General features: G+C 47.1%; 3 protein-coding genes across 7 annotated transcripts; 2 read left to right on the top strand and 1 right to left on the bottom strand.

The window, feature by feature from the left end:
* Positions 1–1,245: 1,245 nt before the first annotated feature.
* MLLT11 (MLLT11 transcription factor 7 cofactor) lies at positions 1,246–5,557 on the top strand. Of its 2 annotated transcripts, none has more exons than XM_035099007.2 (2): positions 1,246–1,520; positions 4,357–5,557. In XM_035099007.2, the coding sequence occupies exon 2, from the start codon at positions 4,363–4,365 to the stop codon at positions 4,645–4,647; it is 285 nt and encodes a 94-aa protein (XP_034954898.2). In that variant the 5' UTR covers positions 1,246–1,520; positions 4,357–4,362; the 3' UTR covers positions 4,648–5,557. The 2 variants fall into 2 exon arrangements, with proteins under 2 accessions (XP_034954898.2, XP_034954897.2); XM_035099006.2 differs by lacking the exon at positions 1,246–1,520 and adding an exon at positions 2,607–2,705.
* Positions 5,558–12,281: 6,724 nt separating this feature from the next.
* GABPB2 (GA binding protein transcription factor subunit beta 2) lies at positions 12,282–27,929 on the top strand. Of its 3 annotated transcripts, XM_035098634.2 has the most exons (9): positions 12,282–12,545; positions 14,967–15,106; positions 16,601–16,768; positions 19,119–19,313; positions 20,757–20,907; positions 21,033–21,146; positions 22,222–22,404; positions 23,479–23,633; positions 24,396–27,929. In XM_035098634.2, exons 2-9 carry the CDS (start codon positions 14,999–15,001, stop codon positions 24,681–24,683), a joined length of 1,362 nt encoding a protein of 453 aa, XP_034954525.2. In that variant the 5' UTR covers positions 12,282–12,545; positions 14,967–14,998; the 3' UTR covers positions 24,684–27,929. The 3 variants fall into 3 exon arrangements, with proteins under 3 accessions (XP_034954525.2, XP_060125287.1, XP_034954528.2); XM_035098637.2 differs by lacking the exon at positions 12,282–12,545 and having other exon boundaries at positions 14,590–15,083; XM_060269304.1 differs by lacking the exons at positions 12,282–12,545; positions 21,033–21,146 and having other exon boundaries at positions 14,587–15,106.
* A 23,860-nt stretch (positions 27,930–51,789) lies between these two features.
* Positions 51,790–159,570, bottom strand: SEMA6C (semaphorin 6C). 2 transcript variants are annotated; one of them, XM_060269548.1, is made up of 19 exons: positions 159,269–159,570; positions 98,697–98,875; positions 98,277–98,391; positions 97,987–98,044; positions 97,492–97,548; positions 97,001–97,102; positions 96,089–96,179; positions 94,663–94,785; positions 94,120–94,208; positions 93,078–93,295; positions 91,661–91,792; positions 90,017–90,172; positions 89,297–89,470; positions 85,221–85,358; positions 81,859–81,936; positions 80,151–80,212; positions 79,320–79,370; positions 75,156–75,311; positions 51,790–60,209 (listed from the first exon to the last, which is right to left on the bottom strand). In XM_060269548.1, the coding sequence occupies exons 2-19, from the start codon at positions 98,794–98,796 to the stop codon at positions 58,963–58,965; spliced, it is 3,147 nt and encodes a 1,048-aa protein (XP_060125531.1). In that variant the 5' UTR covers positions 98,797–98,875; positions 159,269–159,570; the 3' UTR covers positions 51,790–58,962. The 2 variants fall into 2 exon arrangements, with proteins under 2 accessions (XP_060125531.1, XP_060125532.1); XM_060269549.1 differs by lacking the exon at positions 75,156–75,311.
* Positions 159,571–288,358: the final 128,788 nt, after the last annotated feature.

Raw genomic sequence — 288,358 nt, 5'->3', positions numbered from 1 at the left:
TATACACTGCCTTGAACATGGAGGTTCTATCATGATCAAGAACGTTGCTTTATAGCAACTGAAACCTTGATCCACATAACTCAGTACTGTCAGCCCTGGCTGGCAGTATCTCTCCAGAGTCTCAGGCAGGGAGTCGTTCTCAGCCCTACCTTGGGATTGAGTCAAGGACCTTCTGCATGAAAAGCAGATTTTTCAGCGCTCAGCTACCGCCATTTCTCCTCCTCGTCCTCCAATCCTGCCTGACCCGCCCCTTCAAAACACCTGAGGCAGCGTTCAACCTCAAATCCTGCAGCGGGGAGTTCCGCAAGTAAAACCCTGCCTCGCATGGGGAAATGCTTCAACCTACTTCCCATCCAGGTGACCCCAAGTTCTACTGTAACAGAAAAGTATGTGGGTTTTTTTAAAAAAATCATCTCTGAGATTTCTTAGCCTCGACCTTCCCCATAAGGTCCCAGAGCAGATCACGACCACGAAAAAACTAAGCATGAAAATCAGTTCAAACAATTTGCCACCTGGGGCTAGTTGAACTGCGAAACTGCCTTACTCGACCTCTTTGACGGACAGAACCGACTCTGCTGCGGGTGCCACACAATATCTGTCCCACATTTGTAAGAACTCGATTTTTCAGTCTGGCAGCACCTGCGGAACTCCCTGCCTATTGACACACCAGGAAGGCGCCTTTGCGGTGCTCTTTTTGGCACCTGCTAAAAACAAACCTACCAGATATTTAGAATGTTAATATTTTTTGGTCTATTGTTAGCTTTCCAAAGTCTTAAATTGCTGCTGTTAATTTTTATTACTGGTTATTTTATTGTTTCATCTTTCTTTAAAAACTGCTTTGAGGTTGTGCTTGTTTGTTTTTAACGATCAAGCAGTGTGTAATTTTTATTCAATGGTTTGCAATCAGAAGAATAGGTTGTGTGTGTGTGTATTCTGGCCTTTGATACTATATAGATAGATAGATAGATGATACATAGATAGATAGATACTGTAGATAGGTAGTATCAAAGGCCAGAATAAAAACGTGTGTCACCAGTGTTTATCTTTCTCCGTTTCTCCACATTGTGCATCGTAATTGCTTAAAATGCAGCAATTATCTAATTGTTGCCGTTCTTAAAAACACACCCACCCCGCTCCCGGCAAGCTCACAGAGATTGCACCCACCATGCATATATATGGAAGGAAAATCTCCATGGCTTCAGTCTCCTCCTTCCCCGACTGAAAATAGAAAATTCTTCTTAGAGCTGATTCACTGGGGCCGCTGCAGCTCTTGAGAGGAAGGCTTAGGAGGGGCTGCATTGCAGCAAAAAAAGAGGAGAGGCTTGTGCGCAACAGACACAGACCCACATAGAGACACACACACACCCAGCCAGACAAAAGCAGGAGGGGAGACGGATCACACCATCTGCCCATCTCTCTGGACCACTAGAGATCTCCCTCTCTCTCCTCCAGCACAAAAGCCATCTTCCTTCTGTTGCCTCCCAAGCAACTGAGCCCCTGTGGGTCCTTCTCCGAGGAAGGTAAGGAAGAGCCAGAAAAGAAATATATATTGAAATATATATTTGAAATATATATTATTTGGAGGGAAATTGGGGGTGGGGGATGTATTTTAATTCTGGTCGGTTTCTTCCATCTTCCACTTGTCCTTTAAAAAACCAAATCAAATCGTGCATTGTTATTAATCTGTTCAGAGTTAGCATCTTCCTGCATAAAATACATTTTGTCTTTTTTTTTTAAAAAAAAAGGCTCATCCAGACCTGTTAAGCCTGTCTGGAAGGGTATGTTGGGATTGGAGGGCAGGGGATAAATGTCTTTAAAACTGATTATAGATATACATATAGATATAGATAGGTGTTTAGATTAGACTGATTGAAATAAATGAGCCTAAGAACGCCACCTTGATTAATTGCCATGGGGCTCCTCAGAGTAGGACTAACATCGACTTCAACCCATATCACCACCAGCCATCTGTTCAGTGTTAAAACATTTAAAAAATGCTAATTTGTTCCTCTTTATTGAAACGTAACCCTTCTTTGACCACTCCCTTGTTGTATGGAGAGATATAGATATGTTTAGTAACCCGAAGAGGCGACGGCGGTCCACAAATGAAATGGCCTTTGAAATTTTATTTAAAGAATCAGGGTTTCTTTAAAAAAAAAACAAGGCTGCGATCCTAACCAAGTCCACTCAGAAGTAAGTCCCATTTAACTCAAAGGGGCTTACCCCCAGGTAAGTAGGGTTAGGATCACATCCCATTTGATGGCGCTCTCTCTCTCTCTCTCCACCTCCTTTCCACTTATTCAATTAAGCAGGTGGTGATTTGGGGTGTGTTCTGGGGCTTGGCGAGCCTCTTCAGTTTGGATTCTGCCAGTCATTTGGTTTCTTTCAATTAAAAAATATTATCCGGAAATAATGTTAGAAGGATGTGCCTGCATACATACATAAATATCCGTGCACCCACCCATCATGCAGAGGGGGCTGTTTCCAAAACGCAGATGTCTGCCACATGCCTCGGATGCCACTCAAAGGTCTTTCAGCGGAGCCAGCGCACTCACACAAATTCCCCACCCCACCCCGCTTGTGTGTCCGCTTTTAAAATTAAAAGTGATGTAATTTTTCTCAGGAGCCCAGAAAGGCATAGAAGGCAGAGATAGATATAGCACACCAGGAACCAGGAGATGGCTCCCGTAAAGGAAAACAGGGAGGTGCGTTGCATGCCTACAATTCTATTTTTCAAAAATGCACCCTCGGGTGAAGCATAACCCCAGGACTTCAATCCCCCCCCCCCGGTTTTTAAGAGTAAGTTTCTAGAACCTGAGATATAAAGCAAAATAGACAGGTGCTGTTCTTATTTGGGGGGGGAGAGGAGAGAAACTAGCCTGCTCTCCCCTCTTTCAGTTTTATTCTGAACCCCCCCACTACCCATAAAAAAGATATTTCACTGCACCATGGGAGTGCAGTCTTGCTAGCCAAGGACAGCGTGTCTGAGAAAAGGGAGCAGAGAAAATGGGCAGAGAACGTGCAAAGAGGGGCAGGTTGTGGGGCGGGGAAGCCTCTCCTTGGATGATGGATGGATGGGGAGATGTGCTATGTGCCCAAAGAAAGGAGATCTCCAGACTGAGAGGTGGGGCAGTGAGGAGGGAAGGGGGGCATGGGAGATGTGTGGTTGCGGGGGGGGGGAGAGGGAAGGTACCGCAATTAAGACCCACCCAAGGGTGTTGCTGTTGGGTGTGGAGAGAGGAACTCCTGGCCGGAGGAAGGATGGGCCCAGACTCTCCAAGGCAGGGACAGCCAACAAACAGCCCTCCGGTTCTTGCCAGAGGACGAATCGCCACTGGCTGGAGATGCCGCAAGGGCTCTGCCACTAAAAATCCAAGACTCTAGTCCTCATGGTCCAGAATGAAGAGCTGATTTAAATTGGAAGCTGCCCTCTGCAGAGGCGCTGCCCCACCTAGCTCAGGATTGTCCATGCTGGCCGGCAATGGCTGTCCGAGAATTCAGGCAGGGGGCGTCCCCAACCCTCCTTGGCTTCTCCAGGGCTGCAAGCAGGGGGGGGGGTCTTCCTCCATCCTGCCTGCAGATGCCCCTGGGGACTGGAATCGGTTGCTTTCTGCATGGAAGCAGGCCCTCTGCCAACTGAGTTATGGCTCCCTTGAGATCACGGCAGTCCCACTTACAGACGTCTGTAAGTAACCATGTTTCTTGAATCCTGCCAAGACAGAAGTACCTTTGAAGGTGACTCAGAAACTACAACTAATCCAGAATGCAGCTGCCAGATTTGGTGACTGGGAGCAGCCACTGGAGCCATATAACACCGGTCCTGAGAGACCTACGTTGGCTCCCAGTACGTTTCCGAGCACAGATCAAAGTGTTGGCGCTGACCTTTAAAGCCCTAAACAGTCTCAGCTCTGTGTACCTGAAGGAGCATCTCCACCCCCATTGTTCAGCCTGCCTGGACCCTGAGGTCCAGCTCTGAGGGCCTTCTGGCGGATTCCTCATGGTGAGAAGTGAGGTTACAGGGAACCAGGCAGAGGGACTTCTCGGTAGTGGCCCCCCCTACGTGTGGAACGCCACCCATCAGATGTCAAGGAGATGAGTAACTACACAACTTTTGGAAGACACCTGAAGGCAGCCCCGTTTAGGGAAGTTTTTTAATGTTTGATGTTTTATTATGTGTTTATATGAGTTGGAAGCTGCCCAGAGTGGCTGGGGCAACCCAGTCAGATGGGCGCCAAATAAATAAATAAATAAATAAATAAATAAATAAATAAATAAATAAATAATGTCATGCCTAGCACTCAGCCCTCCTGAGCGTTCCCCTAACAGAAGACTCCCTTCTTCCTCCTTTCTTCTCAGCAAGAAATGAGGGACACAGTCAACTCCCAGTACGACTCCTTCCTTTACTGGAGGATGCCCATCCCAGAACTGGACCTGAGCGAGCTGGAACACCTGGGCTTAGCTGACATGGTCGCCTATAAGTCCAAGGGAGGCTATGGCAGCTTCACAGCAGAGCGGAAGAAGCAGAACTGCAACATCTCCGACGGGGAAGACGACGGCGAGGACACCAGCCTCCTCCAGTTCAACAGTTTCAATTTCTGGAGGGCCCCTATACCCTGCGTCGGCTCTTTAGATTTTGACCTGATCTGAGGCTGGTGCAGCTGGGCTCCTGTCCTTCAGTGTGACGAGTGAGGCGGCTAAACCTTTTGTCTACACCCCACTTCCGACCAATTCCCTGTAGTGTTTTACTCTTCAAATTGTACGGCGAGGCTGAATTGCAAAAGGCTCGCGAGAGCGCTTCTGTCGGTGTCGTCTGCCTGTGTTTCTCTCCTTCTCACGTTCTGTCTCTTACGTGTTTTTGCTGGGCGGGGAAGGGGACTGTGGTTTGCAAAACTGGGACTGAATGTATTTCTTGGGTGGAGGGTGAGTTGCCTCGAGAGAGCCCGAGGGGCACCCATGTTCCTGTTAGCGGCTATGGCAGCCGGAAGTGTGTGGGGAATTAAGCGAGGCATTTCCCCACCCTCTTGATCATAAAACGACTCCTTACAGCTGGGTGGCTTTTGAGGGGATTGCAGCTAGGATCTGGAGCAGGAGTCGGCAACTAAGCAGCCTGTGAGCAAATTCCGGCCCGCGGGTCTTTGGCCCGTTTAGCAGCAAGTTCCGTTTCCTTCTTCCTCTTGCCAGCAGCCACTTCCAGAAAGAGTGAAATTACATATCTTGCTTCTGAATAACTCGAGAGGCATAATTTGTGTGTGTGTGTGTGTGGGGTGGTCTTTTACTCAGTATCGGTCTGTTTCCTTCCATTTTTCCTGCCCTGGTTTCTGATTGCATCATCAGGGGAAAGAGGAGACGGAAGCCTCGCCTGCAGAAGAAATGGAGGACGCAGAGGAGGCAATGAGGTCTGGGTGGGCAGGGGGGTCTGCGCTGCCACTTCCGGGTTCAGTTGAGGGGGGAGGGGGCGCCAAAGAAGCGCCACTTCTTGGGGAGGGGAGGGAGATGTGTAGGCGAAGATGAAAGCTCAGCTCTTGGACGTGTTTGAGATTAAATTGCAAAAGAAAAAGAGGGTTTGTAGTGCTGATTTCATCATAACCACAAAAGATTTGTGCACCTGGAGATTTATCATGCACCGAGCAGAGGAGGTTGGCTGCCCCCCCGCCTTGCCGCCCCCACAAGTATATTATAAAATTACAGCTTTGTCTTTTAAGCAGCTGCTGGGAAAACAGGATTGCAGTTCAAAGTCAGGAATCAGGATGAATCTATTTTATCAGCTGGAATGTGGGATAAGACAGGGAGTGGATTTTGGCCAACTGCAGCCACAACCCACAGCAGGAGTTAGCAACTAGCGGCCCGCAAGGAAAATCCGGCCCAGTGGGCAATGTGGTGCCAAGGCAAGAGGGAGTGAATTGGGTAAAGGCTGGCACGGCCTGAAAGGAAACAGACAGCAGCCAATATTATAAACCCTGTTGCACCAACTATCTCTCTTATCCAGAGACCAGAACAAAGATCCAGGAGGTTATTCAATAACATTAGGTGTGGAGACTCAGGCCTTATCATGTGACCTGCAGCGGCCCATTGGCCTCAGAGTGCCTCAGGCAATACATCACTGGGAGCGCTCACTTTCCCCGAGCCGGAAACCTTAACTTCTAAAGTTACTCTGCTCCTGTTCTGGCACAGCTTAAACAGTGGCATCAGGTGCCCATTGGGTCTGATGGGGTGGGAGGCCAGGAGGCCAGCAGTAGGGGGCGCCAGATCCAATGGCAGGAATAGCCAATTCATTCCAGTTTTGTTTCCATCCTGCTCCTCCGCCCTGTTGAGCAATGTTGAGAATATGGAGAAGGAGGGTCACAGAGCAGGACGATCCCCTGAATTGGTTGTAAGTAAGTGGGGAGGGTGGTTGGGAGGCTGGCTGAAGGTAAAGACTGCGGGTGGATGTACACACAGGGGAAAAAATGCTATAGATATGCAGTGCTTCTTTTCTGGGGGGTATGCATACCTCTAAACCTTTTGTGAATCTTTGTACTTTTGTCCATCTACTGTATTTATTTTTCCCGATTTGAACTACAAAATGGTGATTGTCTTGAGTCAAAATGAGAGTACCCCTACACATTTTTAAAGAAAAAAAGCACTGTAGATGTCAGAAATTATAACTAAAGGGGGGGGAACTCTATGTAAAATCGCGTAGAAAAGTTTTCTGCTTTACAGCGCCATCTGGTGTCACAGTATTATAACACATATAAAACGCTTTTTCTTTACTAATGTAGCTGAGTTGGGTGCTAGAGGCAGTTTTAAGGCAGCATGACTGATGTGGCTGCACTGGACGCCGTGCTGCAGGGAGCGCTGCAAAAATGCTGTAGAACGGTGGTGGGTGCTGAATTTTAGCATTGCACAGGCTGAAATGTGAGAGCCCAACTTCTGCCACTGTTGGTGGAGCAGTGTCCCCTTTTCCCAAATGCACCGATGAAGCACAATGCAGAACCTTGCATGTCCACACCCCTGATCGACGTCCGTCCAGCCTCTTTGTAAATACCTTTGGTGCAGGCCAGCCAGCCACTTCCCATTTGCCCTATCAAACCAGCCTCCATTACGTGGTGAGGGATATTATCCCATGGGCAGAGTTGGTGCCCATCTTCGCTCCCAATCTGGTCGCTTTCTGCAGAATAACTTGGGCCAGCCTTGTCAGGTTGGGGAAGTCGACTCTGGAGTGTGCGAAAAAGAGGAAAGGAGGGATTCGGAGAAAAGGGGGTGTCAGAAAATGATTGAAAGGGTGTGTGTGTAAAAAGAGAGAGGAGAGAGTGCGGCAGAAAGGGAAAGAGAGAAGATAAACAGAGAAAGAAAAAAGGAAAAGGGAGTGGCACAGAGAGAAAAGGCCGCTCTTGGCTCTTCTGTTTCCCGCTGCCAACATGCAGCCCCACACGGGTCTTAGTCCCCAAGGGAGAATGGGAGTCCTGGCCTACACAAATCCTTAAGTTGACCACAACCCAGACTAAAAAAACCACACAGCTTCTGTTAACCCAGCCTGTGCCAAGCCAAACGAAAAGGCGGCCTGCCCGTATGTCTCACGGAGATCCGAGAGAAGAATGGGACTTTGAATACCCGAACAGTGCAGCGGGGCCCGATGCAACACGACCTCCCAGCGCTGGACAAAAGCCTCATTCAAAAGACCGCAAGATGCCTGTTTGCACCATGCAGACTTTGCTCAAAGCCAGGCTGAAGGCCTCATCGGTGGTGGTGGCCGCTGGCGAGGAAAACACATGACCTAAGGCCTCAAATGTAATAAATTGTGGGGTGTGAAGGCAGGAGACAAGGGGAGGCTCTGTCTCCTTAGAAAGGGAAGCCTTTCTTTTGGGGGGTGGCAGTTCTGACGCCTTTGGGGGGTTCATCAGACAACGCCCCTGCTGCTGTGCATCGCCAAGGCCTCCGTATACCGGGTGGAAAAGTTTCCTGAAATGGACAAGAAGTGGAATAAATATAGTCCTTCCTAATCTCACAGTGTGCTGCTGCATGGATAGTTTAACCACATTTCATGAAGTTTAATCCTAAAGGAAGAATCACAGTTCAGTAGGCAGATTGGCTGCCTTGGGTGCAGAAGGTGCCAGGTTCGGTCCCCAGTCGCATCTCCTGGTAGGACTGTTGTGTATTGAGTCAAAGGATTTTATATCTGTATTATTATTGTCTGTATTTGCATTAGGATAAAGTAACTGCCTTTTGGTTCCAGAGGGTACAGCTACTATTGGTTCATTTAAGCTGCTGTATTTGGATCCTCTGTCTTATTGGTTTCCTCCAAAAGGCAGCACTGTGATTGCTTGATATTGTTCCCTCCAAAATGTATCCCTTCCTAGCTAGTCCCCTGTCCCTATAAATGTAGCTTTCCTCTCCTCAGTCTTCAGTCTTGTTCACTTTAATAAAGAGCTGTTACTAGAGAACTGTCTCCAGCACGTTTTGTCAAGAGAGCTGAAATCACAAACCCCACGTCACAACAACTGGCGACGAGGATGGGATCCGGAATGCTGAGGAGCGGTTAAACACAACCCTGCCTCAGAGTCCGGATTGCAGCTGAGAACAAGACTCACTGGCCAGCTGAGAAGACGACCCTGCCCGCTAGGACAATGGAGAGTCCAAGGGTATTGGAGCCCTTCCAGCCATCAGAGCCCCACACCTGGGAAGACTACGTCGAACGCTTCGAGTTCTTTGCAGTGGCTCAAGGGATCACCGATGCCAGCAAAAGAAGGGCCACATTCCTGAGCTACTGTGGGCCCGAGACCTTCAAGCTGGCCAAGGCATTACTTGCTCCAGCGAAGCTGAGTGAGACATCTCTCAAAGATATTCTTGCCTGCCTAACAAGCCACTTGGCGCCTACTGAGACCAAGATGGCCCGGCGGATGGAGTTCCATAAGAGGCAGCAGCATGCTGGGGAGTCTGTATCCACATTTCTGGCTGAACTCCGGAAGCTCGCTCAGCACTGCGGCTTCCAAAATCTGGAAGAGACTCTCCTGGATCGGTTTATTGGTGGTCTGAGCAGCAAGAAAGCCAGAAGACGCATCGTGGCTAAAGAAGAGGTTACCCTTGCTTCAGCCTTGAAAGAGGCCACCGCCACGGAGAATTATGAAAGAGAGGAGCTTGATGCCAGTCGCAAGGCCACTAAGCCACAGATAGAAGTTGCGCATGCCATGGACGAGCTAGAGGCTACTCCGAGCCAGAGCCCAGTCCGTGGGGTCGAGTCGGTGCGTCAGGCCTGCACAGTGCACAGAGATCGCCGAGGCAGTTGCCCAGGTTGTGGCGGAAACCATGAAAGGAAGAGTTGTCGTTTCAGGGATGCTATCTGCCGGACGTGCGGAAAGACGGGTCACATCGCCAGGGTCTGTAGATCGGCGGCGTCGGGAGCGACAGGAGCACCTAGACTGGAGCATCGCAGACCGCCCACAGCAACTCGTTTTCTAAAGGACTGCCACTACGTAACGGAGATCAACGGGAGGGCCGTGCAGTTTCCAGCGCAAGGCAAGGCACACGTCAAGGTGAAGATTGAGGGTCAGCAGTGCGACATGGAGGTGGACTCCGGATCCGCATTCACCATCGTGTCGGACCAGACCGCGAAGACATTCTTCCCCAGGGGTAAGTTGCCCCCTCTGGAGCCCTTTCCGGCAACCTTGCAGTCGTACTCAGCAGGCCGCATCCATGTTATGGGAATGTGTGCCGTGAGAGTACAGTTCCGGGACAAACAGGCTGTACTCAAACTGGTGATTGCGAAGGGCAGTCGCCCCAGTCTCCTGGGCACTGACTGGTTCCCTGCCCTGGGACTGAGTATCTCAGGGCTTAATTCAATCCAAACCTGCCCTGAGATGAGTGAGGTATTATGCAAGGAATTTGCTGGTCTCTTTAATGGAAAACTGGGTTGTTATAAAGGGCCCCCAGTTGACTTCGAGTTGGACCCCGGGGTGGCTCCAATCCGACTCAAACCAAGGCGAGTGCCATTTGCACTGCAACCCAAGATCGAGGCAGAGCTGGATAAATTGGTCAAGCAGGGAGTTCTCTCACCCGTGGACTCTGCTAAGTGGGAGACTCCAATCGTCACGCCCCTTAAAGCAAATGGGGAAGTCAGGATATGTGCAGATTACAAATGTACTATCAATAAGGCACTCAGGGGAAACTCATACCCCATTCCAGTCGTATCACATCTGTTGGCTAAACTGGCTGGGGGCAAGGTGTTCGCCAAAATTGACCTGGCACAAGCTTACCAACAGCTGCCAGTAACCCCACAATCAGCGGAAGCACAGACTATTGTCACACATAAAGGGGCGTTCAGAGTTAACAGATTACAGTTCGGAGTTTGTGTGGCCCCAGGGATTTTTCAAGGGCTCATGGAACGCCTGTTAAGAGGTCTGCCGGGGGTCTTGCCATTTTTTGATGATGTTTTGATTGCTGGAAAAGACCCACAGGAACTGGTTGCGCGTGTCCGTGCAGTGTTGCTCAAGTTCAAGGAGGTGGGGTTGCAACTGAAAAAAGAAAAATGCAGTTTTGGGGTGCCAACTGTGGATTTCTTGGGGTTTAAAATTGATGCATCAGGCATCCACCCCACAGATGCTAAGATTAAGGCCATCATCGAGGCACCACGACCACAGAACAAGACGGAGTTGCAGTCATTCCTGGGACTTATTAACTTTTATCATTCGTTCTTACCCCAGAAAGCTTCGGTAGCTGAACCATTACATAGACTATTGCAGAAAAAGAATGTGTGGCGATGGGGGCGGGAGCAGCAGAAGGCTTTTGACTCCTTGCGAGGAATGCTGAGTAGCAGGAGCGTCCTTGCTCATTATGATGAGTCAAAGCCGCTGGTCCTGGCATGTGATGCCTCTCAATACGGTCTGGGGGCTGTGCTGAGTCATAGGGAACCGGATGGGTCGGAAAAGCCCATCTCTTTCTATTCCCGTACGTTGTCGCCCACAGAGCGCAACTATGCTCAAATTGATAAAGAGGCACTGGCTATTGTGTCCGGAATCAAAAGGTTCTATGATTATTTGTACGGTCGCCATTTCTCCATTGAAACGGACCACAAACCACTGTTAGGGTTGTTCAACCCAAACAAACAAACGCCACAAATTCTCTCCCCCAGAATGTTGCGTTGGTCAATATTCCTGAATGGGTTCAGGACTGGGGGCAATGTCCCATCAAAACCTGGAGAGCTGCTGCCAGTCAGTGTAGACAGTGCTGAGCTGGATGGACCAATGGTCTGGGTGGGTATGAGGCTACAAGCCATACATTTAAAGCACCTCCCTATTCATGAATTATGGGAATTGTAGTTTACCATTGTCAGAGCTACGGTTCCCTGCACCTTTAACAATTGCAGGTGGAATGAACTTCACGCCTGTGGCAGCAATTGCAAATGTGCTGAGCTGGATGCTGCATGATTTTATTTTATTTTTAAATTTCTTCTTTTATTTCCTATATCTATTTAGACAATTTTATTTACTTAGACAATTTATTTCCCGCTAATTGCTATTGTCTCTAACTGGTGCACAAGGAACACAGAGTAAAGAAAAATATATATAAAAATCGGTCAAGCCTCTAAAATCCATAGGATTTAAATTTTTAATTTAAAAAATGCAATGTAAGAAATAAAGGGAGTGGTTAAAATACAATTAGAAGCCAATGTAAACTTTTAATGCGGCATCTTCCCTCGGGCCACCAGTGTGGAGTTCGCGAAGCACGGCCTGGGACCCCAGAACAACAAAATAAAAATAAATTTAAAATGACTTTTTGAAAAATATCAACTAATTTAGATTCACACTAAGGCAAACCCGGGCTAAAGAATGAAGCAGTAAGTCACGAATAACGTCTCCCCTCTGAAGCAGAAAAATAAGCTGAAGACGTTTGGGTTGACGTTTTTGAGCAGATTTTAGCTTTAAAAAGCAATGGGAAAAGGCACCAATATTGAGCTTGCAACTTATCGCCATAGAGAAGCCCATGGCTAGAGCGGCTCCATCGCTCAGCGCCCATAGACTCTGAGCCTCCAGAGCGGTCTTCAGTCTTACCATAGAAATGAGAGGGATAGAAAGGAAACCCTGAGGAGCTAACATGGCCGCTCCCCATAGTGGTGGCAAGTGATAGAGCGTCCGAGAAAGTCCTCGGGGCAACCATGGCCGCTTACCATTGTACCATGGAGATGGCGACGGATAAAGCGGCAACCCGCTCTAAGAGAGAGTGGAAGAACGCATGTCGGAGGAAGAGGTTGGCTTTTCCCGTACGTACCGGATATATCCATTGTGCGACGCTCTCAGGCTTCCTCCCTCACCTGGGTGGCTTCGTTTTTAAACCCAACCGAGGCTCACTTCCGGTTCCGCCATTTTGCCTCCCTTTCGGCGCCGAGGGGGGAGGAGATGGGAGGGGCTTGAAAAACAAAACCAATTTTTAAAAATATATATTTTCCATGATGATAATAACAGCCTATATTTTTTTAAAAGGCTAAGGGCTTTTTCTTTTTTTAAAAAAAGGAAAGATGCCGGTAGGAAGTTAGGAGAGGAGAAGAGCCGAACCCCAGACGCCTCGTGAGGGGGGTGAGTTCAAGGGGGAAAGAGGGGGGAGGGGGCGTTGTTGGGGGGGGGGAGCCGGTTTATGGGGGGGGCAGTTGGCGTGAGGTGATGAGGCGGCGGAGGCCAGAGGGAGAGAGACAGAGAGACGACCTCGCAGGGCTGTTGTGAAGGCGAGATGGCGGGGAGAAAGAAAGAAAGAAAGAAAGAAAGAGGGGAAAGCGCCACGTCCGCCGCCTCGAGCTCCTCGGAGGAAAGGGCGGCCTTAGAAATAACGCTGGATTTAATGCAGGAATCAACAAACCCACAAATGCTTTGAGCCTTCTTCTTTTTAAATGAAGCGGTATATAAACAAACAGATAAATACTGGGAGCAATGGCAGTAAATTAATAGAAACTTGAAACAACCGCACCAAGCAAAGCAGATCCTGCCCCACAGAAAAGATGCCACAAATGTTTGTTGTTATTTTTTAAAAAACACTTCAAACTAAGGCAAGCTTTTCCCCTAACACGTTTGCTAGTTTTCAAGGTTGCAGAAGACTCTTTGGGGCAGGAAGATCTGTAAATGGCGTGATGGGTGTGGTTTTCTCCCCCCCCCCAAAAAAATGGGTATCTAGGTTTAGGGATTTAATTTGGCTTCATTCCCACGAGACACCTCGAAGCCCTTTGCCATATAATGACGGATGTGTGCACATATATATATATATGTATGTATGTATATGTATATATGTAATATCTAAAATGTAATACACACACACACACACACACGTGTATATATATATGGGGAGGGGACAGAAACAAGATGCTAAAAAAGGACAGGAGAGGGCCGTGGGCTCTTGCCAATACACTTGAGTGGAAATACAACAAACAAGCACGCTTCTCTCCCCCCTGTAACCCCACTTTCGGGTCCTGCCTCCCCCCTTTTTACCTTTTCTCATTGTTTCTTGGGGTGGGGAGACATGCCTGCCTCTGTGGGAGGATGCCATGTGCATTTCAATGAAATATTAGTGTTCGCTCCCCCCCTGCAGTTTTAATATTTGTACATACACCTGCGTATGTGTACGATGTAAATATCAAGTGGAAACATCCTTTATGTGTTTTATTTTAAATATGCATATACATGTGTCCCTGTTCACATTCATTATTTCTGTTCCATTCGCTTGATTGCAATTAAACCTCTGAATGGTTTGTGAAGGTATCTCTTTCATGTAAAACTTGTAGGGAGTTTGTTTGCCCTGTTTCAGCAAGATCAAGGAAGCGCCTCCTGGCAGCTGGCTAGGCCAGTGGGAAGGGATGATGGGAGATAGAATCATAGAGTTGGAAGAGACCACAAGGGCCATCCAGTCCAACCCCCTGCCAAGCAGGAAGGCAACACCATCAAAGCATTCCCGACAGATGGCTGTCAAGGCTCCACTTAAAGACCTCCAAAGAAAGAGACTCCACCACACTCCTTGGCAGCAGATTCCACTGTCAAACACCTCTTACTGTCAGGAAGATCTTCCTAATGTTTAGGTGGAATCGTCTTTTTTGTAGCTTGAATCCATTGCTCTGTGTCCGCTTCTCTGGAGCAGCAGAAAACAACCTTTCCCCCTCTTCTGTATGACATCCTTTTATATATTTGAACATGGCTATCATATCACCCCTTAACCTTCTCTTCTCCAGGCTAAACATACCCAGCTCCCTAAGCCGTTCCTTATAAGGCATCGTTTCCAGGCCTTTGACCATTTTGGTTGCCCTCTGGACACGTTCCAGCTTGTCAGTATCCTTCTTGAACTGTGGTGCCCAGAACTGGACACAGTATTCCAGGTGATGCCTGACCAGAGCAGAATACAGTGGTACTATTACTTCCCTTGATCTAGACGCTATACTCCTATTGATGCAGCCCAGAATTGCATTGGCTTTTTTAGCTGCTGCATCACACTGTTGACTCATGTCAAGTTTGTGGTCTACCAAGACTCCTAGATCCTTTGCACATGTACTGCTCTCAAGCCAGATGTCTCCCATCCTGTATTTGTGCCTTTCATTTTTTTTTATGCCCAAGTGTAGTACTTTACATTTCTCCTTGTTAAAATTCATCTTGTTTGCTTTGGCCCAGTTGTCTAATCTGTTAAGGTAATTTTGAAGTGTGATCCTGTCCTCTGGGGTATTACTCAGCCCTCCCAATTTGGTGTCATCTGCAAACTTGCTCAGATGGAGTCCAAGGGCATTGGGAAGCATGCAGGTTTCTCACTCCTTGCTGTAAAGAATTGGCCTTGCTGTATTGTGAACCAATGCTTAAGGTCTTATCTGTTGCACTGTCTTCCTGGCAGGTGGTTATAGGAGGGGCTGGAGCATTTAATGATTGCCATGCCCTTTAAAATGCTAAATTATAGCCTCGGGGAGTTTGATGTCCTCTCCTTGAATCCTACCGTATCCTCTGCTCTCTCTCGCACCCCATGTCAAACTCCAGATTTTTGAAACCATCTGTTCCCATGTATCAAGATGTCCCTGGTGGACCTGGGGAAGAGGCTGCTGGAAGCGGCTCGCAAAGGCCAAGATGACGAAGTCAGGACCTTGATGGCAAACGGTGCGCCTTTCACTACGGACTGGGTGTGTATGGAGGGCAACAATATTGCAGGGGACAGGAGAGGAGAATTGGGGGAAGGGGAAGGGTTCTTTTGCTGGGATCACAGCAACAAATTCATGGCTACTAGTCAGGATGGCTCTGCTCCGCCTGGACAGCTGGAGTTAGCAATGTTTCTAAATACCAGCTGCTGAAATCTATGGGAGAGGAGTGGGATGTCCTCCTCAAATCCTACTTGCTTGTTTCTTATGAACTATAGAGCTATGGCCTGTTTTTTAATTTATTGAATTTATATCCTGCCCTTTGTGCCGAAGTAGCCCCGGGAGCAACCAGATACAGTGGTACCTTGGTTCTCAAACTTAATCTGTTCTGGAAGTCCGTTCAACTCCTGGAACCGTTCGAAAACCAAGGTGTGGCTTCCGATTGGCTGCAGGAGCTTCCTGCACTCAATCGGAAGCTGCGCTGGATATTCGGCTTCTGAAAAACATTCGCAAACCGGAACACTTACTTCCGGGGTTGCGGCGTTCGGGAGACGAATTGTTAATCAACTAAACCGTTCGAGAACCAAGGTACCACTGTATACAATTTGACAACAAAGCAAAACATTCCAAAGCAGTTCTAAAAACAATTACATTTAAAAGCCTCTAAAAGCAGGTACAGTTAGGAACATTCTAAAGGCAATTACAATGTAAAACATTTGTGCATCTAATGATCTTGAGCAGGCTTCCTCAAACTCGGCCCTCCAGATGTTTTTGGCCTACAACTCCCATGATCCCTAGCTAGCAGGACCAGTGGGTCAGGGATGATAGGAATTGTAGTCTCAAAACATCTGGAGGGCTGAGTTTGAGGAACCTGATCCTTCAGCCACCAAATTCTTGGGTAAACAGGAGAGTTTTCAGAATGCTCCTGGAAGTTAATGATGATGGAGACAGGTGCACTTTGCTAGGGAGAGCATTCCACAACCAGGGAGCCATTACTAAAAAGGCCCTGTGATGGGTCAGTGCCAACTAGGCAGCCCCCAGTGGCGGCAGCATCAACAAGGCCTCACCTGCTGATTGTAGGGTCTGGCGCACTGTACTGGCTTTATATGTTCATACTAACGCATCTGCTGAACAGTATATTATGACTATTATATACAGCTCTGTCTGCACCAGTTTCAGAGGAACCCACATTTGCCGCCTCTCAGGCGGTGTTGGACTCCCAACTCCCATCAGCGTACCTTCCCATTGGCTGTGCTGATGGGGCATGACGGGGGCTAGCTGGAAGCCATCGACTTAGGTTCCCTACGCACTTGTTATAGAAGACTGCATGGTCAGCTGAAGCCATTTGTCCCCCACTCCCCTGTCCACAAGGCACAGAGTCCCTGCATGCCTCTGAGTCATGGAGATTGCATGCCGCCTTGAATACAAGGGCCGCGTCTGCAGAGCTGTAGATGAGCCCGTTCATCGTGGAGCGTAGTCAGGGATGGTGGACTATGCGGTAAGAAGGTGGTAACGTTTTCCTGTTCACTGGTCCGGCAGTTGGGAACATCCCCTCTTCACCTGGCAGCTCAGCATGGCCACTATTCCACGGCGGAAGTCCTGCTCCGAGCGGGAGTGAGCAGAGACGCACGGACCAAGGTGGACAGGACCCCGCTGCACATGGCGGCCGCTGACGGGCACTCGCACATCGTGGAGCTCCTCATCAGGGTAAGCGAGGTTCTGTAGTGAGCGAGGCGTAATGGGGGTGGCTTTAAAAAGGGGGTTGGACAAACAGCTTCTAGTCACAATGGTTGTATTCTGCCTCCCCTGCAGGAGGTGGAATGCCTCTTTTATATACAGGTGAAACTCGGAAAATTAGAATATCGTTGAAAAGTGCATTTATTTCAGTAATGCAATTTAGTATTTTTTCTTTTAATTTTTACAAATGCTTTTGGAAATTCCACAGTAATAAAACAAATAGTTACAATAATACAAAAACAAAAATAAACATTGCTATTACATTTCATTAATTACATTCCATTTATAATTGACCCGCCTAACGACAAATAATTACAACAAATAAAGGCTTGACATATCTTGCTTTGCATGTCATGCATCTATCTCATATATTGGTTTCACCTTTTAAGTTGCATTGCTGAAATAAATGCACTTTTTGACGATATTCTAATTTTCCGACTTTCACCTGTATATATAATTTTTAAAATAAATTTTCTGTTTTACAATTTAAAATATTCATTTTTACATCCTTAAGATATCAACGACTTCCTGTCTTCTCTTTCCATGGTTCATTTTATATATCATAAATCCCTGCATATTTTACAAAAACTATATCATTCAGTATTCCATTATTGCATCCATCAAAACTTATTTACACTGTTGAATTTATCTTAATGCTGCCAACGTTTTCAAGTGTACACAGTTTCCCCCCATATATTCAATAAATGTTTTCCAATCTTCTTTAAACGTATGTTCTTCTTGTTCTCTTACTCTATATGTTAAGTCTGCAAGTTGTGCATATTCTGTCAACTTAAGTTGCCATTCTTCTTTGGTTAGGACCTTGCTCGTTTTCCATTTTTGGGCTAATGAAACATGGGCCGCAGTAGTAACATACATACAGTAAATAACCTTTTTTGACAACTGGGAATTTCAGTCTGAATTATCCCCAACAGAAAGGACTCTAGGTTTTTCGGGGAAATACTTTTGAACATTTTTTTCAATTCATTATGGGTCATTTCCCAATACCCTTTTACAAGTCCACCACATAAGAAGGAACGTTCCCTCCACCTCTTTGCATCTCCAGCACTTAGCTGATTCAGTCTTATACATCTTAGCAAGCCTACTCTGAGTTACATGCCACCTGTGAATCATTTTAAGGTAGTTCTCCTTCAAAGAATAACATGCCTCTGAATACCAGCTGCAGTGAACCACAAGTGGGGAGTGTTCCTGCTGTGCTCAGGCCCTGCTTGCGGGCTTCCCATTGGGATTGGTCTCTGTGAGAACAGGATGCTGGACTAAACGGGATCCCTTTGGCCCAAGATCCAGCAGCCAGGCTCTTCTTGCATTTGTTTTGAGGTGGCGTTCACCAAATGTGGATCTTGTTGGGTTGACAGCCAGTCATCATTTTTTAGAGCAAAAATCTTCAAAACGTTCAACTTTATTTATTTATTTATTGCACTTATATCCCAAGTTGCTCAAAGTTTCCTCTCCCTGTGAGGCAGGCTAGACTGAGAGGCAGCGACTGGCCCAAGGTCGCACCCAGCGAGCCATGGCTGAGTGGGGGATTTGAACCCCGGTCCCCAAGCTCCTGGTCCGACACTCTAACCTCTTTACCATACTGGCTCTTGAATGGCATGGCTCTGTAGCATCTGCTCTGTATGCAGAAGATTCCAGGTTCAATCAGCTTGGTCTGGGAAGGGCTTCAGATTTCAGTCCCAACAAGGAGTTCAGTGCATATCCTGAGCCTGTGCTCATCCCTCTTGGAGACCTGAGCAATGGTTAAGGGTTTCCGTCACTCTGCAAATTCAACCACCAGGCGTCAGGTTGGGAATAACAGCAGAATCTGAAGCCCACCATCTGTTTTCATCCCTAGAAGCAGTAATAAGAAATTAACCTCCATTCCCTCTCATCTGCTGAACCTTCACTGATTCGTTTACCCACATCTTGCTTTTGTCATAGTGTCTTGTTCAGGCATAGGCAACCTTTTGCCCTCCAGATGTTTTGAACTACAATTCCCACCATCCCTGACCACTGGTCCTGTTAGCTAGGGATCATGGGAGTTGTAGGCGAAAACATCTGGAGGGCCAAAGGTTGTCTATGCCTGGTCTTGTTTGTACATTGGGACAGACTAGCATGGTTGTATTCCTGTTGTCTCAACAGAGAAGTTGTGGGTAGAGTAGCATTTGCACTAGCATAGAGAGCTGAAAAGCACTTCCTTGGAGCATCCTTGACGGTGGGGGTGGCTTGATTTCTTTGCACGGCCGGGGAGCAGCGTTCCCCATGCTCCTCTTGAAATGGGCTTTGACCCATAGCTGCTGTTTCTCTTCCTTCTGCTCGTCAGAACGGTGCCGACGTGAACGCCAAGGACATGCTGAAGATGACGGCGTTGCACTGGGCAACGGAGCATAACCACCGCGACGTTGTTGAGCTGCTCGTCAGGTACGGGGCCAACGTGCACGCCTTCAGCAAGTTTGACAAGTCTGCCTTTGACATCGCGCTGGACAAGAACAACCCAGAGACCTTGTTGATACTGCAGGTGGGAGAGAAACACTGCCTTTTTGTTCCCAACGAAACACCAGCCCTGATAAATCATATCTTAACAAGGACCTAAAAGGGAATTAAATATCCCAAACGCCCTCCAAAACAGCAGTGCTAATATTATTATTATTATTGTATTATTATTTTAACTTGCTGCCTGAACCTCCATTGGCAAAGGAGCTGAGTGAGTTCCTTCCTGGAGGGTGTCCCACAATCCAGGCACCCTCGCCACAAAAGGAGCACATCAGACAATGGGGGAAAGGGGTGAATAGGGGAGCAGGAAGAGGCCTTAGGGCAGGCCTAGGCGAACTTGGCCCTCCAGATGTTTTGGGACTAAAGTTTCCATCATCCCTGACCACTGGTCCTGTTAGCTAGGGATGATGGGAGTTGTAGTCCCAAAACACCTGGCGGGCCGAGTTTGCCTAGGCCTGCCTTAGGAGATCCTGGCCCAACACTGTTATCTGGGTCTAGGATAATGCTATGCTTGTGGTTAGCAATACTGGCATTGGTATCTTTTTTAGAACCGAAGGACCGTCACCTAAAAATGACACTGCCTCTTTTAGATTTCTGATGTTTTTCTCCCACCTCACAGCTGAAGCCGACAAGCCTTGAAAGTTTGATTTCTTTTGACCCAAGGCAGTGGTTTTATCCATGTATTTGGCAATTTTTTTTATCAGTTTGCATAAAACGGTATAAAACATTAAAAATACTGATAGAACCAAAGGTTCAAAACTAATGGATGTCCAATTCATCAAAATAGAAATAAAACCAGAAGTTTTATAAGTAGATATATGTAATAATACTGTGTGTCTGAGTGTGTGTATGTAAATGAAAAACGTTTTAAGCAGATATTGCAAAGAGTACAGTCGTACTTTGGTTGCTGAATGCCTTGGTACTCGTACATTTTGGCCCCGAACTATCGAAAACCAGAAGTGAGTGTTCCGGTTTTCAAATGATTTTCGGAAGCCGAACATCTGGCACAGCTTCTGTGGCTTCCGATTGAGTGCAGGAGGCTCCTGCAGCCAATTGGAAGCCACATCTTGGTTTTTGAACGGTTCTGGGAGTCGTATGGTGAAGGCATTTGTATCAATGAGCAGTGCTGCAACGCTGAAAGATTGATTCCTTGCAAGTGTGAAACGGATGTAATGTGGCTCTTGTGAAAGTGGTTGAATAGGCACATATGGAGCAAGGTGACTCCCCCTTTGAGTTTGGCCGGGTAACAAATCGGCACCCAGTGCGGATCTCTGAGCCTGAAGTGTAACATGCTGAGAGGGTCTTGCTCCTGTCGGGTTGTGCCGCAAGAAGGACAGTTTTTGGACCAAGGATTCTCCAGCAATGGCCTTGGAAAGAGGCGGCTGGATATGGCAACTGGAAGGCTGTTTTGGGGCAAGCGTTTGAGAAGGAACATCTGCCTGAGTCATGGCATCGTTCTCTTCCTCAGGAGGCAATGCAAAACCAGGTCAACACCAACCCCGAGAGAGTGAACCCGGTCCCAGGCTCCGTCACCGTGGGCCAGCCGTTTATTTTGGCCTCAGGGGACATGATGAGTCTCGCCAGCATCGTCTCCTCAGCAGGCACCAAAACAACCTCAGGTAGGACTCTGGAAACGGCCACACCCACTTCCTCCCCTCTTGCTGTGTCAACACAGAATAGTGAAGCCGTCATTCTGGGACGTCTCTGTAACATCCTTTGTTCCCTTTTCCACCCTCCTGGGCAGGCGATTCCCACATTTCCACAGTGCAGTTTCCAAACTCAACAACCTCAGTCCTCGCCACGCTGGCAGCCATCGCAGAAGCCTCTGGCCCACTTTCCAACTCAAACAGAGCCCCCGGTAGGTCGAAAGGAATCTGGGTATTAGTCGCCAGGGATGGGTGGACGGGTGGGAAGACTTTGGGCAATGTCCCTATGCAGGCTGTCTCAACTCTGATGGGAAGAAGCAGGTCATCTCTGCTCCCTCCAGCAGCCCTCCTGTCTGTCCAGATCATAAGCAGAGACGAGGGGATTGGCTTAAAGCCTAGCTCACTGGATTTTCCCCTAGTAACCTCGTGGGCATTGTAAAAACAAACTAGTTAGTTAGTTACAGTAGCGTGCTCAAGGCTAGTAATAAAAATAAAAATAAACAGAAAAACAATACAGAAAAGTTACAGAATCCTATAAACAAGATCAATAAACAAAGAAACAATTACATCATAAAGTAAATGAACACAATTACAACATGAGTTAATATTTCCAATTTTACAAAATGCAGGCCTCAAGGCTAGCTGGGCTGCCAGGTACCCACTGCTTAACCCCTGAGAGGCCACTTCTGACTCCAACCCCCAGCAGCCAGCAAGGCCAGAGGTTGTAAACGCAGCAACATCTGGATAGCAACAAACTGCCCATCCCTGTTCAGATCCTCACAAGCCTTTAAAAAAATAAAAAATAAATAAATGTTACTCTGCTAAAGTTACTTCCCCTCCAATCACCCCACAGTGCATTTAAAAGCAGGGAGAAGGAAACTGCCCCCCCCCCAGGACAAACAGTCAGGGGTGAGCATCCAGTAGGCCTCAGGTCCCGTGAGTCCTGAGTTAGACCAACCAAGGTCTGTGTGTTCAGAAAACGGACATGCCCCTACATGAAAAAGGGAGCAGGAAACCCTTTTGTTTTCTGTGCTGCCATGAGGTCTAGAAACCTCGTTTCGAAATTTGAGTTTCTCGAGCTCATTTGAACAAACGTGAAAACCGCAGCAGTGTGTGGATTGCTAGACCTCATTTGTTCATTTTGACACCAGTTCTTAAGCACTGTGTTTGTCCAGGTGGCCCCCAAAGCTGTGATTTAAGCTCTTTCCTCCCTGGTTACATTTAGAAAAAAGAAACAGAAGCAGCTGAGCTCTTCTTGCCTTTGACTTCTTTCTCTTTTTTTTGCAGCGTCTGAGGAAACAGTGGACTCCAGCTCTGCCAATTCCCCCCTCCAGCACGTGGTCAGTGGCGGGGGCCGGCGGATTATCACGATCATGACTGACGGCGTCCATCTGGGCAACCTCCAGGCGGCCCTTCCCAGTGGGGCCCTCGGCCAGCCCTTCATTGTGACGATGCAGAATGGGCAGCAAGGTAAAGGGGGAGAACGACACCGGGGAGGAGGTACGAGCTGCTCCCTCCTGTTTGGGCTCAGCCAGCATCAAACAGAAGAGCAGGGCGTGGGGGGGGGACACCTCTGGCCCTTCCAGTGTGTCTGGACTACACCTGGGAGGTGATATGAGAGCCACCTTCAGATACCTGGAAAAGACAAGCAAGATTGTTCTTCTGCTGCTCTGGAGGGGAGGATCCCAAACAGCAAATTCAAATGACAAAAAAGGTGATTCCAACCAAACATTAGGAAGAACTTTGTGACGGCAATGGACTCTCCTTTCTTGGAGGTTTTTAAGCAGAAGTTGGGTGGCTGTCAGTCAGGACTTCCTTAGCTGTGATTGCTGCATTGCAAGATTTTGGACTGATCACCATCCCTGACCGTTGGAGGGCATCCCCGTCTGGAAGGCACCAGGTTGGCAAAGGCCATCATATATCTTTTTGGTCTGGCAAGCCAGACCTCATCTCTCCCCCACCTTCCCCTTCCACAGTCCCAACTGCGTTGGGCCATCCATCTGAAGGAACTTTGCTGAAGATCATGGGTATAAAATAGGGTTGCCGTTTGGAAAACCCCAAAGTTGATGATCCTTTTAAAGACAAACCCCAAAGTAGTTGAGGGTTTTGTTTTTTTTAATACAAAAATGCCAAAAACACCCTGCGATTTTTCGATTGAGTTGTCTAAGATCCGGGACAAAGCCAGATGTCAATTACGCTTTTGCCAGTAACGTCCGGCAAAATCCAGGTGTATGACAGCCCTGTATGAAACAATAGAAACAATAATATAATAATAATCGTTATTATCTTTATTAGCATGCCACACTTCACTCTAAGGTACCAAGGGGAGTTACAACAATTTAAACACAGTATTAAAGAAATTGAACTGAACTATGAACTGAAGATGAACCGACCAAGCTCTGTTCTGTAAAGGGATGAACGTGAATTGCAATAAGTTGAAGCGGGAATGGCTCTCTTTCTAAAAACTGAACTTTCCAACCCCTGAGCAGCACTGCATGCTTTCCTCCCCTCACCAGAATATCCTGTGTCTTCCCCCCTTTGCAGTCCTCACAGTGCCTGCTGGTCAGGTCGCAGAAGAAACCATCATCGAGGAGCAAAGTGACAGCGATCACCACATAGCAGAGGAGGAGGAGGAGGAAGAGCCCCCTGCCAAGAAGATCAAGGTGGAGGAAGTTGCAGATGACCTGGAAGAAAGCAAGGTAAACACCCAATGCCTTTTGGGCGCCCATGTCCTAGAATTGCGAGAGATTTTACTTACTTTTACAGTCGTACCGTGGATCCCAAACGCCCTGGAACTCGGACATTTTGGCTCCCGAACGATTGAAACCTGGAAGTGAATGTTCCTGTTTGCGAATGTTCTTTTGGAAGCACGAACGTCCGACGGGGCTTCTGCAGCTTCCGATTGGCTGCAGGAGCTTCCTGCAGCCAACCGGAAGCTGTGATTTTTTTTTTTAATGTTTTGGAAGTTGAATGGACTTCCAGAATGGATTCCATTCGACTCCCAAGGTATGGCTGTTTTTATTTTGTTGCAATCATATCCCAGCATTTTTCCTCTTGAGAAACTCAACGTGGCATACCTTTAATTCCCACAATAACCCTGTGAGGTAGGTTAGGCTGAGAGGCAGCGACCAGCCAAAGGAGCTTCATGGGCGAGTGGTGGGATTTGAACCCTGGCCTCGCCCAGGTCCTACTGACTAGACGTAGTTCTCCCTTTTTGCCAGAAAGATTTTACTTGTGCGGAATATTCCATCCCTTTGCAGAGGGAAGATGGACAGGGCCTCTGCGCTTTTTTCCTTCCAGCTCATGAGGTCTAGAACCTTGCTTTCCCCCCAGCAGTAAAACTGGGATTTTTAGCTCGGCCCTGCTCCAACATCCATCTCCCTCTTTGGAGGAAGCCCTCTCTGCAGCTGCCCTCAGCCGCCCCTCCTGACAAAGCCATGGGTCTGCTTCGCCCCCTGTAGGACAGCCGCGAGAGGGAGATTTTGCAGCAGCAGCTGCAGGAAGCCAACCGCCGTGCTCAGGAGTACCGCAGCCGGCTGATGAAGAAGGAGCTGGAGGCCGAGGGGTACCGGCAGAAGCTGGAAGCCATGGACAGGCAGCAGGCCAACGGGACAGAAGAGGTGGTGGAGGACGATGGCGAAGGCCAGGTGGTCAGCTCTGCCGCCGTGTCAGAGGAGGAAGCCGTCAGCTCCACGGTGGACCTGGAACTCCCGACCGACGTCGCAGTGGAGACGGTCAGCACCTCGTAACCCGTCAGGTCTCCCTTTCGCTTACTTTCTTAAAATAGGAAAATCAACAGGATTAAAACTTGCCTGGGAAAGGGTAGAGCAGAGAGAAGGAAGCCACACCCCTCCCTCCAAAAAAAACTCTGGACAAAAGTCCTTTTGTGGGAGACAGTTCCCAGGGGGGACGGGACAGACAACCCCTGCCTCTCCTGTCGGTTGTCCTCGTTCCCCCCCCCCTTTCAGAACAGGGCTTTAAGCACACACAGCCATAAAATAAATGCCTTTTTTATAATCTCCCTAGCCGTTCAGAGAGAGATATTTTTGTTACTGTCGCCCAGAAGCCCTTTTTATAAGCCGCCAGCAAGTGACCTAAAGCACCAAACCAAACCTGACCCTTTTTACAAGGGTGAGGCAGCCTTACTGTCATGGTGCCAGCCCTCTCTAGCATGGAGTGGGAATGCTGATGTGTGCAGCCCAGTTTCTTGGGGGGCCGGAGGCAGAAAACAGGAGCAGATCCACAGGACGTCCCGCCCCCCTGCCAAAGGGCCCCAGTTGCTGAAGGACCCTGCGTGCAAATTGACAGGAGGCAGCCACTGTTCTGTTTCCTGAGGCCTTGACAACCGTGGGTGTGACGAAGGCAGGCTCGCCTTTTAGAAACACGGGCAGCGGCTTTTGTCAAAAGTATTGCCCTGGGTGCCAAGTCTCTGATTTGCCCTCTCTGTACCTCCTGGGGGACGAGGGGGAGGGATATTAGCCTTGGGAGAGGTGCCCTTGAATTCCAGTCGTGCCTCTCACTTATCTGGCTGGAGGGGCCTGTGTGTGTGTGTGTGAGAGAGAGAGAGAGAGACTGTACAAACTAGCCTTATTAGATTACAAAATGTAGAAATCCACGCCCGTTGCTCCACCCACTATCTTCTCTGGCCCTGCACACCTCTGCCAGGCGGCCCCCAGAAGATGAGGATGCGGCCCCTGGGCTGCAGAAGCTTCCCTGGCCCCCGGCATAAGCCTGCCTGCCTGTGCCTTGTGAGATTTGCGGATATACCTCTGGCTCAGGGATGGGGGGATGTCTGCAGCCCTTCTGGATGCTCCTAGGCCACAAGCTGCACCCTCCTGTCCTTGTCCCCCATCCTATTCTGACCGGGGTTGGTGGGACTTGGAGTCAACCTGTGGAAGGCTGCAGATGCCGTTTCTCCCCTTGCTGCCCCTCCAGGCTTGCTCTTTGGTCTATGCAGGCCTTTGAGATATTCAGCTTTCAGAAGGACCCCAAAGACTCCCGCCCTTGTTTGTCTCCCTTCCCCCTTGTGCCCCCAGCCATTAGTTCCACCCAGAATATAACATGTACCGTATTTTTCCGTCTAGAAGACGTCCCCATGTATAAGACGCCCCCTATTTTGGGGGACTCAAATTTAAGAAATGGGGAGAGATGGCCCCGTGTATGAGACGCCCCCAATTTTTTGACATTATTTGTAAAGGAAAAAAACTAGTCTTATACACGGGAAAATACGATAACTCTTAACAACTAGGCCAATATTTTAAAGGAAAGGAAAGAGCCACCCCATTGACCCTCCTCTCGCAAACCTAGCAGGTGTGGGGCTTCCGGGTCTGTTCCCTTTGGACTGCAAAGCCACTGTGCGGCTAAAGCAGGCTTAATTTCAAAAGGTGCATTTATTTATATTTGCCATAGCTCTCTATATTTTTAAAATATATATATATGTCTGTATGTATATAACTGGTCGCAGTCCAGTTTCCAGGGTTTTTTTCATGCCTGTGAGGACTAGAACCACGTTTTTTTAAAAAGAAAACAACCCCAAAAACTGTATTCAGGTTGACATCCATCTATCTGCTCTGCTGTCTGTTGCACTTGATGCCTTAGGGACCGGATGGAAAAGCTCCCATTGCTATCCCTGACAGTTGGCCACACAGGATTCTGGGAGTTGAAGCCCAGCATTGTAGGGGGGGACCTAGCTTGCCCCCCCTGCTATTATAAAATAAAAGTGGGAACTGTAGGGGAACCAGTTAGCCTCTGATAACAGCCCTTGATGTCGCTCGCATCTCCCTGGTTTTGGGGTGTGTGTGTGTGTGTCCAAGGGTGGGTTGAAAGGGAACCAGCAACTGCACACCTGTAGGAACATAAGAAGAACTCTGCAGGATCAGGCCGGTGGGAGCCCACCTGGCCCAGCACCCTGCTCTCACAGTGGCCAAATGCCCCAAGGAACCTAAGGACCTAGGTAGACTGTCTCTGGGTCTGGAGGTTCCATAAGAACGTACAGAGAGCCCAGCTGTGCAGGATCAGGCCAAAGGCGACCCATCCCGTCCAGCACCCTGTTCTCACTGTGGCCAGGTGCCCCAACGTGAAGCCTGCAAGCGGGACGTGAGCATGGCATCAACAACAAACTCCCTGCTTGTGATCCTTGCGGGGCTTTCGTTACTTCAAAAGGACAATGGGCGAGGCTGATTGTCAGCTTCAGCAGCTGAAGTGCCTCATTACCCAGAACAGAGGTTGCCAACGGGGACGGGTTTTTGCTGGGCTGCAGCTCTCAGCATCCCTGACGGTTGGCTGTGCTGACGGGGGATGATGGGAGTCCCAACACCCTCTGCAGGAGCACCTGAGCAGCTGCTCAGACTTTAGAATTTGAAGAAGCGAGGGGTCCATGGCAGAGCATCAGAGCAGCTGCCTTGCGTGCAGAAGGTCCCAGGCTCCAGCCCCTGAGGCACCCCCAGCAAGGGCTGGAAAGACCTACCTGAAAGCCCAGAGAGCTGCTGCCGGTCAGTGCAGACAGTGCTGACGTTTGCGGCCCAATGATCTGCATAAGTCAGCTTTCCACATTCCTAAGATTTTCAGGGATAGCTTATGAAAGCAAATGTCGGGGATATCAGCAACTGAGAATCGATGATTTTGGTGGGGCAGGTTAAACACACTTTTTTGCAGGGTTGTTGTTAAACCTGTTTAGGTTACATTTCTAAGAGTTCTCCACTGAGCTAGAGATGTCCGGATGTGCTGTTGAATCCCTGGGGCAAGCTGTGGGCTTCTCCATTCCTCCCAAGAGAGGGAGGAAAATCAGGTGTGCAAAGGATCACAGACACACAACCCCCCCCCCCCCAAGAAATGGAGACTCCCTCTCACAACACCTGCCACTAGGGCGAGATTTATACCCTGCATTTAAAATACTGCAATATCACTTTAAGCAGCCATAGCTTCCTCTGACAAATCCTGGGAGCTGTGGTTCGTTGTGGGTGCTGAGGGTTGTTAGGAGACACCCCCCCCCCAAACTATAGGAGCGATTGTTCCCAGAGTGGTTTAGCAGTCAGTCCCTCTTCCCAGGGAACTCTGGGAATTGTAGCTCTGTGAGAGGAAATAGAGGTCTTCTAGCGATTCTCAGCACCCTTAACAAAACTACAGCTCCCAGAATTCTTTGAGGGAAGCCATGACTGTATCGTTGTGGTATAGTGCTTTGAAATGCACGGTGTTTGCATGGCCCCGGTCAGGACAAATGAACTGTAAGCAAACAGGTTTCATGAAGAACCTTCCGATCCAGGAGCGAGGGAGGCAGTGAGCACCGAACTCATGCTCCTGCGTTTTAAGGAAAAGGAACCCTATTTATTTAATGTGCAATTTGAAGAAAGGAAATAAAAAGCCTTGCTGCAGCCTTTCACTTTTAAAGCAGCGATCTTGAAACGATCTTCTAAGTGCTAAAGAACGTAGCACCTTGGCATTTGCCCGGCGCCTTGGTGGTCCCTGGAGAGAAAGGGGAGCAGGCAGCGCGATGACCCTTGTCTCTCGTCAAAACGGCAGCCTCAATGGCAGGGCCCTGCCGGCCTTTTACGGCCACGGAAACCTCCTAACTTGGCCCAGCACAGACTCCAGGAGGCAGCTGTTACAAGTGCCCTACATATTTGTAGATGAATTTTTCTTTTTTATTATAAAAAATAGCTTTATGTACAGGCTGGCTTGTTTAGGGGGGGGGAAATATATTTTATATTTTAGGGTCTTTTGCCCGAAAATGTTACGTTTACAATGTGTACAATTTCCTCTCTTTTTTGTACTATGGTTAATAAAAATGCCAAGGTCACCCGTTTTCTTTCCAAGCTGGGAAATTAAAACAAGCAGGATTCCTTCGTGGAGTAGCGAGACAACCATTGTTACGGGTTCTGTGGGTCTGGGAGTCTGCTGAGTTGAGCCTGACCTATTGCAAGGGGGTCCTGCTTCTGGAAGGGTTCCTTGACACCCTGGGCCATGTGTCCACATTTACTACCATATCTCAGTCTCAAGGGATGGGGGAGCCCATAGTCCTTCAGATATGGCTGGCCTAACCATTTGCACTGCTGGCTGCTGGGAGTTGGAGTCCGGCGACGACATCTGGAGAGCTTCAGGTTCCCCACTGCTGGCTGATAATCCCATGAGGCTGGGAGGGAAATGGAAGAAGCGGGTTGCTGGGGAAGAATAGGATTGTAGAGGTGGAAGGGACTACAGGGCATCATCTAGTCCAGCCCCCTGCACTGCAGGAACCACCGCTAGAGAATCCCTGAAAAGTGGCCATACAAGTCAAACCAGCAGATTGACTTGCTAGAAGGCAACTTGCCAAATTCCCAATTCAGAGAGGAATCAAATCGCCCTGAGGGCGTCATCAGAATCTTAGGAGAACCAGGCCGAAGGGAAGCTTGGTTACGCTGAAAACAGCTGTTTACCCCCCCCCCCCTTTGGCTTGCCATCCCCAGGTGGGAAAATGAGTGTTGTTTTCATCCACCGATCTGAGCCAGTGAAAGGTGGCCCAGTGCGGACGCCGGCCCCAAATGCCCCCGTCTTCCTTGCAAAGAGCCTGGATCTTGTTAAGATTCCAGGGGCGTCCCAGGCCTCGCTCTCTGCCAAGCGCTGACTAATAACTAACATTTCGCCGCTGGTAAGGAGGCGCCAGCCGAGCCCCGCTTTGATTTATAGCGGCTTAGCAGGCTTTTGACGGAGAAAGTAATTAGCTTTCCCCAGGAAAATGAAAAGGGGGGGGGAAGCATTGGGGAGCAACTGAAAGGCAGCCGTGTGCCAAGCGAGGGATTCTGGGCCTCTGGCTCCCCTAAAGGCATGGAGTGGGGGACCCAGGTGGGTGTTCTGGGGGCTTTGAAGATAATTTGCCCCTGTTGAGGCTTGTTGGCCTCAAATGTCCTTGCTGGTGGTTGCCAATCTGCTACGGGGCCGAGTTCAAGGTGTTGTCCTAAGCAGCCCATAAGAAGTTGGGGCCAGTTTACCTGCAAGCTCACCTTACCCCTCATGCGCCCACTCGACCACTCCAATCTGTGAAACCGGAACCGTTCTAGGTCTCACACGTGATTCTTGATCCACACCTGTAAGACGTCGACCTTTTTTAGTGTGGCACTTTGGAATTCCCTGCATATTGAACATCAGCCAGACACCTTCACTGTGCTCTTCCATGCCTCCTACAAACGCTTCCATCTAGGCAAGCTCGCCAAGACATTTTAGACGTTGATCCGAGTTTCAATCCGTTTTATCATTGATCTGAATTGTTTTTCCAATGTTTTTAAGAGCTGTTCTTAACTATTTTAAACTGATGATTTCATTGTTCTTTTCGGAAAGTGCTTTTGAGTTTTTCTTTTTTTAATTAGCCACAAATATACATTTTATGAAATCAATGATGCTGGCATCCATCCATTCTTCCCGGGGCGAAGTCTAACCCCTGTGTTAGCAGCACCCAGTTGATCTCCCCAGGGTGGTCAGTGTGTATGGTGGTCCAGGGCTGCCCAGACAAGAAGACCCCCCTCCTTGGTCTTGAGACCACCTGCAGCCATCCTGTGCCCTCCGATAACCCCCTCCACCCTCATTTCTTGCCATGCCTGGGTCTGCCCCCCACATCTCAAGCTACCTTTCCCTTATTCCCATCCCAGGGCACCCACCTGGGAGGCTGATGCCTCTCCCTCGCCCCAAACCTTTTCCCTACACACACCTCTCTCACAACACGCCCCCACCCAAACAATACAGAAACCATGGTCACATAAGCACAGGAGTCCTTTGTTAGGAGTGGGGGAAACCTCCAGTTTTGCAGCTCTTGGGGCTTATCAATCTGGCCCATGACACAGCTTTTATTCCCAGTCCCCTTCCTCAAAGTGCTTTGGCTGGGCCGGAATGTGTCATTGAGCCAGGGTAATGCCCCTTCCTTGCCAGGATGGAGGAAAGAGAGCCAGAAAACTCCAGCTTTCACACAACCATATTATGGTGGAACAAGCACAAAGCTCCTGTCTGTAGAGCAGCCTGCTCTTGCCTTTGAGCTCACTTGTGGTTGGAATGTGGACCCCGGAAAGTTTCATATGAAGGAATGTGGCCCCCGGGTTGAATAAAACTGCCCTGTGATATTTCCCCCCCCCCCAATCAGATGGGCACCGTTTATATAAGTACGGTGGGTTACTGTTCCCAACCCTAACTTTGCGGAAAGCCATCTACAGTCATACCTCGGGTTATGAACGCTGTGGGTTGCGCGTTTTTGGGTTGTGGACCACGCCGAACCCAGATGTACTGGAACGGGTTACTTCTGGGTTTCAAACACAAAATGACGTCATGCGCAGAAGCGCCAAATTGCATCACACACGTGCACAGACGCAGCACTTCAGGCTACGAGCGCTGCGGGTTGCAAACATGCCTCCCGCACGGATCACGTTCGCAACCGGAGGTATGACTGTAATTAGACTTTGATTTTGACCTGCTTTTAGGAGGTATTTTTTGTTTGATTTTACAGTGGACGCCCGGGTTGCAAACGTGATCCTTGTGGGAGGCACATTCGCAACCCGCAGCCCCACGTCTGCGCATGCGTGGGTTGCAATTTGGCGCTTCTGCACATGTGCAAAGCGTGATTTAGTTCTTCTGCACATGCGTGAACGCCGAAACCTGGAAATAACCCATTCCGGTACTTCCAGGTTTGGTGCAGTGCGCAACCCGAAAACACGCAGCCTGAAGCGTCTGTAACCCGAGTATGACTGTATACTAATGCTATATATTTGATGTTAGCCACCCTGAGCCCGACTTCAGTCATGGAGGGCGGGATATTAATAATAATAATAATAATAATTATAAAAGCCTGCTGGATCAGGCCAATCAATGGCCCATCCAATCCAGCATCCCCTTTCCACAGTGCCTGGGGGAAACCAGAAAGCAGGATTTGAGCACGAGAGCAACTCCTGGTATTCAGAAACATCGCCTTCTCCTCTATGAATTTTTCTCACCCTCTTCCAAAGCCGTCTCAGTTGGTGGCCATCACTGACTCCTGTGGCAGGGAGTTCCACAGTTTAACTGTGCAAACACCTCTTCCCTAGGCCAGTCTCCCCCAGCCTACGGCACCCTCCCCACCCAAAGGTGCTAATTTATCCCCGCAGTGGAGAATTTATGGGTAGCCAGGACTGCTTTGAATTTCAGGGGAAGAGACCCAAAAGCGCTTGGTTGCAGGTCTGCAGCATCACATTTAATTGAATATATATATAATGCCCGGAACCAGCTCCACCTGGTGTTACCTTGCGCTTCCACTCAGTGGCGATTTGGAGAGTGTAAGCTCTGTGGGGCAGAGACCATTCTCCCTCAACACTATGCTATTCTGTAAATCAATTGCTGCTGCTGCTGCCACATCAATTTTTTAAAAAAGGGCAAGACACCAAAGCTCTTCAGATCTGTTCATTTCTACTCCCGGAGTACATTTCTGACACAAGCCACCCCCGGTTCGGGTCTTACTTAACAATAATTTCTACGCATGGCAGCTATTATTTGCCACCCTCCTCCAAAGTTCAAATATGTGCTGATCGGATCATTCCCTCATTCAAGTCCCATGTAATGATCCATCAAAGACATTTCAGGGCTAGAGGATCTCTAGAAGACTCATTCTTCTGGCTGCGGTGCTGCCCTCTAGTAGAAGTTCTGCTCTGGTGCAATTTGGTTGACTATGGGGAAATTCCTCTCTCAGCAGACTCCCCCTTTTCCTGCGGCGTCACTGACAGAGGTAAGTAGGGGCATTATTTTAAGAACATTGGACTGTAGCTTAGCACAGCCATCATAGCCAGTAGCCACTGGTAGCCTTTACTTCCATGATTTGGTCTTGTCTTTTAAATCCATCCAAGGTGCTGGCAGGGAGTTCCGTAGTTCAACCCTGCGCTGCGTGTTCTTTTATCTGTCCTGAACCTTCGTACATCAATGCGTTGTACGTAAGGCTGCCTCTGAAGACGCTTCGGAAACTTCAACTGGTGCAGCATTCGGCAGCCAGGTTGCTCACTGGGGCCAGACGGTTTGAGCATATTACACCGATCCTGGTCTGTCTACAGTAGCTGCCAATTAGTTCCCATGCCCAGTTCAAAGTGCTGGGGTTGACCAATAAAGCAGGGGTCAGCAAACTTTTCAGCAGGGAGCCGGTCCACTGTCCCTCAGACCTTGTGGGGGGGTTGGACTATATTTTAGGGGGGGGGAAATGAACCAATTCCTATGCCCCACAACCCAGAGATGCATTTTAAATAAAAGCACACATTCTACTCATGTAAAAACACACTGATTCCCGGACCGTCCGTTGGCCAGATTTAGAAGGTGATTGGGCCGGATCTGGCCCCCGGGCCTTAGTTTGCATACCCATGCCATAAAGCCTTAAATGGCTCAGGGCCGCTATTCCTCAAGGACCGCCTCTCCCCATATGAACCAACCCAGACCCTGTGATCATCATCGGAGCCCTTCTTTGTGTGCCGCCTCCAAGAGAGGTCTGGAGGGTGGCAACATGAGAACAGGGCCTTTTTTGCAGTGGCTCCCCATCTGTGGAATGCTCTCCCCAGGGAGGTTCGGGTGGCTTCTTCCTTATATATCTTTAGGCGCCAGCCAAAAACGTTCCTCTTTAACCTGGCCCTTGGCTGAGCGACATCCAATGCCCTTTTTAATGTGTTGTAGAAGGGGGTGGCTGGGATTATTGGTGTGTTTTTGTTCTAATTTTTATTATGCATTTTGCATTTTTTATATTGTGATTTTATGTTGTGAACCGCCCTGAGATCTACAGTTGGAAGGCGGTATACGGATTTAATAAAGAATGAAAATAGTAGCTGCACGTCAAGTTCAGGAGCTCCTGTTTGCAGAGTCAAACCAAAAAGCTCACCTAGACCGGCATCGTGTTCCCACGATGGCCAACCAGATACCTCTTCTGGGAAGCCGTCAGCAGGATCCGAGCACAGGAGCGCTCTCCTCGCTTGCGAGTCCCGGGAACTGGTGTTCAGAGATTGGCAGCACAGAGCTGTGACTACTGGTAGCCGCTAAGTCATGGAAGGATAAGGCTAATTCCTTATCTGAGTTGGTGACTGTCTCTCTTGGGAACGAATAATCCCTGCGCTGTTTGAAAAAGTCATTGCTTTCACCTGCTTCCAATGTTCCAATGTTCAGCTCCGCTCTCACTGCCTCAGGACCAAGCGGGCGAGCTGAGAAGACTTTGTGGTCCCCAGGGAAAGATCTCCAGAGCACTGTGGCACCCCTGGGTGCCAAGTCGGTGACCTCTGCTCTCACAGGAGGCGCTGCTTGATTCCTGACCTTGGAGAGACCTCTCCTGCTCTGGATGAACGTGCCCGGTTCTCTTTAAAAGCCATCAACAGCCCAGGAGTCATTGCGGCCTTCATGAGGCAATGAGTTCCGCCGGTTAACGCTGCGTTTCATCCCCTCTCTACCTTGGACCAAAAGCACAGTTTGCCAAAACGCTAGAGGTGGTGTGAGCTGATCCAAGCCCCACAAATCCCAGGCGCCTCTGGGCCACATTTCTGCTTTCCTCGCTGAAGCTCCCAGACAGTCTTCAAGGGGAAGCCCCATACACACCTCATTACAGCAATCCAAAACTGCACAACTCAGTGTGGCCAGGTTATCTCAAATCCAGTAACTGCTGATGTTGGGAAAAAGGCACTGCACTAGGGTTTGTGGTGTGGTTTTGGTTTGAGTTCTACTCTTTTGGTTTAAAGATTAGCGTTTTGTTTTGTTTGTTTGTTTTTTAAAAAAGTTTTAAGCTTCTCTTGTTATTGCCCAGAGGACATCGTTAATTGGCTGGATTACAAACAATGCACATAAATATAAGCCACAGCGGATCGGACCGTGAAGGCAAGAACATTCCCTTGCTGTTATTCACCCAGCAGCTGGCATTTAGAGGTAGACCATCCCTGTCCATGGAGGTTCGACGCAGCCCACCCCCTCACTTCGCCCAGAAGCCAGCATTTGGAGGTAAACCATCCCTGTTTGTGGAGGTTTGACATGACCTACCATGACTCCCGGGAGAAAAGGGGGCAGATCGCAACTTTGGAAGCCCCGCTGTGTATGTCTCACCCGGTGCATGTCTCACATCCATCAGGCCAGCCGGTAATCGAACGTATCTTTCTCCATGTAATCGGTCCATGTGGACGAGGGCATGCTGCGGTACGGATCCAGCAGGATCCGGAAGCAGCGGACAATCAGGAGCCCCAGGAAGACGAAGAGAAAGAAGACGAAGACGAAGGCCGCTTTCTGCTCCAAGGTCAAGGTGGGGTCTGGACGGACAGCGCTGGCCAGGGCGGGCAAGGTGCCGGCGAGACCATCGGCCATCGTTTCAAAGCCTGAGAGCCAAGAGCTCATTGACCAAGGACATCTGCAAGAGGAAAAAAGCCGGTTACCAGCCACTCGGGACAGGCAAATTTGCAAAAATGTTTGTTTTTCTGCTTTTCTCAATCCTAAATTCCGCTCTCCTCATTTCCATATCAGTCTGTTGATTATTATTATTTAATTCCCTAGCATTTGGGTGTGAATTTCATCTAACACAAACATTTTTGCCAAGCAATTTCAAGTGTTCCAGTGCAAAACAGGCCAAAATCTTATACTTGGTACCGCTTGCCCTGGAACATCGCTACAGTGGGGAAAATTATGTACAATTTGAGATTTCGACAAGGACCGGAACCTGCAGGCACTTTTTATACTATTTGACATTCCTTCGGGACATATGCAACACAGCCATCATTTGCAAAACAACCCTCATCACAAACCTGGCAAATATGATAATCAGATATTTTTTACCCGATATACCTGGTAATCAGATATTTTTTATTTGGACTTTGTTATTTCAACCAGTGTCCAACTGTACTTTATTCTACGTGCCTGTTATATAACTCGTCTTTTTCATCTTTTAATTTTCTCACAAAGGACTCGAATCGGTGGCTTCAAGTTACAGTGGAACCTCGGCTGTCGAACGCTTCAGAAGTCCAAATGTTTTGGCTTTCAAATTCCGCCAACAACCCGGAAGTGAATGCTTCTGTTTTCCGAACGCGCCTCGGAAGTCCAATGGCTTCCAAGGCGCTTTTCTCCGTTTTTTCCGATGGATTTTGCCGACCGGCAATTGCGCCTTGGTTGTCGAATGTTTTGGAAGTCGAACGGTCTTCTGGAATGGATTATGTTCGACAACCGAGGTTCCACTGTACAAGAAAAAAGATTGCGACTAAAAATTCAGATGAATTTTCTGGCATTAAGAGCTGTTTTACAGTGGATCCAGCTTCCAAGGAAGGTAGTGACTGTCCTTCCTTGGAGGTTTTATAAGCAGATGTTGGGTGGGAATCTCTAGGAGATTCTTTAGTTGTGGTTCCTGCATTGCAAGGGGTTGGACTACTAGATAAACCTTGGGATCCCTTCCAACGACGATTCTGTGGTTCTACGACTACCTTCTTTGTAGCTTAGACCGGGCTTCCTCAACCTCGGCCCTCCAGATGTTTTTGGCCTACAACTCCCATGATCCCTAGCTAGCAGGACCAGTGGTCAGGGATGATGGGGATTGTAGTCTCAAAACATCTGGAGGTCCAAGGTTGAGGAAGCCTGGCTTAAACCATGATCCTAACTCTGCAATCCTGGGAGTGAGCTCCCTTCACTTGTATAGGGCTTACTTCTGGGGAGGCGTGGTTAGAGTGGGGAGCTTACAGTTGGGAGGAGTTTGTGGGGTTTAGACTAGATGACACTTGGGGTTCCCAAGGAGCGTCTCCACCTCCATCATTCAGCTAAGACACTGAGGTCCAGCTCCGAGGGCCTTCTGGCAGTTCCCTCCCTGCAAGAAGTGAGCTTACGGGGAACCAGGCAGAGTGCCTTCTTGGTGGTGGCGCCCACCCTGTGGAACACCCTCCTGTCAGATGTCAAGGAAATAAACAACTCTCTGACTTTTAGAAGACATCTGAAGGCAGCCCCGTTTAGGGAAGTTTTTAATCTTTGATGTTCTATTGTGCTTTTAATTCTGTGAGGAGCCGCCCAGAGTGGCTGGGGAAACCCAGCCTGAAGGGCGGGGTGTAAATAATAAATTATCATTATCATTATTATTATTCCAATTCTATGATTCCATATGCAGATAGGTCTGAGAGGAGGGTAGTGATTGGAGCAACGGCTTCCCTCTGGTGAAAAAGCAACTAAATTTCTTGTCGGTCGGACCAAACTGCGATTGACGCTGGACTGGAGGAGAGGAATGATGATCAATTTGCACGTTAATGGGAACACTCTGCGCAATTTTCTCAGCCAAGCGAGTGGTTCAAAGCAACTGTGCTGAAGCCCAAGCAGGACCCAAGTGGCTGTGTGTTCCCGCCATGCACTCCCACCTCCAAGACTGGCAGCTTCGAAAAAGCAATTTATAACCCCTTCTCTCTCTTTTTTTTAAAAAAAAGTTTTTAAAAACCTCGAACTGTCTCTTTGCAATTTCCAGAGCTTGTTCATTTGTTTCCGGAAACGAACTTGCTTTCTGAGGCCTTTATTCTGTTTTGTACCCTTATCACTGAAGGGAAATATAAATATATATGTACCCCCGTAGGACAAACACTCATTTATAAGGCTGATAAAAATCGACAAATCGCTTTGGAAGGCAGCCTGGAACATTGCTCTTGTTTTCTCCGGGTGGGGACTGACTGCGCACCATTCTGAAATGACTGATGAGGGGAAGGTGGCCGTGTCGAGCCTCCACGCCCAGGGGCAGTCTACCCCTGAAGACCAGCTGCCAGGAGGCCACGGTGAGGGACATTCAAGACCTCTTTGTGGCATGCCGGATGCAGCCAATTGGCAGCAGTGGTGGAAGAGGGAAGACGCTTCCTGGGACGTCCAGCAGGATTTTGCTGGCGCCAAAAGATTCGGCCGTGATGAAGAAGAGCTGTTGGCAAAGGTGTTAGAAGAACCCCAGAATTGTATAGAAAACGGGGATCTCGTTTCTCTTCCTCCCTATCTCTGCCCAAGGCTGCGATAGCTATGTGGATCCTCCAGATTCAGGAGCACTCTACCTCTGACTGCCAGCTAGTGTGGGGGCCAAACACGGGCAATGGTTCGCCTTGATGGTCTGCCTGGGGACTTCCTGGAGAATAGATGAGAATTAGATGAGGGATGTAGAGTTGGGGAACCAGCGGCTCTCCAAAACATCGCTAGACTCTTAGCTGCACTGCTAATGGTTGCGGAAGATTCGATCTCGTGCCTCTGCTTTGCACCCAGGAGATTCTGGATGCAATCCCCAGTAGCATCTCCAGGTAGGCTTCAGAAAAGCTCTTTCCCCCAAACCCCAGAGAGTTGCTGCCAGTCCGTGTAAACAGTTCTGATGACCAAAGTCTGGCTCAGTACACTGCAGCTTCCTGTGTTGCCTCTGGAAAGGAAATGACGGATAAACCCGGGCCAGCTTTTTAAGAGACCTGCGGCTGCATTTGTGGTTGTCGCAATATCGCCTCCTGCTGGTGGCCAAAGGAACCACGGTGCAACGCCTCTCAGTGTAGCTCAGTGCTGTTCAATGGCGACAGGACCAAATGCCTTCGTATTTAAGTAGGGAGAAAGCGAGTCGCAGTTACACACCTCCCATTTGAACTGGAGGCAAGGGTTTTTGAGGGCTCAGCCGACACAGTATCAGCGGTGGGGTTTAAAGGAAGGAAGAGTCGCGTAAGGTCTCAGGGGTGTTTCTGTGTGGCTCCTGGCTTAAGGAGCATTGAAATTGAAGTCATTTAAGAGAGTATTTGTAAGAAAGACCAGATCTTCTGGATCAGGCGCTACGGTTGCCATCTTCCAAGCAAAGGTAAAATAAATCTACCCCTTTTAATCTTGTTAAAAGGGAGATATTAAAAGCACAACTTCAGGCAATACCAATGAGACGGAAACATGGAAGGTGCCTAAAGAAGCCAGGCTGGCTATCTAAAGAACTTTTGACTGAGTTAAGATTTAAAAGGGATATGTACAAAAAATGGAAAAGGGGGGGAAATCTCCAGAGAGGAATTCAAACATATAGCCAGCACGTGTAGAGACAAAGTCAGAAAAGCTAAAGCACAGAATGAACTCAGGCTCGCTAGAGAGGTTAAAAGCAACAAAAAGGGCTTTTATGGGTATGTCCGTAGCAAAAGGAAAAACAAGGAAACAGTGGGGTCACTCAGAGGAGAAGATGGTGAAATGCAAACAGGGGACAGAGAAAGGGCAGAACTCCTCAATGCCTTCTTTGCCTCAGTCTTCTCCAAGAAAGAAAACAACGCCCGACCTGAAGAATATGGAGCAGATGATTCAGCAGGTGAAATACAGCCCAGAATAAGTAAGGAGGTAGTACAAGAATACTTGGCTAGTTTAGATGTATTCAAGTCTCCAGGGCCAGATGAACTACATCCAAGAGTATTAAAAGAACTGGCAGAGGTGATTTCAGAACCACTGGCAATAATCTTTGAAAATTCCTGGAGAACAGGCGAAGTTCCAGCAGACTGGAGGAGGGCAAATGTTGTCCCTATTTTCAAAAAGGGGAAAAGAGAGGACCCAAACAATTACCGCCCAGTCAGCCTGACATCAATACCAGGAAAGATTCTAGAGCAGATCATTAAGCAAACAGTCTGTGAGCACCTAGAAAGAAACTCTGTGATCACTAAAAGTCAGCATGGGTTCCTGAAAAATAAGTCATGTCAGACTAATCTGATCTCATTTTTTGACAGAATTACAAGCCTGGTAGATGAAGGGAACGCTGTGGATGTAGCCTATCTTGATTTCAGCAAGGCCTTTGACAAGGCGCCCCATGATATTCTTGTAAAGAAGCTGGTAAAATGTGGGCTAGACAATGCTACCATTCAGTGGATTTGTAACTGGCTTACTGACCGAACCCAAAGGGTGCTCATCAATGGCTCCTCCTCATCCTGGAGAGTAGTGACTAGTGGGGTGCCACAGGGTTCTGTCTTGGGCCCAGTCTTGTTCAACATCTTTATCAATGACTTGGATGATGGGCTTGAGGGCATCCTGAGAAAGTTTGCAGATGACACCAAATTGGGAGGGGTGGCTAACACCCCAGAGGACAGGATCACACTTCAGAATGACCTTAACAGATTAGACAACTGGGCCAAAGCAAACAAGATGAATTTTAACAAGGAGAAATGTAAAGTACTACACTTGGGCAAAAAAAATGAAAGGCACAAATACAGGATGGGAGACACCTGGCTTGAGAGCAGTACATGTGAAAAGGATCTAGGAGTCTTGGTAGACCACAAACTTGACATGAGTCAGCAGTGTGATGCAGCAGCTAAAAAAGCCAATGCAATTCTGGGCTGCATCAATAGGAGTATAGCATCTAGATCAAGGGAAGTAATAGTACCACTGTATTCTGCTCTGGTCAGACCTCACCTGGAGTACTGTGTCCAGTTCTGGGCACCACAGTTCAAGAAGGATACTGATAAGCTGGAACGTGTCCAGAAGAGGGCAACCAAAATGGTCAAAGGCCTGGAAACGATGCCTTATGAGGAACGGCTTGGGGAGCTGGGTATGTTTAGCCTGGAGAAGAGAAGGTTAAGGGGTGATATGATAACCATGTTCAAATATATAAAAGGATGGCATATAGAGGAGGGAGAAAGGTTGTTTTCTGCTGCTCCAGAGAAGCGGACACGGAGCAATGGATTCAAACTACAAGAAAGAAAATTCCACCTAAACATTAGGAAGAACTTCCTGACAGTAAGAGCTGTTCGGCAGTGGAATTTGCTGCCAAGGAGTGTGGTGGAGTCTCCTTCTTTGGAGGTCTTTAAGCAGAGGCTTGACAGCCATCTGTCAGGAATGCTTTGATGGTGTTTCCTGCTTGGCAGGGGGTTGGACTGGATGGCCCTTGTGGTCTCTTCCAACTCTATGATTCTATGATTCTATGATTCTATAAAATCTTCCCACCCACTCACCCTTCCATTCCTGCCTTCTTCGTCGCGTAAACTGATTTTTGTGTGTGTCAATATATATATTGATAGGGACCCAGGTGGCGCTGTGGGTTAAACCACTGAGCCTAGGGCTTGCTGATCAGAAGGTCAGCGGTTCGAATCCCTGTGACGGGGTGAGCTCCCGTTGCTTGGTCCCAGCTCCTGCCAACCTAGCAGTTCGAAAGCACGTCAAAATGCAAGTAGATAAATAGGAACCGCTACAGCGGGAAGGTAAACGGTGTTTCCGTGTGCTGCTCTGGTTCGCCAGAAGTGGCTTTGTCATGCTGGCCACATGACCTGGAAGCTATACGCTGGCTCCCTCGGCCAATAATGCGAGATGAGCGCCCAACCCCAGAGTCGGTCACGACTGGACCTAATGGTCAGGGGCCCCTTTACCTTTACCTTTATATATATTGATGCACCTACATTGCTTCACATCAGCCAGAAAGGCAAAACACATACTGTACATACATAGCCAGTTCCACTTATCAGCAGGTCTGGAGGAACAAACCTAGAATTTATTTTTAAGTTCTGAAATCATTTGGACGAGAACCGCCTTGCCCCCCTATTTCACAGCATCGCCGATCTTTGGCAAGGCGAGTCCTTTTAAGAATCAAATCTGATCTGGGCGAGGGTTCAACTTCAGTGAATATGAGTCAGAAGGGTGGGGTGGGGATATATCACCCCTCCCCTGCAAATAAGGGGTATTTGGCCCTTCTCTCCAAAGCAGGGGGATTGTCTTGTTCTAAGGTAATTTTGTATGATTTGGGAGTGTCAAATCCAATGCATTGCATATCAGTTTTTCCTGTTTGTGGAAAATGAAATCGGGAGGGAATGTGTCTCCCTCCCACCCACAAGGCAGGAAAAAAATAAACACTTAGAAATACATTTTCAGCACGAACAGGGTTTGAAATTATTTATTTTTAAAAAAAAGAGAGAGGAAAAGCAAGACTATATTAGCAGTGAACTATAAGCCTGTAAATTAAGTGCCATTTTAGATTCTCATTGTTTCTCCGGTGGAGATGAGAAGTGTCTGTATGCAGGCAGCAAAAGCGTGGTCCCCCCCCCTCTCTCACACACTCTTGCACTTACATCCTGCACTCTCTGCAGACCTAGTCTGTGCATATCCACCTGTGCCTACCAGTACAAATTCAGTTACCATGCAAAGGGGAGAAAAAAAGAGACCCTCACCTGTGTGTCTCAGGGCAGCCAGCCTTCCGGAGTCCTCAGTGGGCGGATGCCTCTGCCCCCGTACCCATTTGCCTGGCTACGAAGATCTGCTTCTTAAACCCGATTTCTGGTTGGATCTGAAAACCAACCGATGGATTGTCCAGCGGGTTCCTCCCTCCTCCTCCTACCTTTTTGATGACTGGAAACATACGGAGGCAGAGCTTGGATGCTGAGGGTGGCTGGGTGAGGGAAGAGCTCTTCCCCTTGAGGGGCGAGGGGGTGCACCGCTCAGCCCCAAGCCCCACGCAGGATTGGGCCGGGCAGGGGAATTCCGGAAGGCGACAGAATCGCTTTCCTACAGCCTTTCCTTGCCCACACACGCGTGCACAGAGAGATGCTTCAAAGCTGTTGCTGGTGGCAACCCGTTGCTATGGCGATTCCGGAGCAAACTCATTTGCTGTTGGACCAGGTAGGGTCGAGGAAGCTGATGGTGGGGGCTCCCTCTCCTTCCATTTCCTGTCTGGCTGTTTTTTTTGCAGTTGTTGAAATGATAAAATGATGGGGGACAGTAACTATCGTTCTGTGTTGCTGAGGTGGAATGATGGGCCATCCCCCCACAAAGGGACAAGGGTTATGGACACCCCTCTCTTAGAATGAACCAAATCGGCTCATTCAAAGATCAGTCTTCCTCGCCTCTTGCCAATGTGATGGACTTGAAACCTGAAGATCTGAGTTCAAATCCTCCTCCAGACACCCCCTCTTTCATCCTAGCCTATTTGTTTCTTTCTCAGATTTGCAGACTGTCCCTCGGCTAAAACCAACCTCGCAGGGTGGTTGTAAGAGTAATAAAAATGGGGCGAGCTCCCAAAATTCCACCCCAATGTGAGCTCCATGGGGGCAGAACAGGCTGCAACAGAGATGGATAGGAGGGCTGTAGAGAAAGGGAAGGAAGGAAGAGTGTTTGGAGAGATAGTAAGAAAGTCAGTTAGATAAGTAAGTCAGAAGCACATCATATGGGGAAGTCCGGTAAGTTAGATAAGCAAGTCAGAATTAAGACAGGAGAGTAATAAGTTAGATGTTGGATAAGTCTGTGCGATTGGTTCCGTAAGTGTTGTGCAAAATGGGAAATGACAGCAAGAAATCCATGATAATGGATAACCTAGCATTTCTCTATTTTTGCACCAAATAGGATCATACAATTAAGCAGAGACTCATAGAATTGTAGTGCCTTCCATAGTTCTAGTTAAAGGTAGGTAGCCGTGTTGGTCTGACATAGTCGAAACAAAATAAAAAAGTGCATGCACACTTCTTCAGATACACATGCATGCACACGAAAGCTCATACCAAAGACAAACTTAGTTGGTCTCTTAAGGTGCTACTGGAAGGAATTTTTTTATTTTGTTTCATAGAATTGTAGAGTTGGGAGTGACCCTTAGGAGCATTCTAGTCCAACCACCTGCAATGCAGGAATATGCCGATAAAAGCCAAAAAGGATGGATGAATGAATGGCTTAGACAGATGGGAAGAATCTACCAAGAGAGAAGCAAGACAATATGTATCTGAAAAGTGTAAGAAGGCAGAGATGTTGAGTCAAAAGGGATGAAGCTGGGAGATGGAGAGGAAGGACATTCAATGAAACTGAACGTTGGAAGGTTCAGGACACTTAAAAGAAAGTCCTCCTTCAGACAGCGCAGAGTTAAACTACGGAACTCCCTCCCACAGGAGGCAGTGATATGCACCAATTCAGATGGCTTTAAAAGAGGAGTGGAGGAGGAGGCGGCTATCCATGGCTACTGGCCACGATGGCTGTGCTCTGCCTCCACAGCTGGAGTCAGCAATGCTTATGAACATCAGTTGCAGGGAATCGCAGGAGGGGAGAGTTGCTCTTGTGCTTGCAGGCTCCCTATTTGGCATCTGGTTGGCCACTGTGAGAACAGGATGCTGGACTAGATGGGCCATTGGCCTGATCCTGCAGAGGCTCTGTTATGAAGGTAGCAAGTCAAAGGTTGGTGGGGCAGTTCCCTATTTGCCCAAACGGAGGAGGCACCACTTTATGAAATCCCACATTCCATCCCAGAGGCACAGGAACCCTTGGCAAGGGGGGGGGGAAGGGGGGAGCAACCCTGCCAGAACAGTTTCCCCAACATCGTCTTCGTGAAAGAAGCTTTGCATGTAAGAAGGTTCCTTTTTTTCGATCTCCGTTATCCCCTAAGAGAAGGATTGAAGAAGACCAGACAAGAAAGGAACCCTCTTCTGCATTGGAAACTCAGGAGGAGCCGCTGCCAGCCAGAGTAGACAGTATGGAGCCAATCTGCATTGTTTTATGGCAGGTTCCTCTTCTGAGCCAACTAAAACGTCCCCAGGCAGACCACAAGGGGGCGCATTTTCTCTTTGAAGAAGCAACATCTATAAAGCAAAGCTTTAAAGCAAAACTGAACGGTGGGAGGCTAGGAAGGGGAAACAGAGGCCAGCCCAGCATTTTGTTTGTTTGTTTCTCCACACCACAAACCTGCTCTTCAACGCAAGAAAGTGGGCAGCTGAAAAACCAAACTGACAGACACAGAGCCTGTGCCTTCGAACCACAATAGAGATCCTTGCACAATAGAGAGTTGGGTTGGATCTGATGTTAGAGAGGAAGCATGGAAATGAATGGACTTGACTAACTTAGGCCCCCTGCCCTACCTGGAGATGAACCTGGGACCTTCTGCATGCAAAGCAGGTGTCCTAGCGCCACTGAGCTTTGGCCCTTCTTAACTGGAAAATGCAAGGGAAGCAGATTTCAGTTAGGAGAAATTATCCCACGCTGCCCAACAATGGAACAGGCTGTCTCCCCGCAAATGAGTTATTTATGCAGGGGCTGGGCGGCTGTCATTCAGGGATCTGGCCTTGCAAGGCTCTGCAGTTTGATCAGTAGAGGCAGGTCCACTCCATTCGGATGAAGGGGGCACTGCCCCACCAAACTCGGCCTGCCTTCAGCCAGCCCCATCCGGCCTGCCCCCTTACTTAGAACCAGTTTTTTTGGGGGTGTGTGTGTTGTGTCACTTTCCTATTCCTCCTCACTCTCAGCGTTGCCCCTTGGTGAACTCAGCAGAGGAGGAAGAGGGGGACAAAACTGGAATGAGTTGGCCTGCCATTGGCTCTGGCGCCCCCTACTGTTCGACTCCCTGTCTTCTGTCCCATCAATCTCAATGTTCACCGGCCACCACTGGGCTGGACGACTTGACTGATTGACTGCATCTATAACTCACCTTTTTCTCCTCCAAGGAGGTCAAGGTGCTGTAGGTGGCTCTCTCGCCTCCTCTTTTAGTCCCCACAACAACCCTTTGAGGTAGGATAGGCTGGGAGAGGCCGTGACTGGCGAAAGGTCATACCCAGTGAGCTTCATGCCCAAGTGGGGATTCGAACCCTCGTCTCTCCCAGGGTTCCTAGTCCAGAGGTTCTCAAAGGGTGTGGCAGGAGAGGAAGGCAAGTGTGGCAGGAAGATTCAAGGACACGCGATATTCTATTTTGGGAATGATTCGTGTTCTTATTTAGCTGCATTGTTTGTACTTTCTCAATGTCCCGTGATCACATTATGAAGCAGCTGTGTTCTGTGTCATAAATCAAGCACAGCTAGTTGTTGTTTCTTTTCATTTTCTAGTGTTGTTTCTTATTAAAAAAAAAAATTGGTGCGGCGTGAGCAAATTTTTATTCTGAAAGTGTGGCCCAGAGAAAAAAGTTTGAGAACCACTGTCCTCGTCCAATGCTCTAACCAGTACACCACACTGCCTCCAAAGCCCCTTTCCAGTTCCACGATTTTGCATTCTGCGTTCTGCTTGTGGACTCCTTGGAAGCATCAGCTTTGCTGTCACTGGTCAGATCCAGAAAGGCTCTGTTTGTACCCTGACTCTCTCTGCAACTCGCCGCCGTAGATGTAATCGGAAAGTCAAGATTCAGAGGACATCTCCTCTGAAGATCAGGCGCTGGGAACAGACAACATTGCAGGCGACTTGCTGTTTCTAATATCATCTGGCTGACTGCTGTTGGAAACAACATACTGGGTTAGGCAGGACATCAATCTCAGCTTGCCAGCAGAGGGCGCCACAGAACCGCTTCTGCAATGGACTTCCTCCTCCTTTTGATTGATAACTTTCCACACCTTGACTTCATTGAGCCAATTCCCGGCGCATTGTTCCCCACAGGCGAGCGATTGTTTGGCCGCGGCTGGTTCCTTCCTCTGCCTGCCCGAGATGAATGGAAGCAACAGCGGCCGCTGCATCTCGGACGTTTCCTGCTCAGCAGCTGCGGCAGGAGAATGGAGGAACGGACAAAGCGGGCACCGTATCCAATGCCAGCCCTGCAGGTGCGAGGCAGAGAACCTCGTGTGAGTTTGCAGGCACACACTATTTGCACGCATCATAGTGTACACGCCCTGACTCTGATTTGTCTCCTGCATTTGTTGTTTACATCACAGTCCCCAGTTTGGCAACAGATGAACAGCTGGGAGGGTCTTTGTGTTAAAGCCTTGCTAAAATGAAGGGGGCGGTTCCCGCATTTTGGCTTGCCCTCAAGAGGTAGACTGCCTTTGAACCTGGAGGTTCTGTCGTTTCGTTCTGTCGATTCAACAGCCCACCCGTGTACCCTCTCTTCCTCCCCAAATCCCTTTGAAGAGCCAAGCAGGTGAGCAGCCCTGATGGCATCCTGTGGCCGTGAGTTCCACAAGATAACTGTGCACAAAGCGGACTTAGAATCAAGGACACAAGCGGGACAGGAGCATTATGGGACTTTATTTCAGGGGTTCGGGAGCTAAGGGCTGGGGGCTGGACCTGGCAAATTTGACACCGATTGCCCCACCCACTTTTGCCCCGGGCTCCGCCCTCCTCTGCCAAGTGGCCCCTGGAAGACTGTTCAGAAAGGGGTGCGGCCCTCAATTATAAAAAGACCTCTCTTCTCCTGCTTTAATTCCTTAGCAAGAAGGAACAATTAACAAGCTTTTCTGCAGAGACCAGCTCAGCATTAACCTATTTGGACGCCTGGCCTCTAGTCATCATGATTATTTCATCAACATCCTTCCCAGGGGCGGCTTTCCGCACGCTCGGCCCTCACCTGCCGTTATTTGGGGATAAATTCGGAGAGGCAGGCTCCGGATTAAACAGCAAGCACTTAAATTGCGCACTCTGTGTATCTGTTTTTTCCCTTTCTATTTTTATTAAAAATGCCCTGAAATATTGACGAAGGATGGAGCGCTTCAGCTGTTTATGAACTCCAGGAAGCTGCAGGGGGCACCCGGAGTCGTCGGCTGCTGTTCTCCATTGTGACAGGCCCATAACATCGTACAGCTTTTTACAGCTGGAAGTGGGGATGTGCTACTAAAAACACTCGGGGGGGGGGGGCTTTACGGGCAAAGCTACTCCCCTGCCCCTCCAGCCCAGCTCTCACACACAACCAAAGACCCCCCCATTCCCTGCCTTTTTCAGACTGCAATTTTCATTTGCTCTGCAATTGTCCACCTTCCGATTTTAAACCGGGGAGGGGGGGAAGAATCCTGTCAAAAACCCGGGAGAGCTGCTACCAGTCAGTGTAGGCACAGACCCTCCAAGTGTCCCTATTTTCCAAGGATGCCCCAGATTTACAGAAACTGTCCCAGTTTCTGATTTGATCTCAGAATGTCCCTTAGGATGCCCCTATTTTCTTTGGAGAACTGTTGGAGGGTATAGGGAAGTTTTTTGATGTTTAATGTTTAATTAAGTTTTTATATATGTTGAAAGCCACCCAAAGTGGCTGGGGCAACAGAGTCAGATGGGTGGGGTATAAATAGTAACATTGACGTATAATAATAATAATAATAATAATATTGACGTCTCTATTTTCATTGGAGAAATGTTGGAGGGTCTGTAGGCAATACTGTAGTGGATGGGCCAGACTCAGAATAAGTATGATAAAAATGAAGTTTCTTCCAATCAGCTTGGGAATCAGGCTGCTTGGGCCTGTAATTTTTTAGCGAATCTGCACGGACAGGGAGGGCTGGTTTTTGTAGCTCCCTAGGCCCCCATGTTCTCAGACACCAGTCTTGAATTTATGAGAACCTACGCAGGAGTCATGTTTATACAGCCTGCGAGAGAGGGGCTCACGGCTCCCTTCTCATTCGAGTTCCATCTGATCTCACAGCAAGGAGATACTGTACCAAGTTTCCTTCCTTTTCAAGGTATCAAGCCACCAGTCTTCAGAGAAAAGCTGCCTTTTAAACAAGGACACAGATTGGGTATCAGAAATCGAAGCAGCCTGCAGCCCACCCAGGCTGGCAAGCTCTCCGCAGTGGCCAAACAAGGTGCCCCAGTGGGGAAACGTTTAAATTCCCAAAGTGAGGGGTGCTAAAAAGTTGTAATACGACTGGGGAACTCAGAAGACATTTTGGTTAAATTAATTTTAGTTTTGCTCGGTAGGTAAAATTGCAGAGAAAGCCTTAGAAATGATAGCCAGTTCCTGGCTGGCATCCGTCTGTCTCGAGAGACAATGGAGTTCGCCTCCGAGGGTGAAGTGGCACCGACATGACCTCGCTGGGGCGCAAAAAGAAAGAAAGAAAAGAAAAAGTACTTGCAGTTATTTATTTATTTAGCATTTCCTGGCATTTTCAGAAGGTAAAATTAAAATTCTTTGGTTTTTCCAAAAGCAGTTTGTGTGTTGCTTCATCAAATGCAGACTTGCCCAGCTAAATGTTGTCCAATCACATAAATAATAGATTTGAATTCCTCTCTCTCTCTCACCCAAATATTAAGACACCTCACTGAAGAAATTTGCAAAAATTAAGTTAGAAGGAGACACTTTAACGCAGCAGTAGGCAACTAAGTCCCATGGGCCACAAGCAGCCCACAGGGGTCGTTTAACCGGCCCCCGAGCCGAGCCGCCCGCTCAGTGAGTCCCCGTGCACTGCGCTAAACCGGCGCGGGGCGGGGACTCACTTTTGCGGCGCCGGAAATCATGTCTGCACATGCTCAGACGCCAGGAATTGCGGCCGCATGCGCTCACACGTGCGTGTGATCTGGCCCATGGAGGGATCTCTGCTGGAGTGAAGCAGCCCAGCCGAGGTAAACCTTGGCAATCCTTGCCTTAATGCCACAGGACAACTTCACACGTCGGCCTGTTGATGCTCTTCCAATGACCATCAAGGAGCAAAGGAACTTCAAAAGGAAGGTGGCAGCAGCAGGAAACAGCTGAACTGCGAATGATCTCGAGGTTCAATGCTATCATTTGTGGAGTGAATCAGGAGAAAAATTATTTTTAAAAAAATATCACAGTAGATCCATCACTAGACTCACCAATGCCTGGGTGTCTGTGTTATCGAGAACAAAGACTGGGTTCTCTTAATTGCCTGTTCTTCTCTGCAGTTTTCTTCTTTCCAACTTCATGGTTTACAGTTCCATCTGCCTGGCGATGGATGTGAACCTTGAGGCTGCAAAGACCCCCGAAATCAACCACATGCTGTTCAAGAGGGGCCTTCCTCCAGTCTGTTCTGACTCTCCTGCCTATTTCATTTCCGATGACGCAAAGTATCGCGAGAAACAAATCCTCTGTTCCTTCATGTCCTCCACACCTTGGCCAGTACTCAACAGGGCTGCAGGAACATGAAAGCATGGACTCCTTGAGCATGGGCAGAGTGCATTTCTTTCAGCATCCACGATCTAGAACGAGGTCGGTGGAGGAGAATAGCATCGAGCCCAGGAGATCACTTTCTAGGCAGACTTGAGCCCGTTTGGAATCGACAGGAAGTACCGTAGCTGAGATTCTTGCATTGCAGGGGGTTGGACTAGATGACCCCTGGGGTCCCTTCCAGCGCTACAATTACGAAGCTGTTTCATTTTAAGTAGTTAGCAAGTGGGCGAGAAACCCCACTGCAGGGAACCATTTCTGACAATTTTTTTTCTTTCTTACCCTCTCTACCATTCCGGCAAATCTTCCTCAGGGGTTTTTTCCCCCCCTACTCCCCGCCCGTCTTTTAATCAGTTATTTGAAGTGGAGTTAAACAAAGACTCCGAGACAGCCTCATATGAAGTGAGCACTTAAACTTCCCTTAAGGCGCTCTCTGAAACATTTAGGAGGGAGCAGAGCATCTACGGTTATTTATGAGCTGGAGACGGGGGGGGGAGGCAGGGAGGCCTGCTCCGTTAGGCTTAATGGGCGTCTCTTGGGGATGTTTACATCCCCCGCGGCCCAGGCTGGGCCGAACAAGGCACCCAAGGAGCTTCTGAGGGTGCCTGTAAATTCAGGGCGGCAATAACAGATGACTCTGGGGCAGCGCAGAACCAGACCCCAGCCCAGACCGTTAACCTAAAAAAACCCGGACGGTCAGGAATCGCTGAATTCAAAGATGGCGCTAACTCCCTATTAGCAAACGCAGGGCCTCCACAGGATCGGCTGAGTGTCACGCCTAAGGAGCAGAGCAGCTCGTTCCTGGCGGTCTTCTTTCGGGAAAATCCGTTGCTGAGACTGAAAGTTCCCGCCCCCTCGCCAGAGATTTCCCCAAGCAATCGGAGACTGCGCCTCCGTGCAGCCAATCTCTCCTCCGCCCTTTTCCTGCTTCTCCTGGTTCTGGGAGACAGTGCGGGACGGGTCAGTTGCCGAGACTGAAAGCGCCTGTCTCCCCACAGCCATCTACGTTCCCTCCTCTCCAAGTCTTTGTCCAAGCAATCTTGAGACAACAACTGCCACTGCTCCACCTGTTTCAGCCCTCTTCTGGTTCTGGGAGACAGTGCAGGAGGGAAGGTTATCTGCCTCTTGGCCTCCCTCCTCTCCTGCTTCAGCTTCTGCCTCCGATTCTGGACTTCTCTCTGCCACAGACTCTCCCCGCACGCTAAACGTCTCAGGACCGCAGTACCTCAAGGACCGCCTCTTACCATATGAACCTACCCGGTCCCTGAGTTCATCTTCTGAGACCCTTCTTCGTGTGCCGCCTCCTCAAGAGGCGGTGGCAACACGAGAACGGCAACACGAGAACGGGGCCTTCTCTGCAGTGGCTCCCCATCTGTGGAATACTCTCCCCAGAGAAGTTCACCTGGCGCCTTCATTATACAGCTCTTAGCCTTCTTCCCTTGGGAGGTTCCCCAGCTGGTTCCTCCCACCATTCCCGAGTCCGACCAGTCCATGGGACATGGCTAGTAGCCCCGGATAGCCCTCTCCTTGATGGGTCCTCCTTGGCTCAGAGGCAGAGGCTCTGCAGGGTTTTGGGTGGGGGACACCCCAGCCCCGCCTGGAGATACCTTCAGGGACAGGACCTGAGATGTTCTTTGTAGAAACCAGGTGTGCGACCAATGAGGTATAGCCACTCCCTTAAAGCTCAGATTCTAGTCCTCTTGGTTCTGGAGAAAAGAGCTGATTTAGATAAGAGCAGAATGCAGAACCTTTTGCGGTATACCAAGTCAGGCTACGGGTCTATCTCGCTCAGTATTGCCTACACTGACTGTCAGCAGCTCTCTGACTCTCGCCCCACCTTAGCTGGAGATGCCGGAATCAAATCTAGGGGCTTCTGCAAACAAAACAATGCAGTGGCCCCACCGCTAAAAACAAAGCAAGAATCCAGTCCTCATTGTTCAGGGTGAATGGCTACTATTCCCGATGGCTAAGTACCACCTCCAGTATCAGAGGAAGAGCATGGTGGCTAGTATTCATCGACAGCCCTCTCTTCCACCTTGAATTCATAGAATTGTGGAGTTGGAAGGGACCCCGGAGGTCATCTAGTCGAACCCCTGCAAGGCAGGAATCTCAATCAAAGCATCCATGAGAGATGGCCATCCAACCTCTGTGCTTAAAAACCTCCAAGGAAGGAGAGTCCGATTCGTCCGATCTTCTTTCAGAGCCATCCAAGTAGGTGGTCCTTGCTGCTTCCTGTGGGAGGGAGTTCCACAGGCTAACTATCACAAAGTCCTTTCTTCTATCTGCCCTGAATCTTCCAACATTCAGCTTCGCCCGATGTCCCGAGTTCTAGTTTTAACACATCGGGGCATCTGCGGGGCCAGAGTGAGCTGCGAGAATGCCAGATTCGAGAGGTCTTTGGCAGGCACCCCCAAACTGCGGTCCTCCAGATGTTTTGGCCTACAACTCCCATGATCCCTAGCTAACAGGACCAGTGGTCAGGGATGATGGGAATTGTAGTCCAAAAACATCTGGAGGGCCGAAGTTTGGGGATGCCTGGTCTTTGGCCTCATCCGGCACACAAGGCCATTTCGATAAATTTTATTAAAGTGTGGAAGAAAAGCGTGCAAAGGTTTCCCCTCCTCGGGGTTTGTGTTTTCATTGAGATCCGTTTCTTTTATCTCCGATAACAATGACATTGGGCATTTAATATTAACAGGCACGGCCGTTATCCGCCCGAGTTTGCAGAGCGGCTGAATCCCCCCATTCCTTCCGGAGAGAATGAGGCCATCAGAGTAAATAATCAAAGAAAACTATGAGAGGAGGAGGAGAAAATGCAGCCGCCAATGGCAGTGGGCATCCATCGCTTTCTGCCCTGCCTTAGGAAATTAATTGAAAAATCTACTTGCTGCGGAACGGTGGGAGATTGAATTGTTGAGAAGGTGGGCGGCGGCAGGGGGGGGGGAAGAGAGAAGGAACGCTTCGCAGCCCCCGCTGCAAGGTAATCACCGAGCAGAGAAAATCTCTGCTGGGTAATTTTCTGCTAAATCCTCCTAACAGCCGAGGAGAATTACACATCCTGTCTCCTTTATTACGTGTACACACACACAGTCGCTTGCCTAGGCCATATATATATATATATGGTTTTTAAAGGTGTGTTGTTGCTCCTTAAAAGTTATTTCCAAAGGAAAATCTCTGGAGGATCATCCCAGCTAAGTGCCGTGTATCATCTTGTAATGGGATTGGCAGATCACCCAGAACTATCGCCGGAAGGGAAAAAGCAATTTTGCAAACATCGGTGTACGTAAACATCGGCGTCAGGATGGCATTAAGAAAAAGAGAGATGGGAGGGAGGGGGCAGTCTGGATTAAAGCCCCCTTTCAGGTTTATTTTTTTGGGGGAGGGGGGCACTGAGACCCCAACAGTTTAATTTTAACATTGCATTTATATCCCCCCTTTTCCCCCTCCCTAAGGTGGTCCGCGTGGTTCTCCCTCTCATTTAACCCCCCCAACCTTGCGAGGTAGATCAGGCTAAGAGAGGCAGGGACTGGCTCAAGGTCACACCCTATGAACTCGGGTGGCTGGGTGTCAGGATTCGAACCCGGGTCCCTCCCAGGTCCTAGTCCGGCACTATCCAAACGCTACACCACACTAGCCCTCATTTAAAGTAGTTGCACTGCCAGCCTGGAGGGGACGGGATTGTGCTGCGTGACCTGCCATTGCCTACCCCAATGTGAAAAACCTCAAACCAGGAATATCCTCTCTCCCTTTCTCAAACCTCTCTGCCTTCCTCCTGCTCACTCAGTAGCCAGAGAGGCAAGCTGGTGGAGTAAACGAGGGGATCAGCCTAGACAACTGCATTGGTATTTACATGGGACTGCCCTTGGCGGTGCCAAAGGAAGCCACACTGGGAGACCCCGGTTCGAATCTTGCACACAGTCATGAAGCTCACCGGATGTGATCTGGATCTACAGGCCTCTCAGCCTAACGTACCTCATAGGGTTGTTGTAGACATGTAGGGATTAACTGAGGAGGGGCAGAACCACATACACCCATTGGAGGGGGGGATAGAAATACAATAAATAAATACAGGAAATATATTTTTTAAATAAAAAAACCCACTAAGGGCCTTTGTGATTTATTATGGCATCATCTTTTGTGAAGCATGACCAAGGGTGATGAACTGTAATAAATCTGTTAGGGTAAAATTATAAACAAATTATATTGCGTTCTAATAAATCTGTCTTATTTTCGGATGGGGTCGTTTTCCAAGCCTGCTGCGTTCTCAACCTTCTCCACCTGCAAAAATAACACGCCGCCCCTTAACTAATTCAAACAATGAATTCATCAATGGCTGGGAGATCAGGTGTTTCCTTGGTGAGTTGGGGGTCTTTCCTTACCCACCAGCCACCTGGGGTGGTGCAGGGAGAGAGGGAGAGGGAGGAGGAGAGAGAGCGAGAGAGAGGAGCCATGTGTCTGGGAAACAGGAAGGAACAGCAGCTGCCGTCCCCCCCCCCCCAAAAAAACCCATGGAGTCTCCGGCTCATAGCCATCAATTCTTCTTGCAGTCAATGCAAGTCAAGAGGGAGGAAAGGAGAGAGAAAATCTCGCCCAGACGTCTAGCAGGCGGCCCGATCAAACGGCGGCTTGGTGGAGGTCGTAGCAATTCACCAGATGTTCAGGGAGAGTTGAAACTTGCAAGGAGAGTGTATATTCCCCAGCAGCATCCGGCCTGAATTTTGCAAAAGGACCATGGTTCCAAAACTGACCCCTTACATCACCCCTACTAATTGCATTATTACTAGGCCAACCTAGCTGGGAGTGGCTTCAGAAATGAGACAAAAAGGAACGTGAGGAGAGGCCCCTCCCCATCTAGTCCAGCATACCCTCCAACATTTAGGGGCACCTCATCGACCCCATTGCTTGCCCCCTCCCTGTCACCCCTCTTAACTTCATCTGTGGCCTCTTCTTCCACAGCTTTGGGAGAAGCTCTGGGCCTTGGGCCTTGCACGGCCCACTGCTGCCAGCGCTTCCAGAAGTGCCGTTGGGGATGGAGGAAAGAGCACAACATAGGGGTCTTCCGTATTTTTGGTCCTGCGCTCTGGTGCGAGCTGACCGACTTGCGCCACTGCGTGGAACCCCAAAACGCCTGTCTTCTTGCAGCTCTGGTGTGGCCAGAGCACAGGAGCCAAAACAGGCCGTCCTGGATTGCGATCAGGAGCTTTTTGTCAATCTGGGGGTGTCCTGCGTAAAACGGGACGTTTGCAGGCTATGCTGTTGTCCCAGTGGCCAAGTAGCCCCAAAGACCTAGGAATCTAGATAGACTGCCTCTGGTCCTGCAGGTTCCATTAAAAAAGAGACTTGCGGGATCAAGCCGGTGGCCCGATTTGTCTGATCCTCTTTTAAAAACCCTCCAAGGTGGTGGCCATCGCTGCCTCCTGTGGGAGCGAGTGCCAAAGTTTAACTAGGCGCTGGAGGAAGAAGAGATCCTTCCTCTTGTCTGTCCTGAGCCTTCCAACCTTCAGGTTCGTTGGAAGTGATGGCCTTAAAATGGCTTTAAAAGAGGATCGGACAAATTCACGGAGGGTAATACAGCTACCGATGGCTACTGGTCACGATGGATGGGGGCAGGGATGCTTCTGAATCCAAGTTGCTGGGAACCACAGGAGGGGAGAGTTTCCCATGTGGTGGGAATGCCGACCTATTAAACAATTCTGGAATGAAACAGATGAAGAAATCAAAAAGATGTTTTGGGTATAATTACAAATGATATTCCAGGCAATGAAAGGAAAGTATTCCTCTACGTGACAACAGCCACCAGGATGCTCATAGCAAAAAACTGGAAAGGGGGGGGGAATCCCATCAATAAAAGAATGGCAAATTAAACTTTGTGAATATATAAATATATATATTATATACACATATATAATGTATAAATATATACAAATGAACTTTGTGAATATATAAATTTGGCAAGATTTACTAGGGCTTGCCGATCGGAAGGTCGGCGGTTCAAATCCCCACGACAGGGTGAGCTCCCGTTGCTTGGTCCCAGCTCCTGCCAACCTAGCATTTTGAAAGCACGTCAAAGTGTAAGTAGATAAATAGGGACCACTCCAGCGGGAAGGTAAATGGTGTTTCCATGTGCTGCTCTGGTTCGCCAGAAGCGGCTTAGTCATGCTGGCCACATTACCTGGAAAACCTGTCTGCGGACAAACGCCGGCTCCCTCAGCCAGTAAAGTGAGATGAGTGCCGCAACCCCAGAGTTGTCCGTGACTGGACCTAACGGTCAGGGGTACCTTTATCTTTACCTTTACAGCATTCTTAAGGGGGCAATCAGACCAAAAATTAGCAAAAGAATGGGATTGTGTCCAAGAATACATGAAAAAACATTGCTCTAGACTGGAGTAAGTATATCAGTATGTAATGAATGAAGCTTTGTAGGGTTGAAGAAATTGGGGAAAAAACAGTGCAAAAGGTATAAAGATTTACAATAGACACAACAATTCAGAAAGATTAAAAAATTTGAGAAGAAGGAAGTCAATGTGTACGTAAAGTTTAAGATAGTATGGTTTTCTATGTAGTTTTTTGTTCTTTTTGTTTCATCTTTTTTGGATTTTATGTTCGTAATTTTTGTTGTAATTTTGCATTGAAAATAAAATAAAAATTATATATATATAAAAAAGGAGGGAAGAGTTGCTCTTGTGTTCGAATCCTGTTTGTAGGTTTCCCACCGGCATCTGGTTGGCCGCTGTGAGAAAAGGATGCTGGACTGGATGGGCCCCCTTTGGCCTTATGGAATCAAACATGAAGAGTTGAGAGGCCACCCGGAGGGGCATGTATATTAAGGGTGCAGTTTTATGTACCAGAGACTGGGAGCATCTGTTTCTCTCCCCCCCACACACTTCTGGTGGTGCTAGGCTCCCTTCTCCTTTGCTCATCCCCTGTGGTCAGCATGACCAATGGTTAGGGCTGATGACGGGAGCCGGGACTCTTTCAGTAGCTGGAGGTCCCCCCCCCCCCACCAAACAAGATACAAGCCAAACTGGCAACTCTGGAGAAAACTCACAAAACGGGGTCTTCCACAGACGTCCCCGTTTCCAAATCCCCAAGGAAATGGAAAGAACGAAAAGAAACGGTTCTTCAAGACACAAAGAGATTATACATATATTTCAAGCATCGACTTGGGACAGATAATTCTGGATACCAAATGTACAGATCCTCAGCTCTGTCGTACAGGGCCTCTGGATTGGTGTTCCTACACAGTAGGATTAATTTATTGTTTCTGTTCTTTTCATATATGAAGTTAAACAAGGAAATATACACATCTATGTATACTTATGTACAACACTTTTTAAAAGACCTTCCGAGAGGAGTGTGCCAGAAAAAAACCACCATGTGTGCGTTTTCCCCCTCCTTTTTTTTTAAATAAAAAAATTGGAACGGAGGTTTTCGACCTCGTCTGACACCCGCTTGGTTTGTATTCGTGGCAGGATCAACTGTCCCTTTCAAGGCTGCGGAAGCAGACGATGGCTGCTGAATCCCTTCCAAGGGAGAGATTCCTCTCTGCTCCGCTTCTTGACTTGCTATCAAACCCATGAATGATGCAGGCAACAGTTTTAGGGACTGATGTAAACATCTGCAGAGATTCAAACTGGGGTCATTATTTTTAAAAAGAGTACCCCCCCCCCCGCTTTTTAAAATATCTTATAATTTTTTAAATATGGTTGTGTCTAATCAATAAGGGAAATGGGGCTTTAGCCAGGCTTTCCCTGATCACCTCTGGCGAGTCAGAAATGTTCCCAGGTGACCAAGCTGAACTTTTGTAAACTGGGGAGCTAGCCAGTCCTTCCTGTGTTTTGCCTGCCGGTCATCAGCCCGTGCATGTTTTTATACGTGGGGCAAATTCCTTGGAAACGAGTCGGCCGGAGGTTTTGAGGACTAGCCACTTGTGTGAACTGGCTTGCAAAGCCGGCTCAATTCGCGGAGCTAAAAACAAAAGGAATAAAAAAAGGAGTGGTTAAGGGCCAAGGAATAAATGGACAATCTCAACTCCAGTGTCGGGAAGGTGGTGGTGAAAAGTCGGTGAAGGAAAGATACGAGGTTTAAGGGGGTCTCAAATGCTACATTCTCCTCTCCAGAAGGAGGTAGGATCCGCACGGTCCAGAATATTCTTGCCGGAGAAGTAAATCGAAGTGGCATCCAGAGGACCGGGAGCAACTGTTCAAGTGTGAGCCACAAGCTTGTCCCTGTCCTGGCTCCACCTTCGTTCCAAAAGCCAAGCCCAAAAACTTGGAATAGTTCTGGAAACCTATCTCTCCAGGGAGATTGTCCCCACCTTTCAGAGTCTGCTACTTCACATTCCCACGATGGCCGCACCAAAGAAATAAAATAAACGGACACCATGTTCTGGTCTCGAAGAAAAGAAAAGTGCTACAATATTGGTTTGGGGGACAAGCTTTTCCCTCAGTGGGGGGCACCCAACATGCTACAGTCTAGACCCAAGGAAGGGTGCCCAAGCCCCCATGTACCCAGCCCCAAAGCTAGCAAGGCCTGGGCCATTGTGGCTTTCCAGCCTGCTCTGAGAATATGGTGAACCTCAAACGAAGATGGGAAGCCAATTCAAGGTGAAAATAGCTAAGCCTAAATTGGCCAAAGATGTGAGCCTACCGTGATTTTTGCCCAGAGGGTGCAGAAACTCGACATTCTAGAAAGCTCAGAGTTTGCGTTCTGCTTTAGCAAGCTTCTAGTCCTCAAGTCCTCAAACAGGGGGATCTGGACAGAGAAGTTGCCTAGATGTCTGCTACAACAACCAATTGCTACTTTCCTTCTCCCTTAATGAACCCCATCTCGGCCATCTGCTTCCTGCCCCCTAAACGAGCCTGCCCGAATTTTGGGAAGCAGAATTGCATGAAGGCGAGGCAAAAAAGAACTGTGGTAACCTCTTTTGGTGCATAAATGGCAGGTGCCCGGGATTCAGGCACGGCCTTTGCCCCTCAAAGCCACCTGTTTGAATGCCTTCAAAGACAGAGCAAGACAGGGAAAAGGAGCGGAATCTGCTTACTTTGGCAACATGGCTCAGTGGTCACGGGGAGGACCGGATAGGTCAAAGGAGCTGCCCGCAGCAGGAGGCAGCCAATGGGGAGAGAGGAAAACCCAGTGCTTCCCCTCCCACCATTTCCTGTATGCAAACGCCTCCCCCCTCCCCGGCGAAAGGCACGCTGGGAGTTGTAGTCCAGTTGTAGGCGGGTTGGGAGAAGCGGGTCTCTCTACTAGCCTTCCATCTTGAAACGGCTACGGCGGGGGTCCCCATGTTAGACCTCGCTTGGCCCCAGGCACAGCTCCGGGCAACCGAAAAACAAACCCTGGAGGCTCAGTAACTGAACTGCCTGGAGGACTGGGCCGGGGGCGACGATGGCATGAAGAGCCCCTGGGCGCCCCCTCCTGGCTTGACCAGGGAGATCGAGCGCTTGATGCCCCCGTGGCCAGCCAGCGGGACCTGGTCGCCGTAGCTGTGCTGCCGGGAGAGGAAGATGGCAGGATGGGCTCCCTCGTGGGGCACCGAGGTCCCCGTGGAGTGCATGCGGGTCAGGAGAGACGAGGGCGGCCTGCCCGCCTGGCCCAGGCTGTGGTGCCGTGACAGCACGCCCCCGCCAACGTTCACCAGCTTGGGGGCCACGCAGAGCGAGTGTCTGTGTGCCGCGTGCGGCCGGGCGCCCGCTTTCTCGGCGGCCCCGGGCGGGTCCGGCGGCACGTCTAGCCTCCGCGGCAGGCTGTCCCTGGGCAGTGTGGAGGAGCTGTAGTACGGGGCGCTCTCCACGTCGGGGATCTGGGGCTGCACACGGTTGGCGAAGGACACGGCCGCGGGGGCAAAGCGGGGCCCCCCCAGGCCCTTTGCCGAGGAGCCCTCGGCCTCGTGGAGGTGTTTGAGGAGCTCCTCGAGGGCCGCCACCTCCACCCCTTTGGGCAGGTAGCACTGGGAGTGCCGCACCAGGACCCGTTCCGGGTTCGGGATCTTCTTCTCGTCCAGGTAGCCCGCCAGGGGGGCCTCGTAGCCGCGGAGGTGCCCAGGCCCCGCCATGGCGCTGGCGAAGGGGAAAGGGTGGGTGTTGGAGACCGGGGTGTGGAACAAGGGCACTTTCCCCTGCGACTCCTTGGCGTTGTTGAAATTCTGGTTCTTCTCCCACTGGTTGCGAATGGCTTTCATGTTCTTGACGGGCAACTCGGGGGTGGATTCCGGGGTAGGCAAGCCGGACAACTCCGGGTGGTGGTCCTTGACGCCCGCCTTGGCCGCAACGGAGGTGCCCGGCGGCTCCTTCTCGCTGGGGAGCAGTGTGGTGTACAGCTTGGTGGTGGGGCCTTCTGCCAAGGCTTCTTTGGCCTGCGCCTCCAGCAGCCCGTTCATCTTGGCCAGGCTCCGCAGGGACAGCGGGCGCTGGAGGCCGCCCTCGGGGTCCTTGCCGGCCCTCTTGGCCTTCTGGAAGCTGTGGTTGCAGTAGCAGGAAACCAGCAGGCCCGAGAGGAAGGCCCCCAAGACAAAGGCCACGAAGATGCAGCCGATCAGGAAGGTGAAGTGGACCGTCGGGGCGTCCTCGCGACCCCCCGCCTCCTGACGCACGCCTGGAGCCAGAGAAACGGAGAGTTAGGGGGCTGGACGCCAACATGGCTGCCTCACCTTACCTGGCAGGTATGAGCGCGTCTCTGGCCCTCCAGGTTGGAGGTTGGGACAGCCACCTGACCTGCCAGGGATTGTTCAGATGTGATCCCTGCATGGCAGGGGGTTGGGCTAGATGACCCTCCGAGCCCCTTCCAGCTGCCCAGTTTTATGATTCGATAAAACTACAACTCCCATCAACCTCAGCATGCATAAGGCATACCTGTCAAGTTCCGGCCTGAGAAATAAGGGACTGGACTGGACGTAGCAGACCGGAAGTAGCGCTGCGGCCATTTTGGAACTGGGCGGAGCATGCTCAGAAGTGACTTTTGATGCTGCTCTGCCCTGTTCCAAAATGGCCGCCACACCAGAAGTCGCATTTTGGAACTGGGTAAAGCAGCATCAAAAGTCGCTTCTGAGCATGCTCCACCCAGTTCCAAAATGGCCGCCGCGCCAGAATAAACCGGGAAAAAACAAAAAAATCCAATTTTTTCGGCTGGGGACAGCTGGAAAAATGGGGGTTTCCCGGGGAATATGGGAGACTTGGCAGCTATGGCATAAGGAAAGATGATGGGAGTTGTAGTTCAACAACATCTGGTGAGGGGGGAGCAAAGGTGCCTCATTCGTATTACCTATACTGGGTTGTGGCCAGTGCAAGTAGAATTGCAGAAGGAACCACGAGGGTCAGCCCCCTTTGTCCATGGGACTCGAAACCACAGCCCTGAGATTAGGAATCTCGCGCTCTATCCTATAGTCATTAACTTCTATGGGTCTACGCTGAGTAGGGCTTGCGTGGCGTACAGCTCAGGTCCTTCCGAATACTAGGGAAGAACTGGGAAGCGTTTCAAGGAAGGGGCAGAAATAGTGGACTTGTTCCAAAGTCTTCTCGACTTTCCAGCACTTGCAGCCAATTTTTTAAAAATAGAGTTACTACCGAAATTTCACCTCAAGCAGACTTGAAAAGAAGAAAAGAAACAAACCCTCAACGTGGAAGAATCTCATATGTGAAATTTGGAGACCAGCCCAATGAGAGGAAGGTTTTGCTGTAAAGATTAGCAGAGCATCACAGCTAGGAAGAGAGCCGTTGGCGTATGACTAGCCAAATATCTCAATCTGTCTTGGATTTTCTCTCTTTCTCTCTATACACCAAAACCCACAGGGGTCACATCCACACCATACATTGAAGGCACATGACCTCCCCCAAAGAATTCTGGGAACTGTAGTTTACCCCCCCCTCAATAGCACTACAATTCCCAGCACCCTGAACAAACTATGTTTCCCAGGATTCTTTGGGCGAAGCCAGGTGTGCTAAATGTGCTTCAAATGCACGGTGTGGGCGCGACTGCTATTCCTCCTCCACGGAGAGACAGAACGGCAATGAGGTGGGATGAAGAAGGTTGAGATGGCCGATGGAAAATGGAAATGGCATTTGGTGGTTCAGCCACCGGGTGGATTTTGCAGGTGTGGGGAGACGGCGCCCCTCTTTACCCAGCTGCCACAAAGCTTCAAGGCTTCTCCTCCTCCTCCTCCCTGTGTGTCCACGGAAAGAGCCGGTACGATTCACAATGCGACCCTCTGCAGCTCTACTCGGAAGTCAGTCCTGCCGAGCTCCATGGGGCTGACCCCTGGGAAGTGGGGGGGCTGAACCAGGTTAGAGGGATTTCAGTCTATTTCCAGTTTGTGCCAATGCCGCATTGCCCACTCCACCCTAATATATTGCCCAATCCCCCCCCAGTAACCAGCCTGGTCGATAGCCAGAGAAGTTGGGTGTTATAGTTCGGCAACCCTTGGAGGGCGCCAGGCTCCCAATTGCTGTGGGGATCGAGAGCACCTGCCTTTCGTGCAGAAGGTCCTGGGTTCAGGCCCCGAGATCTCCCGGTGGGTCTGCCTGCTTGAAAGCCTGGAGAGCTGCTGCCAGTCAGTGTAGACACTATTGAGTTAGGCGAACCAGTAGCTCTGAATCAGGGCTCCCAGGCTCTGTGTATGCTAGGAAGCGCTCAAAGGTTCGCAGAATCCTTGGCCCTGGAAGCACAGCCACAAAACCTTACGCAGATTAAAAATGCCGTATGCGTTTTTAAACGTTATTATTTTAAGATACCCTTTAAACGAGCCCTTTTAATGAGCTCAAACGGTACAATTAAAAGAAAATGGGTCATTTAAAATGGCTTTAAAAGGCGCTAATGTAAAATTTCCATTTATACCGCACTTTTAATGGACCAGAATAATATATATATTGCTATTTAATAATAATAATAAAAATCTTTATGCTATGGAAGATTGTGTCTCACTTACCCAGGGCACGGGAAAAGTCTAGAGTTTTATAACAGAATATTAATCTCAATTATTTTTAATCTTGCTGCTTTCTTTATTTTTGCAGAAAAAGATCTTTAGTGCTGTGTCTCTATTGCAATTTTACCAGGACGGAAAAGGCAGAACATTATATGTATTTTAGTAATGAAGTTCATTTATTTTACTGGATTCCTGCTCTCCCCCCGTGCGCTCGGTTAATTATCTTTGATGCTTTCACTTTCGGCTTTTAAAAGTCTGAATGCCCCCATTTAATTAATTTCAGTATGTGAACCCGATTCTGCCTTCCCCTGTGTAAATAACAATCATTGAAGGAAAACACTTCCGAAAGGCAGAAAATACGCTATCATTTAATATGGGAGGAGGGGACCCTCAGGGCATTGCTCACAAGCGGCCCTCCATACCTCTCTTCTCTGGCCCTCAGAACTCCTCCATCCTCCTTGAGTGCTTTTGCCTGCCTGGAAGGAGACCTTGAAATACAATCACTCCTCTCTCTGTGCAAATATTGTGTCTTTTTTGTGGGCGGAGCCTACTATGCAACAGTCAATGGACTCTTTGGCCCTGCCCACTTTGGCTGTGACTCCGCCCACCATGTTCGGGGCGTGTCTGTGATGGAGAAAAGAGCACAAAAGCTCAGGAGAGCAAGAGATGGGCATTCTGCACATGCTCTGAGGCTTTCCATTATCCGACCTATTTTCCTAGAATTTCCTTTTAACTGTTCTGCTACTTTAATAGGTTTTATAGCAGATGCTATAAAAATGCTATATTTCCATGTTTCGATGCAACGGTTTGACCGTGTGTTTGAAATGCGTGCGCTTATCTTGTTTTGGCAAGTGATTTTCCGCTTGCAAACAGCTTGGGAGTCACCTTGACAATTAAACGGTAATATAATATATGATGATTAATGATGATGATGATACTACTACTAATAAATTACATTTATATACCATTGAATTATGAGGGTGACTTCCAAGCAAATTATTATTAATAATAATATTTAGATTGATATCTGGCACTGTCAGCAGGTTGAGAACAATGTCCCCAACTAAGTTTTACTCAGAGTAGAACCTATTGAAACCAATGCACGAAAGGGAGCAACGTCAATTCACGTCAAGGGCTCTACTCTTAAGGAGGACTAGCAATGGCCCCAATACTCTGGTCCAGTGGGAGCCTAGAACATTAATGGAGTGTTAGGAGAAAATTAGGTTTTTCTAAATAAAAAAATGTTATTTTTTTTAGCGGGATAAGTTAGGGGTGTGTGTGCATGTGTGGAAAGAATCCACATGCTTTAAATTAATCCAGAACCAGAGGCGAAGGCTCGGCCAAATGGCTCTGGGATGAGATTGCGCCTCCCAGACCTGGATGATCAGGAAAAGCCATCAAGACGCTGACCGTTTCGTTGTTAAAAATGTGGAAAAAGAATAAGGCTGGGTTTTTTGGGGGGGAGAGAAGAAGGCGAATAGGGGGGGGGGAAGGAATAAAAGAAAAAACAGATGGCAGGAGGGGGGAAGGGACAAAGGAAGGCCTAAAAAGCAAAAATCCGTAAAAAATAAAGGAATATACTAGGGGAAGATGAGAAGGGAAATGATAGCTGCTGCCTTTTCCTCCTTGAGAGGGTCAATTCCACCCTGAATTGCACCTGACAGTTTCTCTCTTTCCCACTTTAGGAAGAGAGGAGGAACAGGCACCTTCAAACTGGCTCAAACTGTGCAGGCACCCAGGTTTCACAGAGTTCTGTGTCACATGGGACGAAGAGCTCAGTGTTACCCAGAAGACTGGATTCAGCGACAGAGCTCCGCATGGCTTTGACCTCACCGCTTTTAGAGGGGTGGGATTCAGCTTCCTAAGGGGCTGTTGCTTCTGACAAGACACCTGTGCAGCCTCAGCTGTGACCCTCACCGCCAAGGTGGACCTGAACCGAACACATATTTCTTCCCTGTTTAGCCTCCCTGCCCCTTCTCCTCCCCTCCCCTCTCTAACATCTCATGTGTGGGTCAGTTTCACCCGCGCAGGCCTGGCCATGACCTGCAGAAATTGGGGGTCCATTTCAGAATGGAGGCTCCTAGGGGCCAGAGACCTACTTGCCTCGACAAACAACCTTCCCTTACCTGCGGATATTTATGCTGCTAAAGGGTACGGATCTTCAAAGAGGGAAGGTATTCGGGACACACAGAGAGGAAGAGGAGGAGGAGAAACCATGAAGCTTCAGGGCTCAATAATAGTCAAAAGTGGTCAGCTTGGGGGGGGGGGAATGGGGTCCCCTCTTCTTCCCTCCCCTCCCATCCTGTGATCCTTTTTCAGAAGTCTTGATGGTAGCCAGGAAGACCCCAGCACACACAAAAAGAACTAGCCCGCCATTCACTTGAACCAGACTTATTGGCTGCCGGGCGGTGGCTGGCTCCAAAATCTGGCTTTCTCTGCTCCTTGTGTGAGCAGAAGAGTTGGGAGATTTTTTTGTGATCACCCAAAGGCCATGAAAACCTCTGGACCAAGGCAGTTCCAGACACAAAGCCACATCCGGTGGGAGCCAAATGCGCCCCCCCCCGGCAAAACACATTTTTTTGTACGATGCACAACCTGGGATGGGGAGAATTGGGTGAAGTATTTTGCGGAACGGGCCAGCCTCTCCTCTCGAGGGCGCGATGAACCATGCGGTTAGTAACTGGGAAAATCTGAGAAGCGCAATCTCTTAGCCTCGCTTCCCCCCCCCCCGGTTACCCGGAACAAACGTGCACAAGTGTGTTAACACGAGGGTCGTGAGACACGTGCGGAAAAGGGCACCCATTCCGCGGGGAAGTTGCCAGGCTGTTAGAGGAGGGAGCAAGGAGCAGAGAGAAAACACCGAGCCACGTCAGACCCGCTGCCACACATAACCAGACCACGTGCCTCAGTGGTTCACGTTCACTAGCCGGCAGCGTCGCACGATGGGGATGGAAAGTCCGTATTATCCAAACAGATTCTGCTTCTTTCGCTCATTTCAACAAATCTCTTGCCGGCACTTTCTGGGCCTCCATCTCGGGATGGCTGAATTTGAACCTGGTGCCTTCGGCCCCCAGAGTAGTGCTTGGCTCCTATTGCCCCTGCCCTGCCCCCCAGTCAGCATTGCCAATTGCCAACAATCCCCTTTATGGCACCAGTCGGATAAACACTACTCAGATAGATGCCTCTAGGAAGCATAAAGTCACACCTGTTAATTGCAAGGGTGCTACGCTCCCATAATACAGCCCTTCATCCTCTAAACTCTCTTTAAAAACCTCTCCCTCCTTCAATGCTAGAACCTAGAGGGTTATCTGAAGAGTCTTTTCAGACTCAGGAGTGGCTTGGTGATGGAATGCCTAGTAAGATGGAATAAACCTGCGGAACTCCAGGCCACAAGATCCGGCAGGGACCGGGGGCTTAGAGGGTTGGAAAAAGGATGAAGACAGATCGTAAGAACCTAAGAAAAACCGTGCTGGATCAGGCCAGTGGCCCATCTGGTCCAGCATCCTGTTCTCACAGGGGCCCAAAAGATGCCCGAAAGCAGGACAGGAGGGCGACTCTCCCCATTTACGACCCCCAGCAACTGGTATTCAGTGGAGGCTGATGGGCCTTCCATGAGCTCATGTAATCTCCTTTTAAAGCCATTTAAGTTGGTGGCCTCTTGCAGCGGTGAGTTCCACAGTCTTATATCCATGCGCTGCACATGAATAACTCCTTCTTGAGTCTCCCAAACCTCAGCCTCCTTGGATGACCCTGTGATGGGTGACGATGGGGAGAAAAGCGCCCCTTTGGCCACTTCCTCAGTAACACAAATCATTCGAAATGCTCCTTACAGCGTCCCCCGTTCCCTGGATTTATATTTTGAGATCTCTTCCCCCTCCTCTAAGTTCATTTGCAGCTTAATAGCCCCAAAGTACGTCAGCCGGCGCAGCAGAGATGATCTCGCCTTCGGATTTTTCCCGTGGACAGACAGGCTCTCCCACTGGCTCTGCCCGGCAATTTCTATCTGCTGTGTTCTTCAGGGGTCAGCGGACAAAAGGATGGGTGTCTCCCCCCCCGCATTATCCGTGCCTCAATTCCCGCCCCCCTCCCAGTCCACAGAACAAAGTACGAGGTGCGCAAGTGGGGGGTGGAATTTTGTTAGCTTTCGGGAGTTGCAAAAATCCCATCATTCTGTCGGAGAGACACGCGTAAGAAAGAAAGGCAAACTATTTCCCACGGAGAAAACAATGAAGCACAGAAAAAAGGCCCTCCATGGAAACTCAATTTCTTTCTTTGCTTTTTTTTTTTGTAAAAAGGAAAAACACTGGGTGAGCGGAGGAGAGGAGGACAGAAATAAACAAGACGGCTTTAAAACCCAATGAATGTCAAGGGCTATAGCTAGCTAGCACTCCAGCTTTTTAAAGAGAGGGCATTAAAAAAAACCAACAAGAAAAGGTGGCAGTGCTTTCAATGAGTAGATTAACCAACTATTTGTCGAGTTGATTAACCTGTCAGGACCCATTTGTAAGCATGTGGGCCGGAGAGTTTGAAGGACAAAGCTGTCGCTTTTTTCAGAGGCCGCTTTGGCTTTGTTAACAGCGGAAGAGGAATGGGCAATATTTCCAGCCAGGCAGGCCTTTTTCTGCTAACAGCCTCCGTTGACCTAATCGTGGGCTGCACAAAAAAACAGGACATGGAAACTGTTGTTTCACCTGCTAGTCTGCTCCTGGACCTGGAGGCTCCATTTAAGTTCTCAAGCCTCCGATTGGCCCACCTGCCCTTTCCTAGCTGTTATATCCCTTCAGAAAACCTGAGCAGTGCCCCTTCTCTAACTCGCTTCAAACCCCCTCCTTGAAACCTTGTCTTTTCTGCAACCCTTTTGGCAGAATCCCCTGGTCTCTACATCCTGCTTTAAAACCAATAGAGTGGTACCTTGGTTCTCAAACTTAATCTGTTCTGGAAGTCTGTTCCAAAACCAAAGCGTTCCAAAACCAAGGCTCACTTTCCCACAGAAAGTAATGCAAAATGGATTCATCCGTTCCAGACTTTTAAAAACGACCCCTAAAACAGTAATTTAACATGAATTTTACTATCTAACGAGACCATCGATCCATAAAATGAAAGCAATAAACAATGTGCTGTGGTCCCACAATCAATCAATCAATCAATCAATCAGTAACTGAACTGGGTTCCAAACAATCGCAAAAAAAGAGCTGCAAAAAGAAAAATGCAAAATAAATAGCAAAAATAGACAGACCTCAAAGGAAGCCCCGTCAGACATTCCACTTCCAAAAGAACGTTCGAAAACCTGAACACTCACTTCCGGTTTCCAATCGTTCAGGAGCCAAAATGTACGAGATCCGGGGCGTTTGAGAACCAAGGTGCAAGTGTACTCTGTAAGCCCTTTGGGGCAGGGGGCTATAGGGTCCCCCATTGTAACACCACCATCTGCACAGACCATGCTACGTAAGCAAGTAAAGATAAATATTTTTCTAGCTTTAGGTATGTATATTTCCTGGTCTATCATCCTGTCCCCTAAAGCTGGAGGGGGGGGGGTTAAGCCCCACTGAAACCTTGCGACAGGAACATAACATTGCTAACTATTAACTATTATTTATTGACTATTTCCACCCATTGCATCAACAATCAGGACTAGCCGCTTTGGACGCACCATTCTGCAAACAAAATCCAGTTGTTGGGCTTGCGGGGAGGGGTGGGGTTTGAAGAAGAATATTTAACCATCTCCCTCCTGGAAAAGTCTGATTTCTCTCTCCCCTCCACTACAGTTCACCACTTCTTGTATAAAAATGGAAATTTTTACTCATCGGTTTTCCTGGGACTCACCCTCTACAAAAACCCCTCAAACATTTGGAGGGTTTTAGCAAGCAAGGCCCAGAATCTATTCAGATGCTGCAAGGTTCACAAGCATTTTTATAGGCAAGGTGGGTGGAATCTGTGACCCTCCAGATGTGGCTGGAATCTCAACACCAGTCTTGACCATTGGTCAGGCTGGCTGCTGTGAGCTGGACTCCAGCAACAACATCTGCTCATTCATAAAACCCTGCGTGATTTTATTTTGTTGACTATTATAGCTCTGCACGAATAAAAAAAAAATCCAAACCACTCCCCCCTTTTAAGGACCTAACTATAGAGTCTGGTTTCTGGATCAGGCCAATGGTCAATCGAGTTCAGTATCCTGTTCTCACATTGGCCAATCAGACGCCACTTTCGGGAAACTCAACATTTTGTTTGTCTTTTGGGGGCAAAGGGAAGAATGTCATTGCAAAATTCGGAGAGGTGTGAATTTCAAAGGGCGGCTGCCGTTCGGTTACTGTATTCTTTTGGGGAGTGCAAATTACTTTTAAACACAGGCTGAACTGAATTCCTTCCCCATCACTAAGCAATGCCTTGTTTTATAATGGGAACAACCTTGGAATGCTAAAATTATTACGGAGGTGCTTTTGAACACAGCCCTCCCTTTCGGAAAGAAGATTGACAAGCCACTGGTTCCTTCGATAAATTCTCTCTCCGAGACCCCTTTTCTTTCTCCTTAACCCCCTTCATGGAAAACAGGAAGTCTCAAGTCTGGCTTATTTTTCCTGCCTTTTCAAAACTTCACAATAAAAGTCACCCCAGCTGCAAGCCCAGATAGCAGCAGCCAACGGTCTTATTTCACTGCCTCCAAACTTGCAAAGCTGTAACTTAAACCAGAGAGGCTTTTGCCCGGCTAAGCTCTACTTGTTGAAATTAAAGGACCTCCGGTTGTCATGCCTGCTAATTGCAATGGGGCTACCCTGAGTAGGGCCCTTGCGGGATGCAACCCTCCTAAATTCTCTTTGAAAAATCTCTCCCTTAGAGGATAGTAGAACTTGGGGATCATCTTGGAGAAACTGCTTTGCAGCATATTTAGGAGTGACAAAAAAAGGGAAAGGCTTCATTGTAGAATGCGCAGTAAGATGGAACAAACCAGTGGAACTCCTGGGTACGAGATCTGGCAGCGGCCAGGGGCTTAAAGGGCTGGAAAGAGGAGGAAGAGAGTTCATCACCTAAGAAGAGCTTGCTGGATCAGGCCAGTCACCCATCTAGTAGTTCAGCATCTTCCTCCTCCATGATTTATCTCATCCTCTTTCAAAGCCCTCTGAATTGGTGGCTGTCACTGCCTCTTGTGGGAGGGGGTTCCACAGGCTAACTATGTGCTGGATCTATGGAAATGGAAACTAGAGAGATGGCGGGATACGTTTAGCAGTAGTGGAGGGTTGCGTGCCAGGGCTCAAGTGGGGCTCTGCAAACTCCCACCCCTTTCAATGCCAACCCAATTCTTTTTTCCCCTTCAGATGGGTCTTAAAACACTTTGGAACAAACTGTGCAAAAACTGCCCGAACTGTACAGGCCGCAGAAAACCACTTTCCTCAGCATGGGATTTCATTGTCCGGGAGCTTTTTTTTTAAAAAAAAAAAAGTGGCGTGCGGTCAAATAATTAAAATAATGCCGAACAAGAAGAGCATCTGAAAATGGTATACACAAACACCATCCCATTCACCCCTCCCAACGAGATCAGCTGAAGCGGCGGCTTCGGCAAACGCAGGCCGAGTGGAAGGTTTAACGCTGAACAGCTGATCTCCAGAAAAAGAAGAAGAAGGGAGAGCGTCCCTTTTAAAAATAAAACAAAAGACACGTTTGCCCCTTGGCAAGAATACCGCCAGCTAATTAACGGCGGGCCTCTGCCAAGACTGCCTTCCTCCTCCCCACCCCCAGTCAGGGCTGTGCGGTTTGATGTTTCGTTCCTTGAAAGCTGTTCTGTGGGTAGCTGTGCTTTTCTTTGCTCTGAATAGGAGGAAGCCCTCCTTTTGTTCAGAGGTTTCCCCCTCTAACTGCATCCCCGTTTCCTCGAGTGCCGTGGGGGCCTGTGTGTTTGGATCTGCACGCCAGGTAAATACATTGAGCAGCACCGTGAGCTAAGGGTGGGGGAGCCTCAGGGCCAGGGGGGCTGTCTGGCCCTTGGAACTACAGCCAGGCCATTCGCTTTCTCTCTCAACCACACCCTATTTGCACCCCAAATATCATTTGCCTTTCTGGGACACGTCTCTGGACTCCGAGCGACGCCTCTGTCCTGCCTGGGTGGAAGACAGAGGGCGGGCAGGAGCTAGACTGCAAAACACTACTAAACCTTAAAGGTAAAGGGACCCCTGACTGTTAGGTCCAGTCGCGAACGACTCTGGGGTTGCGACGCTCATCTTGCTTTGCTGGTCGAGGGAGCCGGCGTACAGCTTCCAGGTCATGTGGCCAGCATGACTAAGCCGCTTCTGGCGAACCAGAGCAGCGCACGGAAACGCCGTTTACCTTCCCGCTTGGAGCGGTACCTATTTATCTACTTGCACTTTTACATGCTTTTGAACTGCTAGGTTGGCAGGAGCTGGGACTGAGCGACGGGAGCTCTCTCTGTCGTGGGGATTCGAACTGCCAACCTTCTGATCAGCGAGCCCTAGGCTCTGTGGATCAGACCACAGCGCCACCCGTGTCCTAAACCTTAGGTTATACATAAATACAATCCTAGTAACAACACGCACAACGTAACAGGCTGTTTTTGACTATGTAACTTCTATTTCAAACACGATTCAACCTATAATATCTCACAAAGTGTGATTCCATAGCCCAACACATCATGCTAACAGAACATGGTCAGGAGGCCATCCATTGGACTTTTAATTTCTCTTGACATGTTCTGTTTGCATGATGTGTTGGTCTATGGAAGTACACTTTGCGAGATATTATAGGTTGAATTGTGTTTGAAATAGAAGTTACATAGTCAAAAACAGCTTGTTACATTGTGCATGTTGTAACCAGGAGCTAGCCTGCGGCAGGAAGGTAACCTCTTCATTAACTGGATCACTCCCTTTTGCCTCTGGCTCCAGCCCCCATCAGAATGCGGCCCACTGGAGGTGGCAAAGAAGGGAAAGTGGCTCTCGGAGCACTGTTGGCTGTCAAAACGCTTTGGCAAGCCATAATTTGCTTTTACTTCCGAGGGTCTGGAAACCATGCCAGATGAGGAATGGTTGAAGGAGCTGGGTTTGTTTAGCCTGGAAAAGTGGAGACTGAGAGGAGACACGGCAGCCATCTTCAAATATCTCAAGGGCCGTTACATGGAAGAGGGAGCCATCTTGTTTTCTCCTGCTCCAAAGGATAGGGCTTGCAAGAAAGGAGGAGAGGGCCTTCTTGGTGGTGGCACCCGCCCTGTGGAATGCCCTCCCATCAGATGTCAAGGAGATAAACAACTATCTGACGTTTAGAAGACATCTGAAGGCAGCCCTGTTTAGGGAAGCTTTTAATGACTGATGTTTTAATGTACTTTTAATCTTTCTTTGGAAGCCGCCCAGAGTGGCTGGGGAAACCCAGCCAGATGGGCGGGGTATAAATAGTATATTTATTATTATTATTAAACATCAGAAAAAAATTTTTCTGACAGTAGGAGCAGTTCAACAGGAGAATGGTCTCCCTTGGGAGGTGGTGGACTCCCCTTCCTTGGAGGTTTTTAAGCAGAGGTTGGATGGCCATCTGTCATGGATGTTTTAGTTGAGATTCCTCCATTACAGGGGGTTGGACTAGATGAGTCTTGGGGTCCCTTCCAACTGTACAATTCTATGATTCAGTGGATATGACACTTCATCGTATGTGGATTGTTTTACGAATGCCACAAAACCCCTGGACCTGTTCAGGATGGCTCTCAACCCTCCAAACTGAGGATTTTCCTGCAGCTACCCTATTTTCACAAGACCCAGACATGTGGGCAGGTGTGAGGATGAGAGAAGCTAAAACTGGCTGACCCAGTTTTGCCTTCCCAAAATAAGGATCTAGTCCTCATGGTGTTGGGGAGAGGTTAATGGCTGCCATTTATGGGAAAGGGGCAAAGCTGGAACAAGCCAGTGGAATCTCTCTCATTATATATACATATAAAGGAAGATGAGATATCTCCCAAATTCCTTACAGGCTGCCTCCCCCACCCCCCACCCCACCCCTACCTTTGGCCATGATCTGTTTCCACATTCTGCTTTATTTAGGATGACCGGAACGTATACTGACTCAGGCACTTAGGCCTGTCTAGTTCAATATAGCCCACACTGACTGGCAGGAGCTCTCTAGGTTTTCAGGCGGTGACATTCTCAGCCCATCCAGAGAGGATGGCGATTGAACCCGGGGAACTTTCCCCTGTTCTGCCGCTGAACTAGGTCCCTTTCCTCCTTGCAGAGATACAGCAAGGCCGTATTTCTGCTAGAGGCAAAGTCTGCAGATTCACACCAAACAGATCAATCCATTTTATTTAATCCTTTTTTTAAAAAGCCCTTTAAAGTGGTGGTCGTGACCGCTTCATGTGGGAGAGAGTTCCATCGTTTAACTACGCACCATGTGAATAAATCCTTTCTTTTATCTGTCCTGAGTCTTCCAAAGTTCAGCTTCATTGAAGGTCCACGAGTTCCAGTGCTTGAAGGGAGCAGGAGAAAAACTTCCCTCTTGCCATGCAAAACTTTATAATTTTATAAAATGCAGATTATCACGTGAGCTTCCTTCAGGCGGTTGGCAGCATGTCTACCTTAAATACTGATAACTGCAACCCTTATCCTAGTCTCTGCTAGACCAGCCCTGTGTGATTCTTCTCTGGAGACCTCTGAGTGGTTCAAAAATGAAGAGGCGCACAGACCCATAGGAATAGTACCGGTATCAACATCTCCCACTGCCCTGCCGTGTGGGAAGGGAACCTCTGAGGATGTACGGAGAGGGACCTGGACTCAGAAGAGGCTGCGGAAACCATTCCAAAATCAGTTTCTGCCTCAGGTCTGGCAGGAGAGAATGCTCACAAAACACTTTCCCAGGAGACCTGCTTCTCCCTAAATTGAAATACAAAATCCAGCTTTTTTTTTGGTGGCTGTTCTCTCCCCTCGTACACCTTTATCTTCCCTGCCAGCTTAATTATTTCATTTCTCCGCAGCTGTCTGGGGGCATTTTGTTTGCAATTTGAGGGCTATTTTGTCCCCCCTGCCAAACACCCATCTCCTCACATTTTGCTTCGGAGTGGGGGGCGGAAATATACCGTGTGTGTGTGTGCCTTGCTGTGTGCAGAAGAGTGCGTTTTTGCAATACGCATTACGCCTAATTCTCCCAAAATGGATCAGCTCTTAAGAGCTATTTCCGCTGGGGGCCATTTCTCTGTTCTTTCTCTCTTGCTTCATCAGGGTTATCTCTCCCCCGCCCCCCCCCCCCGGACACACAGAAAGCTTGCGGTTCCCTTCCTCTCCATCCCATCAAGTCCTCCTCAAACTCTGCCTGCCAATGAGGTGATGGTGCCGACACACAACAACCCTGTGGTTGGTGGGGCACACCAACCTCCCCAATTTAATGTATTTTTAATCTTTTGTTGGAAGCTGCCCAGAGTGGCTGGGGAAACCCAGCCAGATGGGAGGGGTATAAATAATAATAATAATAATAATAATAATAATAATAATAATAATAATAATAATTTACAGATGGGAAGACTCATTCAAAGCCTCCCCATGCCAGCTGAATCTCACAACTGAGCTGAGCCTAGAGACTTGAGAAGGAATTCGTTCCAGCTTGCACCTGCTGAAAATATGATTTGTACTTCCCAGGATTTTACAAACCTGTGCAAAGAAAGGCGTGCAAGCTGGGGGAAAGTGTGCATAATTAAAAGCACATATATTCAATGAAAATAATATAGGAGAAAAATGCTCAGGAAATGTGTACATATTATTAGGGCTACATTGAAGCTATACATCTAAAGCACTACAATATCACGTTAAACGGGCACCGCTTCCCCCCAAGAGTTCTGGGAGAGGTCCTTTGTTAAAGGTGCCGAGAGTTGTCAGGAGACCCCTTGGTCCCCTCACCGAGCAATCCCGCAAGGTTGGTGATCTACCACGAAGCGACAGCCTTTAACGTAAACGCAAATCAAGGTTCTAGTCCTCATGGTTCTGAACTGGTTTAGGTAGGAGCAGAGGACGCTGCCTGAGACCAAGCCAGACCATGGGGACCCCCCACCTCAATATTGGGGGTTTATCCCAGCCCTACCTAGGGATGATGCCAGATATCAAACTTGGGACCTTCTGGGTGCGAGGCATGGGCTGCCGCACTAAACTGTGGCCCTTCCTCATCTGAACGCTTAAAACACACGCCCCAACCCACAACTGAAATTTACAGAGGCCTCTCTCTCTCTCTCTCTCTCTCTCTCTCTCTCTCTCTCTCTCTCTCTCTCTCTCTCTGACACTCACAACTGCAAATAGAGAGACAAAGGTTTCACTTCCAGCGGGCGCAATCACACCTCCCACCCAGGATCCTAAAAAGACTCGCCAGCTTCGTCCTCTGCTCAGAGAGGGGCACCTGTAACCATGCACAGCTCACGCACCCCCTGCTCCCTGATGTGCAAGACACGGCGACGCAACCATTTCGCATGCCTCCGCATTCCAGCGCGTCCCCAGGCCCTCCCCGCGCGAGTTAGTGGTTCTTGCACAGCTCACTGTTATCACGGGGGTGCCATACTGCGGGGACGGGTGGGGTGGGGGGACACGGCACGTGTGTCTGTGTGTGTGTGCATGCGGGCGGAGGGGTGGGGGTCCAGGTGAGCGGCCCCTTCTTACCCTGCTTGCTCACAGCCACGTGGAGGGTGGAGTGTGGCCCCCCTGCGCCTGGGGCCAGGCGGGCGTCGGGAGCCAAGCTAGCGGGAGGAGACCCCGTGGGCACTTCTGGGAAGGGAGAGGAGAGAGCGGTGGCGGCTGCGGAGGTCTGCGTCTTCCCTGTGTTACCGGTGATAAAGACAGTGTCAGAATTAATGCGTGAAGGGGTTAAAACCATGGAGTAAGCTGGAAAAAGGTAATCAAGCCTTTCCCCCCCCTATCCAGTCCACCTGTGGACTCAGTGTACGAGGAGGTCTGAGTTGGTTGCTCCAGCTCAGCCACATGGCTCTCACTAGCCTCTCTTGTGTTCCTATACCAATAGTTTAGGAATTTTTATCCATCTTGTAACTAAGCTACATTTTACTGCCTGTGCAACTTTTCTGACTGCTGTATGGAAATGCACACGAACCTGGCCTTTGGAGAGCTTGTAAGTAAACAATTTTTATACTATAAAAAAAACACGGCAGCAACGACGACGAGTGGAGGAAGGAATAAAATAATGACATTGGGGGTGGGGCAGCGGCCAGTTAGGGGGTAATGGGAGGAGCCCCCCCACAAGAGCCACAGCGAAGGCTGCAGACCCAGGAACGGTCTCCGCAAACACCTTGCAATCACATCTTATGCAGGGGATCAGTTCTGAGGTTTCCACAAAACCACATATATTCAAGCCACCCCTTTGGTTTGTGCCACCGTGCAAGGATTTCTAGGCTTCTGCAGTTGGCACGCTGAGTGGGCCTTGCAAGGCTGAGAGCTCAAAAGCTGTTCTTTTTACGCAGAGTAATTCATAGGGATCAGGTGTGGAAAGAGCTTTTATCCCTCACCTGCCAAGGCGTATGGGGAAACCGTCCTGAAAGGGTTGGTTGGTACTCAAGAGTAAACCCACTGAAATGAATGGACCCAAGTTAGTTGTATTCATTCATTTCATGGCGTCTGCTCCGGCCACGACTAATGTTGGGTGCAATGCTAGTGCCGCTGAGAGGAGCCCCATTGAAAATAAATCAACATGACTAAGTTAGTTCCATTCATTCCAGTGGGTCTACTCTGTGTAGGGCACACACCCTTCGTTTAAGGCGCTGTGATACGGCTTTAAATGGTCAGGGCCTCGCCCAGAGAATTCTGAGGGCTGCAGTTGGTTGAGGGGGCTGAGAGTTGTTCAGAGACGCTACAAATCCCAGAAGGATTTAATGATTGCTCCAGGAAGAGGGATCACTCTGGGAATTGTAGCACCGGGAGGGGAAATGGTCGGCAGCCTCCTAAGAACTCTACAGCTGCCAGAATTCTACAGGGGAATTCTATAGGGGAAGCCATGGTGGCTGAATGTGCTTTAGAGTTTGTGCAACTGTTTTGCAATCCGCAGAGCCTCCGTCTGCTTGCGTGTCAGTTGCCCCCCCCCCAACGCCAAGCCAGCCAAGTTGCCTAATGAATCCCAGACGCATGCCCCCCCCCACGTCCCCCGCCTGCCCCACTCTTGGCCCCCGCAGTCCTCGCAGGAAGTGGCGAGTGGAAGCGGCCAAGATTTGCAGCGAGACAGGGATAAGAAGAGGGGAGGGGGAGGAAGGGGGGAGGCCTGTTGCTCCAGAAGACCAACCCCCTCCCAAAAATAATCACCTTCGGCTGACCCCGAAGCCCTACTCAGAGCAGACCTAACCTAAGTCAGCCATGTCTTTTGCATTTCAACGGGTCTACTCTGAGTAGGACTGAGATCGGAGACGAGCCCGGAGAAGGACCGGTCTCAGGTCAGGAGAAAGGGGAGGCTTGAGAGAGGCCAGGCTTAAACCTGGGTAGGAAATATGTGCGCACCCGCAAATTTTGAACCCCCCCCCCCGCAAGCGATGCTCACAGAACACAGCAGCCTCCTGTTCCTTCTGGGCTCCTTCCTCCCGCTCCTTCCTCCCCCCCACCCATTAAATCAAGAGATTTCTCCCCTGCTGGGTAATTAATGGAGTCGCTTCGGTTTTAATTTCCTTCCAGGCACCGGATTGGCTCTGCAGCTCTCTTGCTTGGGGGAGCTGGACTCAGGGGGTGAGGTGGGGAGGGCAGGGAAGCAGGGCCTCCTGCGGGGGGCTGATTGCCTGCGCAGAGAGCTTCATCGCCAGAGCTGCTCGCCCCATCTAAGCTCAGGAGTGTGCGCTTGTTGTCGGCATGCCAGGACGCCTGGGTTCTGCACAGCCTGGGCGCCTGGGTCTTGCATTCCCCAGGTGTCTGGGTTCCTCACACCCCGGATACCTGGGTCCTGAGTTTTGTGTGCCCTAGTCTTTTTTAACTAGAAAGTGTGCTGGTGTGTGTGAGAGAAGGTCTTTTCTACCCTACAAGCTCAAATATGAGACAAGAGGGGGAAATGCACTTTTTAAAAGGGTTCTGAGGAGATGGGGGGCATTGAGTGACATCACCCACCCATCCGATTTCAAGTCATGTAAGTGATGAGGAAAGGATTGAAAGGAGATATTTAGAGGCTTTAAATCAGGCATAGGCAACCTTGGCTCTCCAGATGTTTTGGAACTACAACTCCCATGATCCCTAGCTAACAGGGCCAGTGGTCAGGGACCATGGGGGTTGTAGTTCCAAAACATCTGGAGAGCCAAGGTTGCCTATGCTTGCTTTAAATGGTCCATATCCGTTCTATCCTTGTTCCATCCTTGACTTTGGCATCTTCTACTCCTCTGGAAAAAGCCTTCGCTTAGAGTAGAGGGAGCCTGAGAAGCTCAAGATGCTATTGGTCTCCCCCTCGGCAGAAATTGCTCCCTCATCAAATAAACAGAAGCCACATTTCAACCATGCATTTCATTTTCAACGGTAATGGCTCCCCGCCCAAAGAATTATGGGAACTGTAGTTTGTTTAGGGTGCTGAGAGTTGGAAGAAGGACTCCCCCCCCCCGTTATTCCCCTCCCAGAACTACGATTCTCAGAGTGGTTTAATGGCCAATCCCTCTTCACGGGGAACCCTGGGAACCATAGCTCTGCGAGGGCAAACAGGGGACTCAGCACCCTTATCAAACAACCCATTCCCAGAATCCTTTGGGAGAAGCCATGACTGTTCAAAGTTGCGTTACAGAGCTTTAAATGGCACAGCATGAACGTGCCCAGAGTTGGTTCGATTTCAACCCTTCGGGCTCAACATAAAAACCGCAGCTGCGTTTGTGCTCTGTTGAGGGAAGGTCAAATTCTGCCCCGGGAGAATCACACACACACACAAGGAAAGGTTTCTGGGTTCACACGGAGACCATCCCTCTCAAAAGCCATAAAGGGGAGAGTGGGTTTTATACACAGCCTCTGGAAAGAGTACAAAGAGAGCGGCAGGGGGTTGGTTAACCGTAACAAGACCTTCCGCCCACCCCTGCAGTAAATGATGGGAGTGGGATGTTGGGGGGATGGATGAGGAAATGGCGCTTGATGTGACAGGAAGTGAGCAGTGATTTGTTCCTTCGAGGTGGTGTTAGTTTTGAAAACCAGTTTGTGGGAATTCCCACATTCCCCAGGCAACAGAAGTGGAGGGTTAGGGGTTCCGCTCCTCCTCCTCCTCCTGCTGCTTTTGAGGAGAGTTTGCCCCTGTTTTAAGAGAATAAACCTTCAATGGACTTGGCTGGCAGCCATCTTGGGCCTAAGCAACAGGTGGCTGGGAACCATGGCCACCGGGAAAGGCCTTGAACGGAGGTCGCTTTGTCCCAAGGGGTCTTTTGAGACCCTTGCGTGGGAGAAAATAGGAACATCCTGGCATCAGTTCACATACCAGTAGCCTTTTGGCTAAAACCCACTGGAAGCTGACTGGATCCTCTCAAGATGACGCCTCCAATTGGACACCATGGCACCAACACGGAGGATCCCAAGATACAATGGCTTGGCCCTGCTTAGGCAGACCCGTTGAAATTGACAGACATGGCTAACGCAAGCCTATTAATTTCAACGCCTCCACTAGGAACAGAGCTGAGCTGGCTCTAACCCCAATAGTCCCATCCAACATGGCGGCCTTCCCCCATTTGAACCTCAATGGCCGAAACGCCACCGCTAGAGTGTGGGGCGGCGGGTGATTGATTTTTTGGGGGGCAGAATAAGCGGCGGAAGGAGACAGGAGGGGTAGGAAGGACGATGAGCTTGGGGAAGGAGGGAGGGAGGGGAGACGGACGTACTGACCATATGCAGAGTTGCTGGTGCCATCGCGGCTCCCGGGGGCTGTTACGACATCTAAAAAGCGAAGGGGAAGACAAGAGATGGGTACGGAAAAAAGGCAGAGGAACAGGGTGCAGCTAGGCAGCTAAGCATGGGGCAATCTGGAAAGGAAGAAGCAATTTGCTCATGGGTGGAGCGGGAAACATCAGGCCTGGCCCTCCAGGTCTCTCCATCTGGCCCTGGGAAGCCTCCTCAGACTTCCCATGGCCCCTACTTTGCACCCCGAGGGTCTTCTCTGCCTGGAGTGTGCCCTTGAACCCAAGATTGTGCCTCTAGCGAAGAAACGTCTGCTGTGCAACCACTTTCTGCCTCCGGCCCCGTCCACCCCAAAATGCGGCCCTCGGGACAGTTGCTTGGAAAAGGGTGTGGCCCTCGGGGTGCAGCCCAGGAAGTAGCTGGTGAAAAGGGCCGGAAGAGGCATTTCCCTGGAGCGTCAAAAACAAGCTGACTCTGTGGTCAACGTCTCAGAGTTTCTTGAGAGACGTCTGAAGTGCAGCCCACTCAAGCCAAAAAGGGAGAAAAACCTCTTTAAGGGATGAGCACCCAAGAGCTGTTATTTCCTACGCAAAACAGCTTTTCAGACGCCCGCCAATGGAGTCGGTGTTTCTGTGCATGAGCAACAGGAAAAGGACACACGCCCAGCCATTTTTGTTTGGCTCAGTGAGTTTTATAGCCGGATCGGGACTCGGAGCAAGCTCCGGTTCTCTTCCGACGAGACTCGTGCGAAAACAGCAACGTGGCTTCCTGGCTGGTCCGGCTGTGGAAAAGACCCCCTTGCCCCCAGAGGACTCTCACCTTGGCAATTCCCCGTGTACTTGATGGAGCCTTCGACGTCTTGCTCGAACCCGCCTCTGTGGCTGGAGAGAGAAAGAGACAAGGGTGGAAGAGAGAAATCTCATTAAAACGGAGTCTGCCGGCTTGATTAAATCCTCCGCTAATTAATCAATTGGCTGGCACTCAGGAAAAAAAAAACGAGGTGGGAAATTAAAGAAAGCAGAACCCGACAAGTTACAAGCCCCCAAAGAGCCAGACAATTCACCCTCCTGTTCCCTTCCTTCACCAGTCAGAGATGTTTGAAGAGACAAGCTGGCGTGGGATGGCTTGTGCCGCAATGGCTGTGGGTCAAGGAGAATATTTAGAAAATGGAGTATACATGGAGCATTGAGGGGGGGTTGGGGGTTTGTGGAGAGGGAGGAGGGATGGAATTCGGGGTGAGGGGCAAAAAGAAGCTCTTCGCAAAATCAGCTAAGTCCTTCAGTGACCCCCAAAGCCCCTTTGGTTCATTGTTTCTAAGCAACAGAAAGCAAAGTTTCTAGTCCTCATGGTGATGCAGAAAGGATGCTGGGGCAGAGTCAGTTGAGGATGCTCAAACTGACCAATCAGGGGGTGTCTTGGGGTTTCTAGGAAGCACCATAAGAGCCAAGGGGGGGGGGTAGAAGTGAGGAGGAACTTGGCTTTATCTGTTAAATAAATATTTACATAGCCTGCTTCCCCAGTGTGCATTCAAAATGGTTCGCAACAGAGGGAACAGCAAACTTGCATGAAGATCAGCTTCCGCGATAGGAAATCATTAAATGCAGGAGGTAAAAAAGCAAAAGTATATATTTAAAAAAACCTCAAGAAAATGCATCTGTCAGCTGGAAGAGCAGCTCTTCAGGAGGAATTTGGTCCAATTGAGAGAAATAAGATGTTTTTACAGCCCTTATTTATATAACAGAATGTGTAAGGCCACTGAATCGTAAAAACTTCTAAGCGGATTGCACAAAATATGAAATATACATTAAGATGATCATAAAATATTCATTAAGAGACAAGTTCACCCAAAAGCAAATTATAAATGTAATCAGTAGTTGAAATATACATTGTAAAACAAAATTACGTATTAAAATGTGTGGTCCTGTCATATCTAAATAGGTTATGCTAAACCAGAAGTTTTTAGTAGGCGCTGAAAACAATGCAGTGAAGGTAGTTGCCTGGCCTCAATGGGCAGGGAGTTCCAAAGTTTAGGCGATACCACACTGAAGAAGAAGAAGAAGAAGAAGAAGAAGAAGAAGAAGAAGAAGAAGAAGAAGAAGAAGAAGAAGAAGAAGAAGAAGAAGAAGAAGAGATCTCTTGAATTAGGTGTGGGGTTCCCCTCCCTATGTGGCTGAACTACAACTTCCATCATCACCCCTGACTGCTGGCCACGCTTGCTAAGGCTGATGGGATACATAGTTCAAAATATCTGGAGGGCGGAAGGTTGCAGGCAGTGTAAGAAAGAGGAAAGAGGGTGTCGGAAGCCAAAGAAAGAATGAGAAAATGGGGTGTTAGAAAAGGAAGTCATGGAAGGAGAGGGGGTATCGGGAAAAGTAAGAAAAGGGAGGTGTTAGAAAAGGACGAGGAGAGAGAGGAACGGGTGACAGAAAAAGAGAGAGAAAACTTCTGGAGGGCCAAAGGTCCTTGCCCACCTGCTTCATAAGAACAGGGATGGCCTCCGAAATTCCTCCCCCCCAGCCCGCCTCACCTGATCTCGCTGCTGAACGCAACGCAGGCCCCCGTGCTCAGCCAAACACAGTACGGATCGCGGGACCCCAGGCAGCTCCTGCAAACGGAGAAGGAAATAAACGTGTTCGCTCGGGAAGCGGGAAGGTCGAAGCCCTCTGCCGACCCTCCCCTTAAGGCTGTGCAGTCAGGACCGATCCCCCCTGAACCACCCCCCACCCCCATGGGATTGCTTTTCACTGCACTGGTGATAATACCGTGTTTCCCCCTTTTTAAGACACCGTCTTATAACTTTTTTCCCTCAAAAAAACACAGGGTGGCTTATTTTCGGTGGGTGTCTTAAGTAAGATGCAAAGTGGTAAACAAAATAAGGAAAATATTAGGTGTGTGCAAGCAGTTTTGCATTTATTTCTATTATTAAAAGAAATTTATTTCATTAGCCCTTCATTAGAATTGCAGTTGGTTCATTCATCATTTGTTTTATGATGAATGCTCTTCTGTTACCCATATTCACTTTGATTGCTTGTCTTGTCTTTTCTTACTTTCTATGCCTGTGCCAGCCAAACTGATCCTGAATTTTCCCAGGCATCATTCTGAGATTTTCAGAGGAGGTGTGTGTGTGGGGTGTGTGGAATGCTAACCATCACACCAAAGAAATGGCAGCACCAACTGAAACACGCCACCCCATTCTGCAAAATGTTCTGGGATGATGCAGGATCTGGAGCAATCTGGGGGGAATAAAATGGCAGCTGCCAAAAGGCAGTCTCCAAACTCTGATTCTGCTGCTGAGTCTAGTCTTTTTACAACACAAGGAGGCGGCTTGCCAGGTCATCACCCAGCAGCGCGCGCAGAGCGCCCCAATGCTCTATGAGCCGGCAGGAGGAGGAGGAGGAGGATTGCCGGGTGGTCACCCAGCAGCGCGCACGGAGCACCCCAAATCCTATGGGAGCCGACAGGAGGAGGAGGAGGAGGTTTGCCGGGTGGTCACCCAGCAGCGTGCACGGAGTGCCCCGAGCCTCTGGGAGCCGGAGGAGGAGGCTTGCCGGGTCGTCGCCCAGTAGCACGCTCGGGGTGCTCCGCCAGCCCAGACTTTGCCCTCTTCTCACTTGCTGAGGGAAGCGCAGAGCAGCTACTGGCTCGGTGGCAGCGCTTCCTGTTCAGTAGCATCCCTCAGTCCTCCGCCTCCTTCCCCACCCCGGTTGTCTCCTTTCCTCCCTCCCGCCTTTTCTCTCACACACAGAGAGGGAGAGCACCGTTCCGTGCACACGGCCGCTCAGCCATTCTTTCGCGAGCGTGTCTCAAATGCCACTCTCCTCCTCCCCCCACCCATCCTTTCTTGTGTGCGTGTGCGTGCCTCCTCTGTGCTTCTAATGCTTGGGTGTCAGGTCAACAGCCCGGTGAGCGCGAGCGCCGAAAGAGGGCCGAGCGCGCAGTGCTTGCGCCTCCTCCTGCTTCTCTCCGGGTGCCAAGCCGCGGCAGAAAGAGGAGGAGGCTTGTCGGGTTGGTGCGGAACAGCGCCGCACGGAGCGCCCCGAGCCTCCGGGACCCAGCAGTGCTCTGTAGCACTTTGAATCCTCCTCCTGCTGCTGCTGTGGCTTGGGGCGCTCCGTGCTGCACTGCTGGGCGCTTTGTCGGTCCCGCTGCTGGGGCGCTCGCGGTCTCGTTCTAAGCGGCGCTGCAGCAGCAGCAGTAGCCAGTTCCGGGCACCAACTCAGCAGCCCTCCTCCTCCTCCTCCTGCCACGGCCGGCATGCTGGGTTCTGCTGGCTCGGGGTATGGCTTATTTTCGGGGTATGGTTTATAATCCGCAAAAGCATAAAATCCTGCTACGGCTTATAAAATGACTACGTCTTAAAATAGGGGAAACACGGTATATGGAGCTCCCATGTTCAAAAGCAGTCTACCGTTGAGCACCAGTTGCCAACAACAGGAGAGGGTGTTATAACCAGCTTGTCAGAAACCCCAATGCCCTTGTTCCAAAGGACAAAACAAACCCCCAATATATATATATTTAATGCACTCATATACAACTTTTTTGGGGGGGGGGAGTGCCACAAGAGACGTTGCTGAGAGCCGGCGTAGTATACTGGTTAGTGTCAGATTTTGATTCAATTTCCCGCTTGGCCCTGAGGCTCACTGGTTGTGACCTTGGGCCGGTGACTGCCTCTCTCAGTCTATCCTACCTCACAGGGTTGTTGTAAGGATTAAACAAGGAGCAGGGAGAAGCACAGACACCACCTTTAGTTCTGTGTGTGTGTGTGTGTGTGTGTGTGTGTGTGTGTGTGTGTGTGTGCAGGGGAAGTGGGATATGAATGCAACACACACACACACACACACACGCCAGCTTCCGTTTTGCTCTAGCCACTAGTCACCGCTTCCCTGCCCTGATTTCTGTGGAGCTGACAGGAAGACGACCCAGGATGCCTCTCTCTCTCCCTCCCTCTCTGCCCCTAGAGATCTTTGGGTCCCTGCCACGCTGGGATTTGGAAAGGGGGACATGGCCTTTAGGAGAGAGAGAGAGCAGCTGGCTCAGTTGCCCATTAAAGGAAGTGGGCAGCTCCGGCCAGAATATCACGCCGTATGGCATTTCCTGGAAGCGGCAAGGTCCGGCACCCCACACCTGTTCGGGGCAGGAGGGGCTGTGTGGGATGGGTCACGCAAGGTGAATCAGGGGGCCATAGGACACGGCAGCCCCTTGTAAGGACCTTACACACACACACACACACACACCAAAAAAAAAAAAAAACCACACACACGAGCCTCTGTTGCCCTGTCGCAGCATGTTGAATGTTTCAGCTATCAAATTCCAAAAAGGAGGGGTGCTAAAAAAAATAGTAGCATGCCTTAGGAATTCAAAAGACATTTTGGTTGAATTTATATAATTTAGTTTCGCTTGTTAAGATTGCACAGAAATCATTAAAGATGATTGCCAATGAAAACCACAGTCAACTCCCCTGCAAAGAGGCCTGCAAACACCCTCTAAACCTTTAGAAACCCTTGTAAAACCCAAACTGCACCAGAGGAGGAGGATGGACTAATCGGCCTCCCCCTTTGGCTGGTTCTTCCGAGGTTCTTAGGAAGCCTTGGAGAGCCAGGTAGCATTCAGACAAACAGGCTGATTTGGTATAAGAGACCTCCCTAGGCTCCTGGTTCAAATGAGCCCATCACTTGGAATCATGAAGACAGGAATCTTGGCTTTATTTTTAAGGAGATCACCTGCTTTACTGGGGGTGGGGAAAGGCCCAGGTTCAATCTGCAGGTATGGGGCAGGGAGAAAGCGTCTTCCATCGTAAAATCCAGAGAGTTGCGGCCAGTCAGTGTAGACGGGCAGAGTTAGGAAAGAAGGAAGAGGCAGAAAGCAGCAAAATTAGGTCACCCCACTAACCTGCGGCAGGCACTGTAGGCGGCGCAGCGACTGAGAGGGACTCGCACCACGCACCCAGAGAAGGCCACGTAAACGGCGTGGCTGGCTTTGTCAAGTTTGAGCCCCAGGACACGCCGGTCTTCCTTCCTGACACTACACCTGGGATGGGGGCAGAGAGGGGAAGACAACACTAAAGAAACCCAACATTATTGAAATCAAATCAAGCATTGCAGGGGGTTGAGCTGGATAATCTCTGGGTTCCCTTCCAACTGCACAGTTCTGTGATTCTCAGTCCATCTCTCCACCAGCTTTTGGGGCAGAAAACTGCCATTTCCCCTACGCACCAAATCGGTCTCCTCTACCCATTTCTGCCACGTCGTAACATTTACATTTCACTAACAGCCAGTGCCAGATTTACGTATAAGCTAAACGAGCTATAGCAGGCATTCCCAAACTTCGGCCCTCCAGATGTTTTGGACTACAATTCCCATCTTCCCTGACCACTGCTCCTGTTAGCTAGGGATCATGGGAGTTGTAGGCCAAAACATCTTGAAGGCCACAGTTTGGGGATGCCTGAGCTATAGCTTAGGGCCTCACTCTCTTGGCCCTCCCCCCCCCAAAAAAAAAAATTAAAGGAAGAAAAATACTGGATGTACATTTCCAAAATGTAAGGTAAGTTCAGCAATTACTTTGATAATTATTTTGTTATGTGCAAATGGCTTTAGATACCTATTAGGTCCATAAATTACCATATAGCATATGTTCAACACAAAAAACAGCGCCCATTTGTGGTTGACAAAGGACAGCTGGGCATATAAAGGGCCCCGTTACCTTCAGGAGCTTAGGGCCTCATCAATCCTAAATCCGGCCCTGCCAACAGCACCCTTAAAGGCAGGGCTTGCCAATTCTGCCACATATGCACCCGCAGCATTTCCGCTGGTAGCAAAACTGAGGATCTCTACCCCGTTAAACAAGGCTAAACGGTTCCCAGGATTCCTTGGTTGGGGGGAAAGCCATGGCTTTAAATCTATGGTGCCGACCTGCTTGGCAGTGGCTACTCACAGAATTCCATGGGGCGAGACAGACATGATAGGTTAAGGCAGGGGTCCCCAGACTATGGCCCCCGGGCCGGATGCGGCCCAATTGGCCTCCCAATCCGGCCTGCGACGCCCCCCGCCGCCTGCTGCCGCCGCCCGTTCTTACGGCGTGCTGCGCGGCGGCGCACTTCCAGATCTGAAAAAAATCGCCGAAAATCGTTTCTGCGCATGCGTATGGGCCTCTCCCGACCCAGAAGAGGTCATTTCCGGTGCACTTCCGGGTCGGGGGAGGCCCATACGCATGCGCACAAACAATTTTCGGCGATTTTTCTGGCCTGGAAGCGTGCCACCGTGCCAGTAAATGGGTGTGCGCATGCGCACTGGCGCGCACTCCCCCACCCTCCGGCCCACTGCGTGCGCACTCCCTCGCCCTTACCGGCCCGAAGGCGGGTAAGTCTGGGGACCCCTGGGTTAAGGCAACCTTATTTGGGCCATGCCCCACCTAAGCATCTCTAAAATCCTGATGCCCCCCACTGGGCATTATTATTCAAAAAGCGATCTCTTACTCACGTGGAGGAAGCCTAAAAGTACCTTAACTTAATAACTAATTCTCGAATTGCCCCCCTTAAAAATCAAATTGCAAAAATCAAATTGCATGTGCCCCACATTGGGAACCATGGGGTTAGGGCAGGCACCCCCAAACTCGGCCCACCAGATGTTTTGGGACTACAATTCCCATCATCCCTGAACTCTGGTCCTGTTAGTTAGGGATGATGGGAGTTGTAGTCCCAAAACATCTGGAGGGCCGAGTTTGGGGGAGTTTGGGTTAGGGTCTGTAGAGTTCGCCACCTAAGAGGAAATGGCCATATTTTACGAGGCATTCTAGCTGCGGTTGCAGAAAATTCAGTCGCTGGGAATGTTGGGGTTGGGTGAGTGGGGTCGGCAAATGGGTGGGCAGGGGGCACCCCGGGGAGATAAGGAAAATGGCAACGGGAAGTTGCGTAAAGGGGGATAGGAAACGGCTCGCCTCTCAAAACTCCTTGAAGCTCAAAGAAATTAAAAATGCTAAGACAGAACCCTCTCCCCCTCCAAACTCCGATAAGATAAGGATGTTATTGCCAATTAAACTTGCTGTTCTATTTTTGCCTCGGTGGCTCCTGCCGATAATATTTAGAAGGCTAAAAACAGCAGAATTAAAGGGAGTTTGCATAGTGTGTGTGTGTATGTGTGTGTGTGTGGAATCGTTGGGGGTAAACCCCCCCCCCCCGCAAAAGAACCCCTCCATGCCCCTTTGCTGAGACGGGAAGCCGAAAGAGACCTTCTACGCCTCCTCAGGTGGAGAGTGGGGCAGTAAATTTTCCCACACCTGCAAATGTGCTTAGTGAAGGCTGGGGAGAAGGTTTCAAATTCAAAATAAAGCACGTTCCTGCTGTGAGAAGAAGGAGCCTATTTGAAAAGATAGTGTGGGTGGAGAAGGGCAGAGTTAAGCTTGCAGGAGGCGGGGAGGTTCTGGCAGGCTTGGGCTTTCTTCTTCTTCTTTTTTAAGAGAAAGACTTGAAAGCCATGCAATGAAAGCTACCATTTGCTGGGACGTGTGCAGGTTATTATTTCCCCCTCCCCAGATGTCTTGGTCGAACAGGTCCGGCTGGCTTCTGAGAAGCACGACAAAAACCTGCTGGACCTGATGTAGTAGGATAAGAACACTTGGAGGTGGACGGATGCTGTCCCCTTTCAGTCGCTCTCACATTTCTCATGGTTTCCTAGTTTTTAAGTTCAGTTTGCCACAATTTTTTCTTCCGAAAGTCCTCACAAAAACATCAGTGATTTAGTTAGTGCATGGTGCAACAGACACTTTTTTTTTGCAATCAGTTCCGCCCCCCCCCATGTAATGTGTGGTTTTTCTTTGTTATTTCCACTGACCAATGCATTTTAATGCATCCTCTTCCCCAAGCTGAGCAGTTTTGTACACTTCTCCCCACCCAAAAGATGGCGAAACTATTGCAAAATTCGGAGAAGCGTGGATTTCAAAGGATAGCTGTGCCACAGTTCACATATTGCTGTGAATTAGGCAAATGCACATTAATATACCAAGCAAATAGAAATGTGCATTCAATCCACATTATGTTTCGCACTGAAATGTGCATTCAATTCCACATTACATTTTGCATTCAAATGTGCATTCAATTCCACATTAAGTTTTGCACTGAAATGTGCATTCAGTTCCACATTACGTCTTGCATTCAAATGTGCATTCAATTCCACATTAAGTTTTGCATTTCTCTATTGAAATGGGCATTAAAATTCACATTAAGATCGGCACTTCACACTGAGATTTGCATTAGATTTTGCGTTAAGATTTGCATTTTGCCTTCAAATATGCATCAAATTTTGCATTAGAATGCAGACCAAACCAAATTCTCCCCCATCCCAACTGTCAACACTCTGGAAGGAAGCAATGGCTGAGCTCCAATCCTGCAAGCAGAAGGCCTCGGGTTCAGTCCCATATACAGTGGTACCTCAAGTCAGGGCCAGCCCTAAGGCAAGGCTGGGTGGTGCAAGGTGCCAGGGCGCCGGGCCACGCCTGCCACGCTGAAGCAGTGCCGTGCCCCGAGCCTCCTCCTGCTGTGGCCACTGAGGCATGGGAGCCAGGGAAGAGGCAGAGGCTGGATGCTGCAGCCGAAGCCTTCACCTCTTCCCCTCCAGCTGCTGCCTGCCTCCTCCAGCCCTGCAAAACTTCCTGCAGCAGTGGAAAAGGTCAGCAACTCTGGGGAATGGCGTGGGGGGGGCGCGCGCCGGAGGGATCTTTGAACCACAGCGCTGGATAGGCTTAAGACGGCCCTGCCTCGAGTCGAGAACTTTGCCCCAGGATGAGAACGGAAGTCGTGTGCCAGCGGCGCCGCGGCAGCAAGAGGCCCCATTAGCGAAAGCACGCCTCTAGTTAAGAACAGTTTCAGGTTAAGAACGGACCTCCAGAACGAATTAAGTTCGTAACTAGAGGTATCTCCGAATTAAAGGATCCAAATAAAAGACTGTGCATGGAAACAGAGGGTCAGGACTCACAGCGACGGGTTGTAGACAGACATCTCCTCCAGCAGCAAAGTCTCGACCGTGGAATTCTCGGTGGTGGTGGAGAGGACCTTCAGGACTGTGCCATCTTCTGAGCCCAGGAAGAGGACTGTGTGATTTTGAAAGGGGCCAGCCATTGTGTCCACGGCCAGACGGGTCAGCTTGTACCTGGGAGGGGAATGGCAGGGAGGAGAGGAAAAATGGAAGGAGCCGGGAGAAAAGGCCACACTTTGTAGATTTTGCAAGGTTTTGCAAGGCTTGTTTTAAAGAACTTGCAAAAGGGACAAGGCTTTCAAAAGCTAGCAGTTCAGGTTGTACGATGCTTCGTTTAAAAGGAGGTTTCGCATGAGACTTTACCCCCTAGCTAGCAGCTCAGGTTCTGCAAGGCTTATTTTAAAGGAGCTTGTTCACAAGGGGAGATTTTTCCCTAGCTAGCAGCTCAGGTTCTGCAAGGCTTATTTTCAGGTGAACCTCTTCCCTTCAGCTAACAGCTCAGGTTCTGCGTGGGTTCTCTTCCAAGAAAAGGAAAGCTCAGGTCTTGCAAAGCTTCCCTTGAAATGGCTACTATCGTCGAGAGGAAAGCCAACCTCAGTGGAAACAGAGCTAACTCAAGAGAAAGGAATTCAAAAGTATCCCAGGAGCAGAGGGGGAAATTCAGCAGACCTGCACATGAGCTCCCAAACTTGGCTCTATCCACGACTGGCAAAAAGTTACCTGCTGGTGGTCTTCGTAAACCAGGGCTGCTCCGTGACCGAGGGCACAGCTTCATCAAGGAGAGGGAAGGACTTGATGAACCCAAGCATCTCGTCCGGGAAGCTGTTGGAGGTTTTGAAGCTCGACGCTTTTCCGATACCAGCACAGCAGCCCGGTCTGGAAGGCATTGGGGGATTAGGAGCCAGGACAGGGTGGGCGTGGTAGGAAAAAACCAAATCAACAGAAGAACCACACACATACCCAACCTCCAAGCCCCACTCCTGCTTCTGCACACGGCAGATTTCTACACACTCTGCCTACATGTTTGGAAACTGAGGACTAGAAACTTGCTTTTTTAAAAAATAAATAAATTGCAATGTGTGTGCAGGCCTGTGTGCACGTTTATGTGTGTGAGAGTGTCAACAATTATTTGAAATTTTGAGAGACAGGTTGATGGTGCATTTTCAGCTCTGGGCATGGCTGATTTCTTTAAACTCTCTGCCTTCCAAACATTTATTTACTGTACTTGAACCATGCAGCTTAAAAAAAAACTAACAAAAAAACCCTGATCTTTGGGGGAGTATATATATATATATATAGAGAGAGAGAGAGAGAGAGGGAGGGAGAGAGTCTCCTAGTAATGAAGCTCTGTAAACCAGAAAGTGAACAGCACACAGCACTGCTTACAATTATTTAAAAGAGTGGGAGAGGAGGTTAGCGACGGCTGAGGATGCAGTTTCAAAAACAGCTGCCATCTGCTCCTCAAATTCAATTTGAATCCTTTTTTTAAAAAAAATGGCCACGTGTATCAGCTACCTCTGCATTGCATGACAATCTGCACTACTTTGCCCCCTTAAAATTAAGGTCTGCTGCGTCCAGGTGACCAAAACGCTGCACGCTCTGCCTGAATGATGTGAAGAATTGCTACTGCTTCTTCTGCAACTCTGAACAGCTGAGGACGTCAGGAGAGCTTGCTGGATCAGGCCCCTTTGAGGCCAGTATCCTGTTCTCACAGTCGCCAAGCAGATGCCTTTGTAAGGGGGGGGGGATCTGCAATCAGGATTCGAACACAAGAGCGCTCTCCCCTCCTGCGGTTTCCAGCCACTGGTATTATTTAGAAGCAATTGCTACCTCTGACTGTGGAGTCAGACCATAGCCAGGGAGGCTAGTAGCTGTCGGTAGCCCTCTCCTCCTCCCTGAATTTGTCCAATCCTCTTTTCAAGCCGTGTCCAAGTTGGCTGCCCTCACTGCCTGCCTCCTGCAGGAGCGAGTCCCACAACTCGCTCGTGCAGTTGATTTCTACAAGGGCACCCCCAGCCCCTAGAAAACCTTATTTGCACCCTGCTTTACGCTTCTCAAATTTCAGCAGGCATTCAAGCCTCTTTCCCCCCCAAACGACACGGCCAGGAGCTAGATGTTAGGGGCTAGAAACCTGATCTGTTATTTTTAAAGATGAAAGCAGGGCTTCTTGGAAAGAAGGAAAGGCAGAAAGAAGAAGTGAAAAGGGGGAGAGGCCACCCTCCTTTGGCTCTTACCCTGCTCACAGCTGGCATGTGGCCTGACAGAGATTACCCCCTGTGGAAATGCCACCCCGACAAGGAAAAAAAAGCTTCTCTGCCCCTGACCTGTCAGTTCCAGGGGTGTGCGGGCAGGGGACTTTCCTACCTGGGCTTCGGTACTTTCTCCTCTGGGATGGGGGTCCACGCCGCGTCCACGTTCCTCTGCTCCTTGAACTTGCCGTTGAAGACCCTCTCTACTTCATCCATGTAGAAGGCACAGACAGCTGAGCCCGTGATGCTAGATGCAGGGGAGAGCAAGAACAGGGCCACCAATGAGGACTAGCAACTTACGACAATCTTTTTGCCATTTATATTTTATTAAATTTCAAAAATTTCACATATGCACATAATAATGTTTTCTTTTGTTTTGTCGACTTCCCACCCCCGTTTTCCATGGTATTTTTTTTCTTTCTCCCCCTTGCTTCACCCTGTCTTCTCTCTATCATAAGCACAATACAATAATCTCTAACTCCTTCTGTAGCTCATAGTTCGAATCCTGCTTGTGAATTCATCATGCTGTAATATTTCTTTAAATATTCAAAAAAAGCTTTCCATTCTTCCCCAAAACAATCTTGATTAGGTTTTCTTATTTTGGCTGTCAACTTTGCCAATTCTGCATTGCTCATTACTTTAATGATCCATTCTTTTTTGGTGGGAATTTCTGCTTCTTTCCATAAAGAAAGGATCCTAGCTGCTGTCGTTGCATGCATAAACCATGCGCCGTCTTTAGGAGAAAGAGCTATAGCTCGGTAGCAGAGCAGCCATGCAGACAGTCACAAATTCAATCTCCAGGAGAGACTTGGGAATATCCCCTGGGGAGCTGCTGCCAGTCAGTGTGGACAATATTGAGCTAGATCAGGCATCCCCAAACTTCGGCCCTCCAGATGTTTTGGACTACAGTTCCCATCTTCCCTGACCACTGGTCCTGTTAGCTAGGGATCATGGGAGTTGTAGGCCAAAACATCTGGAGGGCCGCAGTTTGGGGATGCCTGAGCTAGATGAACCAAAGGTGCATCTCCGTCTAAGCCAGCTTCTTATATCTCTCCGAAGCAAAGCAGCCTAATCTTGTCGTGTGTTACAGCCGGCAGGATGCAAACCTGCAGCTCAGGTCTTGCAAGGCCTTTCCAGAAAGACGGGATTCGTACAAGCTAGCGGCTCAGCAAAACTTCCTGACCACCTGTCACATTTGTATCCTTCCTTTCCACCAAACGGTGGCTAATAGCAAAGAAGCCTTGTAAAAACAATGATCAGATGAGGTTCTGAGAGGCTTATTTTAAGGCTCCTGGAAAAGGCGCAAGACTCATTCAGGTTCTGCAAGGCCCATTTTAACCGCCTGAGCTCAGCGCAAGCTTACAGCTCAGGCCCTTTAATTCCCTTTAATTGCCAAAAGGGAGAAGATCCCTTCGAGTCAAGCGCTCAGGCTGGGCAAAGCCCATTTTAAGGACCCAGACAAGTTTCACCAAAGCGAGCAGCTCAGATTCTCCAAAGTTTGGGGGGAGGTGAGGCTCTGCAGCAGCGGTTACCTGTTGGACTGGGTGGCAAAGACCGCGAAGATGGCCGCCCGCCCGTTCACCTGGGTCACGTCTGTGACAGCCTGAAGGACGTCGAAGTAGAAAAAGGAATCCCCAGGGACGGAGCAGTTGAGGCGAGCTTTGAGGAAGGAGGTCCAGTATTTCTCCAGCACTCGGGGGGAGCCACCCATGTCGTTCTTGCACACTCTGCCCACCCGGGAGAAGATAACCTGGAACCGGAGGTGGAGGGGAGAGAGATCAGGGCGGGTTGTTTCCCCAGGGGGACAAAATGCATCTCTGCTGGAATAGCTAAACAATGCTACCTTTGGATATTTAATAATGTTATCCATGGCTACTGCTCCTCATTAGGCTTCCTTAGTTCCTTGTGCTATCATATCACAATTAAATAGCGCCATCATAAATTTGCTTTGTTTTTATATTGTCATGATCCACCTTGTAATAAAGACCCCCTCCCCCTTAAATTTAATGGTTTATACATTTAATAAGCTAGCACGCCAATGCTCCCAGTTACAGGAACAGGCTATTTCTCAGAACCAAATCTCTTAAAAATGAAGCTAAGGTTCCAGACCTCATGGTCAGGATAAGAAGAATCCACAGAATTATAGAGTTGGAAGGGACACAAAGGGTCATCTAGTCCAACCCCCTGCCATGCAGGGGATTTTTATAAATTGATTTACATACTTTTATTGATTTATTGCTTTTATATCCCACCCTTTTCCCTTCAAGGAGTTCAAGGTGATGTACATAGCTCTCTGCCTCCCCATTTCATCCCCACAACCTCCCTGCAAGATCGCCCTGCCCCAAGGTCAGCCAGGGAGTGTCATGTCTGAGTGGGGATATGAACCCGGGTCTCTCTCCCAGGTTTGACACTCTGACCACCAAAATAGTCTTACAGCAAATTCCCCCAGAGAGAAGAAGCCATGGCAGTTAAAAGCCAGCCGAGGGCGGGGCCCACGCATGTGGCCCTGTCGAACGAGCACCACTCAAAACCCCAGAAATCTCATGCGCGCTTGCCGCCATCTTGGATGCTCACCCGTCCCAGCGTGGTGTATTCCATGGAGATCTCCCGGAAGAAGAAATAGACGTAATTCCCGTACTCGAGAGCATGCAGGAAATGTGGTTCTGGAAGGGTAGAAGTTGCTTTTTAAAACGTGGGCGCTTGGCGATTTCTCAGCAACGCCAGGCCATCCCGCCCAACCCTATTTCGTTGAGCAAGGGAAGGGAGCAGAAACTGAGTAGTTACCCCCATTCTTCCCTCAGGAGACGGGAGACTTCATTCATTTCCCCCTCCACTACACCATGTCCCCGCATATGCGCTTGGGGCGCATGTTCCCCTCGCAGAGGCATTTCCGCCAGAGAACCGCACTGCAAAATTCAAATTTTTGCCTTCCCATTTGCAGATTGCTTCGGAAAGCGTAAACTCGGTCGGTTCCCTTTCCGTTTGCGAACCGAATCGAGCTGTTCTCGCTCCCCCTTTCACGGTCTCCGGAACATGGGCGAAAAAAGAGGGCTCTCTAATTGCATCTGTTGGTCACACTCCACCGTCAACAGTTCCCGCTGCCCCCCCCACTCTTACCTCGCAGCCACTTGGAGTCATATTTGACAGTCCTCAACACTGGACTCCTCTCGCCCAGACTTCGGTAGATGACAGTGTCGCTGGCTTGGAAGTCTGCCACGGTGGCAGAATAGAGATTCCCTTCTGTGAAGGAGAGGAAAGGGGGGGGAGACACCCCAGAAATTCCCATGAGGTTGCATTCAATCGTGCCAAAACCATTTGCCACCTTGTGCTGCATGAACGCCATGTCGATGTAATGTTCTTTTTCGGGGTGGGGAGGAGCCTTTTATTCTAGTGAGGACTAGAATCTTGCTTTTAGGGAATCTTTTTGGCCTGCTGGGCCAGGTATTTTATCTCCGCCACCCACCACCACAGACCAACTTTGACAGGTAAGTGGGACCACCGCCCCATCTGTCATCTGCCTTCGGAACGATGCCAGGTGATTGACACCTGTCAAAGCACAAAAGCGGTCGCTAAAAATGGAAAAATTTCCCCCTCTGCAGAAAAACCTACATTGGCTCCCAGTATGTTTCTGAGAACAATTCGTAGTATTGGTGCTGACCTTGAAAGCCCTAAATGGCCTCGGCCCAGTATACATGAAGGAGCGTCTCCACCCCAATTATTCTGCCCAGACACTGAGGTCCAGCACCAAGGGCCTTCTGGCGGTTCCCTCACTGCGAGAAGTGAGGTTACAGGGAACCAGGCAGAGGGCCTTCTCGGTAGTGGCGCCTGCCCTGTGGAATGGCCTCCCATCAGATGTCAAAGAGAAAAACATCTACCAGACTTTTAGAAGACATCTGAAGGCAGCCCTGTTTAGGGAAGCATTTAATGTTTAACAGACCATTGTAATTTAATACTTCCCTTGGAAGCCGCCCAGAGTGGCTGGGTATAAATAATAAATTATTATTATTATTATTATTATTATTATTATTATTATTATTATTATTATTATTAAGCTTGTATTCACATGGAGCATCTTTCGCCTTCTATAGAAATTTGCAGAGATCTTTGCACAATGCTTCCCCAAGCCCCCTCACCAGCCGGATATGGAAGTCCGGTGGGTCAAATTTAGCCGGGGGGCTGGAGGTTCCCCACCTGATTTAGGGGAACAATCATAACTCACTCAGCATCTTCCAGGTAAGGCTAGGATCCCAAGGATGAACTCTTAAATATCCCATGCCACCTTTTTCTCCAAGGAGCTCAGAGTGGCGTACGTGGTTATTCCTCTGTTCTTTTCACCCTCACAACAACCTTGCGATGTAGGTCACCACATTAAGCTTCATGAGATTTGAACCCTGGTCTCTCCTGCATCCTTGTCATACACTCTCACCACGTCACCACACTGGCTCTAAACTGGAGGCGCATTGTTGGAGTCGAGCAATGGTCCAGGTACACACACACAAAAACACACACCCTGAAACACACCATACAATTTTCAAAGACGGACCTGCGAAAAGCGCCACGTTGTTCTGCTTTGCGTCAAAGGGACACCGCGCCTGTCCGTTCAGCTCCTCGCCTTCCTGCTCCAAGTTGCTGATCTGGGTGCCGCGGAAATTGGGGTGAGTTTAGTCAAAGGCCAACGCCATGAGCCCCAAACCCAAGAAAGATCCCCCCCACGCTCGGTTCCACGGTGCCACAAGGTCCCAGAATGCCTCGCGTCGCTGCCAAGTCCCCGCTCGATTTGCAACAGGAAGGTGTCTCCCTTTGCGGGTGGGGAATCTTCCTCGGCTCAAGAGCCGCAATGACTGCTGAGGGCCGCATGCCAGGGGTAGGTGGGGCCAGAAGCAAAGGGGGCGGAGCAACACATGCAAATTTCGCACGTGCAAATTTGGCTGTCATTTCAAATGCGTTTGCAAATTTCACCAGCGCAAAATTCAGAAAGGCAAAGCTCACTTTTGTACGGCAGGTAGGGTTTCAATATTGTCTTAAACCTATTAGTCGTTGCCGCTTTTAGTAATCTTATGCGTCAGTTGCCTTGAGGTGGTTTGTTAAGAAGGCAATTAATAAGCCAATGAAGGCAAAATAAAATAAAATAATTAAAATGAAAAACAAAACAAAAATAATTGGATTTAATTTAATTTAAAAACAAAACAATAAAATAAAGAGAGGCTACCGTACTTTTGTCACACTCTCACATCCCCTTCTCCATCCAGAAAAGCAAGAGGCATTATCAGATATTATCCAGCTGGTCAAAAAACACTCTGGGAGGGTGTGACTCAAGGCCAGTGGAGGGGCGTGGCTTGGGGACAGGGGGCGTGACGAGGGAGAGTTCTGTGGAGCAGAGACAGGTGGCTGCATTTGGCCCATGGGGTTACAGTTCCCGACCGATCCATCAACTGGTCCCAAACAAGCTTCCTACCTTGTAGGTCCGGCACATGGGGTTGAAAGCGTTTGTCCCACACGCCAAGAGGGTTTCTTCGTTCTTTTGAACCAATACTTTGATGTAGTTGTAACATTCATTCTGGAATCGGGGCAGAGTGAAAAAGGTCAAGGACTTACCCCAGAGTTGGGGGAACACTTAGAATAATTTTTATTTTTACATTGTGATTTTATGTTGTAACTGCCCTGAGACCTGTGGGTATATTTAATAAATAAGTAAATAAAATAATAGAATAATAGAACCATAGAGTGGGAAGGGGCCACAAGGGTCATCTAGTACTCCAACCCTCTTCAATGCAGATTTCTTTCGCTCCATGTGGGGCTCGAACCCACGGCTGGAGATCAAGAGTCTCATGCTCTACCAACTGAGCTACCCCACCTCACACAGGCAAATGCCACTGCCAGTCCCGAGGATAATCAGGATGCAGAAACCAATACAGATCCTAGAACCGAGATCCTCGCAGTTCTTACCCGGAGCTTTCCTCTCATCGCACAATTTTCCATGTCTTGTGTCTTCCATGTGAGGTGCTGAGGGGGTAAGGTGGAGGAAAGAGAAACCAGAACAGGGCAATGGTTAGAGGGTGGTGAAATAGTGTTCTAGGTCAGTGTTTCCCAACCAGTGTGCCTCCAGATGTTTTGGGACTACAACTCCCATCATCCCTAGCTAGCAAGACCAGTGGTCAGGAATGATGGGAGTTGTAGTCCCAAAACATCTGGAGGCACACTGGTTGGGAAACACTGTTCTAGGTGATTCATGATCTAGAATAAGCAAGGGACTGGTTTTAAACATTGCAGACATTTAGCAGAATTCTTTTTAGGTAGTATGCTCTTCTCAGTGAAAGAGCAGTACTAGGCAACACACAAAAGATCCCACTGTGAAGGTGTTCTAGGTTCCTCATAGCAACGATGGCAGGTTTTAGGTAGCACAACCAGGCCTTAAGCCATTGGGTTAAAAAAAAACCTCACCCTCTTTGGAGAGAAGTCATCCTTGGTCCGTCGGAGATCGAAGGCATAGACGTGGTCTCTGATGGCCGGCAGGGTGGTGGGGAGAGAGAAAAGAGAAATAGATAAATAACGCGGTAGGTCCTCCACCTTGGAATCTCTGTATCCTGACTTTATTACGCCTTCTGCTGGTCCATGGCTGGTTCTCAGCATCGAAGGGCCAGATCCCAGCTCAGACCAGAACCCGGGACCCCAAATGTAGGAAACGCAAACAAAATGGCCGCCAGCACCACCTTCCCTGCCCCGTCACTTACCGCGCAGCAATGAAAAGGGTTTGGTTGAGTCTCAGCATACTCTGGAAATCCAGGCCTAGCTGGGCAGTGTCATTGTCCCCTGTGAGGCCACGGAAAACAGGATACTGGGATGTTCCTGGTGGGTGGGGAGGAGGAGACAATGCCTTATTAGAAAAAAATGCGTCCTTCTACAGAAAAAGCATCTTCGGGGCCAGTTCTTCCCCCTGCCCTCCATTCTTTCCAGTCAAGGGAGATGGGGAAAGCAACACCTGTTGAATACCTGTCCGCTTGAGGAAAGAGTGCTTCCTTGCTTAGGAGACGCACCTTCAAACAGAGCCGATTGTTTCCAGTCAAGGGAGGATGGGGGAAGCAACACCTGTTGAATACCTGCCTGCCCTGGTTTCATTGTGCAAACAGCTTGAAACCGGGCTGCACACTCACCTGCCCTGCCGACAGTGCTGAGCGGAGTCAAATCCTTGGGGAAGGAAGTCGCAGACGCCAGGAAGAATAAAAGGGCAGGCTGGAGGAAGGGAAGGATCATTCTCAGAACTTTCCCGGGAGGAGAGGAGAAGCGAGGGAGGCGGGTCCTAGGAGCGAAACATGCTTCCCTTCAGCAGGCCCTGGAAGACAGCAGGAAAGAGCAGGGTTGGGGTCTGAATGCTTCACACCCACACATCCAGCGCAGGTTCTCTCCCCCTTTTTCAGGGATAGTTCCAAAATCTGTTTTCATTTAAAAAAAATATTTTTCCCCTTCCCATTTATTTTGGAGGAAAGAGTTATCTATACTTAAAAATAGAAACCATTCCAACCTCCCACCCCAAATTTCACGAATGGTTCCCACACCAAATTCAACAGAGATTCTCCCTCCTTCTTTTGTAGCTTTAAAATCTGTTTTTCTTTTTTAAAAAAGCTATTCTTTCCCTATTTTGGAGGAATGACTCCTATTTGCATTTTAAAAAACAGCTGCAGGGGGGGGGGGTCTTCAGCCCAAATGGGCCCCGGACCAAATTCTTTTTTCTAAAGTTTTGGTGCATTTTTTAAAACTAAAAAAAAGTTGCTAACAACTCTTAGCAGAGACCCTTAGAAAACTACAGTTCCCAGGATTATTGGAATAGGCCACAACTGGGATGATATTGCTTTGAACATAACAGAACCTTACATAAGTGTGTATATCAGGCAAAAATTCAGGCAGACGTGCATATTAGGAGAGATTTGTTGATATATTTTCTTGAGGATTTTTTTTAAAAAAAACTTTCCCAAAGTGATGTATGATTGCTAATAGGAGGAAGAACAGCCCAAATATCAGAAATTAGATGGGAACGATTGCATAAAATAACCTCAGACATTGATACAGTGGTACCTTGGTTCTCAAACTTAATCTGTTCCAGAAGTCCGTTCCAAAACTAAAGCGTTCCAAAACCAAGGCGCGCTTTCCCATAGAAAGTAATGCAAAATGGATTAATCCGTTCCAGACTTTTAAAAACAACCCCTAAAACAGCAACTTAACATGAATTTTACTAATGAGACCGTTGATCCATAAAATGAAAGCAATAAACAATGTACTGCAGTCACACAATCAATCAATCAATCAATCAGTAGCTGAACTGGGTTCCACACATCCATAAAAACAAACAAACAAAATGAGCCGCAAAACCCCCAAAACAGGCAGACCTCAGTGCAACACTCAAAACGGAAGTGTAACACTCAAAACAGAGCATGTTTGGCTTCCGAAAAAAGCTCGCAAACCGGAACACTTACTTCCGGGTTTGCAGTGTTTGGGTTCCAAGTTGTTTGAGTACCAAGGTACCACTGTATATCGGCCCCATTCCTCTCCAATTGCAGTCAAGCTGTGGGAAGGGCTAGGTAAATGAACTCTGTGCATGCTCAGATGCAACTGACACACTTCAGGTGCTAGCTGGAGCAGAGCTGAAAAACTGAAACAGCTTTTGGGGGGCAGGGAGGGTGAACCCACAGATTCCGGGGGGGGGGCAACTGCGGCAGCAATCGAGCCCCCTAAAACTTTCATGCTGACCCTGAAAAGAAAGGTGTTTTGCTAAGAGAGCCTCAACGCTCACAGAACCAAACGCTATAAATATCTAAGGCGTCCCCCCCCCCCCCCGATTCATTTAGTGAATTAACAGTGTGTACAATTTGTCTATTTCTAAATGCACGGCCACAAATCAGCGAAGGACAGCTGGTGTCCCGGATCGGGTTGCAATGGAAATCCCCTTCCACAGATCGGATGGAAACATGTTTCCCCCACCCCACCCCCCAAAAAAACTTTTGGGGAAACGGGGACATCATCCCAGAGCCCTGGAGGTCAGATTGTGTGGGGCAGGCTGGAATCCGGCAAGGATCAATTAAGGCTCGGGGGGGTCTCACTCTTTTAAGTTCCTTCCATTATTTTTTTAAAATGCATTATATGTATATAAATAGTCATTTCCTTAAACAAACAAGGCAATTACGAATCAGCACCACCAACACATAAGCAACAGGTATAAATTAGTATTCCCTATTGGTGTTTATTTATTTCATAAAATGCAAACACCGCTTGGTTGTAAAAAAATTAACAGACCTCAAAGCGGTTTACAAAGAGAATTAAACAATGAAACTATCCGTAGAAGCAACTTTTTAAAACATTCAAATCAGCAATGAACTGAAAAGAGATTCATGGAATCATTTGATTTGGAAGGGACCCCGAAAAGTAATCTAATCCAGCCCCTTGTAATGAAGGAATCTCAATAATAATAATAATAATAATAATAATAATAATAATAATAATAAATTATTTGTACCCCACCCATCTGGCTGGGTTTCCCCAGCCACTCTGAGCGGCTTCCAGCAGAAATATTAAAATACAATAATTTATTAAACATTAAAAGCTTCCCTAAACAGGGCTGCCTTCAGATGTCCTCTAAAAGTCTGGTAGTTGTTTTTCTCTTTGACATCTGCTGGGAGGGCGTTCCACAGGGCGGGTGCCACCACCGTGAAGGCCCTCTGCCTGGTTCCCTGTAACTTGGCTTCTCGCAGAGAGGGAAGCGCCAGAAGGCCCTCGGCACTGGACCTCAGTGTCCGGGCAGAACGATGGAGGTGGAGACGCTCCTTCAGGTATACTGGACTGTATACTAAAACACATATCGACACACGTCATTAAAACACATCATTCTCCATGTCTAGGCAGGGGCTTTTCTGAACAAAAACATTTTAAGCAGGTGCCGAAAAGAGCACAGCAAAGGCGTCTGGCTGACGTCAACAGGCAAGGAGTTCCAAAGTCTAGGTGCCGCCACATTAAAATATCAATTTCTTACAAACGTGTGTGGAACAGGTATTATTTGGCCCCCTTAACAGTGCCTGTTCCACCGACTGAAGCCGTCAAGTGCATACTAGCTTGGTAAGGAAATTTCACAGGTAAACTGGTCCCAGGTTGTTGAGGGCGTTATAAACTAATAGCAACGCTTTGAATTTGGCCTGGTAGCAAACTGGCAACCGGCACAGATCTGTGAGTCCAGGTGTCACAAGAGCCGTCCCGGTTTCTGATTTGATCCTGGAATGTCCCCATTTTCCTTGGGACATTCCTATTTTCAGCAGATAAATATTAGAGGGTATGGAGTTATGTGACCCACGAACCAAGGAGATAAGGAACTGTACAACCTTTAGAAGACATCTGAAGGCAGCCCTATATAGGGGAGTTTTTTAATGTTTAATGTTTCATTATGTTTTTATATATGTTGGAGGGTATTTAGTAGTAGTAGTGGTAGTAGTAGTAATGATGATGATGATAATAATAATAATAATAATAATAATAATAATATGTTGGAGGATTATTGGAGGATTATTATTACTAAATACCCTCCAACATATATAAAACATAATAAAACATTAAACATTAAAAACAACAACTTGGGTTTAATGTCAAAAAAAATTCTTGGGTTCCATGATCACTGCAGATGGTGACAGCAGTAACGAAATTAAAAGACGCCTGCTTCTTGGGAGAAAAGCAATGACAAACCTAGACAGCATCTTAAAAAGCAGAGACATCACCTTGCCGACAAAGGTCCATATAGTTAAAGCTATGGTTTTCCCAGTACTGTAGTGATGTATGGAAGTGAGAGTTGGACCATAAAGAAGGCTGATCGCCAAAGAATGGATGCTTTTGAATTATGGTGCTGGAGGAGACTCTTGAGCAGGCATCCCCAAACTGCGGCCCTCCAGATGTTTTGGCCTACAACTCCCATGATCCCTAGCTAACAGGACCAGTGGTCGGGGAAGATGGGAATTGTAGCCCAAAACACCTGGAGGGCCGAAGTTTGGGGATGCCTGCTCTTGAGAGTCCCATGGACTGCAAGAAGATCTAACCTCTCCATTCTGAAGGAAATCAGCCCTGAGTGCTCACTGGAAGGACAGATCCTGAAGCTGAGGCTCCAAGACTTTGGCCACCTCATGAGAAGAGAAGAATCCTTGGAAAAGACCCTGATGTTGGGAAAGATGGAGGGCACAAGGAGAAGGGGATGACAGAGAATGAGATGGTTGGAAAGTGTTCTCGAAGCTACTAGCATGAGTTTGACCAAAATGCGGGAGGCAGTGTGCTCTGGTCCATGGGGTCACGAAGAGTCAGACACGACTAAACGACTAAACAACAACTACAACAACAACTACAACACAACCATCAGTTTTTCAGAGTATAATTCCTCTCCCAAGTTATCGCTCATCTTTTTTGTAAAGACTACAATCCACAGGCCATCGGCAGAGAAAACAAACATCTTATTCTCCGCTGCTCTCAGTACTAAATAATTAGCAACTGTGGCATGGATGGAGCTCTTATTACATACTGTACAGGCCTTGCTCTAAATAATTAGCATTTATAGTATTTATGAAGCTCCCATTACTTGCAGCTCCTAGCTCTATAATAACAAATCAGCACATTTATCGTATTTATGGAGCGCTGTTTCTGTACAGCTCCTAGCACGGAGTAATAACAGGCACTTCTAGCATTTAAACTCTTATTGCTTTCCTCTCCAAGTGCTTAATAATTAGTTAGCTTTTATGAAGCAATGATTATTATAGCAATTACAGGCTGCTCGATAGCCTGCGCCTCTCCCAGAGGTTTGCAGACCATAAGATAATTATTTTTTTTAAAAAAAAGATCGAAGTGGAAATCAACAAATCAAAGTAACGGAATTGTGTAAAATCCGCAATAAAACCAGCAGCGATGACTATAAAAATCAAATCACATCTCCCAGGTGGGGATTTCACTTTCTGGACAAACCTATAATGAAACGAAGGAAAGGCATCAGCTAAATATTCAGTTCACTGGGTTCGATACCAGCTGAGCAAGCCGCTCAAAATTATCTAGGATTTATTACAGCAGAGGCGGCAATTCACAGGATCAGACACTACATAGAACTCCTGGTGCCACTAAAAATGGGTTTTCCACTAAAAATGTCAAAAATTAGGGGGCGTCTTATACACGGATAGTGTATTTAGGATTTTCTTAAATCTGAGTCCCCAAAAATCCAGGGGAAAATACGGTAGTTCAGAATTTTAACAAGAGTTGTCTCCTACGGCTTCTCTCTCTCTCTCTCTCTCTCTGATTCTTTCTACTTTCCAGCACCGCTTAACCAGCACCCCCTCCCTCCCCACATGCCCCTGTCTCTCTGGATCCCCAAAGTCACAGAAGGATCGGCCACCAGCAGTTTGGTGACGTGAGAGGAGCCTCTTCTGGGAACTGTCTGTCTCCTTCCTCGACGTCTACCTGGCGCAGTTTTGCATCCTTGGGGAGCACAGCAGTCTCTCTGTGTGTCTGCATGCGCCAGAGGCCCAGATGTTCCTCCAATTACTGCGGGGAGAGAGTTGCACAGAGAGAAAACGGGATGCGTGCCTTAACGGCAGGATGGGACAACAAGATTCAATCCTGCTTCTCTGCAATACGGGGAGGTATTGTCGAAACGGCGCCTAGAATAGCCCTTTAAAAAAATATAAAAGGGGGGGGTCATAATAAGAGTAAAAAGTTGAAACTGTAATAAATACTGACTAATAATAATAAAAAAATAAATTATATATTGCTCTTTATCAAAAGATCTCAAGGCGGTGTACAACATTAGAAACATATTGCGAAGCATCAATGATAAAAACATAATAAAAACATAGTGAAAAGCATGCTGACAGGCAGCCTAGTTGCAGTGAAAACTACCTCTTGGAAATGGAGCCTCCTAACTCAAAAGCAGTCTATCTCCATTTTGAATCCTAACCAAGCCTGAGCATTGTGGCTACTGCCACATCGTATGGAAGCCAATCCTAAAATGTTAGACACGGTGTGAAGTGGAAAACAGAGGGCGAGAACGTGGTTAAGTCAACTTGAGTTTACACCCATTAGATAATGTCTTGCGGGGGGTTGGACTAGATGACCCCTGGGTCCCTTCCAGTAATTCTATGACTAGAGGCGGGCGCCCTTCAGGCATGTTTGATCCACAGTCCAGTTTCAAGTGGGTGACAATTAGACAGAGAGAGAAAAGGAGTTAGCTCCGCCCACTTCCCAATCTGGCCACACCCACTTCAGACACTTTCTCCTTCTGCTGTTTGTATGTGACCCCCCCACAGATTTCACTATAATCATTCTACTGAGTGCTGGCCTCTAAGTCAACACTGTACCCCCACAAATCAGAGAAATAACCAGAAGCCATTTTATATGACTTTACTCCAGTTCCCAATACAGTGGTACTTCTGGATATTTACCTGATCCGTTCCGGCGTGCCGTTCGCACCCTGAAAAGTACGCATCCAGAGCGGTGCTTTTGAGCGTGCGCGAAGCACCAATAGAACGCTTCTGCGCACGTGCAAAGCGTACAGAATGCTCCTGCGCATGCGCGCACAGCGAACCCCAGAAGTAAACACTTCCGGGTCCGCCATGTTCTTAAGTTGAAAATACGCAACCCGCAGCTACGCAACCCAAGGTATGTCTGTACAGTGAAGGCTTGATATCAACCGGCAGGGAGTTCCAAAGAGCAGGAACTGCCATAGCTCAGTAGTAGAGCATCTGTGTTCCATGGAACAGGCCCCAGATTCAACCCCCAGCGTCACCAGGAAGGGCAGGGGGCGTCCTCTGTCTGAACCCCGATAGCTGCTGCCAGTCAGTGCAGGGAACACTGAGCCAATGGACCAACAGTTCGACTCGGCAGAAGTCCTGTTTCTAACATTAGGAAGGCCCTCCTGGTGGTCTGTGCTGCTCAGCAGACCGCCTAGAGGAGGCGTCAGCAAACTTTTTCAGCAGGAGGCCGGTCCACTGTCCCTCAGACCTGGGGGACGACGACTATTTTTGGGGGGGGGGTTGAATGAATTCCTATGCCCCACAAATAACCCAGAGATGCATTTTAAGTAAAAGGACACATTCTACTCATGTAAAAACATGCTGATTCCCAAACCGTCCGCAGGCCGGTTTTAGAAGGCGATTGGGCTGGATCCGGCCTCCAGGCCTTAAGTTGCCCACCCATGGCCTAGAGCCCTAGACGCTTGTAAGCAAAAGGCTGGTGGCTGCCTGATTGGTGGATTTCCTACACCGGTGAGGGGTTGGACTAGATGCCCTTGGGGGAGCCCTTGGGGAATTTGCATACCTCGGAAGGTTGACATGGAATAAGATCCACAAATGGAACGAGAGGAGAAGGAACCCGAAGTGGATTTCCAATGCCCTGGCAATGGGGCAGCCCGCCCAGATCGAGGGGCAAAGCGCCAACCTTTATAAATAGCCCGTGGGTGGTGCACGTTTTAGCCATGCATGGCAATGAAAACAGCCGTGTGATATTTATGGAGACAGAATCCCCTAGCCAGGGAGAGGGAGAAGAGATGGAGAGCGTGTGTGGGGAGGAAAATTCACAGGGTCGCCTTTGGAACGAAGAGGTGAACCAACAGGAGTTTCGCACAAAACGGAGAAACACTTGGCTTTTAATTTTTTAAAAAATGTCAAGTTCATAGTCCTCATGGCAGGAGAAAACAAGTTGCTTTTATGAACAATAGCAATAATTGATTATTATTTATTATTTATACCCCACCTAGAGATTGGAAGGCCTGGAAAAAAAACTGGAGAAATTTGGGGGGAGGACTAGTCCCCCCCCCCGTTTTCCCCCCGAAGCTGTTTTTCCCAGAAAAATGGGGGGGGGGGAATAGTTTGATATAGTTTGAATATTCCATACACCTTTCCCCTCCAATTTTTCCTGGAAAAAATGACTTTGGAGCTCTGTACCAACTGACACCAGGCAGGTCCTCTCACTGTACTCTTTCCGGAAACAGCTCAAAACATTTTTGTTAGGGCCAGCCCATCTGAACACGTAGAAGCTGCACGTGATTTAACCACTTTTAACCACTGTCGACTTTAATCATCTTTTGAATACTCTTAAATACCTTGCTTTTAACCGTGTTTTATCAATCATTTTAATGTTCTGTTGTATATTTCTGTAAACTGTTTAGAAGCTCTCTTACCATCATGCGGTTTATAATACTGTATATAATAACAAATTCAATTTAAAACACACACACTCCTTTTCCTTTCAAACAGAATTTGAACCTTTGTGCAACATACTATTCAGTAACTGGATGTTGGTTCCTTCTGGGCCTGGCATGCAAAAAAATTGCCTTACGCTTTGCCTCGGCTGTCCTCAAGTAGAGATGGGAAGGCCTGGGGAAAAGCCGGATTTTTTCCCCCCAGAAGTCCATGAGAAAAATGACGAAGAGGAAGAAGAAATGGAAAATGATAGCAGTACTGGCGGCTCTCAACAGAATATTAAGAACACAATAAAATATCAGACATTAAAAACTTCCTTGAACAGGGCTGCCTTCGGATGTCTTCTTAAAGTCTTATTTCCTTGACGGGAGGTGTGAACAAAATTGGTGTGATCTGAAACTGTTTTCGGACATGCATTTTGCACAAAATCGAGAAACCCTTAGCCGTTTTATTCTAGTCCTTTTATTCTAGTTCCTAGTCCTCATGTCGGAAGGGGGAAAAGGCTGGCTTTTACAGAGAAATAGTTTGGAGGCGAATTTGTTCCCCCCCACTTTTTAGAAGTGCATTTCTTTTTCAGATGGCTTTTACGGATGCATTTTGACGTGTGTGTTTTGGAGGAAGCGACTCTTTCTCTCCCTCCCATATTCCCTCGCTCCAGGATGCCAGGAACTTGGGCAAACAGCCCCCCCCTCCCTCTCCACCCCCCCCCCCCCGTATACACTAGCAATCAACCATCTGAAATGAGTTTGCCAATGAACAGAACAGGCAGCCAACCTTATTTTGGCTTCCAGCTCCCCCCTCCCTCCCTCCCCCCTTGCAAACTACACGCATCCTTTTCTCAGGGAGCCTGAAAATTAATTTCCACCAAGATCTCCTTCCTTGAAGTCTCCTTAATCCTTCGATGAGGCGCTGGCTGGCTCGCTGGGGTTGTCTATGGGTTGTTGCAGAAGGGTTTTTTTTTTTTAGGGGGGGGGAATTACACACACAATATATATATATATTTTCTCCCAAGACGCGGACAAGGTGAGAAGACTGTGATGTCGGATTATGTTTACACTTGTTAAACTAAACTTTCCAGCTGGTGTATAATTAGAATCCAAGAAGCGAGACACCAGAGATAGAGTTGGTTTAATAATAATTCTATATTATGTATTTATATCGTATAGGGGAGGAGGATTCTAGAAGAGCACAAATACAGAAGGGTGCACTTCTGGTCGGCAGGCCAAATCCGGCCCCCCAGGTAGCAGAATGCGGCCCCCGGGACCCTCGCAAGGCCACACTTCCTTTTCACTTCCAAATACAGTGGTACCTTTTGTTCCGAAACTTAATCCGTTCAGGAAGTCCGTTCCAAAACCAAAGCGTTCCAAAACCAAGGCGCGCTTTCCCGTAGAAAGTAATGCAAAACGGATTGATCCGTTCCAGGCTTTTAAAAACAATCCCTAAAACAGCAATTTAACATGAATTTTACTATCGAACGAGACCGTTGATCCGTAAAATGAAAGCAATAAACAATGTATTGCGGTCCCACAATCAATCCATCAGTAGCTGAACTGGGTCACACACAGTCACAAAAACAAAATAAAAGAGCAGCAAAAACAAACAGAAAAACGCAAAATAAAACAGACGGACCTCAGCGTAACACTCAAAACGGAAGTGTGGCACTCAAATCGGAAGCGTAACACTCAAAACGGAGCACGTTTGGCTTCCAAAAAAAGTTCTCAAACTGGAACACTTACTCCCGGGTTTGCAATGTTTGGGCTCCAAGTTGTTTGAGTACCAAGGTGTTTGAGAACCAAGGTACCGCTGTATCAGAACCGTTAAGCTGACGCAAGCAGGCATCACCAGCAAACCTTCTTCTCTTTCTCTCTCTCTTCTAATTCTTCAATTAGCACAGGGGTGAAACACTTGCACTGTGGCTCTAACTATCAGCTTGTGGGCGGCATTCGCACCCCTCTTTTCAAGGTGACTAAGCGTTGGCATTTCATGCCACACCAGATCAATTATATTATTATACAGAACAGGTGCGACGGACGCCTCCACCGCGGTGGCCAGATTTGGCATGCAGGCATTTTCTCTCTCTTCTGGCTCATCAAGACCTCACTAATTTGGGCTGGCGGAAGCAGCAAAACGAATGGGATTCAGGATGCGGCCTGGCCTTGGCTGACGCCAGAATCCTGAAGTGAATCGGGTTGGGGGATTTGAATTGCCTGAGCCAGGTGGAGACAAACTTGAGTCTCCCTGGAGCAGCAGAGAAGTCACTGGAGAAGCAGACCCCAGCAGGACCGAATCCTGCACCCACCAGCTGCAGAGTGGAGGATTAAATCCTGCGGGTTGAAGGAAGCTGCTTTGCAAGCACCTTCCGGGGAGACGGTACCTCCTTCTCTCCCCACCCAGCGCCCACTCCCGACTGTATATTAAATTTGGGTTTAAATCCCTAATTAAACGTTAGCCCCCAACCCCTAACTGATTTGGGCCCCCGATCTGGGTCAGACGTTCCCCTGGAATTGGGCCAATCTAAGGTCCCCAATGGGATAGAAATTATAGCCCTGATCAAGATGATGATGATCAATTTGTAATAAAGAATAATAATTTATTACAGTCAAACCTCGGTTTGCGACCGCCTCCGTTTGCGACCGCTTCGGTTTCCGACCACTGCAGACCCGGAAGTATTTACATCCGGGTTCCGCGGCGCTCGGATGCGCAGAAGTGATCTGAACAGCGAGTGCATGCGCAGAAGTGTTCTATTGGCACTTCGTGCACACGCAAAGCATGCCTTCAGCGAGCAACTGATTTGGGGAGCAACCAGCTCCGTGGAACGGATTGCGGTCGCAAACCAAGGTACCACTGTATTTGTAAACTTGTGTTTCCTAGGAAGAGGGGGTGGCTGTTTAACCACTGGGAATTGCATGCCCTCCAACATTTCACTGATGAAAATTGGGGTGTCCAATTCAATGATGATGATGATAACCCACCCACCTGACTGGGTTGCCCCAACTCCTCTGGCCGGCTTCCAACATACACAAAAACATAATAAGACATTAAAAAGCTACCCTATACATGGCTGCCTTGAGATGTCCTCTAAAGGTTGTATAGTTATTGATACGAACTGCCCCCTTCCTGATCATCAGATCAATAATTTGATTATGACCTTCCCCCTTCCTCGGCAGAGAAAAGGAAGACACTATATGTGCAGCACACACACAACATGTGAGAACGAGCAATAATCACATGCATTCCTCACTGCCTCCACCTGCGGCCCCTGGGTGGGCGAGTGCGGCCCTCGCTAGCCCCCCACGATACACAGCAATCACTTCCTGTGGGAGGAATTTATTATTTCGCCCCCTCCCTCTCGCTACCTCCGCCAAGCCTTCCATTAATTAAAACTTGTCCCTCGCTGCGAAAAAGAAGAGAGAAAAGGAGGGGAGGGGGAGATGGAGAGGTAATCGCAATGGAACAGATGGAAAGCAAGATGGTTCTGGAAGAGACGCCCGTCTAGCTTTCCACGGGGCGACAAAACACACCCCAGCAACGACGCCTGAGTGGGGTGTGAGGTTTGAAGGACAAAATGTGAAAATTCACAAGCTTGTGGGGTCGGGGATCTGGCTGGTCCGGGGGTGGGGGTGGGGCGGGACGTGCGCTGCAAGTAAATAGCACCGGAGCGCCCCCCTCCGCCGCCCCACATGAGGGTCTCCTCATCGCCCCTGGCAACTGCCTCTGCCTCTTCCTTCTGACCCAGATTGGTGTAGTGCAATTTATTTTGCTAGTGTGGTATAATGGTTAGAGTGTCGGACCAGGACCTGGGAGACCAGAGTTCGAATCCCCACCCGGCCATGAAGTGGGCCAGTCTCCGCCTCTCCCAGCCTAAACCTACCTCACGGGGTTGCTGGTGAGGATCTGTGTGTCCAAGGAGGACCCGAGTTCTAATCCCGCCTCAGCCACGGAGCTCACTGGGAGTGATCCTGGGCCGTCGCTGCCTCTCAGCCTAAACCTACCTCACAGGGTCGTTGTGGGGATTCAGCGAGGGGGGGGGGAGAAGCAATATTATGCATCATCTCGAGCTCCTGGGAGAAATAGATGGGATTACAACGTGGGGAAAACAATCCCCGCGTTTCCCATCGGGGAAGAGAAACTGTTTGCATTGCCATGTGTTCTGGAGACTTCTGCGGCTGAATTTTATTTTTTGGGAGGGGAAACAAGAACCAGAAAGGGAGGGGAGAGAGAAGAAAACACACACAACAACAACAACAACAAACAGTGCAAAAAGGATAGACCTGTGTTATTGAGTGAGAAACTGCTAACACGACAGTGCCTGGAAAAACCATCTGTCGGCATCAAATGCTTCGGTTCTATAAATACAACCACGATCCAGGCGATTGGCTCTGCGTTTTATCCCAGGATCTCAGTCTACAATAGGACGGTGCAGGATCCAAGCCTCCAACACAATCACAAATGTGCGAGGAAGGGAGAGAGTTTGGAGAGTTCTAGTGCAGAACCCAAAACCCTCAATCCCACAAGAGTTACAAGTTCCTAGAAACACACACACAACACACACACACACACACACACAACACCTCGGTCCAAGCAAGCCAGAGGTATCATCCTGGCTCAAGGAAACATTCCCGACTGGGCAGAACCACTCAACGGGGGCGTGGCTTGGGCAAAGTCCCAGGGGCCAGATGGGAGACATTTTGCGGGCCGCATTGGGCCAATCTCCATAAACGGACAGAGTCATTTGGAAGGAAAAGGAGCGGAACCGGGGCAATTGGGCTCGTAAATGGCAAAAGCTGCTTTACGAAGCAAGGAGCTCTCCATGCCCTCCTCTCTGGCCCCCCGCTATAAGATTTTGCAGTTGTCTCGTGGCCCCTCCTCTGTCCCTCCCCTCAATTTAAATAATCTGTGCCCCCCCCAGCTGTATTGTTACAAAGGATGCTCTTGAGCCAGCACACGCATCGTTAGCAGAGTTAATTACCGCCGTGCAGCCAGCAGCGTCTCAGCCATGCAAAGGCGGTCGCTTTTAATTACAGAGCAGGCCCACGGCCCCGGCAAGGAGCGGCACAGGGGCTGCAGGGAAGAGGAGATGAAATTGGAAGGCCGGGCGCTGGAACGGGCCACTTGGACGCTTCCCGCACAAATTGGTCGCGGGCTGGCAGAGCCTAAAGCAGCAAACAGCCCCATTCGGAAGCAAAATAGTTCTCAAAGTTGGGAAGATGTTGCAGTTTTATATATATTGCACAAGACCTGCCGGCCAGCAAGAGGAATGCAGCCGTTGCAAACAAGCTGTGATTGTGGGTTCGCGAAGTTTCCCACGCGATGGCATTTCCAAAGATTGCAATTGTGGGCTCTTGGTAATTTTCACGCAATGGCAATTCCTCCCCAGACAGAGGGGTGTAGCCAGGGTCTTAAAAATACATGGGTGCAATATTTGCTGGGTTAAATTATAAGAACAGGTGTTCCTGGGGACTTGAACGGGGTGGGTGATTTCTCCCTAGGGTGGCCCGTCATCCTTTATAACACAGAACCATATTTCAGTGTAAAATGCTATAGGGAATTTTTCAATAATGTTTAATGTTTCATTATGTTTTAATATACGTTGGAAGCCGCCCAGAGTGGCTGGGGCAGCCCAATCAGATGGGTGGGGCCTAAATAGTAAAACAACAACAACAACAACAACAACAAGTGTTTTTTTCTATAAAAAATTTGTTTAGGGGTACTGTGCTCTCATTTTGACTCAAGATAATCACCATTTTATAGTTCAAATCGGGGGAAATAAATACAGTAAACGGACAAAATTACAAAGATTCACAAAATGTTTAGGTGTATGTGCATCCCCTCAGAAAAAAACACTGATATTATTATTATTATTATTATTATTATTATTATTATTATTATTACGGTATTAATAGACTAGGACATCCCTGTTTTACCCGTTTCCCTGTTTTTATCAGAGAAATGATGGAGGGTATGTCAATACAGGATACAATTTGTCCTGCTCCCCCCCTCCCACCCCCACCCCAAGTTAGGGGTCTTATCCGAATGCATATGTGTGAAAGGATATGTGAAAGGTCATGTATTGCAGTTCTGAGTAGCCAAGCACAGACAGATTTAATTGTAATTTGCCAGAGCAAAGGTGGCTGCCCTGTTTTCACCTACCCCTGACCTGGTCCTCAATGCAAACACCTCGGAGGAGGAGCCACAGGTTGAGAGCAGGCAGCCCCCCTCCCCGAATGTCATGCTGAGGATCCCCTAGCCTAGAGGGATCATCTGGGTTGATGAAACCTGATGAAGTACCTCAAGAGGAGGAGGAAGGGGGAAAACCTGAAGGAGCGTCTCCACCCCCACCGTTCTGCCCGGACACTGAGGTCCAGTGCAGGGGGCCTTCTGGCAGTTCCCTTGTTGCAAGAAGCCAAGTTACAGGGAACCAAGCAGAGGGCCTTCTCGATAGTGGCACCCGCCCTGTGGAACGCCCTCCCAGCAGATGTCAAAGAGAAAAACAACTACGGTACCAGACTTTTAGAGGACATCTGAAGGCAGCCCTTTTTAGGGAAGCTTTTAATGTTTAATTTTTGTTGTTGTTGTTGTTGTTTAGTCGTTTAGTCGTGTCCGACTCTTTGTGACCCCATGGACCATAGCACGCCAGGCACTCCTGTCTTGCACTGCCTCCCGCAGTTTGGTCAAACTCATGTTCGTAGCTTCGAGAACACTGTCCAACCATCTTGTCCTCTGTCGTCCCCTTCTCCTAGTGCCCTCAATCTTTCCCAACATCAGGGTCCCTTCCAAGGATTCCTCTCCTCTCATGAGGTGGCCAAAGCACTGGAGCCTCAGCTTCACAATCTGTCCCTCCAGGGAGCACTCAGGGCTGACCTCCTTAAGAATGGATAGGTTTGATCTTCTTGCAGTCCATGGGACTCTCAAGAGTCTCCTCCAGCACCATAATTCAAAAGCATCAATTCTTCGGCGATCAGCCTTCTTTATGGTCCAGCTCTCACTTCCATACATCACTACTGGGAAAACCATAGCTTTAACTATACGGACCTTTGTCGGCAAGGTGATGTCTCTGCTTTTTAAGATGCTGTCTAGGTTTGTCATTGCTTTTCTCCCAAGAAGCAGGCGTCTCTTAATTTCGTGACTGCTGTCACCATCTGCAATGATCAAGGAGCCCAAGAAGGTAAAATCTCTCACTGCCTCCATTTCTTCCCCTTCTATTTGCCAGGAGGTGATGGGACCAGTGGCCATGATCTTGGTTTTTTTGATGTTGAGCTTCAGACCATATTTTGCGCTCTCCTCTTTCACCCTCATTAAAAGGTTCTTTAATTCCTCCTCGCTTTCTGCCATCAAGGTTGTGTCATCTGCATATCTGAGGTTGTTGATATTTCTTCCGGCAATCTTAATTCCGGCTTGGGATTCATCTAGTCCAGCCTTTCGCATGATGAATTCTGCATATAAGTTAAATAAGCAGGGAGACAATATACAACCTTGTCGTACTCCTTTCCCAATTTTGAACCACTCAGTTGTTCCATATGCAGTTCTAACTGTAGCTTCTTGTCCCACATAGAGATTTCTCAGGAGACAGATGAGGTGATCAGGCACTCCCATTTCTTTAAGAACTTGCCATAGTTTGCTGTGGTCGACACAGTCAAAGGCTTTTGCATAGTCAATGAAGCAGAAGTAGACGTTTTTCTGGAACTCTCTAGCTTTCTCCATAATCCAGCGCATGTTTGCTATTTGGTCTCTGGTTCCTCTGCCCTTTCGAAATCCAGCTTGCACTTCTGGGAGTTCTCGGTCCACATACTGCCTAAGCCTGCCTTGTAGAATTTTAAGCATAACCTTGCTAGCGTGTGAAATGAGCGCAATTGTGCGGTAGTTGGAGCATTCTTTGGCACTGCCCTTCTTTGGAATTGGGATGTAGACTGATCTTCTCCAATCCTCTGGCCATTGCTGAGTTTTCCAAACTTGCTGGCATATTGGGTGTAGCACCTTAACAGCATCTTTTTTTTAAAAAAAAATTTTTTATTGAAGTTTATTCCAAAAACAAACATACCAAATTTTTATGACAAATATTACAATATATCCAAAAAAAACCTTAACTCAAATGATAATTAATCTTCAAACACAAAGATAACAAAATCATTTATACTATTATTGTGATGTTGACTTCCCATCGCCTCCCATAGTGCTTCTCATCTTTTTTTGCAAAGTACATACTTTCCTCTTCATCTTCTTATAATTTCTTTTGTACCACAATGAATCCAATCATACCCATAACTCTTATAATCTCTAATACAAAGCCGGTCATTCTATGGCTGCCATGGATAATACATTATAATTATTTTTCTCTTGTATATATCTCTCAAACATATCCCATTTTTTTGCAAACGACTGTTTGGTGATTCCCCTTAGATTGTCTGTTAATTGGGCTAAGTTTACCATATCTGACAATTTATTTTGCCACTCATTAATGGTTGGGACAATGTCCCCTTTCCACCTGCCCGCAATTAGCAGCCGAGCGGCTGCTGAGGCATATAAAAAAATCTCCTTATACTTAATCGGTATATCCTTGTTCAGAATTCCCAACAAAAAAGCTTCTGGCTTTTTTTGAAAGTTTAGCCTAAAAATTTTTTTCAATTCTTCATATACTGCATTCCAAAATTCTTTAATCATCTGACATCTCCACCACATATGCATAAAATCCCCTCTTACTTCCCCACACCTCCAGCATCGATCCGATATACTCTTATACATTTTGGAGAGCTTGGCAGGTGTCAGATACCAGCGGTAAAACATTTTAAACATATTTTCTTTAATGGAGTACGACACTGTAAATTTCATATTTAGCACCTTAACAGCATCATCTTTTAAAATTTTAAATAGTTCAGCTGGAATATCATCACTTCCACTGGCCTTGTTATTAGCAGTGCTTTCTAAGGCCCATTTGACTTCACTCTCCAAGATGTCTGGCTCAAGGTCAGCAACCACACTACCTGGGGTGTACGAAACCTCCATATCTTTCTGGTATAATTCCTCTGTGTTTAATAGATTATTGTAATTTAATACTTCTGTTGGAAGCCGCCCAGAGTGGCTGGGGAAACCCAGCCAGGTGGGCGGGGTATAAATAATAAATAAATTATTATTATTATCATTATTAATAATAATATAAATTAAAAAATCCCCAGTGACCTGCTTAAGATGCTTTACTATGTTTTTATATATGCTGTAAGCTGCCCAGTGTGTGTGTGTGTGGGGGGGGGGATAATATGATTATAATGTGAGAAAAGGGTGCCAGACTAGGTGGCCCCCTTTGGCCTGGCCCAACAGGGTTCTTTCCTAGCTTCTTGCAGAACCTCCAGCTGCAGAGGCGGTCTATCTAGATTCCTAGGCTCTTTGGGGCCGCTGCGAGGAACAGGAGCCTGGACTTCAGGGCTCTCCATACATTCTTGAGGACTAGAAACCCGCCGCGGCCTTGCAGAAGCTGTCCGACCACAGCTGCTATCATCGTGCTGATGAAGCTGATGTGCGATGGAGACCCACACTGCCCAGATGCCCACAAGCACCCCACTTTTGGAGGAAGACGGGGCTCCATTGCCTCCATGTTTTTGCAAGGATGCAAACACAGGACGCCGTCACTTTTAACAAGGCAGTCACCAGGAAACGGGTTTCTTTTCCAGTCCTGGGGTGGGAAAAGTGGAGGGAATCTTATCCCACCTGCACCGAAAACACTTGGGAGGGGGGGGAGCGTTAAGAAGATAATTTTTTATTTTTTTGGGGGGGGGTGCCTATCAGAATCCAGAGTCCCCTCCTCGGAAATACGAGCACTTTCCTGAAAATTGGGCATTTGTTGGAGATGGGCTGGAGTCGCAGATAAAGAGTGACGCAGAGGCACAAACAGACGCTTCTCTAACCTCGCACCCAGCACAATCCCGGTATCAAAAACTCATTACTATGGTCTTACAGCCTTCCGTGCTTATTACAGACCGTCATGTAGCGAGAGCCACAACTGCTATTTTCTTCCGCCCCCCTCCCTCCAAGCTTTAACTGAAGGAGAGGAGGCAGCGCAAATGCTCCTCTCTCATCCCCCCACCCCCACCGCCATGCCCAGGTCTTTTTTTTCCTTCACAGCTCCCAAGCAAAAGCAGAATACCGCTACGGCAAGATGGGCTCCCCTCCTCTGAAAGAGAGGCTCCGCAGGGTCCCGGTGTGTGTGTATGTCGGTGTGTGTCTTTTCATTAGACCTGAGGAGGCTTCTAGTCCTCATGAAGAGGGAACGTCTCAAACAAGTTCCTGCATTGCAGGCAGGCATCAGGCATAGGCAAACTTGGCCCTCCAGATGGTTTGAGACTACAATTCCCACCGTCCCTGACCACTGGTCCTGCTAGCTATGGATGATGGGAGTTGAAGTCCCAAAACATCTAGAGGGCCAAGTTTGCCTATGCCTGGACTAGATGACCCGCGGGGTCCCTTCCGACTCTACAATTCTACAGTTCTAAGTTCTCATTTGACCTGAGGAGGCTTCTAGTCCTCATGAACAGGGAATGTAGCTTAGCAAAATACAGGGGTACAGCCAGTTGCTAGCCCTTACTTCTCTTGGTGTTAATAAACACGAGCAATTTAGGTTCGTTATTTTACTCAAACTGAGTAAAAGATCACAACCTGTGAACTTTGCAGAATGGGCAGGCGCTCTTTCTGCTTTAAGGACTCCCAAACTCAGTAGTCTTGTTTCCACAGCTCACTGCTTCTTTAAAACACAGAAGCGAACAAGTCGCTAGCCCTCAGTGACTTTGCAGAAGATGCCAGCATTCAGATGATGCCAAAGATTCTCTGGTGATCCGTTCTCACAGCTTCTGCTAACTACTTATACCCCCTTACATTAGGCCTGGGTGCTGCTGAGAGATTTTATATTTTACTAGGTGGCCCGGCCACGTGTTGCTGTGGCTCATCCCTGTGTTTCCCCCCATCCTGTCCCGATCCATGACGTATTCCACCCCTCCCACCCCGGTTCATCCCTGTGATTCCCCCCACCCTGTCCCGTCCCGACCCATGACCTATTCCGTCCCCTCCTCCCCCCAACAGGCGAGTCCCCACCTTCATCCGGCCTAGTCTGTAAAGGCGAGCTGAGGTGCTGTGGAGAGGGCGAAGGTTTTCTAATTGCAGTACCAGTGTAGCCGCCAATAGAGGGCGAAGGTTTTTCTAGCTGCAGTACCTGTGTAGCCACTGCTAGAGGGTGCTGTTTTGCAACCTCTTCTGGCTTCTTTTTCCCAGCATGCACTTTGGGGTGAGTTGCGTGTTCTGAAACATGGGGTTTTGGGTTTTTTACCTTGCGCAGGTGTGACACCTGTCTACTCATAGTAGCATGGGGCGTTGTGTGCAAATTTGAACGCTATCTGTCAAGCGGTTTTGGTGAAAAGTGGAAATGTACCCACATGCCCTTTTTACATTAGATAGATAGATAGATAGATAGATATAGATAGATATAGATATTAGGAAGCAGAAGGTGTTTAGGATAAGTTAACACAGCACAGATTTTTTAAAAAAGGCATGCTTCTGAATATCAGTTGCTGAAAGGGGAGAGTTTCTACTCGGGTCCTGCTTGCCAGCTTCCCGTTGGGCCACTGCGAGACCAAGATCCTGGGCTAGGCTGGCCTGTCCTAATGGAACCTCCAGCTCCAGAGGCAGTCTATCTGGATCCCTAAGTACTTTGGGGCATTTGGCCACCGCGGGGAAAGGATGCTTGGGCTGGACTTTTGGCCTGGATCTTGTGATGCTCTTGCAAAGCCACCCCGCCTCTGCACCCAATATTCACCACCTAAACGCAGAGTGATTAAGCTCCGCTTCACAGAGCTGCAGCCAAGCAGGGAGGGGGCCTCTCCCCTGGGCCCTCTCGGCAGTAATCTGTGCTGGCCTCGCCTCACATCGGAGCCGCTTGCCACTTAAGAAGGACGGTGCCTTTCAGACGCCGGGAGGAACAGGGGGATTTATTCCTCTCTGAAAGAGGGAATACGCCCCCAAGTTTAAGGCCATTAAGAAGCTGGCGTGACTGCGATGTCGGTGGGTGGCTCGCCAGGGACTCGCGCGGGCGAACAGGGCCTGTCGCCGAGGGAACGGCACGCCGGCCCCTCACATCTCACTGCCGCTAGGCCAGAGCCTGCCGCCTCAGATTGGGCAGGTGCCAAACCTCTCAGCCCAGTTTCTGGCCGCGGAAATCCCCGGGGCCAGGCTGTCCTGCGTTCGAATCCTCGGCTCGGCTGGCACATTCGTGGCGGGGAAGGAGGCGGCCGTCAAAGAGAAGCAAATCGTGCGCTTGCCTCGTTCTTGCTTCGCATGCAGAACAGCCTCTGTGCATCGCCAGAGAGAAAGTGTTCCTATCGAGGATGAAAAAAGTGCCGGCGGTTTCCCTTGCGTGCCAAAATGCTATTCGCAGCTCCTCCTCCGCAGAAGTGGAGCACCACTTTAGGCCACTTGCGCCTCCTCTGAACGTTTTCTGTGGGGCCTCATGGACTCGTAAAATTGGAAGGGACCTCTGGGGGTCATCTAGCCCAACCCCTTGCAATGCAGGGATTTCGTGGTCCCCATCTCAATTTGACACCATACTGGACTCTGCTTAGCTTTGCAAATGTGCTAGCAGATTTATTGCAAGGCAGATGCTCTACCACTGAGCTGCCGAGTTTCCCTTTAAAACAAAGTAAGGTTCCAGTCCTCATGGTTCGGAAGAAGCAGCTGGTATAAAGGAGAAGCAGCAGACCTAAATGGATAGGCCGCCGTTCTTTTGCGATATAAAAACCACGGGATGTCCTGTTTCCCCCAGGACATTGGTGGAGTATGCTACTCTGAGCACAAAGAAAAGGAACTGACATATATATGTCACACTCTCTCTTCCCAAAAAGCAAATCAGACGCTTTTCTTGTGTGCAGGAGACTCCTGCCCACCCTTCCTTCTGATTCCCTACTCACCAAGTAGCCCCCAAGGTCAGGAAGTGGTGCATGCTGGGAGCTGCAATCTTTTTACCCAACTTCACAGATCCCATAAGTGGCTCAAAGGGCCAGGAACTGTGGCAAAACTCTTAGTATCTGACTAATAAAAGTAGCTTAATCATTCGCAGCCTTGGGAGGCAGGATGAAGCTCATCGCCTAATGCATTGCCGCTCGTCGCCTTTACCCAGAAATCTTCTTGAATCGAGCTGACCCAGGGCAGGCAGATGTTCAACAAGGATAGCAGCCTGTTGCTACACCTCCAGGCCGTGGTAGAACTGCATTAAGCTCCTGTTTCTTGTGCAACTGGGCTTGCCAACTGACCAAAAAAAACCCCCTGTCTCTGCCTGGCTCTCTCCTGTGGCTGCCAACTGCAGCTCGCTCTGTAGAAACCAGCTGCTGGAAACCACAAGACAAACGAGAGCTCAGTTCCTGCTTCCCCTTTGGGGCATCTGATTGGCCACTGTGAGCACAGAAGGCTGGACTAGGCGGGCCATTGGTCCATCTCCCATTGGTCCGATCTCCCATTGGCTTGAAGTTCTGATGGAGCCTCCAGGTGCAGAGACAGTCTATCTGGATTTCTCCTGGCATTCGGCCACTGCGAGAAGAGGATGCTGGATCAGACAGGTCCCCTTTGGCCTGATCCAGCTAACTGGTCTCTTCTTACGAAACCAGTGGGGGAGAAGAGGCAGGGAGAAGCGTGATCAGCCGCTGCCATCTGCAGACCGTGCGTGTTCTTAAGGCGGAGGAGCGAGGGCTGGGAGAAAAGTTGGCAACCCGGTGTTCGAGCCAGCACCCTGTGAAGATATGGCTGGGGGTGAGGGGAGAGTGTTGGCTGCTCTATTCTATATCCGCCCTCCCACTCAGAAAGTATGAATATCAGTCCTCGCGGGTGTCTGGCTTCCTCAGTCGGCTTAAGACGTGCCACTTAGCTACCCGCTAAGGAGTTAAAACCTTGTCACCGAATTGATCGCAACGAGCTAACGGCCCCCCATTATGGGGCCAGGCGCTGCAAAAGATTCCCTCCTCGCATTAAGATTTAAGACCCTGCGATGGCGTGGTCTCCGAAATTAGACAATGTAATTAAATGAAATATTATGCCAATTAAAATCCAGAGCCCCCCACACGCCAGTCTAATCCTTACCCTGGGCCATCTTCGATGTAAATTTAATATATTACTTCTCATCAACTCCACATTATATTCCGGCGCCTCTGAGCAACGATGGGCTAATTTTAGAGAATTCTCCAGCTGTCTTGCTGCCTCCCCATAAAGCAGGGAGAGAGAGAGAGAGAGAGAGAGAGAGAGAGAGAGAGAGAGAGAGAGAGAGAGAGAGAGAGAGATGACTTTTGGGGCGGAAAGCGGGGAGTTTGAGAAAACTGTGTCGTCAGGGTTTTGGGGAGGTGCTGACAGGGTTCCACATCACATTGTTAGGCTTTCTACTACCTTCTTGGACTCAAAGCGTTTTAAAGCTGAGCAGGCTTCTAGTCCTCATGAACAGAAATTCTTGGAATCAAAGTGTTTTAAAGCTGAGCAGACTTCTAGTCCCCCTGAAATGAGATTTTTGGAATCCAAGCATTTTAAAGCTGAGCAGGCTTCTAGTCCTCATGAACACAGATCTTGGAATCAAAGCGTTTTAAAGCTGAGCAGTTTGCAGCCTGGGGCTCTTTCCTCAGCCCTACCTAGAGAAGACTTCAGCAATCAAACCTGGAACCAGCCCCTCCCTCACGGCTTCCGGCAAACACACAGACATCCTTTATAGCTCTTTTTGTGTGTATATACCGGTATATACCAACCTCACAGCTGACACCACAATTCCTCGGACAGAACGCCTCCCTCAAAATAAGGATCCCGAATGAAAGAACAATTCAACAAGTTTCTGGACCAGGGGGGGGGGGCGGGAATCAGCATCACATTTTGCCAAATCTGAGGCAGGATTAGCACTCGGGCCTCTGGCTCCACCCACCACTGGCATGCGGCCCCTGGAAGGCAAGGCGGCCCTCGGGTTTCGCTGTTTCTGCCTTGCAGTTTTCCTTCCAGGTACGGACAGCTCCAATCCTCTTCCGGCTTCTTCTGCACCGGATCGACTTGCAGGGGGGAACCCTGGGGGGGGGCTTCAAGGTGGGAGACCCCTCCCCATGTGTGGGTCCACCTTGTTCCGGCCACCAGGGGGCAGCAGCGAAGGAATCCGGTTGGCCCAGGTCTCCCCCTCCCCAGCTCTCCCCCTCTGTCCGCAGGGCTCCTGCGCTCTGGCGCTCACATTGGAAATTAAACTATAAATAATTCAGGCCCCGTTGCCGTTGCGAATGCGGAATATGGAAGCGGCAGAGGAGGGGGACACGGGAGTCACTTACGCAGCAAGCAGAAATGGGGCTTGTACCTTTTTTTGGGTGGGGGGGGAGAGGAACCAACACACACACACACACACACACACACACCTCTCTTTCCCACCACTTGGAAACAGGAAGAAAAATTAGCCGCTGTGCACAGGAGAGCATGATTGCAATAAAATCCAGGGCAAGCAAAAAAACAAAAACGCAAGCAGAACCCCAAAATATGCTAAATTTTCCTCTCTCTTAAAAAAAAAGAGGCAGTGTTGTGCAGTGGTTAGTCCTAGGAGAGATCCGAGTTCAAATGCCCACTTGAAGCTCACAACAGGTGAGCTCGGGGGCCAGATCACCGCATGGGGAGGTTGGGGCCCAGAGGAAGAGGTGGCGGCAGTCTGCACATGCTCAGAGGCTCCGCTGTGGAGGTTGCAGGCAGAGGAGGAGGAGGAGGAGGAGTCCCACTGACTGGGACAGCTCGTTTAAGGCGACGGAAAAGCCAGAGGCAGGTTGCAGTTTTGATCCAGCTGCATATTTCTGCACTGCAAGCGGTTGGACTATGTTATCCTTGGAGTCCCTTCCAGCTGCACAATTTTATAAAGAAGACAAGGGTCCACGAATGCAGGCAAGTAGTGCCAACGTCATTTGTGGATTGGAGTAATGTGGCAGAAGAGAGACCACTCCCAGATTCTCTGCTGTTTCTCTTGAAGCCTGCAAATGAAACCTGGTTGAAATTGCCCAGGTTGACAAAGCCAGCCCTGTAGATTTCCTTCCTCCCAGGGAGGAAGAAGCAGGCAGTTTTCCAGGAAAGCCTCACTGCCGGGTGGCTTCCAAGGCCAGGCCGCAGACGGGGAGGAAGGTAGGACGTGGTCCCCAGCTTGGTGTCTGGGCAGGAAATGGTGTGTATTTAATGGGATTAAGGCCGAGGATCTTTAGAAAAGGCCTGTCAGAGGTAAATCTCTGAATCTGAGGCAGCCTGTGGATTCCAGCCAGCCAGGCAGTGGGCTGGATGAGTAGACCCATTGGAATCCATGGGCACAGCGGACCCAGAGCAGATCCGCCGGCATTAATGGATGCGAGTAAAATTTAGCCCGCCTGCTTTCTTTCTTTCTTTCTTTCTTTTCTTTCTTTCTTTCTTTCTTTCTTTCTTTCTTTCTTTCTTTCTTTCTTTCGTCCCCAGATTTTGATTTTTATTTCTTAAGAACGTAAGAAGGGCCTGCTGGATCAGGCCCCTCTTAAGTCCAGCACCCTGTTCTTCAATTGGCCACCCAGTTGCCTCTCGGAAACCACTAAGAAACAGGATTTGAGCACAAAAGCCCTCTACCCTCCTGCGGTTTCCTGCAACTAGCATTCAGAATCATCGAATTGTAGAGCTGGAAGGGACCCCGAGGGTCATCTAGTCCAACCCCCTGCAATGCAGGAATCCTGCCCACAGCCGTCCCTGGGTGGGATCAAACCACCAACCTTCTGGTTAACGGCCAGACACTCTGACCCACGCACCACCTCTCTAGTATTGCTGCTTCTGTCTGCGGATGATGTGTACCCTGCCTTCATTCCTCCACAGAACTCAAAGATTTTCCACTTCTTCCTTTTATGTTCACTACAAGCCTGTGAGGTAGGCCAGCCATTGACACCACCACATGGTCTTCCATCCAGGCAAACGAGAGGCCTGAAAACAGTTCAAGGATGCATTCCATAGCCTCTCTCTTTTTGGTCCCGAGGGCGGCCTGAGGTTCACGACTCCTGAATTAATGAAGGCCTTTTGACCCTCTTTTTCCCAGCTCCCCCCAGACAAAGCAACTTTTCGGCGACAAGACAGCCTTTTGCTCTTAACGCTCTTGAAAAGCCACGGCACAAAAGGAAATGAGGATTAGGAGGGAGGAGGAGGAAGTGAACTCTGGCACCTTGCGGGAAAGCTGCATTTAACTTTCAAGATGGCAATAATCTAGTCTTGTTTCACTTCAAAAGCAAAGAGGGCGTTTTTGCGAAAAGGCCCGGAGGAAAATGTCAGCAAGCAGCCCCCAATTGTTTTGCTTTGTTTTTAACACGGGGATAAAAAGTCGCCACCAAATGAGCTGCAATGGCTTCGATTCGCCAATCCCCGGAACGTAACTGTTACATTCTGTTGCAAATAGTAAAGATGGATTAACCCGGGGCACGTTAACTTACTTGGCAACGTCCCTCCCCTCTAAGCAAGTGCCAAAATTAACATGCAAACCAGCAACGAGCACATTGATCTATTCATACATAAAACACTGGCTTGGTCTTCTTAGCTGCATTCGCACTCGAGGTCTGGGTCATGATCTATAGGCCGCCCCACTGGGGGACCCTTGTGAAAATCCTTCATCCTTTCTGATCACTATCTGCTCAAAATCTTGGGGAAGGGCCACAGCTCTGCGGGAGAACACCTGCGTTGAATGCAGAAGGTCCCTGGTTCAATTTCCATCATCTCCTGGTAGGGTTGCGAGAGAAGCCCTGCAGAGCTGCTGCCAATCAGTGTTGGAAATATTGAGCTAGATCAGGCATCCCCAAACTGCGGCCCTCCAGATGTTTTGGCCTACAACTCCCATGATCCCTAGCTAATAGGACCAGTAGTCAGGGATGATGGGAATTGTAGTCCAAAACATCTGGAGGGCCGAAGTTTGGGGATGCCTGAGCTAGATGGACCAATGGCCTGAACGGGTAGAAAGCAGCTACCTACATCTCCACGAAGTCCTTCATCCAGAACCATGAGGACTAGGAACGTGCTTTGTTTTACTCCCACTGCTACAACATTGCGCGTTGACATTTCCTGGGCAAAGGGGTTACCAGGAAGAATGCCTCAAAAAGCAGGGTGCTGCGGAAGGCAAAACCAGAGCATCTCGCAAGACCTCAGCTGCCCGCCGGGAAGGGCCGAGCAACCCCAGATTTTCGGCTCCAAGACATTTGGGAGAAAGACGGAGACCCCATTTTTTATAGCTAGGGGTGCATTCGTCCCCCGCCCTGAATCCTGCTGAGGCTGCCCTTCTCTGCACTGCCTCTCTGCCCCAAATTTCGGACAAGCAACAGATTTGCACCCCCTCTCCGCTCTCAGCAGGAGGGGAGTGTCTAATCAACCTAACGAAAGGAGAAAGATCGTCTCGGCGGCCCTGAGTGAGATGTCGAAGGTGGGGGAACCCGAGCGGAAAACATATATATATTTGGCTCCCGCCTGACCGCGTCTGTGCCAGTCTCATCATCAGAGCCACACAGCAGGGAGAGCTGAGCTTCTCGTTTCCAGCAAGGGACAGGGAAAGGCTGTAGCTCAGCAGGGGAACGGCTGCTCTGCACGAAAAAGACCCCACCTTTCACCCCCCCCCAAAAAACCTCCTTTGCACCAGCCCTCTGCCCCACAAGGACTAGAACCTTACTTTGTTTTGAAGAGAAGGGTTCCAGCACCCTCTCTGCAGGTTCAAAAAGCCCCGGGTTCAACCCTGAAAGGACTGGGAAATTCCTTGCGGGAAACTCTTGCTCTTGATAGGGTTACACTTCCTCTGGTGGAGCAGGTACGTAGCTTGGGGGGGGGGGTCTTCCTGGATCCTTTGCTGTCGCTCGAGGCTCAGGTGGTCTCAGTGGCCCAGAGTGCCTTTCATCAGCTTTGGCTGGTGGCCCAGCTACGCCCCTATCTGGACAGGGATAGCCTAACTGCTGTTGTCTATGCTCTTGTAACCTCAAGGTTAGATTACTGCAATGTGTTATATGTAGGGCTGCCTCTGAAGACGGTTTGGAAACTTCATCTGGTGCAGAATTCAGTGGCCAGCAAGACGGTGTGAGCCTATTACACTGATCCTGGTCCGACTGCACTGGCTACCAATTAGTTTCTAGGCCCAATTCAAAGTGCTGGTTCTGACCTGTAAAGCCTTAAACGGCTCAGAACCACAATACTTCAAGGACTGCTTCTTTCCATATGAACCTACCTGGACCCTGAGATCATCTTCTGAGGCTCTCCTTCGTGTGCCTCCTCTTTGAGAGGTCCGGAGGGTGGCAACACGAGAACAGGGCCTTCTCTGCAGTGGCTCCCGGTCTGTGGAATGCTCTCCCCAGGGAAGTTTGCCTGGCGCCTTCATTATACACCTTTAGGCGCCAGACAAAAAGATTCCTTTTTAACCAGGCCTATGATGCTATGAAACTCTGGAGAGCTTCATACATTGTCGAAAAGCTGGTATCACCTAGCCCTAGTGTAAGAGCTGGGAGACCAGGGTTCGAATCCCCACTCAAGGTGACTTTGGGCCAGTCACTGCCTCTCACCGCTCAACCTCACAGGGGTGTTGCGAAGATAAAATGGAGGGGTGAGAACTATGGACGCCATCTTGAGCTCATTGGAGTGAAGCTGGGATAGAAATCCAATTAATAATAATTAATAATCTGAGGGGCTAACCACTAGGCCACACTGCCTCTTGGAGACCTTTCAGGCAACAAGTGATTCATAAATCAGATCTATAATCATAATAGTAATTAACGAAAAAGGAGATTTGGGGCGGGAATGCAAAAGGGCCCAGGGACACCTCTTAAAAATGTCCCCGTCTGCATTCTTTTAGCCTCAGAACATCCTCACACTCGGAAAGTTTTCATAAATTCAGACAGATGGGGAGGCAAGTGAGCCCCCTCATATTTATTCCACCCCAGGATCTTGAGGAAGACGTGTCCTGTCCCCGATCAGGAATCTCGCCCATCTGTCGCCGGCACGGACCCCGATTCCCAACCAGCCGGAAACCTCGCTCAACGCGGCACCTGAATTCAAACCCGCCGCATTTAATAAGAGGGAAAAGGAGTGCTCAGAGGCACACCACAGCTGCCTCTGCAACCTGGGGCTGCGCGGTGGAACAGGGCTGGTGCTTCTGGGGGAAACAACTGCCAAGATTTCGCCCGCCACTCAACAAAGCACACTTGGCGCACTGTCTGTAAGCAGGCAGGCAAGCGGGCAAACTTGTAATGAGAGAGAGAGAGAGAGAGAGAGAGAAGGGGGTCTTTCTATTTCTCTCTCTCTGCCCCTCCTGACTGCCCGTTCATCTCTAAATTGCTTCTTCAAAGCTGGCCGTCCCATGCTGGTCCGATGACCCTCCTCCTGACAGACACACTTCATTTGGGTGGGGAGGCATAGGGCTGGTTGGGGGGGGGGGGGAGAGAGAGAGAGAGAGAGAGAAGGTTGAGAGCTGTGTCCTGGGAACCAAAAGGAGATGCCAAGCAAATGCGAGATTTGCGGGAGCTCTAGGGGGGCCTGGAATGAAATGCAGAGGAGAAAAGTCAGGCTGCTTCCTCTTTTGGCTGCGTCCCAGGCCACAGATCAAGAACTCTGTGGTGCACAGACAGACTGCGCTGGACTACAGAGGCTCCATTTAGCCAAGCGAGGTCAACAGAACCCCTTTCTCCTCCAAGAATGTGCCCAATCCTTTTTTAAAAGTTTGTGGTGTGCCGGCAGAGGACACCAGCACCCGTTAAGGATGTTAAGGACCCTGATGCGAGATCATACAGAGTTGTCGTCTTCCCCACCCGGTCCAGCCTCCAACAGCTGTTCAGACAAGGGCTTTTGACAAGCCCACAAGCTTGGGTACAAAAGCAGCAGCAGCAGTGCCCTGCCACTGTTCCTGAGCCGAGTGGCTTTTGTGGATAGGCTGCTCCTGAACCTGGAGGCTCCGTTTATGATTACGACTCATTTCTCAGGAAGAGAGGGGGAGAACACAAATCAGAAAACAAAGCCAAAAAAATATCCAAACCTATATACTTATCCTTGCAGCACTTAAACCACTTTCTTGTCACTAAATAAATAAGTAAGTAAACCAGGGAAAACCTCACCAAATCTATCCAGTCACACAAAATCTGGCTGAGGGGAGGGACGGACAGATTTTGAACCTTGCCACCCTGTTTTGAACCTCTGGTTTCTGAGGTTTTTCATCCATGCATTACCCAGAAACCCTCCTGGCTATGAGGACTAGGAACATGAACACTTCACATTCCCCTTCTCTTCTCAGAACAGTGAGTGTTGCTGGGTGAGAATCCTGCACTCCTGAATCCACGCTGACCCCCCCTCCCCGGCTCATCAAATTTTATTTTACATGTCATAATTATAAACGAACACAAAGGACAAATTACAGCGCAGTGCCGGGTGTTTGGAAGTGGAAGAGCTCCAGGAACGGCAGGCAGGCAGGAGCGCAAGGAAGAGGGAGATAAAGGGATTCGCAGCCTTTGCCGAGATCGTGATGCTCACGCAGGCAACCAGTTTGCTTTTTAATCCCCTCTCCGTGACCCGCTGCAACCTGTATTGAACCGGCGGGATTACGGCCTGCCTCCGTGCTACAAGGAGAGCTTTGCGGCTTCCTCGGCAATCCTGCCAGTTAGCAACGCCAGAGTGGAAGAAGAAGGGAATAATCACTAAAAAAGCAACCATCACCAACACCAAATATACACCTGCTGACACTTGAAACTACAAGAGAAGAAGGTGCCACTCTGAATGTCGGTTGCTGGGGACGGCAAAGGAGGAGAGTTGCTGTCGTCCTTTCGGGGTTCCCTTTGCGGCATGTGGCTGGCCGTTGTGCCAACAGGACGCTGCCCTAGATAGGCCCCCTTTGGCCTGATCCAGCATCCAGGCTCTTCTGATGCTCTAGTGGAACCTCCAGGTTTAGTTGCAGTCTATCTGGATTCCTAGGTTCTTTGGGCCATTTTGTTTCTATGAGTAAAAGGTTGCTGGACTAGAGGAGCTCCTTTTAGCCTGTCTCACATGACTCTTCTTCTGCATATGAAACCCCAAAAAGGGGATGTCTTGAGGGCATCCTGAGCAAGTTTGCAGATGACATCAAATTGGGAGGGGTGGCTAATACCCCAGAGGTCTGGATCACACTTCAAAATGACTTTCACAGATTAAACAACTGAGCCAAAGCAAACAAGATGAATTTTAACAGAGAGAAATGTAAAGTACTACACTTGGGCAAAAAACAACAACGAAAGGCACAAATACAGGATGGGAGACACCTGGCTTGAGAGCAGTACATGTGAAAAGGATCTAGGAGTCTTGGTAGACCACAAACTTGACATGAGTCAACAGTGTGATGCAGCAGCTGAAAAAAGCCAATGCAATTCTGGGCTGAATCAATAGGAGTATAGCATCTAGATCAAGGGAAGTAATAGTACCACTGTATTCTGCTCTGGTCAGACCTCACCTGGAGTACTGTGTCCAGTTCTGGGCACCACAGTTCAAGGAGGATACTGACAAGCTGGAACATGTCCAGAGGAGGGAAACCAAAATGGTCAAAGGCCTGTAAACAGTGCCTTATGAGGAACGGCTTAGGGAGCTGGGCATGTTTAGCTTGGAGAAGAGAAGGTTAAGGGGTGATATGATAGCCATGTTCAAATATATAAAAGGATGTCATATAGAAGAGGGGGAAAGGTTGTTTTCTGCTGCTCCAGAGAAGCGGACACGGAGCAATGGATTCAAGCTACAAGAAAGAAGATTCCACCTAAACATCAGGAAGAACTTCCTGACAGTAAGAGCTGTTCGACAGTGGGATTTGCTACCAAGGAGTGTGGTGGAGTCTCCTTCTTTGGAGGTCTTTAAGCAGAGGCTTGACAGCCATATGTCAGGAATGCTTTGATGGTGTTTCCTGCTTGGCAGGGGGTTGGACTGGATGGCCCTTGTGGTCTCTTCCAACTCTATAATTCTAAGTCCTTTTCACTTCCCCAGACTTTAAGAAACTATTTATTCTATTTATTTTTAAATTTTCATTGAGTGGTCAGGTCAGGGGGTGCTCAAGAGCCACAGCAGCAAACAAAGCTTGCTGGAGCCAGAGGCTGGAGTGTGCAGTCAAGTATTCTGTCGTGGTTGCTTCAGCTGAGATTCCTGCATTGCAGGGGGTTGGACTAGATGACCCTTGGAGCCCTTTCCAACTCTATGATTCTAAATTGAGGCAATGGCCAGTATCCAGGGTTTGAACCCAGCACCTTCTGCATGCAATCCAGCTGCTCAGCAACTGAGTTACGGCTCCTCACCCCCAAACAAAGAAAACCTCTAGTCCTCGTGGTTCATGGAAACTGCCAGATTGACTGAGTTGAACCCTGCCTGGGCGTCCACACTGCTCAACCCACTGATTCTCAACGGTCCACCTTGTGAGGGTGGAGGACAGAGTTCTAAGGGAAGAAAACTGCAAATATCTAAACGCCTCCTCTCAGAAATCATGAGATGGCAGATTCAGTCATGGGGCCAAAGAGAAGAGACAAACAAGGTCATTGATCCGTTTTCCTGCCTCTCCTTCCAGAGAACGCCTTGTCCTCAGCAACTTACCTCCTGCAGACCTTGTGACTAAAATAAGATTAAGGACAGGGCGCTGGAAGTGGCAAGGCTGCCTTTCCTCTGAGGCCAGCAGAGCAGAGCTCAGAGGGCTCAGCTTCGAAAGCTCTGGAGGGCTCCGTTCGGCAGCAACGGGTTCGGTTATGAAGAGGAGCGCCAGGCAACTGACCAGACACCGAGAGATGAGGAAAGTCCCCAACCCTGCGAGTCGTGAAGTGAAAGATTCAGGACAGATAAGAGAAAGGACGTCTTCACGCGGTGAAGTTACAACTGTGGAGGGCAGCAATGGCCCACCAATTTGGACGGCTTTGAAAGAGCCAGCGTGGCATAAAGCTTAGAGCATTGGACTAGCACCTGGGAGAGCAGGGTTCGAATCCCCACTCAGCCACGAAGCTCGCTGGGGTGGTCCTTCAGCCCGTCACCATCTCTCTCAGCCGGTCCTACCTCACAGAGTTGTTGTGAGGGTGAAATCGGGAGAAGGAATATACCACCTTGAGCTCCTTGGAAGACAAAGGTGGTTTATAACTGTAATAGAAAAATGAAAAAGAGGGGAGTTTAACTATGTCCTACGTGAAAGGAGTCCATTCTCTTCACTGACCTAAAGCGCCCAGCATTCAGCGCATGAGGTCTGCTCTGGGGTTATGAGATACGGAGGAAAACCATGAAACAAGGCCATGAATTGTTTTATAAGCTTCTATCTTGCCATCTTTTACATGCCTTTTCCCTAGACCAGGCATAGGCAACCTTGGCTCTCCAGAAGTTTTGGAACTACAACTCCCATGATCCCTAGCTAACAGGGTCAGTGGTCAGGGATCGTGGGAATTGTAGTTTCAAAACATCTGGAGAGCCAAGTTGCCTATGCCTGTCCTAGACCAAGGGGTCCCTAAAGCTGCAAACCTTTGTCTTTGACAGGCAACTCAATCGAAAACAATCACAACTTTGGGGTTTGTTTTTTAAAAAGTTCAAAAATTTGGAGGGCACACACACACAAAACCCCTCAACAACGGGCAACGCCTAGAAAATGGGGTGTTGGAAATAGAGGAAGTTTGGATTCCCTCCTTCTCACATTTTCATAGATTTTGGACTGGGGTAGAAAACATGCATTGGATTCCCACATGCCTGTTGATTCCCTTCTTGTTTGCTTTTGAACAAGGCCCAGGTAAAGGGCGGGGGAGCCTGATGTTCATCGCCACCACATTGATTCCCTCATGATCTGGCGCCTGCGAGCATCTCCCCCCCCCCGAATTCTGCTCCCGACCTTGAAGATAAAAGTCCTTAAAACAAGGCCTTAGTTCACAATCGAAGAAGCAAAAACAAGCGCCGTTTCTCCGCCGTCAACTTTCCCCTTCAGAACTTTTCGACCCAAGCACAGAAACAATGCGAGGTTTCTTTTTTTAAAAAAATTGTTTTTTAAATGCGCCATCCATCAAAATTATAGACTTTGCAAGACAATGCAGAGGGGGGAAACAAAGGAGATGAAGGGATAATTATTGACTTCCTAGATAAGGGGACAGGGAACAGTTGCCTGTGTAGGCTCACCGGATATTTCTGGACTACAACATCCATTGTCCATGACCGCATCAAGAGGGCCACAGGTATTCTTTCATACCTTCATCAGGCTTTGTGAACCTGGTCACAAATTCGCACAATCTCAACTTCAAGTTTCATTTTGCTTTTTTAAAAAAACAAACAAACAAACAAACAATCGCCCCAAAAAACTCAGCATTTCACTGCAAATTTCTCCTAGCAATCAACATATTTATTGCCTCTCCTTTTGCCCCATATATACATTTTTTTTGGGGGGGGAAGGCCAAATAATTCCCCTCAGTACAATGCATATTGGGAGCCTGCTTTTCTCCACAAACACATGCATTCTTCACCAAAAATCTTATGCATGTTTTTCAACTGAAGGAAAGTGCCAGAACCCCCACCCCCTCCTCGAAGCTCAAGTTTCAAAGAAGAGCAAATAAATAAATAAACAAACAAATAAACCCACATAAAGCGACCTCATTTTCTCCCTTAGTCCACAGAAAGGGCTACATCGATCTTGGGACATCCCAATCTACAACGCCATCTCTTTGGAAGTCCAAAAACGCAGGCTCTTTCAAAATCCAGAGCCAAGTGCTCTCTGCCCCGATGAGCATGCAGTCTCAGGTCAGCCAGCAGAGAGAAATCAATGGAAGCAGGGTGGCTGGAAACCTCACAAGTGTGAGAAGAATCCTGCTGGATCAGGCCAATGGCCTATCTAGTCCAGCATCCTCTTCTCACATTGGCTGACCAGATGCTTCTTCTGGGAAAGCAGCAAGCAGGATTTGAACTGGCACCCAGAAGCCTAATTGCATCTGATTGTGGAGCAGAGCAGAGCCATTGTGGCTGGTAGCCATCAACAGCCCTCCTTCCTCTGTGAATTTGCCCAGTCCTCTTTAAAGCCATCTAGGCTTGTGGCCACCACTGCCTCCTGTGGGAGGGAGTTCCACAGTCTAACTGTGAACTTTGTCTGCGTTTTTCACAGAGTTCAACAGCCTCTCCCTTCTTTCTGAGGTTACGGGCAACAGCTGGGAGAAAACAAGAGAGACACTTTCAAAACGCTCCGCTGGGCAGCAGCGACTTTCCATCCCAGCCACCGTGGCACCAAGAGCTCGCCCCAAGGCAGGCCCCATGGACTCCATAAACAACAAGCTCTGGAGGATCTCAAATAGATTTCTGCCACCCAAAGCCAAGAGGGAAGAGGAAAAGGCGAGGGGGAGGGAGGGGAGAGTAAGAACGATGAATCCTAAAGAGCAATTGTGGACGGAAGCCAATCTGATCCCTCGACAGGGCATATCCTTCCTTGGGATAGAACTGCTTCTCTGTCGGAGAAAATAAACAGTATTGTGGGAGCAAAAGGACGAAGGTTTTCTAACTGTTCTTGGGGTCACCAGGGTGGGTGGCTCGGTTCATTTCTGTCCCCAGGCTTGCACATTTTTTCCCAACCTTAAATTCAATTCTCCGCATTTCTGCAGTGATTTGCAATTAAAAACGAAAGAAAAGTCCTCATGAGTATTTGTCAGCCTTTCTGGGTGAATTTCTCCTAAAATGCACATCATTTTGCATTTCTGCAAAACCATCCCCCCCCCCCCCAAAAAAAACAGAAAGCCTTTTTGGATGTTATCTTCACGGTTATATGCATCCTTAGGCACGCTTTCCCTCAGTACATGGGTTTGAGGCAGGAGATTTTCCACTCTGCCCTACCTGGAGATGGCAGGGATTGAACCTGGGAGGTTCGGTGTGAAAAACAGGAGCTCTCCCATTGAACTACTGACGTTCGCCCTGGAAAAAAAGCAAGTTACTGGTCCTCAGGGTTCCAAATAAAGAGCTGGTTTAAATGAGATCACAGCAAGCTGGGTTCTACTGAGTCAGAACACTGGTCCATCCAGCCCAGGGTTGGTCTACACTGACCAGCAAGAGTGCTCCCTGAGATTTCAGGCAGAGGTCATTCCTAGTCCCACCTGGAGCTGCCGGCATTTGAACCCAGGACCCACTGTGTTATAAACGGATCCTCTGCCACCAAGCGATGTCCCTTTCCCCATATCTTAAGAGAGATATCTCGCCTATCCCTGAGGTGCTAGATTACTCAATGCGAGGAAGGTGTTTCCAGAAGACCCACACATATTTGGCACCACCTGCAACTCACATAGCCAGACACAGCCCCTCTCGCGTCATGTGCTGATCGGCATGCGTCAGGCACGACGCAGCCGCCTCCAGCGCCCCGCATTGATTAATCTGTTAGCCGGCCCGCTTGACAAATGGTGTCTCTCCACCTGCCAGCGGGCAAGGCTGAAGCAGGGAGCCAGGCGACGGTGATTAATACGCAGCCAGGCACTAATTCGATTCACTTTGATCGGGGCAGCGGACCAAAAGCATCCTTAGTCCGTCAGGCCCATCCTCTCTCCGCTGCCAGACAGGCAGATAGAGAGGGAAGTGGGGAGAGAGAGAGAGAGAGAGAGAGAGAGAGAGAGAGAGAGAGAGAGAGAGAGAGAGAGAGAGAGGTGATGGGTCACAGCTAGGCTTTCAAATCTGGAACTTGCTTTTCTGAAGCACAGAGGGTTGGCCCCAGACAAACAGCAGGAAGCTGTCCTCTTATCTTCTTCTTTAAAAAAAATATTTTTTATTTGATTTAAAAAATATAAACACACAACAAACATCCATTCAAAATCCAAATGCTGAGATTACTCTGAATCTCCTGACTCCCCCCATTCCTTCCGTGAGTCCTAGTAAAAATAATTACAGTATAACTGCCTATCAATATTTGTCCAGGTATTTTTTTCTTCTAAATTGCCCATAGTTTCTGTTACTTTACAAGTGTGATTAAAACCCTGCCAATGTTTTAACCTGCTTGCAGTAGGAAAAATAAACTTTTCCCATACTTTTTCTAAAGTTCTTGTCTTCTTGACTTCCGAGCTTCCCAGTTAGTTTTGCCATTTTGGCAGAGTCCATCATCTTGGTTTGCCATTCTTCTCTGCTTGGGGTTGACTTTTCCTTCCATCTCTGGGCCGATAGCATCCGTGCGGCTGTTGTCGCACACAAAAACAACCTTTTCTTGTCCTTTGCGATCTTTCCCGAAGCACAGAGGGTTGGCCCCAGACAAACAATGCAGGAAGCGGTCCTCTATCAAGACAGACCCTGCCTGCATCTAGCTCAGTATTGTCTACACGGACTGGCAGCAACTCTCCAGGGCTTCAGGCAGAGACGTTCGCAGCCCAGTTGCGTTCTTCAAGGTTTGCACCCAGGGTGATGGCCGCTGTTGCCCCCCTTTCCCCACGTTGCACCTCTGGTTCACAGCCCTACCTGGAGATTCCCGGGTGGCGAGCGATGCCTCTTATCGGGCACCTATCACACCTGTGCTAAGGGAAATTGCACCTGCACTAAGCGCATGAAATCAGGGTTAGCGTAGAGCAGGGGTTCCCAACAAAATTTTCTCGAGGACCCCCCATCGAGCCACTATTGTGACAAGGACCCTCATTAATTCCTAATCCTAAAATTAAAAAGTGAGAGCCAAATTAAGTCTTTTTATATTTTATATTTATACGTTTTTTACAGTTACAACAGAGTACTCCATCAGTATACAGTTAGTTTTAATTTTCAGTTCTTAATGAGATGAGTTAAATCTGTCCTTTGAGTCCATTATTTCTGAAATATTAGGTTCCAAACTTGAAACTTTCACTCTGAAATCCGACCGCATGTCGAGCCGATTCCTATATTTGTTTTTCATGAAACACATGGAAGAAAATGCTTGCTTTGTTTACAAACACTACTGTTTTGCAAAGAGGCAGCGTGCGCCAGGGAGGAGGGAGGGGAATGGAAAAGACAGGGTACCTGCGCAGTAGCGCACAAATGAAGCCGACGCGCGCAAAGCATCTTGGGGAGGTGAGCGTTAGTAGAATGCGCGCGCTGCCTCTTTGCAAAACAGTAGTGTTTGTAAAGCGCCACCTAACGGCATACAGCAGAACTACTGCCTCTATCTAATTCTAGTTTTGCGCTAGACTCTGGTCATGCAGGAAGCGGCCAAAACAAAAAATCTGTTATCATACGAAATATATTTAATATATTTTTTATTCTAATAGCATCTTGCGGACTCCTCTGGCATAGCTCGCTGACCCCTGGGGGTCCCCGGACCACCTGTTGGGAACCACTGGCGTAGAGAAAGCCGACAAGAGAGACATTCTTCTCCCCCTCTCCTAACACCCGAACTCGTGGACATCCAAAGATGGAAGACCCAGGACAGGGAAAAGGAACTCTGCTCTTCACACAGAGCAGAGTTGAACTGTGGAACTCACTGCCACAGGAAGGCAGCAACTTGGGATGCCTTTAAAAGTGGATTGGGCAAATTCGGATGCCAACGGCTACTAGCCACGATGGCTATCTCTGCTTCCACAGTCAGAGGCAGTGGCGCTTCTGAATATCAGCTGCTGGAAGCCACAGGAGGGGAGAGTTGTGAACACTAGCTGCCTATTTGCCACTGGGGTTTTTTAAAGGTCCTGCTGGTTATATATATAAATTCCTTTAAAAAAATACTCTGGACCAGGTTGCCTGAAAGAGTATCTTCCCTTCCATTGCCTGGGAACGTCATGCAGCTCATCAAATCGAACTCAGATCATTCTGCCACAGCCTTATCACTAACACAGAGGCAAGCTTTTTCCTTGGTAGCCCCAGCCTTGTGTAGTGCCCTCCCTATTGAAATACGAAAGGGTCCCATCAGCATTGGCACCCCGCCAGCTCTTGAATACGCACCTGCATAGACAAACATTCCCCTTATCTCTGCGCTTGTTTCAATTGCTGGTTCAACTCTCTTAATTGTGCTGTTTTAATGGGCTTGCTTTATCGCACATTTTAATTGTGAATGTTTTAACGTTTTGATGAAATTGTTTTATTGTGCATTTCAATTATGCGCGTTTTTCAATCAGTTTTTTTTATACTTGAAGACCGGTTAAAAGCCATCTTGGCAATTGAGTGCCCAATTCTGATGGTGGTGGTGATGATGGCGATAATACTAATACTAACATCAATATTAACATTAATATCATCAATATGAATGAATCTGGGCCCTTCTGCAGAGAGAGAGAGCAGATGCTCTACCACTAAACCATGGCCTTCTTCCGCAAACAGGAACAGATGAAACTGCCTTGTACCGATTCAGACCGTTGGGGTTCATCTACCCCAGTAATGTTTACACTGACTGGCAGTGGCTCTGCAGGGTTTCAGGCAGGAAATCTCTCCTGTCGCTACCTGGAGATGCCCGGGGTTAAAACTGGAGCCTTCTGCATGCAGACTGAGCTCTGGAGCTCCCCTTATCCAGAACCTTTATATGCCCTTAACCTGTCGCAGCTCAGAGGAGGACATGGACACAGTCCCTGGTCTATCTCTTGTGGATCGGGCAGCCACAGATCCTATAGCTAGACCTCCTAAACTCTGAGGATGTACGCTTGCCTGAGAGCACTGAGAAATGGACTTCTGACTCCCCTGAGGATTGTGAAACCCCCGCTGAGCATTCATGGAGCCAATCTCCACATTCCTGCCACCTAGAATGAGCCAGCAGCTCCACTTAAGAACAGGGGTAAACTGCCAGCACTAGAATGCCAGCCAACACTCCGCAAGGAAGTGAAAGGTCTGTTCAGCTAGGGAAAACAGTCATGCTTAAGAACGTAGAACATACGCCGGCGGAAATCTGCAAGCAGGATCTGAGCACAAGATCGCAGACGACACTGTCGCTTTAACCAGCAGGCTGCAGTGACCAAAGGCGGAGCTTGAACCTGGGTCCTCTGAGCCAGACCATAATGTTCCAGCTGTTGCACTGAGCCAGGCTGGTGCTGAAGCAACATGTTGCCTCTTGCTCTCAGCTAACAGCCACTGTCCGTGGTCCTGAAACTCTCGCCCTTGAACTCTGACCCAGCACCCTTGGCCCTGTCCAGGGTCCTGACCTCCCTCCAGCATGGAGCCAACTTGGGGAGTCCTGAGCTCCTGAGTCTTGAGTTCCTCCCTCTTGTTGGGGTCATAGAGGTCGCTTTGAATCAGGACAACTTTATGGGTTGCACACAGACCAACAGCCAAGAAGCAAACTATTTCATGGTTGAAATGTGCATAGTATTAATTATATACAAAGTATCAAATATGGTGACAATAATAATAGTACAACAAAGCAAAACAACAACACCACAAACTGGCTAGTTGATATAAAACCAAATTTACTGGAATAATAGCTGGAATGGCACCTTAATATGTTTGATGTTTGAATGGTTACTAGCCTATCTCCATTCTAGCTATTATTCCAGTAAATTTGGTTTTATATTAGCTAGCCAGTTTGTGGTGTTGTTGTTTTGTTTTGAAATGTGCACAGAACAACTACATTGGGGGGGGAGAGAAGGAATTTGAGAAAGAAGTGCTAGAAATGTTTCCAGCAAAATAACGAAAACTTAGATTTTTAAAATCTAAAAGGCGTGTTCTTTGTAATTTTGCAAAATTGTTAACCACACAAAAGGTACTCCCTGATGTTAGTTTTATATTTAACTTCCTCGTTTTCAAATGAAGATTTGGACAGATTTTTCTGAGCACTTGGGGTCCAAAGGAAGTAATTTAAAACAACTGTTGTTGAGACATTTCGTTCGAAATCTGCTGGAATCAGGCAGAGGATGATGACAGGTGGGTATCCTGCCCCCCCAATAAATCCTGGCTACACCCATGACCCTGCCGTCCATGCTTGACACTCTCCTGCTTCCAACCATGTGCAATGAGCAGGACGGCAAACAGGTGACTTTGGGGTGCGTGCAGCCGCGAGAATCAAGGGCACGCAGCCACAAAACATCTCTTGATGCCGCCAAGGTCACAAGATGCTCCCCAGCAAGAAACAGATAATCTCCCTGACTGTTGCGTCTAAGTTTGCTGTATCTGTCTAAAAGCGAACAAGACCCTGCCAGGTTCTGCTTATCTTTTGCACAAGGCTGGGGTGGTTTAATAACAGAAGCTGCTCCTGGAAGGTTAAGGACCGTTCGGCCATCACCCGGTCTCAAGGCTGCCTGGCGTTCCTGGAACCACTCCAGCTCTCCTCTCCCACTCTCTTCGTTCTGAGAAGCAGGGATTAAGCGCCCGTAATCACTCCCTAAACCAGCCCACAGGGCTTTTCCTGCCTCTGGGTCCGCCATCCCTCTGAAACATCCAAACACAGCCCCACGCGGCATAAATTGAGGAGGCCCTCCCTCCCCTCCAAGGCAGTGAAAACACACACACACACACACACACACACACACACACACACACATGCTTCCTGGCTTGCCAGAATAAATTTGGCAACACACCCGGGGGCCATTCGAGAGGAGAGGAGATGCGTGAAGAACTGGCAGTTCCAAGGAAGAACTTAAGAAAAGCTTTCTGAATCAGGCCCGTGATAGTTCTTATTCTGCTCCCAAAATCCTGCTTTAAAATTATCCCTGGCGCTGTGGTTAAACCACTAAGCCTAGGGTTTGCTGATCAGAAGGTCAGTGGTTCGAATCCCTGTGACGGGGTGAGCTCCCGTTGCTCGATCCCAGCTCCTGCCCACCTAGCAGTTCGAAAGCATGTCAAAATGCAAGTAGATAAATAGGAACCGCTACAGCGGGAAGGTAAACGGCGTTTCCGTGTGCTGCTCTGGCTCGCCAGAAGCGGCTTTGTCATGCTGGCCACATGACCTGGAAGCTATACGCTGGCTCCCTCGGCCAATAATGCGAGATGAGCGCGCAACCCCAGAGTCGGTCACGACTGGACCTAATGGTCAGGGGTCCCTTTACCTTTACCTTTACGCAAGGAATGAACTCCAAAGCTGTGACGTGGGACGGACTTTTTCCCAGTACTTCATTCATTCTTCCCCGCCGCAGAAAATGTTCTGTTTCGTGAGTTCTTTAGTCACGACCCTGGCTGGGCGCCAACTGCATAGGCGATAGCAGGGCAAAAATCGGCAAGCGTCAAAGCTTTTGTTTACTAAATGCAAACAAAAAACAACAAGAAATTTTGCAGAGGAAAAGACACACAAAGTGAGATTGTGACGTGCCTGGAATTGAAAGTTTTAAGAGGCTTAAATCTTAATATCACAAGATGGTTCAAAATGATTTGTGTGCTAAAACATTTTCTTTCATATTTGAGAAAGATAATAAAAGGCTGTTGTATAGCATATTCTTGCAATTTAAAATAAATTTAGAAGTTAAAAAAATAAACCAGAAAGGGTCCATCGGACCGCTCTCTGGGGCATCAGACCCCCTCTCTTATATTGGGAAATTCCCTACTTTCCAGTAACGCCCTTGAGGACTAGCACCTTGCCTAGTGGGTCCACGCCAATGCGATTCCTATTGGCATATGCTAACTGGAAGCCAGCCACAACCATCTTCTTCTTGTTGTTTATAAAAAAGGAAATCATCCAAATTATCCAGAAATGGAAGAAATTGAGGCCAACATACCGCAGGGAGCGCATTTTGCTACAGTGACACCCACCCCTCTCCAAGGCGTTCCACCCGTCCCCCCCCCCCCTTCCCCAGCTTAGAAGCGAAAAAGAATGTGTCTAAACAGCTTTAGCTGGTTCCCCAGCTCAGGGCTGGGTATAAATCACAGAGGAACAGATGTCAGATATCATCGGCTTTACAAATCAACCTCCTTCTCCTGTTCAGATATTGGGATTGGGGGGTGGGATCAGAAAGGAGTGTTGGGTGGGTGGGGAGACCTGGCCTGAACAGACCCCGCCCCCTTCCAGCACCAAAAGCACCTGCTTCAAATGTCCAGAAGTGGAACTGGGCAGCCTCTCTTACACCGGGGGGGGGGGGGGAACGGCAATTTGGCTCAGTCAACTATTTGTACTTTCAGGAACAGAAAGCGCTGCTTTATACAGAGGCAGACCTAGCTCAGTACTGTCTGTCCACACGGCGGGGGTGGGGGGGCTGGTTGCTTTTGTTTGTCATTATGGTATGCATTTCTGTGCCTTTATATTGCAAGCTACCCTGCGATCTTCGGATGAAGGGCAGGGTATGGAAATTTAATAAACAAACAAAAAATAAACATGGAATGGCAGCAATTCTTCAGGGCTTGGGTCAAGCCTGACTTGGAAATGGCAGGGATTGAAGCGGGGGGGGGGGGGGCCTTCTGTGTGCAATGCTAATGCTCTACTGCTGAGCTCTGGAGCTTCCCTTATAGAAGTAAAGTCCTCATGGTCCCAAGTAAAGGGCTGGTTTCAATAAGGACACCGGAAGCTGCCTTGTACAGAGTCAGGCAATTGTTCCATCTGGAGATGCTGGAGATGAATCTAGTGTGTGGCATTTTGGGATGCCCTTTCTAACTTATTTTTAAAAGGGATAAATCTAGTTTTGGAGGTTCAACAGGGGTAGCCTATCTCCTCCAGATGAGGATGGCAACATCTGCAAAACTGTAAGTTAGTTATCCTGGGGCAAAACATTATTTCCCCTTCAATTTATATCCTTGCCCTTCTTCCCAAAGAAGTCCAGGCAAAAGTTAAAAAATTAACTGATTAATTTTAATTTTTTTAACTGATTAATTTTTGTTTTTTGTTTTTTAAAAACAAGTTTTAAAAGGATTCCAGCTCACAGATGCACATGGGGAAAGATCTCAGCTTTAAAAGGCTTGTTGGAAGAGGAAAGTCTTCAGATGGTGCCAAAAACACAACAGAGATGGAGCCTGTCTGATATACAGTGGGAGGGAGTTCCACAGGGCAGCTGCCACCACCCTAAAGGCAGAGACAGATTTAGGGGAGTGTGACCGGTTTAGTCACACCGGGCACAGAGCCTTGGGAGGAGGAAGGGAACCACATTTTGGTGCTGCATAGGCGCTGCTGAAATTTGAGGCCCCCAAGGCACCCGCCACTGCTATGGGCCCAGTTCCTATCAGAATGGGACCTCCTGATAAGACAGTGGCTGCAGAAGGACCTCACGCCTGTCAGTGCAGTGATTGACTGGGTCTATAAGGCATGAGATGATATTTCAGGTATCGTGGTGCCAAGCTGATATTATGCACCAAAACCAGAACCTCAAACTTAGCCCGGTAGCTAGTGGCATAGCTGCCAAGTTTTCCCTTTTCTCGCGAGGAAGCCTATTCAGCATAATGGAATTTCCCTTAAAAAAAGGGATAACTTGGCAGCTATGGCTAGTGGCAACCTTCTAATGTACTGGCAACACGAGAACAGGGCCTTCTCTGTAGTGGCTCCCCATCTGTGGAATGCTCTCCCCAAGGAAGTTTGCCTGGCGCCTTCATTATACACCTTTAAGTGCCAGGCAAAAACGTTCCTTTTTAACCAGGCCTTTGGTTGATCCAATTTACATCCTATGCCTTTTTAAAATGTGTTTTTTTTTGGGGGGGCGGCAGCTATGGAGTTGTTGTTTTGATTTTTATTAGGTATTTTGTGGTTTTATATCTTGATTTTATTCTGTGAACCGCCCTGAGACCTCCAGCTATAGGGCGGTATGTAAATGCAATAAATAATAATAATAATAATAATAATAATAATAATAATAATAATAATAGCTGGGATTCGTAACCCTGAGCAGCTCCTTTCATGAAGCTGAACGTTGGAAGGACTTCTTCATGTAGCGCATGAAACCTTGGAACTCCCTGCCACAAGAGGCAGTGATGTCTGCCAGCTTAGATGGTTTTAAGAGAGGATTGGAGAAATTAATGGAGGAGGAGGAGGAGGAGGAGGAGGAGGAGGAGGAGGAGGAGGAGGAGGAGGAGGAGGCTATTAGTCCATAGTTGGAGGCAGTAAATGCTCCTGGATTCCAGTTGCTGGAAGCCACAGGAGGGGAGAGGGCTCTGGTGCTCAGATCCTGCTTGCAGGATTCTCATTCAGGCATCGGGTCGTCCACTGTGACTCGATGGGCCATTGGCCTGATCCAGCAAAACTCTTCTTATGCTCTTATGTCAATGTTTCAGAGCATTTTTTTAGGCCTTCAGCTGCTTTAAATTGTTTTGTGAACAGATTACAAATGGTTGCAACCAAGCCCAGTAACACAACCCCTGGGAACTGCCAGATAAGAGACTTGGGCTGAGATTCCTCCTTTTGTCCAGGGAGCAGAGTTACTCGCTCGGTCAGAAAGTGACCCTTACTGGCCTAACCAGACTGCCTTATCCCATTGCAAAGCAGGAGGATGCACCTCGGAAGGCAAAACCCAGCAAAAAACCTCGTCAGATAAAACCCGCAAGCAAGCCAGAGATGGCTGGGAACCGTACGTGCAAAAAACCACAACTTGAAAGGATTGCAGCTGCAACTTGTTAGGGATTAAAAAGATATAGTGGCAATTAACGTAAAGTAAACAGAAGCAGGAGCACGGAGGGTGCCCAGACAAGGACCGAAAAGAGATGGGTTCGAATGCCCCCTCCATCAAGAAGAGCTGCTGGATTTCCTTAGGCCTTGGGTCCTTTCCCACACGAAGGGCCGGTTTCTCTCTGGGAAAAGCTTTCGGAGGCCACATGCTGGCAGTGGGAGGAACTCAATGCAAAACAGGCGGAGCACTATTAAATTCACCTTTAAACTGACGTTGGCTAGTTTCTACACACTCCTCTCAACCCTACATCCAGCAACCCAGAGGCATCACAGAGTCCCCGAGGGCCAGAAAGAGAGTTTGGGAGGGCCACCTCCAGCTCTGAGGTTCCCCACCCCGGCACCATAAAGTTTCCCAATGGGAATTTCCCCAGAAAACCTCCATCCTCGATCCGTTGCTCAGCAGTCGAGCTGTGCATGAGGAAGATAACCTAGATTCAATCCCTGGGATCTCCAGTTAAGGAAATTCTGGGGTGTCGAGAATGGGGACGACCCTTCTCTGGCTGCTCCCCCCTGAGAACACGGAGCAGCTGCTGCCAGCCAGAGTAGGGAGGTGAGGCTATACAGACTGACTTAGGATAAGCAAGGGTGATGGATTCAACCCACTTCCCAAGAGGTCACAAGTCAGAGTCGGCGTCTTCCCCATCCCTCACCTTCCTCCATTTTTTTGCTTTTACAGGGGTGTCCTGCATGAGATGTGGGGTTTCAGTTACACACTGCCAACACACACACACACACACACACACACACAAATGCATTCCGTCCCCTCCCCTCAAAAGACAAAAGACGTCCCATCTGCGTGAAATAGGCACCAGCTAATTAATATGCACGGATGCGAATTGAGAAATAATCACTGTAATTTTGCCTGGAATACAATGCACCTCGCCACAGGGAAGGAGACTGCGGCCAGGTGACCTGAGGGCGCCAACTCAGCTGGCAGCCCAGGTGCGGAGAAATTGCGGGTGGGCAGCTGCAAGACGCCTACACCACCACCCACCCCAGTTTCCATTCTCAGGGTTCTTGATCCTTAAAGGGGGGTGTGGACGGGACAACTCTTCGGACAGAGCAGGGCTCCCAAGAGAGGGCTGTCCTGTAAAACAGGCATTCAAAGAGAGGACTGCCCAGTTGGGGGTGGGCAATATATCTCAAGGAAAAGGCTTAGCGGGATACAACAGTTCCACACACACACACACCCCTCCAAAAATGAATGAACATCCATTTGCATTATATTTGTACATTCTAATTTACAGGCAGGGATGGAAATTGAGAAACAATGCCTGCTATTTGAAAGGAAAAGGCAGCACGTCTTGCTACGGTGGGGAGGACAGAGCTCTGTTCTGCTGGGCAGGTGTAGACTGTGGAAGGGAAACTTTAATTAACAACAACAACAACAACAACAACAACTGGACTAGGACGAAGAAGACCTTCAACTAGTGGACTGTAAAGGAGAACACCCAGAGCTCAGTTCTGCTGGGTGGGTGTAGACGGTGGAAGGGAAACTTAATAATAATTAATATTAATATTAACAACAACAGGGCTAGGACTAAGAAGACCTTCAAGTAGAGGACTGTTGAGTAGCAAACCCAGGCAATGTGCAATGTCCTAACTGCGGGTGGGGTGTGGGGTGCGCAATCTTTTAACTCAGATAGGAGAGTCTTTCAAAGACAAGGTGCCTTCAAATACCGAAAGAGAACTTGATTTCGCAGAGGAGGACAAAGAGGAACCTTTTCCCAACTCCTGGCATTTCATCGCAGTTCTTCCGCATTAGGACTACAGATGGAGGAGAAATTTGCTTGCGTTTGCAATTTGAAGGTGATCCTACCTAACTTGTACATTTTGATACAATACGAGAACCAAAAATGCGGCCATTTGTTGACGCTTGCCCTCCTCTGAATTTTGCAATGCGGTTCCCCAATTTTTTTGGGGGGGGGAATGTTCACAGAATGTGCACACTAGGGTAAAGCATGCATACAAATGCATATTATTTGTGTCATATTGGGGGAAAGGGCAAAACTGTGAAGGTTGGGCACAGGAGCCAACTCCAAGGGGCCAAGTTCCCTTCAGCCGCCCTCCAATAAAATATTTGAGGGGGCTTGCTCCCCCCAGTTGATGGGTATTGCCATTCAAATGACCTCTTGCGATCGGTTCTGTGGGGCAGAGCTTACCTCTCACCGCAGTATTTAATTCAAGATGGCACCCCTGACGTTGGGTGAAATTGCATTCAAACGGCTGACAGTTCAGGTAAATTTGCACTAAGAGGTGGGTGAATTTCCATGAGGACTTTTTTTTAAAAAAAAGAAGTGTGTTGATGTGGATAAACGAGGAACAGAAATGAAGCGGTATGCTCCTCTCTAGCTAGTTCACAGTTGAAAAGAAGTGTGTGTGTGTGTGTGTGTGTGTGAGAGAGAGAGAGAGACAGACAGACAGACAGACAGACAGACAGACAGACAGACAGACAGAGACTGTGTGTGAATGAGAGAGAAGAGGGACAGACAGATGCAGCTATCTATTGATCACTCAATCAATCTTGTTTGTCTGAGAGAGAAAGAGACAATTTGTGTGTTTGAGAGAATCGGTGTGCGAGAGAGAGTTTTGTGAGTGAGTGAGATAGAGAGAAGGAACACAAGAGAAGCCATCACTCCTAGTTTCCCTGTCCTCATCCTATTGTGCTTCGAATAAAAAACACTCCCCAGAACCCGCCGGATGCTTTGTTGGCCTTGACGATGGAGGGCATTCCCCCCCCCCCACCGCGGCCTCCCAGCGTCCCAGGCAAGCTGTCCTGAGAGTCATGGGAAGGGCCGGAGGTTCGGCGGCTGAGTCTGACCCTGCCATACTTTCGTCCCGCTGCTGCGTCCTTCCCCAGGCCCTCCGGGGAGCTGCCGGCACAGAGCCTCCATCCCGAGGGGACCAGGCGCAGGACTTTTCTGGGAACTGCTGCGTCCCCAACAGCTGTTCCGGGAACCTCGGAGCTGCAAACTTTGCACCCTGCGCGCATCGGCACGTTCCAAAGTTTCCGAGTGTGGGAAAAATGGATCCCGGCATCTCCCAGGCAATCTGGGACACCTCGGGAGGAAAGCAGAGGGGGGTCTGTGCGTGCGTGTTTGCGTTTCTGGCACATAAAACCCGGCCAAATGTATATCACTGATCAGAGTTCAAAACACACACACACACACACACACACACACACACACACACACCCAGATCTGAAACGCAGAGGTCTGCTTGTTTATTGCTTCTTGGCTTCATGCATCCATTGCTCCGAGTCGTAGAATTCTAGAATTGTAGATTTGGAAGGGACCCAACGGGTCATCTAGCTCAACCCCCTGGTTTCGGTAAAAAGCAACTAAGTATCATTCACTTCATCACTCTATTTATCATCACTGTCGTTATATAATAAATAGATTCCTGCTTTAGTGAAGTGAATTAAAAGTAATAATGACAACTCTGGAATTAGAATCAATTCCAATCTTTAGTTTTTGATTCCTTCAATTCACTTGTTTCTAACACCCCCATCCATTTTGTCACCCTCGTGCTATGCACAGACCTGCAAAAATAGTCATTTTGCTGTGAATCGACCTACGGCCCTTTTGAGGGCAGAGTTTTCGTGGAAAAGCAGAAACACGGAGGTTCGGAGGGGACCCCCGAGGCCATCCAGTCGACCCCGCTCCTACCCAGTGCGTAAATTTTGCAACTCCAGCACCCTTGAGGAATTTTATCTTGAATCAACCACACATGCAGTCGCTGGGATTGCTAAGGTGGCGTGTTTGTGTAGGTACCTCACCACCCGATGTGCCCGACCCAACCACCTACATTTTATTCACAAAACCAGAGGTAAAAAATGAGGCTTCAAAGGGGCAGCTGAACTAGGCTGTTTCCGGCATGGATCAGGCCCTGCCTCCTGGCTGCTCCCTCCTCACAACGCCACACATCCAGAGGCCACTTGGAGCTGGAAGAATTGATGAGCAAGCCATCTAATTTTATTATTTTCCACATCGGAGGGGACACCAGCTATGCCCCCCCCAGTCTGTTTTCTACACCCAAGAACCAGAGAGGATTTTCTTTCTCCCTCGATGGTGGGAAGGAGCCTCCACACAGCCGGAGAGTCTGTTTTTATAGGAAGAGTTTAAGCACAGGCACAACATGGCCCTATAATAATCTCCTTTCCTTAAAGTTATACATGACCCATCTGGGAGGGAGTGGAAGGTGTGGGGAGACGTAGGGCCATAAAATATTCCCATAAAAAAAGGCATCGAGGGATCACTCAGCTTTCCTACGAAGGCTGGCGGGTAATTTCGGAGAAGGAAGTTGCCCAACCCCAGAATTGCCCAGAAGATTTTTGAGATTTAAAAACTATCCAACAAAAAGTAGCTATTGGGGGGGGGGCTGTTCCCAGGCCCAGGCAGGAAGTCAACAGTGGCCTATTCGGTGGTCCACAGAGACTTTATTTATTCATTTTTTTTAATGTGTACCGCTTTATAACAGCCCTCTCTAATCAGTTTATGAGGAACGCAAGGCAATGAATGGGAACTAAAATCAGTTAAAATCTGGGATGCGCCCAAGCAGGCCCCGAGTGCGGGAGCAGCCCGCTCCCCACCTCCGTTTGCCAAGCCTTTCAGCTTACCCAACCCGTCATAGCTGTGCTGAGGCCATAGATCAAAGAGTCATAGAGTTGGAAGGGACCCCGAGGGTCATCTAGTCCCACCCCCTGCAACGGAGGACTTATTTGCCCAGCACGGGTCTCGAACCCACAACCCTGGGATTAAGAGTCTCATCCTCTACCGACTATCATCCCGACTGTGGCCTGCGCCTCAGGCCCAGCGCTCTCCCTCTCCCCACAGCCGGTGTCCTCTTTAATTGGGAATTCAAGCCACGTGGCGGCGGCAGACGCCGATTCAATTTCTCCCCTCAGTCACCTTTTTAATAAAATTATGATGAACAATCCGAGGCCTTAAAATAGAAAGCAAGGAAGGAGAGGGAGAGGGGAGAAAGAGGGGCCTTCTTTTTCACCAAACCGTTCCACAGTATTTCTTTTGGGGGGGAAAGCGGAAAAGAAATACCCTTCGATTCCACCCCTTCCCCTATCACAGCAGACTAACTCTGCAAAGGCTAAGGAGAGGTGAAACATTGAGGGGAGAGAGCAATTGCCAGCAGAGAAAGGCCACCCCCCACTTTAAAATAAGAATAAGAATAATAAAACCTTCCTACTAAGCTTCACTTTGCCGTTGGCTCATTCTCCTCTTCCCGGTGGGATATTCGTCTGGCTTGATTAGCAATTAACGATGCAGAAATCAGCTGTCACTCGTTAACAGCGCAACTGGAACGAGCCAGTTGAGATGTTCCCTTCTGCACACCAGCTTATTTATAATTTTTTTTAATTAAAAAAATGGCTTCCACACTGAGCCTTGCTGTCATCGAACACCACCCCCCTCCCCTCCTGCTGCCTGCACCCACAAATTGGGCCATGATCCGAACTCAGGATCCTTACTCCCAAGAAAGGTGTTGGGGTTGGAGAACAACTCTGTTCCCGAGTGACCCTGGAACATGCGCAGAGGGGAGGCGGGCCAAGATGACTGAGGCTCTGGAAACCAAGCCTGATGAGGAATGGTTGAGGGACGGAGGGATGCTTAGCCTGGAGAAGAGAAGACTGAGGGGTGATAAGATGGCCATCTTCAAATATCTTGAGGGCTGCCGCATGGAAGATGGAGCAAGCTTGTTTCCTCCGGCTCCAGAGGGTAGGACTCGAACCCAGGTTACAAGAAAGGAGATTCCAGCTAAAGATCAGGAAGAACTTTCTGAGGGACGGTAAGAGCTGTTTGACAGTGGTGGTTGACTAACATTCTTGGAGGTTTTCAAGCAGAGGTTGGATGGCCATCTGTCATGGATGCTTTAGCTGAGATTCCTGCATTGCTGGGGGTTGGAATAGATGACCGCTGAGACCCCTTTCAACTCTATAGTTCTGTGATTCTATGACCCGATCCTCAGAGCTGCTTTTGAGATAGAAGAGGGCCTTTGGAAGCTCAGCAGTTGTGGCATAGGAGAGAGCCTTCTCTGTGGCAGCCCCTAAGTTGTATTCATTTTACAGCTTTCGATGAATGCTGAAGACTCACCTCTTTGACCCCTGAGATATGTGTTTTTAGGACACCACCCTGTTCTCAGGGCTGTAAGTGGTTTCAAACAGTTTTTTAATGTTAGGTTAAATGGCCATGACACTCCCTTGGACCTCAGGTTGAAGGATGGGTAATAAATCAAAATAATAAATAATAATCTTGCTCCACCCACTTAGTCTCTGGCATCACCCACATGTGGCCCCCGGAAGGTTGACCAGAACGGAATGTGGCCCAAAGATTCCCTGACCTAAGAGGATCGCAGTGAGGCACCACACAGTCAGAGATGTAATAATAATAATAATAATAATAATAATAATAATAATAATAATAATAATAATGGGTTTGGGGCGCCTTTAACGCCAGCAGGAGATCTTGTGTGGACTGCAGCCTACTTCAGCACATATTGGGAAGCAGATTCTCAATGATTACTTGAGCTGCGAATGGAGAGATCAGAAGGAAAAGGAAATGCAGAACAGCAGAGACAGAGATAATTACATAACGAACAGCAATATTTCACTGCTGCTTCAATATTCAAAAGCTGGTCGGCATTTTAGTTTCCCAGGGTACTCTGCAAATTTCCTTAAAGTGGCCACCCTGGAGCAAAGGAACTTCAAAGAGGGGCTGCCGAGTGAAACTGCTGAATTATAACGCACCCAGAGGTTTGGTGTGATCATTTATGGCCTGAGCGGAGAATGAAGTGTTCTTAGCGTGTTACCTGGGTCAGTTGGCTTACCAAAGCCAGGATGTCTGCATTTTGTTGTTTAGTCGTTTAGTCGTGTCCGACTCTTCGTGACCCCATGGACCATAGCACGCCAGGCACTCCTGTCTTGCACTGCCTCCCGTAGTTTGGTCAAATGATGTCTGCATTATCAACAACTTTTTTGGTTACGTTTGCATTTCTCTGCTTGTTCCCTCTGACCTCGTTGTTCTACAACCTTCCATGCCTCTACTTCAGACCTGTCACTCAAGATCATGCTCCATGCATCTGAAAAGGGCTGTGATCCACACAAAAATTATGAATTTGTTGGGGCTGCGTTCAATGTTAGTCCTGCGGACCCATTGAAAGACGTTCCCAAGGTTCATTAAACTTCGGTTCATTCATTTACCGATAAGTCAACTTCTGTGAGCCAGCGTCATATAGTGGTTAGAGTGTTGGACATGGGAAAGACGAGGGTTCAAATCCCCACTCGGCCATGTGGCTTTGGGGCAGTCACTGCCTGCCTCACCCTCGCCAACATTGCAGGATTGTTGTGGGCATTAAACGAGGGCAGGGAATTCTTTAAAAAGGGGGTAGTTTAATGCATATCTTTTAAGCTTTGTGTATAGATCTTTACATTAGTATAACTTTTAAAAGTCACTTGTAATAAGATGAAAAGGTTTAAAATCAGAATTATTAATTATATAAGGTTTTAAGGATGTGTGTGAATAAGTTCTAACCAATGAAACCACGAGGGGGAGTGGAGGGAAGTCAAGTAAAAATTATGGTTTAAAAAATTGGTTATAGGTAGGTAGCCGTGTTGGTCTGGGTCGAAGTAAAATAAAAAAATTCCTTCAGTAGCACCTTAAAGACCAACTAAGTTTTTATTTTGGTATGAGCTTTCGTGTGCATGCACACTTCTTCAGATACAGTGAAATAGAAGTTTAAAAATTGGTTTAAAAAATTGTTGGTGATGTTTTCGTGTTTTTTGTTTTTGGAAAATTAATAAAAATGTTTTAAAAAAACAAAACCCGAGGGCAGGAAGAACCAGGCACATCACTTAGCGCTCCTTGGGGGAAAGGTAGGATAGAAATTCAATACAGTCGTACTGTACCTTGGTTTGCGAACGCCTTGTGAGTCGAACGTTTTGGCTCCCAAACGCCGCATACCTGGAAGTGAGTGTTCCAGTTGGCGAATGTTCTTTGGAACGCGAATGCTGGTTCCGCGGCTTCCAATTGGCTGGAGGAGCTTCCTGCAGCCAATCGTAAGCCGCACTTTGGCTTCTGAACTTTTTGGAAGTCGAACGGACTTCCGGAACGGATTCCATTCAAGTTCCAAGGTACGACTGTAAGTCAATGTTGAGTCCAAATTGGTTGGAGACAAGTGATTTTATTAACCGACCCCTTCTGGAAATCGGAACATCAAAGGTCTCCCCCCAAACTGCAGGACTCAAGACATCGAGATATTTGATCCCAGTTCCCTGTAAGGGAATCTCCACATGGTAACAAAAGCAAGCAGACACCAATGTACTGGAGACCTCCCAAATTTCGACAGAGGCGAAAAATGATGATCGGAGAGGTTCTAACAGCTTTCCAAAACTCAACTCAAGTTTGATCGATTCCCTGACTTTCTGCTCCCCCAACCGCCAGCTGCCCATCCTCGGTCTTTGGGCCCCTCCTTGTCCTCCTGCCTGAAATCTATATAAGCAACATCAATTGTTGCAGAAATTATTAACCTTGCAGCTCGTTCAACGCATATCGATCCGTAAGCTTGTTCAATGCAGCCTTAATGCTATGAGAAAAAGGCACTGGGATTTCCCATCCATTCAAAACCCAGGACTTAATTCACGCCCCAGGTGCGGTTCATGAATCTTCGATGCTCAAGCTTAACCCTGGCCCATCCAGAGATTAAAAGAAGAGGAGGGTCCCTGAGAAAGTGCAGAGTGCACTTCCGCTGGAAAACTGGGAAGAGTCCGCACACATGCGGAATTGGGGGAGCGGCCCTCAGGAGGACCTAAAAGCCTGAGAAACAGAGAGAGAACAGGGTTCAAATCCCTGCTCAGCCATGAAGTTTTTTCCCCTGGGTGTGACCTTCGGCTAGTCGTAAACTCTCTCACCTACCTGACAGGGTTGTTGTGGGAAATAAGAGAGGAGGGAGAGATGAACCATGGATGAAAAGGCAGGATGTAAATGCAACAAATAAATAAATTATCCCATTTTTGTTTTTGTTTTTTCAAGGAACTACGCAATTAAAGCACGCTTTTAAAACTGTTGCACCGCGTACGAAATGTTATCGCCGTGCTCACAGCCCTGATCTTACTCTTTTCCGCACTGATCCTGGGCGAAAGGGATTTCGAAAATAAATAAATAAAGGAGCGAGCCGCCAAAACGCCAGCGTTATCCCCAAATTAATCGCGGGAGCGGATAGTGAGCCAGCAGCAGCGAAAGCCCCCCACGGCATCTCGGCGTCGCTTGACAGAACGAGGGCAATGGACCCTTCAGATTAAGTGAGGAGCAACAGCCCTCCCCCCCAAATGCTCTGCAGAAACCAAGGCGATTAAATTCCCCTCCCGCCCAAATCCCTGCTATGAAACATTCCAGGGGAAAGCTCCCTTAAGTAACCTTTCAAAACTTTAAAACTGGGAGGTTGGGGGGGGGATCCTATGGCAAGCATGCTCAGTGGGCAGCAACCTCCTTTAGGGGGCTATAGGGTCATCATTCCTGATGTACAAACTACAGCTAAGGCAGGCTAGGGAAGAAAATGGACAACAAATAGGATTTTTAAAATAATAATAAAAACCAACAACTTTCCAGCTAGTTTTTCCGAGCATGCTGCTAACAGGAAACAAGAGGGATGTTTTCACAAAACTTGCCCATACAAATTGTATGTATCTGTGGGTTGTGTGTATAGGGGGCTGTGCCCTTGCTCAATCTGTTCACCAGGCTTCCTGCCATCCCCCCACCCCATTAACCCCCAGAGTTTCCCCTTCCCACCCCATGCAATTCCCTAAGCTTGCTTTCCAACTTCCCCACCCCATTGCTTCATGCAAATCTGGGACTGTGATGCAGCACTGCCTATCCTCCAATGGGGGTTGCGCGACGACAGCCTTCCGTTTTTATGTATATAGGAAGATAGATCGATAGCCATAGGAAGCAACTTGGGGGAGCGGTGCCTCGATTTTTTTTTTCATTCGTAATTAACTCCCCCTCTCCTAGCAATCCTCCTGCACTTTAAGCAGGCAAAATTCAACAGGTGCGGTTTTGCTCGCAAGGGAAAAGCTTCACCCACAGGATTTCTTTGGAGGGGAACTATATTGGTGGGAAAGTATGCAAGCATCCAGATCAAACTGCACTCTTTGTCATCGCTCCCCCTGTTTCCACTTGGCACCCCACCCCTGGAAGGAGGAGAGAAACTGGAGGTTAACCGTCTGGAACTGGGACCCCACCCCTGGCAAAATACACCTCTCAAAATACAGCTAAAGTTGGTAGAGCTTGAGACTCTTGATCTCAGGATCCTGGCAAGCCTCATATTGGGCAAAAGATTTCTCCTCGCAGTGGGTTGGACTAGCAGTGGTGTCCAAACTTTTTTCAAAGAGGGCCAGATTTGATGAAGTGAAGGACTGTGAGGGCTGACCAAAGCCGTTGAGCTTTTTTTAGGATTGAAGTTGTTGACGTTTTTTAAGGATTTTACCCCAGGAAATCAACTGCCACAGGGGCCGTTAAACCGACTGGTGGGCCAGATTAGGCCCCTGAAACAGACTTTGGACATGACCCTCATGGCCCCTTCCAACTCTACAGTTCTATAATAATAATAATAATAATAATAATAATAATAATAATAATAATTTTATTCATACCCCGCCCTCCCCAGTCAAAACCAGGCTCAGGGCGGCTAACACCAATAAAATTACAACAAAACATAAAAAGCAATTAATTAAAATACAGATTAAAATACAATATTAAAATTTAAAATGCAGCCTCATTTCAAGTAGTCCATAAATCCAAGCCATGAGGGAGGAAAACACAGGGGTCAGACTAAGTCCAACCCAAAGGCCAGGCGGAACAGCTCTGTCTAGGACTCTATGATCCCCTGATTAAAATAACTAAGTAAAGGTGAAGCTTCATGGATTACCACAGTTTACTAGAGCAGAAGCCGAGAGCTTTGAGTTTTATTTACTTAAATTAAATTTGGGGCTGCTTGATTGTAAGAAAACCTCTAAGCGGTTTGCAAGAAAACCTCTCTGGAGGCCATCACAATGGCCCTACTCAGAGGTGACCCACTTAAATAATCAAAAGTGTAACTCTTGGGAACATTGATTTCAGTGGGTGGTTTCCAACTAAGTTCTGCTTAGTGTGAACCTATTGATAAGGATGGATCTACGTTAGTCATGTTAGTCAATAGGTCTTCTGAGCCAGTGGGTTTGCTTTGAATAGAATTTCGTTGTAAATCCCCTTGGGTGAAAATCACAGTCTCCCAGCCTAAACTACCCTGCAGGGTTGTTGTACGGCTGGAGCGTGAACACTTACAAAAGGGGTTGATTCCCTGTTAACCTTTTATGAAATCAAAACCGAAAGTGAGGAATTCACTTTCAAGCATAAAAATCTTTGAGTTTATCTACTGCTCTTTCAAACACGCAGAACATTCCCTTATTCCCATTGACAGCCTTACAAACACACCCCTGCAAGGTAGGCCTGCGCTGTTTCAATGCATTTGCTCAACAGGTTAAAAACAAACATGTACCACCAACCCCCCAAACACACTTCCCAGGGTGTCCACACCGCCAAGATTTAAGATGAAGAGACAATAGACAACTTGAATCAATAAAAACGACAACATAGTGCCCCCCTCCAAAGTTCTTAAAATCTCAGTAAAGTAACAAAACAGCTCCATAGAATCCTAGAATTGCAAGGGACCACAAGGATCATCTAGTCCAACCCCCTGTGATGCAGGAATCTTTTGCCCAACATGGGGCTCAAACTCACAACCCTGAGATCAAGAATCTCATGATTTACCAAGCATGAGCTATCGCCCATCAACAACCAGTAAAACAAGTTATTAAAAAGCAGAACCACAAAATGTGGAGCAGAACAAAAACAAGCCTTTAGGGTTCTCCTGAACGCCCATGCAGAGGAGGCCCACACACTTTCCTCCTTTCTAGGGAAGATATTGAAAGCCACAGGAGGCCACCACAGAGAAGTCCCTGTTTTATTTCCCTATGAACGAGAGCCTGTGATGAGGTCTTTGGCAGAGGCAACGGTTGGACCCAGGAGCTGCAGGCAAGGCTAGTCCTACTCAGAAAACTCCAGTGGCTCCCCAACTTTTGGGGGCCACTTCCCCCTTGGTGCCATAAACTCATCCCCGGGGCCCCTTACCCTATAAAAAGCAGTATTTGTTGCATGTTGCTTTGGGCTGCCTTGGGCAAGCTTAAGCAATGTACAAATTTAATTAAATAATAATAATTCGGAATAGCAGTTTGGACGACTCACTAGGTAAGATAACAACACAATGAAATTCAGAACAATTAACCGCACATTTGTTCAAAATCCAATTAAAACGATTTAGCTTAGTTCAACAGAACTGATGAATTCGATCCAGTCACCAGCTTCTCAAAGTCTGATAGTCATTTAGCAGGAATTCTTCAATGCCACATTTAGTAACTGCTGTACTTCAATGCGCGGTAAATTCTTAAAGCGATAGATAGGCTTGATGGAGAAATACCAGTTTCCGCTATGTCTGGTTTAAGGCCACATAGCAGGAGACTTGAATCACCCCCTCCAGTTGCCCTGCCTCTGAGTGCCCCCCTAAATTATCCCACTGCCCCCCACTGGGACTGATCGCTCCGGGAACCATTGAAACAGGCCCATCAAAATCAATGGGCATCACCAACTTGGGTTTCTTCATTTCAATGGGTCTACTTAGAGTGAAACCTATTTGGCGACAACCCCTGGGCCATCCGATCAGTCCTAGGGGGCTAGGCCTGTGATTGTACCCTCTGCCAAAGGGCTGAGACCCCTCCCCCATTTCTCCCACAACTGCCCATGTACACAAACACCCGCCCAGTTTATAACTTCTCTGACAATTGAGAGAGTGCAAATCCGACACACACAAAATCCCAAACCACTTGCCGATATGACCTTACAAACCTTTCCAGACATTGCCACAGAAAAGACACTCTGCCCGTGCTCAGAGACACTGCCTTGGCTGGTGTTTCCTGTACAGTGGAACCTCGGTTTATGAACACCTCGGTTTATGAATTTTCGGTTTACAAACGCCGCGGACCCATCTGGAACGGATTAATTCACTTTCCAATACTTTCAATGGGAAAGTTCGCTTCAGTTTATGAACGCTTCAGTTTATGAACAGACTTCCGGAACCAATTGTGTTCATAAACCGAGGTACCACTGTATTTCTGGGGCTGAATGAGGTCTGTGGCAGAGGGCTAGGAATTGGGTTCTAACTAAAGTTCAAAGCAAACCCCTATGCTGTCTTATAACACTATCATCATCATCATCATTATTTATTATTTATACCCCGCCCATCTGTCTGGGCTTCCCCAGCCACTCTGGGCAGCTCCCAACAGAACATTTAAAACTTCCCTAAACAGAGCTGCCTTCAGATGTCTTCTAAAAGTCAGATAGTTGACATCTGATGGAAGGGCATTCCACAGGGCGGGTGCCGCCACCGAGAAGGCCCTCTGCCTGGTTCCCTGTAACTTGGCTTCTCTCAGTGAGGGAACTGCCAGAAGGCCCTCGGAGCTGGATCTCAGTATCCAGGCTGGACGATGGGGGTGGAGACGCACCTTCAGGTATAGATTACTATTATTCCTCAGGAGCAAAGTTTCTGGAAAGCTACAACTATTGCCATTCATTTCGCACGGGGAGATGGAGTATCAGTGGCTGTACAGATGTTGATGGGCTGGCTCAGGGATGATGGTGGGGGTTGGAATCCGCCAACATCTGGAGGCACAGGCCACAGGTGCCTCCCCATCCTTGGGACATGCCCGCGGGGTAGGCCCATCTCAGTGTATTCCACTCTCCCCACCTGGAATTAACACACCATCTCAGCCCTCAGTTGCCATCTCTGTCGCAAGGACCAGGTGTGAATGAATGGGGTTCTGGAAGGGATGGGAATCTCCAGCTCAGAAGACAATCCTAATGAGGGCGTGCTCAAAAGTCAGCCCAACACAGAGTTTGGCAAGGTTTGTGCACATCAGAAGAGCCCCATATCAGCAACAGGTAAAGGAGCCCCCCCCTCCTCCAGCAGCCTGTCCTCCCAGTGGCCAAGCAGAGGCCCACAGAATCGTAGAGCTGGAAGGGATCCCATTGGTCATCTAGTCCAACCCCCTGCAATAGGAACCGCACAAGCAGGACATGAGTGCAAGAGCAGCACCCTCTCCACTGGTAAATCCCAGCAACTGGTATCATTCAAAGGTCTTTCCCGCTGACTTCTACAGAGTCCATCTAGCTCAGCATTGCCTGCACCGACCGGCAGCAGCTCTCCAGGATTGCAAGCATTTCCCAGTCCTACCTGGTGCTGCAAATCACAGGAGTGGGAGAAGAGTTCTCTTGAACTCAGGTCCGGCTGGGGGGCTTCCCATTGAGGCATCTTTTAGAATTTTAGAAGACATCTGAAGGCAGCCCTGCTTAGGGAAGTTTTTAATGTTTGAAGTTTTATTTTGTTTTTAATGTTCTGTTGAAAGACGCCCAGAGTGGCTGGGGAAACCCAGCCAGATGGGCGGGGTAGAAATAATAATTTATTTATTTATTAATCAATCAATCATCTGGTTGGCCACTGGGAGAACAGGAGGCTGGAGAAGCCCCCCCTCCACTTTGTCCTGATCCAGATACTTCAACTCAACTCAGAGGACACCCATCAAAATTAAAACTCAATTCTTTCCACAACATTTATACTGTATTCCGCTCCATTGCATTAAAAAAACCAAACACCAACCTCATCTAAGCATTTACAAACAAAAGATGAACCAAAGTTTGCCAAGTCTATTTACTGCGAAAGGTCTACTCAGAGTAGGGCTAGCATTGGATTCAACCCTTTGTGTCTTCCCCCAACACACACACTTTTTTTTGGATCCTGGCAGTCCCAGAAGTCAGCTGAGCCTACTTTGTCCAAGATCAATGCCACAAAAAGAGTTTCAGAGCTGGCTCCTCTGACTCTGCCTCCTCCCCCTCTCCCTCTCCGAGTACGAAGGGAGCTCAGTTACAATTCTCCAGCTGTGTGAGTTTTGGCTTCACTTAATTGTTTCAAAACAAGAGTTTTTTTGGCCACAGGATGGGAGCCCTGGAACTCCAGCCAACTCCACACACACACTTTTTCTCTCTGTGTTGCTTGCTCCCTTAAGCGCGCGCGCACACACACACACCAAAATAATAGCCTGATTATTTGGGGAGGAAAGGAGAGTCCGGTTGGAAAACAAGCTCGTGGCTTGATCCGTTGAAAGTAAACCGAAGTCACCCAAGACAAGAGACATAATTCGAGGATCCCAGCTCCTGCCCGTAACCACCACCACACTTCCTCCTCCCTGCCTTTCTCGGAGAAGTTTCCTTCCAAGCCAAGAGCAACAAAGGAGCCGAAAGCCAAAGCAACAGGACTGGAAGTTCACCAGGTATAATTTCGCCGTCAGCAGCAGTTCTGGGCGAAATTGACTTAGAGGCGCTTTGGGTTCGAAACAGTGGCGCAAGCTGGGCGAAGGAGTCGTGCAAATAGAATATTAACAGAAACACAAATAGAATGCAATACAAATTCGTGTGTATTTATACGATTTACGATTTTGTATGCGATTTTGGCTTATCACCCAACCAGTTACTGGTTACTATTACGGACACTGCAATTGAGCTCTGATGGTTTTTGTTTTGTTTTTTGAAAAGCGACGCTTGTTGTCCTCCTTGTTAAACATCTAATGCAAATTATTATTATTTTAAAAAGTGCGTGCGTTTATTTATTTATTTATTTAAAATGGGGGTGGTCAATAAAATCGACCAGCTTCTAAAGTTGAAACTGAGGAGGGTTCTGTTTCGCGATCCACGGAGTGGATCGGAACTGACGCGCAAAGAGAGGGCGCGCGCTGGTTTGGAGGAAGAATGGTTTGTTGTATTTTAGGAAGGGTGAAGGGGGGGTGAGTTTTTCTTTTCTTTTTGGGGTGACTAGATGAAAGCCACCCCGCGCGCCAGCCGCCGCCGCCGCCGCCGCAGCGAAAAGACCATCGCCAGAGCGCGCTTGGCAGTGCAAGCCCGAAGCGCATCCTCGCCAAAGCAATGCCACCCCCCCTCCCCGAAAGAAAGAAATAAGGAGGGAGATGTTGCTTTACCTTGGGAATCCAGGAGCTCCTTTTCTCGCCTCTGCAGAGGAGGAGGGATGGGGCGAACCGTCCGAGGGAAGGAGGGAGGGAAGAAAGAGAGTGGTTCTGAAAAGGCAGAGCCAGTACAAAAAAAAATAAAAATAAAAAATAAGGATCAATCTGGTGCAAGATTCTCTGCGCGCCTGGAGAGGACTTAAAGAATTAGATGGCTTGCATGGAGCTCCGATGGCTGAGCTGGAGGAAGGAAAGGCATAAGGCAGGGGTGGGGGGAGAGAGGGGAAAAAAGAGGTGGAGAGACGGCGAGAAAGCTTACAAACAAAGCCCCTGGCAAGGCACAGGCTCGTAACTCAACGCCCCAGCGCAGGCCGGCCCGCCCCTTGCAGCAGGGCGCGCCAATCTGCGCCGGGCGCCCTTGCGCGCAGCTCCGCCTCGCCTCGCCCGGCCCGGCCAGGCCCGCCTTCGCCTCCCTCCGCGGCCGCCGCGAAAGCCAGGATCGGGGCCTCCGGCGGCAGGAGGCAGGACCTGGGCACGGGGAGCAAGAGGGTCCGGGTGACCTTCAGGTTCCTCCGGATACCAGGGCGGTGAGGGAGAGGAGGGCGCAGGATGAAGGAGGGGGACAAGGAAGGAAGCAAAAAAAAAAAAAAAAGCCCTAACTCAGCACTTTGCTAATGCAAGGGGGTGGGGAGCCCTCCTCGGAGTAGACCCGTTGGGGTTGGAGAGCGGGGCGGATCCGGCTTGGGGTGGCAAAGTTGCGCTGGGGTAAATAAGCGTTTGTAGAGTTCAGACGTTGTTGTGGTTGCAGAAGCAAAGCAGCAGAAAAGGAAGGATCTGAATTTGGGGTGTGTGTGTTGCAGGACTGAGCCCCCGTGCAGGATTTAATTCCTAGGCCAGCCTCCCCCGTGTTAGAAGCTTTTTTTGTAGAATCATGCCGTTCTGCGGAACAATGAGGACTGGAATCTTAACTTCATTTTAAAGAGCAGTGCTGTGGTTTAGGGGTGGAACAGCTGCTCTGCATGCAGATATTCCCTGTTCAGTCCTCCTCATCTTCAGGTAGGCTTGGGAATGTCCCCGCCTGAAACCCTGGAGAGCTGCTGCCGGTCAGTGTCAACAATATGGAGCTAGATGGAACATGGTCAGACGCAGGATAAAGCCGCTTCCTAGGTTCCTATTTGAAAACATTCTAAAACAGCTGCAGGATATCTCCGCTGGTAGAGGATGAGACTCTATCAATCTCAGGGTCGTGGGGTCGATTCCCAAGTTGGGCAAAAGGATTCCTGCATTGGAAGGGGTTGGACTAGATGCCCCTCGTGGTCCCTTCCGATTCTATAATTTCACGAGCAACACCGTGTGTGCAGGGGTCAGCAAACGTTTTCAGCAGAGGGCCGGTCCACTGTCCCTCAGACCTTGTGGGGGGCCAGACTATATTTTGAAGAAGAAAAATATGAACGAATTCCTATGCCCCACAAATAACCCAGGGATGCATTTTAAATAAAAGCACACATTCTACTGATGTAAAAACACGCTGATTTCCAGACTGTCAGCGGGCCAGATTTAGAAGGCGATTGGGCCAGATCCGGCCCCCAGGCCTTAGGTTGCCTACCCATGGTTAAGTGCAACAGTCAAATAAAACAGGTCAACAGAAGCTGAAGAATTAATTTGTTTTCTTCTTAAGCACCTTTCTAGATCCTGCAGCACTCACCCACCCACCCCAAGATAGCTCTTTCCCATAGCTGAGCCACAGTGTGCCTCTGAGCATGGGCTGAGTGCAATTCCTGCATCTTCCAGTAACTGTTGCCTGCCTTCCACCCATCCAGAAATGGGCCTAAGGAAGCTCAAATTCTTGGAACAGTTCAGGGCCTCAAAATGACTAGGCAACTATTCAACATGTTTAAGCGCCCCCTCGGTCAGTTGCGGACTCTACTACATTGAAGGTTTTTAAGCAGAGATTGGATGGCAGGAGGGGGCGGTGGAAAATGTCCTCTGCCTCCCCCAATGCCCCGATCCCCGGCGTGGTGGCGATCAAGCAGGAAAATGACCTGGCGGACATGCTCTCCGGCATCGGGGCGCCCGAGAAGGCAGCCCAGGAAGCAGGAGGAGGACAACGACCAGGAGCAGGGCCGTCTTTAGCAGATGCAGAGGCTTGGGAGGGAAGCTGCATGCCCGCCAGCCATATAGTTGGGGGGGCGCAGCTGGCGGGTGTGCAGGGAAAGGGGAGACTGCTGGCAAAGCCACGCAGCTCCCCCACTCGCTGGGGCACCCCTGAGAGGCCGGCGCCCATGCGCAACGAACCACTAAGACCAATGGGAAAGATGGCTCTGAGCATACAGCCCAAGAGGTTCCCCCCCCCCAGGACCCCCCAATTTGTGATTATCTGTTTTTCTTGCTCCTCGTGTCCCCTGCCGTGGTGCCAAAAAGTTTATATGACCACCCCCAGCCTCTGCCTCCCAATTTTGGAGCATTTAAGTTTAATTTTTATTCTGAAACTGGGCTGCCTGTATCCAACCTTAGAGTAGACTCACTGAAATGGCTGGGCCTGTTTAATTTAGATCCATCAATTTTGCTGGGTCTACTCTGAGCAGGACTTAGCTTATCGCCTCCCTTTGTTTCATTCCGTGCTCTTGTGACATGAGAAGGTTTTAGCTCTATTAATTTCAGCCAGTTTACTCTGCCAGTCTGTGTAATACTGAGCTAGATGGGACCAATGTGTTGCTATATCGGGGCTAAGAAATCCCCACAGCACCAGCTCTCAAGGATTCTTGGGGATCCTTGGAAGTATCCACTGCCATTTAAACTGAGGAGGTTTCTAGTCCTCATGAATTGCAGGAAGGGAGCATCACATAGCAATATGGTCTTATGTCTAGTGCAGGCACCCCCAAACTTCGGCCCTCCAGATGTTTTGGACTACAATTCCCATCTTCCCCGACCACTGGTCCTGTTAGCTAGGGATCACGGGAGTTGTAGGCCAAAACATCTGGAGGGCCGCAGTTTGGGGATGCTTGGTCTAGTGCTAGGCCTGCTCAAAGTAGACCCATTACAACTAATAGGCATGGCTAGCTTAGATCCATTCATTTCATTAGGTTTACACAGAGTAGAACTTCTCTATAATTACTTTTTGTGGGTCTCCTGCTGTGATTCTGTAACGCCTAAAGGTTTTTGGTGGTCCTCCAAGGCTGACAAAATGTATCCTTAAAGCAAAAAAGGCCACACACAGAGACACACAATTTACCCTTTAGTGGCATGGCCCTCCGCTATGGGTCTATGTGGCCCCCGGCTTGAAAAAGTCAGCCACTCCATCCCTACCTAATGGTATGATTTGTTTGACAGTGGAACTGTCCGCCTCATGAGGTGGTGGACTCTCCTTTGCTGTGAAGTGTTCCAGCAGGTGTCTGTGTGACTTTTGGGCAAGAACCCGTACTCCCGTTGGGGGTTGGGATGGATGACCTCAAAGGGTCCCCTGCAGCTCTGTGGCTTTAGGGTGAATGGGAGTCAAGAAGAAGCTCCATTGTTATATGAATACTTCTTCGCAGATGGTACTTGCTGTAAAATACATACCACCTTTTTAAAAACAATATAATAATAATACAAAGCCTGCTTTTTTGTTTTCCTTGAATACTGTTTTAGTCACAAGCAAAATTTCAGCAATTAATCAACTGAGGGTTTCTTGAAGGAGGTGACAGCTGTGATCTAGAGAACAAACAGTGGATCTCTCTCTCTCAGATTATACATTTATTTGCTTGTTTTATTCAATCTGTTTGTCGGCTTTTTATTTTTTATTTGTTGCATTTATACGCCACCTCCAAAAGAGCTCTTGGGGGCATACATAGTTCTCCCTCATCCCCATTTCATCATCACAACAACCCTGTGAGGTAGGCTGAGAGAAGCAGCGATTGGCCCAGGGTCACCCAGGGAGCTTGGTGACTGAATGTGGGGATTTGAACCCTGATCTCTCGGGTCGTAGTCCAACATCCTAAGCGCTTCACCACAATGGCTTTGTTAACTGGTTCCAGTTGGAGAGTGAAACCCTCATCTTTCATAGGGTTTCCCACCTCTGTAAAAGTCAGACAGTACCATCAACACACTCACTCTGAATCATAAAGTCGTGCTTTTAAGTTAAGCGTTTTTATTTTTTTAAAGAGAGAGCAGCTATAGAGCTTGAAAGCAGAATTGAACACAAGTAATAAAATACCTGCCCCTAAACGCCGTTCTGTGCCACACATTAAAATAACTCGGCAGCAAATCCTCAAATGCTCCAGTAAAATATTGTCAGAGCTAAAATATCATCAAGATTGGAAGATTCAGGATAGACAAAAAAAGGACATTTTCATGAAGAGCATAGTTAAACTGCGGAACTCCCTGTCACAAGAGCCTTGATATGACTGAACTAGGGGCTCCGCCCCTCCTCATGTTGCTGGCCAACTCTGAACTGCCTTGTGACAAGACTTTTTATCGATCCATCTATTTATATTATTTTCAGTTTCAGTTTAACAAAATCTTCCTTTACATTTGTATCCCTCGTTTCGACTTCCCTCCCCCCCTTCTCTGGTTACATAGAAAAATCGTCTAATTAAACTGCACCTTTTGACTTCTTTTTTAGATTCTATCTACTTCCCCTCCCCCCCCATCACCTTTTAACTGCTTGTTTTTATCTGAAGGCAGCCCTTTTTAGGGAAGTTTTTAATGGTTTATGTTTTATTGTGTTTCTAATATTTTGTTGGAAGCCACCCAGAGTGGCTGGGGCAACGAAGTCAGATGGGCAGCATATAAATATTATTATTATTATTACCCAGAAATCCCGCTAGGGATGGAACTGAAGGACTTCTGCGTGCATGCGCTACTATCTTCCTATATAAATAGAAATGTAAGGTGTCGTCACGAATAACCTTTATCAAAAAAACAGAAGCCTGCCTTTTAGGGATAATAGGACATACCGAAATTATTTATGCATGATGCGCAGAAATGGATAGAAGATACCGTCCCAACCAAGGAAGAGTGGCAAGTAAAATTAAGGGACTATGCAGAAATGGCAAAACGTATGGGAAGAATAAGAAATCAAGACGAAAAAGAGCCTTAAGTAAAGAACAGGGAAGTTATGTAGATTATTTAAAGAACTATTGCAAACAACAACAACCACAACAACATTGTTTATATATACTGTCCATCTGGCTGGGTTGCCCTAGCCCAGGGGTCAGCAACCTTTTTCAGCCATGGGCCGGTCCACTGTCCCTCAGACCATGTGGTGGGTCGGACTATATTTGTTGGGGGGAATGAACGAATGCCTATGCCCCACAAATAACCCAGAGATGCATTTTAAATAAAAGCACACATTCTGCTCATGTAACAACATGTTGATTCCCGGACCGTCTACAGGTCAGATTTAGAAGGCAATTGGGCCAGATCTGGCCCACGGGCCTACCCATGGCCCCTAGCCACTCTGGGCTGCTCCCAGCAGAATAGTAAAAGCACAATAAAACATCTAACATTAAAAACTTCCCAAAAAAGGGCAGCCTTCAGATAAAATCAAGCAGTTAAAAGGTGATGGGGGGGGGTAGTAGACAGACTCTAAAAAAGAAATCAAGGGGGAGGTGCAGTTTAATTAAACAATTTTTCTATGTAACCAGAGAGGGGGGGGGAGGGAAGTCAAAATGAGGGATACAAAAGTAAAAGAAGATTATTGTTAAACTGAAAACTGAAAATAATATAGATAATAATATAAATTGATCGTTAAAAGGTGTTGTCACAAGGCAGTTCAGAGTTGGCCAGCAACATGGGCATGGGCAGAGCTCCTCGTTCTGTCATATCTAGGCTCGAATCCTCTACCCATTTCCTGGTAAGAAGCCCCACTGAACTCCGTGAGACTTACTTCCAAGTAGACATTGTGCCATCAATACAGGTTGTGCTATTGTTGGTCTGTCTGAAAGCTTTCGACAGAGCACCTCGCCAAAGATTCCTCAGCAAGCTTGGCAGTCGAGGAAGAAGTGAAGAGGTTCTTTTGTGGGCGAGGAATTGGTTCAGTTGCAGGAAGCAAAGGGCAGGAATCAATGGGCAGTTCTCCCGAATGGAGAGAAGTAGAAAGGATTAGTATGGGAACCTGCGTTTTTTATATTGTCCAGAAAGGATGTTTAGACAGGAGCGAGCAGTGAGGTGGCCAAGTCTGCTGAAGTTCAGGGTCAGTAAAACAAACAAACAAAAAAGAGATTGAAGGACCTTTCCTGACTGGGTGACTGGCCTGATCCAGCAAGCTCTTCTTGTGTTGGACTTGCTGATCGGAAGGTCAGCGGTTCAAATTGAGCTCCCTTTGCTCTGTCCCAATTCCTGCCCACCTAGCAGTTTGAAAGCATGCCAGTGCAAGTAGATAAATAAGTACCACTGCGGCGGGAAGGTAAACGGTGTTTCCCTGCGCTCTGGCACTCATCTTGTTTCTCCGTGTGCCAGAAGCGATTTAGTCCTGCTGGCCACATGACCCGGAAAACTGTCTGCAGACAAACGCCAGCTCCCTCGGCCTGAAAGCAAGATGAGCGGCACAACCCCATAGTCGCCTTTGACTGGACTTAACTGTCCAGGGGTCCTTTGCCGTTACCTCTTGTGTTGGAATAAATCAGGCATCCCCAAACTTCGGCCCTTCAGATGTTTTGGACTACAATTCCCATCTTCCCTGGCCACTGGTCCTGTTAGCTAGGGATCATGGGAGTTGTAGGCCAAAACATCTGGATGGCCGCAGTTTGGGGATGCCTGGAATAAATAAATATATATATGGGATGATGGGAGGGGAGATGCTCTCAAATGACTGCTGAAGACCAAACAAAAAATAATAATAATAAATGCTTCCAGTAGCACCTTAGAGACCAACTAAGTTTGTCATAGGTATGAGCTTTCGTGTGCAGGCACACTTCTTCAGATACACTGAAACAGAAGTCACCAGAACCTTATGTATAGTCAGAAGGTGGGGAGGGGTATTACTCATAAGGGTGGTGGGAATGGGTGATTGGCTGATAGGAGTGGTAAACCTGTTGACGACTGCTGAAGACCAGAGAGAGGACTGCGGCACAGGCACCCCCCCCCCAGAGGCCAGCACAACCAGGAAATAACAGGATGAGGCACGCTCCCTGCGGAACAGGCCTACAAGCGCATCTCCTTCCCAGGCTGAGCTCATTAGTTCCAGCAAGCGGATCCATTAGTGACACTGGCAATTAAGTGTGCAAAAGCGACGGCAACGTGCAACAGCCGGCCTCTCCCCCGGGGGGGGGCACTGAGGCACCCGTAGGAAAAATGATCCAAGCCCCTGCCACCGTGGGGCATGAGTGGGGGGTGCCGTCTCCAGGATTCTCCTTAAGAATATAAAGATGGGAGTGAGTTGTTGAATGCCAGTTTCTGGGAATCCCAGACTCTCCGAGGGACAGTCCCAGATTTACAGAAGCCGCCCCGGTTTCTGGTTGGATCCCGGAATGTCCCGCTTTCCCTTAGGATGTCCTTATTTCCATAGGAGAAATGTTGGAGGGTATGGAGTTATGCGACCTGTGAGCCAAGAAGATACAACCTTCAGAAGAGGGCAACCCCGTATAGGGAAGTTTTGGAATGCTTAAGGTTTTGTTATGCTTCTGTGTATGTTGGAAGGCGCCCAGAGGGCTTGGGGCAACCTAGTCAGACGCGCAGGGTATAAATAATAAAATGGTGATGATGGAATAGGACACCCCCATCCCATTTCTATCAGAGAAATGTTGGAGGGAATGGAATCCCAATTGGGGAAGAGTTGCGTCCATGCCCCGCTTGCGAGCTTCCCAAGAGAGGAATCTGGTTGGTCACTGTGAGAACAGGATGCTGGACAAGAGGGGCCATTGGCCTGATCCAGCAGGCTCTTTGTGTCTTTGGATTCAGCTAGTGGGCCAAAGTCCCCCCCCCAGCCCTGAATCTTAAGAGCTGGAAGGGACCCAACTCCAGCAAAGCAGGAATCTCAGCTCAATCTGATTTGAAAGGTCCTGAAAGACCTACATTGGCTCCCAGTACGTTTCTGAGCACAATTAAAAATGTTGATGCTGACCTTTAAAGTCCTAAATGGCCTCGGCACAGTATACCTGAAGGAGCGTCTCCACCCCCATCGTCCAGCCCGGACACTGAGGTCCAGTGCTGAGGGCCTTCTGGTGGTTCCCTCACTGCGAGAAGTGAAGTTACAAGGAACCAGGCAGAGGGCCTTCTTGGTGGTGGCGCCTGCCCTGTGGAACGCACTCCCATCAGATGTCGAGGAAATAAACAACTACCTGACTTTTAGAAGACATTTGAAGGCATCCCTGTTTAGGGAAGTTTTTAATGTTTGCTGCTTTATTTTGTTTTTAATCTGTTGGGAGCTGTCCAGAGTGGCTGGGGAAATCTAGTCGGATGGGCGGGGTATGAATATATTATTATTATTATTTATTATGGATGGGGGGGGTTCAGTTTACTGGTCTAGATTTGGGGAGCGGAGTGGCAAAGGTGACGGCAACTGCCAAAGTTTTCTACGAGCAAGTCTTCCTACTTGGTTCCTCGCCGAGGTCTGAAGCTGTAGGCTTTTGGCTTGTATTTCAAGCTCTGCTTCTCGGCTCAGGAAAAGAAACACACCCCTCAGGTTGCGACTTGTGAGGCTGCGAAGAGGAGGAACCCGCTGCCAGTCCAGACACGGCACCGACAAGCCCGGGCTTGGAGATCTGCAGGGCACGCCGACACCCACACCCTCGCCCCTCCTGCGCTCCCCGAGGTTTTCCTCCCTGGCCCAAGGTTTCGACACTAAGATTTTGTCAGATCAGGAGATGAGAGAAGACCGGGCACCCCGGAAAGGATGTTGGCTGGGGGCCATTTGCACAGTTGGCTCGCATCTTGTGCAGGCACTGAGTTCCAAGGGTTCTGAGTTCGAGAATCGCTTATACTCAAACCCTCAGAGCTGCCCCGCAGCTAGCGGATGAGGGAGAGACAGAGAGACTCCTTTATACTCTCTCACAGCCCATGTGCCAAGTGGGTCTTTGCAACAAGCAAGGCGGAGGGACTTATATTTTTGCACCTGGTGACCCTAGCGGACCCGGTACAAAAAGAGGTTTTAAGGTCCCCGATTTGCTTGGATTTTCCCTGCACAACCACAACTCGGTGGCCTTCAAAGTTGAAACAGTTGAAACAGCACAAGTTAAAGGTACGTTAGATGTGCTTGCGCTAGACTAGCGCACACAATGATGGTTTTCTTCCAGTATCTCACAGTCGAAAACGGGCAGCCCTGGTTGCCTTAAGGGACTTGGAAGGGAAGAAATTGGCTCAATTCTAAATTTAACACGAACCTTTCCCCCCCTGATTTGTGGTTCCCTAAGTGCAACACAGCAATCTTTCGAAATTTGCACTTCTCCTAATTTTGCAATGCAGTGCTCTGAACCACACACCCCCTGTTTTCAGTACAATATCTATAATGGAACATAGCTTGTGGAAATGTTTGCATTCGGGGACATTGTGTGCAAAGCATATTAAAGTACACAAATATTCTGAGATTTCTTCAAAAATACAAATTTTCACACTGAGGGGTTTTTTTTTTATGTAAAGTAGATCAGAAATGGGGCAGGCTAAGTTAAAGGCTGGGAGAACAAGAATCTGAAATTAACAGATTTGTCCATTTCTACTGTGCACAAAACCCATTCTCAGGCCTAGGATCACAGCCCCCCCCCAAATGTCTCACACCCCCAAGTGACATATTTATCTTTGTTGCCTGCCTTATGGGGTACCGGTATCCCAGTGCTGGATGGAGGGGACTCGGGTTCAAATTTCAAGACAGCCACGAAAGGTTGTTGTGAGCATAACAATTGGGAGGAGATACCGACATACCACAGGCTCTTTGGGCAGAAGTGGGCCCAAACAAGCAAAAACTTTGTAGGCAGATGTTATTAATTAAGACTTCCGGAGGTGGAGGTGGAGACCTGAAGAAGGCCTTTGGCCATTTCCCCACTGCGAGTTCGGGATGCGCAAGGCCGGATCGCACAAATGGGAGTCTAATGAGGTGCACAAATGGGAGTCTAATGAGGTGGGACATAATGAACATTTTGTTCATTTGCCCTTGCTCAGCATCACCCCGGAGAGAAAAGTAACAAGAGTTTGTGCTGCGAGATCCTGCCCTTGTAGGTCCGCAGCTCAATGGTAGAACATTTGTCTTGAAAGAAAGAAAGGGAAAGTATATTTTACCACATGTGGTGGACTTGCAAAGAGGTAAAGGATTTCTGGGAGATGGTATATAATGAGTTAAAGAGAGTGTTTAAAAATACTTTTGTTAAAAAACCAGAAGCTTTTCTATCGAGTATAGTCAGCAACCTTTTTCAGACATGGACTGGTCCACTGTCCCTCAGACCATGTGGTGGGCCGGACTAGTTTTTTTTTTGGGGGGGGGGGAATAGAACGAATTCCTATGCCCCACAAATAACCCAGAGATGCATTTTAAATGAAAGGACACATTCTACTCATGTAAAAACACACTGATTCCCGGACCATCCGCAGGCCGGATTGAGAAGGCGATTGGGCTGCATCCAGCCCCCAGGCCTTAGGTTGCCTACCCCTGGTACAGTGGGTGAAAAGATACCAAGGGAAGATAAATGACTGTTTATGTACGCAACAACTGCAGCAATAATTCTTTTAGCCCCAAAATGGAAACAGCAAGAAGTACCAACGAAAGAAGAGTGGCAGTTGAAGATGATGGACTTTGCAGAACTGGTGAAGCTGAGAGGAAAAAGCCGAAACCAGCAAGGTCAAGTATTCCAAACAGACTGGAGTAAATTCATACGATTTATCTGAAAGATCATTGTAAGCAATTGACATCACTAGCAGGGTTGTCTGAAGCCTTGTAATGAGAAGTTTTCGATCTTTCTATATTTATTTAAACTTTTGAGATATTCTGCAATGAGTGTACTGTAATTAGAATTGGAAAATGTATAAATTGCAATGATAGAAAGGTTAATTCTGAAAGCCATGAGGTGGGAGGGAAGGAAGTCGATAGACTCTAAGAGCCAAGAGCGGTATAGTGGATAAAGATAATTGTAAATGTATAATATTAAATGGAAAATAAACAAAATTTATATATTTTTAAAAGAGCACCTGTCTTGCATGCAGAATGTATTTGTTTCAGCATCTCAAGGTACAGCTGGGAATCTCCCCTTGCCTAAGAGCCTCTGCCAGTCCGTGTAGACAATACTGAGCCAGATGTATGAGTGATCCCATCTCAAGATGTAGCTATTAGCAGAGAAAACCTGTAATTGCTTGGGGCCAGTTTACCGATGAGATTGCCTTACTCCATCTGCACCCACTCGGCATCTTCGATGGGCGGATCTGACACTATTACAAGGCCCATATAAGACCCATTCCATATTTGTAAGAAATCGATATTTTACTGAGGCGGCACCTAAACTTTGGAACTCCCTGTCTCTTGATTTCAGGCAGGTGCCTTCACAGTACTCTTTGCAGGGCCTGCTAAAACATCTTTTAAAAATAAACCTTTTTATTGCGTTTTACATTGCAAATTTAAATTCAAACAATAAACATCCTTGTCCTCATTTTGGATTCCCTGAATCATCAGATTCCCCTCCACCCCTCTGTGGTTACCATTTTCAAACTTTTCCCACTGCTTCACTTATTTTCTTATATAACCCAATTTTCCCCTAGTTCTTAATACATTATACAAACGTTATTCGAATCCTGCCAAAGTTTTTAGTTGTCTACAACGTTCTCTTAGGTACATTATTAATTTCCCCCTTTCCTTTTTACAGGTGAAACTTGGGAAATTAGAATATCGTCAAAAAGTGCATTTATTTCAGTAATGCAACTGATTATTTTTTGTTTTTCTTTTAATTTTTACAAATGCTTTCTTTTGGAAATTCCACAGGAATAAAGCAAATAGTTACAATCATACAAAAATAAACATCGCTATTACATTTCATTAATTACATTCCATTTATAATTGACCCGCCTAACAACAAATAATTACAATTACAACAAATAAAGGCTTGACATATCTTGCTTTGCATACCATGCATCTATCTCATATATTGGTTTCACCTTTTAAATTGCATTAGTGAAATAAATGCGCTTTTCGACGATATTCTAATTTTCCAAGTTTCACCTGTAAAGTTCTTCTCTTCCCGGTTTCTGATTTTCCTGGTCAGTTTCGCCATTTCGGCATAGTCCATCATCTTCATCAGCCATTCATCTTTGGTCGGGACCTTGTCTTCTTTCCACCTGCTGAAACATTTTTGTTTAGACAAGCCTACCCAGATGTTTAGGAAGCTGAAGGGCATTTTAAGCTGTTTTCAGTCAACTGTTATTTTAACCTTTCAAATGTCCTAAATTATTGTTGCTAATTTTTCTCACTGGTAATTTTACTGTTTTCTATCTCTCTCCTTTTTTTGTAAATGGCTTTGAGGGTTATCTCTCTCACTTTACAATCCAGTGGAGCATAAGTTTTATGAAATGAAACCATAAATAAATAAATATAAAGCAGTTTCCTGTATTTCTGGGTCCTGGGCCCGGTGAGTTTTGACATCTTTGTGAAAGACAAGGAGTAAATGATAAATTTGTAGGTGACACGCAGATGGGCGGGGTGGCTAATAGCTCAGAAGACAGATTCATGATGATCTTGACAGGAGGGAGAAACTGAGCCAAGGCTAACAATATAAATTTCAGCCGAGATAACGTGCCAAGTATTGCACAGAGGGAGGAAGAGTCAGACACAACCCAGACAGGATTGGCGAATGCCAGGCTTGGCACCTGAAAGAGATCTAGGCATGTGGTTGTTTTTAATAGACCACAAGCTGAACGTGAGCCAGAAACGTGATACGGCGGCAGAAAAGGCAAAGGCGATCTTGCCCAGATCACCAGGAATAATGGCTCCCCCTCTGTTCTGTTTCACCCAGACTTCACTCGGAGTCCTCTGCTTATGAAGGATTTTAACAAGATGTGGGATTAATTCGGAGAACCGCCTTCTGGTGGTTCCCTCACTGTGAGAAGTGAAGTTACAGGGAACCAGGCAGAGCAGGGCCTTCTCGGTGGTGGCGCCCGCCCTGTGGAACACCCTCCCATCAGATGTCAAGGAAATAAACAACTACTGTATCTGACTTTTAGAAGACATCTGAAGGCAGCCCTGTTCAGGGAAGTTTTTAATGCCTGATGTTTTATTGTGTTTTTAATTCTGTTGGGAGTCGCCCAGAGTGGCTGGGGGAACCCAGCCGGGTGGGCGGGGTATGAATAAAAACTTGTTGTTATTGTTGTTCCCGTGGGCAACTACTTGGCCACTAGACTAGGTAAGCCACTGGCCGGATCCTGCAAGTTCTCCTGATGGTCTTCACCTGGGTCCTTCAGACGACGGCGGGTCTTGCTCGAAGGCAGTGTGAGCAGCGCCTTGTTAATTGGACTGCAATCGATGCCCCAGCCGGAATGCCATCAATTAAAAGCATCTCCTGCTCCTCCACCGGCCCTTCGCTGTCCTCGCTCCCTCTCCAGATTAATCAGCTCCTGTCCCAGCCACCTTAACCCTCCCCCCCTCCGTCTCCCATTAGTATTTTTTATCCTTCCATCTATTCATTACACTCTTTTGCTCCCTAACCGTCCAAGTTTCACCCTTCCAACGTTCTCCCCATCCTCTCCCCTCTTTCCCTCCCCCCTCCATTATCTCGCTTTTTTGCTCTCCATCTATCTCTCTCCCCCTGACAAGGAGGTATGGATCTGTACCACGCCAGGAATACCAATGCGGTGCCTCCGAAGCAGATTTGGCGACGGCGGGCGAGGGGCTGCCGGTCTCGGTGCAAAAACAATTGTCTGGCCCGGTGAGTGGGTGGGTGGGGGGCGGTTGCTGGTGTCCGGTCTATGTTGGGACAGCGGCGGCAGCATGGGATAGTGGTTAGAGCTTCGGGCTAGGACCTGGGAGTGGCCAGGGGTCGAGTCAGCGCTCAGGCGTAAGACGCCATAAGGTGTGACCTTGGGGGCCGGTCACTGCCTTCCTCAGCCTCAGCCTGCCCCACAGGTTGTTGTGGGGATTCAGTCAGTAGAGAACCAGGTGAACACCGCCTTGGATAACCACCTTCTCCTTGGAGAAGAAAAAAAGTGGGGTAGAAATGCAATAAATAAGTAAATAAAGAAATGATCTACCTCGCAGGGTTGTTGTATGGAAACATGGGGAAGAGGAGAACTAAGCAGACCACATTGAAGTCATCAGAGAGGGAAAAGTGGGATATAAAATTCAATGAATTTATGGCTCTTCCTCGTTACCGGTAGTATGAAACTTCCCCGCCTGTCACGCCGGAGACGGGTTCGATTCTCCGACGGGGAGGCTGTATTGCTTTCACTGCTTGGCACGTTGAGATATATAGCTCAGTGGGTTAGACCGTGGCGGTGATAACACCAAGTTTGCAGGTTCAATCCCCATATGAGACATTTGCAAATTCCTGCATTGCAGGGGGCTGGACTAGATGATCCCCAGGGTCCCTTCCAGCTCTTTGATTCTATGAATAAATAAGAAACAGTTTAAGCCACCTGTGCAGCCGACAGTTCCATGAAAGGGGGTGGGACATAAATGTAAGAAGCTGGTGAACTGCAACACAGTAGCGACAACTGGGTCATTCATCCCAAGCCGTTGGTTTTGAGAGATAGACTGCATCTGACCAAGGAAGTTCCATTTCTTTGCCCTTTCAAGCTCTCAGAAGATGCTGGAATTAGTCGGGGCACTGCCACTGCCTCTCTTTTTTGCCATCAGGGATCATTCAGGATACGTGTGTGTGTCTGTGTGTGTGTGTGAAGGACATCCCTGTGTCGGGAAAAGACCCCGGGCGCTCCCCTCCGCTGGCAAGAGTTCAAATCTATCCCCAGCTCTGCCTGAAGACTGAACTCAAGAGCTTCTGGATTCAGAGCCAAGGGCTCTGTCCCTGAGTGACGGCCCCCTCGAAACAAAACAAGCTTCGGGGGGCCTGAATAAAGGAACCGATATACAGGTGAAACTTGGGAAATTAGAATATTGTCAAAAAGTACATTTATTTAAGTAGCACAACTTAAAAGGTGAAACCAATATATGAGATAGATGCATGGCATGTAAAGCAAGATATTTCAAGCCTTTAATTGTTGTAATTGTAATTATTTGTCGTTAGGCGGGTCAATTATATATGGAATGTAATTAATGAAATTCAATAGTGATGTTTATTTTTGTATTGTTGTAACTATTTGTTTTATTACTGTGTGCTGTGGAATTTCCAAAAGAAAGCATTTGTAAAAATTAAAAGAAAAATTAAAAATAATAAGTTGCATTAGTGAAATAAATGCACTTTTCAATGGTATTCTAATTTTCTGAGTTTCACCTGTACACAGGGGCCGAGGAGGAGGAGGAGGAGGAGGAGGAGGAGGAGGAGGAGTTTGGATTTGATATCCCGCTTTATCACTACCCTAAGGAGTCTCAAAGTGGCTAACAATCTCCTTTCCCTTCCTCCCCCACAACAAACACTCTGTGAGGTGAGTGAGGCTGAGAGACTTCAGAGAAGTGTGACTAGCCCAAGGTCACCTAACAGCTGCATGTGGAGGAGCAGAGAATTGAACCCGGTTCACCAGATTACAAGTCCACAGCTCTTAACCACTACAGGCCCAAATACGCCCACTTCCCCTATTCGAGGCCTGATTTCTCTCCCCCAGCCCGCAATCCCCGAATCAAACACTCATTGAAAAAAGCCCCCCAGTGGCAGGGAGCTGGGACGCGGCAGTGAGACCCCAGCCGGGTGCTTCTCATCAGCCTAAGCCCTGGGGCCGCTCTGATGCCTTGCCGGCGGGCAAGCACCACCCGCGGCAGAAATGCCAGCAGTTCCAAAACGGCCTTCATTACAGCCCAGCAGGGGGGTGGCTCTCCTTTATGCGCGGAGTCTGCCAAAACGAAGGCGTCACTTTGGCAGCGGTTAGCAAGCGGAGCAATCCAAAAGTGGCACCCAGCAGGGCGCCGCCTCTGAAATTGACTCGAGTCTCTTTCTCTCTCCCTCTTTCTCTCCCCCCCCTTTCCTTTTCTCTCCCCTAAGAAAGAGATTAATTGAGTTGGACAAGTTGGAGTCACAGAATCGACAGGGAAAGGGAGCAAGCGAGTTGGGCTGCCGGCGGGGGGGGGGGGGGGGAGATAACGCCGCTGGGGAGAGAGATTGCATATTTTTGAAGTTGTGCTTTTGTCCCTACTCCCATTTCCCAGTCGTCAGTTCTCCAGGTTGCACAAAAATCCGTCAGCCGTTTGCCGCAAATTTCTCCCAATGGGTGCATTTTTAGATGCACGTTGCACATTCTTTGCAAGCTGTTTCCACACTAATATGACGCCTTTTTGCATGCTGGTTTCACTAATACGTTCATTCTTAGGCATGCTCTCCCCTATGATAAGAGGTGGTTTTTGGGGGGATGTGTGTAAATATTATTCAGTAGAAGAACTGCTCCGCAAAATTCAGAGAAGTGTGAGTTTCAGAGGATGCCTGCACTTCATTTTACAGATTGTTTCAGAAAGTTCGCTTTTAAATGTAAACTGAATTGAATTTCTCCCTTTCTCCCTCCCCCCCACCGGCTTCAATCCCTTGTGTGAGCAATCAAAATCAAAGTGGAAAGGCAAAGACTTTGTTTTGTTTTGTGTGAGTCTTTCTCTCTCTTCCTATATAATAAAAATGTAAGGTGTCGTCACCATAGCTGCCAAGTATCCCGTTTCCGCCGGGAAAACCCCTTTTTTCCTACCGTTTCCCGGCGGTCTCCCATTTAGCTTTTTATCCCGATATTGTCCCTTAAAACTGCTTCTGCCGGCAGCCATTTTTCTGGTGCCGCTTTGCCCTTCTATGGGCACCAGAAAATGGTGGCGCCGGAAGTCGCTTCCACGCATGACCGGAAACGCGTAAAAGCGACTTCCGGTGGAGCTTTGCCCTTCTATGGGCATCAGAAAATGGCGATGCCGATGCCGGAAGTCGCCTTTACGTGTTTCCGGTCATGCGTGGAAGCGACTTCCGGTGCTGGCGCCGCCATTTTCTGGTGCCCATAGAAGGGCAAAGCTCCACCGGAAGTTGCGTCTACATAACTTCCGGTGTCGCGGGCTGCCAATCCCGGATCTTTCCGTCCAGGACTTGGCAGGTATGGTCGTCACACAGACCCATGCCAACTGCAGTGTGAGAAACAGGAGGCAGGGAGACCCAGGCAAGCTGTTTAATGGAGGTGGGAAAAGAGTATTTCTCTGTGTGTGGAAGCCTTGCATGATTACCAGGAGGTCCAGGAGTCAGGGGACCTTCGATAGCTGCATTTATTTGTGAACAGCAACTCAGCCTAGCAGCTGGGACTTGCTACAAATGTAATCCTGAGGTTCTTCCAAGTAGTCCTCCGTAAGCTATAGCAGGAACCACACCCAGGGATGTCTCTGAAATAGACAAGCCACACTCACGACACTCACGGGTGTCAGAACCCCTTCATTCCAGGGACCCCCTCAGAGCCCAGCCTTACCTCAGGGCCTGCCTGATATATCCCTTAGTTTCTATAATAATACTACTAATAATTTATTATTTATACCCCGCCCATCTGGCCGGGTTCCCCCAGCCACTCTGGGCGGCTTCCAACAAAATATTAAAATACAGAAATCCATCAAACATTAAAAGCTTCCCTAAACAGGGCTGCCTTGAGATGCCTTCTAAAGGTCTGGTAATTGTTGTTCTCTTTGACCTCTGGTGGGAGGGTGTTCCACAGGGTGGGTGCCACTACCGAGAAGGCCCTCTGCCTGGTCCCCTGTAAGTTTCTAGGGAAAATGTCTCTCTTCTTATCCCAGGATGCCTTGGGGCACCCTTGCAACGACACATTTTCTCATTTCCCCAATCTTAAGTTCGGCTCCTCACGAAAATTTATCACAATATTTCAACTAATGCACATAGTTTCCTCTTTTTTGGCAAGCGATTTCCCTTAATCTAATGCCATTTATTTTGTGTGCCATTTCCCATAATATATGATATGATTATGATATGATATGACATGATATGATATGCATTTTTTATCCACTTTCCTCTGGCAGATGCATTTTGGCACACTGCATCAGGAAGCATTTGGAAAAGTGTGGGCTTGTTTTCTTTTTAAAAAGTGTGGGCTTGTTTTCTTTCAGTCTCAGTGGAAATTAGGTTGGGTTGCTTTGAAATGCAAATGAAATTTCTCCCCCGCCCCCACGCGAGGAATCGTCCAGCAGACACAGTGACCCACTTGCTAAGCTGTTCTCGGTGCCGGTTAGGGCAGGCATCTGGGCATGCGCAGAGTGTTTACCTCCTTCCTTGATGTCAACCATCAGGGCCTCTGGCAGAAGGACTGTGTCTTCTTATTTCATCCAACTTCAAAGGATGTATGGCGGTCACAGGCCACCCCAGGCTCCTTTGGGAGGAAGAGATTGAAACCCAATAAATAAACGCAAATAAATAAATGCAAGGTCTGAGCAGGGCGGGAGCATGTGGGAGCAGGGTGGAAAGGTTCTCACTAGTCATCCTCGTTCATAACATTTTGCAGAACATTTTCCAGTGCTCTCCCTGCACGTTACTATCCCAGGCTACACTGCAGGGTTGTCGTAAGCCCCTCTCCCCCTCCTCTCTCTCCCCCCTCTCCCTCTCTCCCATCTCTTAACTGTCCTTGGCGATTAAATTGGGTTGGCCTTTTTTCTGTGCCGGGGGAACTCTCAGCGCAGAGAAAAGGGCAACCCAATTTAATTTAATCACAGCAATAAAAAAGGGTTTTGACTCGAGTCAGAAGTTTTGCAAAGGCTGGTATAGATGGCAGCAGCCCTCCAGGAAACAGATAACAGAGGCAGACAGAGAGGAAACCAGGCCTCTCCCCAAGACCTCCTAGGATTTGCTTTCAGCAAAAACCCCAGGCTGAAAGGCAACTGCCGAGCTAAGCAGATCTCTTTCTCCTGCAGGTTTCCTGCCACTCAGCTTGCAAAATGGGACTTATTGGGCCTCTGCCCTCAAGGATGCTCCAGTTAAGATTCATTATCATGCTGATTGAGACTTAAAGCATTTTCTAAGCACCATATTAAGAGACGCAACAGCTCCGGCCTGCAGGCTCGCCGTCTAATAGACGTGATGCAAAAGGGAAAAGGAGCTGGAGAATTGAACCCGGGACTTCGTGCACACAAAGGAGGTGCTCTTCCACTGAGTGATGGCCTTTCAAAGGAGGAAGAGGAGTGTGGGAGGCACGCACCGCCCCCGGCAGCACGATCCCGGTGGGGTGCATAGCTGCCAAGTCTCCCGTTTTCCCCGGGAAATCCCCGTTTTTCCAGCTGTTCCAGCTGTTTTTGTTTCCCCCCGGTTTATTCTGGCGCGGGAGTGCGACTTCTGGCGTTGTGGCCATTTTGGAACTGGGCAAAGCAGCATCAAAAGTCACTTCTGAGCATGCTCCGCCCAGTTCCAAAATGGCGGCAGCGCTACTTCTGGTCTGCTATTTCCGGCCCGGTCCCTTATTTCTCTGACAGCAACTTGGCAGGTATGGTGGGGTGCCATCGCGGCTGGGCCCCCTGCCCGCGCTGGGCACCACGCCCCCAGGACGCGCATCAGCCCCGCCCCTGCCTGCTCTCCGCCCCCCGGTGCTGGAGCATGAAGCTCCACCACTGATAAGATCCCAGTCCTCATGGTTCCCAAGAAAGGGCTGGTGCAAATAGGAAGTTGGGAAGCTGCCATAGAGTAACTCGGACCCTTGTTCCATCTCGCTCGGTGTTTTCTGCGCAGAGCAGCAGCAGAGATCTGAGGTGGTTCTCAGGCCAGCCCGGAGATGAACCTGCGCTGTTCTGCATGAACAGCAAATTCTCTACCCACGAGCTGAGGGCCGTGCCAGAGCACGCGATTGCCACTCAGAATACCAGGATGTGGAAAGAAAGATACATGCTCATTCTTTTCTCCTTATATTTGCACTGCTGATGTTCGTTTTCAATTTAAATTTCCACCCGAGAGGGAACGAGAGAAAGAGAGACAGACGGGCAAGCGACGAGCTGCAGGTCTCTCTGACAAGACAAGCTTCCTCTTCGGTCTCTGTCTGGGCATGCAGAGGCAGGAACGCGGTTTGTCAACTCCGCCCCCTCCCCACCCCCACCCCACCCCACCCCGTCGGAAACGATAAACAGGCTGCCGCCATTGAAGTACCTGTTGACGCTCTGCCAGGAGCAGAGGGTTAGCCCAGGCAGGTGAACAGGTACGTGGCAGGTGTACGCAATCCAGGGAAGTAAGCTTTTGTAGACAGGATTTTAGGGATGGGAGGCACCCCCAAGGGTCATCTAGTCCAACCCCCTGCAATTTAGGAATCCCAGCTAAAGAATCTCTGACAGACCTCCATCCAACCTCTGTTTCAAAACCTCCAAGGAAAGAGAGGCCACCACCTTCCGAAGGAGCCTGTTCCACTCTTAAACAGCTCTTACCACCAGAAATTTCTTCCTAACGTTAGTCGGAATCTCCTTTCTTGTCATTTGAATCCATTGGTTCGGGTCCTTTCCTCTGCAGCAGCAGAAAACAAGATTGCTCCATCTTCCATGTAAAAGAGCTTCAGATATTTGAAGGTGGCTATCAGTCTTCTCTTCTCCATTCTTTGTTGTTTAGACGTTTAGTCATGTCCGACTCTTCGTGACCCCCTGGACCAGAGCACGCCAGGCACTCCTGTCTTCCACTGATCTTAGTTTTTTTTTTTATGTTGAGCTTCAGACCATATTTTGCGCTCTCCTCTTTCACCCTCATTGAAAGGTTCTTTAATTCCTCCTCTTTTCTCCATGCTAAACATACCCAACTCCTTCAACTGTTCCTCATCAGGCATGGTTTCCAGGCCCTTGATCATCTCAGTCGCCCTCCTCTGTACACTTTCCAGCTTGTCAACATCCTTCTTCAAATGTGCTGCCCCAAACTGGACACAGTATTCCAGTGGTGGTGTCTGACCAAGGCAGAACAGAGGAGTACTACTGCTTCCCTCGATCAGGACACTAGACTTCTGTTGATGCAACCGAAAATCGAAAATAGCATCAGCTATTTTGTTTTTGTTTTTGCTGCTGTATCACACTGTTGACTCAATTAAAATTTCCCCCAATCATAAGTTCAGCTCCTTACATCTCTATATCGGTTTGTGATTATTGAAAAGATACCCCCATAAAGAAGACTGGAAAAACTGTATATACAGGTATATACAGAAGCAATGTACACAGGTTAATACATTAGCAGGGTTTTTTTAAAAAATACTTGTAATGATATTATGAATGGACAATAAGTAATTTCAATGATTTTTCAATTTAAAATGGACATGCGGCGGTATGATGATAAACAATGGAACCAGGGAAGGAACTAGAACAGGGGTCCCCAGACTTACCGGGCTTTGGGCCGGTTCCCACCGCGCCGATCGCGCGGCGGGCCGGAGGGCGGGGGAGTGCGCGTCCGTGCTTACTGGCGCAGTGCCACGTTTCCAGGTCAGAAAAAGCGCCGAAAATCGTTTGTGCGCATGCGTATGGGCCTCCCCCGACCCGGAAGTGCACCAGAAATGACCTCTTCTGGGTCGGGAGAGGCCCATACGCATGCGCACAAAGGATTTTCGGCACTTTTTTTCCGACCTGGAAGAGTGCCGCCGCGCTGCGCGCCGTAAGAGCGGGTGGCGGCAGCGGCGAGCGGCGGGGGTCGTCGCGGGCCGGATTGGGAACCCAATTGGGCCGCATCCGGCCCCCGGGCCGTAGCTTGGGAACCCCTGAACTAGATGGAAATCTTTTCTTTTTTCCTTTATGTTTGATTATGTATTGTTTTTGGAAAATTAATTTTTAAAAAACGGATCTAGGTTATACTGATATATCTTATGAGTACAATCTGGTCTCAGCAGTTATAAAGGCTGAATAAACCAATAACAAAGAAAAGATATCCCTAGGAAGATTCAACAGCACAACCAGATCCGCTTTGCAGCCTCCCTGGGTACTTTGACCTGTCTGGAAAGACATCTTTGAGCTCAGAGGATGCCTCTCTCTTACCTGGATGGAGGACAGAGAGGGTTGGGGGCGGGCGGGGATGTAGAGCATGGGTAGGCAACCTAAGGCCCAGGGGCCAGATCTGGCCCAATCACCTTCTAAATCCGACCCGCAGACAGTCCAGGAATCAGCGTGTTTTACACGAGTAGAATGTGTCCTTTTGTTTAAAATGCATCTCTGGGTTATTTGTGGGGCATAGGAATTCGCTCATTTCCCCCCCCCAAAAGAAAATATAGTCTGGCCCCCCACAAGGTCTGAGGGACAGTGGACTGGCCCCCTGCTGAAAATGTTTGCTGACCCCTGATGTAGGGGCTAGCCCAGGCACCCCCAAACTTGGCCCCATCACCCCTACAACTCCCATCACCCCTAGCTAGCAGGACCAGCGGTCAGGGATGATGGGAGTTGGAGTCCCAAAACATCTGGAGGGCCGAGTTTGGGGGTGCCTGGCTTAGCCTAAAGCACCAAAATTAAAATTGGCACCCTTTGCTGTACCCACTTTCATCTCTGGCCATACGCACCGTTGACAGGTGGTTCGTGGGAGGTTACACATGAAAATTATTACACATGAAAAACATTCTTCTCCCCTGTTGGTTTCCAGAGCCTTCAACATCCTCTGATGGCCCTCATCCTCCAGATTATCAGGATCCGCGGTGAGACGTGGCACTTTTCCTGGAGATTTTTGAACCTTCACCGTTCAGCTCTCGGTTATGCTCTGGGATCTGCCACAGCAACGCATCCCCCTCTGGGAAGGAACGATGCCAGATTCAGTACATCACAAATCCATTGCCAGGAGAGGGTGGCGGCCGGCCGTCTTTCATCTAGGCTGCAAACATTTTGCCTTTATATGTATGGAAAAGAAGCGGTGGTGGGAGATAGAAGGGGGGAGGGGAAGGAGAGAGATCTGATATCAGCCAGCGGCTAACAGAGTCCGCTTGGCTAGTAAATAACGGGGCCGTTTATTTATAAAAGGATCTCTTTGATGTAGATAATTAAAAAGTTGGCCTCCTTCCCGCGGGAATTAATTGTCCCCGACTGAACACGGTGGCGGCGGCGTTTTTCGGAAAGGAAACGGCAAGAATCGACAAAGGGCTGCTGGTGATCTCTATATACTTGGGGCACTTGAGCAGCAGTCTAAATAAGTCCAATATTGGAGATTAATGGGCGTTTAGCCTCGCTGAATTAATAACTTCGCCAGCACGCACACAGAAAAGATGCGACGCGTTTTGTCTTTTCTGGGAGAATGACATCGGAAAGGTGGCGTGGGCTTGGCTCCGAACCAGCACTAGGCCTCACATCCCATTAGCGCAAGGGTTACTTTCTACTTGCCCCAAAGAATTTAAGGTACCTTCCTTCTCCTCCTCCCCACAATCTGTGCACCCCACTGAATCTGTTCTGGGTTTTTCGCCATCACTTAATTGTCTGAGCATGAGATTTCAGGATTGTGGGTTCGAGCCCTGCGTTGGGCAAAAAAGATTCCTGTGTTATGGGGGGTTGTACTAGATGACCCCTTGTGGTCCCTTCCGACACCGCAATTCTATGAAACAGCTCTGGGGAAGATTTGGGGAGGGGAAAGTTCCATTGCACAAGCGGAAATTCCTGGCATCATCAGACAGGACTGCAAAAGAAAACCAAGCTTCTTGTTTTCAGAATCCTGAGGACTGGAATCTTGATTTGTTTTTAAGGGGGAGGGCTATAGCTCAGTGGTACTAAGGTGGGTGGACCAAGGCCCTGACTCTGTATACAGCAGTTTTCTCCATTCTGTTTAAACAATCCCTTTCTTTGGAACAAGGAGAAATTCAGTTCGCTTTGCAGTTTCCACAACAGGCGAGCTTCCCACTGCGTTCCCCCCCGAATTTTGCATTGCAGTTCTCTAGCCGAGGAATGAAAATAGGGAAGGGTGCTGATAGATGCATTTATTGGCAAAAAACAACAACATAGAGAAGTGTGTTCTTCTACCAGGAAACATTGCATTGCAAAAATATATCTGTTAGGCAAAAGTAAAGGGATGTTTATTGGGAGAAATTCACTGATGAAGACCTGAACTTAAGATCTGAAAAATAAGAGAAACTGAAATGGACAGATCTGCCTGTACCTGATTTAGAACAATGAGGACTGGGAACTTTATTTTTAGGGGAGAGACAGTTGCAGGTCCCAGGTTCAATCCTTGCCTGGAATCCTGGAGAGCTGCTGCCAGTCCGCGTGGGCGATACTGGGCTAGATGGACCAATGGTCTGAGTCAGTAGAAGGAAGCTTCTGATACTCTGTTAAACCAGCCCTTTAGTCACAACCACAGGGACTAGAAGCTGACTTTCACGTTTGTGGAAGGGCAATAGCTCAGCGAGAGAACACCTGCATCTGAATGCAGAAGGTCCCATGCCCCACGAGGTCACAAGCACAGCCACCAACCCCCTTGAACCTGCCCACCCATGTCTCTCTAATCAATAAAGAGGGCGTTCAGGGGTATTACTAGAGAAGGGACACAGCCTGCCCCATTCATTCGGGGAGTCCAGCACAGTGGCGAAGCTGCATGCTCCAGCACCGGGGGTGGAGAGCAGGTGGGGGTGTGGCTGGCGCCCACCCCAGGAGCATGGTGTGTGTCCCGGGGGTGTGGTGTGCCGCCCGCGGGAGCGTGGCACCTGGCTCGGTGGGGGGGGGGGTGTTGCGTGGCGCATGTCCGGGGGCGGCCGTGATGGTACCCCCCTCCCCGATGGTGCCAGGGGCGGAGCGCTCCCCCCGCCCTCGCCCCCGTTCCTCCACCAGTGGCCCAGCAAGGAATGAATCAAGTCTGTACTTACCTGGGTGGCCACGCCCCCATGCCCCCTTTATTTGCATCACAGCCCCTTGTGGAATGCCCATCCTTTGGTCACACAAGAGGGTGACGGAAACTCCCCGTGGTGCTGAGGATCTTGGGAAACATTCTAATACAAAAGAGAGAGAGAGAGAGAGAGAGATTAAATTTGACACCTGCTGGCTAAATCTGACAGGCCAAACTCTAGACTCAAGATAGGAGTTCAGCAAATGTCTTTTTTTGGGGGGGGGGCTTCCCCTTCCCCTCCTAAACTGGAAAAGCCACAAGGAATAAATTGTGGGTCGTATTTAAATGAATGCATATGACTTTGATTCACTACCTTCAAGAAGTGGCATGATTCTGATTAAGTTTGAAAAAAACACAATACAATATGTTAAACATCCCCCCCCCCGAAGGAGCTTGCTCTGAGTCAGAACTTGGTTGAATACAACCCTCAAGGGGTTTTGTAGGAAGCTTAAAATGGCGTAGAGCGAAGGAGGGGCTTAAACCCCTAGCCCCAATCAATGTCAACTTTTAAAAACAATCCTTTTGGTTTATCTGTCACTATGGCACGTCCAGTTTGACCCTATAATAGCAGACCTAAATTTCATTTAATCCCAGTGTGCAGGAATAAAAATGTATCAAGCTGAAGCCCCTTGCTTAAAATTTAGCAAGATTCTAGTCCTCATCGGTCCTGATTTAAATAAGAACATTGCCTGTTTCATGGGGGTGGGGTGGAGTAGAGAGAGGGGGGGATTGGTTTATTGGGAAATTCCTCCTGCCCTCCTCCCAGCCAAAGGAAAAAAGAAAAATGCTTTGCCCAGAAGACATCTCCGTGAAGGAGCCTACACAATAGCTGCCAACAGAGAAACACCAGCACACACAAATCCTTTGTCATCGTCTCCATCAATCATGCTAAAACAATTAAAGGCAGAGGCAATTAGCAGAACAGCAATAAACATCTGCAGAGCCCAGGTATATTACACTCATCCATTAATATCAGGCCGCAGAGACTTCGATGGCAAACTAGCAGGAGACACAGTGCCAAGGAGGGCTGGCTTCATTCAGAAGTGGAAGTGAGGAGGGGAAAGGGGAGAGGCATTGGGCTGCCCCCTCCCTGGGCTCCTGGCAGGGCCCTCGCAGCTGTACAGCAGGCAGAAATGCCCCTGGGCAATGCTCTTCCCTCTCACTGCGGAACCAACCAAAAGCCGTGCCTGTTGAACATCTGCAGTGCAGATGGCCAAAGCCATTTCGAGGCCTGCTAGAAATTGTTATGCCGAACGGTGCTGTTTGTTTCTGAAACTCTCATATCGTATAAGATTTTGCGGTCTTCGTTGTCTTGAGCAGGTGGAACAGGCAGGATGCGGATTTACTAAAAAAAAAAGTCACTAGTCCTCAGGTTTCTTATTTGGCTGCGGAGGGGCAGACTAGACTTAACTCACACAACTAGCAATTGAGTGGCTGCGGCTTCCACTCAAGGGAATCGTGAAGGCGGTCCATCCAATTCCAAACGGGGTCCTGATGGCGGAGATAAAGGAGGGGTGGGTGGGTTCCTTAAACTGTTGTACATCTGCCTTGCAGAAGCTTAAAAGGTCTGCTGAAAACCCCCCGAAAAATGTGTCTATTCCAAGAGTTTGAGCTTCTCTAAAAAGGCCTTTCTGGATTGGTGGAAGGCAGGCAACAGTAATGCAAAAATGTCGGAGAGGCAGTCTGCACATGCTCAGGGACACACTGGCTCAGCTGTGGGAAGGAGGTTCCTTGGAGGTGAGTGTTGCTGAGCACAGCAAGGCACTTAAGAAGAAAACAAATTAATTCTTCAGCTTCCATTGACCTGTTTTATTTGACTGTTGCTCTTAACAGTGTTGCACGTGACAGTTATTTTAGGGTATTTTAAAATAGGAATATAGGAGGCTGTTTTATATTGAGCTGGGCCATTGACCCATCAAGCTTAATATTGCCTACACTGAGCGGCAGTTGTTCTCCAGGGTTTCAAGGCAGGGGACATTCCCAGCCCTTCCTGGATATGTCAGCGATTGAACCTTCTGTATGCAAAGCAGATGCTCTGTCAACGAGCTATTGCACTTCCCTTAAAATTAAAGATAAAAGATTCCAGTCCTCATGGCTCTGATTTAAATGAGAACATAGCAAGCTGCCTTCTACAGAGTCAGGCTATTGCTCCATTTAGCTCGGTATCGTCTTGTCTATCAATATTCCTGTTAATTAGGTGAAGCAGTCAGTGATGACATCACAGTGCCGCATAGCCAATCAGAATCGGCAACACGATTCCATCACCAAGCCGAACCAGAGCGAGGGCAATGCTTTTCACCCTCACTCTGTATGCAAAATGACACACACACACACACACACACACACACACACACACACACACACACACATTTTTAGAAGACTCTTCATATTATTACCAAATCAGACAATTTGCATGGGGTAAACTGTTTGGAGATAGGGTAATCATTGTTTGGGTTTTGTCTTAGCATCGCTCATTCTCTGTGCTAGATCTCTGCCCTAGATCTCTGCTAGATACACACACAGCCCTAAATGCTAAATGAGATGATCTCTTGCTAACAAGGATTACAATCTATCTTTAGGGCCAAGGAAAGGAATCCACTTTAGGAGCCGTGAACCTTCACTTGGAGGGTGGCATCTGCATATAATTCAGCCAACCTCTTCGGCTGGATGGGGGGGTGGGAGGTGCTTACAACTCTGAGGCCTTCCAGCTTTGCCCCACAACAACACCCAGACGTTTCCCCCTTGTGCAACCTGTCCGTTCCACAAACCCTTCAGCCTCCCAGTCCTTGAATTCACACAATACCAGTTTAGCCTGCTGTGCAGAGAGAGGCCAAACTTAATTCGAGACGGGAATTAACTCCTCTCAAACAGCAAGGGCGCAATCCCGGAATGTGTGAGGTGCTCATAGAACATGTGCAGAGTGCATTTGCTTCCCCGCTACCTATTATACAAGGTGTGAGCGGAAAGTTCGGTGAATGGTCACAGAAATCGGACAGAAAGAAATATTTGAACATACAATCGGCATCAGAAACCCGCGAAATGCTCACAATTGTGTATGGAGATGAAGCTGTAACTCGAAAGACAGTGTGCGAGTGCTTTAAGCTTTTCCGTGAAGGGCGGCAAACCATCGAAGATGACCCTTGGTCTGGCAGGCCGTTGACGAGCAGAAGGCCAGCAAATGTCGACAAAGTTCGTGAGTGATTGATGTGGGATCGGCGCTCGTCCATCCGAATGATGGCAGAAAAATTGCATATTCCGTGTGAAATTGTTACCAAGGTTACTGAGTTGTCCCACCCTCCATATTCTCCCGATCTGGCCACCAGATTTCTTTCTTTTTCCAAAACCGAAATCTGCACTGAAAGGGCACAGATTTCCCAACATTTCACACGCCCAAGCTGCTGTGACGAGCGAACTGAAAGCAGTACGAAAAGAGGACTTCTCCAAAAGTTTCTTAACAGTTCTTCGAATGTTGTCAACGGTGCATTGTATCAGAGGGGGCCTACTTTGTTTTTGTTTTTTGTTTTTAGAAAAAGTTTTAAATTTTATTGTTTAAGAGCACGATGAATAAAAACACAAATATACATAAGAAGAATACACAAAGTTACAAATTCAGGGGGGGGGAGAAAAAAAGAGAAAAAAGCAAAAAGCTATGAAGCCTTATCTAAAAAAAACATTCAAACCAAGCCTGTCCTCTAGGGGGAAAAAGAAAAGATACAGAATATATACACTCACTACCTTTGTACACAGATACTTCCCATCCCTTTTGTTATACATTTTTATCTATCTTGTCTTTCACAGGTTCTTACTAACAGTGTCCTTTTTTCCTTTTTCTTATCCATTCCAATCATTTCTAATTTTCTCATTCAATATCCATGAGTAGAGAGTTATTTGGATAGTATATTTTAAGATAATTTTTGTACACACTCCACTCTTTTGTAACTTTTTGCACAGGTATGTCTCTTATTGAATCGGTCAGTTTTGCCAATCTTATATAATTTAACATCTGTATTTGCCAATCTGTTGTTGTGGGTAGCATCTTGCTTTTCCAGCTTTTTGCCACCAAGATTCTTGCAGCAGTCACACCATATACGGTAGGAATAAAAATCTTATTTCCTTTTTTATTTCGGGTGGCATTATGTTTAAAAGGAACATTTCAGGTGTTTTTTTAATGTCATTTTAAACATTTTCTTTAACTCCTCATATATTTTGTTCCAATATTCTTTTATATTTTGGCAGGACCACCACATGTGGTAGTATGTACCTTCCTCTTTTTTGCACCTCCAGCATCTTGGACTTATTCCTCCATACATTTTGGCCAATTTACATGGTGTTAAATGCCAACGGTACATCATTTTCATACAGTTCTCCCGTAAATTATAACATGCTGTAAATTTTAAGTCTTCCACCCACAGTCTCTCCCACTGCTCTATATTAATATTATGTCCGAGATCCTGAGCCCACTTAATCATTGAAACTTTAGTTTGTTCTTCTATCGTCTCCCACTCTCCTGTAAGGTATGTATGTTCGAATATGTCTCGCTGTCTGATTTCTGTGACCATCCACTGAACTTTCCGGTCACACCTTGTATGTATTTGTGTGCAGGGGGGAGAGGCTGGAATTCCTCTAGTGTTTGGAAGGGAGGAGAAGGAAAAGTCTGATCCTAAATCTCTGCTGCTTTGCAGAATATCTTCAGGAGAATACAAGGCTAAGGAATAAACCCTACACCAGGCATAGGCAAACTCGGCCCTCCAGATATTTTGGGACTATAACTCCCATGATCCCTAGCTAACAGGACCAGTGGTCAGGGATGATGGGAGTTGTAGTCCCAAATCATCTGGATGGCTGAGTTTGCCTATGCCTGCCCTACACCAAGCACCCCCAAACTTTGGCCCTCCAGATGTTTTGGACTACAATTCCCATCTTCCCCGACCACTGGTCCTGTTAGCTAGGGATGATGGGAGTTGTAGGCCAAAACATCTGGAGGGCCGCAGTTTGGGGATGCCTGCCCTACACAAATCCAGAGTGAAGTCCCTAAGAGGGTTGGATGGCGCCTCGTACGCCTCCCTCCGGCAACTCCTGCAGCCCAGCTGGTGCAAAATGTATTTCTCTCTTTCCTTTGGACCACATCAGCCAGGCCGAGAGGTGAGTCTTGTCATCTGGGCAACCCAGGACTTCCAGACATGCTACGCAAACGTGCGCCCAGGGGAGGTCACTTCAGTGCTGCTAAAGCAGCAGTTAGACTTCGCCCCCCAGAGGCGCACTCCATTGTCTCCCAAGGCAGACTATACACAACTATAAACTACGTAAAATAAAAAAATTCCTTCAGTAGCACCTTAAAGACCAACTAAGTTTTTATTTTGGTATGAGCTTTCGTGTGCATGCACACTTCTTCAGATACAGTGAAATGGAAGTTTCCAGGCACTTATGTAGAGAAGGGGTGGGGAGGGGTGGGGATGGGGATGGGGAGGGGGGATCACTCAGAAGGGTGGTGGAAATGGGTGATTGACTGACTGATAGCTGTTGATGACCGCAAACGACTGCAAATGGTTTTGCATGAAAAAGCAAGGGTTGAGATGGCTGAAGATCGCTTATCATGTATAATGTGATAAGAACCCGATATCTCTGTTCAAACCAGGTCCCTCCATGGTTTTGAGCTTGGTGATAAGTTGCAATTCAGCAACTTCTCTTTCCAGTCTATTTCTGAAATTCTTTTGTAGTAAGACAGCTACTTTGAGATCTTGTATAGAATGTCCTGGGAGATTGAAGTGTTCTCCTACTGGTTTTTCTGTCTTCTGGTTCCTGATGTCAGATTTATGTCCATTTATCCTTTGGCGTAGGGTTTGGCCTGTTTGTCCAATATAGAGAGCTGAAGGGCACTGTTGGCATTTGATGGCATACACAATGTTAGAGGATGAGCAATTAAATAGTCCTGAGATGGTATGTTGGATGTTGTTGGGGCCAGTAATGGTGTTGTCTGGGTGTATGTGGCAGCAAAGTTGGCATCTGGGTTTATTGCAGGCTCTGGTACCAGTGTCCATGTTAAGTCTGGTGGTTGTATTATTGTGGGTGAGGAGTTGTTTAAGATTGGGTGGCTGTCTGTAGGCAATGAAAGGTCTTCCTCCCAGAGCTTGAGAAAGGGAGCGGTCATTGTCCAGGAGAGGCTGTAGATCTCTGATGATGCGTTGTACTGTTTTAGCTTGGGAGCTGTATGTGATGACTAGTGGTGTTCTGTTATTTTCTTTTTTGGGTCTGTCTTGCAGCAGGTTCTCTCTAGGTATCTGTCTGGCTCTGTTGATCTGTTGTTTAACTTCATCAGGTGGATATTTTAGTTCTAAAAAGGTTTGCTGTAGATCTCTTAGGTGAGATTCTCTGTCTGTAGAGTTGGAACAGATGCGGTTGTAACGTAAGGCCTGGCTGTATACGATGGATTGTTTGGTATGTTTGGGATGGTAGCTAGAAGCATGTAGATATGTTTGTCGGTCAGTTGGTTTTCTGTATAAGGTGGTGTCTATACGTCCATCCTGTATTTTTATAGTAGTGTCCAAAAAATGTATTTCTTGCATAGATTGGTTCATTGTTAGGTTGATGGTGGGGTGAAAGTCATTGAATGTCTGGTGGAAGGTTTCCAGGGTCTGTTGTCCATGTGTCCAGATAATAAAAATATCGTCAATGTATCGCAGGTACAGGAGAGGTTTGAGTGGGTAGGAGTTAAGGAAACGTTGTTCTAAATCTGCCATGAAGATGTTGGCATACTGTGGGGCCATGCGGGTGCCCATGGCTGTGCCGCTGATCTGGAGGAACAGGTCATCACCAAATTTGAAGTGGTTGTGGGTAAGGACAAAGTGGCAGAGTTTGGTAGCAAAGTCCGCTGTGGTTTTATCTGAAATGGTGTTCCTTATGGCTTGTAAACCATCATTGTGTGGGATGTTGGTATATAGAGATTCCACATCCATAGTGGCTAGTATAGTATTGTTAGGAAGATTGTTCAAATATTGTATTTTCCTCAGAAAATCTGTGGTGTCACGTACGTAGCTGGGAGCACTGATAGCATATGGTTTCAGAACAGAGTCCATATAGCCGGAAACACCCACTGTAATGGTGCCAATACCTGAGATGATGGGGCGTCCTGGGTTTCCTGGTTTGTGTATTTTGGGTAGAAGATAGAAAGTTCCTGGCCGAGGTTCCGCTGGTGTGTTTGTGAGGATCTGTTCTTGGATGTGTAGGGGTAGCTCCTTAATAATCTTGTTCAGTTCTTTTTTGTATGCTTGTGTGGGGTCTGAGTCCAATTTCATGTAAAAGGCAGTATTGGAAAGTTGTCTGTGGGCCTCTTGGATGTAATCAGTTTTGTTCATGATGACGACAGCTCCACCCTTGTCTGCCTCTTTAATTATAATGTCTGGGTTGTTCCTGAGATTTTCCATGGCTCTCCTTTCAGCATGGTTTAGATTTTGTTGTAAGCGATGGTGTTTTCTGGTCACATCCGTTTGGATTCTGTGGCGGAAGCATTCGATGTACAGATCTAGTGTGGTATTGCGTCCATCAGGAGGGGTCCATGTGGAGTCCCTTTTTGTGTAACTTCTTTTCGGTGGTAGTTGGTGGTCAATGTTCTGTTCATTGATGCGTTTGGAGGGTGATGGTTGTTCCCCAGTAAGTTGAGAGGTGTTGTGTTGTGGGGATGTAGTTTGTTCTACTTTGTCTTGTTCTTGTGTGTGATGAAAATACTCCTTCAGGCGTAAACGGCGGAAACGGATGTGACCAGAAAACACCATCGCTTACAACAAAATCTAAACCATGCTGAAAGGAGAGCCATGGAAAATCTCAGGAACAACCCAGACATTATAATTAAAGAGGCAGACAAGGGTGGAGCTGTCGTCATCATGAACAAAACTGATTACATCCAAGAGGCCCACAGACAACTTTCCAATACTGCCTTTTACATGAAATTGGACTCAGACCCCACACAAGCATACAAAAAAGAACTGAACAAGATTATTAAGGAGCTACCCCTACACATCCAAGAACAGATCCTCACAAACACACCAGCGGAACCTCGGCCAGGAACTTTCTATCTTCTACCCAAAATACACAAACCAGGAAACCCAGGACGCCCCATCATCTCAGGTATTGGCACCATTACAGTGGGTGTTTCCGGCTATATGGACTCTGTTCTGAAACCATATGCTATCAGTGCTCCCAGCTACGTACGTGACACCACAGATTTTCTGAGGAAAATACAATATTTGAACAATCTTCCTAACAATACTATACTAGCCACTATGGATGTGGAATCTCTATATACCAACATCCCACACAATGATGGTTTACAAGCCATAAGGAACACCATTTCAGATAAAACCACAGCGGACTTTGCTACCAAACTCTGCCACTTTGTCCTTACCCACAACCACTTCAAATTTGGTGATGACCTGTTCCTCCAGATCAGCGGCACAGCCATGGGCACCCGCATGGCCCCACAGTATGCCAACATCTTCATGGCAGATTTAGAACAACGTTTCCTTAACTCCTACCCACTCAAACCTCTCCTGTACCTGCGATACATTGACGATATTTTTATTATCTGGACACATGGACAACAGACCCTGGAAACCTTCCACCAGACATTCAATGACTTTCACCCCACCATCAACCTAACAATGAACCAATCTATGCAAGAAATACATTTTTTGGACACTACTATAAAAATACAGGATGGACGTATAGACACCACCTTATACAGAAAACCAACTGACCGACAAACATATCTACATGCTTCTAGCTACCATCCCAAACATACCAAACAATCCATCGTATACAGCCAGGCCTTACGTTACAACCGCATCTGTTCCAACTCTACAGACAGAGAATCTCACCTAAGAGATCTACAGCAAACCTTTTTAGAACTAAAATATCCACCTGATGAAGTTAAACAACAGATCAACAGAGCCAGACAGATACCTAGAGAGAACCTGCTGCAAGACAGACCCAAAAAAGAAAATAACAGAACACCACTAGTCATCACATACAGCTCCCAAGCTAAAACAGTACAACGCATCATCAGAGATCTACAGCCTCTCCTGGACAATGACCGCTCCCTTTCTCAAGCTCTGGGAGGAAGACCTTTCATTGCCTACAGACAGCCACCCAATCTTAAACAACTCCTCACCCACAATAATACAACCACCAGACTTAACATGGACACTGGTACCAGAGCCTGCAATAAACCCAGATGCCAACTTTGCTGCCACATACACCCAGACAACACCATTACTGGCCCCAACAACATCCAACATACCATCTCAGGACTATTTAATTGCTCATCCTCTAACATTGTGTATGCCATCAAATGCCAACAGTGCCCTTCAGCTCTCTATATTGGACAAACAGGCCAAACCCTACGCCAAAGGATAAATGGACATAAATCTGACATCAGGAACCAGAAGACAGAAAAACCAGTAGGAGAACACTTCAATCTCCCAGGACATTCTATACAAGATCTCAAAGTAGCTGTCTTACTACAAAAGAATTTCAGAAATAGACTGGAAAGAGAAGTTGCTGAATTGCAACTTATCACCAAGCTCAAAACCATGGAGGGACCTGGTTTGAACAGAGATATCGGGTTCTTATCACATTATACATGATAAGCGATCTTCAGCCATCTCAACCCTTGCTTTTTCATGCAAAACCATTTGCAGTCGTTTGCGGTCATCAACAGCTATCAGTCAGTCAATCACCCATTTCCACCACCCTTCTGAGTGATCCCCCCTCCCCATCCCCATCCCCACCCCTCCCCACCCCTTCTCTACATAAGTGCCTGGAAACTTCCATTTCACTGTATCTGAAGAAGTGTGCATGCACACGAAAGCTCATACCAAAATAAAAACTTAGTTGGTCTTTAAGGTGCTACTGAAGGAATTTTTTTATTTTACTTCGATCCAGACCAACACGGCTACCTACCTGTAACCTATAAACTACGTCTCAGTCATACAAAAGCCAGAGGTTTCTACCCTCTCGTTAGGCACCTACCTGCTGCGCTCATGTTTGTGGGTTTCCCGTTGGGGAAATTGGTTTGGACACTGGACTAGAACTGGGCTGATCTAGCTGCAGGGCTCTTCTGATATTCTTATGGAACCTCCAGGTCTGGAGGCAGTCTATCTCAATTCTTAAATTCTTGGGGTACATGGCAACTGAGAACAGGATGCTAGACTAGATTGCTTTTTGTTGTTGTTTAGTCATTTAGTCGTGTCCGACTCTTCGTGACCCCATGGACCATAGCACGCCAGGCACTCCTGTCTTGCACTGCCTCCCGCAGTTTGGTCAAACTCATGTTCGTAGCTTCGAGAACACTGTCCAACCATCTTGTCCTCTGACGTCCCCTTCTCCTAGTGCCCTCAATCTTTCCCAACATCAAGGTCTTTTCCAAGGATTCTACTCTTCTCATGAGGTGGCCAAAGTATTGGAGCCTCAGCTTCAGGATCTGTCCTTCCAGGGAGCACTCAGGGCTGATTTCCTTAAGAATGGATAGATTTGATCTTCTTGCAGTCCATGGGACTCTCAAGAGTCTCCTCCAGCACCCTTCATGGATCAATGCCTTGTCGTGGCGAAGGGGCTTGAATAACTCAGAGAAGCTATGAGCTATGCCATGCAGGGCCACCCAAGATGGACAGGTCATAGTGGAGAGTTTTGACTAAATGTGATCCACCTGGAGAAGGAACTGGCAAGCCACTCCAGTATCCCTGCCAAGAAAACTCCATGGACAAAGACAACAGATTGCTTTACCTCTACACTTTTCCTTGACCCAGCAGCTCCCTTATACCCAGATGGGTGGGGTATAAATACAACAACAACAGCAATCATAATAGACATCCTTTTTGGACACTGCTGTGTTTTTAATACAGCCTCAAATTATCTACCTTCCCCACTCAGGCTGACCAACAGTCCTGCATCACTCTGAAGCCTGCCTACCCACCAGGGCACTTGGGTCAAGGCAGATGTCACCAGGAAGGAAACAAACCCCTCCCTCAAATCTCTGCTGATTTTCATTTCCTTTTTCCCTAACACGGTTCACAACCCCATTTAAAGATTGTATAACCTCTATTGCAGGCCACCAGCATTAATTGCCTGAAATCAATCTGTTTTGAAGTGGAAGAGGCTGGGCTTGCCCCCTTCCATGCGGTCGCCGCAAAATAGGCAATTTTTTAACATACGAACACATAGACCTACCCAGCCAGCTGGGGAAAAAAACATCAATTACCGAAGGATGGACAGGTCCCTGGCGCAGACAGATTTATCCGGAGGACTGATGCTTTGGGATCATTCTTCAGTCTTTTTCGCTGCTGGGCTGTGAACATCCATCTCCCTGGGATTACAGATGATAATGAATTCCTGGGCACGATCCAAAACTGACGGGGTGGGGAGAGGAGGGGCCATATAAAGTGGATTGGTGCTCCCTAGTTATTTTTCTAAGGGGCATAAAGTTAGGGGGAGGGGGGATATGGCAGCCACACTTCTGCAAGGCGCAAGCCCCCCAGGATATTGGACTCCTAATGCAGCTTTCAGAGTCAAAACAGCAACTTCGAAAGGTTGTGCGTGAATCAGTCCCTACTCCGAGTAGACCCCTTGACTGGCATCCGACTCAATTCCACTTACAAGCCCATTGAAATGAACAGACCCAAGTCTGGCTGTGTGTACACACGCCATATGTTTAAAGGACATGCTCATCCCCAAATAATTCTGGGAGCTGTAGTTTGTTAAGGGCGCTGGGAATTGTAGATCTGTGAGGCTTGTGGGGTAGGGATGTGCTTTGAAGGTACGGTGTGTATGCAGCCCTGGTCACGTTGACTCATTTCAGTGGGTCTACTCTGAGTAGGACTTGCGGGGAGATGCAAGTCCGTTCTGAGTCCTTCAAAAGAAATTGGATTTTATTTTATTTTTTATTAGATTTATATACCACCACCCCCATTACCCTGTTTCTCATATTTTAAGACATACCCATAAAATAAGCCATAGCAGGATTTTTAAGCATTCAAGGAATATAAGCCATACCCCGAAAATAAGACATAGTGATAGGCGCAGCAGCAATGCCGGCCGCGGCAGGAGGAGGAGGAAAAAAATAAGACATCCCTTGAAAATAAGCCATAGTGTGTTTTTTTGAGGAAAAAATAAATATAAGACATGTCTTATAATATGAGAAACACGGTATATACTGCCCATTATATACCGCCCATTGAAATAAGCTTCCAAATCTAATAAAATTCTTAGCCCTTGCTCAGATTTTGAACTACTCTTCTTGTTCTCAAAGAAACAAGTTTCTGGTATACAGGTGGCAAAGAACTGTACGAATCTCCATTTCTGGGGGTGTCTGGCTTAAGGTTTCTTTTCTCCCCGAGATCAAGTTCCTGTTCCTAACGGCTGCAAAAATATCTGAGATTTCATTTTCTTTTTGAAAAACAGATCAAGTTCCTAAATCATGAAAAAAAATTAGGAGTTTGTTTGTGTGTTTTTTTAATCGAGTTCCTAGGCCCAATGCTTGCAAAAATATATCCATGTTTTCTTTACTAGGACTTAGGGGGAATGTCAAGCCTCCCACTCCTTTATTAGGGAACTCTGTTTTAAAACTGGACTTGCACAGGAAAACCCTTCAAACAGAAGACACCTTGCGACAGAGGACTGCCTGCCCTCCTCTGTAAAGTAAGACATGGGTCCTTGACGTGGTGCCCTTGAGATGTTGTCAGACACAGGCTCCCCATCCCTGACGTAGAGTCTAGAGGGGGGTGCAGTGAACGCCCCTCTTGGGACTATTCTGTTGAGGGAAAAGGGATGGTGGAGGTCAGGGCTGTATTTAGGTTTGATGAGATCCTAAGCTACTGAAGGTAATGGGGTCCTTTATATGTCCAGCCGTCCTTTGTCAACAACAAATTGTCACAGTTTTTTGTGTGTTGAATATATGCTATATGGTCATTTAGGGACCTAAATTAGGTATCTCAAGCCATTTGCACCTGTTGCCATGCAACCAGTCCATGCAGAATGCAGAATGTAGGCACCCTATATATTGTTGTTGTTTAGTCGTGTCCGACTCTTCGTGACCCCATGGACCATCGCACGCCAGGCAATCCTGTCTTCCACTGCCTCCTGAAGTTTGGTCAAACTCATGTTGGTAGCTTCAAGAACACTGTCCAGCCATCTCGTCCTCTGTCGTCCCCTTCTCCTTGTGCCCTCCACCTTTCCCAACATCAGGGCCTTTCCCAGGGAGTCTTCTCTTCTCATGAGGTGGCCAAAGTATTGGAGCCTCAGCTTCAGGATCTGTCCTTCCAGTGAGCACTCAGGGGTGATTTCCTTCAGAATGGATAGGTTTGCAGTCCATGGGACTCTCAAGAGTCTCCTCCAGCACCATAATTCAAAAGCATCAATTCTTCAGCGATCAGCCTTCTTTATGGTCCAGCTCTCACTTCCATACATCACTACTGGGAAAACCATAGCTTTAACTATATGGATATATATATATATATATATATAGAAATGAGCAAACCAGTGATATTTGCGGGATCAGGCTAGCAGGCGGGGCCCATGACTTACATCCTAGGAGCCTACACAACACAAAACACTGTTGCTGTACTTAGGTTTTATTTTATTTGTTTTTTTATCTTATATTTTGGAAATGTACATCCAGGTTTTTTTTCCCTTTAATTTTTTTAGGGGCCCCCAAGAGAGTGGGGTTCGAACCTATAGCTTGTTTAGCTTATACGTAAATCCGACACTGAGAAGGGGCCTGCCACCACTGAGAACTAGCCCCACATGCCATGCCAGCTTTGAGGGGCAAGCCGAGGGCAGGAAGAAAGGGGGAGTGGAGCAGAGTCTTGATTTCTTTAAATAAATAAATAAATAAATAAATAAATAAATAAATAAATAAATAAATAAATGCTTTGTGCATCCTTGGAGGCTTTTCAGCAGAGGTTGGACAGCCATCTGTCATGGAAACTTTAGCGGAGATTCTTTCATTGCAAGCTAGATGAGCCCTGGGGTCCCTTTCAACTCTATGATTTTATTGATCCACGTCTAACCTTGCCCCTTTCTAAGATTTATTTATTGGCATGTGCTTTTTTCCCTTCTTTTTTGGTAAATCTGCCGAAGAACACGATCAGGTAAAATTGGGATTAAGGAGTTTTGCCAGGAGGGCGGAGGTCATGTGTGGTGTGTCCTATTAGTGTCATGGTGGTGGAAATTGCTCTGCAGCGGCAGGCAGGGCCATGTTTAGCAGATGCGGTGCCAAATTACCACGGATAGTGTTGGAGTGGCCATAGCTGCACATTGCCAGCCATCCGGGGGGGGGGCAACTCTCCCCCATGCCGCTGCGGGAGAGTGATCCTTGCAGAGGCTTGGGAATGAAGTTGCGCCCTTCCCAAGCCTCTGCGGGAGGAGAGCACAGCTTCCCTCCCAAGCCTCCTCGGGAGGAGAGCGATCCCTGCAGAGGCTTGGGAGGGAAGCTGCATGCCCGCCAGCCTTATGGTTGGCGGGGTGCAGCTGGCAGGCATGCAGGGAAAGGAGAGGCTGCCGGCAAAGCCACGCAGCTCCCCCACTTGCTGGGGTGCCCCTGAGAGGCCGGCGCCCTGGCACGACGCACCACTAAGCCCTATGGGAAAGACGGCTCTGGCTGCAGGGACAAAAAAAAGTGAGGTTGGAGAGGGTCAATTTGGGGGAGTGAGAAATGTCCCTGTTTTCACCTGAGGCATGTTGGTGGGTAAGGTGGTGGTGGTGGGAACCGGAGCCCGTTAGCTTCTGTGAAGGGGTTTTCCAGAGACACAGGGACCAGTCATTCCCAATTAACAGGGAGGTGCTGTTGCTCTGAAGCCTAGAGACGTGTAGAAAGTATGGTGTTGTCCAAGAGGAAAAGGCAATTAAGAGACACACCCAGCAATGTGAAGCCCGGAGCCTGGAGGAATCGGCAGAAGCAATTTTGTCCCACCCACTTGAGGAAGATGCGGACCTCTTCGCTTTGAAAGAGATTTTTCATTAATCCGCCGGGAAAACATCCTAACAATGGAAGCGGCGGGTGGTTGACAAGCCCCCGTTTTCTTGCAGCTCAGGAAAAGGCTTGGCCGGGCAGCTGGGGAAATGCTTTTGCGCGAGGACTTGAGGAGGGCCGTGTTGGATCAGGAAAAAGCTATTCTTCGCCACGATCGCCATAATGGCCTGCCCAAGGCCACATGGGAAGGCTGTAATGAGGACAGGAAGGCGACAGACCTCTCCTGTGTGCCAAGGACGGAGCTTTCGCCTGGTTGAAATGGCCTTTCACTTTTCCACAGAGTGTTGGACAAGATTCCATTGCTGACAGCTCACCTGAGCTGTTAGGTAACGCCCCACAGCATCTCACAGCTGAGAGAGGAAGGACGCCTCACTGACAAACATAGCGAACATGGAAGCAGCACTAGAATCAGGCCACATCTGCACTATACATAGAATCATAGAGTTGGAAGAGACCACAAGGGCCATCCAGTCCAACCCCCTGCCAAGCAGGAAACACCATCAAAGCATTCCTGACAGATGGCTGTCAAGCCTCCGCTTAAAGACCTCCAAAGAAGGAGACTCCACCACACTCCTTGGCAGCAAGTTCCACTGTCGAACAGCTCTTACTGTCAGGGAGTTCTTCCTAATGTTTAGGTCAGGGGTCCCCAGACTTACCGGCGCTTGGGCCGGTTCCCAACGCGCCGATCGCGCGGCGGGCTGGAGGGCGGGGGAGCGTGCGCCTGTGTGGGCCGGCGGGCGGGGGAGTGCGCGCCCGTGCGCATGCGCACGGGCGCTTACTGGCGCGGCGGCGCGCTTCCCGGGTGGAAAAAGCGCCAAAAATCCGTTATGCGCATGCGTATGGGCCTCCCCCGACCCGGAAGTGCACCAGAAATGACCTCTTCCGGGTCGGGAGAGGCCCATACGCATGCGCACAAAGGATTTTCGGCGCTTTTCCCCCGACCTGGAAGAGCGCTGCCGCGCTGCGCGCCGTAAGAGCGGGCGGCGGGGGTCGTCGCGGGCCGGATTGGCAGGCCAATTGGGCCGCATCCGGCCCCCGGGCCGTAATCTGGGGACCCCTGGTTTAGGTGGAATCTTATTTCTTGTAGTTTGAATCCATTGCTCTGTGTCCGCTTCTCTGGAGCAGCAGAAAACAACCTTTCTCCCTCTATATGACATCCTTTTAAATATTTGAACATGGCTATCATATCACCCCTTAACCTTCTCTTCTCCAGGCTAAACATACCCAGCTCCCTAAGCCGTTCCTCATAAGGCATCGTTTCCAGGCCTTTGACCATTTGGGTTGCCCTCTTCTGGAAACGTTCCAGCTTGTCAGTATCCTTGAACTGTGGTGCCCAGAACTGGACACAGTACTCCAGGTGAGCAGCAGCAGCAGCACACTTTCGGCAGTCCTGGCTCCCCCCAGGGAATCCTGGGAACTATAGTTTGTTAATGCAGAGACACTCTCATTCCCCCAAACAGAGCTACAATTCTGAGTATTCTGGGAAGAGGGAGTGGCTGTTAAACTACTCTGCAAACTGCAAAGCCTCCAACATTTCTCCAATGAAAATAGGGATGTCCTAATAATAATAATAATAATAATAATAATAATAATAATAATAATAATACCCTGCCCATCGGACTGGGTTGCCCCAGCCAATCTGGGCGGCTTGCAACATATATAAAAACATAATAAAAGAATAAACATTATAAAAACTTCCCTATACGGGGCTGCCTTCCTTATATCCCGGGCTCAGGGATCGCATAGCTCCATACCCTCCAACATTTATCTGATGAAAACAGGGACGTCCTAAGGAAAAGCGGGACATTCCAGGATCAAATCAGAAACCGGGACTGCTTCTGTAAATCTGGGACTGTCCCTGGGAAATAGGGACACTTGGAGGGTCTGGAATTGTAGCTCTGTGAGGGGAATTGGGGGGGGGGCAGTCTCCTAACAATTCTCAGCACCCTTAACAAACTACAGTTCCCAGGATCCTCCAGGGTGGGGGAAAGCTATGGCTGTTAAAGTGGTTTAAGAGTGCTTTAAATGTATCTTGCATATGAGGCCTGAGTGTGTATCTGTGCAAGGAGAAAGGATTCGTACTCTTTTAAGGTTCGGTTTACAATTAGTTCCTCTATTTTCCAAATTCAGGCAGTGAGTGCCGGTGGCTGCGTGGCTGAAAATGGAAAGACCCACAGGCACGAGGGAGGTATATCAAGCTGCGTGGGAGAGACTCACGGTTTGCAGAAGTACATGAAAAAATGGGGAGAGGGAACGTTGAACAGGGGCACCCCCAAAACAGCCAAGACGAGGACTTAGCATGCTCCATGCCCACAGAATGCTGATTTCAGCTAAGGGATGGCGGCAGAAAATCAAGTGAGACGGGGAACCAAACGGAGAGCTCAAACAGCAACATTTTTTTGTTCCCGCTGCCGTTTGCACATAGCTATCACCAATCTCCGATGTTCAAAGCCCTGCACATCAAATGAAATTAAAGTCAAGTTGTGTTAACTTCAGCAACGCGAGATCAAAAAGGCCCGTTTTGAAAGCCCAGATCTCTCATTACGCAAAGCCAACACACACACACCCGGCCATGCAGAAGGCTTCCAGATTCATTCCCCAGCATCCGCAGGTAGGTTTCATGGGAGAGATCCTTCTTCAGATCCCGGAGAGCCTCTGCTGGTCAGTGTGGATCAGCTTTTGCCAACCTATTGGACTACAAAGCCTATCAACCCTGATCACTGGTCATGGAATGATGGGATGATGGGAAATGTAGTCCAACACTATTTGGGGACCCAAGGTTGACAAAGGCTGGTGATACTGAGATAGATGGCCCAATGGTTGGAACCGGTGTAAGGCAGCTTCCTGTGACTCTGTCTCCATGCCGTGTGCTGCTTAGCCCAGATCTGGAGACATCAAGGCCCAACTCCCCTCAGTGCAGATGCCCGAAAAAAGTCCAGACTTCACCCTTTGACTCCTGAGCCTCCCACGAAAGGAGGGCACTAGGCTTGGGAAACATCTGAATCTATATTGAGGACTGACCCGAGAACGGGGTGAGCTCCCCTTGCTTGGTCCCAGCTCCTGCCAACCTAGCAGTTCGAAAGCACGTCAAAGTGCAAGTAGATAAATAGGTACCGCTCCAGTGGGAAGGTAAACGGTGTTTCCATGTGCGGCTCTGGTTTGCCAGAAGCGGCTTAGTCATGCTGACCACATGACCTGGAAAAACTGTCTGCGGACAAACGTCAGCTCCCTTGGCCAGTAAAGCGAGATGAGTACCGCAACCCCAGAGTCGTCCGCGACTGGACTTAAGTGTCAGGGGTCCTTTACCTTTACCAGGTTGTCATAAAAAGGTAAAGGGACCCCTGACCATTAGGTCCAGTCGTGACTGACTCTGGGGTTGCGGCGTTCATCTCGCGTTATTGGCCGAGGGAGCCGGCGTACAGCTTCCAGGTCATGTGGCCAGCATGACAAAGCCGCTTCTGGCGAACCAGAGCAGTGCACGGAAACGTCGTTTACCTTCCCACCGGAGCGGTACCTATTTATTTACTTGCACTTTGATGTGCTTTTGAACTGCTAGGTTGGCAGGAGCAAGGACCGAGCAACGGGAGCTCACCCCGTCGCAGGGATTCAAACCGCCGACCTTCTGATCGGCAAGCCCTAGGCTCTGTGGTTTAACCCACAGTGCCACCTGCGCCCCAACCAGGTTGTCATACTGGTCACAAAAATAGAGGGATGGTTCAATCCCCAGCAGTGGCAAATGGAGGAGGCTGGTCCATCAGGGCGATTGGGGCACTGCCCCACTAACCTCAGCCTGCCCTCTGCCAGCTTCTTCCTTACAACCAGCCGGGGTTTGTGTGTGCGACCCTGCCTCCCAGCTTTCCTCCTCAGTCTCAGTGTTGCCTCTTGTAGATCTCAGCAGGGAGGAGCAGGGCAAAGCTACCGGTAGCATCATCTGTCTCTGCCTGCCGTTGCCTCTGGCGCCCCCTACTGCCAGGCTCCCTGCCTCCTAACCGACTGCCGGCAGCAAAAGCATCTCTCTCATCAAGACCATTGCTTCAATCGCTCAGCACCCAGAGACCCCCTTGCCGGCTGCCTCGCCGGCCCCCCGACGGCATCTTTCAGAAGTGCTGGCGGCCAGAGATAATTGGCACCTTTCATGTTGCTGCTGAGCAGACGCTCGGAGGGAGATCTGACGCAGAGATTGGACGCCGCGAGCGGGAAGGACGGATTGCTGGCGTTGTCTGAGCTCAAGGTTTTAGAGATATGCACAGAGCATGCAGTGCCATAGTTAAATTCTGGGGTTTTGGGTGGCCACAATAGCTGTGTTTTACCTCCTCAGTTGGAGGCTGGATTCATCTGACTACCAGTTGCTGACAACCACAAGGGAGATCGCCGCCCTAAGGATGGGTGCCATTGCTTTTCGGCAACATTTCCACCGCCACAATAATAGCACGTTAGTGCTGGGTTTATACTATACCGTCCATGCGTCGTTCCATTTTATTAGTTGTTCTGTGATGTTTCCCCAATATCACCCTGTTGTTGGCAGCCGGGGGGGGGGGGGGGCGGACACTCTCCCTCTACAGCACAACAGGAGTGGAACAAATAAACCAGAATATTTGGGATACAATACGTTGCAGGATTTCAGCAGGAAGTTACGGGACATGCACGAGTTGAAAACCAAGGGCCTCTCCCTGCTTATAGTGGGATACTCGCTTCCTCCCTGCCCCCTGGATTTTTTTGGCATGTTGCCACATGATGTTGGCCTCCTAAAAAAATTGAAATTAGTGGGCACCAGCTCTGAGTCCCCAGAGAAGGCCTTCACCCAAATGCAATGGGCATTTTATTATTTAATTAAACTACAATTAACTCAGAATGCAGCAGCTAGACTGGGAGCGGCCGGCGAGATCACATAACACCGGTCCTGAAAGACCTACACTGGTTCCCAGTACATTTCCGAGCACAATTCAAAGTGTTGGTGCTGACCTTGAAAGCCCTCAATGGCCTCGGCCCAGTATACCCGAAGGAGTGTCTCCACCCCCATCGTTCTGCCCGGACACTGAGGTCCAGCTCCAAGGGTCTTCTGGCGGTTCCCTCCCTGCAAGAAGTGAGGTTACAGGGAACCAGGCAGAAGAGGGCCTTCTCGGTGGTGGCGCCCGCACTGTGGAACACCCTCCCACCACATGTCAAGGAAATAAACAACTATCCAACTTTTAGAAGACTTCTGAAGGGAAGTTTTTAATGTATGCTGTTTTATTGTGCTTTTAATATCCTGTTGGAAGCCGCCCAGAGTGGCTGGGGAGGCCTGGCCAGATGGGCGGGGTATAAGTAATAAATTGTTGTTGTTGTTGTTGTTTATACCCTACCCATCTGGCTGGGTTTCCCCAGCCACTCTGGGCGGCTTCCAACAGAAAAATAAAACACAGTGATCTACAATGGAACCTCGGTTTATGAACACCTCGGTTTATGAATTTTCGGTTTACGAACGCCGCGGACCCATCTGGAACGGATTAATTCACTTTTCATAACTTTCAATGGGAAAGTTCGCTTCAGTTTATGAATGCTTCAGTTTATGAACAGACTTCCGGAACCAATTGTGTTCATAAACCGAGGTATCACTGTATTAAACATTAAAAGCCTCCCTAAACAGGGCTGCCTTCAGATGTCTTCTAAAAGTCTGGTAGTTGTTTTTCTCTTTGGCATCTGATGGAAGGGCGTTCCACAGGGCAGGCGCCACCACCGAGAAGGTCCTCTGTCTAGTCTATTATTATTATTATTATTATTATTATTATTATTATTATTATTATTATTATTATTATTATTTCCCAAGACAATTTGGACAGGTTTTGCCTTTCTCCTCCCCTCCATAAACTCGTGTTTGCGGTGAATGCTCCCCCTTTCCCCCTCATTGCCCCATAGCAGCCCTGCCTCTCTCCAGCTGCCTTTCTAAGCTGGCATAGCTTTGCCAGACATGCAAACTCAAGTGGCAGATTTTCACCAGGTGAAGCCTCCCCCGCCTGTCGTCCTACAGGTGTTAAAGCATGCCTGCCACCCCCCCCCCCCAGAAAAAACAATGCCATGCACTGCTGCCCACAGAAGAGGCTGGCAACTGGCCATGCCAGCCATTTCTATTTTTAAACAGTGCTTAGCGAGTGGAGTCATTTTTCTTGAGCAGCGTTCGATGTCGAGCACAGCTCCCTTCCGAGAGCGCCAGCTCCGACACATGGGATTCTTTTGTAAGAGCAAAAGCGGTGTTTTGTTGTGTGTGGTTTTTTTTGGGGGGGAGGGGAGGGAATGAAGACAGCATGTGGCCCTCTAGATGTTGCTGGAGTCAAAGCAACCTCAGCGTCAGCCACACAGCTCCAAAGAATCACATTGGCTAACGTAAGGGCACAAGGAGAGCCCTGCAGGATCAGGCCCGTTGCCCACCTAGTCCAGCATCCTCTTCTCACAAGGGCCACCCAGATGCCTCGGTGGGAAGCCAAGGATCAGGATTGGAACACAAGAGCCCTCTCCCCTCCAGTGGTTTCCAGCAACAGGTATTCAGAAGCATTGCTGCTTCGGGGCATGGAAGCCGAGATAGCCATCATGGCTAGCAGGAGGGGCAGTGGGTGGTGTTATGGCCTAAACCACAGAGCCTCTTGGGCTGGCCGATCGGAAGGTGGGCGGTTCGAATCCCCGCGACGGTGTGAGCTCCCGTTGCTCTGTCCCAGCCAACCTAGCAGTTCGAAACACACCCGTGCAAGTAGATAAATAGGTACCGCTGCGGCGGGAAGGTAAACGGTGTTTCCGTGCGCTCTGGTTTCCGTCACGGTGTCCCATTGTGCCAGAAGCAGTTTAGTCCTGCTGGGCACATGACCCGGAAATCCGTCTGTGGACAAACGCCGGCTCCCTTGGCCTGAAAGCGAGATGAGCGCTGCAACCCCATAGTCGCCTTTGACTGGACTTAACCACCCAGAGGTCCTTTACCTTTACATGGCTAGCAGCCCGCCATAGACACTGAGGTCCAGCTCCGAGGGCCTTTTGGCGGTTCCCTCCATGCAGTAAGCGAGGTTGCAGGGAACCAGGCAGAGGGCCTTCTCGGTGGTGGCGCCCGCCCTGTGGAACGCCCTCCCACCAGCTGTCAAGGAAACAAACAACGGCCTGACTTTTAGAAGACACCTGAAGGCAGTTTTTAATGTTTGATGTTCTATTGTGCTTTTAATTCTGTTGGGAGCCGCCCACAGTGGCTGGGGAAACCCAGCCACATGGGCGGGGTGTAAATCACCACCACCACCACCATCCATGAATTTGTCCAATCCTCTTTTAAAGCCATCCAGATTGGTAGCCATCGCAGAATCCGACACCTGCAGGCTAAAAGGGGAAAAAACTGAGCCAACGCTTGGCAGGAGTGGCGCACGCACCCACGCTCACTCAGCGCGCTCGTTCGGTGTTCCCCGGACTCTCGCCTGGCGCCCTCCAGAACTTGGTGCCCAGGCGCCACTAGCCTCTATGAGTAAGACGGGCCTGGTGACTAGAAGGGGCCCCTCTGGCCTAATCCAGCAGCCAGTTTCTTCTGGTATTTTTAACTTGCCAAGTGCCCTGTTGGATCAGAACACCAGTCCGTTTCACCCAGTATCCTGCTTCCAACCATGCACAGCTGGGCAGCGAGAGAGAGAGAGACTGCCACCCCTTTTCCACTGCCAAGAGGCAAGACTGCCTCCGTCTGCAGAGAATCCACAGATTTCAACTGAAAGCAATGTTAACCTGGATCGGGGCATCACTCCCCCTTGTGGCGGCAAAGAGCTCCCCGATATCTCATTCCCTTTAATCTCAGTCCGTTTGTTTGCATTAAGAGAAAGAGAGAGAGACAGGGAAAAGATGGTGGAGGGCATTGCCTCCCCCCTCTGCCTGGCAGAAATCTGGACGGATAATTAGCTGGTGCCTCGTTAGCTAAATGAATCTGTATCGCCTCTAGAGGCTTCCTGAGACTTAGCCCTGGCATAGGATCCCGGGGTGAGGGGCGTGGAGGGTGGCCTCATTGGAGTCAACAGCGTTTGCCCTCCCAGAGGCCTTTGGGCATTGCCAGCAGATGCCACTTATGGGGGGGCGTTGAGAGGGGGGCCATGCCATCAAGTAACAGCTTGTGCTGCCAGCTCAGAGTTGCCATCCGAGAAGGGCAAACAGCTGGCCAAGATTAGTCGGGCACACTAAGTGGCGTTATTAGATTGGCATCGGAAAGGAAGCATGCCTGGGGGGGGCAGTGCCAACTGGCTGCAGGTGGGACCCAGGCGTCCTAGGAGGTTTTTTTTTGGGGGGGGGAGGTGGCCTTCGTCTGCTAGCTAGAGTGAAAGGGTTGCCTCTTTCTTTCTTAGATGTGTAGAAATGGTTGGTTAAAAGCAAAATCTTAAAATATAAATGTAGATATAAATAAAAGTTTTATGGGGGGGACGCAGGGGTACACATCCCCTTAAACATTTTGTGAATCTTAAGTTTGGTCTCAATGAGGGGCAGTATTTCGATATGAGGAGGAAAATGAGAGTACCCCTAAACATTTTTTAAGGGAAAAAAAAGCACTAAATAAAAGCAACAGACTATAAACTTTACATTATAAACTAGAATTAGGTAAGATCAGGCCCCACCCTATTCTTGCAGTTGTAAATTATTTTCAACAGTTTTTAATGTTGCGGTTTAAATGGTTGTGACATGCCCTTATAGTGAGGGACGAGTAATAAATAAAAACAAAACAAAACAAACAAACAAATAAATAAAAAATATAAAAAATAAAAAATAAAAATATAATATAAATAATAAAATAAAATAATAAATAATGAAATAAAATAATAAATAATGAAATTAAATTAAATTAAAACAACAACCACCTGACAGATTACAAACCATAACAAATGAGCACACACACATGCGTGCATGTTCACACACACAATTTTGCAAAATACACTCACACAAATTGCAAGTCCACAAAAATGGCTTGCTAGACAGCCGGACCACTTGTGCCCATGTCTGACGTTTCTGGCATAAGGTGAGGACTTGGGGACTTGGCCTAAGATGGGGACTTTGCAAATAAAGTTTGCAAAGTTTCCCCATCTGGTCGCCTCCGTGTGGTTCCCACTCACCGCTAGGTGAGTCACAGCATAAATGCCAAGCAACTGAACAGCTGGCAAGCCTGTTCCCCTTCCCTTCTGTTTGCAAGACTCAGTAAGCAAGCGCGAGATTTATTCCGAGAACACCTGAAACTGGCTGTTCCTGGGTATTTCGAGAGCTAATTGCAGCGTGCCCAAGCCATCTGGCGCCAGAGCGATGCTGACAGTGTGAGGCGCTGCCACGGTGCATAAGCATGGGGGATGCTCTCAGGTGCTGCTGACGGAACGCAACATTCGAAATAAGCCAGCGTTCTTGTGTCAGATTTCCTCAGCCGCCAGCCCCCGCCGGAGCTCCTGTGCCTGTCAGCTGCGTGACAGGCGCCGATTCAACAGGTGAGCTTTGGCTACTGGAAAGGTGCAACAGGGAGCAAGCCTTCCCTGTTGCAGCTCTGCCCATAGCTGCCAAGTTATCCCTTTTTTAAAGGGAAATTCCATTATGCTGAATAGGCTTCCTTGTCAGAAAAGGGAAAACTTGGCAGCTATGGCTCTGCCTGTGTTGCTTTCCCAGGCTGACCAGGGGCAACTCCAGATGAAGATCAACCTCACAGCGGTAAAAGAATGATGGTGTTGGGATGGCGAAGGACTTTGTTCCACACTACCTAAATCTATGGATGGACCTTCGCTCAGTTACAGGTTCAATCTATGGCAGGCCTAGGCAAACTCGGCCCTCCAGGTGTTTCGGACTACAATCCCCATCATCCCTAACTAACAGGACCAGTGGTCAGGGATGATGGGAATTGTAGTCCCAAACATCTGGAGTGCTGGAGTTTGACTGTGCCTGATCTATGGCATCTCCAGGTAGGGCAGAGAATGACAGGTGCCTGAAACCCTGGAAAGAAGTTTCTCTCCTTTTGCGAAATACGTTCCCAGTGAAATAACATTACAAACAGTAACGGAGGCTTCCCATGTTGCAGATCAGGTGTGGGAAGCCTTTGGTCCTCCAGATTTTGATGAACTGCAACTCCCATCAGCCCCGGCAGTCATGGCGGGGGTTGATGGGAGTCGTAGTCCAGCCACATCTGGTGAGCCAAAGGCTTCCCACACCTGTTCTGAAGGGCACTAAATAAATCAATGCAGCTTGGTCTGTTAGGGCAAAGGAGGACACTACCTCTCCAAGCTCAGTCTCAACAGCCTTCTTCCTTATTTACATCCAGTGGGAGGGGGGAGTCACTGTCCTGCCTGCTTCCTCCTCTTCTTCCTCCTCCTCCTCTTCCTCCTCCTCCTCCTCCGTCTCTGTGTTGCCCCTTGTAGAACTCAGCAAGGAGAGAGAGGTTGGGAACAGAACTAGAATGAGCTGGCTCTGCCACCCCCTGCTGCTGGGCTCCCTGCCTCCCGCCCTACCAGTTCCAAGGGGCACCAGCTGCCCCTGAAACACAAATACAGTGGTACCTTGGTTGTCGGACTTAATTCCTTCCGGGAGTCCGTTTGACTCCAGGAACAATTTGAAAACCAAGGCTCAGCTTCCGATTGGCTGCAGGAGTTTCCTGCACTCAATCGGAAGCCACATCGGATGTTTGGCTTCCGAAAAATGTTCGCAAACCAGAACACTCACTCCCGGATTTGCGGCATTCGGGAGCCAAAATGTCCGAGTACCAAGGCGTTTGACAACCAAGGTACGACTGTAATAAAGGAAAACAGTGCCATTAAATTTGACAGGGCCACCTTTCATGTCCGCGCTTCAACCAAGAACCTTGGGCCGTTTCGTGTGGGCAAGCGACGAGGGTCCCTTTTGCTCAGCTTGAGAAATAGATCAGGATGGAAGTGCCTGAGGCCTCTCGTGGTTGATTGGGAGAGAGAAAAGGAGCCGGGAAGCAGGTGGGGTGGGGTGGCGAGCTGGCAGCTACATCCCCAGGCCGTCCTCGCAGAAAGTAGGGGAGAGAGGAGCAGGAGCGAACCAGCAGGATGCAGCAGGCTGTCCTGAATTTAAGAGGTGTCATGCTGAGTCCCTTTTCAAGGCAGGTGGCGTTCAAGGAAGGGCGATGCGGCAGGATTTAAGAATGAGCTGGAGGCCGCTGACCTGAGCCAGCAATGCGTTTTAACGCTGAGTGACACTGAACCAGACACAAGCTGTATTCCAAGGACACAAGAGGGTCCAGCCCAGACATCCAGGCACCATAGCAGGGCCACAATTACACCGTCTGTTTTATAGAATCAAATAACTGTACAGCTGAACGGGACCTCAGGGGTCATCTAGCCCAACCCCTTGCAGTGCAGGAATCACAGTTTAAGAATCACTGACAGATGATCATCTGACCTCTGCATAAAACCTCCAGGAAGTTGAGTCCTTTCTGAGGGAGTCTGTTCCACTGCCAAACGACTCTTACTGTCAGAAAGGTTTAATCAGGATATCCCTTCTTGTAATTTGCATCCATTGGTTCAGGTCCTTCCCTCCAGAGCAGGAGAAAACAAACGTTCTCCACCTTCCACATGCTAGCCCTTCAGATATTTCAAGGTGGACATCTTACCACCTCTTCAGTCTTATCTTCTCCAGGCTATACATACCCAACCTCCTCAAGAGTTCCTCATAAGGCTTGATAATGATACGGCTTTAAGCCATCTTGGCTTCCCCAGAAGGATTCTGGGAGCTGTGGTTTGTTAAGGATGCTGAGAGTTGTTGGGGGAGACTTCTATTCCCCTCCCGGTTCTACAATTTACAGTACAGGCTTCCCTGTGAAGAGGACTTGATCATTAAGCAGCTCTGGGGATTGTAATTCTGGGAGGGCAACAGATACGTTAGATATGTCTAATTTAGGTCCATTCATTTCTGTGGATCTTCTCTGAGTGGAACTTAGGCTGGATCCAGACCCATCAAAGAAGCGTTTCAGTTAAACGCGTTGTAATCTTTGTATGAGAAATCGGGTTGGCAAAAATGGGACTCTGCAGCGCCACCTGGTGTCACAGTGTTATAATGCATAATATACAATGCATATACAGTCATACCTTGGTTTACGATCACTGCGGTTTGCGATCGATGGGTTTACGACTGCTGCGGACCCGGAAGTGCTTACATCTGGGTTCTGCGGCACACGGATGCGCAGCTCGCTTCTGTACAGCGCATGGATGTGCAGAAGCAAGCTGTGCAGCTCGTGCATGTGCAGAAGCGCTCTATCGGCGCTTTGCGCATGTGCAGAAGAGGCACTCCGTTTACGACTTGCTCGGGGACCGGCTCCCGGGAACCAATTGAGGTCATAAACGGAGGTACGACTGTAAAGCACTTTTTCTTTGCTACAGCCTTTAGGCCATGATTTCCACCATGTCCTGGGTTCCTCCCAATCACCAATGCTTCCATTCTGCTACATTTCAGCTTCTGCTAAGCCCTATGTTTTATTTGTCTTGCTATCTGCTGCGACTGAAACGGATTTAATTAACTGCACGATCCATTTCAATGCAATTTGACAGAAACATCAAAGACGATGCAGGCAATAACGTAAATTAGTTGCATGACATTTGCGGACCAAAAAGAAGTGACTACAAACATCACTTTAACATGTGGATTAAGGCAGATTCTGAATGAGGTTTTTGACTGGGGCCTACTGGGAGATGCCGGGGATCAAACCTGGGACTTTCTGCATGTAAAAGAGGTGCTCTACCACTGAGTGATAGGCCTTGCCCTCTAAACAAAGTCTCGGTCTTCATGGATAGGAGCAGAGGCAGCTGCTTTGCACTGAGAGTCCGACCATTGATCCTTCCCAGTCAGTATGATCCACAGAGACCAGCAGCTTCTCTCCAGGGTTTCAAACATAATCTGCTGCCATCCCAACCCAGAGATGCTGTGGATTGAATCTGCAAGGTCCTTCCAATAGATTTAGGATGGGGAAGGGGGAGAGAGAAGTTCATTCCAGCAGGGTTGCCCGGTCAGCCTCGAAAACCAGCGCAGGCCGAGCTGCAACAGGGAAGGTTTCCTCGCTGCTGAGCCTTTGCAATAGCAAAAGCTCAACCTGTTGAACTGGTGCCTGCCACACACACACACAGCTGAGGCAGGCAATGAGTTGCCCTCCCAGGCTGCGTGGACCCCCTGCACTCGGCTTATATTATCCGAAAACTAATTTTACAAAGCGCCTCCAGGCTTTTCTCTTCGCGAGAGAATTGCCTGGTCCTTGGGGAGGAAGGGAAAATAAACACAAAACCTTCTCTCTAGCCCTCTTCCTTCTCCGCGCCAAGGAAACCCAGTTCTGTCTGATTGCTGGGTGCCAAAGGGCCCCCGATCCTCTCGGAGTTTGCAGCTCCTTTCCATGGAAGTCAGCAGAATTTTATCCCTAATGTGAGGGCCCCAGTGTTTCATATTTAAAAACCTTCTCCCCAGCCAACATTAATTCTGACCTCTCCTCCCCCACCTGCCCGACCTTATATGCAGAACGGCAAAGGCTTGGTTATTAAAGTCCCAATAGCTAGAATTTCTCATAAGACACTGCTTGATCAATTTGTGTTCTAGCCTAGCTTCTGCTTCTTTTTTATATAACCCCCCTCCCTTTTTTCATTTTCCAAATGCAGGGCCCCCAAGGAGCTCTGGGAGGAAGAGGGCGGAGGGGGCAGGGGAGAGAAATGTGCTTATTAAAATGCAAATCAGCTAGAAATTAAACTTTCCAAAAATGTATCTTGCTGGCCCTCCCCACCCCTCAGCCAACAGTGCAGGTGGGCGATTGCACCAGGAATCTGCAACGTGAATAAATAGTCTTAAGTTTGGAGTGTTGCATTTTCGTTTGTGCAAAATTAGGGTACAAAACCCCAGGCCTGGGTTTCAATATTTGGGGCTTTTTAACCAGGCGGCGCTGTGGTTAAACTACTGAGCCTAGGGCTTGCTGATCAGAAGGTCGGCGGTTCGAATCCCTGTGACGGGGTGAGCTCCCGTTGCTTGGTCCCAGCTCCTGCCAACCTAGCAGTTCGAAAGCACGTCAAAGTGCAAGTAGATAAATAGGAACCGCTACAGCGGGAAGGTAAACGGCGTTTCCATGTGCTGCTCTGGTTTGCCAGAAGCGGCTTTGTCATGCTGGCCACATGACCAGAAGCTATACGCCGGCTCCCTCGGCCAATAATGCGAGATTAGCGCCCAACCCCAGAGTCGGTCACGACTGGACCTAATGGTCAGGGGTCCCTTTACCTTTACCTTTTAACTTGGGCAGGGGAGTAAGAGGGAACATGACTGGGGTGCGTGCAAAGATTCTCGGAGAAAGCAGAGAGGGAGAGACCTTTTTCTCCCTCTCTCATAACACTAGAACTCCTGGACCTCAAATGAAGCTGAATGTTGGAAGATTCGGGGCAGATAAAAGGAATGACTTTTTTTTTATGCCATTCAGTGTTGAACTCTGGAATTCTCTGCCGCAGGAGGCAGTAACAGCCACCAACTTGGGTGGCTTCGCAAGAGAATTAGACGCATCCAAGGAGGAGATGTCTATCTATGGTTGCTAAACCTGATGGCTCTCCCTTGCTGGTGGCAATATGTCTCTGAATACCAGGAGGGGAGAGTGCTCTTCCGCTCAGGTCCTGGTTGTGGTTTTCCTATTAAGGCATCCGGATGGCGACTATGAGAACAGAAGGCAAGACTGGATGGATCTTGGCCTGATCCAGCTACCTCGCTCATCTTCTTCTTCTTTGGTGATCACTCGTAGCTGAGTAAGGTTTTCTTTCATAAACATGTTTTAACAGTGAGTCTGTAAGTGACTATGGAAGCCAAATCTGGATCCACATGTGGGGACATAGGTTTCCAGGTGGGAGCTGATCAAGATGAGGGTTTGCCCAGTGGCGGAGATCAGGCGTGGGCATGGCGCACATCCTGGGGGGGTTTAACGTGCCGCCTGCGGGGGCATGGTGCCCAGCATGGGGGGCACCCCAACAGGATCGTGGTGCCGGGGGTGGTGCGTTCCCCCCGGCCCCTCTTCCTCTGCCAGTGGGTTTGCCAAGCGTGCCTTCCTCTTAGCACGTTTCTCCCTTTCGTCCTGAGTTTGAGCGTCTTCAAAGTCCACGACACTTTTGGTAAAGGCTGTTCTCCAACTGGAGCGCTTGCAGGCCAATCTTTTCAAAGATTTGCCTTGAGAGCGTCTTTAAACCTCTTTTGTTGTCCACTGGCATTTCACTTTCCATTTTAAAGTTTGGAATAGAGGAGTTGCTTTGGAAGACGATCATCAGGCATCTGCACAACATGACCAGTCCAACCAAGTTGATGTTGAAGAATCCTTGCTTCCACACTGGTGATCTTTGCTTCTTCCAGTACACTGATATTAGTTCGCCTGTCTTCCCAAGTGATGTGTAAAAATTTTCAGAGACACCGTTGATGGAATCTTTCAAAGAGTTGGAGATGGCATTTATAAGTGGTCCATGTTTCACAAGCATACAGTAAGGTTGTTTGTACAATAGCTTTGTAGACAAGCATTTTGGTTTCCCTGTGAATGCCCCAGTACTCACATATATACTACCCCAGTCGGTGTCAAAGGCAATATGTCTCTGAATACCAATTGGTAGGGATTGCAAGTGGGGAGGGTAGCTGGGGGAATCCAGGTTTATGGGCTTCCTCTCGGGGCATTCAGTTGGCTACTGTGAGAACTGAGAAGGGCCTGATCCTGCAGCCAGGCTTTTCTTACACCCTTCAAACTTGACTTGCCACTGGATGAGATTTTATTGGCGGCACCACTTTAAGCTTGAAAGGTCTAAAAAAAAAAAATGGCAAAGAGGACTTTTGAAATCGCTCTCTAAAGGAGAGTGGTTTGGACCTCTCTTTTGAACAATGTGCAGGCTGTGATTCTTTCCTTTGTAAGCGGAGGTCTCGAGTTCCTTTGAAGTGGGAGATTTTCAAAGTGTGCTACGAGCCTTCGCTGCATTTTCAATAATAGCTCATTTGCAGGAGAGAGCTCTCTCTTAACCTCAAGTCACAGGTGTGTGGGTCAGATTCAGCAGGTGGGGTGGGTGGGTGTGAGGCTAACACAATCACCTTGCAAAAACCCACATTTCTCCAGATTTTGCAGTGCAGGCCTCCAGCCAAATAATGTGTGCAAGAATGCGTATATTAGGGTAATTTAAATGCCTATACAATGCATATGTTACTGAAATTAACATACCCAAGTGCATTATAGTAGGCAAAAAGGCTTTGCGGGAATGTGTGTCTATTAGACGAGATTGCACATTTCTGTTTTCAGATGGCTTCAGTACCAGCTGCTCAGCTCCCATTAAGTCTATCAAATTCCTATTAGAATCATAGAACTGTAGAGTTGGAGGGACCCCGCAGGGTCATCTAGTCCAACCCCCTGCAATGCAGGAATCTCAGCTAAAGCATCCATGGCAGGTGGCCATCCAACTTCTACTTAAAAACCTTCCAGGAAAGAGAGTCCACAACAGGCATCCCCAAACTTCGGCCCTCCAGATGTTTTGGACTACAATTCCCATCATTCCTGACCACTGGTTCTGTTAGCTAGGGATCATGGGAGTTGTAGGCCAAAACATCTGGAGGGCCGCAGTTTGGGGATGCCTGGTCCACAACCTTCCAACTATTGCTTACTTGCTCAGGAGTAAGTCCCCTTGAAGCCAGTGATATTGTTTCCTGAATCAAAGCAGGGATGACCAGGCCAGGACTAGTGATGGAAAGACACTCAGCACATGCTCAAGGGCAACCTACACTTTGCCTTCATACATCCCAAGGTTGAAATTAAATTTCCAAGTTGAGAGATTGATCTTTACTTAAAACAGAGGATCAACTGGTCACCCACAGCCTAATACTCAGCATTACCAAATTTCCTCCCTGCTGCCTCAGTATTGCCGTCAGCTTAAATGGGGCTTGATCTGCTGATTCAGGATGGGATGGAAGTGGAACAGAGGGCTAGGCATGGACAAATCTGTCAATTCTGATTTCTCCCTGTTTCTCAGTTTGCCCCAGTTTGTGACTTTTGTTTCAAAGGCCTTCATTAAATTCTATCACTGTGCATATTTCTTAATGTAAACATTTATATATCCTCCTCTATACATGAGGCAGTGTATAAAGCCCTCAATGGCCTCGCCTGGTATACCCGAAGGAGCATCTCCACCCCCCATCGTCCAGCCCAGACACTGAGGTCCAGCTCCGAGGGCCTTCTGGCGGTTCCCTCCTTGCAGTAAGTGAGGTTGCAGGGAAGCAGGCAGAGGGCTTTCTCAGGGGTGGCGACCTCCCTCTGGAACGCCCTCCCATCAGATGTAAAGGAAATAAACAACTGACATCTGAAGGCAGCCCTATTTAGGGAAATTTTTAATGTTTGATGTTTTATTCTGTTTTTAATCTGTTGGGAGTCACCCAGAGAGGCTGCAGAAACCCAGCCAGGTGGGCACGGTATAAATAAAAAAGTTGTTGTTGTTGCGGGGGACTTGTCAAGCGGGTGGCTCATGGGCCGGTTAAATGGCCTCTGTGGGCCGGATACGGGCCGACCGCATTCTGGGAAAATAACAACCGCAGACCCCCCCCCCCCAGTCATGTTGCTCCCCTGTAAGATTACTCCTCCAAGATCCCAATTTCGACAAACTGCACACTGAAGGGAAAAAAATGAGAAGTTAATCCAAAGCTCCTATATCCAGGGATAGATTTTGTAAATCTTAATGGCTTTCAAAAAACAATCTCCCCTCTGGCACCTGTTGCCTTCCTCTCCATCTTCACCCCACTACTCGGCCATTTCCCAGCTTGACCCGAAACAGGATGCACAAAGAAACCCCTCGGATCTGTGCACTCCTGTCCTCATCACCTGCCACTTCATCCAGCTGAATCAGTGTGTGTTTCCTGCTGATGTTTGCAAACCCAAACAGAAACTGCTCTCTTGTGTTCTCCTGCCTGGGGGCAGGGAAGCAGCTGGCCAGCTCTGCAGTTTGCTCCCAGGGAGTCAGTTCAAATCCAGGGCATTGGAAAAGAGAAGAGAAGAGAAGAGAAATTGCTGCACAAGTCAGACGGATAGTGATTTAGATTCCTCCCTCCAGGATATTTGTCGATGGTCGGCAAGAAGCAGTTCATCAGGCAAATAAGGCCCTCTGTGAATTATTGTTTTATTGATTCAGTTTACATCTTGCCCTTCCAAAGGAGCCCAGGGTTGCAAATGTATCAATAATAATAATAATAATAATAGCAAATTTAAAAAGCGTTAAACAAAAAGTTCTATAAAGAGGGAACTACAGTCGCCAGGAATGATATCTTCCAGCCATCAAATGCCTGCATATACAGAAAGGTTTACAAATTCCTCCTGAAAGTCAGTAATGAGAAAGACAAGCGCATCTCACCAAGGAGGACAATCCACAAATGGGGAGCCACCACTGAGAAGGCCCTGTTGATTATCACCAGCTGGGTACACTGCAGGGTTAGATCTCTGGATGCAAACACCCAACACCTCTCCAAAAATTAGGGGGAGCAGGGTGCTGGGATAGAACTCCTTACACAGGTAAGCAAGGTAACATTCGCTACAATCAGAATGGATGCCTTTGATCTATCTGAAAACTAAAAATTGGGCTTATCTGACTGCCGCTGCTCTTAGTTTTCTTCTTTCTTACTCCTCTACCCCTCTACCCCTCCCCACAACACACACACACACACACGTATGGTGTGAGAGCCAGTATGGTGTGTTAGTTAGAGTCTTCGACTAGGACCGGGAAGAGTAGAGTTCAAATCCTCACTTAGCCATGAAGCTGTGACCCTGAGCCAGTTGCTGCCTCTCAGTCTAACCTACCTCACAGGTTTGTTGTGAGAATAAAATGGGAAATGAGAGAGCAATGCTTGGAACTCTTTGCAGGAAAGGTGGTGAATCAAGGTAAAATAACAGCAATAAAATTATCGCCATCATTATAACTGTAGCCATTGTAACAATAGTAGTAATGATAGTGATAATAGCAACAACTGCAGTAATGTTAGTAGCAGCAGTAGTAATAATACTACTACTGTAGAATATAATACAGTAGAAATACAGTACCGTAGTACTGTATTCTCTCCATCTTGCAGTACCCCAAAACGACCACTAGATGTCTGCCTGGCTCCACGTTTGAGAAACCCTTCCTCACCCATCCCGTTTAATGATCCCACTTTAAAACTGCCATGGTATCTTGGGAAGTGTAGTTTGTTAAGGGTGCTGGCCGTTGTTAGAGAGGGCCCTCATTCGTGCCGGAGAGCTGCAATTCCCAGGGTTTTCTGGGCAAGAGGAGGGAATTGATAAACCACACTGAGAGTAGTACCGGTAGCTCCGAGAAGGGAACGGCAGTTCACTAAAGAGGTTTTGGCACCCTTCAAAAACTACACTTCCCAGGAATCTTTGCGGGGGGATCCATGTGTTATAAGAAAAAACTGCTCCTGTATCCCTTATGGGGTATCCAAGAGCCCGTATAGGGACCTTATGTAGGTTTTCTATCGGTAGGAGAAAATAACAGAGACCAACCAGAGAATATTGAGAAGCAAAGCAGCTAATAAGCCTGATTTATTAAACTGTTGCAGCAGGGTCCCCCGTCTCCCCCACGCAGGGAGGGAGGAGAGGAACCCAGAACATTGGTCTGCAAGCTCTTATATAGACTTTTGAATTTGCCTCCCCTGTAGCTCAAGACCACCCCCCAAAATATCATACATACATCACAAAAAGAGGTGGTCCCCAGCAGAAATTGGATTGCGTTGCTTGTCCCCTGTCTGCCAGGATACCTAATAATGCCTTATTATCTGATTGCTTTTTCTGGGTAGCCTCGCCATTCCTTGGAGATGGTAAATACTTAGTTCCTGAATCTCTTACGCATATTGAGAGTGTGCTCAGCTTAACAGATACTTGCCAGACTGTATTTACAGGGAGGTGTAAGCCCCTACACTCCAAAGACCAGGGCCGTCAAGATCCGCCCAGCGCCCGCCACCCCCCCCCCCAGGTTACCCGGAGTTGTCGACCTTTTTTTTTAGGGAGCTGACCCCACGCTTATCTCTGCTCAGGAAAAGAAAACGGGGGGGGGGGGCAGGCTAGTTAAATAGATTCCTTTGCCATTATGCCAGCAAGCAAACTAACAAATGGAGTTACAGAGCAATCCAACGCAGTAACAAGGCAGAAATAATATTATTTTTTAAATAAATAAATAAATAAACCTCCCTAAAAGCTCAAGATCCAAAATGAAAAAACACAGCGTTTAATTTGAAAGGAACCCTTTATTAACTCAAGGAACCAGCAAGGAAGCTGGCAATGAAGACTCCCAAATAACCTGTGCCAGCCCTTATCGAAAATGGTCGCTGCTTAGTAGACCACAATATGAGTCCTTCATCCTTGCAGAGAAATCTTTGAGGTCAATTTGGGCGAGTCAAACTGACTTCAGGATTGTTCTCCTGTAGTATTTCAGACACGTGGTTTATATACTTATGTATAGTGGTACCTTGGGTTAAGGTCCGTTCTTAACCTGAAACTGTTCTTAACCTGAGGTGCCACTTTAGCTATTGGGGCCTCCCACTGCCGCCACGGTGCGATTTCTGTTCTCATCCTGAAGCAAAGTTCTTAACCCGAGGTACTATTTCTGGGTTAGCGGAGTCTGTAACCCAAGGTACCACTGTACTATACTTTTAAAAAATGCCCAAGTGTAACCTGAAGCGTCTGTAACCCGAGGTACCACTGTATGTGTTTGCCTTGTACCCACACACCCACACACCCACACACCACACACACACACATATATATAACACCTTAGAATTCCTATAACACGTGGATGTTTAAAGTGGTATCCTAGTGCTCTAAATGCATGGTGCAGATGGGAACTAAGCATCAAATGTGGAGAGTGGGATCCTGTCCACCTCTGCTCTGAACGAAGCAAGCCTGGTTGCTCTGAGTGGGGTTTACTCGCACGTATGTGATGCTTTTGAATTATGGTGCTGGAGGAGACTCTTGAGAGTCCCATGGACTGCAAGAAGATCAAACCTATCCATTCTTAAGGAAATCAGCCCTGAGTGCTCCCTGGAAGGGCAGATCCTGAAGCTGAGGCTCCAATACTTTGGCCACCTCATGAGAAGAGAAGAATCCTTGGAAAAGACCTTGATGTTGGGAAAGATGGAGGGCACTAGGAGAAGGGGACGAGAGAGGACGAGATGGTTGGACAGTGTTCTCGAAGCTACGAACATGAGTCTGACCAAACTGCGGGAGGCAGTGGAAGACAGGAGTGCCTGGCGTGCTATGGTCCATGGGGTCACGAAGAGTCGGACACGACTAAACGACTAAACAACAAATGTGTGTGGCCATAGGACTGCCACCTTAGGCACTTTAACTAAACAGCAGCATGTGCCTATAACTTATAGGTTGTTGAATTTAAAGAGCCAGAATCTCCTCCTCAGGCTGCTGAGCAGATTAAATTAAATTAACCTGCCCCGCAATTCAATTTAATTAACCGCCATCACTTTATGCGTTATTCTTCTCTCATCTCCATTGCTCTGCAAGGCAGATTCCTGGAAAATAGCAAGGATGCCCCAGCTACAAAGGAAACTGCTCCTACAGAGTCAGACCATCGAGCAGTGTAGCTCAGTGTTGTCGACACTGACTGGCAGCAGCTCTCCAGGAGACTGCCCCCCCTCCAAGTCCTACCTGGAGAAGCCAGAGATTGAACCTGAGACGTTCTGCATGCAAGGCTGCTGCTACTACGTCCATCCTGAAGGTTTCACTGGCACAAAATGCAGTAGCCAAGCCAAGTGGGGTCAAACGTGGCCTTGGGATTTCTGGAAATGAACTTCTAAAGCTGAGAAACTCACTTGGGAATCAGAGGAGCGTAAGAAGAGCCCAAATGCCAGGAACAGGTCAAAGGGGGCCAACCTAGTCCACCCTCCTGTCTCTGTAATGGTCCAATGCCCCATATAACCTAGGAATCCAGATAGACTTCCTCTGGACCTGGGGGTTCCATAGGAACATCGGCTGGCTGCTGGATCAGGCCAAAGGGGACCCAGTCTTGCCCAGCCTCCTGTTCTCACAGTGGCAAACGAAACGCCTCTTCTGTTAGATACGAAAAATGGTCCACCAAGTCTTCTGGGTCCTTAATAAATGGTGATCTTGGACAAGTTTGGTGAATTAGCAAAGCCTTATTGAATGTGCTTGCAAGCAGGTGACCTGAGTACAGAAGTACAAAGCAGGCACACAGAAAACCAGAAACCAAGCAGTTTTTAAAGTCAGTTCATTCCCCCACCTCTCCTTCCCTCACCTAAAGGGTGTGCAGAGTCCACAGTGCATCTTGCTTGTTTTGTTAACATAAAATCATCCCATTTCCCTTCTAATCATTGCACAAATATGGTCACAAGCCCCCAGCCCCCTTAGACAGTTTTGGTGACACATCAGCCGAATGTCTTTATTGCAGAGTGGTCTTAAATTACGTACCACTGACCACAAGCTGTTCTAATTTCTATGCCCCTAACCCAGGCAGAGGCAAACATGGCCCCCCAGATGTTTGGGGACTACAACTCCCATCATCCCTAGCTAACAGGACCAGCTAACAGGACAGATCGTGAAGCTGAGGCTCCAATACTTTGGCCACCTCATGAGAAGAGAAGAATCCTTGGAAAAGACCCTGATGTTGGGAAAGATTGAGGGCACTAGGAGAAGGGGACGGCAGAGGACGAGATGGTTGGACAGTGTTCTCGAAGCTACGAACATGAGTTTGACCAAACTGCAGAAGGCAGTGGAAGACAGGAGTGTCTGGCGTGCTCTGGTCCATGGGGTCATGAAGAGTCAGACACGACTAAACGACTAAACAACAACAACAACAACAGGACCAGTAGTCAGGATGATGGGAATTGTAGTCCCAAAACATCTGAAGAGCCGTGTTTCCCTATGCCTGCCCTAACCGCTGACTGTTCCTTCATATAAGATCTAGTAAGTTTCTTATCTGATAAGGACAGGTGCTTAACCAACAGGCATAGATATGTTCATGTTCACAACCGCTAGCTACATCATGTGTACCTTGCAATGTGTACCTTATAAAGTTCTTGTGGTTCTTTTTATCACCCTAAGCTATCACCTTCGCTTCTATGCTTAGTAGCCTAGCAGACATATGTTTGTTTGTTTTTTAATGAGAGGCAAATAAAGAATAAAAAGAGAATCAATAGTTGCCAATGTTAAGGTAAAGAATGGCTTAGAAGCATCTTGTGCAAACATGGCCAAGCTATGGATTACTGAAATGTGTGTGCTCAAATAAATGTTTGAATAAAACATAAACAACGAAGAGGCAACAATATATTCTCTCTCACATCTTCTGAGAAGCCCACAAGCAGGACCAGAGCGCAGCCGCAATGCTCTTCCCTCTTGTGGTTCCCAGCAGTGGATACCCAGAGGCATAATGCAGAGGAGGGAGAAGGCAGGCTCCATGCCCAGTAGCCATTGATAGCCTTATTATCCTCCACAAAACTGCCTAAGCATCTTTTAAAGCCATCCAAATGGCCGGCCATCACTGCCACCTGTGGGAGGGAGTTCCGCAATTTAATTATGTATTATGAAAATTGTTTTCTCTTTTCTCTGGAGGCGTCTGCCTTTTGGGGGATTCTAATAACACAGGGTGGTGGCTGCCTTGATTTAAATTATATTTAAAGAAATATTGCAATATTTGAATTTTATGAAACAAAATTTGGAAGTTGATATAGGCTGCAGAATAGAGTAATGTTTAGTGTTTAAGAAATTTTTTGGTAATGTAATTAAGTATAAAAAGAGAGAATGTACAGATAAGATATAGAATGCGCTTGAAATTATGATTCAGAAATTGCGAAAAATGATTTACAGTGAAGCACAGAAAGGGGGGATTCGAGGAAGTCACACTAAAATGTTAAGAAAATAAGTTTTACAAGTTGAATTTTTTTGTATTTTGTATTCTTGTTTTTATGTGGTATTTTCAGTGTATTGTTGTGTATTGTTTTTATGTGTTTATTGTCTCTCATTGTAATAAAATGAATAAATTTTTTTGAAAGAAGAATAAAAGAATCGGGGCGGCATTGCAGTGGGATAGGAAAATGCCATTTCGTCCCACGCCAGTTTCCATAATGGTAGCCAACAACTCCTGGGTATGAGGAGCAGAATAATTGGCACACACAGGAAGAACGAGGATATAGTTTGAGTGCCTCACCTGTAGTTTTATAAACCATTTAATGTGTGGGAGTTGTTAATATTGCAATTGTTGCATAAGGGATTGTTATTTGGGCTGGGGTGTAATTGAAATTAATAAGATTTTGGAACGCAAAATCAAGTGAATCATCAAACCATCAATTCTAGCACGCTGTGGGGCCATTTAAATTATATTTGGTACCTGAATGATTGGTATTAGTAATTGTATTCTAATTTGGCATTGTTATCATGAGGCTATTATTGGATTATTGCAGTGCTTTTTTTCTTTAAAAAAATGTTTAGGGGACTCTCATTTTCCTACTCATATTGAAATACTGCCCCTCAATGAGGCCAATCTTAGATTCACAAAATGTTAAAGGGTATGCGTACTCCTGCGTCCCCTCAGAAAACAAAGCACTGGATTATTATAATTGAAAACTAATAAAAATTATTATCAAATAAAGAAGAAATGGTGCTGTGGGGCCACCACAACTTCCCCCCCGTCGTCCTCTGGTTCACTCTCTGCCCAATGGTAGGGTCGGCCCTAGGACTGGGAGTTGTCTCTTCAGGGTACGCCCTTCCTTCAGGGTGCTGCCCTTCCTTTCCACCCTGTTCTCATCTCAGCGCAGTCCTTTGCCACACTCCAGCCCTTGTGCGAGTGGGAGAAGCAGGCGGCCATTTCCCTTCGGAGAGCATCGGCTTGGAGCCACTAATCCTCTCCACGTAACATTGCTATGGGGCTTCAAAGCAGTTCTCTGTTGTCCACTGAAGGAGAGACAAGACCCTCTTAGGAAACAGTTCTCTAGTCCCTGTGGCAAATGGCTGAGGCCCAGAGCCTTTCCTTTATAGTGGAGTCCGGCGACCATCTTGAGCCCCACAGCAAAAGGGCCGCTTCCGCTTCCCACAGAGGCAAAAGGCTCTTCCCATGACTATGGGACTCTCTGTGCCTTCTTCAATGCACATCTTACGCCCATACAGTATCTTGTGGCTCGTGGGTTTGGAGTTATGCAACCCCTGAGGCAGGCAGATAAGGAACTGTACAACATTTAGGAGACATCTGAAGGCAGCTCTGTATAGAGATTTTTTTAAATGTTGAATGTTTATATATGTTGGAAGCCACTGAGAACTGCTGGAGCAACCCAGTCAGATGGGAGAGGCATCATCATCATCATCATCATCATTGAATAGGACGTCACTAGTTTCATTGGAGAAATGTTGGAAGGTATGTATGGGGCTTTAGAGGAGTTATCTAAGTACCACAGAAGGAGAGACACCTGCCTCTTAGGGAACATCTCTCTATTCCCTGTGGCAAACGACTGAGGCCCAGAGCCTTTCCTTTCCAGGCCTGGCCAAACTTGGCCCTCCAGCTGTTTTCGGACTACAACTCCCATCATCCCTAGCTAACAGGACCAGTGGTCAGGGATGATGGGGATTGTAGTCCCAAAACATCTGGAGGGGCAAATTTGGCCATGCCTGCTTTATACAGTAGTGGAGTCCGGCGGCCATCTTGAGCCCCACAGCAAAAGGGCCGCTTCCGCTTCCCACAGGGAGGCAGAGGGTCCATTACCACCATGATAGGACTCTCTGTGCCTGTTTCACTGCACATTTGAGGCCATTTCAGCACTTGTGAGGGGAAGTGGTTCATTTCAGGGACCTAAAAGGCTGAGGGGAGCCATCATTTCCCCTCTCCCATATGGCTCCTCTGAAAGACTGAGGTGGAAAATGTAGGCTGCAGCAGCCGCACTTGTGAGGGCTGACATTCCTGAGGTAAAAAAAAGGGGGAAGCGGCAAAACAGAAGAGCCTCGGTTTTTTGCAGGAGGATTTGAAGTGGGAGCCATTTGTTTGATGAATGCCAGCACCACCATCACTATGGACCCTTCTTTAATTTTTGCTGCTGTTTTTTTAAAAAAATTAAAAATCCTTTATTGATAAATTCAAATAAAAATATACATATGATCAATTAAAGCATACATAATCAAATGAAGAAAAGAAAATACATACCAGCAGATTGTATCATAGACAATTATTCAAAGTAGTCATACATCAAAGCAAATTTTCGTAAAGAAGGAAAAGAAAAAGGGAAAAAAAGAAGAGAAAAATTACTCCACTCAAGGAATATAGAGGTAAAGCATAGAAAAAGAAAAGGGAAAAGAAGAAAAAAGTGACAAGAAAAAGAGAAATACATTGCAAAATAGCATTGTACAACATTTGCGATTTCCACCGCTTCTCCATACAGTGGTTAACTCAGCATGCATAAAAGTAGTCTGTCTTTTTATTATTTTTCTCATTTTTATTTATTTTCCATCATGGATATTATGATCTCCCATTTTCCAGTTCCCACAAGGTTATTCTAAACACAACCAGATTTTTGCTCCCAGACCTTGTTTCCCTGTATCTGACGAAGTGCGCATGCACATGAAAGCTCATACCAAAATAAAAACTGAGTTGGTCTTTAAGGTGCTACTGAAGGAATTTTTTTATCTTGTTTCCCTAAATATTCATTTAGACACTCCCATTGTTTTTTTTTTAATTTTAGCTTTAGATTTAATTTTAGCTTTAGATTTTTGCTGCTGTTTTTCTCCATGCCTCAGAAAACAACACAACCGCAAACTACCGTATATGTGTTTTATTTGATCACTAGGTTTCTAATCCTCTGTATAGAGGAGCCAGTCTTCTCCTAGGTGTCTGCTCTGAGGCACTGAAGGGGTAAAAGGAGGCTGGGGCAGCCATGTTGCTACTGGTGGCAACCTTCCTGAGGTGAAAAAAAAATGGAGGGAAACCGGATGATTTCAAGTAGCAGCCATTCGTTTGATAACCCTTGTCCCCTCCGGCTTTATTAATTTTATTATTACAAACCAGCAGTGTAGTAGCAGTGTAGTAATCTTATGAAATGAATAAATTAATATCAAATAAGTAGGTATTTCTCCTTCCAGGCTCAAAACATAGGCTCAAAACTGCCCCGATTTTTAGAGAACATAAATTCCCCTCAGAAACGAACAGCTGAGGAAATGCTTCCTTGGCAAGGCACCCTCTGTAATCAAAGGCACCGAGCTGCCTGCCAGAGACTGAGCTTGTTATTTATTATTACTATTGCTTTTAAAGGTGTGTCGTATATCATGCCTCAGAAGCACTAATGAGTGCACAGACTAATTAGCAAGGGAAAGCATCCCAGATGAGTAGGAGCATCAAACTCCACTGGCAGAGCACATGCCTTGCAAACAGAAGATCCCCGGTTCAACCCCCTAGCAGCATCTCCAGGTAGGACTGGAGACAAGGTTGACATTGGGCTCCCATCCCAAAACACGTCACGACTCTTGTTTGAAAGAAAGAAAGAAAGAAAGAAAGAAAGGCGTCTTTATTCAGGCTATCAGCGCAGGCTCAGAAGTCAAGGTTCCAGGATACATGAGCAAGGGAACAGGTTCATAACTGAACAGAAGCTATGGAAATGTCCCGACAGTTGACATGCACACCAGCAAGCTTTTAAAGATTATACCCGCAAAACAATTTTTCTGCTGTCTGTGCAGCTGCAAAGGGGGCACCTGTTTCTCCGTGACAAGTCTGCGCATAGCTGCCAAGTTATCCCTTATTTTAAGGGATTTTCCCTTATGCTGAATAGGCTTCCTCGCGAGAAAAGGGAAAACGTGGCAGCTATGAGTCTGCGTCCTGACTGCCACCCCTTTCTGATCCTTCATTCTGCTCAAACTCCTTCTCCCCAATAACGCACCCTCCTACAGTCCTAGCAGATTGAGCTGCCTTCCCAGGGTCTCTGTAAAAATTCATCTCACTGTTGCATAGGGAATGCATCTCATCCTTCCCTTTGCCCTGGCCCAGCTGGCTAAAAAGGGCCCCAGGTGGGGATCCTCAGTGGAAGATGTGCAGCTCTTGAGGGTTGCTTGGTGCAAATGGAGGAAAGATACACAGTCAGCAGAGCTAGAAGGAAAATGTGTAAGGAAAGAGTAATGTGGCGGCTAACAGATTGAAATTGAATCCTGACAAGACAGAAGTACTGTTTGTGGGGGACAGGGGGCAGGTGGGTGTGGAGGACTCCCTGGTCCTGAATGGGGTAACTGTGCCCCTGAAGGACCAGGTGCGCAGCCTGGGAGTCATTCTGGACTCACAGCTGTCCATGGAGGCGCAGGTCAATTCTGTGTCCAGTAGGATGGGTCATTAAAAACTTGTTTCCTCCCTTGATCTTATATCATATCAGGCGTATGGTATAAACATAGTCAAATTTCAAATTTGGGACAAATCGGTTAATATTTAGACCCTGCTCCTACAGATTGAAATTTTGCCTCACTACGAGTGATGAAAACATAGGAATTTGACTCATTTATTCTCAGTATGTTAAATTGTGAACTAATAAACATAAATTTTAGGTTTTATGTAGAGCAATAATAGTTGCATGCTATTACGGTATTTTCTGCAATATTTATTTATTTAAGATAAAACATGTTGATAATTTACATGAAAAACCAATGGTTTTGAACAAATTATATGGAACAATTAAGCAAACACAAGAACATCTGGCGTATCCAATTAAGCAGCAGAAGCAAATCCTCAAAAGATCGAGATGTTAAGGCCTGGCAATGAATCTTATTCAACACGGATGTATATTAGAAAACGGTAAGGAAGGAAAATTTGTCCCATGGCTGGCCTCATCAGCACCATAGGGGTGGATCCAATGCTGACAATGGACATCTTGGAGGACTCTTGGAGAACCTGAAATGAGAACATTTTCAAGGATACTTTCAGAAATATGTGGATTCCCAAAGAAATAAGTGTTTAATGTTGTAGCCTGCCCTGGGACGCAAGGGTAAATGATAGGCGGCAAGTTAAATAACAATTTTAAAAAGAACAGAAGAGCTGGCTGGATCAGACACAAGAGGCATCTCCTGTCTTGTGATTTCCAGAACTGTTGTTCAAAAAGATTGCTTGCCTCCAATTGTGGAGGGGAAAGCATAACCATGGTGGCTGGTAGCCAGAAATACCCTTCTCTTGCATGAATTTGTTCAAACCTCTTTGAAAGCCATCCAAGTTGCTTGCCCTCGCTACCTCATGTGGGAAGGAGTTTCACAGTGCTTGAAGAGGTACTACTTTCATATATCCAAATCTTCCAACGTTCAGGAATTCTAGTCCATCTATTCAGCTTCCCCTTGCCCTGCCTAGTTTTATAAACTTCCATCATTGCCTCGTACTCACCTTTTTCTAAACTGAAGAGTTCCAAACGCTGCAACCTTTCCTTTCCAACCTTTCCAACCTTTCATCCAAGAAAGGGTCAGTGTGGCGGGAACAAGGCATCCCCATCCAGAATGAGCATGAGATGCAAAATGGGCAAAGGTGACAATGGTCAGTGCACCTTTCTCCAGAAAGTGCTGAAAGTAGAGCGCTAGCCAAAGCTGGTGGAAAAGCCATACACTGTGAGCCCTTTTATACGGTTACTCGCGAGAGTTCAAGCGAACAATTTGGCGTGGCACCACTAATTTGGCTAAGTATATCCCACCTCAATTTACTGGAGATTTTACTGGATGTTCCAAGCCACCTTCCTTACATTCAGCGTGACATTCAGAAGACAGGGAGCTCCTTTTAATGCGTCTGATCATGGGTTCATTTAGCAGAGGGTCGTCCCTAGAGCAGGAATGGGGAACGCTTTGGATTTGAACTAAAAAAATCTTGGCAGCTGCAGGAAGCAGAGAAGATGAGGGTTGTAGTTTGGCAATGTCCGGAGGGCCAGAGGTTCCCCACCTCTGTTCACCTGCAAGAAGGATTCACTTTCCAGAGTTTCAGGTGAGCATCTGTCTCTGCCAGACCTGCCTCATGCAAGAAAGGGCGAGTGGCTGGAACAAGGCAGCCCTGCCTAGAGTGAGCCTCAGGAATCCAGTCAAGATGCTACAGGGGCAGCAGGTTGTGACCATGGCCAGAGCAGCTTTCTCCAGAAAGACAGGGAACAGGAGCACTAGGCCAGGCTTTGCAAAAACCACTCAGGACCACAGCTGCTGACTATCTGTTTTTCCTGAGCTGGCTCCAACCATAAAAGTACCCAGTTTCACATTTCTAAAAGCCCAAATACAACACTAGGTTAAACTTTGTGCAGATTTTCTGTTCAGCCCCAAACAATCCCATTAGCACAACTCCTTGGATGCAGAGATTTGAGTTTCTCTTCCCCAAACTGCTTCTTATCTGTCAATTGACAGCTAAATGAATCGAAACGAATTTCAAAATGATCTCTGTTCCATTATCAAACAGTTCCTTCCTTCTCTCCTCTAAGAAGTGATTCAGCAGAGCAGGCATCCCCAAACTTCGGCCCTCCAGATGTTTTGGACTACAATTCCCATCTTTCCCGACCACTGGTCCTCTTAGCTAGGGATCATGGGAGTTGTAGGCCAAAACATCTGGAGGGCCGCAGTTTGGGGATGCCTGCAGCAGAGTGAGTATTGACCCAACAGCAGGGATAGGAAGCATTGGCCGTCCGTAACTTATGGAACTACAACTCCCAGAAGCCCCGGCAGCCAGCATGACCAAAGGCCAGAGGAGATGGGTGTTTTAGTTCAGCAACACCTCAAGGGCACGTGGCTCAGCAATGAATGGGATTCACTTCCCAGAGTTTTAGGTGAGCATCCAAAAAGGGCAAGTGTGACTGGAAATGCAATATGGGCATGAGTGACAACGGCCCCAGCAGCAATATCAGGCAGAGGTTAAACTGGGACACTAGACAGAGCTTTGCAAAAGCAGCAGCAGACATGGAATGACATGTAAACCTTTGAAGGTCTCTTCCCAAATCTGATTTGTATGTGAAACTAAGTAGGAAGGCATGTTGAAAAGACCCCCCCCCAATAAATAGCTTGTGCTTTTATCTTAAAAAATATTTAGGGGTACTCTCATTCTGCCTGAGACTCAGGAAACACCATGACAGGAAATGAGGCCGCCATTGGGGGTAGGATCAAAACTGATGATTCACCGTGCTAGAGAAGAAACAAAAAAAATCTTCTCCCTTTAGATTCAGAAAATGTTTAGGGGTATGTGTCCCCCTGCATCCCCCCAGGAAAAAAGCAGTGTCCATAGTCAATCACTTCCTCCGTTCCCTGCTCCACGATTCGATTTACTTAAAAGGAACTTACCAAAAGCTGAAGAAGCTGAGCAGCCGAAGAGAGGAGATCTTCAAAAGCACTGGTGGAAAAGCCCTATGCGCTGAGCCCTTTTATACAGTTTCTCTCTGCACTTGGAGCGAATTCTTAGGTGCAGCAATACTAAGAATGGCCCACCTCCGCTTTTTTGCCAGATTCTCTCTAGCCATTGGGACTCCACCCAACTCTAAGATAATACGTTCCAAAAATGCATGCAAAGGAACAGTGCTCATAAGTAAACATATACTTATCAGCAGTGTTTACATATACTTATGAGCACTTATATACTTATCTTCCTTTGCATGCATTTATTCTTACGACAGATGGGTTAATGAATATATTTCTAACACCCATTACTTTGCTGATGAAGTCACAACGAAACAGTATATTAGCCAGAAATATTGTACATTTTGACCACCTATCCTACTTCAGTATCGTTGGAACATCATACCACTGACCTTCATATTTGATTTTCCTCTATTGACTTTTTGAGTAGTGACTAGCAGAGACTTGCAGAGACTTTTGGATCCTGCTTTATTATTATACCTCCACTTTTTGGGCTGAACGTTCCTAGCCACTGAGACTCCATCCGACAGCAATGTAATGTCTTCCAATCAATTACCTGTCCTGCCAGCCTCCCCCTTCTCTCAAGGCACAGCTTTGCTTTCTTTTGACTCGGCTTCAGTTAAAGACAACTTACCAAGCAGTGAAGAAGCCGAGTGGCAGAAGAGAGGAAATGTTTCAAGGTGGAAAAGCCTTTTGTGCGGTTTCTCTCTGGATTTTTAAGGGAACAGTTTGGCATGTCGTCACTATCTTGGCTATGTGTACCCCACCTCAATCAAGTCTAGACTTTACCAGGATGCTGCTGGCCACCTTCCCAGACCACCTAACCCAGGCCCCCCCAAACTGCGGCCCTCCAATTGTTTTGGCCTACAACTCCCATGATCCCTAGCTAACAGGACCAATGGTCGGGGAAGATGGGAACTGTAGTCCAAAACATCTGGAGGGCCGAAGTTTGGGGGGGCCTGACCTAACCCAATCTTACTACGGTATGTTGTAAGATGTTATCTTTCATGTCAGGCTACGTCTTGCCTCAGTCCAACCCCCTGCCAAGCAGGAAACACCATCAAAGCATTCTTGACATATGGCTGTTAAGCCTCTGCTTAAAGACCTCCAAAGAAGGAGACTCCACCACACTTCTTGGCAGCAAATTCCACTGCCGAACAGCTCTTACTGTCAGGAAGTTCTGCCTAATGTTTAGGTGTTTAATGTTCCGTTGACTCACTCTTATAGGCGAGCGCCTCAAGGGCTGCTCTTCGGAGAGGTGTTGGTGCGCGTGTAGCCAAACTCGCGCTCGCTTTTCACCCCTCCAATCGCATAGGGGGGGCTTTTTGCCCAGCGCCTGTGGGCGGGGGGTGGGGAGGCGGAGCCTGAGCCGGGGAGGGGGCACCTCCCGAGAGCCCTCGGAGACGCCCCACCTCCTCCTTCGAGGAGTTGCAGCGGGAAGAGGCGATTTGTGGCGGGTGCCGCCGTACGCGCAGCACACTGGAGAAAGCACCCACGGCCAGGCAAGGGAGCGCCCCGATCCAGCACCGCCCGAGGGGGCTTGGCAGAGCAGCTGCTGTTCCTCGCACCCCTGGAGGGGGAGACCTTTTGGAGGAGCACTTCCTTTCTTTTCTTTTTCTTCTTTCCTCTTTTTCCTTTCAGGGCCCCTGGGCGCGGCTGTCCCCTGTCTCCTCGCCCCCTCCCCTCCACCCATGTCTTGGCTTCCTTGCTGCGATCTGTGCCCCGCACCACCCAGCCCGGGCCAAGAGATGGCCCTGCCTCCTCCCAGGGCACCAGCCCCGCCCCCACCCAGCCCGGCAGCCTCAGGAAAAAGAATAAAAAAAGGAAGCCACAGGTGCGCCGTGGGAGGGCGACGGGCGGTGGTGCGGGGTTTGGGGGGGGCAGGCTGGCCAGCGCCCCCTCCATTTGGGCGCCCTAGGCAACTGCCTAATTGGTTGGATGGCATTCATATTTGGGCGGCGGCGATCTCTGCAGCATATCCAAAGAGATCAATGCATTTACTAGCATACATAGCCGATGTCAGGTTGGCATGCAAGATGGCAGGGGAGGCAGCGGCCCTTAATTATGACAAGGACCTCTGCAGGAACGCTTCCCAAAATCCGAAAACACGGTGGGACCTGAGGCATCAACATTATTGGAGTAATCATGTGGTTCCATATGTAGAGAAAAAGCAGACTGACCCCCCCAGGTTTGAGCCCAAGAAAGACCCGGCGTGCAGGGTGTGTTGGGAGTACAATAAGGGCCTCTGTCTTTTTTTTAAAAGAGTTTTAAAAAGCTTTATTTCTTATTTTAAAATATTACATACAAACCACAAAATCAACACATCTATCACACAAAAAACACAAATACAAATGCAAATAATATACATGAAATTTTATACTGAAACTCTGAAAACAAAAATAAGACAGAAAAGAAAAAAAAGAAAGAAAATCTAAGAAAGGAGAAAGAGAAAAGATAAGAAAATTGGAAAGATGCGACAAAAAGCAGCAAAAAATAAAAATAAAAAATATATTTAAAATAAAAACTTCCGACTGTTGATATACCGTTTCTCACAATTTTTAGTTTTCCCTGTTTTTTCCTTTCCTATTTTCCCACCCTTTACGGGTGACTCTTCTCCCATTACTTCCCATATATTCTCTTTAAGCAATCCTCAAGTTAAATTAGACAAACTACCAATTCACAATTTATACCTTCTTTCCTTAGGTGATCTTCCACTGGTTTCCATTCCTTTTGAACTCTCTGTTTTGCTACATTTTTTACAGCCACCGTCATTTTGTCCAAATTCATATATTCTATCACTTTAATTAATTAACCAATCGAAGGCACCTCCACCCCTTTCCATTTTTGTGCTATTGTTATCCTTGCTGCAGCTCCTGCGTACAGTATTACGTTTCTCTTCTCTTTGGGTATATTCTCTGGTAGCATAGTTAACAAAAATAGTTCTGTTTTTTTTCCAAATGTTATTTTTAAAATGCTTTTCAATTTCTTGTAAATTTTGTTCCAAAATTCTTGTATCTTTTTGCAGTGCCACCAATAATGCATGAATGTACCTATCTTTTCTTGGCATTTCCAACATTTGTTGGATCCTGTCTTATACATAGCTGCCAAGTCCGGATCGTAAAGATCCGGGATCGGCAGCGCGCGCACGACCGGAAGTTGCGTGACGCAACTTCCGGTGGCGCTTCGCCCTTCTATGGGCACCAGAAAATGGTGGCGCCAGCGCCGGAAGTCGCTTCCGCGCATGACCGGAAACACGTAAAAGCGACTTCCGGCGCCGGCGCCGCCATTTTCTGATGCCCATAGACGGGCGAAGCGCCACCGGAAGTCGCGTCACGCAACTTCCGGTCATGCGCGGAAGCGACTTCCGGCGCCGGCGCCGCCATTTTCTGGTGCCCATAGAAGGGCAAAGCGGCACCAGAAAAATGGCCGCCAGGAAGAATCGAATGTAAGGGACAATGCCGGGATTCTCTGCCAAACGGGAGACCGCCGGAAACGGTGAGAAAAAAAGGGGTTTCCCCGGCGGATACGGGATACTTGGCAGCCAAGGGCGTAGCCAGGATCAAAACTAGGGGGGGGGCAAGCCATGATCATTCAGGGGCGGGGCCACAAAGTGGGAACGTGGGCGGGACTACAGGGCCAGCTGGCCTGGCGACATCGTGGCGGCGGCAGCGGCCACCTTGTGCTTCTGGGGCTGGCAGCATCGGCGGCTACCCTGCTTGGCTGGAGAGGACGGGAGGGTCGGGCAGGCAAGAGGGGGTGACAGGGTGGGCGAGGGCAAGGCAAGGCACGGCCGCAGTCACGACGGCTCCGAGGCGTTGCTGCATATCAGCATAATATTTCAACCATGTTGTGGGTTCAAGCCCCACCTTAGGAAAAAATTCCTGCATTGCAGGGGGTTGGACTAGATGACCCTTGTGGTCCCTTCCGACTACAATTCTATGATTCTATTGATATATTGCCATAGCATATGCATCATTCTGCTTTCTTGAATTGTCCTACTCCTAGGCATAGCAGCCAACTCCTAGAGGCCTAGGTGCCTCCCCCCCCCAATTACTAGTAAATACTGTATGTGAAAGAGTCATCCCCCCCATGTTGATGGGCTTTCTATGTGGGGCTTATCTGCCCCCCCCCCCATATTTTATTAAGAATGGAAGAGGGAGGGAAGGAAGGAAGAAATAGAGAGAGGGATAACTCATATTTGTGGGTGCCTCTGGGTGATGCTGTGAAGCTGGAACTCTGCAGCAAGAGGATGGGAGGGTCGGGCAGGGGAGAGGGGGTGGCAGGGCAGGCGAGGGCGAGGCAAGACAGGGCCGCAGTCTCGATGGCTCCGAGGTGTTGCTGCATATCAGCATAATATTTCAACCATGTTGTGGGTTCAAGCCCCACATTGGGGAAAAATTCCTGCATTGCAGGGGGTTGGACTAGATGACCCTTGTGGTCCCTTCCGACTACAATTCCATGATTCTATTGATATATTACCATAGCATATGCATGATTCTGCTTTCTTGAATTGTCCTAGGCATAGCAGCCAACTCCTAGAGGCCTAGGTGCCTCCCCCCCAAAAAAGAAATTACTGGTAAATACTGTATTTTAAAGAGTCCTCCCCCCCCATGTTGATGGGCTTTCTATGTGGGGCTTATCTGCCCCCCCCCCCAGTATTTTATTGAGGATGGAAGAGGGAGGAAAGGAAGGAAGAAATAGAGAGAGGGATAACTCACATTTGTGGGTGCCTCTGGGTGACGCTGTGATGCTAGAACTCTGCAGCAAGAGGAAGATACCGGTACACCTGTACAGGAGCCTTGTAAGCAGCTTTCTCTCTGCTTGATTTACAGCAGGCACGTCCAACAGGTAGATTGTGATCTACCAGTAGATCACTGGATGTCTGTGGTAGATCACTGCTAGATCACTGGCACCCCTAAAAAAAGCTCACCCAAATTTCTCCTCCTCCCTAAAAAAAGCTGAACTATGACCTGAAGCCCTAAACAAAAATGGGCCTCCCTCCCTCCTAAAAGAAGCTCAACAAGTTTGACCTAAACCCCCCAAAACAGGGCTTCCCTTCCTTAAAAAAACTCAACAGCTTTGACCTGAACCCCCCCAAAAGGGGGTAGATCACTCCCAGTTTTTAACTCTGTGAGTAGATCAGAGTCTCTTGGGAGGTGGCCACCCCTGATTTACAGTATACAGATGCAGGAGGAGGGGCAGACTGGAACACCAATGCTTTTTATAAACATCACTGTGTCTATCATAGCTACAGCCCCCCCCCCTTCTTATTCACTTCCTTTTAGCCTTGCAGGGCCACCTTAGTCAAATTGAATCCTCTGCACCCTCATTAAATCGCCAATAGAACTGTTAATGCGATCCCTGAATGCCCATTAACAACTCCCACTGAATAACAATAGGGTGAATAGGGTGGACCTTGCCTGAAGGGATATTCTGCTCCATTGTCTTAACTGCTTAAGTACTGGTAGCCACTTTGCTTTATTTATTTGATGTGTTTTTGTTACAGCTGTGTTCCCGCCCCCAGCAAGTGGAGAGCTGCTCTTGCTAAAGCAAAGCCCTTTCCACTTCAGTTTTTGGAGGGGCAAAGTATTGGTTATGGTCTGTAAAATACAATAATTTTTTGCTTCTAGGGGGGGCAGCTGCCCCCTCCTGCCCCCCCCTGTCTACACCCATGTTGGCAGCTATGGTCTTATATATTTTATATAGTTTTTCAGGAGTTAGGTGCCACCTGTAGGTCATTTTTAGCATATTTTCCTTTATTGCCGTACATGCTGTAAACCTCATACTTGTGGGATGGAACACTGGGGCAGACAAGTCACAACAGTTCCTAGAGTGTCCACTAACAGGAACTCACCTGGAGGGACACCTGACTACAGGTCAGTTCCTGTTCCCTCCTGATATGCAGATGAGATTAGCTGGGATTTAAGCCCCTAGCCTGCAATCACTCACTCTCTTAGCTACTTCCTCCTTCGATGGGAACACATCTTCAGAGAATCTCAAGTTAGGATGGTTCTCACTCTAGGCCTGCAGCCAAGAGTGAGACCAAATGGAGTCTTACTTTACTAAGTAGTCTCTAGATGTATATATATACTTGTAACTTTTCTAAGCAAGCCTGCCTATCTGAGATTATGCTGTAACTCAGGATGAAACTGTAAGTAAACTCTATCTTATTTTATAAACACTGTGTTGTGTATTTCTTTTAAGAGGGACAAAGGGGACCTTTGCCAGGAAGTGTAATATTGAAGTATAAAGTGTAATATTGTTATAGAGATTCTAGCGAATCTAACACACATGCTTTGCTGCGCACAAAAGGGGAATGTCACTCTGCTGATATTGGAAGCTTGCTAACACAAGCTTGGATAGGATCTATCTAATAATATATCCTAATCCACATCCCTAACATTCCCACAATACTTTCATTCCAGAGTCTTTCCCATTGTATACGATATATAATTCTGCCAATGTCCTGCGCCCATTTCACCATTATATTTTTTACTACCTCATCCTTTAAATTCCATTCTAACAGAAATTTATATAATTTGGTAATTTGTTTATCCCCATTTTCAATTAATAATTCCTGTAATTTTGATTTCCCCTCTTGGAATCCCACTTTCTTATGACATTGGAAAAGACTCTGGACCTGATTGTAGTGGAGCCATCTTGTACATTCCTTTTTGACCTCTTTATATGGTTTCAATAGGTAGCTCCCCTCTTCTTTCCTAACTATCTCTTGATATGTTCTCCATTTCCCATCTTTTTTCCCTCTATTTATGGCTGTCATCTCGAATGGGTGTTTTTGGCTCTAAAATTTTCCTATTCTCCTCCCAAACTCTCAATAGTGACTTTTTTATAATGTTATCTGTAAATTCTTTATAGTTTCTCTCCCTCTCCTTCACCAGATAGGTGTGCCAGCTCAACACATTCCTAAAGCCTTCTAACTCCAGTATGTCTTTATCTTCCTGTATGATCCATTCCTTTATCCAACACAGACTTGTCTCTGCGTAGTAAATTTTGAGATCTGGTAGTCCCCAGCCTCCTCTTTCCTTAGCATCTGTTAAGAGCCGATATTGGATCCTCGGTTTTTTGTTTCCCCAGATAAATTTACTTAATTCCTTCCTCCATTGTTCGAAAATTTCAGTTCTCCCAATTATAGGCAACATTTGAAAGAGAAAGAGAAATTTAGGTAAAATTGCCATTTTTATGGTCGCTATTCTCCCTGACACTGATAAATTTAAATCCCCCCATTTTTCTAAATCTTTTTAAACTTGTTTCCAAACCTTCCCATAGTTATCTTCATATAAATTTACATTATTTGATGTTAAAATTATTCCTAGATACTTTACCCTTTCCACTATGCCCCATTTTTTTTATCAATTTCGCATCCTCTAATTCTTTTCCTTTCATATTTTTGGTAATTATTTTTGTCTTTTCTTTATTGATTTTTAGCCCTGCAATTTCTCCATATTTCTCCATTTTTTTCTCCAAAAACGGGATTGAATTTGTCATATCTTCCAATATAATTACAATGTCGTCCGCGAACGCTCTGATTTTAAATATACTATTTTTAACTACTAGCCCTTTTATATTATCATCTTCCTTTATATCTTTAATAAGACACTCTATCGCCAATACAAAAAGGAGAGGCGATAGTGGACATCCTTGTCGGGTCCCTTTACTGATTTTCAAATCTTCCAATATCTCCCCGTTGATTATCAATTTTGGTGATTGTTCATTATAAATTGTTCTAATCCCGTTTAAAAAATTGCCCTCAATGCCAATTTTCTTCAATACCCTTTCCATAAACACCCAGGTCAAATTATAAAAAGCCTTTTCTTTGTCCAAAAAAATGAACGCCGCTTTTTGGCTTGGATGCCAGTCTAAATATTCTATCGCATTTAATATAACCCTCATATTGTTTGCCATTCTTCTCTTCGGTAGAAACCCTTGTTGTTCCTTACCAATCAGTCTACTTAATATTTTTTTAAGACGTTCTGCCAAGATAGATGCGAATATTTTATAATCTAAATTTAATAATGAAATCGGCCTAAAATTCCCTACACTTTCATTTTTCTCTTCTCCTTTCAGAATTAATGTAATAAACGCTTGCTGCCAAGACTTGGGAAAAGTCCCTTTTTCCAAAATTTCATTCACTGATTTTTTTGTATGTTTCTTTTAATTCATTTTAAAATATCTTATAATGCTGTGCCGACAACCCATCTGTCCCCGGGGATTTTCCTTGCTTTAATTTCTCAATTGCTTCCATTATTTCCTGGTCTGTTATTGGTTTATTTAACATTATTCTTTCTTCTTCCTTTATTTGCTCCATTTTCCTCCTTTCAAAATATTGTTCTAATTTCTTTTTACTTATTTCTTCTTCTTTATATAATTTCCTGTAATAATTGTTGAAGCAATTGTGTATATCCTCTCTTTTTGTCCAATATTTTTCCCCTTCTTTTACCGCCGTAATTATCCTCTTATTTTGTTCCTTTCTTAATTTCCACGCTAATAATTTCCCTACTTTCCCTCCCATTTCAAATGTCTTTTGTTTTGCCCACTTTATTTTCCTCTCAATTTCATTCCCCACCAACATTGACAATTCCTTTTGCAATATCTTGATTTGTAATACTATTTTATTATCTTTAGGGTTTTTAGCCAATTCTTTTCCTTTTCCTTTTATCTCCTCTTCAATTTTACCTATTTTCTCTCTTCTTTCTTTATTAATTTTGCTTTTCTGTTGGATGTAGATGCCTCTTATGAAAGCTTTACTAGCCTCCCAGATTGTTGTTGTCTCCATATCTCCTGTATCATTTATTTTGAAAAATTCCTCCAATAGTTTCCTAACTTTCTCTATAAAGATCTCATCGTTTAGTATATTCTCGTCTAATCTCCACCTCCCTAATTTCCTCTCTTTATCTCTTAATCTGATCATCACTGGATTGTGGTCCGTTATAGATTTCGTTAGAATTTCACTTTTTAGCACTTTCGTTAATAATTTCACTGAGAGCCAGATCATATCTATCCTTCCCGCGGATTTATTTGAGCCCGAATAATATGTAAATTTCTTCTCTTTATCATTATATACCCTCCAGCTGTCTTTTAATTCAAAATTTTCGGCCAGATATTTGAATGTTTTTGGTAGTTCTCCTTTATTTCTTCTTCCCTTATCTGTTCTGTCCTTACTTGCATCTACTACCCCATTGAAATCTCCTACTAAAATTACTTCTTCTCTTTCAATATTTTCTCCCATTTGATCTCCTAGTTTTTTTAAAAAATTACCTTGCATCCATTTGGTGCATAGATATTTACTATGATCACATTACCTCCTGGTATTTCCAGCCTTACACCCACTACCCGGCCTTCCCCGTCTTGGAATAACTTTTCAGCCTTAATATTTTTCTTGACATATGTTATTACACCTCTTTTCTTTCTTTTATCCAATAAGGGCCTCTGTCAAAGGCCCAACTGCAAGTACACACACGAGTGTGAAAAGTGCCTGGGCCAGCATCCAGGAGTCTCTTGCTTTAAGGGGAAGCAGTCCTTTCAGGGCAGCAGGGGCAATTCCCACCAGGGCCCCAGATACCCCCCCCCCGGGCCTCTCATGGAGCAGCCTCGGGACAGAATAGGTACTAATCCTTCCCTTGCCAAGGCCTTCTCCCCGGTAAAATTAGACCCTCTGAAAGCATTGTTAGACCTATACCCTAATAAATCTGCGGCAAAATACCTTTGGGAGGGGTTTTCTCTAGGTTTTCGTATCCCTCTGCGGACCCCACCCTTCACAGGCGACCCCCAAACCAGAAATCAGTAAGGGATCGGACCGACATAGCAATCAAGAAAATTAATAAGGAAATTTCAGCAGGTCGGGTCACGGCCCCCTTTTAAGCACCACCTATAGCGGACCTCCACACTTTCCCATTAGGAATAGTCCCAAAAAAGACCCCGGGTGACTCAGCTTCAATTTGCGACTACGAACACACTGGATGTTGCAATCACAGGTGAAGAACATTTTCTGCTCAAATGACTCTGGTCCCTATAGATTGCTAAGGGTGCTGGAAATCATAGCTCTGTTGGGGGCGAGCTACATTTCCCAGAATTCTTTGGGAGGACAACGTTACGTTATTTCCGGGACTGTCAGCGTTCAAGGCCTTTATGCTGTTACAATGACCCTGCAAGTGTTTGTAGCAATGATTATTGGTGAGCTGGCCTTTGAGTAGAGAGGGAAGGACTTTATTTAAATGAGCGGGGCCTAGATAACTTTTTGTCATTGTATTCCTGGCTCCTTGGAAACTTCAGCTTACTTGTGTCACCGTCCTCTTGTCAGACCTTCACAGAGGGCATCCTCTCAGATCAACTCAGCTCCCTTCTAATGATATTCCCCAAATGAGTATAAATAGCAAACGGGGTCTCCAAATCCTGGTCTCAGTTTCTCCCACAGGGTTCTCCTGGTCTCCTCCTCCCTGCACCTTCCGCACAGACTTCCTTTATTCCCACAGATTCCTCTCAGCTGGCTCTGCCCCCAAGTACCTGGAACTTCCAGCCGAACAGGGTCTGTGGTCACAGAGAGCAATGAAGATCCACGGACCTGATTCTGGCCCTGCTTAATCGATTCTCAGTGCCTTGCTGTCTCCCTGCATTCACAGGACCTCTCACCAAGGACGTCTACTGCACACAATTGCACACAATAGCATTTTGCCCTCACAATGCTGCCATTCCCAACACCCCTAAGCGTCTACAGTGCCCAGAGTTCTATGAAGGGGAAAGGATGCTTCTGATGTGTTTTAAAGAAGTGGTCTGTATGTAGGTTATGCTCCACAGATGATGCTTCAGAAGCCTGGAGGATTCAAGAGAATGCCCTGAATTCCAACACAGAGAACATCATCCAAGGTGAAGCTGAGCCAAAATTAAGCATAGCAGGTTCCTGAGCCAAGGTGTAACCTGACATGCAAGATATCTTTTGGAACATAGTATGTGAAGGTTGAATATTGTCCTTGTCTTCTGGTTACAGCTTCGGAAAGCTTGTCCCTTCAAACTGTCAATTTTAGATATCTCAGTTTCTCACTGTTTCCAAATGAGAATTTAGCTCTCTTCATGTCTGCAGCAGTTTTTGATTTATTCATTTTTTAAGTCTTGTGAAAATTCATAAGCATCAGTGCAAATTCTCCTAATCCCCCACATTTTGGCAAGGAATTTTGCAATCAAAGTCCACTGATATAATGCACATTTCTATGTTAACGTAATTCACTAATCTATTCATTTTATGCACTTTTTCATCTTAACATATGGGGTTTTTTTCTTCAAAATATTGCTTGCTTGGGGAATAGCATCACATATTCATACAAGTGTGTATTTCGAAGGGTGCCATGTTTTGGCTATTATGTCAACTTGCAAATTGTGAATTGGATAAATTCAACTTTAAATGGAAAATAAACTCAACTCCCCTAACCCCATTCTTGGCAACAGTAAAAAGTAATCTCGGAAGAGTCCTCTTTCTGTTGACTTCATCACGACTGGACACCTTGGAACTGCAGAAACAGCTTCCAAGGAGTAGATGGGAATCCCTCCTTCAAACTGGGCGGTGCCTATCTTTGCAGGGACTTTCAGGTAGGAGAAGCTAATAGAAGTTAGCAGAGACGGGTGTAGGACAGGATAAGAGACATATCAAGGAAACATATTTGCGATTGCCAGTTGCACTTCATGAAAGGTGAGCTGAGAACCAGTAAAGCTGGAGAAAAACACACAAGAGGCCTCTGTGATGCTGCAGTGAAGCTTTAATGGCTAGGAAGGAAGGAGGGAACATTGTGATCAACAGTTCAAGCAGGAGAAGAGATTCAACATTGAGAGATTAAAGGAAACCAAAACACTCATAAAAGGAGGTTGTTGAATTGGACAAGCACAAGGGAGGGAGGGAGGGAGGGAGGTTCTCCCCAGTCTTTCCCTTTGCCCCGACCAGCTGGCCAAAAAGGGCCCCAGGCAAGAACCTCTCCATGGAAGATGTGCAGATCTTCTGCCAATTCTGGCTCAGTGAACTGAGCTTTGCTTGGCATAAATGGAGGAAAGATACACTCAGCAGAGAAGGAAGGAAGATTTGTAAGGGAAAAGAATGTGTTGCAGAGCAAAGATGATGTGTTGGCAGCCATGGATAGTTTGCATCGTGAGCGCTCAGCATTTCGGACTTCCTGGCCCTCAGGGACTCAAAGCATACCGAGGTTTCTTGACTCAGATGTCAGTTTGGGGCTTTACATTAGGATCAGAAAAGTGGACGAATCTGAACGAGGCCCAAATGGTGAGTGGCATGACTACCTTGCATTCTGTTCAAAACGTGAGACCATCCGTAAGTATCAAAGGAAGCAGCAGAAGTGAATCCTCGAAGACAACTAGCGGGGACGGTTGATTTGGATTCTTTCCGATATGGCAAGAATTAGTCCTATATAGGGGGTAGGCGCCCGCAATTCTTCAAAGTCTCTTACATACTCTGAAATGATACGTTTTCAAGGACACTTTCAGAAAAACGTGAAAACATAATCTCTCAGATAGGACATAATCTCTCAGATAACCAAAGGAATAAAAGATTAATTTGATAATAGTTTTTAAATTGTTGCAGCCATGCCCCCCCACCCCTATTTGACAAGCTGTCTCTCTCTGACCCTTCTCCCTCTCCCTCTCCCCCTCCCTCCTGAAATTCAACATTCTTCTCTCACACACTGGCCCTGCAGGATCCTTCCTCTTCTGGCGTCAGACTTTTGGCCCATCTAGTTGAGTGTTGTTTCTACAGCAGGAATGGGGACTGTTTGCCTTCCAGAGTTTGTGGAACTACAACTCCCAGCAGCCCCAGTAGCCAACATTGGCCAAGGCCAGAGGAGGTGGGAGTTGTTTTACATTTGGAGGACCCTAGGTTCCCCACCCCTGCTTTAGCTGTCAGTGAGATTGACTTCCCAGGAGTTCAGCTGAGCATCTCTCCCTCCCTGATCTGCGTCACCCAAGAGAAGGCAAGGGTGGCTGCAGCAAGGCAGCTCTGCCTAAACTTGCATCAGTCCTCCCGTCAAGATGTAACGTGGGCATATCATGTGGCAATGGCACAGCACCTTTCTCAGAAGAAGATGAAGGTGGGGCACTGGCCTGAGATTCCCAGAGGGAGAGAAATGGATCCAGGGATCCTCCCATTACCCGGAGCTGATCTTTCAAACAAAGCATGATCAGATCCAGAACAGGACATCTTCCTCTTCCCTGCTCTGATCTCTAAGCAGGAAGAGATCCTCATTCTTCACCCTCATTCTTCACCCTCATCTGACTCCATCCCTGAGAGTGCCCAGCTCCACATTTCAGAAGTCCTATTAGAAGTGGGATTTCTGTTTGAGCCCAAAACAATGCCAGTGGCAAAAGGAATTGCATGTCACCATTTTGATTCTCTCTGACCAGAATCACACACACATTTCCACATGTCTTCTCTTTGGCCTTTGTCCCTTCCTCCTTCTAACTGTGTCCTTAAGTACCCCAAACCCTGCCCCTTACAGGATATTCTTTCTACAGATGTTACTACAGATCCAATGATGAAAAACCTTGAACCCAAATCCTCGTGACCACGAGACTATTTATTACCTTCAACAAAAGGGCTCAGAGTTATATAAGTCCCCATGGCAATCTCATTCACACCGGATGAATTATAATCCAATCTCCTAAAAGGCAAAGGCAAAGACATTTCTCTCACGACGTGTCCAAACCTTATGCCAGGGACAAGGCGAGATGGTCAAAAGAAAAGCCCTAAGGGGATTTCGCCTGGAGTTGTTGCTGTGAGTATGTTGGAGGTGTGAGACCAGAAAACTAGCTTTGACACCTGAGAACACACAAAAAGAGGCAGAAACAAAGGAGAATGCATTTTTAGTCATTGCTGAACCTTCCTGATAAATGTAAAGCATAGACCACTATTGAGAAAAATGTTTCTCTCAACATGCTAGAATGCTATAAGTAATTTTAGTAACAAAATGCAACATGTGTTATTTTATGTGATATCCTATGTCCAGCTATGTGCATTACTACACTTCCAAATAGCCTAAAGGGATCTGACATGCAAGACTTTCAGATTTACACAAAGACGTCCATTTCCAATAAACAGGGTTAATAATGAATGTGAGGCAATAATTTTTGTACCGAAAATTAAGCTTCAAAAGGGGGATTGTTGTAAGAATTTTAAGGTTATATATATATATATATATATATATATATATATATATATACATACACACACACACACACACACACACACACACATACATACATACAGTGGTACCTCTACTTACGAATAACTCTACTTACGAATATTTCTACTTACGAACGGAGCTCTGTCCGCCATCTTGGATGCAGTTTAGATAGGATTTTTTCTACTTACAAATTTTTAGATAGGGTTGCTTCAACTTACGAATTTTTTCTCCCAATGCATTCCTATGGGATTCGACTTACAATTTTTTTCGACTTACAAATGTGCGCTTGGAACGCATTAAATTCGTAAGTAGAGGTACCACTGTATATATATAATAATTGTTTATAGACATGTACATGAATGTACAGGCACATGTCTGAAGCAGTACAGGAAGACAGGCCTGACTGACTCTCTCTGACCATAATCACACACACATTTCCACATGACTATCAACTTGGGAGCCATAATCCTGTAAGCCGGAGGCTCTGCCAACTGGACATTTCCCCATCAATGGTGCCAGACTGCTAGCCATCTCATTTGCAATGGAAGACTCCTCTGAACAAAAGATAGTGATCAACTTTTAGGAAACTGTTAATTTCTCTTTGTGTTTAGGAATTCACACCTGGGAGGGGTGAGAGGAGGACTAGGACAGGTGTCAAAGGTGCTCAGATTTCTACCTTGAACCCTCCCTTTTTGTGAGGTATTGATTACCTAGCTGAGATGTAGGAATGATGTATTTTGGGGTTGTTTCCTGGTGATGGGAAAACTGATAAAAGTGGAGGTTCTCTTTTGTTCTGGGTTCCTTCCTTGCTCTCCTGCGGGAAGGCTTTGCTTCTAAAAATTCTCTGGTTGGCCTCTGTTATATTCTCCGACCGATGGAGAACCCCATAAGGGCAGGTTTTTGCTTATATCACCCCCAATAAATATCTGCCCCATAGCCTGTGCTTTTATCTTAAAAAATATTTAGGGGTACTCTCATTCCGTCTGAGACTCGGGAAACAGCGTGACAGGAAATGACGCTCTGCTAGATGGACCAATCATCAGGCACCTTAAAAGCAGCTCCCTGTCTGCTGAATGTAATGTTGGGTAAAGATCTGGTCATGCAATATGGGCATGAGTGACAAAGGCCCACTGGGACACTGGACAGAGCTCTACAAAAGCAGCAGCAGCAGCAGCAGCAGCAGCCCCTGCCTGAGAGCCCCAGAGAGAGAGAGAGAAATGGATCCAGGGATGCTCTCATCCCATACACCTGCTCCTCTTGCACACAGAATCCAACCAGATCTAGAACAGGGAATCTCCCCCTTCCCCGTTCTGATCTCTTAGGAGGAAGAGATCCTCATTCCTCACCCTCATCTGACTCCATCCATGAGAATGCCCAGCTCCACTTTTCAAAAGCCCTCTTAGAAGTGAAATTTCTGTTTGAGCCCCAAACGCTGCCAGCCGCACAGGGAATTACATGTAAACCTTTGAAGGTCTCTTCCCAAATCTGATTTGTATGTGAAACTAAGTAGGAAGGCATGTTGAAAAGAAAACCCCCCAATAAATATATTCCCCATAGCTTGTGCTTTTTTCTTAAAAAATATTTAGGGGTACTCTCATTCTGCCAGAGACTCAGGAAACACCATGACAGGAAATGAGGCCACCATTGGGGGTAGGATCAGAACTGATGATTCACCGTGCTAGAGAAGAAACTAAAAAGTTCTTCTCCCTTTAGATTCACAAAATGTTTAGGGGTATGTGTCCCCCTGCATCGTCCCCCCGGAAAAAAGCAGTGCCCATAGTCAATCACTTCCTCCGTTCCCTGCTCTACGGATCGATTTACTTAAAAGGAACTTACCAAAAGCTGAAGAAGCTGAGCAGCCGAAGAGAGGAGATCTTCAAAGGCACTGGTGGAAAAGCCCTATGCGCTGAGCCCTTTTATACAGTTTCTCTCTGCACTTGGAGCGGATATTTTGGTGAAGCACCGCTAATTTGGCTAATTATAGCCCACCTCCACTTTTTGGGCTGAACATTCCTAGCCACTGAGACTCTGCCCAACTCTAAGATAATACGTTCCAAAAATGCATGCAAAGGAACAGTGCTCATAAGTAAACATATACTTATCAGCAGTGTTTACATATACTTATGAGCACTTATATACTTATCTTCCTTTGCATGCATTTATTCTTACGACAGATGGGTTAATGAATATATTTCTAACACCCATTACTTTGCTGATGAAGTCACAACGAAACAGTATATTAGCCAGAAATATTGTACATTTTGACCACCTATCCTACTTCAGCATCGTTGGAACATCATACCACTGACCTTCATATTTGATTTTCCTCTATTGACTTTATGAGTAGTGACTAGCAGAGACTTGCAGAGACTTTTAGATCCTGCTTTATTATTATACCTCCACTTTTTGGGCTGAACGTTCCTAGCCACTGAGACTCCATCCGACAGCAATATAATGTCTTCCAATCAATTACCTGTCCTGCCAGCCTCCCCCTTCTCTTAAGGCGCCGCTTTGCTTTCTTTTGACTCGGCTTCAGTTAAAGACAACTTACCAAGCAGTGAAGAAGCCGAGTGGCAGAAGAGAGGAAATGTTTCAAGGTGGAAAAGCCTTTTGTGCGGTTTCTCTCTGGATTTTTAAGGCAACAGTTTGGCATGTCGTCACTATCTTGGCTATGTGTACCCCACCTCTGGGGCTAACACCTTTTCGGGGCATGTTGGGAAATTTCTGCCCAGTGTCACCGATTTGCCAGTGGTTGAATATAAATGCTTTGCACGATCAGATTCAACCCCAGAAATGTCATAAGTAGTTTGGAAAAATCTATCTACTGACAAAAAGTATTTGTGGCAAGTTACATCTACACTCATATCTGGAGAATATGAGTGACTTATAGCTGCTCAGAATTGGCCCATGCAGCCATAGCAGGTGGCTCACTAGTGCCTGTTGTATCTGCCGGCTGTATGGAACAAATGATAAAATAGTCGGAAACTTACACATATAAGCCACCAATAATCAGGAACATGACAAACAATGAACTGTTAAATATTGTGACCACTCCATTAACAATTCCAAAATTCAAGTGCCATTCGCAAATGGTTGAACGTGCAGTGAAGGAGCTTACTGGACTCTAGTAACTAGAGCATCTAGGATAGTTATTGGAGAGAAAAGACGTGATGCTACCATCAAAACAACAATGAACAATCACTCTAAATTCCCAAAACAAGAGACAAATAAGGACTTTGCACCAAAATAGACGTTTAGTGTAAGGCATAAAAGCATATTTTTAGCATGATATAATATAGTGTACATGTACAATGTATAATATTGCATAAGGCATAATTTTATTAATTACACAAAATGTAAGCATTCAGTACAATTTATACCTAAGTAATTAAGTATAATGTGATGTTTTGACGCAACACATAATATGAGTGGTGTTTTATTGTTTATGTTTACTTGTTTAGTACACCGTTTGCTTAATTGTTCCATATAATTTGTTCAAAACCATTGGTTTTTCATGTAAATTATCAACATGTTTTATCTTAAATAAATAAATATTGCAGAAAATAATAGTATGCAACTATTATTGCTCTACATAAAATCTAAAATTTATGTTTATTAGTTCACAATTTAACATACTGAGAATAAATGAGTCAAATTCCTATGTTTTCATCACTCGTAGTGAGGCAAAATTTCAATCTGTAGGAGCAGGGTCTAAATATTAACTGATTTGTCCCAAATTTGAAATTTGACTATGTTTATACCATACGCCTGATATAAGATCAAGGGAGGAAACATTTTCCCAAAAAAGTTTTTTATGACCCACCCTATTAGCCACCCCCTCCTAATTTGGTGTCATCTGCAAACTTGCTCAGGATGCCCTCAAGCCCATCATCCAAGTCATTGATAAAGATGTTGAATAAGACTGGGCCCAAGACAGAACCCTGTGGCACCCCACTAGTCACTACTCTCCAGGATGAAGAGGAGCCATTGATGAGCACCCTTTGGGTTCGGTCAGTCAGCCTGTTACAAATCCACTGAATGGTAGCATTGTCTATCCCGCATTTTACCAGCTTCTTTACAAGAATATCATGGGACACCTTGTCAAAGGCCTTGCTGAAATCAAGATAGGCTATATCCACAGCATTCCCTTCATCTACCAGGCTTGTAATTCTGTCAAAAAATGAGATCAGATTAGTCTGACATGACTTATTTTTCAGAAACCCATGCTGACTTTTAGTGATCACAGCGTTCCTTTCTAGGTGCTCACAGACCGTTTGCTTAATGATCTGCTCTAGAATCTTTCCTGGTATTGATGTCAGGATGACTGGGCGGTAATTGTTTGGGTCCTCTCTTTCCCCCTTTTTGAAAATAGGGACAACATTTGCCCTCCTCCAGTCTGCTGGGACTTCACCTGTTCTCCAGGAATTCTCAAAGATTATTGCTAGTGGTTCTGAAATCACCTCTGCCAGTTCTTTTAATACTCTTGGATGTAGTTCATCTGGCCCTGGAGACTTGAATACATCTAAATTAGCCAAGTATTCTTGTATTACCTCCTTACTTATTCTGGGCTGTGTTTCCCCTGCTGAATCATCTGCTCCATATTCTTCAGGATGGCCATGGTTTTCTTTTTTGGAGAAGACTGAGGCAAAGAAGGTATTGAGGAGTTCTGCCCTTTCTCTGTCCCCTGTTCACATTTCACCATCTTCTCCCCTAAGTGATCCCACTGTTTCCTAGTTCTTCCTTTTGCTATGGACATACCCATAAAAGCCCTTTTTGTTGCTTTTAACCTCTCTAGCAAGCCTGAGTTCATTCTGTGCTTTAGCTTTTCTGACTTTGTCTCTACACGTGCTGGCTATTTGTTTGAATTCCTCTCTGGTGATTATTATTATTATTATTATTATTATTATTATTAGGCACTGTAGATTTTTAAGGGTGCTGGGAATTGTAGCATTGTGGGGGGGGGCTACATTGCTCAGCATCCCTGGAAGGCAAAATGTCCTGGGACCACAGGGGACCATTGTGTGCAATACTGATGCAAATACGCTGCTACAATAACCCAGAGGTTGTGCGCAGCAGACGTTCTTGGTGAGAGGTTCAGTGAGTGCACTGAGAATCAATTAAGCAGGGCCTTCCCTCCCCTCCCCATTTTTTAAATTCATTTTGCAAATAAACACACAACATACATACAAAAAACATAATAACAATAAAACGAAAAGCAGAAAAAATAAAACCAAAAACCAAAAAATAAAAAAAATCTCATAATTATAATTCTTATTTCTTAACATTTTGACTTCCTCAAGTCCCCCCTTACTGTGTTTCATTATAAATCATCTTTAGTAATTTCTATATCATAATTTCAATCAATTTATTAATTATCTAGCATTCTTTTCGCTTATTCTTACTTAACATTTATATTACAGGTAGGTAGCCATGTTGGTCTGATGTAGTTAAAACAAAATAAAAAAAATTCATTCCAGCAGCACCTTAGAGACCAACTAAGTTTGTCATTGGGTATGAGTTTTCATATGCATGCACACTTCACAGATACACTGAAATAGAAGTCCCCAGTGAGAGGGTGGGGAGGGGTATATCTCAGAAGGGTGATTGACTGACTGATAGCTGTTGACGACTGTTAACGACTGCAAATGGTCTTGCATGAAAAAGCAATGGGTGAGATGGCTTTATTCCGTATAATGAGATAAGAATCCAATGTCTTTATTCAAACCAGGTCTCTCCAAGATTTTAAGCTTGGTGATAGCATACTTGTTTGGGGGAGATCAGTGCAAGGGAACCGGTGGCTGAGGTCTAACCAGAGGAAGGCGACATCTGTTGGCTGATGCGTCCAAGCAGCCAGGAGTACAGTGACGGGAAATAACCAGGCCCCTCTGAATTAAACAAAGTCCTTCCCTCTCTCTCAATTTAACATACCATTCCTGGATTGATGGGTTAAATTGGTGGAATATATGAACCTAGCAAGGTTAACAGCGCTAGTTAGGGGTGTTCCTAAACAAGAAGTCAAAGCAGAGTGGAGTTATGTGGAAGACTTTTTCTATAAAGAAGGTATAAGTTCAATGTGGGTGATCTGTTTAAATTAAAATGCATAAGCTGAATAAGTAATTAATAATATAAAAGGCAACAAGAAGCGAGATATGATTTTGTAGATGTTTAGTCGTTTAGTCGTGTCCGACTCTTCGTGACCCCATGGACCACAGCACGCCAGGCACTCCATGGACAAAGACAACAGGCGAGATATGATATAGAATCTAAATGACAGAAGAAATTTCATATAATAAGGAAACCGATACTAAATGTTTGGAGGTATTTCTTTTGTTGTTATTTTTCCCCTTTTTTCTCTTTCATTCGATTTTTTCCCTTCTTTTTTCTCCCCCCTTTTTCTTTTCCCTTTTCTCTTCCTTCTTGTGCTTTTTTGTAATGATTATGTTTGATTATGGTATGTAATGCTGTATTATTATTGATTATGTTTGTTTATGTTATGTTATTTTATGTTGAAATAATTTGTGTCGATATGTAAATTTTTAATTAAGAAATAAAGACAATTAAAAAACAAAACAAAGTCCTTCCCTCTCTCTCAAATTCACATGACTGCTCACCAATAATTGTCATTGTAAGAGCATAGGACGTCAAACGTTGACAGTCCCAGAGATCACGGAACATATTCCACCCAAAGTATTCTAGGAAATGCAGCTTGCATGCCTAGGCCCCAGGACTCGCAGTTCCCTGGCTATTAATAAATACATAGACACGAGTATTTAGGTTTATGAGATCAAATAGGCCACAACTTTATTGGTTACAGATGTGAGCGGTTTGGCTTAGGCATTGGGTGAAGCCAGGCTATATCTTGACTCCTTAGGGTTGCCAGACTCAATAGAGGACAGGACTTCTGTGCCTTTAATTGCCCTGCTCTCTTTTGAGTCTGGAAACCATAAAGAGAAACCAGCAGACCCTTTGCTTGGAAATTAAACAAAGGGTCTGCTGGTTTCTCTTTAAGGTTTCCAGACTCAAAAGAGAGCAGGGCAATTAAAGGCACAGAAGTCCTGTCCTCTGTTGAGTCTGGCAACCCTAGATATCACTGGGGGGGGGCAGGACACGGGTCATTCACACATCACAGGACACGGGTTTGGGGTGAGGATTCGGGGATTTTGCTGACGGTGGACCATGTTCCAGGAAGGCAGAAGAGAAAAATAAACACATCCCATTCCAAGTAAAGAGAACATTCACTACTGAGGTGATAAGATTGTGAGAAAACAAAATATCTCTAAAGAGAGGTGGTCAAGCACAAGGAAGGAAGGAAGGAAGGAAGGAAGGAAGGAAGGAAGGAAGGAAGGAAGGAGGAATCTCAACTATGGCAGGGGGCCATCGAGTCTCTGCTTAAAAATCTCCAATGAAGCAGAATCCACAAACTTATGAGGGTGTTTCGTCCAATGTCAAAAAAATTAGGAAGTCGACCTCGATATTAAAATTGTAAAAAGTTTGCCCACTAGGACGTAGTATCATGGGTTGTGGCATGGGAATCATAAGACTTGCTCCAACGTTGGCACTGGACATCTTGAAGGAATGTTGGGGAATCTGAAATAAATCAGTTTGAAGAATATGTTCAGATTGCCAAACAGATGAAAATGTATTTGACTGCTGGGCATTATTTTAAGCAAGGACAGGTTGTAACTTAAAGTATTATTATTATTGGTCTAAAAAGCCCCAAGGCTTTGCCTGTTCTCCTTCTCTCCCTGTCTGTGCTTAATTCTGGTGTTCTTCCCGGGTTGGGCATGCAAGAAGCTCCCTCTTCCTTTAGACCATCAAGAAGAGCATTGCCCCAACAGCAGGGATGGGAAGCATTGGTCTTCCGCAACGTATGGAACTACAACTCTCGGAAGCCCCGGCAGCCAGCATGGCCAAATGCCAGGGGAGATGGGAGTTTTAGTTTAGCAACACCTCAAGGGCACGTGGCTCAGCAATGAATGGGATTCACTTCCCAGAGTTTTAGGTGAGCATCCAAAAAGGGCAAGTGTGACTTGAAATGCAATATGGGCATGAGTGACAACGGCCCCTGCAGCATTCTCAGGCAGAGGTTAAACTGGGACACTAGACAGAGCTCTGCAAAAGCAGCAGCAGCACCAGCAGCAGCCCCTGCCTGAGAGCCCCAGAGAGAGAGAGAGAGAGAAATGGATCCAGGGATGCTCTCATCCCATACACCTGCTCCTCTTGCACACAGAATCCAACCAGATCTAGAACAGGGAATCTCCCCCTTCCCGTTCTGATCTCTTGGGAAGAAGAGATCCTCATTCTTCACCCTCATCTGACTCCATCCATGAGAATGCCCAGCTCCACTTTTCAAAAGCCCTCTTAGAAGTGAAATTTCTGTTTGAGCCTCAAATGCTGCCAGCGGCACAGGGAATTACATGTAAACCTTTGAGGGTCTCTTCCCAAATCTGATTTCTATGTGAAACTAAGTAGGAAGGCATGTTGAAAAGACTCCCCCCCCCAATAAATATCTGCCCCATAGCCTGTGCTTTTATCTTAAAAAATATTTAGGGGTACTCTCCTTCCGCCTGAGACTCAGGAAACACCGTGACAGGAAATGAGGGTGCCATCAGGATGCAGGGCCGGTGGTAGGGTTTTTTGCGCCCTAGGCAAGATCACCTTCTGGCGCCCCACCCCCAATCATATTTCAAAAACTGATATATTAAAGGAAGAATTCAAAGCACAGAATTTGAATGGTGCCCTACTTATGGAACGCCCTCCCACCAGATGTCAAGGAGATAAAGAACTATACAACTTTTAGAAGACATCTGAGGGCAGCCTAGCATAGCCCAGCCATTTAATGTTTATTATGCCTTTATATGTGTTGGAAGTTGCTCAGAGTGGCAGGGGCAACCCAGCAAGATAAGTGGGGTATAGATAATGAGCGCTCCTTTCCCCTGTCTCCTCACCCCCTCCCCTCCACCCATCTCTTGGCTTCCTCGCTGCGATCTGTGCCCGCACCACCCAGCCTGGGCCTAGAGATGGCCCTGCCTCCTCCCAGGGCACCATCCCCGCCCCCACCCAGCCTGGCAGCCTCAGGAAAAATAATCAAAAAAGGAAGCCACAGGTGAGCCGTTGGAGGGCGATGGGCGGTGGTGCGGGGGTTTTGGGGGGCAGGCTGGCCAGCGCCCCCTCCATTTTGGCGCCCTAGGCAACTGCCTAGTTCACCTAAATGGACGGGCCGGTCCTGATCAGGAATAGCACCGAACCCGAAGATTCACCGTGCTAGGAGTATGCATCCCCCCCCCCAGGAAAAAAAGCAGTCAGTCACTTCCTTTTTAAAAAAATAATATATTTATTAGGATTTTAAAAACATTTAGAAAATACAAAAGAGAGAAAATACAAAACACAAAAATACAACAATACAAAAACTACAAACAAGCAAAATATATATATAAAAGAAAAACAAAAAAATTCTAATTCATAACACTAATCACCAATCTATTGACTTCCTCATTCCTCCTCCTTCTGCGATTCTTTACATATCCCCTGTAGTAAACTCTAAATCTTATATACTTTCTAGTTATTACTTTAATATTACCTTATTTCTATATCTTTTACATCTTAACCTATTATATTCTAACCAAATCTTTCTTCTTAATTATTTTCTTGTCAATTTCTACCGATATTTATTTTACACCATTATCTTTTCTACAACCTCTATTTTATCTCCCTCACTTCCACTAATTTCTCATCTATTATATGCTTATTCTTCAAATAAATTTTAAATTTCTTCCAATCTTCTTCCACTTCTACTTCACTTCGATCTCGGAGTCTCCCGGTAAGTTCAGACAGTTCCAAATATTCTATCAGTTTCTTCTGCCATTCATCACAGTCAATCACTTCCTCCGTTCCCTGCTCTACGAATCGATTTACTTAAAAGGAGCTTACCAAAAGCTGAAGAAGCTGAGCAGCCGAAGAGAGGAGATCTTCAAAAGCACTGGTGGAAAAGCCCTATGCGCTGAGCCCTTTTATACAGTTTCTCTCTGCACTTGGAGCAAATATCTTGGTGCAGAACCTCTAATTTGGCTAAGTATAGCCCACTTCCGCTTTTTTTGCCAGATTCTCCCTAGCCATTGGGACTCCACCCAACTCTAAGATAATACGTTCCAAAAATGCATGCAAAGGAACAGTGCTCATAAGTAAACATATACTTATCAGCAGTGTTTACATATACTTATGAGCACTTATATACTTATGCATGCATTTATTCTTATGACAGATGGGTTAATGAATATATTTCTACCACCCATTACTTTGCTGATGAAATCACAACGAAACAGTATATTAGCCAGAAATATTAGCCAGAAATATTTTGACCACCTATCCTACTTCAGCATCGTTGGAACATCATACTACTCACCTTCATATTGGATTTTCCTCTATTGACTTTATGAGTAGTGACTAGCAGAGACTTGCAGAGACTTTTGGATCCTGCTTTATTATTATACCTCCACTTTTTGGGCTGAACGTTCCTAGCCACTGAGACTCCATCCGACAGCAATATAATGTGTTCCAATCAATTACCTGTCCTGCCAGCCTCCCCCTTCTCTCAAGGCGCAGCTTTGCTTTCTTTTGACTCGGCTTTACCTTGGGTAATGTTTTTCATGTTCCTTTTAATGGGATTTGGGACATTTTCTTGACTCAATCCTCATTTAGGACATATGGCTTTGCACCTACAAACACACTCGATGTTTCAATCACATGTGGGGCACATTTTCTTCCGCATAGGACACTGGCCCCTAAAGATTGATAAGGGTGCTGGGAATCAGCTCTGAGCGGGAGCACTGGCCAAAGCTTTGCAAATCAAGACAAAGACATCAGCCATGAATGGAGCATCCCAGAAGGGGGAGGGGGGATGGGCCCAAGGAGCTCCCATGCTGCACACCTGATCTTTCAAACATAGGCCAACCATATCCAGAACAAGACACACACACACACACACACACGGCCTGCCAGTTCTGCTCTTTTGGGAGCAAGAGATCCCAATTCTTCACCCTCATCTGTCTCCATCCACAAAAGTGCCCAGCTGCACCTTTCTAAGAGTCTAATGAGAAGTGTAAGCTCAAAATTGAGTTAAATTGCTTGTGAGCGCAAAAGAATCCCAGGGGCATGGCCAGTAGGTGAAACCTTCTGTCCCTAACCATTGGGACTCCATCCGACTCTAAGATAATGTGTTCCAAAAAGTTATTGGTCATGCCAGCCTCCCCCTCTGCTCAGGCGCTCCTTTGCTTTCTTTTGACTCAGCTTCAATTTGCGACTACGAACACACTGGATGTTGCAATCACAGGTGAAGCACATTTTCTGCTCAAAAGACTCTGGTCCCTATAGATGGCTAAGGGTGCTGGAAATCATAGCTCTGTTGGGGGTGAGCTACATTTCCCATAATTCTTTGGGAGGACAACGTTCCGTGATTTCCGGGACTGTCAGTGTTTGAGGCCTTTATGCTGTTACAATGACCCTGCATGTGTTTGTAGCAATGATTTTTGGTGAGCTGGCCTTTGAGTAGATAGAGAGGGAAAGACTTTATTTAAATGAGAGGGGCCTGGATAAGTTTTTGTCATTGTATTCCTGGCTCCTTGGAAACTTCAGCTTACTTGTGTCACTGTCCTCTTGTCAGACCTTCACAGAGGGCCAACTCAGACCAACTCAGCTCCCTTCTTCTGATATTCCCCAAATGAGTATAAATAGCAAACGGGGTCTTCATATCCTGGTCTCAGTTTCTCCCACAGGGTTTTCCTGGTCTCCTCCTCCCTGCACCTTCCGCACAGACTTCCTTTATTCCCACAGATTCCTCTCAGCTGGCTCTGCCCCCAAGTACCTGGAACTTCCAGCCGAACAGGGTCTGTGGTCACAGAGAGCAATGAAGATCCACGGACCTGATTCTGGCCCTGCTTAATCGATTCTCAGTGCCTTGCTGTCTCCCTGCATTCACAGGACCTCTCACCAAGGACGTCTTATGCACACAATTGCACACAATAGCAGCAGTTGTCACAGGACATTTTGCCCTCACAATGCTGCCATTCCCAACACCCCTAAAAAGATGCTTCCGGTGTGTTTTAAAGAAGTGGTCTATTATGTAGGTTATGCTCCACAGATGATGCTTCCGAAGCCTGGAGGATTCAAGAGAACGCCCTGAATTCCAAAACAGAGAACATCATCCAAGGTGAAGCTGAGCCAAAATTAAGCAAAGCAGGTTCCCAAGCCAAGGTATAACCTGACATGCAAGATGGAACATAGTATGTGAAGGTTGAATATTGTCCTGGTCTTCTGGTAACAGCTTAGGAAAGCTTGTCCCTTCAAACTGTCAATTTTAGATATCTCAGTTTCTCACTGTTTCCAAATGTGAATTCAGCTCCCTTGATGTCTGCAGCAGTTTTTGATTTATTCATTTTTTAAGACTTGTGAAAATTCATAAGCATCAGTGCAAATTCTCCTAATCCCCCACATTTCGGCATGGAATTTTGCAATCAAAGTCCACTGATATAATGCACATTTCTATGTTAACCAAATTCCCTAATCTATTCATTTTATGCACTTTTTCATCTTAACATATGGGGTTTTTTCCTTCAAAATATTGCTTGCTTGGGGAATAGCATCACATATTCATACAAGTGTGTATTTCGAAGGGTGCCATGTTTTGGCTATTATGTCAACTTGCAAATTGTGAATTGGATAAAATCACCTCTAAATGCAAAATAAACTCTACGCCCCTGACCCCATTCCTGGCAACAGTAAAAAGTAATCTCGGAAAAGTCCTCTTTCTGTTGACTTCATCATGACTGGACACCTTGGAACTGCAGAAACAGCTTCCAAGGAGTAGATGGGAATCCCTCCTTCAAACTGAGCGGTGCCTATCTTTGCAGGGACTTTCAGGTAGGAGAAGCTAATAGAGGTTAGCAGAGACAGGTGTAGGACATGATCAGAGACATATCAAGGAAACATATTTGCGATTGCCAGTTGCACTTCATGAAAGGTGAGCTGAGAACTAGTAAAGCTGGAGAAAAACACACAAGAGGCCTCTGTGATGCTGCTGTGAAGCTTTAATGGCTAGGAAGGAAGGAAGGAACATTCTCTGTGATCAACAGTTCAAGCAGGAGAAGAGATTCCACATTAAGAGATTAAAGGAAACCAAAACACTCATAAAAGTAGGTTGTTAAATTGGACAAGCACGAGGGAGGGAGGGAGGGAGGGAAGGAGGTTCTCCCCAGACCTTCCCTTTGCCCTGACCAGCTGGCCAAAAAGGGCCCCAGACAAGAACCTCTCCATGGAGAATGTGCAGATCTTCCGCCAATTCTGGCTCAGTGAACTGAGCCTTGCTTGGCATAAATGGAGGAAAGATACACTCAGCAGAGAAGGAAGGAAGATTTGTAAGGGAAAAGAATGTGTTGCAGAGCAAAGATGATGTGTTGGCAGCCATGGATAGTTTGCATCGTGAGCGCTCAGCATTTCGGACTTCCTGGCCCTCAAGGACTCAAACCATACTGAGGTTTCTTGACTCAGATGTCAGTTTGGGGCTTTACATTAGGATCAGAAAAGTGGACGAATCTGAACGAGGCCCAAATGGTGAGTGGCATGACTACCTTGCATTCTGTTCAAAACGTGAGACCATCCGTAACCATCAATGGAAGCATCAAGTGAGCAAGCCTCTCCTCAAATACAAGATTTCGAGTCTTTGCGTTATACGTTGAATTAGTTCTATTTGGGTGGATGGCGGCCGCATCTCCATAAAGATGTTGACACTGGACATCTTGCAAGAATTTGGATACTCTGAAATGATACGTTTTCAAGGACACTTTCATAAAAACGTGAAAACGGGGGAAATCAGACATAATCTCTCAGATAACCAAAGAAATAAAAGATTAATTTGATAATAGTTTTTAAATTGTTGCAGCTAGGCCTGGGACAGTAAGGTGAACGATGGTAAAGCATTAAAATGCTGGCACCCCACCCCCACCCCCATTTGACAAGTTCTCTCTCTCTCTGACCCTTCTCCCTCTTCTCCTCCCTCCTGAAATTCAACATTCTTCTCTCACACACTGGCCCTGCAGGATCCTTCCTCTTCGGGGGTCACACTGTTGGCCCATCTAGTTGAGTATTGTTTCTACAGCAGGGTTATCTCTCAGATAACCAAAGAAATATTTGTCAGACAGGGAGGAGGGACTTCCTCATTCTTTTCAGCTTTTAGATTGAGATTCTTCTATTATGACTTAAAGAATGCACATCCAGGAAGGAGACAGATAACGAAAGATATAAAAGATTAATTTAATGTTGATTTTTAATTGTTGCAGCCGGGCCAGGCAGGGACAGTACAGTGAATGATGCTAAAACATTAAAATAGTGGTGTTTCTACAGCAGGGATGGGGACTGTTTGCCTTGCAGAGCTTGTGGAACTACAACTCCCAGCAGCCCCAGCAGGCCCAGCAGCCAGCATTGGCCAAGGCCAGAGGAGGTGGGAGTTGTTTTACATCTGGAGGACCATAGGTTCCCCACCCCTGCTTTAGCTGTCAGTGGGATGGACTTCCCAGGAGTTCAGCTGAGCATCTCTCCCTCCCTGACCCAAGAGAAGGCAAGGGTGGCTGCAGCAAGGCAGCTCTGCCTAAACTTGCATCAGCCCTCCCGTCAAGATGTAACGTGGGCATATCATGTGACAATGGTACAGCACCTTTCTCAGAAGAAGATGAAGGTGGGGCACTGGCCTGAGATTCCCAGAGGAAGAAAAATGGGTCCAGGGATCCTGCCATTACCTGGAGCTGATCTTTCAAACAAAGCATGATCAGATCCAGAACAGGACATCTTCCTCTTCCCTGCTCTGATCTCTAAGCAGGAAGAGATCCTCATTCTTCACCCTCATTCTTCACCCTCATCTAACTCCATCTCTGAGAGTGCCCAGCTCCACATTTCAGAAGTCCTATTAGAAGTGGGATTTCTGTTTGAGCCCAAAGTAATGACAGCGGCGAAGGGAATTGCATGTAAAGATTTGAAGGTGCCCCCCAATCTGATTTCTATATGAAACTGAGCAGGAAGGCATGTTGAAAAGAACCCCTTAATAAATATCTGCCCCATAGCCTGTGCTTTTATCTTTAAAAATATTTAGGGGTACTCTCATTCCATCTGAGACTTAGAAAACACCGTGACAGGAAAAGAGGCGGCCATCGGGGGGAGCACCGGAACTTATGATTCACCATGCTAGAGAAGAAACTAAAAATTTCTTCTCCCTTTTGATTCCCAAAATGTTTAGGGGTATGCGTCCCCCCAGGAAAAAAGCAGTGCCCATAGTCAATCACTTCCTACCCCCCTCCTCTACAAATCTATTTACTTAAAAGGAATTGCATGTAAATATTTGAATGTCTCTTCCCAATTCTGATTTCTATGTGAAACAGCAGGAAGGCATGTTGGGAAAAAATCCCCTGTAAATTTCTGCCCCACAGTCAATCAGTTGCTAACTTCTTGCTCTAGTAATCAATTTACTTAAAAGGAGCTTACCAACAGCTGAAGAAGCTGAGTAGCAGAAGAGAGATCTTCAAAAGCACTGGTGGAAAAGCCCTATGCACTGAGCCCTTTTATACAGTTTCTCTCTGCACTTGGAGCAAATATATTGGTGCAGCATCACTAATTTGGCTAAGTGTAGCCCACCTCCAGTTTTGGGGCTGAACATTCCTAGCCACTGAGACTCCATCCGCCTGCAATGTAATGTGTTCCAAGAAGTAATTGGTTATGCTCCACAGATGATGCATACCTTTTGGAACATACGGTAGTATGTGAAGGTGCAATGTTGGGGGAAGATGGCTAGGAACATTTTGGTAAAATCAAGAGTTAACTGAGGTGGGGTATACTTTGCCAAATTACTAATGATATAAAATGATACATTTTCAAGGATGCTTTCAGAAACACGTGAAAACTGGGGAAATTGGACATTATCTCTCACATAACCAAAGAAATAATTGTCAGACAGGGAGGAGGGCATGGGCGTACCCAGTGAGGAGCACTATATGGACGTGCGGGCCCTGCTTCTAGGAAGTTTTTAATGTTTGATGGATTTCTGTATTTTAATATTTTGTTGGAAGCCGCCCAGAGGGGCTGGGGGAACCCGGCCAGATGGGCGGGGTATAAATAATAAATTATTATTATTATTATTATTATTATTATTATTATTATTATTATTATTATCCTCCCAAGGAATTCTGGGAAATGTAGCTCACCCCTCACAGAGCTATGATTCCCAGCACCCTTAGCCATCTATATGGACCAGAGACTTTGGGGGCATAAAATGTGCTTCACCTGAGATTGCAACATCCAGTGTGTTCGTAGGCTCAAATTGAAGCCGAGTCAAAAGAAAGCAAGGGAGCGTCTTGAGCAGAGGAGGAGGCTGGCATGACCAGTAACTTTTTGGAAGATGAACAAAAAACAAACCCCTGTGTTGAAATACAAACAAGAATCAAACATGGAGCAACACACGACCATACTCTGGAATACAGTGTCAATTCAAAATGCACTCTTTATAATATCAATAGGGAAACAAATTCATAGATGATATTCTTCGATATATAAATAATAATAATAATAATAATAATAATAAAGCAGGATCCAAAAGTCTATGCAAGTATCTGTTAGTCACTACTCAAAAAGTAAATAGATGAAAATCAAATATGAAGGTGAGTGGTATGATATTCCAATGATGCTGAAGTATGATAGCTGCTGCTCAGGTGCAGAACAGACACAGGGAACCCACCTGCCAGACTCACTGCTGCCCCAAAACCCACTCCCATCAACAAGACACGTCTGTGATACTGCACTGAAGCCTTAATAGTGGACTTCCTGGGAGTTTAATGGACTTCCTGAGAGTTGGTCTTTGGGGGTATCACTGATGGGGGGGCAGGACATGGATCATTCACACATCACAGGACACGGGTTTTGGGTGAGGATTTGGGGATTTTGGTGACGATGGACCAAGCTCCAGGAAGGCAGAAGACAAGACAAATCTGTGATGCTGCACTGAAGCTTTAATAGAGGAGAAGAAAAGAGGGAACCTTTTCTGTGATCAGCAGTTTAAGCGGAAGAAGAAAAATGAACACATTCCATTCCAAGTAAAGAGCACATTCACTACGGAGGTGATAAGATTGTGAGAAAACAAAATATCTCTAAAGAGAGGTGGTCAAGCACAAGGAAGGAAGGAAGGAAAGAAATAGCAGTCGTCACAGGACATTTTGCCCTCACAAGGCTGCCGTGCCCAACACCCTTAAGCGTCTACACTGCCCAGAGTTCTATGAAGGGGAAAAGATGCTTCCGGTGTGTTTTAAAGAAGTGGTCTGTATGTAGGTTATGCTCCACAGATGATGCTTCCGAAGCCTGGAGGATTCAAGAGAACGCCCTGAATTCTAACACAGAGAACATCATCCGAGGTGAAGCTGAGCCAAAATTAAGCAAAGCAGGTTCCCGAGCCAAGGTGTAACCTGACATGCAAGATACCTTTTGGAACATAGTATGTGAAGGTGCAATGTTGGGGGAAGATGGCTAGGAACATTTTGGTAAAATCAAGAGTTAACTGAGGTGGGATATACTTTGCCAAATTACTAATGATATGAAATGATACATTTTCAAGGATGCTTTCAGAAACACATGAAAACTGGGGAAATCGGACATTATCTCTCACATAACCAAAGAAATAATTGTCAGACAGGGAGGATGGCATGGGCGTACCCAGTGAGGAGCAGGGGGGCAGTTGCCCCCTACTAGAAGCAAAAAATAATAAGAAATGGTTATAAAGTGATGAAACGAAACAAAATTAGGTAGGGCGATGGCGAATAATCAGTTGTTTACCACACTGAAATGGTGTAAAAACCGAGAAGCATCTAGAGCCACCTAGCGACTGGTAGAGGAATCTATATCAGCCAGCCATTGGGATTGAAGGGAGGGAGAGGTTCCTAGTGGGCTCTAGCAGAGAGAAGAGGGAATCTTCTAGAGGGTTCTAGTGAGTTCTGCGTCACTAAACTGAGCCGCCCATTATTAGTTTACCTTCTTATTTACATTTAGAAGACATCGAGGCTGCCTAAATGGATATAAGAAACTGGTTCCAAAAAGGTAAGTTAAGTAATTTTTGTAGAAAATTAATCAAAGGGTAAAGACCTGGCTCAAAAGTACAATGGGAGAGGACAGACTGACTGGGTTGTGTCTGATGAGTGTCCATCGGAAATTCTTCCAGGACAATCAGGAATGGATTGAAACGAAAGTTTTGAACAAGTTTTCTTCAAACCCAAGAAAAATGATATTAGTATAAGACATGGAACTAGAATAAATTTTTTTTTTAATTTCAAGCAAGAGTTCCTCTTTCTTTTCAGTTTTTAGATTGAGATACCTTTATTATGACATAAAGCAGGCATCCCCAAACTACGGCCCTCCAGATGTTTTGGCCTACAACTCCCATGATCCCTAGCTAACAGGACCAGTGGTCAGGGAAGATGGGAATTGTAGTCCAAAACATCTGGAGGGCCGAAGTTTGGGGATGCCTGACATAAAGAATGCACATCCAGGAAGGAGGCAGTTGAGGGCAGGAGGTCTTTGCAGGCCCAGCAAGGTAGGAAGCATCTGATATAGTTAAGGTGCCCAATTACTGAAGAGGCTTATAATGTGTGCTATTGAACTATAGCTGTGATATTTAGCCCTCATGGAAATAGTGACTCAAAATGATATTTCTTCATGGTATTAAAAAAAATCAAATAAATTTGTTTTGTCTTGGTACTCACTTATTTTTTATGGGCCACAGTAAAACTCCACGATCCTATTATGCTAGAATTTGGAATGCATGACACTCTATTGTTTTGTTTTTTTTATAAAAAACTACACACACACACACACACACACACACACACACACACACACAACTTTATTGTGGTCCATAGACCCAAAATACACAATACATTTTTTTTATTTACATTGTCGCTTTTTTAAAAAAATCATTTTTGTATGATTCCCTTGTAATCATGGATGAACATCTGTACTTACCTTCACACTGATTTGAAGCCACTTTGTGTCCTTCCTAAAAGTGGCTCCTGAGAGGCCACTGGGACATTGCTGGAACAATTCTTGGGTTGGGGCAACTGGCTAAAATGTTTCAAAATGTTTTAAACGGTTCTAAGTTTGGTTCCTCTGTTTTGCTTTTGTCAGGTTGATGTTGGTTAAATGTTTAGTTGGCATTGGTAGTTATTTTAATTTGGCTATAACTGTAAACTGTCTGTTGTTGTTTTTGTTGTTTTTGTTTTTGTTGTTTTTGTTGTTGTTGTTTTCTATTCATTTATTGATTTGTTTGTTGCTAGTATAGGATATTTTGTTATTTAATGTTTGATGCTTTGTTGTGTTTTTATATACCAGTATGTTATGGGACGTGGGTGGCGCTGTGGGTTAAACCACAGAACCTAGGGCTTGCCGATCAGAAGGTCGGCGGTTCAAATCCCCACGACGGGGTGAGCTCCCGTTGCTCGGTCCCAGGTCCTGCCAACCTAGCAGTTTGAAAGCACGTCAAAATGCAAGTAGATACATACTGTGTTTCTCATATTATAAGACACGTCTTATATTTATTTTTTCCTCAAAAAAAAAACACACTATGGGATGTCTTAGTTTTTTCCTCCTCCTCCTGCCGCGGCCGGCATTGCTGCTGCGCCTATCACTATGTCTTATTTTCGGGTTATGGCCTATATTCCTTGAATGCTTAAAAATCCTGCTATGGCTTATTTTATGGGTATGTCTTAAAATATGAGAAACAGGGTAGGTACAGCGGGAAGGTATACAGCGTTTCCTCTCTTCTGCCATTCAGCTTCTTCAGCTCTTGGTAAGTTCATTTTAACTAATTCGCTTAGTAGAGCAGGGAAGGTAGGAATTGTTTATCTACAAAGCAGATATGTATTTGGGATCCCCCCCAACACAATTTGCTGTTACTTAGAGATAAGCATCAGTTTTGGGAAGAGCCATTCGAATCTGTGCATCCAGTCCCTAGTGCCACTGGCCTTCTTTTTGGGCTCTACAGAAATTTCATGCAAATCTTAAATTGTAATAGGGCTTTCGAAATGTGAAGCGGGATATTTTCAGATGATGGTGAAGAATGAGGGTCTCTTCCTCCTAAGAGATAAGAACTGGGAAGGAGGAGATGTCTTGTACTGGATCTTGCTGAATTCTGATTTGAAGAGTGTATGTGTGTGTGGTTTGTGCTCTTGAGGGCCAGGAAGTCCGAAATGCTGAGCGCCCAGTAAGCAAATCATCCATGGCTGCCAGCATGTCATCTTTGCTCTGCAACACATTCTTTTCCCCTACAAATCTTCCTTCCTTCTCTGCGGAGTGTATCTTTCCTCCGTTTATGCCAAGCAAGGCTCAGTTCACTGAGTCAGAATTGGTGGGAGATCTGCTCATCTAGAAATCAATTTACTTAAAAGGAGCTTGCCGAAAGCTGAAGAAGCTGAGCAGCTGAAGAGAGGAGATCTTCAAAAGCACTGGTGGAAATAACTCAGTTGGTTAAAGCATAGTGCTGATAATGCCAGGGTTGCAGGTTTGATCCCCGTATGGGACAACTGCATATTCCTGCATTGCAGGTGGTTGGACTAGATGATCCTCGGGCTCCCTTCCAACTCTACAATTCTATAATTCTATGAAAAGCCCTATGCGCTGAGCCATTTTACACAGTTTCTCTCTGCACTTGGAGCGAATATCTTGGTGCAGAACCACTAATTTGGCTAAGTATTGCCCACCTCCACTATTTTGGGCTGAATGTTCCTAGCCACTGAGACTCCATCCAACTTGAAGGTCAGTTTCCTCCTTCACTCAAGACGCTGCTTTTCTTTTCTTTTGCTTTAATTTCCAAGCAAAGGGTCTGCTGGTTTCCAGACTCAAAAGACAGCAGGGCAATTGAAGGCACAGAAGTCCTGTCCACTATTGAGTCTGGCAACCCTACGACTCCTGCCCATCTGAAGGGAGTCCATCTAAGGGTTAACCACCAACAGGGGAAGCCCTATAACTTACATCAAATAGGGGCACCCCAAGGGGTTCCCGTTGGGGTCGTGGCATGGCCCTAGCCCACATCCGGGCATCAGACAGAATCCACCGCCCGGATGCCTTTAAGAGGATATTCTTAATGAGGAAGGGCAGGCAGAGGCTACAACCTCCCCTCCAGCCAAAAAAACAAAGGCTCACCTGCATTTCCCAGCAACAGGTATCCAGAGGCATAATGCAGAGGAGGGAGAAGGCAGGCTCCATGGCCAGTAGCCATTGATAGCCTTATTATCCTCCACGAAACTGCCTAATCGTCTTTAAATCATACCTACGGGACCGCCTCTCCTGGTATGCCCTGCGGAGGACCTTAAGGTCCACAAACAACAATATTCTGGAGATCCCGAGCCATAAGATGGCTAGATTGGCCTCTACTAGAGCCAGGGCCTTTTCAGTACTGGCCCCAACTTGGTGGAACGCTCTTTCCCAGGAGACCAGGGCCCTGCGGGATTTGTCATCTTTCCGCAGGTCCTGCAAGACAGAGCTGTTCCGCCTGGCCTTTGGGTTAGACTCAGCCTGACCCTTGTGTTTTCCTCCCTCATGGCTTGGATTTATGGACTACTTGAAATAAGGCTGCACTTTAAATTTTAATACTGTATTTTAATCTGTATTTTAATTAATTGTTTTTATGTTTTATTGTAATTCTGTTGGTGTGAGCCGCCCTGAGCCCGGTTTTTGACTGGGGAGGGCGGGGTATAAATAAAAATTATTTATTATTATTTATTATTATTATAAAGCCATCCAAATTGGCGGCCATCACTGCCGTCTTTGGGAGGGAGTTTCACAGTTTAATTATGTATTATGAGAATTGTTTTCTCTTTTCTCTGGAGGCGCCTGCCTTTTGGGGGATTCCAGTAACACAGGGTGGTGGCAGAGCTGTTCCCTTGCCACATCCCTAAGAGGCTCTTGTCTCTCCTTCAGTGGAAAACAGAAGTGCTTTGAAGCCCCATAGCAATGTTACGTTTTGAATTATGGTGCTGGAGGAGACTCTTGAGAGTCCCATGGACTGCAAGAAGATCAAACCTATCCATTCTGAAGGAAATCAGCCCTGAGTGCTCACTGGAAGGACAGGTCCTGAAGCTGAGGCTCCAAGACTTTGGCCACCTCCTGAGAAGAGAAGACTTCCTGGAAAAAACCCTGATGTTGGGAAAGATTGAGGGCACTAGGAGAAGGGGACGACAGAGGACAAGATGGTTGGACAGTGTTCCCGAAGCTATAAACATGTGTTTGACCAAACTTCAGGAGGCAGTGGAAGACAGGAGAGCCTGGCGTGCTCTGGTCCATGGGGTCACGAAGAGCCGGACACGACTAAACAACTAAACAACAACAAAACAATGTTATGTGGAGAGGGCTAGCGGCTCCAAGCCGATGCTCTCCGAAGGAAAATGGCCGCCTGCTTCTCCCTCTTGCACATGGGCTGGTGTGTGGCAAAGGACTGCGCTGAGATGAGAACAGGGTGGAAAGGAAGGGCAGCACTCTGCTCCTCATACCCTGAAGAGACAACTCCCAGGGCCGACCCTACCATTGGGCAGAGTAAACCAGAGGAAAGTTGTGGTGGCCCCACAGCACCATTTCTTCTTTATTTGATAATAATTTTTATTAGTTTTCAATTATAATAATACAGTGCTTTTTTCTTCCTCTGAGGGGACGCAGGAGTACGCATACCCCTTAACATTTTGTGAATCTGAGTTTGGCCTCATTAAGGGGCAGTCTTTTTCTTCTGGTCTTTACTCCGGAGTCCTGGAACACAAGGCAACATTTCAATATGAGTCAGGAAATGAGAAAAAAAAGCACTGCAATAATCCAATAATAGCCTCATGATAACAATGTCAAATTCGAATTCAGTTACTAATACTAATAATTCAGGTACCAAATTATATAATTTTAATGGCCCCACAGCGTGCTAGAATTGATGGTTTGATGATTCACTTGATTTTGCGTTCCAAAATCTTATTAATTTCAATTACACCCCAGCCCAAATAACAATCCCTTATGCAACAATTGCAATATTAACAACTCCCACACATTAAATGGTTTATAAAACTACAGGTGAGGCACTCAAACTATATCCTCGTTCTTCCTGTGTGTGCCAATTATTCTGCTCCTCATGCCCAGGAGTTGTTGGCTACCATTATGGAAACTGGCGTGGGACGAAATGGCATTTTCTCATCCCACTGCAATGCCGCTCCGATTCTTTTATTCTTCTTTCAAAAAAATTTATTCATTTTATTACAATGAGAGACAATAAACACATAAAAACAATACACAACAATACACTGAAAATACCACATAAAAACAAGAATACAAAACACAAAAAAATTCAACTTGTAAAACTTACTTTCTTAACATTTTAGGGTGACTTCCTCAAACCCCCCCTTTCTGTGCTTCACTGTAAATCATTTCAAGCGCATTCTATATCTTATCTTTATATTCTCTCTTTTTATACTTAATTACATTACCAAAAAATTTCTTAAACATTACTCTATTCTGCAGCCTATATCAACTTCCAAATTTTGTTTCATAAAATTCAAATATTGCAATATTTCTTTAAATATAATTTAAATCAAGGCAGCCACCACCCTGTGTTACTAGAATCCCCCAAAAGGCAGACACCTCCAGAGAAAAGAGAAAACAATTTTAATAATACATAATTAAACTGTGGAACTCCCTCCCACAGGAGGCAGTGATGGCCGCCAATTTGGATGGCTTTAAAAGACGATTAGGCAGTTTTGTGGAGGATAATAAGGCTATCAATGGCTATCAATGGCTACTGGGCATGGAGCCTGCCTTCTCCCTCCTCTGCATTATGCCTCTGGGTATCCACTGCTGGGAACCACAAGTGGGAAGAGCATTGCGGCTGCGCTCTGGTCCTGCTTGTGGGCTTCTCAGAAGATGTGAGAAATAATATATTGTTGCCTCTTCGTTGTTTATGTTTTATTCAAACATTTATTTGAGCACACACATTTCAGCAATCCATAGCTTGGCCATGTTTGCATAAGATGCTTCTAAGCCATTCTTTACCTTAACATTGGCAACTATTGATTCTCTTTTTATTCTTTATTTGCCTCTCATTAAAAAACAAACAAACATATGTCTGCTAGGCTACTGAGCATAGAAGCGAAGGTGATAGCTTAGGGTGTTAAAAAGAACCACAAGAACTTTATAAGGTACACATTGCAAGGTACACATGATGTAGCTAGCGGTTGTGAACATGAACATATCTATGCCTGTTGGTTAAGCACCTGTCTTTATCAGATAAGAAACTGACTAGATCTTATATGAAGGAACAGTCAGCGGTTAGGGCAGGCATAGACAAACGCGGCTCTTCAGATGTTTTGGGACTACAATTCCCATCATCCTGACTACTGGTCCTGTTAGCTAGGGATGATGGGAGTTGTAGTCCTCAAACATCTGGGGGGCCATGTTTGCCTCTGCCTGGGTTTGGAGCATAGAAATTAGAACAGCTTGTGGTCAGTGGTACGTAATTTAAGACCACTCTGCAATAAAGACATTCGGCTGATGTGTCACCAAAACTGTCTAAAGGGGCTGGGGGCTTGTGACCATATTTGTACAATGATTAAAAGGGAAATGGGATGATTTTATGTTAACAAAACAAGCAAGATACACTGTGGACTCTGCACACCCTTTAGGTGAGGGAAGGAGAGGTGGGGGAATGAACTGACTTTAAAAACTGCTTGGTTTCTGGTTTTCTGTGTGCCTGCTTTGTACTTCTGTACTCAGGTCACCTGCTTGCAAGCACATTCAATGAGGCTTTGCTAATTCACCAAACTTGTCCAAGATCACCATTTATTAAGGACCCAGAAGACTTGGTGGACCATTTTTCGTATCTAACAGAAGAGGTGTTTCGTTTGCCACTGTGAGAACAGGAGGCTGGGCAAGACTGGGTCCCCTTTGGCCTGATCCAGCAGCCAGCTGATGTTCCTATGGAACCCCCAGGTCCAGAGGAAGTCGATCTGGATTCCTAGGTTATATGGGGCATTGGACCATTACAGAGATAGGATGCTGGACTAGGTTGGCCCCCTTTGACCTGTTCCTGGCATTTGAGCTCTTCTTACGCTCCTCTGATTCCCAAGTGAGTTTCTCAGCTTTAGAAGTTTATTTCCAGAAATCCCAAGGCCATGTTTGACCCCACTTGGCTTGGCTACTGCATTTTGTGCCAGTGAAACCTTCAGGATGGACGTAGTAGCAGCAGCCTTGCATGCAGAACGTCTCAGGTTCAATCTCTGGCTTCTCCAGGTAGGACTTGGAGGGGGGCAGTCTCCTGGAGAGCTGCTGCCAGTCAGTGTCGACAACACTGAGCTACACTGCTCGATGGACTGACTATGTATGAGCAGTTTCCTTTGTTGCTCATCCCTGCTGGGGCATCCTTGCTATTTTCCAGGAATCTGCCTTGCAGAGCAATGGAGATGAGAGAAGAATAACGCATAAAGTGATGGCGGTTAATTAAATTGAATTGCGGGGCAGGTTAATTTAATTTAATCTGCTCAGCAGCCTGAGGAGGAGATTCTGGCTCTTTAAATTCAACAACCTATAAGTTATAGGCACATGCTGCTGTTTAGTTAAAGTGCCTAAGGTGGCAGTCCTATGGCCACACACATACGTGTGAGTAAACCCCACTCAGAGCAACCAGGCTTGCTTCGTTCAGAACTTTCATGGACTTTAAATATCCATGTGTTATAGGATATAAGATATAGGATATAGGTCTTATATATAATGTAAATCAATCAATCAATCAATAAATTCTTTCCACCTTAGAGACCAACTAAGTTCTTCATTTGTATGAGCTTTCGTGTGCATGCACACTTCTTCAGGCACACAAAAGCTCATACCAATGACAAACTTAGTTGGTCTCTCAGGTGCTAGTGGAAGGAATTATTTTATTTTGTTTCGACTACATCAGACCAACCCGACTACCTACCTGTAACTATATATAAAATAAATGTACAATAAATGTACAAGGCAAACACATACAGTGGTACCTTGGGTTACAGACGCTTCAGGTTACAGACTCCACTAACCCAGAAATAGTACCTCGGGTTAAGAACTTTGCTTCAGGATGAGAACAGAAACCGCACCGCAGCGGTGGCAGTGTGGCGGCAACAGGAGGCCGCATTAACTAAACTGGTACCTCAGGTTAAGAACAGTTTCAGGTTAAGAACGGACCTCCAGAACGAATTAAGTTCTTAACCTGAGGTACCATTGTATGAGTATATCTTTTTTCTATAAGTATGAAACTGTTCCTAATCTTGTAAAATGTCAAAGTGTATCTTCCTGCCACTACAAATACGAATGTATCTGTACTTCGTATTTGGCAACACCACAGCGCCACCTACTGAGTCTACAGTGCTAAACTGATCGCTCACACAAACATAAAAAACAAAGACTTTACAGTGGAACCTCAGTTTATGAATACCTCGGTTTACGAATTTTCGGTTTACAAACACCGCAGACCCATCTGGAACGGATTAATTCACTTTCCATTACTTTCAATGGGAAAGTTCGCTTCAGTTTATGAACACTTCAGTTTATGCACAGACTTCCAGAACCAATTACACCCATGCTTCGGGTTAAGTACGCTTCAGGTTGAGTACTCCACGGACCCGTCTGGAACAGATTAATCCACTTTCCATTACTTTCAATGGGAAAGTTCGCTTCAGTTTATGAACGCTTCAGTTTATGAACAGACTTCCGGAACAAATTGTGTTCATAAACTGAGGTACCACTGTATTTCACAATAGTTGATTCATGGCCCAACTCCCATTCAGACACTGGTTAATATGCTGATGTAGAGTCAACTCAATACCCAAAGCAAAAAATCCTTTCTTCCCTCCTGTAAGCGCCAGACATAGCCATCAAGACCCCACCTAAAAAACATAAGGAAACATCAAATGATCTTTAGTGAGACAAGAAATCAGGATGGGCGCAATGCTAGGTAAAACCCATCAACCTCTCCAACCCTATTGTCAATAAGATTGTTTTGGACCATAAGCAGGATGCCCCCTACAATTCTGCAATCACTGAAACATCAACCCTTTGTCAAACACTTACCTGTCAATGGTACCATCGCTCTTCATGATATTTTTTGACCACTCTGTATAACAGGGAAAAGTATAAATGTAAGCTTTTTTCTTTGTTCGAGGTTCTCTCTCTTTTGCACATGTGGAGAGTGGAGAACCCTGTTGCAACTGTCTTTATCTATGCAATAAAGGATCAGGCGTAATCACCGTTTTGCTTCAACCTTGACTCTAGCCGGTCTCTGTTTCTTCACTCCTACCAATTTGGATCCTCAATTTTCCCCTTAAGGGCAAAGAGTGGTTTTTATTAATTTCAACAACATATATTAGACAGAGTTATTTTGCACATTTTCTCCGATCATTTGGATCATCATCTGCTAATTGATTAGTGAGTCATTAGCTAGAAAGACCTTGATATTCCAATGATGCTGAAGTATGATAGCTGCTGCTCAGGTGCAGAACAGATACAGGGAACCCACCTGCCAGACTCACTGCTGCCCCAAAACCCACTCCCATCAACAAGACACGTCTGTGATACTGCACTGAAGCCTTAATAGTGGACTTCCTGGGAGTTTAATGGACTTCCCGGGAGTTGGTCTTTGGGGATATCACTGATGGGGGGGGCAGGACATGGGTCATTCACACATCACAGGATACGGGTTTTGGGTGAGGATTTGGGGATTTTGGTGACGATGGACCAAGGTCCAGGAAGGCAGAAGACAAGACACATCTGTCATGCTGCACAGAAGCTTTAATAGAGGAGAAGAAAAGAGGGAACCTTTTCTGTGATCAGCAGTTTAAGCAGGAGAAGAAAAATAAACACATCCCATTCCAAGTAAAGAGCACATTCACTACTGAGGTGATAAGATTGTGAGAAAACAAAATATCTCTAAAGTGAGGTGGTCAAGCACAAGGAAGGAAGGAAGGAAGGAAGGAAGGAAGGAAGGAAGGAAGGAAGGAAAGAAAGAAAGAAAGAAATAGCAGTCGTCACAGGACATTTTGCCCTCACAAGGCTGCCGTTCCCAACACCCCTAAGCGTCTACACTGCCCAGAGTTCTATGAAGGGGAAAAGATGCTTCCGGTGCGTTTTAAAGAAGTGGTCTGTATGTAGGTTATGCTCCACAGATGATGCTTCCGAAGCCTGGAGGATTCAAGAGAACGCCCTGAATTCCATTAAAGGGAACACATCATCCAAGGGGAAGCTGAGCCAAAATTAAGCAAGGCAGGTTCCCGAGCCAAGGTGTAACCTGACATGCAAGATACCTTTTGGAACATAGTATGTGAAGGTGCAATGTTGGGGGAAGATGGCTAGGAACATTTTGGTAAAATCAAGAGTTAACTGAGGTGGGGTATACTTTGCCAAATTACTAATGATATGAAATGATACATTTTCAAGGATGCTTTCAGAAACACGTGAAAACTGGGGAAATCGGACATTATCTCTCACATAACCAAAGAAATAATTGTCACACAAGGAGGAGGGCATGGGCGTACCCAGTGAGGGGCAGGGGGGCAGTTGCCCCCTTCTAGAAGCAAATAATAATAATAAATGGTTATAAAGTGATGAAACAAACCAAAATTAGGTAAGGCGATGGCAAATAATCAGTTGTTTACCACACTGAAATGGTGTAAAAACCGAGAAGCATCTAGAGCCACCTAGCGACTGGTAGAGGAATCTATATCAGCCAGTCATTGGGATTGAAGGGAGGGAGAGGTTCCTAGCGGGCTCTAGCAGAGAGAAGAGGGAATCTTCTAGAGGGGTCTAGTGAGTTCCGCGTCACTAAACTGAGCCACCCACCGCTAAACTGAGTCGCCCATTATTAGTTTACCTTCTTATTTACATTTAGAAGACATTGAGGCTGCCTAAATGGATATAAGAAACTGGTTCCAAAAAGGTAAGTTAAGTAATTTTTGGGTAAAGACCTGGCTCAGAAGTACAATGGGAGAGGACAGACTGACTGGGTTGTGTCTGATGAGCGTCCATCGGAAATTATTCCAGGAAAATCAGGACTGGATTGAAACGAAAGTTTTGAACAAGTTTTCTTCAAACCCAAGAAAGATGATATTAGTATAAGACATGGAACTAGAATAAATTTTTAAAAAAAATTCAAGCAAGAGTTCCTCTTTCTTTTCAGCTTTTAGATTGAGATACCTTTATTATGACATAAAGAATGCACATCCAGGAAGGAGGCAGTTGAGGGCAGGAGGTCTTTGCAGGCCCAGCAAGGTAGGAAGCATCTGATATAGTTAAGGTGCCCAATTACTGAAGAGGCTTATAATATGTGCTATTGAACTATAGCTGTGATATTTAGCCCTCATGGAAATAGTGACTCAAAATGATATTTCTTCATGGTATTAAAAAAAATCAAATAAATTTGTTTTGTCTTGGTACTCACTTATTTTTTATGGGCCACAGTAAAAATCCACAATCCTATTATGCTAGAATTTGGAATGCATGGCACTCTATTGTTTTGGTTTTTTTTATAAAAAATGACACACACAGAACTTTATTGTGGTCCATAGACCCAAAATACACAATACATTTTTTTATTTACATTGTCGCTTTTTTAAAAAATTCATTTTTGTATGATTCCCTTGTACTCATGGATGAACATCTGTACTGTACTTACCTTCACACTGATTTGAAGCCACTTTGTGTCCTTCCTAAAAGAGGCTCCTGGGAGGCCACTGGGACATTGCTGGAACAACTCTTGGGTTGGGGCAACTGGCTAAAATGTTTCAAAATGTTTTAAACGGTTCTAATTTTGGTTCCTCTGTTTTGCTTTTGTCAGGTTGATGTTGGTTAAATGTTTAGTTGGGGTTGGTGGTTACTTTAATATGGCTATAACTGTAAACTGTTTATTATTGTTATTATTCTTGTTGTTATTGGTTTCTATTGGTTTATTGGTTTATTTGTTGCTAGTACAGTATAGGATATTTTGTTTTTTAATGTTTGATGCTTTCTTGTGTTTTTATATACCAATATGTTGTGGGATGCGGGTGGCGCTCTGGGTTAAACCACAGAGCCCTAGGGCTTGCCGATCAGAAGGTTGGCGGTTCAAATCCCTGTGACGGGGTGAGCTCCCGTTGCTCGGTACCAGCTCCTGCCAACCTAGCAGTTTGAAAGCATGTCAAAATGCAAGTAGATACATAGGTATCTGGTAAAACTGCTACAGCGGGAAGGTAAATGGCGTTTCCGTGGGCTGCTCTGGTTCACCAGAAGCGGCTTTGTCATGCTGGCCACATGAGCTGGGAGCTATACGCTGGCTCCCTCGGCCAATAATGCGAGATGAGCGCCACAACCCCAGAGTCAGTCACAACTGGACCTAATGGTCAGGGGTCCCTTTACCTTTACCTTTATGTTGTAAGCCTCCCAGAGTGACTGGGGAAACCCAGCAAGATGGGTGGGATATAAATTAAGAAATAATATTTCTTATTATTTCTTATTATAATATTCCTAAATATTGTTGCATGCCACTTCAATCTCTGAGTGGTGCCAGATCCAAGGGGGTACAAGCGCTGAACTAGGAACTGTGTTTCCTTTGGAAAAGAGGGACAGTGGAGACTTCATGGCATATGGTTTATTTGCACATAGATGCAACATGAGCCGATGATGGAGGGGCCTAAAGCACAGACATCCCAGCAGGTTCTTCCTTCTCCCATACCAACGTCATCGCTAAAGTCAAACAGAAATCAAACATGTTCCTAACTGTGGCTCTGACCCTCTGTGCAGCTTGCTGCATTTTACAGGCTGCAACCTTTCTGCAAAAACTCAGTCCTAAACTCAATTCTTTACTCCATCTCAAAATTCTCCTTTGTGTTCAAAACTAACTCTGGGTCCCATTTTCTGTGTGGCACACTCTCTTCTCTCTCTGGCTTTCCTGATACACGACAGGTCCTGATTGGCTGGAGGTTCCAGGTACTTGGGGGGGGGGGTCAGCTGAAAGGAGTCTGTGGGATAAAGGAAGTCGATGAGGATGGTGCAGGGAGGAGGAGACCAGAAAAAACTGGAGGAAACAGAACAGGATTTGGAGACCCCGTTTTTCATACTCTTTTGGGGAAGATCGGAGGAAGGGAGCCAGTGGCTGAGTTGGTCTGAGAGGGTGCCCTATGTGAAGGGCTGACAAGAGGAAGGTGACACAAGCGAGCTGAAGTGTCCAAGCAGCCAGGAGTACAATGACAAGAAGTGACTGAAGTCCCTTGAGGAAGAAAATGTGCTTCACCTGAGATTGCAACATACAGTGTGTTTGTGGGTGCAAAGACGTATGTCCTAAAGTAGGAGTGAGTCAAGAAAATATTCCAAACACATTAAAAGGAACACAATGAACATTACCCAAACTGAAGCCGAGTCAAAAGAAAGCAAAGCGGCAACTTGAGAGAAGGAGGAGGCTGACAGGATCGGTAATTGATTGGAACACATTATATTGCAGTCGGATGGAGTCTCAGTGGCTAGGAATGTTCAGCGGAGGTGGGCTATACTTAGGCAAATTAGTGATGCTGCATCAATATATTTGCTCCAAGTGCAGAGAGAAACTGTATAAAAGGGCTCAGCGCGTAGGGCTTTTCCACCAGTGCTTTTGAAGATATTTTTTCTGCTACTCAGCTTCTTCAGCTTTTGGTAAGCTCATTTTAAGTAAATTGATTACTAGAGCAAAGAAGGTAGCAACTGATTTACCGTGGGGCAGTTATTTACTGGGTATTATTTTCAACAAACTTCCTGCTGAGTTTCACATAGAAATCAGATTTGGGAAGAGACCTTCAAATCTTTACATGCAGTTCCCTGTGCCACTGGCATTGTTTTTGGCTCAAACAGAAATCCCACTTCTAATAGGACTTCTGAAATGTGGAGCTGGGCACCCTCAGGGATGAAGTTAGATGAGGGAGAAGAATGAGGATCTCTTCCTGCTTAGAGATCAGAGCAGGGAAGGGGAAGATGTCCTGTTCTGGATCAGCTAAAGCAGGGGTGGGGAACCTATGGTCCTCCATATGTAAAGCAACTCCCACCTCCTCTGGCCTTGGCCAATGTTGGCTGCTGGGGCTGCTGGGAGTTGTAGTTCCACAAGCTCTGCAGGGCGAACAGTCCCCATTCCTGCTGTAGAAACAACACTCAACTAGATGGGCCAAAAGTCTGACGCCAGAAGAGGAAGGATCCTGCAGGCCAGTGTGTGTGTTGAATTTCAGGAGGGAGGGGGAGAGGGAGAAGGGTCAGAGAGAGACAGAGAACTTGTCAAATAGGGGGTGGGGGGGGTCAGTATTTTAATGTTTTACCATCGTTCACCTTACTGTCCCAGGCCTGGCTGCAACAACTAAAAATCAACATTAAATTAATCTTTTATATCTTTCGTTATCTGAACTGCCTCCTTCCTGGAAGTGCATTCTTTAAGTCATAATATAGGAATCTAAATCTAAAAGCTGAAAAGAATGAGGAACTCCCTCCTCCCTGTCTGACAAATATTTCTTTGGTTATCTGAGATATAATGTCTCATTTCCCCGGTTTTCACGCGTTTCTGAAAGGAGCCTTGAAAACGTATCATTTCAGAGTATCCAAGATTCTTGCAAGATGTCCAGTGTCAGCGATATCACCCCCGCTATGGAGATGGAGATACAATTGGCCATAAAAAGATTTCTTGATGCAGCGACCATTAGAATCGTTGTACACCACAGAATGTAAAGCCCGAAATTGGCAGCTGAGGCAAGAAACCTGGGAAGCAAGCCTCAGTTCACTGAGCCAGAATTAGCAGAAGATCTGCACATTGTCCATGGAGAGATTCTTGCCTGGGGCCCTTTTTGGCTAGCTGGTCAGGGCAAAGGGAAGGTCTGTGGAGAACCTCCCTCCCTCCCTCCCTCGTGCTTGTCCAATTCAACGACCTCCTTTTAATGGGTGTTGTGGTTTCCTTTAATCTCTTCTCCTGCTTGAACTGTTGATCACAGAGAATCTCTTGCTCCCAACAGATCAGAACTGGCAGGCTGGCTGTGTGTGTGTGTGTGTCCTGGTCTGGATCTCGTTGGCCTTTGTTTGAAAGATCAGGTGTACAACATGGGAGCTCCATGGGCCCATCCCCCCTCCCCCTTCTGGGATGCTCCATTCATGGCTGATGTCTTTGTCTTGATTTGCAAAGCTTTGGCCAGTGCACCCACTCAGAGCTCTGATTCCAGAATCCCAGCACCCTTAGCAATCTTATGGGGCCAGTGTCCTTTGCAGGAGAAAATGTGCCCCACATGCGATTGCAACATCCAGTGTATTTGTAGGTACAGAGCCATATGTCCTAAACGAAGACTGAGTCAAGAAAATGTCGCAAAACCCATTAAAAGGAATGCGAAGAACATTGCCCAAGGTGAAGCCGAGTGAAAAGAAAGCAAAGCGGTGCCTTGAGAGAAGGAGGAGGCTGACAGGACAGGTAATTGATTGGAACACATTATATTGAAGTCGGATGGAGTCTCAGTGGCTAGGAACGTTCATCCCCAAAAGCGGAGGTGGGCTATACTTAGCCAAATTAGTGATGCTGCACCAAAGAATTCGCTCCAAGTGCAGAGAGAAACTGTATAAAAGGGCTCAGCGCATAGGGCTTTTCCACCAGTGCTTTTGAAGATCTCCTCTCTTCACCTGTTCAGCTTCTTCAGCTTTTGGTAGGTAAGTTCCTTTTAAGTAAATCAATTTGTAGAGCAGAGAAGGTAGGAAGTGACTAGCTATGGGCACTGCTTTTTTCTTGGGGGACACACACGCCTAAACATTTTGTGAATCTAAAGGGAGAAGAAAATTTTTGTTTCTTCTCTAGCATGGTGAATCGTGAGTTCCGGTGCTACCCCCGATGGCTGCCTCATTTCCTGTCACGCTGTTTCCCGAGTCTCAGATGGAATGAGAGTACCCCTAAATATTTTTAAAGACAAAAGCACAGGCTATGGGGCAGATATTTATTGGGGGTGATATAAGCAAAAATCTGCCCTTATGGGGTTCTCCATCGGTTGGAGAATATAACAGAGGCCAACCAGAGAATTTTTAGAAGCAAAGCCTTCCCACAGGAGAGCAGGGAAGGAACCCAGAACAAAAGAAAACCTCCACTTTTATCAGTTTTCCCATCACCAGGAAACAACCCCAAAATACATCATTCCTACATCTCAGCTAGGTAATCAATACCTCACAAAAAGGGAGGGTTCAAGGTAGAAATCTGAGCACCTTTGACACCTGTCCTAGTCCTCCTCTCACCCCTCCCAGGTGTGAATTCCTAAACACAAAGAGAAATTAACAGTTTCCTAAAAGTTGATCACTATCTTTTGTTCAGAGGAGTCTTCCATTGTAAATGAAGTCTGGCACCATTGATGGGGAAATGTCCAGTTGGCAGAGCCTCCGGCTTACAGGATTATGGCTCCCAAGTTGATAGCCATGTGGAAATGTGTGTGTGATTCTGGTCAGAGAGAGTCAAAATGGTGTCAGTCAGGCCTGTCTTCCTGTGCTGCTTCAGACATGTGCCTGTACATTCATGTACATGTCTATGAACAATTATTATATATATACAGTGGTACCTCTACTTACGAATTTAATGCGTTCCGAACGCACATTCGTAAGTCGAAAAAAATTGTAAGTCGAATCCCATAGGAATGCATTGGGAGAAAAAATTCGTAAGTTGAAGCAACCCTATCTAAAAATTCGTAAGTAGAAAAAAATCCTATCTAAACCGCATCCAAGATGGCGGACGGAGCTCCGTTCGTAAGTAGAAACATTCGTAAGTAGAGTTATTCGTAAGTAGAGGTACCACTGTATGTGTGTGTGTGTGTGTGTGTGTGTGTGTGTGTGTGTGTGTATACATATATACATATATACATATATATATATATATATATATATAACCTTAAAATTCTTACAACAATCCCCCTTTTGAGGCTTAATTTTTGGAACAAAAATTATTGCCTCACATTCATTATTAACCCTGTTTATTGGAAATGGACGTCTTTGTGTAAATCTGAAAGTCTTGCATGTCAGATCCCTTTAGGCTATTTGGAAGTGTAGTAATGCACATAGCTGGACATAGGATATCACATAAAATAACACATGTTGCATTTTGTTACTAAAATTACTTATAGCATTCTAGCATGTTGAGAGAAACATTTTTCTCAATAGTGGTCTATGCTTTACATTTATCAGGAAGGTTCAGCAATGACTAAAAATGCATTCTCCTTTGTTTCTGCCTCTTTTTGTGTGTTCTCAGGTGTCAAAGCTAGTTTTCTGGTCTCACACCTCCAACATACTCACAGCAACAACTCCAGGCGAAATCCCCTTTGGGCTTTTCTTTTGACCATCTCGCCTTGTCCCTGGCATAAGGTTTGGACACGTCGTGAGAGAAATGTCTTTGCCTTTGCCTTCGAGGGGATTGGATTATAATTCATCCGCTGTGAATGAGATTGTCATGGGGACTTATATAACTCTGAGGCCTGTTGTTGAAGGTAATAAATAGTCTCGTGGTCACGAGGATTTGGGTTCAAGGTTATTCATCATTGGGTCTGTAGTAACATCTGTAGAAAGAATATCCTGTAAGGGGCAGGGTTTGGGGTACTTAAGGACACAGTTAGAAGGAGGAAGGGCCAAAGGCCAAAGAGAAGACATGTGGAAATGTGTGTGTGATTCTGGTCAGAGAGAATCAAAATGGTGACATGCAATTCCTTTTGCCACTGGCATTGTTTTGGGCTCAAACAGAAATCCCACTTCTAATAGGACTTCTGAAATGTGGAGCTGGGCACTCTCAGGGATGGAGCTAGATGAGGCTGAAGAATGAGGGTGAAGAATGAGGATCTCTTCCTGCTTAGAGATCAGAGCAGGGAAGCGGAAGATGTCCTGTTCTGGTTCTGATCATGCTTTGTTTGAAAGATCAGCTCCGGGTAATGGCAGGATCCCTGGACCCATTTTTCTCCCTCTGGGAATCTCAGGCCAGTGCCCCACCTTCATCTTCTTCTGAGAAAGGTGCTGTGCCATTGCCACATGATATGCCCACGTCACATCTTGACGGGAGGACTGATGCGAGTTTAGGCAGAGCTGCTTTCCTGCAGCCACCCTTGCCTTCTCTTGGGTGACGCAGGTCAGGGAGGGAGAGATGCTCAGCTGAACTCCTGGGAAGTCCATCCCACTGACAGCTAAAGCAGGGGTGGGGAACCTATGGTCCTCCAGATGTAAAACAACTCCCACCTCCTCTGGCCTTGGCCAATGTTGGCTGCTGGGGCTGCTGGGAGTTGTAGTTCCACAAGCTCTGGAAGGCAAACAGTCCACATTCCTGCTGTAGAAACACCACTATTTTAATGTTTTACCATCATTCACCGTACTGTCCCTGCCTGGCCTGGCTGCAACAATTAAATATCAACATTAAATTAATCTTTTATATCTTTCGTTATCTGAACTGTCTCCTTCCTGGATGTGCATTCTTTAAGTCATAATAGAGAAATCTCAATCTAAAAGCTGAAAAGAATGAGGAACTCCCTCCTCCCTGTCTGACAAATATTTCTTTGGTTATCTGAGAGATGGCCCTGCTGTAGAAACAACACTCAACTAGTTGGGCCAACAGTGTGACCCCCGAAGAGGAAGGATCCTGCAGGGCCAGTGTGTGAGAGAAGAATGTTGAATTTCAGGAGGGAGGGGGAGAGGGAGAAGGATCAGAGAGAGACAGCTTGTCAAATAGGGGTGGGGGGCATGGCTGCAACAATTAAAAACTATTATCAAATTAATCTTTTATTCCTTTGGTTATCTGAGAGATTATGTCTTATCTGAGAGATTATGTTTTCACGTTTTTCTGAAAGTGTCCTTGAAAACGTATCATTTCAGAGGCTGTAAGAGACTTTGAAGAATGGCGGGCGCCTTCCCCCTATGTAGCACTAATTCTTGCCATATCGGAAAGAATCCAAATCAACCGTCCCCGCTAGTTGTCTTCGAGGATTCACTTCTGCTTCTTCCTTTGATACTTACGGATGGTCTCACGTTTTGAACAGAATGCAAGGTAGTCATGCCACTCACCATTTGGGCCTCGTTCAGATTCGTCCACTTTTCTGATCCTAATGTAAAGCCCCAAACTGATATCTGAGACAAGAAACCTCGGTATGGTTTGAGTCCTTGAGGGCCAGGAAGTCCGAAATGCTGAGCGCTCACGATGCAAACTATCCATGGCTGCCAACACATCATCTTTGCTCTGCAACACACTTTTCCCTTACAAATCTTCCTTCCTTCTCTGCTGAGTGTATCTTTCCTCCATTTATGCCAAGCAAGGCTCAGTTTGCTTAGCCAGAATTGGCAGAAGATCTGCACATCTTCCATGGAGAGGTTCTTGTCTGGGGCCCTTTTTGGCCAACTGGTCAGGGCAAAGGGAAGGTCTGGGGAGAACCTCCCTCCCTCCCTCCCTCCCTCCCTCCCTCCCTCGTGCTTGTCCAATTCAACAACCTCTTTTATGAGTGTTTTGGTTTCCTTTAATCTCTCAATGTGGAATCTCTTCTCCTGCTTGAACTGTTGATCACAGAGAATGTTCCCTCCTTCCTTCCTAGCCATTAAAGCTTCACTGCAGCATCACAGAGGCCTCTTGTGTGTTTTTCTCCAGCTTTACTGGTTCTCAGCTCACCTTTCATGAAGTGCAACTGGCAATCGCAAATATGTTTCCTTGATATGTCTCTCATCCTGTCCTACACCCGTCTGTGCTAACTTCTATTAGCTTATCCTACCTGAAAGTCCCTGCAAAGATAGGCACCGCTCAGTTTGAAGGAGGGATTCCCATCTACTCCTTGGAAGCTGTTTCTGTAGTGCCAAGGTGTCCATTCGTGATGAAGTCAACAGAAAGAGGACTTTTCTGAGATTAGTTTTTACTGTTGCCAAGAATGGGGTTAGGGGAGTTGAGTTTATTTTGCATTTAAAGTTGAATTTATCCAATTCACAATTTGCAAGTTGACATAATAGCCAAAACATGGCACCCTTCGAAATACACACTTGTATGAATATGTGATGCTATTCCCCAAGGAAGCAATATTTTGAAGAAATATATCAGTGGACTTTGATTGCAAAATTCCATGCCGAAATGTGGTGGATTAGGAGAATTTGCACTGATGCTTATGAATTTTCACAAGACTTAAAAAATAAATAAATCAAAAACTGCTGCAGACATGAAGAGAGCTGAATTCACATTTGGAAACAGTGAGAAACTGAGATATCTAAATTTGACAGTTTGGAGGGACAAGCTTTCCGAAGCTGTAACCAGAAGATCAGGACAATATTCAACCTTCACATACTATGTTCCAAAAGGTATCTTGCATGTCAGGTTATTCTTTTATTATAATCAAGGTGGCAACCCAGGATTCAAACGCTCCAATAAGATTCTAGTACCGTGAATAATTAACAGAGCTATCCTGAAATCCTACCCCCTTCTCACATTTCCCTGATTAACACTGCAAAGCATGTGAACAGGAGCAGAAGCAGGAAATTGTAAAAGCAGTAAAACACACACAGGAACCTGTGAGAGATAGCAGATCTACATCAAAGGCACTTTGGGAGGATGTTGCCAGAGAGGAATGCAGAATGCCCTTTTGGCCAAACAGACACCAAATGTTTTACAGCCAGGCAGGAAACAAATGGCAACAGATGCCTGTCTCTTGCAAACTGGACTGAAACATGCTTGCAAGGTAGAAGATCATGGAGTATACACACATCCCACAGGATCCCAACTAAGAAACCACACATTCTATAACCCAGGCGGGAGTAGTCTGTCCAGTTGGAGCCACCAGCTCAGAACATCCTCCTCAAACCACTCATAAAGTTATAAATGCATGATTCCCTGAATCAACCCCTGAGATGCGGTCACTACATGATCCCTACATGCCACCTTTTTTTTTTGTTGTTTCTTGTGCTAGGGAAGATACCCAGAGCACTTAGAAAAGAAGGGGTGTTGCATCCTCATCACATTCCTGCAAATGCTGTTTGAATAACATAGAGATCCGAGAGATTCCTGAGGTAGATTGAGAAAAACACAAGGGCATGAAGAAAGAGGGAACATCAAATACTAACTAAAATTAATAACTCATATGTGATCATAAATTCTAACTAAGCAACCTTAGAAAACCTAGCAATCCTAAAATATGCAATTACCCATAATAGCAAGATTATAAATGCATGATTCCCTGAATCAACCCCTGAGATGCGGTCACTACATGATCCCTACAGGAACACTACATTGCAGTCGGATGGAGTCTCAGTGGCTAGGAATGTTCAGCCCAAAAAGTGAAGGTGGGCTATAATTATCCAAATTAGTGGTGCTGTGTAGCATCCCAGGGATTTATTGTAAGAAATCATAGATTTATAATCATGTGCATGGTTGAAGAGGATGACCCGAGTTTCATAGCTCACTAGGTCAGACTTTTTCCACCTGGGTTATAGGATGTATGGCTTGTGATATAAGCTCCTTGGGATGCTTGTATTCTCCATTTCTCTGTACCTGGTAAATCACGTTTCAACCTAAGATGCAAGACACAAGCCATTTGGCTAGGCATTTGTCTCACATGCTTACTACAGATCTGGCCAAAAGGGCATCTGCCATTCCTCTTTTCTTTCTGTAAACATGCCTTTGATGTAGATCCTAGAGGTGGTAAACCTGTTCCTTGATTTTCCTTCCTGCCTAATCCTCTCAGGAATGCTTTGTAGTGTTGATAAGGGAGATATTGGAAGGGGGTAGGATTTCAGGATAGTCTTTGTTAATTATTCACTGTACTAGGATCTTATTGGAGCGTTTGAATTTTGGGTTGCCACCTTTATTATAATAAAAATATCCTGCAGGGGGAGGAGAAAAAACTTCATTCTTTTTTTCTCTCTCTCAGGGCTTCTTGCTGGTCAAAAGCTCTCTTTGTCTGTCTTTCTTCTCCCCTTTTCCTACACTTATGACAAGTGGTGCCCCGTGTGAGGCACAAAGGAGGATCAGGTAAATGATAACTCCTTCGGTTTTTGAGCTGACAAAGTCCTCCTAGGCGCCGTAGACTCTACCTGCAATAGGGGGCTACGGGCTGAACCTAACTTGCCGCTCGGAATCTTGAGCTCCCAGTGCACACTGAACTTGGTAAGTTATGGGGGGAAATTTGATTCGGTTGCAGGAAAAACATAAAAGAGATTTGCTCTTTCTGTTAGCACCAATGGGCCATAATGAATGGATGGCTCCTTTAATTCATGAGCTTTTGCTTGAAATTGCTCGTGTTTCACCTTCTTTTCCTGAAGGAGGTAGTTTAGATTTGAAAAAATGGGATAAAGTGGGTTTGGCATTACGAAACTCTAATGTATCGTCTGCTCTGGTCCTGCACACATGGAAATTGTGCAGGGATGCAGTTGCTAAAATATCTAACCCTCTATTGCAACTGCAAGATATTCCTTCAGGTTCTCTGAGGCTTTTACCTCCCTTGGCTGTTGTGATTCCCTTGGCTGCTTCTCTCCCTGTTGTTCCTTCTGTGCCTGGGTCTGCTTTAAATTCCATGCCACCTCAGTCCAGCAGATGTCTAGGGAAGTTATGAAGGAAGGCAACAGTGATGAAATTATGGAAGTTCTGCCTTTAATGGCTATCTGTCCAAATGAACAATCAGTCATGGAAAAACCTAAAGAAGTGCCTGTTTCTCCATTGATTCTCACTGCAAGAAAGCAGCAAGTCGCTGCTGATGGTAGTTTTTTAAATGCAAATGAGAACAGATCTTCAGTGAAAAAGCTTTCTAGTTCTGTTTACAGTGACTTGCCAACCTCTGTTAATGCAAACAAGGCCAAAGATTTTTTCCCTATCTTGAATGAGCAAACATGCATTGTTAAAGATGCCTTGCAGAAAGTTTTTGATGGCACAACTTTGCTCTACAGCTTTGCAAAGGCTGTTACTCCAAAACAGCAGTTTTTGTCTGCTGCAAAAGATGCTGGAGACTTTTTCCCTGTTTCGAGTAAGCAACAAAACTTGACATGCATTGCAAAAAAGCTTCTGCAGGAAGTTTTTGATGTTCGTACTTTTCGAAGCAACTTAGGAAAAGTCATTTCTCCATAGCACCTTCGCCTTGCCTCAGTGATTAGGAAATCTGTTGAAATTGTTGCATATGACCCAGATTGAAGTGAAGATTTAAATCTGCATTTCTTTCCTTGAGGCAATTTTTGTTTGGCTAGCAGAAAAGTTTGGCTAGTAGAAAGGTGTTTCTTTCAGCTAATCAGAACTCTCTTCGTTACAGAAGCTTGTTAAATTTTAATTCTTTAGTTTCAATCTGGTTTTAAATACAAGCAGCCCAGACTGGAAAAATTGAAATTTGATGTTTTTGCTGCATTGAAGTAAATTCTGCACAGCATACATGCAGTGAATTGGTTCTGAGCTTTTTAATACCTATCTCTTGAAAGCAGTATTGTTTAGACTTTGTGTATTTTATTTCTCATTTGCAGATGTGAGCATAAAAGTAAATTTACAGGCTCAACTCTGCTCTATGTAGTTTAGTTAAATCTTATTTCTATCTGTATGTGTGTGAGAAATGTAATTAAAGATTGCTTTTCACAGAATTTTCTTTTTCAGAATGCCTGAATATTATCTGACTTAAATTCAATTTCTGAAGGAATTCCAGCATCAAAGATTAATTGTTAATTTTTTCCTCCAAGACTTAATTCTTTCTTCTAGCACTGGGTGAGCTGTTATCATACTGGGACATGCATTTAAATTCCTCTTCTTCGTGTGTGAGATGTTTGGTCCATTGTTCTCCTTTCACAGATTTAGCCTCTGCACATGCTCAAGCACCCTCTGATTTTGATCTCTTCTCTAAAGGAATCTCCAGTGACAAAGTTATGGGTTAATGATGTTTCTTTACCCACAGAAACTATTTTCTCTCTTAACTCTAGAGTGATCTTCAGAATTTTGTTTCTTAATATTTTAGTTCCTGGTAAATGTTTGATAACTTCCTCTATTGATATGGATGTAGGATATTTTAGGATGCTTTAACTGTTGTTTAAAAAGCAGGTCCTGATTCCTGAGGTTTCCAGGAAATTACATGAAGGGGATTTATTTTAATGCTAAATGACATCTTTTCTCTCTTCTATGTAACATTTCAGAAGTGCTGAATATTATTGTTAGCTATAACTTTTCTTATTTAGTCTTAGGTGGTGTAACAGTTTTGTTAAAAAGTCTAATTTCTTTTTATCTAGCTTCTCTCTCTTTTTTTTATTGCTGTAATTTTCTCCCATATTAGATTAGTCTAAAGGTGGATACAGATCAACTGCATTCTTATGATCTCTTTGTTCCTTCTCTGTAGTTTTGCTCAAGTCAAGTTGCTAGTCCTCAATGAGGAGAGCTATAAAAAAGTTTTACTCTTACCTAGAGAGCTTGCTTCAACTTATTATTCTCATTGTATGTTTTGGGTTATAAAATGTTTTCTTCTCCAGAAACTATTCTTTAACTAGCTTTTGGGAATGAGTTACATGAATACATTGTAAAGATTTCTTCCTTTGCAAGTTTCTTCAACTCATCTACACGTGCGCCTTAACATTCCAAGACCCTTTGTTCTCAATTCCTCCTTCCTTGGGGGGAGGGGGGCTATTCAAGTTTTTTCCAGTTTGCTTTTCCACCTCCTGCTGGAGAAAACCTTACTCAAGAGTGCATTTACCCACCAGGTTTTTTCCTTCACATTTTTTGTTTTTTACAAACTGATTTCTGCATACAATGGAATTTTATCCTCAGTTCTTATAGGATACTACATTTTAACTTACTGTCTCTATCTACTTCCATAGTTATTATTTCAGTTTTATATTACATACTGGTTTTGTGAATTTCTTCTTTCTACAGTTTCAACAACAAAAAATAAAAAGGTGAATTATAGGATTTTAGCTAGAAGGATATAGAAGTATGTTAGGGCTACAATACTATTATTTAGTCTTTCAAATATCTCAATTTAAACTTTTATTAATCGACTTTTATTAAATAATTAAAATAAAAAAAATAAAAAAAATAAAAACTTTTTTTCTATTTTAGATTTTTTGTATTGTGTGTTTTATATGCCATAAGTTTTCTCCTATAACATATTATTTTAGGTTAGAGGTTATTCTCCAGTTGCTGAAACATCTGCTGATTCAAATATGGAAGAAAAGGATTTTACTAATATTACTCAAGCTCATAATTTTGGGCCAAGGGCACTTCTGCTTACTTCAACAGGTTTCTGCGGAAATTCCAAGCTGATGTGGTGATGTGGACCTAGGAAGAGATTGCTTCCACAGAGGTTCATCTATATTTCCAGATCTCTATCAAACTTTCATCTTCATGCTGAACCAAATCAAGACAACATAGCTGATGAAAGGAAGCTGAAGGCTCTGAGTTCCAGATATCAAATGCCAATTACAGAATGCAGAGTTTCAAGGAAGATCCAGAGTCTGGCCAGAGATTTTAGTTTAGCTAAAGACTTTCTTGTAGTCAAAATTTGCTGTGATTTATATCATGCCCATTCATTTATTGCTTATGAATTTTTGTAATCATTATACTTGTATTTTATGATTTTATTTCACATTGCTAATTGTTGTATTACTTTAAAATCTGCTGTTGATTACCTCATGCTACAAAATCATTTAGGATGTGAATCTGTATCAGGAATCTCTAGGAAAGATCTATATGTGCTTCAAGAGGATGCAGTGCCCTTATTACACTAAATAATTGAAGAGTTTTCCTTCACAAAAACAAAAAACAAA

Source organism: Zootoca vivipara, chromosome 17, assembly GCF_963506605.1.
Source record: "Zootoca vivipara chromosome 17, rZooViv1.1, whole genome shotgun sequence".
Taxonomy (NCBI): domain Eukaryota; kingdom Metazoa; phylum Chordata; class Lepidosauria; order Squamata; family Lacertidae; genus Zootoca; species Zootoca vivipara.
The sequence above is the reverse complement of the archived record's forward strand: the minus strand, read 5'-3'. Positions and strand labels throughout refer to the sequence as shown.

What these genes read in the sequence shown, in the direction of transcription:
- SEMA6C (XM_060269548.1), bottom strand. Translation starts at nt 98,796, where the DNA reads ATGATCCTTCCCTTCCTCCAGCCTGCCCTTTTATTCTTCCTGGCGTCT. An exon ending in TGACTCCAAGTGGCTGCGAG is followed by an intron (nt 94,209 to 94,662) that starts GTAAGAGTGGGG and finishes CTACCCTTCCAG; the next exon opens with AACCACATTTCCTGCATGCT. An exon ending in TTTACGAAGACCACCAGCAG is followed by an intron (nt 89,471 to 90,016) that starts GTAACTTTTTGC and finishes TTCCCCTCCCAG; the next exon opens with GTACAAGCTGACCCGTCTGG.
- GABPB2 (XM_035098634.2), top strand. Translation starts at nt 14,999, where the DNA reads ATGTCCCTGGTGGACCTGGGGAAGAGGCTGCTGGAAGCGGCTCGCAAA. An exon ending in CGCCTTTCACTACGGACTGG is followed by an intron (nt 15,107 to 16,600) that starts GTGTGTATGGAG and finishes CTGGTCCGGCAG; the next exon opens with TTGGGAACATCCCCTCTTCA. An exon ending in TCGTGGAGCTCCTCATCAGG is followed by an intron (nt 16,769 to 19,118) that starts GTAAGCGAGGTT and finishes TCTGCTCGTCAG; the next exon opens with AACGGTGCCGACGTGAACGC.
- MLLT11 (XM_035099006.2), top strand. Translation starts at nt 2,679, where the DNA reads ATGGCTCCCGTAAAGGAAAACAGGGAG. An exon ending in CCGTAAAGGAAAACAGGGAG is followed by an intron (nt 2,706 to 4,356) that starts GTGCGTTGCATG and finishes CTTTCTTCTCAG; the next exon opens with CAAGAAATGAGGGACACAGT.